The sequence below is a fragment of the Simochromis diagramma genome, unplaced genomic scaffold, assembly GCF_900408965.1.
Source record: "Simochromis diagramma unplaced genomic scaffold, fSimDia1.1 OVJJ01000091.1, whole genome shotgun sequence".
In the NCBI taxonomy this organism is placed as follows: domain Eukaryota; kingdom Metazoa; phylum Chordata; class Actinopteri; order Cichliformes; family Cichlidae; genus Simochromis; species Simochromis diagramma.
Genome location: NW_024386901.1, coordinates 1,268,491 through 1,554,726, shown reverse-complemented (window position 1 = coordinate 1,554,726; position 286,236 = coordinate 1,268,491). Strand labels below are relative to the sequence as shown.

Genomic DNA, 286,236 nt, shown 5'->3' with positions numbered 1-286,236 from the left:
TTTTGTTTTGTTTTGTTTTTTCCTCCCTCTTCTTATTGAGCACTAACACACAAATCACAACATATAAAGCAGTTGGTTGGTACTCCCATAATATAATACTGTGTAAATGTTTTGACCCTCTTCTTGTTTCTTTCTATTTTACTTCCAGACATTCTTGTCATTTTTAAGTGGTCTTGGGTTCTCCAGTCCGCTCTTTGTACCTTATCATTTTCATTGGAATGTTTTTTGCTTAAGTCACTTAAAACTGATCTCTGAATCATTCAAGCATTAAAAAAATGGCCAACTCAAGGCATGAAAAGCAAATAATTAATTTTAAATTGTATCAGAACTTTTATAGTAGCAGCCAAAACACATTGTTTGTTCCATTTCTTTAGTTGGATGTATGAAAAACACTAAAGATGTAATACTATTTTTGCACAACCACGTTTTTTCAAATAGTTGACAGATATAAATAGAAAATTAATAGAATTAATATTAATAGAAAAATTGACATATCTTGCCATTGTGTGCAGCATGTTTTTAAAAATTTGAGGAAACTGTGTGGAGGAAAAAAGAACAGGTGTTGGGCCTCAAGGCACTTTATGTTGTAAATTCATAAAGTTACTCTACAGTTGTTAAGGAGGTCCTGACACCCCTTTGGAGTTATATATACTGTCATGTTGCTTGTTTTTTTTTTCAGGATATGTGAACTGGTAAAGCAGGAGTGTGCACGTATAGAGCCCCAGGATGTGGAATGGAAGGCAGACATGTACTGTGCTGCACTCTTCAATGGAGTTTGGGAGAGAGCACAGATATGCTCTGACGTCACATCTAGCGACAGTGCAGAGGTAAAACAAGTGTTGCTCCCAAAAAGCACCATCAAACTATTTTCTTTTAATCCAAGAGTTAAATGGCACTGAAAGTCAGTGTTACATGTAAATAATCTTTTTTTTAAATCCAACAAACTGCATGTTGGCAGAGATGTATATCATTTGCAGTTGAATATAATAGTAACTGTAGCTTGATACTTTCAGATAATAAAGATTTTTTGATTTTTTTAAATTTATTTATTTTTTAATGGGAAGGTTGTCGGACTGCTCTGATTTACATTGTTATGCATGACTTTTTCTGTTACCTCTAAGGGTGCAAAATGAGGTCAAACCATTGATTCATAACAGCTGTCCAGACATACTAGAATTTCTCTTTAAATGCATAATTATAGCATTATCAACACTGATTATGTCTTTGCTGGCTGGTACCAGGTGAGACTGTGCGATCACGGAAAGATGATGAAGATCGATGTCAGTAACCTGCGACCGTTGCCATCTTCCTTGATTGGCTCCCTAGCACTTGAGTGCACTCTTAACGACATCAGGTTACACACACACAGACACTCACAGAGTTTAATTACAAACAAGGACACGTATAATATATTTGCCAATAAGAAGTAGGGCCAGGTTGTTTAATTTAAATGTAATGCCACAGTATGACAATTTGACAGTAATAATGATCATAGTAGTTATGTTAACCAGTAAACCTCTGATTTTTTTTTTCTTTTTTTTTTTTTCTTCAAGTTTTTAATCAGTTAATGTGCTGTTACAGTTTTGTGATGGTGTATATAGATGTGTCCCCATTAGTTTTACTATAATGTGACAGCTTGATTTTGCTGCCATACAGTTTCAGTACTCTGGTTTGGATAAAAGGTGTACTACTCCAGTTTGTGTTTCTTTCTCACTTTTTCTTTTTATTTGCTCTTTGTCCCTTTTAGGCCCACGGGAGGCCGATCTACCTGGACAAATACAGCCTGTGACTCATTCTCCTACTACTTGACAGGAGCCTCGGCTGTTATGACGATCAAGGTCTTCCTGTCTTTTCCACCCGTTATCACCCAGTTTCTTTCTACTGTGATTTTTGCCTGTTTTTTTTGGGTGGGGGGGTTTGTTTGTTTGTTTGTTTGTTTGTTTGTTTTTCTGCTTTTCAAAGTGTGTTTCTCTCTACTACTTTCTCATTTTCAAGGAGTTAACAGATGAGCGTCCAGTACCTGTCACTTTGTTCTGCTCCAATAGAATGGGAGAGTTTATCAGCATTGCAGATTTTCTGGTTAGTGAAGGCCTCGCGCTCAGGCAAAGAAAACCAAGGTGTGTGAGTGCATGTTCCACATGCATTGTGGGGTCAGGTGTGTTGGTGTGCACAGGCTTAATTCTCCTTCTCCAAATAATCTCTCTTAACCTCTTCTGAATCCCTGTACTTCTGGTAGACATTGCAAAACATCAGAAATATTGTAAATATAAGAAAACCAGACACAGCAGAGTTTATTTATTTTTTTATAACCACTAGTTGATATTCCAGTTTAAGCAAATGTTTCTAATGTTTATCCTGTCTTTTGTTTGTGGCTTTGCCCTGTTGCAGCAATATTAATGTTCAGCAACCCAAAGACATGGATCCACCATCTACAGTGAGAGAGGTACAAAACAAGAGTGAGACAGAAACCAGTTCCCCATCTGTTCCTGTTATTTCATTCCCCTTCCAGTCATCCACTGTCAGTGGTCACATGCCTCCAAAACCAGCCCCTCGCTCCATTATGACAGCTGAGAAGGTGATTATGCACACACCAAGATTTTGTGTTATAAAAATAGACAAAAATGTCATTAATGATAATGTGGTATATAATAATTCTCCAAGCCAATATTTGTGTGTGTCTGTGTATGCAGGTAAAGACTTCATTGTACCAACCCCCAGAGCTGCCATGTCTTGGTCACATTCAGATAAGCATTTCTGCTGTTGGAGAGGACGGTCTCATTTATGTGAGAACACAAAATGCAGGTACACAAAAGATCACGCCATTATTTTTATTTATTTATATTTTTTTACCTCTACATACTTGCATAGCTTACATCTTATCATAGAAAGGAAATTGGGCTTAAAATATATTAACTGCGCTGCATATGCTTTAAGGAGAAGTAACTGTCAACGTTAGCTGTCAGGGCTGGACCTTAAGAACAGTCCTGTTGTTAAAAACAGTCATTAATAGGCCTGGAAAGTGCTGCTGTTTGTATCTGTTCTATTGTATTAGGTTGATTAAGTGTACCTGTCTAAAGTGAAAGTTAAAGTATATTTTGTCATCTGTCAGGTTATCAGCTGGAGCAGCTTAAGGAGAGGATTCAGCAGAGCATGAAGGCATTGCCCAGACAGAAGCCCTACACCTGGAAATCAGTCTTGGGCTGTGCTGTCATTGGACCTGACATGTTGTGGTACCGAGGACAGCTGTTGGAAGTGCTGGGAGGGCATGTTAAGGTCCTTTTTTTTTTTTTTTTAATTTCCTTTAGTGCTTTTAAAGTAAATGCATTTTGCATTTAATAATAATAAATAATACATTTTATTTGAAAGCGCCTTTCAAAACACTCAAGGTCGCTGTACACAGTAGAATAAAAGCAACATAAAAGCAAGAAGTTTACAGAATCACAAAAGCATAAGACATAAGCAAATGAAATAGGAGAGTGGAAAGGTTATGTGGGATAAGCTATTTTGTACAAGTGGGTTCTGAGTTTGGACTTAAAAAGAGAGAAGGAAGAGATGTTTCTTAAATCAGGAGGTAGGGAATTCCATTTAAACAAGAGAAAAGCTAAAACCAAGACAGTGGTTGCTAGGCCAGACAATGGATAGATTTCTGTAAGATACTGAGTATAAATTGACTGTATTTTTAGCTTTAGTGATATAAAAAGTAATATATGTTGCTTATTTAGTATTACCATCAATAGTTACACTTGATGGAATAATCTCTGGTATTCCAACTACAATATGTCATCAATGGCAGCTGTAGCTCAGGTAGTAGAGCGGGTCACTAAATGGAAGGTTGTTGGTTCGAACCCAGTCTGCTCCAGTCTCCATGCCAAATATCCTTGGGAAGATACCAACCCCAGGTTGCTCTCCGATGCATGCATCAGAGTGTGAACGTGTATGAATGTTAGTTAGGTAGCACTGACAACTTAGAAAAGTGCTTGTGTGAATGGGTGTGATTGGGTGAATGAACAAGTTGTATAAAGCGCTATATAAGAACCAGTCCATTTACCAATATTATATGCTAAACTGCATATAACATTTAAAAACATTCATTTGATGGTACGTTAATACAACTTTTGTTCATGTTTATATTACCAGGTGCAGTATGTCGATTATGGTCTGGTGGAGAACATCCCGGTGGTTCATGTGTACCCCATCCTCCTGTGTGACGATGTACCTCAGCTCTGCATGATCTGCCAGCTGCTTGGCATCAACCCTGTAAGGAAGAGATTGTGTCTGTCACTCCATCTTTTTTTTTTTTTTTTTTTAAAAAGACTGCTGATGGAATAAATGTTTATCCCTGAAGAGCAGCAGAAGATTACCTCCTCCATAAAGCCAGTTATAGTTTCTAAAATGAGAGCCTAATTACAATGTTTTTCTTGAATACAATAGAATCAAAGTGAAATAATTCTACTTTTGCGCCTCTGTTTCTTCAGGTTGGTGGTAAATGGCAGCAGGATGCAGTGGCCTTGATGAGAGAGGTGTTACTAAACCGCAGTGTGGATATGAACGTTGTGGTAAAAATGCACAAATGAGTCATTGTATATAAACATATGTGGACAATTATATGTATATGATCCCTTGTGTGCATTTGTTTTCGTGTGGTAGGAGCTGCCAGCTGATCCAAGAGGACCTGTCACTGTTGAGCTCTTCATAGATGGTTTGAGCCTCAGCAGGATCCTCTGCCAACATGAACATGCCTCCATGGATCGGACTGTGTCACCAGATAAGGTCTCTGTGTGTGATAGACTGTTTTTTCCGAAATTAAGCAATGCCAGTAATTTACTCAGGAGTATGTGTGCTTCTCTGCAGCGCCTCACAGTGATGCCTACTGCTCCCGTCTTTGACGTCTGGGATATTAACACTGAGGTATTATAATAATAATAATAATAATAATAATAATAATAATAATAATAATAATAATAATAATAATAATAATAATAATAATAATAATAAGACTGAAGAAATGTGTAAATTTGGCTGATCTCACCATCAAGGTCATCTTCTCATGTACCTGGAGGCAGTTTTCATTGATATTATAAGACCTATAATATTACTCAAGCTGTAAGCTTTTTACAGTAATTAAAGCAAGTTATGCTTTAGATCTGTTTCCCGTGTTATAGTGTGCATAAATAGATCCTATGTAGATGCATCAGAGTCTCTACTCCACCTAGTGTGCAGATGGGGTATAGGACCAATAATGATGATGTGTTTTCAGGGTTTGAGAGACCCAGAGGAGCTAATGCTGGGGTCCTTTACCTACCCAAACTTGCAACAGGAGGGGGAGCACTTTGAAGTTGTGGTCAAGCATATGTGTACCCCCAATGAGGTAGCTACTCTCTACATTATAAATTATATACATAATTCCTGTTGTCATATAAAAAATGTTTATAATAAACAAAGCGGATAAGAATAATGTTGTTAATAAGAGATTGTTCTGTTTCCCCTGCAGCTCTTCCTGTGGCCTTTGGAAGGAACGGCTGATGTAAAGGTTAACGGAGAGTCTCTAGATGAAGCTTTGACCAGAATCAATAGAAACATTGACACGCTGCCACGACTTAGCAACTTCCCCGAGGGTAATGTTTCACTTTATCCAGACACAGATTTAAAAGATTTAAGCAAGTAACATCATTGAATTATATCTGAAATGAACAGAGATATTAGAAGCACAGATATCCTTTACTTAAGCAGTTGTGGAGATTCATTCACACTGCAAAGTCTGCCTCCAGTTTTGACTTCTTACCTTCCTGTAATAGCGATTATGTGGCAGTGCTGTCTAAGCAGCGACACCTATCGTTCAGGAGAATACTGCAGCAGCTTCCTGTGCCTTAATGGTGGGCATAAATACAGGGAGTGCAGAATTATTAGGAAAGTTGTATTTTTGAGGAATAATTTTATTATTGAACAACAACCATGTTCTCAATGAACCCAAAAAACTCATTAATATCAAAGCTGAATGTTTTTGGAAGTAGTTTTTAGTTTGTTTTTAGTTTTAGCTATTTTAGGGGGATATCTGTGTGTGCAGGTGACTATTACTGTGCATAATTATTAGGCAACTTAACAAAAAACAAATATATACCCATTTCAATTATTTATTTTTACCAGTGACACCAATATAACATCTCCACATTCACAAATATACATTTCTGACATTCAAAAACAAAACAAAAACAAATCAGCGACCAATATAGCCACCTTTCTTTGCAAGGACACTCAAAAGCCTGCCATCCATGGATTCTGTCAGTGTTTTGATCTGTTCACCATCAACATTGCGTGCAGCAGCAACCACAGCCTCCCAGACACTGTTCAGAGAGGTGTACTGTTTTCCCTCCTTGTAAATCTCACATTTGATGATGGACCACAGGTTCTCAATGGGGTTCAGATCAGGTGAACAAGGTGGCCATGTCATTAGTTTTTCTTCTTTTATACCCTTTCTTGCCAGCCACGCTGTGGAGTACTTGGACGCGTGTGATGGAGCATTGTCCTGCATGAAAATCATGTTTTTCTTGAAGGATGCAGACTTCTTCCTGTACCACTGCTTGAAGAAGGTGTCTTCCAGAAACTGGCAGTAGGACTGGGAGTTGAGCTTGACTCCATCCTCAACCCGAAAAGGCCCCACAAGCTCATCTTGATGATACCAGCCCAAACCAGTACTCCACCTCCACCTTGCTGGCGTCTGGAGCTCTCTGCCCTTTACCAATCCAGCCACGGGCCCATCCATCTGGCCCATCAAGACTCACTCTCATTTCATCAGTCCATAAAACCTTAGAAAAACCAGTCTTGAGATATTTCTTGGCCCAGTCTTGACGTTTCAGCTTGTGTGTCTTGTTCAGTGGTGGTCGTCTTTCAGCCTTTCTTACCTTGGCCATGTCTCTGAGTATTGCACACCTTGTGCTTTTGGGCACTCCAGTGATGTTGCAGCTCTGAAATATGGCCAAACTGGTGGCAAGTGGCATCTTGGCAGCTGCACGCTTGACTTTTCTCAGTTCATGGGCAGTTATTTTGCGCCTTGGTTTTTCCACACGCTTCTTGCCACCCTGTTGACTATTTTGAATGAAACGCTTGATTGTTCGATGATCACGCTTCAGAAGCTTTGCAATTTTGAGACTGCTGCATCCCTCTGCAAGATATCTCACTATTTTTGACTTTTCTGAGCCTGTCAAGTCCTTCTTTTGACCCATTTTGCCAAAGGAAAGGACGTTGCCTAATAATTATGCACACCTGATGTAGGGTGTTGATGTCATTAGACCACACCCCTTCTCATTACAGAGATGCACATCACCTAATATGCTTAATTGGTAGTAGGCTTTCGAGCCTATACAGCTTGGAGTAAGACAACATGCATGAAGAGGATGATGTGGACAAAATACTCATTTGCCTAATAATTCTGCACTCCCTGTAGTAGTGACTGTGTGATGATGTTACAGAAGTGCGCAAAGTGACCAATGTAGAGGGTATTCTGACCCCTTTAGAAATGTCAAAATATTGAAATTACTTGTCACCTAAAATTAGTCCTACACTCTTTATGTGCATTAGCTAGATGATGACCATGACCACAACTTGTGGACTTCAACACCAAAAACACTGTTGTAGCTCACTAGGGCTCATTTTAACCTCTGAGTTTAGTGCTGTCAATGATGTATAAATCGTATGATTTTTGTCTCTTTCTTCGCTGACAGAAGGCAACAGTGATGGATACACCAGTAGGATGTGTTAATGTTTCCTTCATTTAGATTCAAATCTATTAGAATTGTCAAGATGTGCAGTCACAGAAAATAACAAACCTTAATGAGTTAGTAAAGTACCCATTTTGAAAATGTAGAGTTTTAAGAAGAGAGATTTGTCTTAAAAAAGTAAAAGGTTGTCAGAAAAATAAATACTCTAGTTAAGTACAGATACTTGAAAATTCTACAAGTACAATAACAAAGTATTTGTACTTGATGGTCCCCATCTTTGGAAATATACACAATGTTTACCATGCATGTAGCATTTCATCAAATGTTAATGTGGCTTTTCGTGTTTCAGTGACATGCTTGATTTCCCCCTCCTCTCCCTCTATTCATGTATCTGTTCACACACTGAAGATGACTTAAAGCAAGGAATACTGTTGCTTTTTACCGGATGACAAGCAGTCACCAAGTCTCAGACGATTCTGTGCAGGACTCACTAAGTTGGGGCCTCCCAACGCTCTGTGGTTTCCAGGTGGTCCATGTCTCGCTGAGTACAGTGATGGAAAGTACTATCGAGCCAGGTTGATGAAGTTCATCAGTGCAGAACCTGTCACGCTCCTGGTACAACACGTCGATTTTGGCTCTGATGACACTCTACCTACCAGCAAGTATGAATCTTATCATCCTACTAGCACACTTCCTCTGAAAAATATGAGAAAATGTACAAACATACTACAGACCAAGTGTTGGAAAACTTTATAGGCATTAAATTTGTGGCTTGTCGTAGAAAAATGACGTAGAGAAGAAGTGAGAGGGATATATCTTCGGGTGACAATGCTGACACAAAATCACTGGGTTAAACTGGGTTTTCAGTATTACATAGGTGGTTCACTTACTGGGTAAATCATCATGGTAATTAATTAGAGTTTTGAGCATATGCTGCCATTGCTTTCTGTTTTATGTGAACACACTCGCAGCTAGTTTGAGAAACCCTAGGGTGACTTAATCCAGTTGATAAACACCATCATGTGACCGCTTAGCCTGACTGCTGATGTTGGTGTAAGTGAAGCCAGATAAGAAAAAGATATCCTGGCTTTTAATGTAGGCTCCAGTCTTAAGCTGCTGTTTGTTTAACCCTTTAAGACCTACCATAGAACCAAGTCCGCCAGAGCTTATATTATATTTTTACATGCTGTGGAGCCATTTTTGGGAGCATTTCAAGTTGCTATACATCAATACAACCATTATAGCCCAGATTTTAATAATATGTATTCATTAAGTGCATAGTAATTACATAAATTGCAAAAAAAGTGCAATAAACTACAAAAAAATTGAAAATCGTTTTTGATTTTTTAACATATATTTGTAGTTAGAGAAATTTAAGAGGCTTATCCCTCAAAACTGTAAATACAAAAAAGTTGCACAAAATAGTTTCCCACCACAGGAAATTTATTTTGAGTGTCTTCATAGTTTTATTTTTGAAATACACCAATTTTTATACACTGCAGGAAAAACGAAAATAAATATTATACTGCAAATTTGCAAAAAAGCAGCATATGCATCAAAATAAACTATTTCCAGCAGTGCAATATGAGTTCTAAGCATCCCAGAAACGACACAGAAAGTCATAAAGTCAAAGATAACTTTTAAAAAGAGCAGTATAGGCCCTGAGGCCCTGATCGCAAAAAAAGACTACATTTCCGCGAAAATGACGTCACTTCCGGTTTCTGGCAGGTAATGGCGGAAATGCAAAAGTTCGCGCTGACGTCTATTCCAACGTAGGAAGTGTTATGAACAGCTGATCGGATCGGTAAAGCGTGTTTCTGGAATATTATGTTTTTGTTGCTGCAAGCGCTTTTTATGCAGTTTTTGCAAAGCTTTATGTGGAAGGAAACCGTGACCTAGGACAAGCTGATGGCATAAGATGTAAGTACAACTCCTCCGGTTTCATATGCAAAAAAAATTTTTGCGCTAGCTTACGTGGTTGCAGTGCTACTGGGATTTAAAAATAGTTACGCATAACAGAGCGTTCCCGCTCCGATCGGCTCTAAAGGGTTAACTTTGAATTTCTTTGAGACCCACCCTGAATGGGGTTTATCTACTGATAAACAGATGATGCGGACATGCGGATGTGTTGAGTGGCGTTCTCATAATGTGTTGCTTCCTGGCAGGCTGCGCCAAATGCCAGCTGAGCTGCTGGAGTTTCCATGTAGGGCACTAAAAGTCAAAGTCGCTGGCTTCAAAGCTCCAAGTGTCACAAGGGAGGAAAATGTGCTGCCCTACAGCCCCAAATGGAGCATGAAGGCTGCAATGGAAATGATCGACCTGTTACACAAAAACATCACAGCCTCTGTTGTGGTATGAAACACACACAACATAACTGTTTTTAAAACTAAGAAATTACAGTCAAAAGACATGTTTCATTTATTAAAGAAATGTCATTAAAAATGTGCCATGATAGGTTTTTGGAAACAGTACTAAACTAAACTAGCTGTGTTATCTTTAACTGTGAGCTCTAAGATAACACAACAAACATAAATGTTGTTGCTGAAAATGTTTTCTCAGCAGATGGAAACCTGCTTTCCTTAAGTCAGTTTTTACTAGCAGTCCTATTTACTGCCTTCATGGCCCTTTTATTCTGTGTGGCACTTGTGATTTTTTTGTAAATACAAACAAGCAAATGTAATATTAGTAATTCACTTTTCATACAGAAGAAAACAAACATATGGTGATCATAGTTATTCTCTGTCAAGCCCTGGAGTTATATGTAACAAAACAGGTTAATGATTCAGTCAAAGACAAAGAGGCCGTGAAAATACTGCCTCGTCTTCAAGGACATCAAGCTGCAGTTTTGTTCTGAATGCACAAATCCTCACAGTATTTTGTTTACCACTGTAGAATAGGGCTAGCTCCCATCATGTTGATATAGTGCCAAATGTGTTGAAGGTTTCCAGCATCTTAATGAATCTTTACCATAACTTTTGACTTAAGGGATCCACCAACGGGCACTGCCATTGTGTAACTAATAAATAATAAATGTGTATGTAAACAAGACTACCTAATAACTTCAAATCAGGCAGAATAAGTCCTGTGTTGCACTCTTTATACTGTCAAATCTTTGGTCTCACAGCCTGAGAATTTTTTTGTTTGCTTCCAGTCAGTATCTCACTGTCCTCCTCTGTTTAGGCTCAAGAACCAGAGCTCACAGTGCTGCTGTACAGCGAGGATGGAGAGTTGGTCCATCTGCCTCTGGTGACCAAAGGACTGGCAGAACTTGAGTAAAGTGGAAAGACACCCTCCAAACACTGTTCAGGTAAGTTTTTAGCATTTTATTTCAAGCACCAAAATTTCTTTAGAAAGAATGCTTTCTGAAATGTCTGCATCTGTATGATTCGAGTTGTCCACAGTCATTCTTAACTTTACCAAAGAGAGTGAGTAGCATCCAGGACACAGTTAAATACAGACCCCATTAGACTGTGGCTGATAAACTAATGCTGTTTAAATGTGTTGTGGAGATTTGTGATTCAACGTTTTGTTGTGGCTCTAAAGTCAAACAGGATCAAATACTAAATGTTGCAAAGAAATAAAAGTAACCAGCAGAATCTTTTGAACTGTATATTTAAGTGACTTAATAGTAGCTTGCTATTAATAAACAGAACAGCAAGCTAATAATAAATTTATTATCTTTTTCAGGCTTCCTGGCTCAGTTTGTTTTCAGTTCAGGTTTTGTTCTTCTGGTTTTCTTTGTGTTCCTAGTTTTTATATAGTACAGAAATTTATTTTCATTGTTCCTGTACAGCAGAGATTAAAGCTGTTCATGTAGCACTTTTTCTCTTTTCTTTTACTGTATGAAGGTGCTAAGTAAAATATTCCCATTTTCACTGACCTCTGCAGTGTGTTTTTACTAAGGTGCAATGAAAAGGACGATGTGATACAGTCTCTACAAACACTCAAAGATGTAAAAAAAAAAAAAAAAAAAATTTTAAAAAGAAAATGTATTTTACAAAAAAATATGTACAGCCAGTTAGGGAAATAAATATGCATTTAACATTTTTACAAATAAAAATAGTTGCAAACACGAGAAAACTACAAATGTTCATCCACGGCAGACAAAAGCAGGTCGTGGTTTGGATATTAAGCAGGAATATCCTGGGACAAACAGACAGGCTGTCTTGCAAGACAAAACTAGGATAGTAGGAGAAAGTTTAACCCTCTGGGCTCTATCGTGGCCATTCTTGGCCTGTTAACCTGTTATAATAACATTTGATTCCTTGTTATTGACAGTACTAAATCATGCAATTTAGGTAAAATTGCTTTCATTCTAAACTCAACAAATGAATAGTAGTTTTTAACCAAATTACATAATTTACCAATTTTTGGCCTAAACAAGCAATTTCATGCAATATTCCTAGTTTCCAATAGGGGTGTTTGATGGCTTACCGCACTCCCAATGGACCAAAATAATGACACAATTTTGACGTAGGTTTGATCTCAAGGATCTAACAGTTTGTGCTGCAATGTCATGCACAAACACAAACATGTATTTGCAAGATAGACTGGAATAAATGATGACACATCACATATTAAATAGGCTGCAGTGAATTTCTGTTGATGCAGGCTGTTGAGCTTTGAAGCACATGCTGAAAGCACTTTTACTTCTGGAGATCCTTTTACCTGCTGTGCACCCTTACAAACCTGCACGGGAGGTGAAGGTGTGAGGATTGGAGGATTATAGATGAACTGGAGATGTGAGCCTGCACCAGAATAAAGCAATACGTAGCATGTTGGATGACAACACTGGAAGTTCTCAGGAAGTAAAAAAGGGAAAGGAGTTCAGACTCCAACTGACAGGGGAGCTCAAAGGACAACGTCTTTACTATGGTCACCTTGGCAGAGGAACTCCTCAGATGAAAACTGGCACAGGGGAAACAACCTAGAGCTACCTCCCCGGCTCCTCCAGTTGCAACAGAGGAAGATTTTTATTGTTCGTCTGTGGCGTCACCAAACCTACCACAGCAATATCCCACATAGAATCGGAGGAATGTGTGTCTTTTGAGCACAATCCATAATAATCAATGTTAATGTAAATCAATTACATTTCCCAGACTCTACTATTAATAATACAAGAAGTTCCAGTAGCACTGCAAATATATGAAATTATGAGTTCTGAGGTTGTCTTCCAACAAGTGCATTGTACAAACAAACTGGTGTTTAACGGGTCAAAAATGTAAAAAGTAATGACTATTTAATATTTATGGAAAGAACTAATGTTAGTTCAAAACTTTATGCAGAAAAAATTGCAAAAAAACAAACAAACATAAAAATAATAAAAATTACAGACCTAATCTGTTGGTGGACACTTTTGGCCATGAACAAGCTGACTGGGTGGTGACTTTGAACAAACCCAGAGGGTTAAGTCAAAACATTGGACTCGCTGAATTATTAAAAAGTATCCCAGATTTTTGTGCAAAAGGTCCTGTTAGGAATCATTGTGAATCTAAGACTGAGGTGTATTGTGTTGCATTCCTTTTGTCTCCTCTATAACGCCAAGTCTACTCAGTGTGTTAAACCGGCATTTATTTATTGGTCTGTTTTTCATTTTTACACCCATGGGTAGTGCTTGTTGAGCCTGTGCCACTGCCAGTTGTGCTTTAGTGGGTGGGCTTAAAACCACTGGCACAAAAGTGTGTCACATAACTCTATTTGCTACATATAGACAGAAGTATTTAAAAACAACAACAAGCTGATTTGTGAATCTCAGAAGCAAGGAGTGTCAACTCAAGAATATCAAAGCAGGTTGAACTGTTGATTATGTCACACTGTTAAAACAAAATGTCCAAAGCTCACCTGTATCTGTTATCACATGTGAAGAAAATAAATAAAGACAAAGCACCAAATTCTCCAGACATCCTTCTCTGATGTCCTGGATTTTTTCACAGTTTGAACAATAGCTGCAATAATAAAAATGCTTCAAGTTTCAGTCACTGAGATTCACCACCTTTCTACACCTTGGTATCCAGGATGACGTTTCCATCTTTGTCTTTGATCCTGAGCCGCCCGGTGGGGTAGCGGGTTTCTTGCCTCCCATCTGCGTAGACAGTCTTCACTGTGCCATCTGGATACTCTCGCCTCTTGTACTCTGCTGTGTGGATCTCCTTCTGGCCTGTGTTAAAAAGGATCTCTTTGGTGCCGTCCCTGAGAGAAACGGCATGTATACATGCCCAGTTAGTCTTGAGTGGTGGTAATACTCAATTTCTTTAACCATTAGTCAGTTGTTTGATGTATTAACACATAATAGACTGAAAATTGTAGCACCACCTGTTATCATTACTCTTTTATGAAGTATTTGCTATTTCCTTCTCCAACATTCACAATATCTGACTCTCCCATATGATGGAAAAATTAGTCTTATTTTCTGCTAGCTGTCTTTTTTTTTTTTTTGTTTGTTTTTTTCCTTGTCATTTTAAATATATCACTCGTGGGGCCCAGTGCAGAAGTGGAAAGGGGTACGGAAGTCCTACAAAAATTAAGTTATGAGTACATGTCTGGTAAGGGATATCGTGCAAAAAAAACATTTTGTTATAAAGGTAGTAAGGGAAATTGATTAAAGGTAAATATAAGGTCGACTTACGAGTTAACCTGGATGATGGTCCCGTCTGTCAGTACGCTCTCCTCCCTGCCATCAGGGAAAAGGTTCTTTACTGTCTGGTCTGGGAAGGTGATTTCCTTACGGCCGTCGGGAAAATGCTTTTCTGAAGCAGGAATAAAAATGTAGAATGAGTTGGTACACATGTCCAAAGTCCACAAGACAAGCATGAGAAAGGAAGTTCCTTTGCTACACTTACCTCGTGGACTTTTACTTTAAGTACTGTTGTGTTAAAATTACTTTATTTTATCCTTCTTCTTACAGTAAAGTGAATATCTTTTTGAATTGGAAAACCTTTAAGAACGCACTGCATGTTTTCCTGTAAATTTATAGACCAATTAATAAAAATAATCAGTCTTTAATATATTAAATAGCTGTTATGATGAATTACTCTAAAATGGCCTCATATTTTAATTGCAGTACTGTAGTACTAACAATTTTTTTTGATGGGACAGAAAAGCCAATTTTCTTCCAACAGTGCATTTCAAGATTGCTACTTTGGAGAACTCATGATGCAGTAAACCAGGTGTGGGGAACTCCAGGCCTCAAGGGCCGTGTCCTGCAGGTTTTAGATGTCCTTGATCCAACACAGGTGATTCAAATGGCTAAAGTACCTCCTCAACATGTCTTGAAGTTCTCCAGAGGCCTGCTAATGAACTAATCATTTGATTCAGGTGTGGTGACCCAGGGTGAGATCTAAAACCTGCAGGCCCTTGAGGCCTAGAGTTCCCCACCCAACCAATTTCTGACGCAGATCTTGTTTATCACTCCTGTTATATCATTTTAGAATTACTCTGCACTCAGATGAGATGGGAATATTACCTCACTAATGCAAAAAGCCCAGCAGCTTTTGTCTCCTGGCAATTTCACTGCTTCATCATCTGCTCTCACCTGTTTGGTTGTTGGCGAAGTGCAGCACCTCCATGCCATCTGGGTAGGTGATGTGTGTTGTCTGGGTTTCAGCATAGTAGTAGACCTGAGCACAAGGGGCAGCACCATTAGTTATCAACAGGTAAGATAAAGAGAAGAACCATGCAAAGGTCTGTGTAGCTCTTTCTCTGGTTCTGTGATTCGGGAAGGCTAACGGATTCAAAAGGCCTCCCCGGTCTGTCTGCCTGCATCACTTTGTTTGTCCTGATCTCGTTTATTTCTCAATTTTGAATCTGTCAGATGTTTTCATATCTTCACGTTGATTCCCTCTGAACAGCTGTTCTACTCAATACGTCAGAATGAGTCTGCTAGACACCCCCTCCCTAAGGCTACGTTCACACTGAAAAATCGGATTTGAGCATTAAGACCTGCAGTGTGAACGTAGCCTGACACAGTGGTGTACGCCTGACAGAGCCACCCATCCCCTCCTTCCTCACATCCTGCCTTTAAGTAGGAGGAAACAGTCCAACATTTCTCCTCGCACACAGCACATGTCCAGGAGACCAGCGTACATGTATTTACTGAAAATATGAGTATAAAGCAACGCAAGCATCTCACCACTCTTTGGTCGGCCGTGACTTGTTTAGTATCTCCGTTGAAGAAGATGACCTTGACCGTCAGTCCGTCTGCTGAAACCTCCTTCCTGGTCCCGTTGGGGTAAACTATGAGACGATCACCGCTGACCAAAACCTTCTCTAACTGGAAACATCAGGACAGCTCCATCAACAGCCTCTACTGAATATCAACAATAAAAGCTAATGCTAATGTAAGTTTGAGGTTATTCCACAATGACTCAATTACTCACACTTAGTAGTGCAACCTTCCTGTTTAAATAACTCACTGTTGAAAACAGGGCCAAACTCAGCTGTATGTAACTGCTGCTACCACGATTATAAAGCAGACGCACTTCTTTAGAAAGCAAAATCAATTCTTCAGCACATCTCTTGTCTGGTGGCTCACATTAGTATTTAATATCAGGATGATTGTACATCTTATTTTCTCACCTTGCCATCAGGATGTGTGATAACCTCCCTGGTTGATTCGGTCTCTTCAGCCTTACTTAGCTCAAGTTCATTTGTCGGAGAATCAGTGTTCTGCAATACGAAGATTTTAAACATGAGGTCTGTGACAGAGCAGCACGTACAGACAGGCTTGTTTTGTTTTTTTTAAACAAGACTTTAATTGTCCTGTCCCTGATGCAGAATCAGACTAATAAACATCTGACCTTTCAAATGTATCTTAAATTTGTGCCATAAATGTTGCCTCCTCTTCTATCTGGATGTCAGTAGGTGTTTTGCATCATTTACAGGAAACACTGCAGTGTGTGTATGACACTGATGATGCTCTTACTGGAGAGCAGTTGTATAAGTGTTCTTGGTTTGGTGGTTTCTCCTGGCTGCCGGCAGGTGCTGACCTCTCCTCTGACTTCCTGCTGGCTACAGAGGTGGAAGAGGAGCCTGGCCCTGCTGGCTTCCTCAGGCTGCTCTTTATTCCTGCAGAGAATAAAAATATGGACAATAAAGACTCGACCATTCGTGCTTTTCAAGGTGTTTATGAGAATCATTAATGATGATCATTGACAGATACTCTGAGCCAATCCCAGGCTTTTTTGGATGATTAAAATCTATTAATATGGGAAAATTAGCTATTTACAAACCCAGCAGACACAAACATCAATGATTTGGAGTCTGTGTCCACCTGGCAAATTTAGGTCTAATCACTCTATTAATCCTGGTCACCTGCCCCTCCCTTCCTTCCCTCCCCATCTCCAGCTGCCTCCCTCTTCCCGCTCCACCACAACCACCCACACATGCAGGACCTTGGAGTAGGGGTATGTCACCAGGGTGCAGAGGAGGCCACCCCCCCTGTCCCCTTCTGGCTGCCTCTGCCTCAATTTTATCCCACAACTTAGACATTCACATTACTCACACTCTCATTACACATAGGATCTTGGGGGTGGGCACGATACACGGAATCCAAAGTACCATCAGGGTGTACACCCCACCCCTGGCGTCGTTGCCCACCTCTCAATGTTAAATACACGTAGACATTGAGGGCCAGCAGGAGGGACCATGCGCTTACCTGCTGCTCTCTGGCAGGTAGCTCCATGCCCTCCTGGGTTTTAAATGCACCTTAGAACACACATGCATCAACACTACAATGAGCGGGTGGAGGGAGGTTTGGAGTCTTCTCTCACCCCCATTCTCTGCGACCTGCTGGAGCGGGGGGGCTAGGAGGAGGAGTTGGCCGTCCGACTGCGGTCTGGAGTGTGGGGCCTCCCTGCTGCTGCGGAGTCGGGGCGGTCTGCCTCCCCCCACCACAGGGAAAAGGGTAACACCACCTGGGTCTGGGTGCAGTTCCCCCCCTCCAGGGGCAAGGGTACCTAGACCCGGTTCGTAGAGTACGCTTGGGGAGTGTGATCGTGTGTACAGCGTCTCTTTATGTCTGTCTCCACGTTGGTTGAGTGTGGAGTAAGTGCATATGAGAGCATGAGGGTGGGAATGGATGTTTGTGTCTGTGTGTGCCTGTATGTCTGTGTCTATATGTCAGGTTGGGAATCAGACGCCACCTCTCTGGGGACATCTTAGGCCCTCCAAGGTTTGGAGGCCTATCTCCCCCTACCACCACTTCCCCTGCCAGTGGCGGACTCCCTCAGACATCGGTGCGTTGGTGGTTCTTTGTGTCCGGGGATGGGCGTCCAGGTACACACCGGCTCACTCCTTGGCGGCCGCTTATCGGGGCCTGGAGCCTGGGGCTTGCTCGGGCCACTTCGGAGGTGGGGTGCCCCCGGCCTCTCGGCCTGGGGCTCGGTCACTCAGGCACAGCTGACTGCCGGCGGAGCTCACGGGCGCGTCACTGCAACTCCCCCTGGTTTCTGCTCCGCGGCTGCTGAGTGAGCCCTCATCTGGGACTCTCCTCAGCTCTTACTGGGACAGTGGCGCGGCTGCCCCTCTGTTGGTCTTCCTTGGTCTCTTGTGTTCTGGGGGCCTCTGGATGTCTGGAGTTTTGATCTCCTCCATACCTGCTTCATGCCCTGGAGGACGGGGCAGTGACCCCCCCACACCCTCTAGCAGATCATTACATGAAGGAACCTTTTAAAAAAAACAAGCGCGTCCATGCTCACAGGTGTACACACGGGTGATCACACACACAAACTACACCCTTTTTGGCTCCTACCTCAAAGCACACTGTGTGCTGTTGATCTTATGTGCTGCACAATAATGTTTAATATTTAGTATTTACTGGCATATTCCCATATATCATTGTGATGTTGTTTATTCTATTACTCTTGTTCGCTTCTGCTTGTTTTCTTTTTTCTTTCTCAGCAGGTGACCCAGGTGATTGAAATATGCATTTTTTTTTTCTTCTTTTTTTTCTTTTTCTGCTCATTCTGTTGGTTTTTGTTTTTTGCCCTTCTCCCCCGTCCCTCTTCTCAGCTGTTTCTCTTTCCCTCTTTCTTTCTCCCCTTCTTTCCCCCAGTCAAGTCTGTCCCGTATTCAGTAAGTGAAAATAAAATAAACAATAAAAGGTGAATCAAATGGACCATTACGGCAAAGCTGGGATGGTCAATTTGGTAAAGTAAATCCGTTGGGCATCTTTCTTTGCCTTTAGACAACAATTCTGATGGCAAAAGAGCCAAACAGGACAGGCAAAAAATAAAAATAAAAAAATCCTGTTCTAGTCTCAACTTGAAACAGACAAATCTCTCAATGTACACATGCCAAATACTCCAATATGTCCACCAGTTACTACGTGCACTGGGTCTGTAGGCCTGCTGTAGCTCAAACTGACATTATAAAAGCTAATAGAGTTAATCACACTACTTATGCTGAGCTGAAAGATGGAAAACGGTGAGGTTTGTTTGTTTTTTGGCTCAGAGTTGCTAAAGATGCCTTATCGCCAGACAACCTCAGCTTCCAAAGTTTTTCTTGAAATGGCTTTGGACACTTATTTGTACAGTTATTTTGAAAGATTAAAAAAACCCTTCCATGGAAACTCTTGACTGTACCTGCAGCACCCTGACTGCCGTCTCTGGAGTTCCCTCTAGTGGCTGGAGCAGAGCTGACATGTGGAGGGCTGCTGTCACTCCCTCTGGAGTCGAGAGGACTCTGGAAACAAAGTGTGATTTTGCAGTTACTCAGCAATGTCGAAATTGGAGTAGAATAATTAGAGTTCCTGCACAGCTAAAGCTCTGAAGACTGCCAAAGCACTGATGATAGTAAAAAACAAAATGAAGTGTTGTGGGGCTATAACTTCTCCCATGTTTTCCTCTGCATGTTGATATAAGGTATTTATTTCAGAACACGGGGTCATCATTTTTAGATAACAATAACAGACTTTATAAATGAGCTTACAGCAAATTTAACCCCTTTGGTCACAGGTGGCGTATTGTTCTCAAACATTCTGGGACTTTCCTTCTCAGCAGCGGCAGGGTTTTTCTTCCAGGCACTCAGACGGAGCTTCTCTAGCACGTGGATCTTCAATTCAAAGACAAACAGGAAGACGCAGGGTTCAGTTTTCAGCCTTCACCCACTCTTTACAATCCAGATAAAAGGTGCATTTTAAAGCTACGCGTGTGTAACCAGAGAAAACGTTAGGGGGGGCCAGGCACCTCGTCACGCAGTGAACTGTTCTCTTGTCTGAGGGAGTCGATCTGTTGGCGCAGGCGGCTTTGTGTGGAGGACCAGCGACTCTCCCTTCTCTTCAGCTCCTCCTGCAGGGAGCTCAGCTGCTGCTTCAACTCCTGATGTGAGACGCAAAGGGAGAATAAAGGCAGACACATAAATATCTTCTTCTCAAAACCTTTTTTTTAAGCATTAATACCATCACCAAACAATAAGATTTGATATCCTTTATTTAATTATGTTTGAATTTAATTGCTCCACAGTCATGTTTTGATTACTCCTGTATTGCTTATTTACACATTGAGCACATATTCATGTGGTTATTTTGCGCGTCATGTCCACGCTCACCTGGATCTCTTCTCGTTCCTTCTTATCAGGAATAGCTCTGGCCGCTGACACGTGCTTCTCAAACAATTTGCGCTCCTTCTGCAGCTTCCTCGTCTCCTCTTTCTTGTACTCCTCAAACTTGGCCACCTCCTCTGCTCTCATCTGCTCAAACTCCAAGTGCTCTGACCTACAGCACAAACAGCAAAGTACAAACGTGCATTACACGAGGAAGGAGAGGAATAACACATTTTATGAAATTATTTCTCCCAAAAGAAAACAGAGCTGGATTTAACAATGAAGAGGTTACTTCCAAATACCAGATGCAGTGTCTTTATATTTTTATTAAGTTTTTACACTTGCATACACTCCTTACTGAATTGCTTATGCAAAGAAGACCATATCACCTGAGAGTTTCCTGTTTTTTCTCGTTCTCCTGTCTGAGTTTGGTGAGCGCAACGTTCTCCTTCCTAAATCTCTCAATCTCAATCTCCAGCTCAGCCAGTCTCTCCCTGAGCTGTCTCGACTGGACCTGCTGGCCTGAGGGCAACAACATGCATACACAACTGATAAATAATAAAACCACACACTGAGGAATGTGTGGTTTTTAACTGGCTTTACTATCAATTTTTCATTTAATAAACACATGAACTCATGTAGCTGCAGGGCTATAACACAAAATCAGAGTTGCTGATATTTTGTACTGTAATAAGTTTATTAACATTCAATCAACATTAATTCTACTAATGCAATAATAAACAAAGAAAGTATTTGTCTAACCTGTGTCCTCCTCCGGCTTTTTGGACTCAACAGAAGCAGCTGGAGGAAGAGGGAGTGGTGCACTCTGGGCTTTTGGCTTCAGGGAGGGGAATAACTTTGTCATGAGCTGGGAGGCAGGAGGATGATCAGGCTCCAGACTGACTGAACCGATACCTGTGGCCTTCCCCAGCTCCACACCTTTGCTCACAGCCACTTTCCTCAACAAAGTTTTCTGTGGGGGAGAAATTTCTCTGGCTGTCGGCTTGGAAATCGGACTGAGCTCTTTGCTTTCATCGGCTGTGCCGATGGCAGTGTCCTCCAGGTCGTTCCATGTGTCGTCGTCATCAAACACGACTCTCCCCTGCTCGCCGTCTTTGCCCTCTATCAGAGTGGAGTCCTCGCTATTGCTGTGGACACTCTTACTCTCCACATCATTCTCTTCAGCCACATCTGAAGATGAGTCCCTGAAACTATCCTCATCTTCATACGACCGCTTGTCATATGGTGGGTTAATAGGTGCAGGGAAGCAGAGAGAACTTTTGACCACTTTGTCATCTCCACATTCAGAGCGGCTGCAGGGTGTCGTGTCAGAGATGTCATGTTTGTCCTCTCTCTCAATGTCCTGTGTCTCCTTAATGCTCTCTTTGTTCTCTAGTATATCATTTCTTGTCTTTACAAATGCTTCTGAGTTCAAAGAGTTGCTTTCACATGCTAAGCCACCTGTGTTCCCAACACTATTGCACCTCTGAAATGCACCTTTAGGAGGGGATTTAATGGGAGTTGAAGAGAGGCGTCGCTGGTGGAGCCCCTTTACAGTCTGCAGCTGTCGTTGTTGATCCATCTGAAGAACCTGCAAGCAATGAGCAGAGTATTGGTTTTTTGGGGAGAGAGGGGTTATTGTCTACATAACACACGGCTAACAGTAAAGTCCTGGAGAAAGGCAACCCAATCTGGTAATTTCTTTAGAAATTCAATAGTAGATTTTAACCACTTAAAGGCAGCAGAAATACTGAATCCCAACAACCAGAAACAACACAAACAAGGAAACAGAGACGCTATCAACACAAAAAACTGTGTGACAAAAAATTGTAACACTAGGCATCGAAACTTTTGAGCATTTGAAGTGCTGAATTAAAGCGTGATGAGTTTGAGAGTGAAATAGAGCACCTTCATGACAAAGGAGGAGTTAGATGAGAAGGACAGCTCTTCAGCCGCTTGCTCCAGCAGCTCAAACTCTCCCAGCTCCATGCTCTCCAGCTGTCGGTCACACTCCCATCGCTGGAGCTTCTTCTGAAAAGACAACTCAAAGGAATCCTGTATAACTGGGTCTCCTCCTTTAGAAACCCCTCCTGCTTCTGCTAATTCCACTTTTGAACCACAGCTTTTTTCATTTTCAGCCGTCCCTGCCTGTCCTAACTTCCCGCTCTGTTTGGTTGTAGGACATGGCTGAATGTTGAGACACGGGACTTTCACGGCCTGAACGGGCAGAACTTTCCCCAACTGATGTTTGGCTGGTCTGCCACCTGGATCAGTTTGGACAGACTCTGGTCCTGTTGTGTTCTGTCTCTGATGACTACCTAAAACCTTTGTCCGTGCTACTTTAGTCACTGCTCGCGTATCGTGAGGAGTTGAACTGAGTCCCTTCAACCGGTTCTCCTTGTTGAGTGTAGCAGTTTTACGCTGGACAGGAAGCCGTGGGGCACTGTTTGCGGCTCCTTTGTGAATATATGCGGGCTCAGAGTTGCTGCGAGAGATTACTCTGGCTTGAGGCGGTGGTGGTCTGGAGTCCTTCTTTACATCCGTTTTTTGGAACACAGCTTTCCGATTATTTGTAAATCTCGAAAGGCCCTCTCCTCGCTTCAAAAAGGCTCTCTTAGGAAGGGCTTGCGCAGCGTTGGCTCCATCTTGACTCTGTTCAAGGAATAGGACAAGATTTGAATTCAATGTAAATTGGAATCTTTTAGTTTTTCCAGTTAAATAGAGTATTTTATTGCAAAATACAGACAGGCTCCATTTGTGCAGACATTACATTCCTATATCAGGTTGTCACCTGCAGAATGCAAAACTCAAATGAATGGTTCATTATTGATACTTTTCAGCACTCGTGACACATCCTCTGACCTGTTGTTGCTGGGCAGACTTTAGCCTCTGCTCCTCCAGCTTCAGCTGCTCCTCCAGCAGCTCTTCAAATGTCTGCTTTTGACCACCAATACCTGGCCTTATAGGTCTGAGGAGGGAAACAAAACCCTACTCAAACACTGATCTGTCGAGACAGTCTGATGTTAATACTACATAAACACAAGACTATGTAATATTTACCTGTCATGAAAGATTTTGTCTTCTGTTCTGCTGTCATCTTCAGTCCTTGCCACAGCATTATGTTGCATCAACATGTCGTCTTCCTCAGAAAAACAGTTCGCATTGACACTGTGCTCCTCCTCATCCTCTCTGGAGTCCAGTGAACCTAAAAAAACAAAGCAGTTAACCATGAAAACATGTGGACCATGTGATGAAAGACAGGGCAGTTCTGGCTGTTCTATAGAAAACAAATACCAAGAAACTGTGCAAGTGTCTTACTCTAAACCAGGGATGTCAAACTTGTTTTACATCATAGGAGACATACAGCCTGCTTTGATCTTAAGTAAACTGAAAGAGTGAAACTATATGACAGATATTTAAAATTAGAGAAAATATTTTGGAAATTTATAGCCCAGACTATCCTGTAGTAATAAAATATCATGTCTAATTTATTCTTTACTGTGGACCACCTGCAAAAAAAAAACAACAAACCAACGCATTTCTATGGTAGATAGTGTCATTTAATTGTTTATCTATTAGTTACCAACTTTTGTGGTGGTGGTAACTTTCTATGTACTCCTTCACATTTCACACATGTGAAGCTGTGCAGTGGGCCGGTTTGGAGTCTTTGGTCAGTCGATTCTGGACCCTGGGCCTTACATTTGAAACTTACATTTAAAATAAATATATCTTACCCTCTTCCTCATGGTCACCCTCCTCAGATGCTTGACCTTTGGGTAGCTGCTCGTGTCTGACAACTAGTGAAAGTTGCTGTTCTGGTTGACGGCCGATCGTAGAGCCCTGTGGGACTCTACGGTGATTTGTATCAGGACTGTATGAGCGCTGTGTGTAACATGACCTGTGGAGCGTGTCCTCAACCCACTCTGGTCCGGACATTTCTGAACTCTCTGTAAGATGGGTTATCATCACTTCAGTTTATAAAGCAGGATAAATACATGCACACCACATTCACCCTGAACTCAAAATGATCACTTTGCAGCTGTTCATGTAATTTCACTCTCTGACCTCCTGTGCAGTGCTCGGATCCATTCAGAGTTCCCAGTAACTTCTGCTGCTCTTCCTGGAGATGAAGCAGCTCCTCCAGCTGATGAGCTTTTAGCTGCTCCTGCATGTGCTGCTGCCATTTCTTTAACTGCACATACATATTACATTCAATTCTAATTAGATATGGTGTAGCTAATATATATGGTATATATGGTAAATGGCCTGTATTTGTATAGCGCTTTACTTAGTCCCTATGGACCCCAAAGCGCTTTACACTACATTCAGTCATCCACCCATTCACACACACATTCACACACTGGTGATGGCAAGCTACATTGTAGCCACAGCTGCCCTGGGGCGCACTGACAGAGGCGAGGCTGCCGAACACTGGCGCCACCGGGCCCTCTGACCACCACCAGTAGGCAACGGGTGAAGTGTCTTGCCCAAGGACACAACGACCGAGACTGTTGGAGCCGGGGCTCGAACCGGCAACCTTCCGATTACCAGACGAACTGCCAACTCGATCGCCACGATATATGGTATCTGTGTTTTTCAGATGGTTTAAGCTACATTTAACATAGATGTTTCTGAGTAGTTTCAGCTCAGTGTCAATTCACATGCGCTGCACAGACTATATGTCAACTGGCAGTATAAGTGTTTAATTGCATCTGTGTCCCAGCCAACATAATTGCCTTAGGGAAAATTCTATTAATAGCAGAGAAACGTAAAGGAGTGTGTGTGATGGAGGTGCATTAAGTATACAGGAAGCAGTGATGTAATCAACAATGAAGTCCACGCAGGGCCCAAAATTTGCATATATTAGGAGATCTGTGGGATTAAAGTGTCCAAATGTTTTTACATTATTAATAAATGAATTACAGGTTCATTTTTTTCTGCTTTGTCTCACCCCTGTATCAGTAAACCAGTAAAACTAAAGATCCTCCCAGTATCTGTGTCATTTATGTTAGGTATTGAAAGTCCATCTCCTCAGATGCACAGCAGCAGGGCGAGTCACATATGCCAAATTTTATACTTTTAACAACTTGATTGTCTCAAGTTACAGGACAAAACAGCTTCTGAAAAGCACCGATGTCCTTACCTGTTCAAGCTTCATCATAAGGGGCAGATCCTGTGATTTGCTTGCCATCTCGTCCAAAGTGTCCAGCTGTCCATCTGCAATTCTCGTTGGAACAGAGTTTAGACCGTTCACCGGCCTGTCAGACTCAGTCATCTCTCCTCCTGCTGCCCGTCTAAATGCATCCACACCCAGGCAGCTGCTGTCTGTAGAAGCGGGCAACGGGGCAAAATCGGAAGCGAAGGAATCGTCTGGCAACATGGGCGAAGATCCCACGGCAGAGGTGTGCCCCAAGGGTCCAGCCAAATCCGGAGAGGGACTGAGGATCACTCCGGCTCTGGTGCTACTTGGCATCCACCGGGCCAAGAAGTCTGCCTGGGAGTACTGAAGGCCAGCTGGAGATGACATGATGGCCGCGATGTGGCAAGCAGGATAGTCTAATCAGGGATCTAAGCGAAAGATTATGGTGACAGGTTAAGGGTTAATCACGCCACGAATAAACACCATCCAACACCCTATAGCTGACGCCCAGGTCCAATAAAACCATATATAGAGACGTTATATATAAAAAAAAAGACATTGCCTTTTTAATACGAGATTGGTTTCCGTTCTGGTTGCTACATAGAAGCCGTATAGTCAGTTCCAGATATTTGGTTACGAACAATCATCTTAACACTGTCTATTAAAAAAACATAGGAGAGAATGGTGGCATTTATGACATGTGGCTCACGTGGAATGTGGAAGTGCTCTTTTCATTTTTGTCAAATGTCGCTTTATTTAAAAGGCTTGGCTTCCTCGTCCACACTCTCCCGTTATTAGCAGGCTGCATTTTATTTATTTCATAAAACCTTTTCCCGGATGTTACACCGTAGTGACGACACTACAACATTACCAAGCATCACAAAACACATCGACATTACCTGTTACTCAGGAGAAAAGCAGGTTTACTGTGATGAAATCGGGCGTTATACAAAGGCAACAAACAAAAAATTCGAAGCCTGCCGCCATATCAAAACAAAGCCCGCGAGACCAAAAAAACCCAACGATGAAGTAGTTGTTGCATTGTGGGTAACGTAGTCTTACATCACGCTAGTACTAACTGTTTTTTAATGTCTTTTTATTTCATAGAAATGATAAATAATGCTTTTTATATACAAAACATACGTTTTTTTAAAACTGAAAAGCAGCTTCTGCATACATGTAAAAAAAAATCTTTTTACGGAACAGGTTTACGGAAGTTCTCGGAACTAGCTTATATCATATCCGGTTAAAAGTTAAATATATTGCACAATAAGAGTCATCAAGCAAATTCAATTTGGTGTTTGTTGAGTTTGTTTATTTAATATTGTTATATATTTAATAGTTATTGGTATTTGATGTTAATACATTATTATATATTATTTCTTTGTCCATCATAATACAATTTTGCTAAATAACTCGGACCTTGACTTTTATACTGACGTTTGAAGAGCGGATGTGTTATCCGAGAGCTGCGATTGGTCTATACGAAATACAGCTCTTCCCTTCACGTTCTAGTAACTGAAACTGAACTAATGTGTTGATAAAATGGAAAAGGTTGTATGTAGTATCCACGGTAAGTGGTAATCGGTCAATGGTGATTAATTATGTGTTATAAAATGCTAAACTGGATATTGTGTTTGGTTTAAAGAGGTTATATTTGTGTTTTTATCCTGAGAAAAAAAGGTTTGCTGCTTACATAGTTTAATAATTAGTTTAACCATCGGTTTAAATATTCTGCACTTCGAGTTTTTACGTGTTTCTAAAAACAGATGTTTTTGTCACAGGTGGTGTGTGTATGTTAAAAACCGGATTAAAAGATGGACCAAATAAAGGCAAGAGCTTCTACGTCTGCGTTGACAAGCAAGGATGTGATTTTAGTCAACAAACCAGGTATTCCCACGATGACAATAGGCCACTCTACTGTATTTTCAGACCTGAAGCAGTCATCGTCACTGTGTTTGAACCAAATAATAATCTCTTAACTATTCCTTGGCTATATCCTTACATTGCTTTTGTTCCATTCATCTCAGTAGCCAACTTTACTATACTCATTGGCTCTCTCCAAACATCTGAGGTTAAAAGTGTTGGTTATTCAGTGACATATTGTTAAAGTTATTGATAAACAAATGTGTGTGTTGCACAAATATTTGTTTTATTGACATGAATTATCATGTCTCTAGCATTTCACCATCACACTGCCTCCATCATGAAGATTCAATGGTGGAACTCCAGGCTCTCAACTACAGTCAGCAACAGCAGGGCTATAGGTGTGTGTGTGTGTGTGTGTGTGTGTGTGTGTGTGTGTGTGTGTGTGTGTGTGTGTGTGTGTGTGTGTGTGTGTGTGTGTGTGAGAAAGAAATCTGAAATCGCATGCTTATACACAGCTTGTATGACTAGAAACCAGGTCGGTTAGACTGTGTATTTAACTGCAAATTCCTTCTCGTTTTCCAGGTTGTTCTACCGATGTGCTGTAGGTAAAAAAGCAGGCCAGAGGTGGTGTGGAAATGTACCCTGGACTGCAGTAAGTGCTGCCACAGACTTCCCAACACACACTTGTTTTTTTTATATACATTCAATATCTGTATCACCAACGGTTTCTGGCCATCGCATTGAGATATTAATTAAAGATAGTTATTAGTTATTAAAAATGCAGTTAATTAAAGTTTTAAGTTATTATTCTCACTACTCCACTAATAATTAAACTTGTACGAATTAGTCAGTTCATTGGTCAGTCACTCAAAACAAAAGTAATCCTTACCTCTTTTGTATTTGTTTTTCTTTTGTTGTTTTTTCTTTAATGCTGTAACTGTAAATTTTTTACGGTTTTCCTGGCGTACGCATTGATTAATACATTTATTATGTAAACAATCATAAGTTGCAGCCTTAAATAGGATGTAGCTAAATGGTATGAACAAGTATTTTTCCTATTCTGAACTATTTACTCTTTTTAAACACCACATTAGGGATTAGCTGTTATTAGACACCTTTCTGTAAATCTCTATGATACATTTTATTTTAAAGTGTGTTGTCTTCCATGATTGCAGCCAGAAACAGAAAAGAGAAGCCCTCTGTCTGACACACAGCTTCAGCCCTCATGTCTTCCACCTGTACGAAACCCCTTTAAGGCACCAAGCCAGACAGACAAGGACTCTGAGTGGAGAAAGTTGCACAACAATAGGCATGAAGAGAGAGAAGCAAGTCACAAGGCTGAAGGAAGAGCAAATTACCAGAAAGAAAATGAAAGGCAACAAGGTGCAGGAGTGGAAGAAAAGGCAGATGATAAGCACAGGTCATCGGATACTTACCGGGCTAAACAACTTCCACCGGGGATGAAGTTAAAAAAGAGAGTTTCAGATGAGGAGAACAACAGTCCCAAAGAAAACAGTGTTGAAAAAAGAACCGAGAAGATTCAAGACACCCCTGAGCAGAACCGCATCAAGCAAGGAGAAGCAGAAAAGGGCATTTCTTCCTCCAACGTCAAGACTGTTCATTCTGAGTCATCAAACAAACATCAACTCAAAACAATCAATCAAACTGCACCAGTTTCTCACAGGAACTTGACTCAGCAACCATCTGATGCTGAAACCTCTCAGGTGAAAGAAACCAAACAAATACTAGAAAACAGCAGCTGCACCCATGCATCCAGAGACTCTGACAGCAGCAGGAGCCCCATACCTGACAAACCAACTCAGCCAGAGTCCAGTCAGCCCAACAGTCCCGAAAACAACGATGATGATGATGTGGTACTGGTGTCGGTGAAGCCTGCTCCGCAAAAGACTCCTCCTGTTTCTACTGTCCAAAAGACACTGACCAACTTCCCAGGATTCCAGCCAGCTTCTAACATCAAAAAGCCGGTGGAAAACCCCAAAGGGCTGCAGAACCTGCTCACCGTGCAGCTCCAGCAGAAAAAGGTGTGGGGAAGAGGAGACAACACATGTCATGCATGAACACTGCATTGATTTAAAACCTAACATACAAATATTATTATAATGTAAAAAAAATATTATATGCATGTCAAACATGTCCGCATTAAGAAATCTGTTAATTAACCGCCCTGATATACTCATATCAGTCACTCCTAGGCTGCGTTTCCCAAAACACCGAAGAATATTTGTAGTACTTGTAATTATATCATAGTAAATAATCTGCAAGCTCTCAGAATGTGATTTTCTCTTTAAATGTTAAAGTTGCCACTGTTAGCTACACTAGCTGACAGAGTAGGCTGAGGTAGCTGTTAAGTACAGTTTAGTTCACAAGTCCAGCAATGTGATTTATGATTAGGCTGGTATCTAATTGGCTGGTATTAGCTAACTGCTAATCCTTCAGTTTCAGCATTTATAACAGCCCATAAATTACACACTCCAATACTGTATACATCACAACAACAAATACTACAGAGCAGCTGGTTAGTTTAATACTCAGGCTTATGAGAGCTCTTTGTCTTCACTCAGGCCACTCTATCTTCAGTAAACTTGGAGGCGCTACCAGATAAAGGAGAGAGGCTGAGGACACAGGTTAAAGAGCTGGAGGAAGCCCTGGAGTCACTGAGCCTCACTGCTGCTTCTCAGCCTGGTAGGAGTCACACTGCACATGAGAAATAATAGAATAGTGTTTTCAGATGGTTTATTCAAGTGCTTTTTAGTTATTCCACTATGTACCCCAGCTATACTCCCAGTTAAGCCCTTATGCTTACACGGGCAAAACCTTGAGGGACTTTTTTGTCTTAGTAAGCGCTGTGTAATTTGATGTTCTTTGATTTTCTTTCTGTCAAACAAACGTGCAGGTGAAAGTGTAATAATAAAACCAACAAGGTTTTTTAGATTTGGCTGGATGTCTGTGTCTCCCTTTCAGAGTCTGAGGAAGCGTGTAGCAGCACTGATTCTGGTTTCAGCACCACTCAGATGAATCCATTCAGCCGGCAGGGCGGGACCATCCTGCTCCCTGCTCCTCCAGCCCCGGGCCTGCACCATCATCAGGCCTCTGGTGGCTCTCTGGAGCTCCAGCTGAGCCAGGGATACTCTCAGATGTATGGAGGTATGCCAAATGGGAAAGAGAAACACTTCTATAAAATGTGTAATTTTTTTTTTTTTTTTAAACTTGAAATAAATATAGATTGCTAATCATTCATCCTTAATGTTTCCAGCATACCCACAAGCACAGACATTTTATGGGGGTAGAATGACCAACGACCGTCTTCTGGCCGTGAAAAATGCCACCTGTGAGGCCATCGACCATCTCCACAAGTCCCTGGAGTCCTGTCCTGATGCCGAGGCTGAGGCCCCTGATCCCAAGGGTATCAAGGTGTTACACACTGCTTCACTCACTACTGTGGCAAAAAAGAAAATCTGACAACAACGACTACATTTTCACAAAAACTTCAAAAATAAAGGAAACTGATAGCAGCACTCAGATATTCTGACTGATTACACAAGGCTTAGTGTTCGGCTCTGTCAGTAAATAGTTACATTTAAAATTTTTAAGCTGTTGTGATATAGAAGATAGTGGATGACAGACAACTCTTAGCAGGAGAGGTTGAAATCTTACACGAATAGTTTCACCGAAAAGCATCATCCGAAATTTCAAGATATGAAAGCCCACTTTTAAATTCATCCATCGGCAATTTTTACATGACACTCAGCGCAGGCGAGCGCCATCTTTACTCTGATTTGACTGCTCAGACTGAGGCTGCACTGCATAAAAAATACCTGGTGTCTGACTGAGTACCATTTATTTACTCTCATTTTGAGGATGGTTTTCTGCTTCTAGTATTGCAGCCACATTTTAAGGTCAGCCTTAGAAATATAGCTTCCGATTGTAGCTCATAGTTTTACATTATTATGCTGTAAGAAATTGCATCTGAATGTAATCTTTATGTGTCCATATATTTTAATTAATTTTCATTTTTGCGTCACAACATTTTCTTTTATTGACAAAACTGTCACAATTTAGAATGGTACAGCCTGTATTTCCTCTTTTGATTGGACGATGATGTTAGGCTAAGATTGCTGCATTGTGATTGGTTGCTCAGGTGCCTCTCCTGCCCCATCAGAGGAGAGCTTTGGCCTGGTTGCTCTGGAGAGAAACGCAGAGTCCTTGTGGAGGAATACTGGGTGAGTGTTTTTGGAAATAAGCCCGTGGGGTCTGTTTGTTACATTTAATTTGCTATTCTATGTACAGAAATGGTCTCCTCAGGCCAGTCAGTTTGCTCACATGACAAAGAGAGGAACACCTCGCTTCTTACCATTTCTTCATCTTTTTTCTAGTACATCTCATTTGTATTCTTTTCAATCAGCGGATGACATGGGTCTGGGGAAGACCTTGACCATGATTTCTCTCATACTGGCCATGAAGATGAAAGCAAAAAAGGACAAGGAGGAGATGGAAGAGAAGAAGAAGGATAGCTGGTTATCCAAAACTGGTAACAAGAACCTTTTGTCACTGACTCAGTGGATCAAATAAAATCTAGCTAAATAAAATTATACAGTTCTTCCTTTTGTTTTTTAGCTATTTCCTTGTTTTTTTTGTGTCCAGACTGCATCCCTGTGTTGTCTAAGGGCACTCTTATCATCTGCCCTGCCTCCCTGGTGCACCACTGGAAGAAGGAGATTGACAGACATGTCAAGACGGGCAAGTTGACGGTGTACCTGTACCACGGCCCGAACCGTGAGAGAAGTGCCAGAGTGTAAGAAAGCTGCAAACTTTGTCACACACACATTGCTGTTTATTTCTCCGCTCTGCCTTTATCTCAGTTTGTAATGGTGCAGTCGCATCTTATTCTTTGAGGAGCCACACAAAGTTCCTGCAGTGACAGTTGACCTTTTTTACCTTTGTGCCAAACAATTACATATTAAAATGTTGGTATTAGAGGTCATAATAAAGCACTGTAGGAACAAGAATGTCCTGCAAATGTTTTATAAAGAGAAAGCTTGGAAAAGCCAAAACTCAGTACAGTCGTAAACATGACTAAAGCAGACAAAAAGGAGCTCCACTGTCATAACTGTCGTTGTTTTTGCAAAACACGCCTCTCGGGAAAACATGCTTTCACAGACAAAATGAAATGATGCACACGGGGGAATTGATTTGTGTACTGTAAATGTTTGATCTTGTGTTTGTGCAAAGTAGTGGAGAGCAGCTCTGTCATTGTTTCTTTGACATGTCAAAGATCTTCATTACAGCTGTTCTTTTCCCATTTGAAGGACATTTGAGTCACAAAAACTAAATACAGTGTTGTGCATGTGTCCACCAGACTGGCAGATTACGATGTGGTGGTGACTACCTACAGCCTAGTGTCCAAGGAGATCCCGGTCCAAAAAGAAGAGGCCGATAAACCCAACACGGATAAGGACGATGTGGTAAATACTACATATACGACCGGAACCAAAGCCTTCAGTGTTAACACTGAAGATGCTGGCAGCAGCACTAAAAAGGAAAATACTGTTTTCGTGATTTCTTACTAAGATAAGAGCAGTGTTGGAAACATCACTTTCAGCAAAATGAAATAACTTACAAACACACTTCCCATTATTTTTCTTCAGCGTCCAGGCTCAGCTCCTCTCCTGCGAGTGTCCTGGGCCCGCATAATTCTGGATGAAGCCCACAGCATCAAAAACCCAAAAGTGCAGACCTCCATGGCTGTCTGTCAGCTGAGGGCCGGAGCCCGTTGGGCTGTCACTGGTACACCCATTCAGAACAACCTGCTGGACATGTACTCGCTGCTCAAGTAAGACAACAGCACAGTGAATACAAGTTTCTAACCCATCCTGTGTTTTGTTAGCCTGCTGCACATGTGTGGTCCGTTTTTAATATTTGGGACAATTTTTAAGTATTTTCATAATATGGTGCAGACTGACAAGATAATACGCCTGTTTTTAATAAGTTACATATAAATCATGAAGTCTGGAATATTTGATCACACAGTTGAGCATCTTAAATAACTAAAACAACCTCTGACAAATCCTCTTCTAACCTTGGCTTGTGTATTTCAGCTGTGTGACATGGATGTTTTATACTTGAAGATAAAAACATGCAAAGGATACACCAGTGCATCCTCGATTACAGCTCCTCTGGAAAGGCTCCTTTCTCCTCTGTCCTCCAGATACAGTTTTCAGTCTGGAGGACTGAGCTTAATATTTGTTTCACAAGCAGAAGGATGTAGGATGGAGGAGACGAGGAAGCACAAATGAAATGAACACATTATGAATAATAAATGTATTTCATGAATGAGATCCTGTTCTTTCACTGCGTTCCTCTGTCTTTTCAGGTTTCTGCGTTGTTCTCCGTTCGACGAGTACAAACTGTGGAAAGCTCAGGTGGACAACGGCTCTAAGAGAGGCAGAGAGCGACTCAACATCCTGACCAGGACTCTGCTGCTCCGACGAACCAAAGACCAACGGGACAGCACAGGCCAACCACTGGTAGAGAGACACACACACAGACTCCATGAACATCTGTCTTTATGGTAGCACATCAGGAAATACACTCACTATTAGGAGTTTGCCACAATTAAATTAAAAAACATAAACAAGCAAAGTATCTTTTAGCTTCTGGGAGTGTATGTTTAATTACAAAATATAACCAGAAACTAAAGCAGTTTTGTTTCAGGTGTCTCTTCCTGATCGGACTTCCGAGGTGCATCGACTCAAACTTTCTGAGGATGAGCAGGCTGTGTATGATGTGTTATTTGCCCAGTCCAGGTAAAAGTCTATCTTTTCAGAAAGACATGAACCTTTGTGAAATGCAAAGGTAGAGTTACAGTTAGGGGTTTAATTAACATTTTTAAAGCCCAAGGTGTCAAGTATCAAGACGTTCTGTTTGTATTGTTCATTTCAGTATTTTATTTCCTGCATTTTCATCTTTGTTTTTTATTTGGACATCTTGATGTTTTTACCTTTTTGAGGGTTGTGAAACTAGGAATTAAGTCAATTATAAAAAGTCAATTATATATACCGGTATATATTTTTTCTCTCCTCCAGATCTACTCTGCAGAGCTACCTAAAGCAACATGAAGGAAATGATGTGAAGAAAGGAAGCACTTCCAGTTCTAATCCCTTTGAGAAAGGTGAGGCCTCACCAATAAATAAACTTAATCTGAGCAAAGGTTGTTTTGCAGTCACGATTGCATATTATTATACGAGGTGCATAATTAAATTTGCGTGTAGAAAACAACAGAAATTAAACTGGAAGCTGGGACGGCACTTTTGCCTTTAAGTCAAACTCTTTTAGCAATCAGTGTTTGCTAGTAGCAGTAATGGTGATTTTAAAATAGTGTTCACTCTCTCTGTCTCTCCAGTGGCCCAGGAGTTTGGTTTGTCCCAGGCTGATCCTGCTCTGTCGAGCTCCCAGCAGGCTAAGCAGGTGTCCAGCACCGTCCACATCCTGTCCTTGCTGCTGCGCCTCCGACAATGTTGCTGTCACCTCTCACTTCTTAAGAAGGTACCCACTTTCACGTGCTGTCATAAGGCTTTCCAGCAATGTCTATAATTTAAAAAGACACACATAATGATACAAACTGAATACTGCACACACCTATTTCCTTCTTTCCATGTCTCCTGTGCTTAGACTCTGGACTCATCGGAGCTGCAGGGTGATGGGATCGTCTTATCTCTGGAGGAGCAGCTCAATGCTCTGTCGCTCTCCTCCAGCCCCTCGCCATCTGGCCCTGATCCCAAAGACTCTGTGGCCCTCAATGGCACACGCTTCCCCTCGCGGCTGTTTGAGGGCACCAGCAAAAGCACCAAGGTGGGCAATAGATCAGCACACTAACATCACAGTTACTGGCAGAATGTGAAAATGTGTGCTGCTGTCTGATATAGAAGGTGAAATAAGATCAGGGTATGATTGTTTTTGTTGATCTAAAGTCACCATAAAGTCAGCAATGAAGTCACTGGGTGTGGATTGTTTGCCCTCAGTTGGAGCCTTTGGATCTTTCCCACACAGATTCAGCTCTAAATCGTGATTTGACATGATTGTTTTCATGCTAAATGTTTTAAAATTCATAGCTGACCATTTGTCTTTGTTAGAGGCTGGGAAAATGCACAATGTATGTGATAAGAGCGCATGGTGGTCCAGTTCAAAGTCTGTTTGTTAGTATTAAAAGATCAATTTTCCTTCTAGATCTCTGCTATCATCTCTGAACTGAAGGCGATCAGAGAGAAGAGTAATGATCACAAAAGGTAAAACATTACACATCACAATAATTCAGAGTTCATGTCTTTTTTTTTCACAATTAATAGAACAATTTTTATGTTACCTTCTCGTGTGTGGTCTTCATGGTGTGTCTCGCCCTTATTTTCCAGTGTGATCGTGTCCCAGTGGACCAGCATGCTCCAAATTGTAGCAGTTCACCTGCAGCTGATGGGGTTAACGTACAGCGTCATCGACGGGACCGTCAACCCTAAGCGCCGCATGGACCTGGTGGAAGAATTCAACACTAACCCAAAGGGACCACAGGTAAATGTCTCTATTTTTGTCAAATGAATGGTCTGAATGAAGCCGACTGGGGGGGTTGATGGTTTTTTGCATTTATCACATTCCTGGTGACCCCCACTCTCTCCCTTCCCTGTTCCAGTCCACTTCTCAGCTAATCACCTTTCGAACGACTTACATCATCATACACGTCGAGCAATGTGAAGTTTAGATTTTGGAGAACTGCACAGGAGCATGTTTAGACCTCCTCCCTGTAGATAATTACCTTCACAAAGAGACACAGCCGCAGGAGCATAAATTAAGCATAATGAGGCGGCACAATGGTTTCCGTACTTCTAACCAACAGGTGGCAGTAATGCACCAAGTAAAGGAGTTGACATGAACGAAAACGATGTAGAATTTAAGATGTTCATAATCTTAATGAGGATTAATCCATTCTGCACATTTAACAGAGTTTCACTAATAAACGTATTCAACTTTTATAAAAGTTGTTTTTATTTTTTATACAACGAGCTGCAAGGAAAATCCACATGGCATTTTTTACATCAAGAGCAGAGGACCTATATTTAAAATGATAAAATTATCACACCAGTAAGATATCAATGGGAGCTTTAAATATTGGAATGAAATTGGTACCACTTTCTACCGCTCAATCTAAATAAGATTTTGAAATACAAAAGACTCAAATTTACAACAATAAGACAACAACAACAATAAGAAACTTGTTTCATTTATTCTGACGTCCGGCCAGCGAAAATACATTAAAATAATCTAAGCTGGAGGAAGACTCTGGGATCTTCCATTACAGACGACGATTAGCAGAATATCTACCTGTTAAGATATTTTATAACCCCTAAATTAAACTGTGTACAGATAGGAGAAACAAGAACAGATGGACTTTTCTTTCTGTACGATTTATTTATGTAGCATTGCGAGCAACTTATCCGTAAAAGACAAATGCTTATTAAGAAGATTGCTTGCACAGCCAATGGGATAGCAATAACCCGTAAATGATTAAAACATGAACCCCTAATTGAGAGTGACTGGATGGCACAGTGAACAATATCAAAGACATGAAGAGATTTTCTTTTCTTTAAACTAACAAACTTATCAGTTTACAAAAAACTGTGAAAACACTGATGCACTATGTAAAACAGCAATAGTGGCTTTTTTTTTTACTCTTTTTTTTGTACTTGCACTGATAATCTGTGCATACATGTAAGGCCAACTGTTCCTGTTTTTGTAATGTTTGCTCCATTTGTGAAGAATGCAGTTAAATAAAAAGTAAACAACAATAAATTAAATATATGTTATAAACAGAAATTGCTGCAACACTGAAATGTAAATAATAATAGTAATAATGATGATGATGGGACTTCTAGATTAGCTGTGATCATTATACCAAGTGTGCTATGCAGCTGAGAACTAAGCTTGAAGTGATAATGATGAAAATGAGTGTAATCAAACTGTTTTGTTGCACAGCTCTAAATGTATAGTGCTGCCTAATTGTTCTGGTTTTTGCTTCAGGTGATGCTGGTTTCTCTTTGTGCCGGGGGGGTTGGACTGAATCTGATCGGTGGGAATCACCTGTTCCTCATTGACATGCACTGGTGAGAGCCACATTGTCATTCAAAGAGCTGGAAAAGTATCACTTCTGTTGTTTGCCGTTCTCCGTTTAATGTAGCAAGCTGCATTTGAAATATATCTGTTGTGCAAATATTTTTTTCAACATTTTATCCTCTCTGATTTAATTTTTATCCTCTAAAATATTTTGTGCCTTCACATTTCGCATTATAAGGAATGGCAAAGGACAATTTAAAGGCAGTTATAAACAAACATGTGCAGACGTCACACAATGCATTCTGCAGTTTTGCAGAGATTATGTTATTCCAAACTTAAGAAACATTTCTGTAAGGTAGAAGAAAGTTGTTTCAATTTTAACCCTTCAACAGGAACCCAGCTTTGGAGGATCAGGCCTGTGACCGCATCTATAGAGTGGGACAATATAAAGACGTCACCATCCACAGGTGACGCATCAGCTTCTAACTGAATCGCCACAAAATTTCTAGTTTGCATCTTTATTTTTAAGTTTTACTAAGCATGTACTGGTAACAATGATGTGTAAACTGCGTTTCTTTGTGCTAATAGTTTGTGTGTGTGTGTCTATGTGGCATTGTCAATAGGTTTGTGTGTGAAAACACAGTGGAGGAGAAAATTTCCACACTGCAGACAAAGAAGAAGGAGCTGGCACAGAATGTGTTGTCAGGAACCGGAAACACCCTCTCTAAACTCTCTCTGGCAGATCTCAAGATCATTTTTGGAGTCTGAATAAAGAGCTGTACCAGCTGACCAACAGCTATTCAGACATGCATTCATGTGTGAATGTATTAGGTTGTAACTTTAGAAAATGTTGAAATAACAATAATAATAATAATAACAACAACAACAACAATGGGGTAATGCATTACTTTAAAAGTACCATGTTATTTGTTACACCAAGGCTAAGAATTTTCCTCCAAACACTGAGCCATAACTGACATGTTTAGATTAGTTAGACTAAACAAAATATGTGGGCTTTTTCTAAAACTCTTTTTTGGGTTTGTTTTTGTTTGGGGGGGGGGGGTTGTTAGTTTTTATTTGTATTCTTTCTTTCTTTTCTTTTCTTTTCTTTTCTTTTTCTTTTTTTTGGACTGTTTAAACTGCAGATGGTCAAATGCCACAGCTGACACACAGCTGGACAGTATTTGAAACATATGTGTGTACACATACATTTAAACAGTTTCTTACTATATTTTGTAAAATTACATAATATTTTCCTCCGTGTATTTTTGGTCTTCTGTTTCTTCCACCTGATTTATTTCTTTATACTTATATAAAGAAATACATTATATCATTATTATTGTTATTATTGTTATTAATAATAATACTATTATCATCATAATTTTATACTAGTATTGCTGTATTTGTGTTGTTTGTGATGTAATGTTACAATAAATTTAGGTGATTAAAGTTATTAGAAGTGACTTCTGTTTTAGGCAGTAAACTGAAACGATTATTTAATTTTCTAAAGCTGCTTAAAGTTTACTCAGTTGAAAAACATGTTGCTAATATTGTGGCTTTTAAGGCATTTCAATATTGCACTTATTATTAAAATATTATACATTGAAGACTAAAAACATGAGTGGATGACGTTTTGTTTTGTTTTGTTCTGTGCAGGAAGATGTGTGCTATATTTAAATATGTATAATTAGTTAGCAGACGTAAGCCTCGATTTCTTGCTCTGAGGGTCTGTTTTCACCGGGCAACGTGTTTTCAACGCTCGCAAATCACTGACTTTTGATGCCTTTTGTACATTTCGAACTTTTGGGCGTCATCGCCCGAAATAACAGAACAATAAAGAGAAAAAAAACAAACATATGTTGTTAAAATTATTGTTATTCTTTAAACTTGTAGCGGGGCATAAAAGTCAGAAGTTATGGAAAGCAATGAAATAGTTGTTTGTTGGTTTTAAATCACTTTAGCGTATTATAGCGTAATATATTGTTTCGATTAAAATTAATTATCGCCAAATCGCCTTTTTTTAGTACATCAGCAAAAATAAATTGTTTTTTTTTTTGTAAATACTATTTTGGAGTGATACGTTCGACGATTAAGAGCAGCATTTGAACGCCTCTCGTGACTGCGGGCGGTAACTGCCCTGCGTTCAGCACAGCCCTCTCAGCGCTGCAGAGCTAGTGCAGTCTGTAGTACCACCACCAGGTACGGCAGCGTCCTACCTCTGTCAACACGGCGGCCTTTTCGAGTGCAAAACCCAAAACAGGCAAATTTTAGGAAACCAACACTACCACACAGCCATGGCGGCTGAAACCGACAAGGTAGAGCCCGCGGACAGCGAACAAGATGAGGAAGAAGACGTGTACGAAGTGGAAAAGATCATTGACATGCGGGTGGAAGAGGTAAAAATAGCTAAGTGCTACGTAGCCGCCTGGCTAGCTTTGCAAACATGGCTGGCATTTCTTTCAGTCCACTTTCACGAGGCATAGCCCACCAACAACGGTGGAAAGACCCTTTGTGTTAGCAGAATCGCGTTTCTGCGGTGCATTTACATGCACAAAATTGCTTGTGTGTTACTTTGTTACATGCGTTTTCTGGTTTTAGTCGTGGGTCGCTGTTCCTCCATACATAGCATCTTTTCCAAGCACAACTTGTCCCATGATGTCCGCTCGGCTCTCCCCTGCTGAGGCCAAGGACGGACCCGTTGCAGGCTTTCACATATTTTCATCGTATTTTGCTAGCTGCAGCGCTACATCGGCTAAATCCCCGAATAATGCAGGACTCGCAGCGTGTGAGAAGATTGGTGGGATTTGCTGTTTGTTAACACTGAATTTACTTATACCAGGTAATAATGGGTGAGCCCTGTGACCGCTGCATTTCTAACTGTATAAAGTAGCGGACAAACATGCTTTAGACCCGTGCATAAACACAGATGACCCCAGCAGCTAACATTAGCTACATTTGCTATCTTTCTTGCTTTTTACCTTTTCTTTTTAAGATTGCCGTGAAGCACATGTAATGTCCGTGGTATTAACTTTGGGTGGGGGGGTTCCGTTGAGTATCAGGTCTCGTTACAAAGGTTAAATTGCACTCTTTTTAAAGACAGCTATAAGTGAATTTGGTTGAATAGCACCAAAAGAAAGGAGAAATCAATATTCATAGTAGAGCAGCGAGACAGTACAGGCTTGATTACTGACCAGTTGAGCTCGTGAATCAAATTCTGTGATGTGCACATTGATTGTTGAGGTAGAATGGGAGGTAATACTATCTCTACTAAGATATTTTCAACACCTTGCTTTTACACTTTTTGCCGTTGGTCTTTGTGAACTCTGGAGTCTCTCTGGGCTGTACCACATGCGAAGTAAACACATGCACAGGAAGTTAAGCTGTGGTCCTTCTGAGCAATGCGATGCAATGCCCAGTGGGAGCTTCTGCACCTTTTAGATGCTTTAACTTCATATGTGTACAGTCTGATGCAGCGCTGTCAACATCTCCCTGGAAAGATTGAAAATATTCACACCGTCCTCTGCTTTTTACAGGATTTTGCATCTCTCTTGCTCACGTTCAGTCACTCTTAATACACAAAAGTCAGCTGTGAAACTAACAGTTTTTTACAACTCTTACACTTTTTGTTTTGCACACTTTCTTTCAGCAAGTTCTCACTGCAACTTTAAATGTTTTGCCTGTGTCTCCTCAGTAAACCTTTTGATATTAGAACTTTAAAGACAGACAGCATCATTCAAAATACCATAATTAACACTAACTAACTAACAGGGCCTGTCAGCCGTGTTTGCTTGTGTCTCAGCTGTCATGTGGAAGTCTTCTGTTTTCTATAGATCCTGTTGGCTCGTGATCTCACTGTCAGGTCAGGTCAGTGGGGCAGGTCATGCTAAGTGCTACATCTTCGCTTTCTTGTTCTCAGGGTGAAGTGCTGTACAGAGTTCGCTGGAAGAACTACTGCTCTGATGATGACACGTGGGAACCAGAGGCCCATTTGGAAGACTGTCGCGAAGTCCTCTTGGCTTTTAAGAAGTCACAGGCTGAAGCTAAGGCCAAGAAAGAGGCAGAAACCAAGAAATGTGTGGTAAGTCTGATCTTTCAAGCAATGAGGCATGGGCATTATTTACAGGGGAATGAGGCATTGTAACCACCGCCAACACATCAAGCAGCAAATAAAAGTTTTTGCACGCCCCTACTATGTGGGACTTGGTTGGTCTTGGTGCACAGATGTAGCTTTACGCATGTTGAACCCAAAGTTACGCTCTTGGGTTTAGGTATAGTGTTTATGAAGCGCCATAAACGCTATACCTAAAGTTATCGATCTGTCTTCTGTGTCCGGGCCGGGTGAGGTTTCCCGTGTTGGTATAGTTATTCTTTTAAATGTTGCAAGCAAACATCTTTGTTTCTAAGCCAGAAGCAAACTGCCTGTAACTTTGGCTTTAAAGCCTTTTTAATATAAGTAATCTGATCTTTCCTTTCTTGATTATAGAACTAATGCACAACAGATGAACTTTAAACAAATTTTGTCTGTTATTAAGATTATTATCGATGTTATTTTCCCACCTGTCTGGACATCGTTTTGAAAATGAAGGGGCAAAATGTTGTTGGCAGCATTATTGACCTCTAATTACTTATGACAAACTATTATAGAGCCTTAAGTCAGAAGGTCAAAAAGTAATATCTATTACCAAAATGTGATATTTCCCTTCCCGTTCTCTCTTTAGAAACCTCTGCCTCCAAAGAGTGACGTGTTTGATGCTGACTCGGAAAGTGACAGCGACAAAGACCGACCAACGGAGGCACCTGTCAAGAAGAAAAAGAAGAAGAAAGTCCGGGAAGGGGAGGAGGAGGAAGAAGAATCGCATCTTAAGGAAAAAAGGAAAAAGAAGAAGGACAAGCGGAAAGAAGAGTTTAGGCCCCTACCGGCACCAGAAACCGATGAGGAAGAAGGCAGAGCCCCAACCCCAAGCTCTCCACCCAAGGAGAGAAAGACTGAATCAAAAAAACGTGTGGTTGAATCGGAAGAGGATGACCCTGTTCCCTCCAAGAAACACAGGAAGGAAAGAGGAAAAGAGGGAGGGAAGCATAAAAAAGAAAAGGGCGACGATGGGAGGAAAAAGAAGGGGAAGAAAGAGAGGAAGATCGAAACCTCTGAAGACGAGGCCGCTGCTCCGCTGGAAGATGACGTGAGCGAAGGCCCGTCAGAGTCCCAAATGGACGATTCCGCATCAACTGAGACTTTAACAAAATCGGTGGAAAAAGCCAGTTTGGACGACAAGTCCAGACAAAAAAAGGGGAAGTGGGAAGTAAAGCTGCAGGGTATAAAGGACCTTATCCACGACAAAAAGAACAAAAAGACAGATTCTGCTCAGAAAGAAAGCAGCCTCCAAAAACTGAAGAGTCATAGCTCTAAAGCAAAAGAGGATACTGCGCTACAATCAGACTCCAGTGACAACTCCACCCTACATAAGAAAGCAAAGAGCAAAGGGCAGGAGAGCGCGTCTGCACCACCCAAAGTCCCATCTACATCGTCCTCGTCGTCCTCGTCCTCTGTTACAGCTGTTGGTGTCACCAAGAGTAAGGAGGAGGAAGTTACCAAGGACGAGATATTGGGACAGAAGGACACCACAGGTTCAACTAACCTTTTCGAAAAGTTCCTGTTAAACTGCGAGGCCAAGGATCGCGCCCCCCGCAGGAATCAACCCACCACAGAGAAGAGCAGCAGCAAACCCACAAAGGTGTATACTTTATTTCTATTTTAACTTTGTCATCCAGTATTTCATAAATGGAACAAAAAAACACAACGTGATCTTTCAGATGATGTTCTTTGCTATTTTAAACAGGATATGCAGCTCAGAGGTTTTCCTCTAAAAAAGAAATGCAGCGTGTTAACAGTTTGTTGTTGTTGTTGTGTTTTGTCCCAACACTTAGGTATTGGGAAAAATTGAGAAGATTCCCAAAACAACCAAAGAGTCTCCTGTTCAGAAACAAGAGCCGGAGAAGACGGAGAGGCCCAAGCAATCAGATGGTATGCATGAAACTTGAACTTGAATCAGATTAACACAATGTGGCTTCAGACCAATCCCGCTGGGCATAAAGGACCTTATCCATGACAGGAAAAAATACTAGTTGCTATACGGTCTCCAAAAATTGACCTTAAAGGGCCAAGGAGGTTACTGCCCTACAATAAAACTCTAATAACAGCTCTGTCTTCCAGAGGCCTGTGAGGGTTTAACCCAAATAGATGGTTAATTTTTATACCAGGGTATAAAATACCACCATATACCAATCAGTCAGTTCTCCAGAAAATGGTGTCACCATTCCTGCGAGATTGCTGAGACCCCAGTGCACGGATAGTAATCATAGTCTAAAACTTTGTAAGAGCACCTAAAGCGTTTGTCTTTCTGGAATAAAAACTGTAATCTGTCAGATTCTCCCACAGCTGTGATACTCTGTTAAGTTACAAAGTCAGCATTTTTGCTAGCTTTTTTTTCTCCTGCCTTCAAATAAGCTAAACTTTATCAATATAGTAGCTCCAGTCTTTTCAGGTCTTTGTGACCAAAGCACCTTCAAACAGCGCTTTTAACACTAAACTGCTCCCTTCAAACACACCTCTTATTTATCTACAGTAGCTGTGTTGCTTTCAGTCTCTATTCTGTGTCTCACCTCTTGATATTTTCTAATATTGTGTTTTTATCCTTCCTTTGTAAAACCAGCCGCTCTGCTATCAGCAGGCTAATTCGATGCTTGTCATTGGTCCTGTGGTGCCAGCAGCTCCACTTTTATATGAACATGCTTATAGCCATATTGGGAATCCCCATCGAGTTGATAAGCATCTTCGAGTGAATTCTTAGTGGGATTGCTGATCTTTCTGTTAGTGAAGCCAGATGAGGAAAATAGATCCTGAATATGTTAAACTTGCTTCATAGTACATGCCCCAGATGAGAGCAGATCACAGAAATGTAAACCTAGAGCTATAATAGACTATGGTGTGTGAAAACAAAGTCTACATGTCTTTGCATCTTTAACCCCTTCCTGCCCGAGTGTTTTATGCCAGGGTGTAGTTTGCCTTTTAATGAACACAAAGAACTGTGCTGTATAAATGGTCATCATAGAAAAAGGGTTTAAATTAGCAGCATTTTGTAATTAAAAAGTATCATCCAGCACCTCCTTGTATTGTAAAAAGATTTAAAGTAAATGTAACAGATTGCTGCATGTCAGGAGCATAACGTGCAGCATTAGAAACGTCTTTTCTTTAAAATCAGATGTGTTGGTCAAATATTTGATCTGTCAAACAATCAAAAGTTATTATTTTATTTATTATTGTGTATTTTATATAGTTCGTCTGCTGACCAGCTCTAATTCAGAAGACAAAATGTGTCAGGAATGTGTGTCGCAGTGATTGACAGGAATCTCAGGACTTGGTGACGATCAGAATAATCACAAATAGCTTGCAAATAGCTATGTTTAGCTCATTCATTATTCTTTGTTAGCAAACTTGCATAAAACCAGGAACTGCAACAAGAGCATTTGAGTACGTATACACAAACGCGCACACTCTCCGTGTTTGCACGTTTTTATTCTTTAAATTGACATGTATGGGCTTCCCTGAGATCTCAAGCCTTTTTTTCTTCTATTCCAACATATGACCAGGGTTATAAGTGAGTATTAGGTCTACTCCTAATAGGAACAATAAAAGAACAAGCTGTTTTTTTTTGATGTCTTAGATTTTTATGACACGTTGTTCAAAAAGTATTTTTATCTTGTCTGCCACCCTCAATGTCAGTTTCGCGACCAGTTCAGAGTTATGGCTTCAGCCTGGACACCGAGGAGCGGGAAGAGGAATCTGTGGCGAAATCGAAGCCTGGAGATGATACCCGGGAGCGTAGGGATAAGACAGATGAACCACAGCGGCAAAGCTGGGAGCGGAGAACCCCTTCTGATGACAGGAGAAAGAAAAGGGAGGACAGTGAGCCTAGACTCTTTATGGCATGTGATGATACCCAGGACCCACCAGAGGGCACTGACAAATCTGGTATGTTTCTGATTGGCTAAACAAATGCCTCCAAATATGACATTCACACTTCACTTGTCAAATGCATTGATTTTAGATTTATTTTCTGAGTGAAATCCCAGTTGATGATTTCTGCATTGTGTGTTTTACAGACAAGGGCCAGGCCACTTTGAGTCTAGGAATGGACCTTAATCTGGACTGGATGACTCTGGATGATTTCCAGAAACATCTTAACGGAGAGGATGAGATCTTGTCAGGTCCACCTTTGTCACCAAGTGAGTGTTTCCTTATGACTATCTTGGTATTTAGAAGACTTTTGCTTTTAGTTGCAACAAGCCATGAGAAAACCACAACTTGTTTACCATCCAAATTATTCGTTCTGAGTGCAGTTTACCAAAAACATGGAGAAAAACGGTTTTACGTCCGTGAATGTAATAAAAAGAATTCTGTGTCCACAGTAGGTCACATCATTTTTTAAGGAGGATCTATGAGATTTGAATAAATAGGCATTTAAAAGAAAGAAAAATTAAATGAGCGTGAGATCTTTAAATGTCCACTTTCTCTAAACTTCATTTGTTCCTCACCTGTTTTTGCCAGATGAGTTGCGAGATGCTGTAAAAAGTGGAGATTACATGGCTGTAAAACTGGCACTTAATTCCAAAGAGGACTACAATCTGGACCAAGAGGTATGTTCTAATAAACATTACCCAGCTGTCTGTTTTATTTCCTCGCTAGTTTCTGCCCTACTTCAATATATTTTTGATTTTTATATATCTCAAGACTCTGAGCACTCAAATCTAAGACACAAACACATTTTAAAGAATTCCACAGCTTGCACCTTGGTTGGCCCCAAGAGTGAGTGAGTGTGTGCGTGTGTGTTTTGAAGGGATTGCATTGTTATTAAAAATATATATGAATTCAGTTGGTGACTATGGTCTATCACGCTATGTCTGTCACATATGACACTTATAGACATTAATATTTTCCCCTATAGTTCCCCCAGTTACAACTGCATAATTAGCATTGCATCAGAATTACATTTGGTTTTACGAAAGAAGAACCATTGTTTTAAATAAATGGAAAATGGAAAACATTAGGCATAACCATCGTTAAAAGCATATTTGACACTTTAAACAGTGTTTAACATATAAACTAATATTAGCTTTGTTGAGCACAGTCTTTACCCTTCTTACAAAAATATCAAAAAGATGTTTATTATGACATAAAACTGCTACTTATAAACTAACAATTTTCCCTGTCTGTTACAATAATAAGTTTGTATCCAATATTTCAAATGTTTTAGTAAATCAGCAGTAAAAGAAAATATTGATGAGAAAACGTGAAAAAAAATAGCTTATCCCAACGCGTCTGAAGCATCCTAATGAGAAAACTATACGTCGCTTTTAGATGGAAGAACAATTTTGTTTTTCGTGTTGTGCTCCAAGTAATCTTTTCTTCAAGATGCGCATCCAAAGACGTTACTTTTTAATGTCCACCAATGATCCAACTCCTTGAGATGTTTTCTTGAACTCCAAGCACCTTCTGCAACAAAGCCAGGTAAGGATGTGGTCTCAAATGCTGTTAAACATAAATATGACTTGTTAGAAATGCTAGTGTAATACTATAAAGTATAATATAAAAGTTTTCTTATATAGCAGAGCCTACACTGTTGTAATTAGTAGGGTTTTAAAGCTGAATTATACTTGTGTAGCTTTGAGTTACAGAGCCATGTTATGTACTTTCAGACTGAACTACAGTATTACAGTAGAAAGAATATGGCAGAGGTGGATGTGATTAAATTAACTCTTATTCCTGGGTATTTTCAGCAAGTTCAGGAGCATTTTTATTTAGTTTACCATCTTAATTCAAGGCTCAGTAGGACAGAGAGCCATTATAAGTGTATATAAATTATTGTTATTGTTAATGAAGTTGTATTTTATGTGGTTAAAATCTCGATGCATGCAATCCTATCTACCACCACCCTGCACTATTTTGAATTCTAAAATGGATCTTTAAATTTGTGCTAACTTAGACCTAACAGTCATTAATTGCTATGTAAATTGTAATGTGTGCACCTTAGAGACTGTGATATCATTTTACATTGCAGTGAACAAGCCAGTGATTGAAGACACCGAAGACATGAAGCGCTTGGACAAGATGAACTCTTTGAATCAGGTACATAATGTATGCTTTCAGAATATGTATCATCATCATTACCATAACACAATATGCACAGCATGCACCTGTAGCCACCGTTTATTACATTTTCTTTTAAATCAAACATTTGAAAGCATAAATGACAAAATTCACAGTGACTGTTATTATGTGAATGGCTGGACATGGTATTAACATATTTTACATGAAGCCATGATGTGTTATATTACGAGTGAGCTCTGTAAAAATACTGGTATGCCCAGCAAAAATTTATCTTTAATTATTTGTTTATTCCAAACCAGGGATGTAGGTCTAGTGTCAGTGCACATTCTGTTTTCTTCATGTAGCATTTCATCAAACACCCCATTACTACATATACTTGGTTAGATATTTATGATGTCGAAACGCTGCTTGATCCAATAAAGCCATTAACTATACTTGAATGGGTCACATGTGGTTTTTGTACGTGAGACTTGAGGTGTCAGGAGGGAGTTTTGTTACTAAACCTTGGGCCATCATATTGACTCGTTTGAATGGGCCTGGATCTTGGTTGGGGGCATTGCCGTGGTGCTGATGTGTTAAAACAGGAGTAAAAAAAATATACGAATGATTAAAAAAATGTCAGAACCATTTATCTACCAAAATTAAAAACAAATTTAAGCATCCCCTTCTACATTTTTTCCAAGAGTCTGTGTTTCAAATTTACCAAAATTATTCATGGGATCTGATTTGGCTCTGAGTCTTACATATACTTGTTCTTTTACAGGCGAGTACTATTGGTGAGAAGAAGTCATTTGAAGGAGAGAGGAACTTGATTGAAGAGAGAAGTTCGAGTGATGCTCTTAGATTGACTTCTAACACTGAAAGTGCAAGAAACGAAGCAGGCACTGCAAAAGAGAATATCCCACAAGATTTGGATGATCAAAAAAATGATAAGGATATTACTGAATCAGAAAACGCAGCATTCGGTTTACCTACCAAGCAGAAAAGTCGAGGAAAGGAAGACCAAAAGGATGGAGAAGACAACGAGACGTCAGATGACACAATGGGTGGTTTGTCAAGTAAAATTAGTTTGAATTTTGATCATGCGGATCAAGTGCTGTCAAATAAACAAAACCCCCTAAAGCAAACAAATGACTCAGGCGACGAGCCAGGAGATGTAGGGGCAGGTATTACAGATATGGTTCTATCTGCATCAAGTACGAAAGAAATGGTTAAAAGATTACGGCGCTGCACAAAAACTGTGGAAAAGAGAGAACCAACAAGATCAAGTCTAAGGACTTGTAAGAAATTGCATCAAATGACACCTTGCGTATTGGATGAAGAGAAGAAAGAGTCATGCAAGAAACACTTCTGTTTATACTGCAAAATGGCTTTCACTCAACTTGCAAAGCATTTGGAAAGGAAACATGCGGAGGAAACGGATGTTGCCCATGCAATACACTTTCCAAAAGGCTCCAAAGTCAGACAGACATTGCTTGATCAAATTCGCAATAGAGGAGATTATGAACATAATTGCCAAGTTCTTAAAAGTGGCGAGGGGGAAATTGTGACCAAGAAACAGGTCAAGAAACCCAGCATATCAGTTCGTGACTTCTTACCTTGTCAACATTGTTTTGCATTTTATCGCAAAACTGATTTATGGAGACACGAAAGGTCATGTAAAGCTAGAAAAGGAGACGATAAATCTGAGAAAACAAAAAGAACGAGAGGTCACAGTGCTGCCTCCCGGCTGCTTCCAATGTCAGAGTTCTTAACTGGAGGCTGTGAGGAAATCATCCACATCATGCATCAAGATGACATCTCGAGGCATATCAGAAATGACCCGCTTATTTGTAAATATGGCAATGCATTGTCTGTTAAATATGAGCATGACAAGTCTCAGTTTGCTTACATTGCACAAAAAATGAGGGAACTGGGTAGATTTGTGCTTGCCGTAAATGAGCTGGACAGGAGTGTAAAGTACTTGCATGAAATATGTCTGCCATCCCGATTTGAATTAGCTGTTCAAGGGGTCAAAAGGATTAGTGGATTTGACCCCAGTTCCAGTAAGTTTAAAAGCATTTCCCTTGTCACGAAGATTGGATACTCTTTGAAACGAGCTGCAGAAATTGCGTTTGGTGAGAGTCGCATGACGGAGGACAGTGAATCAGAAAGCGAAGTGAAAAAATTCATACAACTTCTTGATACAAAATGGAATGAGTGTTTTTCTCGTAAAACACTTGCCTCCTCTCTAAAGCAAGAAGTCAAGAAATTGGAAGTGGACAAATCAACTGTGACAGAAGACTTGATGAAACTTCACAGGTTTATCACAGAGGAAGGAGACGAAACAAGAAAGGAGCTGAAAGAAAGTCCTAGTTTGTCAACGTGGAAAAAGCTCAGTGAAGCAACTTTAGCTGATGTCTGTCTGTTCAACAGAGGAAGGGTAGGAAATATTGGTAGACTGCTTTTGCAAACTTACATTCAGAGAAAGAGCAAAGGAATATTTGTGCCCTCTGCAGATCAAATAAGGAAAAGCACAAAATTGGAGCTAGAACTTGGTTCCGCTTTGACCAGGTTGGAATTAGAAGGTCAGTATGGAAGGAACATGCTGGTTCTTTTAACAGAACGCATGGTTTTGTCTATTGACTTGCTTGTTGAAAATAGAGAACGAGCGGGTGTGTCAAAAACAAACCCATACCTTTTTGCACGGACTGAAGGTCCATCCTTCATCCGAGCGTTGGATTGTTTCCGACGGGTTGCAATGGAATGTGGAGTTAAAAACCCAGAAGCACTTCTTTCCTCGTCATTAAGAGAGCAAATTGCCAGCTCCTGGCAGTTAATGAGCCTTAATGAATATGAACTGGATCAAGTGGCCAACTTGTTGGGAAAGAGCAGCCAGGAGTGTTACAGACTCTTAAAAAACGCATCCCAGCTAGAAGAAGTGAGCAAACAGCTGCTCAAGATGGATCGAACGCTGCCATCACTTCCAGTCAGCAGTGCAAAAGATGGTAAGTACCTTTTTGTTCTACCAAAATATAGCTGATAGCTGCTCTCTGAGTCAATTTACTTTGTTCTTGACCTTTGTACAGGGTGGGCCATTTATATGGATACACCGTAATAACATGGGAATGGTTGCTGATATTAAAGTCCTGTTTGTGGCACATTAGTATATGTGAGGGGGCAAACTCCTCAAGATGGGTGGTGACCATGGTGGCCATTTAGAAGTCGGCCATCTTGGATACAACTTTTGGTTTTTCAATAGGAAGAGGGCCATGTGACACATCAAACTTATTGGTAATGTCACAAGAAAAACAATGGTGTGCTTGGTTTCAACGTAACTTTATTCTTTCATGAGTTATTTACAAGTTTCTGACCACTTATAAAATGTGTTCAATGTGCTGCCCATTGTGTTGGATTGTCAATGCAACCCTCTTCTCCCACTCTTCACACACTGATAGCAACACCGCAGGAGAAATGCCAGCACAGGCATCCAGTATCCGTAGTTTCAGGTGCTGCACATCTCGTATCTTCACACCATAGACTATTGCCTTCAGATGACCCCAAAGATAAAAGTCTAAGGGGTCAGATCGGGAGACCTTGGGGGGCCATTCAACTGGCCCACGATGACCAATCCACTTTCCAGGAAACTGTTCATCTAGGAATGCTCGGACCTGGCACCCATAATGTGGTGGTGCACCATCTTGCTGGAAGAACTCGGGGAACGTGCCAGCTTCAGTGCACAAAGAGGGAAACACATCATCATGTAGCAATTTCAAATATCCAGTGGCCTTGAGGTTTCCATTGATGAAGAATGGACCCGCTATCGTTGTACCCCATATACCACACCAAACCATCACTTTTGTTGTTCCAACAGTCTTGGAGGGATCCATCCAATGTGGGTTAGTGTCAGACCAATAGCGGTGGTTTTGTTTGTTAACTTCACCATTCACGAAACTTAGCAAGCAGTTTGCTAACTGTAGCATGGAAGATGGGTGGTCTCGTAGGGTGTCTTGCATTGAAATCTGCTGCAATGACCCGGTTACTGCGTTCACCAGATATCAACACAGTTTCGATCCGCTCCTCACGTGTTAACCTCTTCGACATGTCAATGTCTGTGAACAAAGAGAAACTTGTAAATAACTCATGAAAGAATAAAGTTACGTTGAAACCAAGCACACCATTGTTTTTCTTGTGATATTACCAATAAGTTTGATGTGTCACATGGCCCTCTTCCTATTGAAAAACCAAAAGTTGTATCCAAGATGGCCGACTTCTAAATGGCCACCATGATCACCACCCATCTTGAGGAGTTTGCCCCCTCACATATACTAATGTGCCACAAACAGGACTTTAATATCACCAACCATTCCCATGTTATTACGGTGTATCCATATAAATGGCCCACCCTGTACTCTATTACAAGGTCTTGATCAGAAAATTTACCAGGTTCAATAAAGCAAAAAAAAAAAAATTAAAACTGCATTCTAAATTGGATAAAGATTTTATCTCTTGCGTAGCAGTGATTCTCAATATTTGTCATTTTAGGAACTGCACAGAAGCCTGCTTTAAAAAGAAGACCTTGGAGTGAGAATGAGCAGGCTGCAGTGAAACGTTACTTGAGTGAATTTATCACAAGGATGAAGGTTCCGGGCAAAAAGGAGTGCAATGCTTGCATAGCTGCTGAGCCAGATCTCGGAGGAAGATCTTGGACAGACGTTAAAAACTATGTACACAACACACTACAGACAATGCGTAGGAGAAATAACATACAGAAGTCTGAGGGGAACCTTAATGTTTTGAATCCAAAGAGATCAAAAGCTGGAGTCCAAACCACAAAGACAACTTTGGAAGACACAAGCACTGTGTGTACTATGACAACAGTCGACCCAGATAACTTGAGAGAAAGTTCAAATTGTTGCATGACAATGCCGCCGCCGCCACCAGCAGCCAACTTGGGAGATGCATCACCATTCTGCCAAGAGATTACTTCAAGTTACGCATCCTTGTGCTCATCTAGTACAGATATGGTCCATACAAGTCAACCATTGATTTCTACTTTCACACCATTGAATGCTACTGATACGCAAGTTGTTCCTACATTTACTCCACACAACACTACAAATGCCCTAATGCCTCCTCCATACACTTCAGAAAACAGCAGAATTATGCCATTGTCTCCTTCATATACACAGAATGCTACAAACATGCCACCTCCTTCTGTGTATGTCCCACAGGACACTACAACGTCACAAATGATTCCTTCGTTTACCTCTCTTAATACTCCAAGTACCTCAATGGTTCCTACATTCACACAGTTAAATACTGTAAGTTCTCCAATGGTCAATCCATTCTCAACACTTAATGATGGAAGTAGGCCTATTATGTCTTCGTTTACACCTCTAAACCATTCAAGTTCACCACCTTACCCCTTAAGCCCATCGAGGGGCCCTGCAGCTGCACAGGTTGTCCCAACAATCCACGGACCCAGTCTTTCTGACAGAAGTCCGGTGGTACCTGAAAATGCGCCTATGTCTTCTGCAGGAAAACAAATCAATCCAGCTGTCAAGCCTCAAAAAAGAAACAAAAGGTTGTGGAGTGAGGAAGAACAGGCAGCAGTGAGGCGACAGCTTGGAGACTTCTCTAAGCTGGTAAAAGTGCCGGGCAAAAAGGACTGCGATGCGTGTTTAGCTGCTGAACCTGCCTTAAGCAGCAGAACATGGAGGGAGGTCAAATATTTTGTACATAATTCTATTCAGTCACTCAAAAGAAGAGGTCATACTGTTGCATCCAAACAAAGTGGAGGACAAGATCCAGAGACTCATAATTCAAACTCTGAGTGGGATGGTCCTGTTTATCTGTCCCTGTAAACGTTATTTGACATGCAGTATAACCACACGTTATCAGCGAGGTCTTAGATGTGAGAGGGACATCACTTTACCTCAATTTGTATAACGTATAAAAATGAAACTGATGGAAATTAGTGTAACATACCATCGTAGCCACAAGACATTTATAGGCAGCCCTTTTATTCTTCAAATTAAAGACCCCAGAGTATCCCGGATCATGTTCAAGTATAAATTAAGCAATCAATTGCACAAATATACACTAAATGGGTGGAATTAGGGATGTTTGTACTGTAGCTTTGGCTTACAAGAAAATAAGCTTAGAATGCATATACTATCTAACACTGTCAGGTTGTCTCTAGGAAATATTCTAATTGAGTTTTGTGATCGTTTAGCAGACTTGAACCTCATTTTTGCCTGTAATGTTTCACTAGTGAAATCATCTTTGGGTGACAAGTAGTGCCACCCAAATATGCTTTCCCACACTGTAGTTGTAAAAATGATAACACCAAGAGTTGTTTGGAAATCCCACCTCCACTGTGGACAGGGCAGCCCATTTTAGAGCAAAGATGGCCTCTGGGCATTTACAGGGGGATTTTTACTTGTCTTTGACATGTACTTTATGCATCCGTCTTACTGCCTGTATCAATTTTAGTAGCATTTTTTAATGTGTTTTGGTGATTAGAAATCAAAAGCCTACCAGCAACCTTTGCAGTGAAACCGTCCAGCGTGATAGATTTACTTTGCCGTTTATCCAAACAAGCCCAGGTGTACTATATTCCTGCTTTAGCCAGTAGCATATATTGTAGATAGCTTGCAGCAGTAATGATATACCTTCCTTGCTGATAATAGAGAATTAGGAGCTGTGTGTATCTATAGCTGAAATATAAAAAGCACTTTCTTTCTTTAAAGATCCACTTAATACTTATCTATTATTATACTTTGTTATCTTTATCTTTAACAATCTGCCTAAAAGGTGTGTTGTATTTTTGTATACCCATACAGTGACTGTGTATAGCATTTTAGCATTTAATTGTATTTAGTGTACTCTAATTTTAGTTAAAATACACTACATTTGACTCATTTACATTACTTTATAGTATGTTTTTATTTTCTAGATGTTTATAACATTAATATCCAGTTGCCAAGAACAAATTGCCTTATGGCTGGGTTGCTGTCGTTCCCACTGGCTTCCACTTTGTCATAATACCTGCAGAAGCAGCATGCCTAGGTGCTTGTTTTTGCACACCTGTGGCCGTGGAAGTGATTGGAATATTTGGATGGGTAACTGAATACTTTTGGCAATATACTGTATGCATAATTGTCTAGCAGACATTAGACAGAGGATGAGGATGTTCGTTTCTGTTTACGGTTTCTAAGTATATTTCGCATTTCATTTTAAGGAGGAATTTGTGGCTTGGTTAGTTCAGCCCAGAGTGATGGATACAGGTTTGGAGACTGACTAAACAAAGTGATCACATTTTAGTTAAAAAAAAAAAAAAAAAAAAAAAAAAAGAAAAAAGAGTGAAGCACTTCCTCACATTCAGTGTGTTGCTTCTTTCAGACTGGACATTCAACAAGAGTTGTGGTGTTGATGATCTGTTATTTAGGTCAGTCAACTTTGTAGATGCCATAGTCAGGACATTTGCAAAGAAAATGTAATCTTGAGTCATTTTTACCAGTAAATATTCAAAGACTGGACAGCATTGCTGCTTTCATTCACATTTAAAAGCTTTTCTGTTAAGATCAATAGTAGCTGTAGTGAACCTGTTTTTAAGAAACCAGTGTTCGCCCTTTCATACCAAAGCTATTAGTGTTGGACACACATAAGACTGACTGCAATAGATTACACAGCCAGGTTAGATAGCACATTGCCATGTGATTTTCATCACGTCTTTCCTGTGTTGTTGCCGCCTTGTTAAAAAGGGTACATCTGTGTTACAGTGTATACCAGTAGTTACATATACAGCTGTATTTGGAAGATGAATCTGTGAATGGTATTGATGGTAATGATACAAATGATTGTTCAGGCACTACCATTGTTGTTTAATGTTGCAAAACTAATGTTTTTCCCTGCGTAGAAGTTACATTGTTTTTATTGCTGTTGTATAAGCACTTTATGTAGTAGTCTTCATGTTGCCTTCAGTTAATACTTCATATCAAAAATCTGCTTGTACAATAAAATGCTTCTTGGCTTAAAATTTTAAAACTGGTGACAAGTGTTAAATGATTTCCCGTTTGTTGGGTGAAGGTTTGCAGCTGTATTGATTTGATAAACCTGACTATTTTATACTCATGCTAACAGTAAAATTATACTTGGTCACATATTTTGATGTTTAAAGTGGCCGTGCAAACATGTTACACATGTTCAATATCTGAAATCGATATGTCAGCAAAGTAACTATTGCTAAGCAGCATTAAAATAGCTGAAACTCCAGGAAATCTCAAGGTGCATGCATTTGTCATAAACCACGTAATAAAATGCTGATTTGATGATAAAATTACCAAAAAAAAAAAAATGTCAGAACAAGTAAGCCTCACAAGCCAGTTACACTTGTACACATTTCAGTGCCTGACTTTAGGTCGTTGTAGATGTGTGTGGTTGTAGCAGCAGACGAACCCAGATATGGGTCAAAAGAATCTATACTCTGTGCAAAAGTAATGGTATAAAAATGCAAAACATTTCATCGCCCAAAGCAGTGCGATGACAAGTCGACGTATTCCTAGAATCTCAAGGCTACTTTGGTAAACAGGCTGTATTAATTCGTAAATCAGGGTGGAAAATAAGTATTTGGTCAATAACAAAAATACAACTCAATACCTTGTAACATAACCTGTTGTTGGCAATAACAGAGGTCAAACGTTTATTATAGGTCTTTACCAGGTTTGCACACACAGTAGCTGGTTTTTGGCCCATTCCTCCATGCAGATCTTTCTCGAGAGCAGTGATGTTTTGGGGCTGTCGCCGAGCAACACGGACTTTCAACTCCCGCCACAGATTTTCTATGGGGTTGAGGTCTGGAGATTGGCTAGGCCACTCCAGGACTTTCAAATGCTTCTTACGGAGCCACTCCTTTGTTGCCCGGGCGGTGTGTTTTGGATCATTGTCATGTTGGAAGACCCAGCCTCGTTTCATCTTCAAAGTTCTCACTGATGGAAGGAGGTTTTGGCTCAAAATCTCACGATACATGGCCCCATTCATTCTGTCCTTAACACGGATCAGTCGTCCTGTCCCCTTGGCAGAAAAACAGCCCCATAGCATGATGTTTCCACCCCCATGCTTCACAGTAGGTATGGTGTTCTTGGGATGCAACTCAGTATTCTTCTTCCTCCAAACACGACGAGTTGAGTTTATACCAAAAAGTTCTACTTTGGTTTCATCTGACCACATGACATTCTCCCAATCCTCTGCTGTATCATCCATGTGCTCTCTGGCAAACTTCAGACGGGCCTGGACATGCACTGGCTTCAGCAGCGGAACACGTCTGGCACTGCGGGATTTGATTCCTTGCCGTTGTAGTGTGTTACTGATGGTGACCTTTGTTACTTTGGTCCCAGCTCTCTGCAGGTCATTCACCAGGTCCCCCCGTGTGGTTCTGGGATCTTTGCTCACCGTTCTCATGATCATTTTGACCCCACGGGATGAGATCTTACGTGGAGCCCCAGATCGAGGGAGATTATCAGTGGTCTTGTATGTCTTCCATTTTCTGATGATTGCTCCCACAGTTGATTTTTTCACACCAAGCTGCTTGCCTATTGTAGATTGTGTTTTCTAAATACATTTTTTTATAGTAAATATTGATTATTATTGTTGTCATGCAGATATGTAAATGTAGTATTTTTTTTTATTGTTTAGTTTTTTAATATTGAGACTATAAGTACATTTAAAAAAAAAAAAAAAAAAAAATCTATTTCTAACCCATATTTTTGTGAAGATGTTTAAGTAAATATATCACAACGTAATACTATATTAGCTTCAGTTTTGCACAAGGAGGTATTGATATTAAACTTGCAAACTGATAAGCAGGTTATTAATCAGTACATTGTCATCTTCAAAAGCTGCCTGTTGAGCAGTTAGTCTTCTGTAAGTAAAATTGTAAACAATCATATCTATGGTACTTCTCAAGACAGCAAGATAGACATGACCACTGTAACGTCATCCATTGTTTAAGGTGGTCGTGTTAGTCATCAAAAAGATTGCAGGTTTAAGATACAACTGTGTTAGGTTTTGTTTTCAGATTAGGAAACCAAGCCGGTGTTATATACAGTTTGTGGTGTATGGTAAATATCTAACTAAAACTTAGAGAATATTGACTGCCTGCACTGGTTAGTACCTAAATTGGGATTGGTAAGTATTTAGCAGGGATATCACAATAACTCTATTATTATACAAATAATGATTTCATTGTGTTTGCAAATGGGGCATTGTACAAGGAGCTTCTCTTCACAGTGTTGTGTACAAAACATGCCCAGAAAACTGCACATGGTAATTCACTTTTTAGGCATTTCTATACAGTGCAATGGACTCCACTGCAGGTCTGTAAAAAGCTTATTGTTTTACAGCCTTTGTTTTAGTTCTGTGTCTATCTGTTTGTGTGCAGGATGGCAGTTGTATGACCCTCACCATGCTGGCAGCAATAGGGGGGCAGGATGACATCCTCAGGTTACTGATTAAAAAGGGGGTGAGAGTGAATAAACGACAGAAGAACGGCACTACAGCCCTGATGCATGCTGCTGAAAAGGTAACTCTATCTTTTATGTAAGTTAATCCTGCAGCCTTTAACTATACTGTGCATACAATTTTAATTCAAATTCTCAGTGAAAGCCAAACCAGTCAAAGACTCTGAAATAAAGGCATCTGCCTCTTTTGTTTTATCTTGTAAACACTTGATTCTCGTTTGTGTCATCCCAGAATTGTTTGACAACTGTTGCAATCCTACTGGAGGCCGGGGCTTATGTAAATGCTCAGACGCTGAGTGGAGAGACGGCGCTGATGAAGGTAACACTAGACAAACACTAACGGTCACTTTGGTTTTAATTAGTGCAAAATTACAGTTTGCATGCAGATTACAAATGGTGCTGTTTCACAGCAGATCAGTCAGAAATTATATATTTATTTTATAGTCCTTACCTGTGGTGTACCAGTATGAGGTTTCTTTAGAGAAGTTCATTACGTCCTTCCTTTTAGGCATGCAAAAGAGGGAACGCTGATGTTGTGCGCCTCCTGCTGGAGTATGGAGCTGACTGCAACATCCTGTCCAAACACCAGAACACAGCTATGTACTTCGCCCAGCAAAGCAAAAACCTGACGGTGTGTGACTTCATCAAGGACCACATCAGCATGTGAGTGCTAACCACATCATCACATCATAGTTTCATCAGTTTGGTGATGTTTTTGGAGACAGCATAGTGTGAATTCATATTTAAAGAGACAAACATTTACTTTGGTTTCTATCCTCAAAGGGAATGTCAGTAAATTTTGTCCTGCACTGTAGTGGTAAAACAGACCAGTTTTACTTCCAAATATATTTGGTTACACAGAACTAATTTATGTTGCAGGCTGTCCAGTGTGGCGGAGGACACCATCCGAGCATACTTTGAGTCTCGTCTGGTGCTGTTGGAGCCCGTCTTCCCTCTGGCCTGCCACAGGCTTTGTGAGGGTCCAGACTTCTCTATGGATTTTACCTTCAAGTCACAGCCTCAACCAGAGGGTAACCCCAAATTTTTACATATTTTTACATTACCTGATATGCAAAAACACCACCTCACTCGAGAGGTGGTGTATTTGCTGTTTTTCTGTTGCCAGACAGATTCATGAATTTTGATTTTATAATGTCTGGCCACGCTTGGCAAGGATGCTACTCTTTTAGTAGCTTTGTGCTACTGATACATTTTTTACAGACTGCATAAAAGGAGGATAACACTGCAGACATCAGATACTGAGTACTGATGAAAAGGATGAACGCTACTTACATTAGAATTGTTAATTGATTCATATTATGTACGTTTTAATATACCATTGAGGTGATTTGTTTTAAACATTTTGCTGATTTGAAGTCTTTCCAAGAACATAAATCTAAAAGCTAAAAACCTTTAGGCTGTTGACATTAATAAAATGTTTTGTAAAATGACATCCCGAGAGAAAATAAAACTGCCTTTGAACTGTGATGTTTTATACATATTTATTTGAAAAGGTAATTTACAAACCCTCAATTTTCGCTACAAAACACAAGAAAATATCCAAAGATGAGGGAACTGCGGACAGGACAGTTTTACACCTGCAACAGCTTAGATTAATAGGTACTTGAGCAGATGCTACCAATGAACATACATATCTAAATAGGTGTTGTCAAGATGAAAAGATTACTCAGATTTGTATGTCTCTTTCAATCTTTAAAGTGAAACTTCCACAGTTCATATTACATGAAGGCAAAAGTAAATTGACCAGGAGTTGGGGAACTGCGGGCCTCAAGGGCCAGTTTCCTGCAGGTTTTAGATGTGGCCTTGATCCAACACAGCTGATTTAAATGTCTAAATTACCTCCTCAACATTTTTTTTGAAGTTCTCCAGAGGCCTGGTAATGAACTAATCATTTGATTCAGGTGTGGTGACCCAGGGTGAGATCTAAACCCTGCAGGACACTGGCTTTTGAGGCCTGGAGTTTCCCACCCCTGGCATAGACCATACAATGCAGTCCAGCAGACATTATGAGGTATTATGTAATAAAGATGTAAATTCATATTTGGAACATTTTCTTTCCATTAGTCTGTAAGAAGACTTGTTATGGAAGCAAATTAGCCCAAACTCCCAAAATTGACCAGTGTGTGCAGTTTTTAGCTGCACTGTCTCACCTTAAACTGTAAACTGAACCTGCTATTCGCTAGTACAAAGTGTAATGATGGATTGTGTTGCTGTGTGACAAGCACTGGTTATAGTGCAGAATGAAATCATTTGAGGTCATGGTCAAAGGCTAAACATCGTACCTCCTGCACATCACTTGTGTCCGGGCCTTCGTATGAGAACGGTCCGAACATTACCCCGACATTTTCCAGAGTTGATGTGCAAAAATGGCTTCAAATGTCAACGTCATTAGAACGTTATCCCACTAATGTGTTGGCTATAAATTTCTATTCCAATCGAACCTTTCTGTGAAGTTTTATCATCCCTCCTACTTCCAGGTTCAGGTATCCTCCTCTTCATCTTCCACGCCAACTTCCTGAATGAGATCACAGCCAGGCTATGCGGACCTTGCAGTGTGCACGCCGTGGTGCTCAACGATAAGTTCCAGCTGCCCATTTTCCTGGTTGGTTGAAATGATGATTACACAACAGTTGGTTAAAAACAAAATGTGCCAAGTGATTAATGAAAGATAAAATTGAGAAATTTGATAAACTATAAAACAAATCGACAAAAATAAAACTGAAAAACGATTTTAATCCATCGGAATTTTATTATATTAAATCCTCCTTTGATATCATTCAGAGTGGTCGTTTGTCTATTGTTTACCCTCACTCTCTCTCTTTACAGTGTTTTTCACTATTGCTGCTTTGAGCAAATGAACAAGCAGTTCACAGGAGACCATGCAGCCATGTTTAATGTCACTGTGTGGATTCAATGTACTTCACCTCATTAAATCGTTTAAATTTAGGCCACAGTGCTAATTTTTGCTTATTTTTTTCTACTTTTTGCCTTCAACGTTTCAGGATAGTCACTTCATCTACTCTTTCAGCCCGAATCCAGGCGTCAACAAGCTCTTCATTCGCCTTGCAGAGGCGCCAGCAGCCAAGGTGACACACACACACACACACACACACACACACACACACACACACACACACACACACACACACTGAGACACAAACATGTGAAACATCTTAATCAGGCATACAAAGGTCACTGCTTCTAACCAGCCCATTGGGAAATCTGACTAAATGTTTTTGAAACTGAGGAATGAGATTTTATTTTTCATGATTTAAAAGAAGAATAAATAATACCACAAATGGTCATTATTAATGATTTACGTGTAGAACTAGGCATGTCCATTATCTTAAAGGCAACAAAGTTGTTTTTTTGTTTGTTTGTTTGTTTTTTACAGAAACCTTTCGATGCAATCTTTGGTTTTTGGCTGCAGCATCAATCTAAGTTTAGCCAGCTACCACAAATAACAAAGCTTCTATGTTTGTGTCAGAGTTGATGTTGTCAAGCATCCAGAATCCTGTAACGTTTGCTCTCACGCTCCGATTTTACCGTTTTTAAAAAGACACTGCATGCAGCTGAGTGGGTTTGTCTTTTTCAGTCATGACAGAAGACACTTCATCCTCAAAGATGATACCTGGGCCTGTCTGTGTGCTACTCTCACTGGCATTCAATCCAAACCCAGTTTGTCCCCAGAACATGTATACATTTTTAAAGTGGGTCACCGATATATAGTTTCATTATAAGTAAGTTAATAAATGAACTGGATGCTCTGGGTTTCATTTGTAGTTGTTACTCTCAGTTCATTTCATTGTTTTCTTCAGTCTGTCCTCAGCTATTGTTGACTTCCATATTGATGATCTATCATATCTGCTACAGAATTTCTTAACGTTGGAAAATCTTTTAGTCTAATATAACACACCTAACCACAGGCCCAACCTATTTTTACTCCTGGTTTATGTATAGACCCCCCACACAGCCCTCTGTCCTAGTGTCTAACCGCCAATGCGTCATTTTTGACACAGTTTTACAGGCACGGCTTTCTTCTCCGAAGCAAACTGCACAGACAGCTATCTTTAATGTGCAGCCAGGTTTTCAGATCTCTTCTCTGTTTTTTTTCCTGTATCAGCACCTACATTTTCAATATTGATGACTTGGTTAATTAGTGCAATAGTATCTGCTCATGAGCTCTTGATAATGTGGCTCCCTTATTAACCCCAACTGCCAGTCCTTCCCTTTGAAATGACAATGATATTCCTCCCCATAGCAGAGAGTGTAGAAATGCTGACATAGCCTCGACTACCTTCATAGGAAGGAGTTTCTCTCCACGCTCAACAAAGTTATAAAAGATGTAAGAGCTTCATTAATGAAAACAGGCACAATCTAAGGCTGCATGCCATTGTTAGGGACTGTTTCCTTACTGTTTTATCTTCCTGTGCCCTCACTGTCAGTGGAGAAACACGTCACTGTAACCTTGCAGTTGCTTTTGATGTGTTTTAGTAGTTTTGGGGCGAAAAAGTAATATCAGACTTTGGAAACGCACACAGTATTTTTCAATAGGATATCCTCACTGCTGGTTTTCATGTTAATAACTCAAATCATCAGCTTTACTTTTTGTATTTGTTCGAGTCAAAAAAAGTAAAACATTTTGCAACAGAAAACAGGAAACAGTTTGAATTGTTAGTCATCCAATCATAAAGCTGAATTTCTTTTGATAAGTAGAGAGGATGCAAAAGTCGAAGCATCTCAGCAGCGTTTCCGTCTGATCTTCTCTCCTCAGGTCAAGCTCCTCATCTGCGCGTACAGAGTGCAGCTGCAGTGACGCGCTCTCTGATGATGTTAATGTCATACCAAGCTTGGACAACACATCATTCCACATGCAGATTCTGAGCAGCAGCTGAGATACTTTACCAAGCACGTTACCCTCTGAGAAGGAAAAAAAAAAAGTTGTATCGTTGTTGTTGTGAGGTGAAATTTAAAGCTGGCTTCCCGAGATGGAAGTGCACATTCTTGACAACTGAAGTTCAGCGATGAGATCTGACTCCAGACCAGCATATGCAGCATAAATGTGAGGATCTTACAGAGACTTGCGTAACCTTTGAGCAGTCCGTCCTTTGTGGGAGGTGCCATCACTACGCAGTTATCGGCGATCGGAAACTGTTACCGGAGGAGCTTTGAAGACGGACGTCAACCTGTGTCGTGCCTTTCTCCAAGTTCCACCTTCTGTCGGGGTGGATCTGTTAGATATGTGTGTTGATTGTGTGTACATGTGTGATGATTGTTTCTATTCTGGTGAATTTGAAGAATACGAAGAGGGGATTTTCAATCACTGTTTATTTTGGGGGGGGTTTCATGTTTTTAGCATTTTTCTTGGACCAATGGAAATCTTTTTCATGCATGTTGTTTTTGGTAACACATTTCTTTATGGATTTTTCTTCATGTTCTAACTCTACCCTTAAATAATATTAACATTTCTGTTCAGTTCTCTTCCCTTAATAATTAACATCTCTTTATTTGTGCTAAATCTGTGTTGTTTGTTGGTATTTCACTTTAACCTCACACCGCTCTACTAAACACGGATTCTGGGGAACAGACACAATACATGCATCCATAAATTTTCCATCCACTGGCCCTTTGTCTTGTTTACCACTTGTCATTACACTAGTGTGAGGTTGTTTCAAAGTGTGACTTAGAGAGTTTTTAGTGAATGAAGAAGAGTTTTGCCTTCCATGCACAGAGTTGCTGTTTATATTTCCTGCTCTGTACAGACTATATATAATTATATACATATATGCAGTTATAAGGTGTCATGTGATGACCGCTGATGTTTTTGTTCCTTTTTGAGTTAATTTATTTCGTTTGTACAGGAAAACGCTCTGGGCTTAAATGTCTCAAACTACCCGGCTAGTACATTGAAGAACCCCATATTTACCATCTCTATCACTGCTGTGCTGAGCCTACTTACTGCTCCCTTTCAGTCTCCTCAAGCAACCTTCTTTGTTTTTAATCATCTGATATTAAAGGAGCCCAAACTGGAGTATACCAAATCCAAGTATCTGGCATTGACATTCTTCTGCATAAACACACCTAGCTGCGTGATGTTGCCTACAAACCCAGCTCAGGCTAGCATTATGTCTTTAAATTGCAGCAGTGCTGTTTGATTGGATGTCTCCATGCTGCCTTAATGTTCACTTTTTACATTAGTTTGTAGATCTTTGTGGTTGAAGCTGAGTGACTGAAAGTAAAGAAAATATCCAGATTCACAACTTTTTTTTTTGTGTGTGTTTTAACTCAACACATCGCATATACTGTAATGGTGACTCCACTTACTGCTATTATCTCTCATTCCTATAGGTAACTACCAGTTTTGTGGACTAAGTTAACAATGATACAAAAAAGCATTAGTGGTGATGTTGTAGCTACGAGAGAACAAAAGAGATTTGCTGTATTTGCACTGTAACAGGCTTTGTAAGAAAAGAGGGTTGGCATGGTAACGTCTTAGTAGTGAAACTTACCTTTAAGTTGCATGTTAACATTCATGGTGGCGCGGTGTTGGTGGTGCGGTTAGTGAAGGTTGTGGGTTTGACAGCCGCCTGGGGCGTTCCTGTCTCTCGGATTTTCTCCAGTTGCTCCAGCCTCTTCCCAGAGATATGCATGTTAGGTTAAATGGTGATTCTAAATTTGCTGTAGGTGTGAATGTGAGATGCCTGGTTCTCTCTTTGCCGTGTGAGATACCGGCAACCGCTCGCCTTATGACAGCAGCGATAGGCTCCAGTTCTCCCGGCAATCCTGAACTGGATAAACAGTTCAGAAAACAATGTTCACAATCAGCTGCTCATCCCACTGGCTACAGTTTGATCTGCGGTTTTAAAGAAACTTAGGTCTGCTCTGTGTTTCTGTCACTTTATGACCATATACTTGTCAGGTGTAGTGTTTTTTAAATCGAGCTGCATACTTCTGGCTCCTGTGGTGTCACAGCTTTCAGACTCCCTATATTTTTTAAATAGGCATCCAGATGCTTCAAAAATCAAGCGCAGCCTTACAGCGAGCTGACACTCTGTAATAAGATTTCAAATTTGACTACTTTCGCTTTGCTCAGCGGATGCATGTAGTGCATTTCACCTTACGGCATTAAAAGGGAGCAAATCTGAAACCCTGTCTTAAGACACCTGTAGCCTGTTCTTATCTCAGTACAGCGTGAGGAATCTGTACATGGAGTAGGTGTTTTGGTGTCGGATATCAGAGACGAGCACGATACGAAGGAAGACGTGAAACTGGAATATCTGAAAAGCCAAAGACAGATCTAGCTCAGACATCACCGCTGATGTTTTCTGCTTTACAATTTCAGCTAAACGGTTTGAAATGCATTCTGATGTTTTGTGTTACTTGATATATTTTTTTTCCAGCTTCCCACATTGTGATTGGTTTCCACTTATTGCCAATTGGAGTAAAACAAAAAACAAAAAACAAACAGCCTCCATAAACTCGCTTCTGACGTGTAAAGCATCTCAGTGAAGTCCACCATCACTTAAGTTACATAAGGACAAAATACATGTATTGCTATTACTGTGACCACTATGATTGTTTGTGAGTCAGTCAGTGTTAGAGCAGAAGTGTTCACTTTAATGTATTACACATTTGTGGTCAGTTTCAGGAGTGCTAAATTACTTTCACGTAACAGATGAAAGGAAGGATTCAGACCATTAAAGATGTTTTAAACTACAGCAGTAATGATTAAACCACAGAGTTGTTTTTTTAGTTGTTTCAGAGCAATGGGAAGCTTGTTTTTAATGATGAGAACTGTCTCCTGATTCTGTATAACAGTTTCTCACCGCCTTGTCAGCACCTTCCTTTACCCGTACAGTCGCTTCACTTTGACTTTGACTTTTTTATTTGGCTCTGAATGTTTGCCGCAGATAGATGCACTGTTTGTGTGAAAGAGTTCACTGTTGTTTGTAGAGGTGCTGCTTACCTGAGGCCGTCTCTCTGCCCTAAATAAAATGTGTGCATATATTTGCACACACTGCTGGGTTTCATTCATTATATGGAAAGTTTTTTTATTATTATTATTATTATTCAGTCTGAAAAATAAGGTTGTTGTACATGATAAGTCATCTGCTTAATACATGTTTTTGCCTAGTTTTTGTACAATATTTAGTATAAAAGCTCCTCTATAAAAGATAAGTAATGTTCTCCTGCCTTTCATACTTCTCTTACTTTTCCATGGACTTGCATTATTTGCACTCTTCTTTTTTTGTTTGTTTGTTTGATTAGTCATCTCAATTATGATTTTTATTCATAAGTAATGAGCAGTTGAAGGTATATGAATGATAGAGGTTTGCCATTGGGAGGTATAAACGCATGCAGCTAATATCAGTGCTGTAAAACTAAAACCCAGCATGATTAAACATTTCTACAAATTGATCTAATTCACACTTGATGACAGTTTGTTTGTTTTAGCTCAAATGTGTGTCATTTTTGGTCAGAGACACCTGGAATCTCCACCAAATTCCTTCTTTTTTTTTTTTTTTTTTTTTTTTTTTAATCCAAGATGGCAGTACATTGAAACAGCACCACTCAGAGGACGGATAGAAAAAATTCCCTGAGAGTTTTAAAAGAAGATGCATGAAGCTAAACCTGTCTTGGAAAGGCAGTCTTTAAACAAAAATATAAAAAATACAAAAAAAACATCTGTGTGAAGGAAATTTATTTAGCAAGTAAAAGTTACATTTTCATATTCTACTATGCTACATTCAGACAGAAATACTGTACTTTGTATTTTCCACAATTATCTGATAATTTAGTTAGTGGTTACTTTACAGTTACAGATGTAAAAAATAAATAAAATTACATGCTGAAGAGAGCATAGAGGATTTTTAAGGCCGTTACCAATGCCGATATTTGGTGACTTAAAAATCAAATATTCCAACATACTAGCCAATGTTACTATGATGCCGATTTTTCAGGCAAATTAAACATAAACAGATTTCCCTAACATTTTTTTTTTTTTATGTTTAGTTAGTTATTTACTAATTTATGATCTGACTGGCTTTGCTCGAATCAGCTAGTTATTGCTTGTGGCATTCCAAACACCTCGCCAATAGGGAAGTTGCAGAGTGCCCTCTGGTGGCCAAACTATGCAACATCAACACATATTTGTTTTAAACAAATAAATAAACAAATAATATGGCTGAAGGGTGTTTTTGCTGTCTCGCTAGACCTTCTACTTTGTCCTGCTACGTATTAATATGATATGCATCATTATGGTTGAGCTGTTGCTCATTTAAATAATGTAGAGTCCTCAACATTTTAATAAATCGAGTAAGATAATTCCAACTAAACAAAATCTAAGAGTATTGTAGAGTAGCAAAGAACAGCTCCCACTTTTAAAGAGAGAGACTGAATATTGTAAGATCATTTTATTGGTCATTACGTGTAAATCATTTTAAAGCTTCGCAAGGAAAAATGACAGGTGAAAAGTGTATATTGAACTGCTAATCTGTTTGTCAATACATTTCTGGAATCCCTCTTTGGCACACAGACAGAAGTAGAAGAGAAACTCATCCTTTACCTAAATAATGTGTAAGTAATGCTTACACCAGAATAACTTTCATTGGAAAGCATTACAAGTTTCTCTCCTACTGTTTTGAATGTTACTGAGAATGGGTAAAATCACAACTTCATCATTTATTACTTGTGACATTTCTACATGCATCTCCATAGTAGAAACTATATTTTTCATCCACCTGCTTCCGCTTATCCTTTCCAGGGTTGCAGGAGCCTATCCCAGCTCGCCAGTCTGTCGCAGGGCTAACACATACAGACAGACAACCATTCGCTCTCACATTCACACCTATGGGCAATTTAGATTAACCAGTTAACCTATTCCCATTAACTGCATGTCTTTGGACTGTGGGAGGAAGCCAGAGTACCTGGGGGGAACCCATGCAAACTCCACGCAGAAAGACCCGGGCCTGATGGTGGAATTGAACTCAGGACTTTCTTGCTGTGCAGCAACAGTGCTAACCACAGTAGCTCAGATGTATTTAAGTTTATATGGTTAAATGCTTTAATGTTCTGGTGGGGATGATAAGATTGGAAAGTTGCTAAACAAAAACAGGCAGCTAATGAAACATCTCACAGAGTAAATGATGGCATGTATAAACAGAGCATACTAGTCGAGCTGAGTGTTTCAGAGGTCATGATGGCGAGGGGTTCACTGCTCAGTCAGAGAATTCTTGGAAAACTAGGCAAGCTTTCGGGCAGCACTTTAAAAACAGACTTAATTCAGTTGTAGAAATCACAGCAGGGGCTCAGCAACACTTGTGAAAAGGATCCTCAGCAACTACAGTTCATCCCAAACTCATAGTGCAATGTGGGGGACAAAAATAACATTTAAACAAAAATCCAGAAATACCACAGGCTGGACCCAAGATCACTATAGGCAAGGAGTTTTATTGCTGCACATATAACTTGTACACCCATGATCATTACTATCATATGAACATGCTTTAAAGCAAAACATCAAACATCTGTTTCAAACAGTGTCTTGCATCTTTAAGCAAGACCATGCCAAACCACCAGCAGCATGTATCACAGCAGCGTGATGGATTTTACTTCTCTGGGAAGCTATTTGAGCGAATCCATATGAGAAGGAAGGACCAACAACACTGCACGCGTATGAAAGAGATCTCAAGCCAAGAGCCCCGGAAAAGACATGGAGCCTTTCTTTTAATTTGCCCTTTTTAAATAAAGTAGATGTTTTAAGGAGGGAGTTTGCTAACAGTTGTTGTTAATTAATGCAGTTTTTACAAAATGTGTTCATAAGTAGTGGAGCAGTAGGGACATAAAATCCTACAGCTAAAATGCAGCATGTATTCACACTGCACAACAAAGTTTAACTTCCAAACTGATGGTTTCCAGTCGCCACTGTATCCTAACAATGTTATCAGCGTCATTTCCTCTATGTTAGTGGTAATAAACTGCTGGTTGGTCAGTGTAACTCAGGGCAAAAAACAACAACAAAAAAACGCACAATTGTTTATTAAAACCGCGTGAATTACAGAGAGGCTGATTACATAAACACTGTGAGTTCATAATAGCCAGTGTGGCACATCATCTTCGATCTTTATCGAGGATCGTATTTAAAAAGAGATTTCAGTGTGATTTGCGCCTATGAGAAACTGAAATCTCCGACATTTTGTGCAGCGGCGCACAGCCAGAGGATCTGGCAACCAGACACTCAGCCTCATCAGACTGACTTAGAAATAAATCCGTGTATCTTCCATCCATTGCTACCCCTCATCTCGTGAGTTCAGAGATAGCCTGCGCGTAAGGAGGGTAAGGAGGTGGCGGTCCTTTTGTAATTGTTCTCTTTGATCTCTTTGGGCAGCCGACCCTTTAAGTGAATCTGATCCGCACGTTTCAGTGTGACATTTGAACGCACCTGATCCGCCATATTTAACAAACGTGATCACGGGCTCATTCCACCTTTGAGCCACCCCGATTTTTTTTTTTAAGTAATAACAAAATTACTACTAAACTATAGATTACCCACCTCTACATGTAATAATTTGCACATCTGCCTACTGAAATCAGTAGTTACTTAAATCAGTGTAATTTGATCTGGGCTTAATTTTGCTTTGTAAAGGTGTGTGCGGCATTTTTCTAACACTTTCTGGTGGGCGTCATTAATTTCCCGCCGCCGTTTGGTTTCTGGTGAGTCTCTGGGTGAAATTATGAGAGGAAACCCATGTTGAGCCGACACAGCTGAGAACATGAACTCTCTCAACCCGGATCCTTGTTCCTGATTGGATCCGAGCTGTGTACTTCAATGCAGCTTGTTAAGCTTCGAGAAAGGGGACCCAAAATAAAAAATCAAGAATAACTAAGGTGCATTTCTAGCAGGACTGGCCACACTTGACCTGGGATACATGCTATATATCGAGGATAAGGTGCGAGCATCTTAATGGATTTTTAATTGCTTGCAATGCAGCCACTGATTGGACCTCCTGCGCAGGCGCAAGAGGAAAAGAAAAGAGGGTGAATCGTAGAGGAGCTCTCACTCCGTAGTTACTTCCGGTTACAATAAAAATAAGAGGAAGTAGTTGTTTTGTTTTGTTTTTTAGGAAGTTTGAGCTCCTCGCGGTGTATCATTTTTATTTCAGTCGTTAATTTCTATCAGCTGTGTTTTAGATATCGGAGAGTAACCTCAATATAAAACGTAATAACTGTTAATAATGAAAATTACAAATTCAGACCGATTGAATATAAAATTTATAATTACATAAACGGCTAGCTGTGAAGGTTAACAGCGGGGCAAAAACTAAGGGGTGATTTGCGCGGGACAAATTATGCAATTTGTACTCTTATTTGAGGTTTTACCAGCAATTGTTTACCTGTAGTTTCAGTTTATGTCCATTTTCAGTGTTGAAAATGTGCCAAACAAAAAAATCGTTTGGCCTTTTTAAAATGCTTTCCACAAGTATGTTAACATCCTGAGATTTACATTTCAGAGCAGCTTACATAGTCTGTCCAAAATTGAAGGATGCCCCAACAACCTACTTGCTACATCACAATGGACTATGATGGAAGCACATTGTGTAATAAAGATGAAAAAACAAAAATCAACAGCATTATAATAGACAACATTCGGCCTCCCTCACATTTATCATGAGTCCACAGAGTAACAATTACTGACTTAATAAAATCACTCCTCCGAATCCCGTCTCACTGAGAACTGTGAATAGATATGTTGCAGGTAAACACAAACCATAAATGAGTTCTCAGAAATTCATATCTGTTTTTGTACGCGAGTGAACGTGCTGTTGACGCGTAGTGAGTGCTCTGCGTAGTGAGTGCTCTGCTCAGTAGATGATCTTGGATATAAACTTGTGCGCACGCGCTTCCGCGGATTAATGTCAAGGCACAAAAGTGGCGCTACACCGTTTTGAGCTCTACTCCGGTAAGCGAATTTCACAGACGTTTTTCGTATTCTACTTTTACGCCTAATTGGCCAAAGTTTGGGGAACTTGTGCGGGGGGGTTAGCCGGATGCCCGGGGAGTTTCACAGTACTCACACTGGGGCGTGAAGACTCATTAAGGGATGAATAAACAGTTAATTTTAACAGATTTGGTCCTCTCCGTCTCTGCGTGCTGTAGCTACTGCCGCCTCTAGTCTTCAGTATTGTTCAGTTGGCTAATGGCGGACGGCAGGCAGTGCTGTTTTCCGCTGGGGGAGGAGGGAGGTGTGTGGTGGGGGGGTGGGGACAAAATTACTCTGGTTGTTATAGTAATGGGTTCATACCTAGTTACAGTTTAGGTAACTCACAGGATGCTCACGTAAAACACGGTAAGGGAATTTCTCCGGGTCTTGTTTACCACCGCATGACACAAATGAAGCCAGTTCATGTGATATATGAGAGTAGGGCGCCCCTTGCGGTTGCCGAGTATATTTTGCCAGTGATTGCGCCAGGGTGGACTCCGCGTAGGGTAACTTTCCAATTAAAACCCCCATCGTCACAGGTATCGCAGAAATCGGGCTTTTTATTCGAAACCCGGGTCTGTTTCGCTGGCACGGGCATGTGTGCGCCTATAGAGCAGATAATCTGGACAAGAACAGGGGTTGTGGAAGGGGGGAAACACGTTTTCTTTTTCCTTTTTTTAGGTGTTGGGGACTGTGCTTGTCAGTGGCACACTGCATTAGCCCATCTTGATAAACATTTGCTTCTATTTTAATCTGTTATATGCGAGTAAGTTGCGATGATTTTTGTTGGTATTTTAACAATGGCGCAGTCTGTGTCTGCTCTCCTCCCCTCGATCTGCCGCTAATCCAATGGCTGTTTGCGGCAGGAAGGGGCAGGGGAGGGAGCGGAACGGAACACCCTGAACCACGTTTCTCCTGGACCCCAACTTGGAAGCCAGTCTAGCCTCTCCTTTTTCCCAGGTTATTTATGGAAGAGCTGCGCAGCTCAGGTAGTGCTGGTTCCGTTTATTCTCACTGATCAAAGTTTTGGATCTGCTTTTTATTGCCAAGTTTGTTAAATATCAATGCCGGGGAAGAGAAATGGAAGCTATATCGGGGTCGAGTGATAGTCGCCGCTGTAGCCGGGGACATGGGCCGGATTTTGTGCTGTGGTGGTCCTTCCAAGCGGTGTTGATAATCAAGGGCACGACCACTGGGACTCCGGCGGCCCCCGAAGGCTTCGTACAGCCTGTCCTTCATTGGGTGTTTTCTAATAATTCACAGGAGGTCTCTACAGCTGTGTAGCAGGGTTTAGTTTTGCATTCAGGTAAACGGAATGGACAATTTGATTTTGTGTTGTGTATTTTTTTTTAGCCCATCAGCTGGCTTGGGGATGCTCTGATGGCTGCGCATTACGCATCACTTCTCAGTGACATAAGTCTTATATAATAATCCCAGGCGTTTAATTTGAATATTTTATTAATCGGCTGTTGTCTGCGCAAATACTGGCGCAAACAGCTATCACATCTCCACCTTGTGACCTGCTTGGGGGGAGAGACGGGGAAAAATGTCAACTTCTGTGGCTTCATGCGCAAACTGATGCAGTTGGAAAGGTAGACGAGCACCTCTGTGGGGTGGTGATGTGGCGCAGGCGTTGATTTAAACTGCTAGTCTTGTTGAGGTGTGTGTGTGTTGCATGGAGGCAGGCTCGGCCACAGCGCCATCCCACCTCTCCGTTCACCTGGTGTTGACGTTGGGAGTCAAGGTTGCATGTCAGAGCTCATTAATGCTGGGTCCTCGTTTTCATCTCATCCACGTGAATGCAGGCTGTCTCGTAGCTCTGCATTGCAGTCTGAACTGAGTCTAGACCAGGCTATTCCCCCCCCCTCAGAGCACTATTGAGTTGCTTTGCACATAGATTTCTCTGTTGGTGGAATATCAGGCCAGAAAAGCATGAAGCATCTATCTGCAGCTCAGCTTTGCTTTGCTTTTGGGAGGTCTTGCAAATGGGGAGTGGGTTCCTTTGGGTCTCCTGGCTAGTATTTGGACTCCAGTTAACACCATGGTTACGGACATGTTATTGCCTTAGCGCAGGTTGTGTTTATATACATTAGCTTGGGTTGTCGCTTCTAAAGGAAGAACCTAATTATAGTAAGTCAGTGACTTGGAATTCAACCCTTCTTTTGAACAGTCAAGCATATTGTATTGATCTTGAATGTCATTCTGTTTTGCCTTGTACTTCCTGTCACATGGTCACAGCAAGTAAGTGTTCCTTATTTGGCACTAGTGCTCTACAGTGGAGCAGCTCTTTATTAGCAGCAAACATATAGGCTACACCTCTGATATAATGACTGCTGAGTTTGCAGCCGTGGCATTTAACAATGTGAACTCCTATATTTCTCTACCAAGCATACAGTTATCAGAGAGTCTTTGTACTTTGATAGAAAGTATAGGACAGATATGCAGCCCATTTTTGCATATTGAAATTTTTCTTCGTCTTCTCTCTGCTTGGAAAATACCTGCAATGAAGAAGTACAGTTTAAATAAGCATGAAATCGCTTTAGTCATTTGTAACGCAAAATAGCAGTCTGGCTGGAAAAAAACGGGTATTTGAAAGCATCAGAGCAGACTGAGAATTTGTAGTGGGAATGTTTTAACTTTTTTTATTATTCATTTTGTCACTTTTTAGTTATGAAGAAATTTTGCAAAAAGAAAATGTTTGGTTTTTTTTTGTTTTTTTGTTTTTTGTTTTTTTTTGCTAGTAATCTGCTTAAAAATCTTGGGAAGACATGGGATGGGGTCAGTCTTTGTTAATTATCCTGCAGCCGATTTCCTGACTTAGTTGGAAACTTAACGTGAGCGCACTGCTTGACTCCACATCACGACCATGTGTCTCACGTGCTGGATATGGTGCTAAGAGAATTGAAAACGATAGTTAAATTAACTTTATTTGAAAATCAGGTCAAACATTTTTTTTTAATTTCAGCACCAATATACTGTTGAGGCCCTTAATATTTGACCAAATTTAATAATTCAACTTTCATAGAGATGTGTTGTCAATGTAAAATGTGGTAGAGGCAGGATATTCTATGAGCATGCATGGCTCCCAGTAGCAATGGATGACTAGTCTTTCCTTACAATGTGACAGAAGCTCAACACATTTTCTCTGGTTCAAATGTAAGTGGAAAATTAAAGGAAACCCCAGCTATTAAGACATGTTTGCACTAAAATATGTACTGTGCTTTCAATAAAACACATGTGGTATTAAAATACACCAAATGTTTTCCTTTTAAGCACATTTTATATAAAACCGATTTACCAGTAGGTTGCCATTGTTATTTATTTCTCAATGCACTCTGGGTAGTGAGGTCATACGGTTGCACCGCATCCAGTTCACAGTTAGCAGCGCACTGGAAATGGCTTCTGTTCAGCCTTTCCAGTTTGAACCAGAGCAAACCGAGAGAGAGCATGAAAATAGTCAACCACCACTTAGTTTAGATGAAGATGAAAACAATCCGTCAGACGAGGACGAGAGAGTGAGGGAGAACTACTGGTGTCTATGTGGCTACTGCTTGCCAATGGCAACGGCGACTGAGAGCGTTTGTTGTAAAGCACCAAAACCTTTTGAAGCCGTATGTCTTAATCCAGATGTTCTTTGGGCAGCACTTGTTAGCCTCCATGACCGGTATCCGGTCTTTAAGTGATAACATTGTGAATCCTGCTTGCGGGCCCAAAGTAGTCTGCATTTAATAAGACTGTGTTTTTAACATGTTTTAATGCTTTGTATCTTGTTCGATTTAATCTCAACAATCTCCTAAAAACAGTCAGTGATCACTGTCGGCTTCTCACGGTTTTTATTACTGCTAATCATTTTAAAGCTCAGTTTTTAAACCCTTACGATGCAACTAGCCCAGCCCTTATATTGTGGATGGATTATCTCAGTGGTTCTCCTGACTGACGTTTGGTCCATTTACAGGATCCTGCCATGCGATTGCATTTGCCCCTAACCATTGGGAACCCTCATATTAACTTTTATCGAGTGGAAAAAGGTCTTCCATTCGTTAGCGTTCGTCCTCCAGCTTTACTGTTTATGTTATGCTAACATAGCTTGTCGTGCTAGCGATCACGTAGCACATCATTATATACCAGCTAGCCCAACTTCAGTAACTCTACAAACGTCACTGCTGTTTACTTTCCTGTCATTATTTATGTTGGAAGTGATAGCAGAGCTGTACGTTTTAATTTGATAAAAAATCTCTCAGTCAGAACATGGTAAATTATATTTAGATGGAAGCTAGCAAGCTAACTCCCTGCTAACTTCTAACTCAGTTAAATGTCATAAATCCCATTTTCATGGATGCCACGTAATTGTTACACCTGGCAGAGCAGCCACACTGATCATTTTATTACAGATGAACAAATTTAGACAGTTTTTCAACTCTTAGTAATGCTGCAGTGATCCTTTGACTTTTGCAGCAGAGTTTGGGCTCAGATATGGCTAATAACGTCAGACCAAAAGACCGGATAGTGCTGGTCTACCAAGTCGTAACCAGGTCATTAATAGGCAAGTTAATTAATACGGTTGCTATACTTTAAAAACCAAAACAGGTTAGCTGAACGAAAGCACCTATACTACCGACAACCAATACACGTCATCGTCCCAGAATGCATTGTGTGCGAAAAAACATGGCTACTCCCATGGCTCCAAAATAGTTTTAAACACCAAAGATTTAATGAAAAACAAAAATAATTTGTAACATATTTAGAGTAACTTGTCATAATAGTCGGGGTTCCCTTTAAACATAACCCCACAGATGGGTTTCATGTTTGATACTTTGAGTATCCTTTGCAGAGAGAAACCACCTGAATTCTGGAGCCATCACCAAACAAGAAGTTTCCTCCTCCTCCTCTATCGTGGCCTTTGCTGCAGCTGTCTTCAGTTCCTGTTTGTTCGTAGAGCTTTCCACCTTTAGTTTTGTCTACAGCAAGTTGAAGTACAGCTTGCTTGGGTTGACATCAGGTGAATGAATTGGTTATTACAGAATATTCCACATCCATAACTCCAGCTTTCTTAGTAGGTCTTGGGTCATTGGAGAGTGTTACTGTGAAGCACTATCCATCAACTTTACTGAATTTGGCTGAATCTGAGCAGCACTGTATCCCAGTAAACGTCGTCTGGCTGCTTCTGTGTTCTGTCACATCTTCAGGGAAGACTGGTCACACATTGCTACTGAAAGCCGTGCATGCTCTTACATTACACTGCCTCCACCATTTTTCACTTCAGATTGTCATCTGTTCTGTGGCGTCTCACTACTTTTATCTGCCATCATTCTAGTACAGGTTGATCTTAATTTCATCGATGTGTTCTTGAGTCTGGTCACTGGTTTGGTGACCCTTGTGATATGTCCCTGATCAGAAATCACATTGTGTCTTCCAGCCAATGCCACCCTTGCATTTGTGCATCTATTAGTGGGCTTCTTATTGATAATAAGCTTTTCTGGGCCTAAACTACAACCACCTTCAGTAGCTTCTGTTATTTTGGCCTTCCTCAAATAATTTTCATCTTCAGTATGTTAACAGCCGGCTGAGATGGGTAAAGGTCAGAGGACTAACTCATTTGAGAAAATTTTACATCTTTGTCTTATGCAGCTTTTGGATCCTCCTTGTATATTTTGTGTCATCGTACTTCTTTATCGTGATTCTTTGTCCAATCAGTTTTGGAGCATTTGATCAATTGTTTAACTCAATGACACGTCTGCTAATTGGGCCTCTTGAAGCAGCAGCCAATCTTTGGGGGAGGGGGGCTTCTGGTGTAGCCAGCTAATACCCAGTACCAGGGGTTCCTACGTTCACTACAAATGGATATTAGAAAGCTTCAAACACCCAGTAGTCCTCTTCCCTTTTCTTACTTTTTCTGCACATGAATTCAACCAAATGCAAATCTTATTACAGAGATTAGCATTTGGTTGAAATGGAGCAGGCTTATAGCATTGTACACTGTTACTTCTATCAGTAGTCACATCATCAGTAAGAACTGGTGACCCGGTTCCATTCGTGACATGCATGCCCAAACGCTATAATTGGAATTCTACAAATTTACACTGCTGAACAGCCTCTTGTGCAACGCCAGCTAACCAGATAGCAAGTAGGCCTGCAGTGATTTGTCGGCATAATTGCTGACTTTTATTGTCAACCCGTCGTATACTAATACCACGTAAATGCGTTTTTGTAACTGCAGTCAACTACAGGAACATATGGGGGCAGTGTAACGCCTCTATTGTCTGTCGAGACTGGAGTCAGAACTAATAGAAGAAGAAGAACGTAGTGCGACCCACAAAACGGGAGGATGGAAGAAAATGGAAACTGATTTTATTAAAAAATGTGAAAGCATTTCAAAGAAAACAAAGTTGAATGCAGACTGTGGAAAGCAGAGCTTTCCTTCCACGACAGCATTAATGCAACGCAAAAGCATTTAAAACGCCGGCACCCTAGAGCTGTGACATCAGCTCTGGATGGGTCAGTTTTAGAGAGTTAAGTCAGGGCGCCGCATTGATACCATGTTTATGATAATGTCTGAATAGTAATATTTATGTTTGTAAAGTAATTTTTATGTTAGCTTGCCTGTTGAAAACCTCTCAGGATGATACTTGCTAAGCAAACACCTTTTTTAGTTTTGTTAACTAATGAGTCAAATGCAATATCAAACCATTAATCAGGAGTAGCTACACTGCCTCCTAGTTTTTATATATTTCTATATAAAATATAAAACCAAATTTGTGATTAGTAACTGTCTTTTCTCATTCTATTTTGTTCTGTTTTACTAGTATTAAGCACAGGTGTATAGATGAGTTTGTCCTGTAAAGAGGCTCATGCACCTTTCAAATGGCTAAAGTCATGACAGAGTCATCTTTAGCATGGTTATCAGCAGCTGGGAACATCATCTCAAGGATAAGAGAAAGCCTTACTCCAGAGGATGTTCACTGCAATCATGAATTCATGAACTGAATCATCTGTAAACTTTGGAAACTTGTTATTTTGGAATGGAAAATAAAATATTTTTGATTTCATTTGAAGCTTTACTTCAACTTATGGACAGAAGCCTTTTTTAGTTTCCCATTTGAAATTTTCTTTATTTTAAGTACTACTAACACTTGAATTTATGTGACTTAATATTTCTTATTTATTTAATTTTTATTCTGATGGTTTGAGTATTATTAAACAGACATTTGATTATTTTCAAATTCATGTTTCCTGGGTCATTATTTTAATTTCCTATGGGATGAGACTACATGGTGATATTCACAGGTGGGCAGACTTGAGCAGATGTGGCACTGGAGCCTAGAATAGGAGGTTTGCCCACAGGAAGCAGAGAGGAGTTATTGAAGTAGTTATTGACTAATGGAGGAAAAATTGGCAGAAAAGTTAACTACCAAAATAATCTTTAGTTGCAGCCCACGACAACCAGAAGTCTGCAGTTTGGAAGTTGTTTAGTTTTGCTTTTGTCTGTCTCTTGGGCGGGACATAACTGCAGCCACAAACTTTGGAAGATATGTCCAAATGGAGTGCTTTACTTCACAGCTGTCCTGTGGGAACATTAAAGCCAAGGAGCTGGTATGTTGACTGAAAAACTGTGTGAAAAGTGACACAACCTGAAAACATAACATGTTAAAGCGTTAATGACTCCACCCCTGTGCCAAACACTTATTTCAAAGCTGTTTTTTCTTAACAAGGCCACAGAGTTTGTGAGTTTTGTTGTTTTATTTATTTAATTATAATATTTTTTCTTCCTAATGTTCTGTCCACTTCCGAACATACACAAATGTTTTCTGCGGTGGCCTCTCAGGTCTTCGCTTAACAGTGTCTTACTGTTTGTAAGAATGAACCATGCCTTTTGTTGAATCTACACCTCTTGCTCTCCAAGTTGAGAGCACCCGTGAATCGTTGTTAAAAACGAATTCAACATTTGCAGTATATTTATGACCTTTTGTCACCTTAAGCTGACATCAAATAACAAGGGAAAAAAGCCACACATAGCAGTGAAAGAGTTTTCAGTGCCAATATTTAAAAATTGAATTTTGGTGATTTATCAATACATCTGTACTGGTATTTATAACTGTGGATAAAACCACTCTTTAACCATGTCATGAGTGTTCATGTTGCATAGTTTGTCCATCAGAGAGGTATACAATGAAGCAAGTTTAACTCTCATAACAAATATTTATGTTTCATGTGTCTGAAAGAAAACTCTTGACTGATATAGCAGATTTTAAAATCAGTATTGGTGTCCGTGTTAAAAGGCCTATATTGATCTGGATCCATTCAAACAGTTAAAGCGGTAATTATGAGCACGTTTTCTATACAAAGCTGTGAGATGTCACTGGTTTTTAGGTGCATGTTTGGAGGTCAGGGTGACCTTGACACACAGCTAAGCACCTTTGCTATTTCTGATACTGGGCTTAAAATCTGGAAAACCAGGGTAAATATATATGGGCCGAATCTGCTCATGCTGAAGTCTTGCTAAACCAGTTTGTTCATTAAGCTAACGAGGCAACAGCTAACGTTCTCTTCATATGTACTGTAATAACCAAGCCATTTACCTGCATCCTTAAAGATGCTTGTGTACTGCTGCGAGTTTTATTTGATGCGCCCCACAGTGCTGAGACCAAAATGGCCACCACAGTGATGTCTGGCTTCCTCTGTAGCTCTTTTACAACTCAGATCGTGTGTTCAGGTGCTTTCAGGCGCTTCCTCTTCTGGGCAACTGTTGGCGTAATTAGCAGAGCTACAAAGATCATTGTCACCATAGAAGTGTCTATGAGCGAGCATCTGTTAGTGTCGTGTGTGTGTGTGTGTGTGCTGCAGCTGTCAGCAGTGATGTGATATGTGGCTTACAGCCACCCTCACTGCTGTGTTACATGAAAAGGAGATTTTGACAGAGGGGGATCAACAGAGTGCTGACTTCCCCAAAAGTGCCTTGAATATTATTTGATTCAGAATGTGGCACTCATTCAGATCACTCCATTTTCTGTCCTATTTCTTCTCTTTTGGATCGGGTAAGATGGTTAACAAATTAACTTGTTTGTATGTTTTTACACTATGTGCACGTACATCACTGCCGTTTAGTTTACGAGACACACACATGAACCGCACAACCATTTAAACGTTGTGTTGGTCAACTCAAGAGCACCCAGATGTAGTGCACAAAACAAGTCCCTGTGGTGGTGGTGGGCTTTACCATCACCACGGCAACCAAGGTGTAGCTTCGCTGGTTGCCAAGGACAACAAGAGAGTAGCTGTGTTGAGTGATACACAGGCGTAAGAAGCAGGGAGGGCGGGAGAGACGTGAAAGGCAGCAGGTGAAAACGAGGAGTAGAGTTGCCTGTAGTTGGGTAAGGAGCTTAAGGGAACGGGAAGAGAGAAGAAGAGGATGAAAGGAAGAGGCGTGATGGTGAGGAGGAGGGGCCCCCGTTGCTGGGCAGGCACATATGCTCACCCATGGAGACGTCACCTCTGCCGTTGCATGTGTTGAACATTAGATTCCCGCTTTCTTGTGGTAAATGCAACCAGAGAGGTTTATCTGTAGAGAACAAAGCCCTTCACCGGCCTACATCCCTATCATTTAAATACTCTTCTGACAGTATTAGAATCATTAGGAAAAAATGTAGTAGATTAAGACCAAGAAAGACTGCTCTGTTTACATGCTTTGTTAAACTATGAACAGATTTTTAATGAATCTGAGTGGAGAGAAAAGTCATGGGAGTTATCATATTGTTAGACTGATCGATAAATTTGAACCTCTGTGTTTAGTACAGCTGAAGAGCTCTGAAATGAACTCCTTGACCTGCTCTTTCTGGAGCAATGTGAGTCATTGTTGAGGAAAACCCAGTTAACGGAAAGTCTTAACCAGGTCCATTATTGATTGAAATGTTTTTGTCATTAATTTTTGTTTTCTTGCAGTTATTTTATTCTATTTTATGTTTTCTTGGAGTAGCAGTTTTTCCATCTTGATGGCAAATGTGCTCACAGACATTCTTGACCTAAATGAAGTAACACAGCGGAAACATTCACATCACTGCCCCAGCATCAGCAAGGCATCCAATTTTGCTGTGGATGTAAGCAGAGCATCAAAGTTATGGCTGTATTTGTGAAATGAAGGCCTCACATCTGGAAGTGGTTGACATTTAGGCGGGCATTTCAAAGAGTGAGCTCACCTAAAATGCCCCACAGAAGGGAAAATCTGGTCGGACTTTTTTCTTTTTATTAGATGTTGTGAATGGTGAAGTAGCCAATAAATATAACTGCCAAAAGCAAGCCAGTAAAGACAGGCAGGGTGGTGATTGTAACAATGACTATTACAGCTGTAGGGCATCAGTTGGCTGTTTGGGGGAAGCTTGCGTCTAGGGACACCTGAACTACCTGTAATGCTGTCAGACGTCATTAAACTAATTAGTAACGCCAACTTTGCATAGCTGTTTCCTGACTGGCTTTTTGTGTGCGTTGTCAGGTGGTTGCCTTTGTGATGGACGGGGAGTCGGAACCAAACCCTGTCGTGGCAGAAGATGTAGGGGAGCGGGTGGAGCCCATGGATGCCACTCCCTCTCCCCAGCAAAACCCCACGCCTCCTTCCGAAGAGTCTAGTGAGGCAGTTTCCATGGTAACGGAAGATGGAGCCACAAAGGAGGGTGTCACAGAGGACAATGATGATGATGTGGTTCTTGTAGGGGAGGAAGCTCCCCAGCCTTCTGCCACAACCCTCTCCCAAGACACGCCCAGCACAGACTGCCCAGAGCTGGCAGCTGCTGTGGCAACTGTAGACACGTCCACAGCAGCAAAGACCCCCGGCTCTCCTGCGTCTTCCAACGCATCTACAGCAGCAGCACCGCCGAAGCCTCCAACCACAACAACCGAGCCTATTGTCATTGACGACGAGGAGGACTCTGAACAGAGAGACACATCCTCGTCCACTCCGGTGCCTCCTGAAGGCACATCTGCATCCCACTCCCCAGGTGCACTCAGTAGCACTGAGCCAGATTCTGAGATCAGGATAGCCAGTGTCACTACATTAGGGTCTGCTAGCCAGAAAGGAGGCTCCACAGTAAATTCCCCTCCACATCCAGAGGATGCTCAGCCAGACATGAACCTGATGATAACCTCTGTGACATCACTGCAAGAAGGAGCAGCAGCTGTCGCAGCAGTAAGAACACCCACAACTTTTTTTTTTTTCTTTTTTTTTTTTTTTTTTTGTTGCTGTCGAAGTTTTCATTATGTTTTCATGTTTTGCTTTTTAAATATTTAGTATAATTCAGTTTTATTTATTTTTTTGCTTCCACCTAATTTTAGTGCCGACTTTTTATGATGTCTACTAGTAAATGTTGGTGAAGGCAGGTGTTTGTTTTTTTTCCTTTTTGGCACAGCGGTTTTATTCTTGGCAAAGAAAATAATGATTTCTTTGTAATGACACCTGAGCGAGCTGCTATGCCAGTATCTACTTATCAGATGCATCAGCAGTTACTCTAGTTGATGTAGTTGGATTCAGTTTTGGTTTTGTGTATCGCAGTGAATATGACACCCGTGTGTGTTAAGTTTTCCCTCCTCATCACCTTGTTTCTAATATTTTGACACTAACATAACTAACTTGTGTTTTTAGGCAGGTGAGGGCCAGGTGGAAGAAAATGGTCTACAGATCCACAATACGTTCAGTCTGAATCCTGACACCCCATCTGGTCGACCAACCGCCTCCTTTAACCCTGGGCGGGGCTCAGGTCCCATGGGCCAACTGGTACAGAATGGGGACATGGGCACACACAATAGAGCAGGTAGGAACATAACATTTTTCTCATGTTAAAATGCTGAAATTGGCATAAAAGGAATGTGATGTTTGGATTTGGTTACGACATGGTGTGTGTGTGGTTTGGAGAAGTTGTTGTGTTTCAATACTTTGCCTTGAAATCGCTCTTTAGCTCTGTTCTTAATGACCAACTCATTTTGAATGGAGGGTTGCTCATACTAATTCAAATAAAAAAAGAAAATGGGTGCTGGATGTCTCGTTGACATTTAATATAATCACAATCCTAGAGTCAGTCAGGTGCAGATTAATATCTTTGGCCAGAAACTTTAGACAACTTTTGTGTTCATGTGGATTTTATTCAGATTGGTGATGCTGTTTTCTGTTTCTGTAGTCATTTTTACTCCTAACTGAAGAGATCACCGATCTCTTAACTAATGATGGAATTAAATAATACATAGGTGGGAGAAAAATGTCCTTATCTGTTTAGACGGGTCACAGGATAATGTCAGGTCAACAGCCACAACGAATCTTTCTAATTAAATGGTTCCATGAATGTCATGGTGTGGATTTTGTGTTTGTAAGTTTTGCAGACACCAGCACATGCGGCAGACAGTAGTCATACCCATACAACAGCTTGATAACCTGGATAACAGTGTCCATGTGAACACACTCACTGTGTTTTCATATGTAAACCTTATGTAAATTAGCATCAAACCTTTCTCAGTTGGAATTACCAGAAAGACAGTTATTGTTGTTCAGCCTGCATTTCTTTATGTATTGTCTAATATGATTTCCTCAAACTCAGATCCGTCTGACTGAAAGTTTAACACAGCTCGACTTCTGTAACAGCACAGTGTGTCATTCAGCAAAGCATTGAATTGACCAATCAATGCTTATGTTTTTGATGGAATCTTTGTTTAGGCTGTGATTGTAAGAATTGATAAAATTAGTTTTAAAATCCTTGACTAACAGCTCCCCCTCCACTCCTTTACTTTTTGGAAAATTTGGTGCTTAAACAAAATGTGCGTTATTGCAGGTCTACAGGAAGTTTGGTGTTTGCTCATCATACACTTTCTGGACTTGAGTTTATATGCCAGCCTTTTGGCAGTTCCTGTCAACCTCCATGTAGACTCTAGATGGTGCTGTTGTCAGGAGCTAGTCCTCTAAATATGACTTCTGGAGGTTTATTTCTTTATTTACTTAAAATTATTGTTGTCATTGTTTCATGTCTGTATAGCAGATCAATGTTTAGTGCAGACATAGCATTATATATATATTTATATACAATTTTTAAAAAAACATTCCAGGTAACTTTCTTTCCATCTTTCCCTGCAGATTCTTGGATTTCTCAGTCAGCTTCAGTCCCCCGCAACCAAAAACAGACAGGGGTGGACTCTCCATCACCAGCCACTTCGCTGCCCAAACCTCCAGGCCAGTCTTCCTCAACTACTTCCTCCTCAGGCTCCCAGCCACAGCCCAGGACAGTCAAGGTGATCCACTGTGGTCATTCAAGTCCTGTGTAATTGCGTTAGTTATAGTGCAAACGATCTGGAAAATTTTACATTTCAGAATTTAAATCCAGGGTTGAAGCAGAGTGTAACTTTTTGTGTCTACCCTTTTTTTTATATTTTTAGTAAAAGTATGATTTAAGTATAAACATCTGACCTCTGTCAGTGTGCCCCAGGGTGGCTGTGGCTACATGTAGCTTGCCATCACCAATGTGTGTGTGAATGGGTGGATGACTGGATATGTAAAGCGCTTTGGGGTCCTTAGGGACTAGTAAAGCGCTATATAAATACAGGCCATTTACAGGCCATTTAAACATACTTAAGTAAATCTAATCTGCTACCCACTTCCTACTACATGCTGTACATAATTTATGCAAACAGTGCACTGAAACTTTCTTTAGAAATTTTTAAGACCCTTTCTCTGTATTCGTTACTTCCTTTATTGCTTTGGTTTATAGTAGATTAGCCAGTTTTACAGAGAAGATTGTGTAATAGCAAATTTGGGACTGTTTTTTTTTTTTTTTTTTTTTTTTTTTTTTAAATCCAGGTATGTAGAGCAGGGTGACAGTTTACTTATTGCTGTGGAGAAACATCCTGCAGTTCAATCATTACTATGTTTGCTCGTTCCAGGTGACCTGTGCAAACTGCAAAAAGCCTCTGAAAAAAGGCCAAACAGCCTACCAGCGTAAAGGCTCCACACACCTTTTCTGCTCCACCACCTGTCTGTCTGCCTTCTCACACAAACCTGCCCCCAAGAAGAGCTGCACCATGTGCAAAAAGTAAGTCTGACGTTGAAGGAGATATTTTATATTTAGGATTTACGATTATACAGTGCATTTGGAGTTCATTAAAAAAAGAGTAAAGTTGCAACAACAGAGTTTATTGAAAGCGAAGGTTTATTAAAAAAAAAAAATCTTATTTCCAGTTGTCATAAACATGAATGAGCACAGCTTTTATTATGCTATCTAATCCACATTCTCTGGAGATGTTTTCCTCACAAAGCCTCTGTGTTTGCTTTCCAGGGACATCACAAACATGAAGGGTACCATTGTGGCCCAGGTCGACTCCAGCGAGTCTTTCCAGGAGTTCTGCAGCACTGGCTGCTTAGGCGCATATGAGAACAAGCAAAATCCTCCCAAATCAAACCTCAAAACCAAATGCACCGTCTGCGGCAAGCACACGGAGGTCAGTCTGTCTAACTTTCTTAGCACTGGGTTCTGATGACAACAATGGAATAAATAATTCAGTGGCAATGAGTAAAACCAAAGTAACACTGGGGTTAAACACATGAATTTTACACTGACTCAGCAGTGTTAGGTACACCTGCACAGTGGAAAGGTTCAGGTCTGTGTGTGTGTTTTGTAGTATCCATGGTCTGTAAATTTCATCATCATTTACCTAAATAGATGATGGACTCTCAACTCCACAAGCAAGCTCCTGCAGCATGCAAAAGGGGAAAAAAAGCATCAGAAAACCAAACGCCTTTGACCGTAATGTGGTGCTACACACACACGGAGCCTCAGGGCTCGGCTCTTGTTGTGCTGGGCTTCAACATCCCTTCATTATTTACATCCTTGGCTTGGATGTTTGTTTTGAATAAATAAATATTTCATGCTTGAATCCTGTTGCACTTTATCAGCCCCCCCCCTCTTCCTTGACTCTTAATAAACATAGTCAGAAATGGTGGTATGACAATTTCGCTCTCCCTCGTTATCTGATTTATTATGTTTCTCCTCACCACACTTTCATTCAGTATTTTTCTCTTGCCTGGCTTCGCTGTTTGTGAGCTTAGCCTTTCACATCTGGCTTTCTTTTCTGCACCCCTCTCTTAGTCTCGTAACGATCACATCCAAAAACAAACTTTTTGGTTAAAAATATTTTAAAAAATGTCTTTCTGGATTGTTTTTGAACGCTCTACCATCATTGTCTGTTGTTAGTTTAACAGTAGTCCACTAGATTTTATAGTCTGCATTCAGGATTTATCATATCTTTTTGTTGATTATTTCAACAACACAAGTTGGAGATCTTAGTTGTGTATTTTATTTATTTTATTTTAATTTTATTTATTTATTTTTTTACTGTTGGATGTTTTCAGCAAAGCTAGAACTCCATTAGAATTAGTTGAAACAAAGTATGACCCACACCAACCAGGAGAAATGTCATTTAAAATGTGAACATCTCTTCTTGATCCTTCTGATGTTTTGCTGTCTGCAGATCCGGCATGAGGTTAGCTTTAAGACTGTGACCCATAAGATCTGCAGCGACGCATGTTTCAACGTTTACCGCAGGGCCAATGGTCTGATCATGAACTGCTGTGAGCAATGTGGTGACTACCTTCCCAGCCGGGCATCAGCCAATCACTCGCTTCTGGTCGACGGTCAGCAGAAACGCTTCTGCTGCCAGAACTGCATCAGGGAGTACAAACAGGTGAGCCAGTGGGAAAGCTGTGATCCTTTTATTTTATTCAGTGGATTTTAGGACATCATGGTGCTGCTTTGATGGCCAGAACTTTGAGGAATTTTAATTTATCTGTGGTGAAACTCTTACTTCTACAACACACACATGCACACTGATAAACAGGAAGCTGTTCTCTTTTTGAGTTGATCCATTCTCTTCTTGGAGATTTTAAAAAATGGCACCAAGAGAAGTATAACTGTAAATGTAAAAATGGCAGAGGATACTTTGAGTCATTGCAGGCTGATTCAGTGTGCTGTATGTGTGCTACATTTCTAGAATGGTGCACGTAAAGTCACGGTGTTGGGTTTCAGAAGCGTTTTCAGTCATGACGTACATCTGTCGCAGATTCCATGTAAAAGTATAAATCCTGCATTACTCATCCACCTTTTTTAAAGAAGAAGTTGGTATTTAAGTAACACTGCTGTGCTGTCAGCAATACATATTCAAGTGAGGCACAAAATGAATGAAAGCTGGAGTGAGTCAGTCCTACAAATTTTGTACAGAAAGCAAAATGGCTGCTTGAATAATCAAATGTTTCACATATGGCTTGAAGGAGGAGTGCAGACAGAAGCAACGCTGGTGCTTTTAGTTTGTCTTACACCACCAGCCCTTTTTAGAGATTTCTGAATTTTATGAAGTCATGTCACAATTATTTCTAGAGTACATTTCAAAAGTTATACTATATTTATTTTACATACTTAGGAGGATATTTTTTGAGTTTCTGTCTTTATTGTGTTGTTTTGTAGAGTTAGAAAATTCAGGAACTGCTGTCATTGTTTGCCTGTCACCCGTTAACCAAATGGCAGGTCAGAGATGTAGGTCTGTCCTTCTTGCAGTTGTGTTGTATGTTAGTATCCAAGCAGAGCATGCCAGTGCTCGGCCCACCTCTGTTTTTTCCCCTCAAGCTTTCATAATTATTAATACATCTTTCCTGAACATTGTACAGCTGAATTATGTTGGAGAGAAATGTTTGTGAAAAATTGCAGGTTGAAATTTAATTTGTTGCTTGGCAACGGCAACCTATTGGACGTTCCTCTAGTAATTGCAGGAAACCACTTGGACACTGTCAGTGTTAGAAAACATGCAGATAACAGGCCTGTGTGTCCAATTCTTTTCTTATGCAACTAAGAAGTCTGTTTTAGAGTAAGAATTGAAGTCCATATTTACAGTTCTTTGACACTGTGGAATATAATCCACTAAAGCTTTGTTTACACATGCAGGTAGGGATGGGTATTGATCAGATTTTCACGATTCCGATTCCATTTTCGATTCTGTTTAACGATTCGATTCTTTTTAAAAAAGGAGAACACTAAGGTCGATTAGCTTAGAACTTTGTTTTATCTTCTCTTTGAACAAGATAGAAATTTAGGAGTAACATGGCCTTACAAACCCAACAGTGAGATCTTAAGAGATCCACAGCCTACAGCTCTTCAACGGGGTGTCACAGGGTCCCCAGGAAAAAAATTGTAAATGTAAAATAATAAAATAAACATTCTTCTGTAGCAATAACAAAGTATAACATAAATTATTCTGTAGCAATTACACAAGAATATCCAGTAATGTCCCTGCCTACAATTAAACACATTCACTTACTGAAAATCGGGGCATCTGCTGTGGCAAACGGGTGCAAACCTTTGACCACAAACTTAGTCACTGCTCGGTGACATTCGTCTATCCTGGCCTGAAAGGAGACGCTACCGGTAGACTGCAGCGAGAACTGCCAGCATCTGAGCCAGACTCTGTCTCTCTCATCATGGTCGCCTAAATGCACAGTAATGGCAGGTTTTGTAATAAGGCAGATCGCGCTAACATAATATGCACTGTTGTTGATTATTTACCTGCCGCATTAACGGGAGAGGACGTGCAAACGTCACCGCTGCTGCTGGTTGAGATTCACGAGTCCGGAGCGGAATTAAAAACACGACATTCATTTGAGGTCATCACGTGTTTTGTGAGCAAATGCTTTTGCATATTCGTAGTGTTTCCTCCCTTAAATGAAATATCTACTTTGCAAGTATTGCAAGTTGTCCTGTTGTCATCTGTTCTCGTAAAGTATAACCAAACTTTTGAGCGTTTGAGCCGCTTACGCGCCGTGTTTCCTGCCAGGTAAATGACGCTCCGCAACGTGGTGACATCATTCGGGGCGACTGGAATCGATAAGGGAATCGTTTGCAAAAATGGCAAACAATTCCAAGGAATTGAAACAGTGGGAACCCATCCCTACATGCAGGGGATTCCTGAACCAGCTGAGCTGTGTATATAGCAAATATTTAAACAGATTTTAATTTTCCAACTCCTTAATACAAAGTGTGTGATGTCCAGTTAATCTTAGTACTGCTGCTGTGAGTGCAGAAGATTTGTGCGTCCTGCCTCCTACATGCCTTTACTCAGGCAGCATCCCCACCTGAGACTTGATTTAGACTCCTTTGGGGAATCTTTGTGAGTCTATGATTTAACCAACGTAAGTGGTGGACGTTTATTTATGCTTGTGCTGGTGCATTATGTGTTAATTACCATATGATTGTGTCCCACTGTTTTTACATGCGGTGCCACACAATAGAAACAAATAAAATGCCCGGTCTTCTTTCCCCCCTGGATCCTTGCTCCTTGTTTTCAGTCTTTTTTTTTTTTTTGGGGGGGGACCAAACATATTTGGTCCTAAAGTTTGTTTTTTCACTTCTTTTTTTCCCTCATGTTCATTCTGAGTTTCTGATTTTGTTGACATTTGTGAGTGTATATTAATGCTATGATTAGCATGAGATGATGGTGATATTCTCTTATTGATAAAATCAAAAACTGTGGCAAAAAAGTAGCTGGAAAAGCACCCAAGGACTCAACAGTACTGAACCAACCAGTCACAATCGTTGCAGGCTGCGTCAACGCCGTGTGTAGTTATTGTTCTAGGGAGGTGCAAGTCAGATTACACTATAGATTACATTGTAGGGGTTCAGTGTTGGTGTCCCACTGAAGGATAAATCCACAACAAATGAGTGAATGAGAATGACCCTGAGATCTGCCAAACCTTACTATTCTGCCATTGTGTTAATGTTTGTTTTTGTTTGTTTTTTTCAAAAAATAAAGTGTCAAACTCTTTTTACAAATGAATAACAAGGAAAATGGCATAGTCTCAAGTATTCAGTTCCATTTTCACAACATTTGTGAACATATTGTTCTTTTTGTCTTTCAAAGGTTAAACATTCATTTTATTAAGAAAACCAGTGAGTAGTTTTACAGCCTGAGGTCATCACTGCAAGTTTCAGTAATAGTTCTAATCTCTGGGCCAAACGGTGGGAAATGGATCTCAAAACAAACATGTGGACTGTTGAAAGCGTTCATCAGAAGTCTAAGATGCTAGCTTCCCAGAAGGTTTACAAACATTCAAAACATTTTGTTGTTGCCACATTTTGTATCTGTTAGCATGATCAGTTAGCGATGTCTTGTTAAGTTGTGGTGCTTTCCCTGTCTCTCTCAGGCTCACAGTAAACTTGAGAGCTGCCTGTCTTGCAAAACACTGATTAAGACGGGAGAGGTACTCCATAGCGTCGGGGCAGGTGGCACCATGGTCTCCTACTGCTCTGTTAATTGTATGAACAAGGGCAAGCTGACAACAACATCCGTCATCAGTGAGTAACCACAATACACAAGCAGTAACTTTGAAACAGCTCTCTCATAATTTAGCTTTCACTTTCAGCCTTTTTTTTTTTTTTTATAGTCCAGAGACTTAACCTAGAGATCCATATTTCTGCACAGGTACCATAAGATGTTGAGCTGGCATTAGGATAATTAACACTGCAAGCGGGGAGCAACATAATAGGCATTTAGTTTGAAAAGTGCTGGGTTGCTTATTGTTTGTGTTCACAATCAAATGATCTCCCTGTGTGAGTGCATTTAGGTTGACTGGTTTGCCGGAAGCAGAAAATGGCTCCTTTGAACTAGTATATCCACACCTGCTCATTAGTTTTTAGAAAACCGAATCACTTTACCAACAAAATGAATTGAGTATGAGAGTTACTTAGAAAGACCTGCGTTTCAGATATGCTTTTATTTCTGTGTTTTAATGCCTAACACCTGTGTGTGCAGGCACAGAGCCCACCTGTCATTTCTGTAAGAGGAATTCTTTACCACAGTATCAGGCCACGCTACCAGAGGGAAACGTCCTTAACTTCTGCAGCTCACAGTGTGTAACCAAGTTCCAGGTGAGACTAATTTCAAACAAATCTGGGCTCTTTAGAAGACATGTTGGCACAGTAGCTGTTTGATGTATCTGAATGAAACCCCTTATTGTTATGTGTTTGATGATGAAGCAGGATGCTGCTGAAATGAGGTAAACAGGAAAACGGGTATATTAATACCGTTTAAATATTTCAATAACCTGATTAAATTCTGCTCTGATGCTTATGCCTGTGTTCATACTTATCTATAGGAAGATTGAATACATGTGGGATCTTAATCATAACAGTGGAGATGAGAATCATCAAAGTTGCAGAAAATAAAACCAAGATTATTTTTTTCATTGAGCTCAGCAGCTCAAATACTTCAGGTTTCCTCTGTGGCGTCTATGGCCTGATTAGTTTTTAAGACTCATGTTGTATTCATTTACATATCAACGAGGAAACAGATTTTGTAAAAACTACTGTGACTTCATGCATTTTTGTAATATAAAATTTTCTGTAATACCAAACACGTGTAGAGATGAGCTTGTGGATCTAGCTGAAGCTGGTGATGTGTTTGGATATACCATCAGGATGTTTGTGAAAGCATGCATGTTTAAAACTTTTTGTTTTTAAACAGAATGCTACTCTTCAGACAGCCACCAATGGACAGGCACCTTTGTCCACCACAAACAGCACAGTCAAGCTGAAATGTAACTACTGTCGAGGAGTGTTCAGCTTAAAGCCTGAAATACTGGAGTGGGAGGTGAGACCATCCTTGAAGTGAACCAACGTTCATAAAGATGGAACACGGAGTGCCTCTTGTTTTCTACAAATATCACTCTAAAGCAGTGTAAACTATTTTAAAATCTGCTAAGCTTGTCTGAGAACTGAACTTTTCTTTGCCCGTTGTGCTGCACAATTTCTTTTAAAGGTCTGCACAAGAGGAATGTACGGTTTACGTTAAATTTTGTACAAATTCATGTCTATATTTTGCATTAGAAAGCATGATGTAGAAAGATAAGTTCCTAATACTGCCTCCTGTGATATAGTGAGTGATGTCATGTGCAGTGAAAAAAGATGGAGAGGTGCAGAAGCCATGGGAACATTTCTACTGTGTGAAGATGTAATTTTGATGTATCTTAAAACAGAATGGCTGCAGTACGTTTCTCTGAATGTGTCTGCCTTCAGGATAAGGTCTACCAGTTCTGTAGCAAAACGTGTTGTGAAGACTACAAGAAGCTTCACTGTATTGTGACATTTTGCGAGTACTGCCAAGAGGAGAAGACACTACATGAGATGGTCAAGTTCTCGGGGGTCAAGAGACCATTCTGCAGCGAAGGTACTCATCGCCTGTCCTCTTCTCTGCTTGAAGTAGAATTGGCAATTTGATGTCATCCCATGCTGGCTGTTGGCCCATTTAGACATTCATAGTTGTCATTTGAACCCTGTCTCATTTATCTGAAGTCATATATATCCTGTTTGTAAGCTTGAATTCATTTTCTGTTTGTTTTGTTTGTTTTCTTCCCTCCTTAGGTTGCAAGTTGTTATTCAAGCAGGATTTTATTAAGCGTTTGGGTCTGAAATGTGTGAGCTGTAACCACTGCAACCAACTCTGTAAGAGAGGTGTAACCCGACCGCTCGGAGGTATGACCCGGGACTTCTGCAGCGAGGCGTGTGCCAAGAAGTTCAACGACTGGTACTATAAGGTCTGCTGACACGCACTCCATGAAATACATGTTTTTTTCCTATGTGGAAAAACAGTGCGAGAACATTAATGAGAGCTATGTCATCATGTCCACTAGGCGGCGAGGTGTGACTGTTGTAAGGTGCAGGGTAACCTGACAGAGTCTGTGATGTGGAGGTCAGAGGTGAAGCAGTTCTGTGATCAAGAGTGCCTGTTAAGGTTCTACTGCCAGCAGAATGAGCCCATCATGGTCACACAGAAGGGCCCTGAGAATACGACCCTAGGTAAAAACTGTGTGTGTGTCTCTTTGTGTCCCTGAAAGAACCAGGTTTTTGCTTCAAAGTGTCGCTCTTGGACATATCTACATCCTTGTAACAGAAGTTGGTTTTGTCAAGTATCAGGAAATGTTATCCAGTGCCAAAAAAATGGAAATAAAGTCATGCTTATATGTGAATGTTAGTTGACATATATTCCATTTCTGTCTTACAGGGATTGATGCGCCAGGGGCCAAACTTGGGGTAAGTAAGAATATTTAAAAGGTGACTTGATCAAAGCACTTGTTTTTAACTCATGTAGCACTAGTTGCCTTTTTGAAAGCGTTTTTAGCTCATGTAGCCAAAAGGACCCGTGAGTTTTTGTCATGGCGAGATATCCATCTGTCCACGACAACTGATACTCCTCCTAGGGTATTGGTCAAAGTTTAATCAAACCTATACTCACTGACCACCTATTAGGTCTTAACCCAAACTGTGGTCAAGCTCATGTTTGCTGCTTTATGGGCAATAACCTGCGAAATGGGATGAATTGTAAGCTTGATGAGCAGCTACGTTATTAATGTTCTGGCTCATGTATTTACTACCTAATAGTTTTGAAATGTAGCCTGTGGAACTGATTTACTTCCTGGAAAAACACAGATCTTATTAGTTCATCTAAAATCAATTATTCTTCGGTTGATTTATTTTGTCTTCCATGTTGCAGCTGGTAAACCAGAGCACTGCGGCATACACTGGCGGAGGTTTGGTGAGAGATGTAAAGAACAAGGCGGTGCTCTGCAAACCACTCACACTGACCAAGGCTACCTACTGCAAGCCACACATGCAGAGCAAACTCTTACAGACAGGTAAAAACACAATCGTTAACAAATTCCTGGCACTCATAATTTTAAAATCATTTCTTTGTGTCCCATTAATACAGTCGACCCCATGAAATTTGCAGGGTTTACGATTCTAGAGCATTCAAAAAATGAATATAAATGCCTGTTTTTATAATATAATAAATATAAATATGCATTTGGGTGGCACCTTAGGACTTTAAGAAGAACAAAACAGGAGAGACAAGAACACTCAGCAAAGCATGCCGGGAATGCAGAAAGGAGAGACGAATAATGTTCTTGGATTGGCTACTTTCAAACCTCCTACCTCTCGGTACAGGGATATTTTGCCATCCCAAGCCGTGGTTTCCTCTTTGAAACAATTGGAGGATATTTGTGCTTTATGCAAAATTGTGGTGGAACAAATATTTGTTAGATTTTAAGGAAAATACGTGAACGACCGAGGACGTGAACTGTGAAACGCAACTTCAGAGGTATGCTGTATGAGTTTGCTTATGGCAGATATGTATAGCTCATTTTAGTTCTAAGATCTTATACAGTCCAGTTTGATCTCAGGCTGATAATAAAAACATTGGATTCAATTGAATTTTGTCTTCCAATAATTTTTACCCCTCCGTCATAAAAGGCTGATGGGATTTTGTAGTCACGCCACCAGGATGGTGGGTGGCGCAGACACCCAAGTTTGTAAATGTGATAATTGAAAAACGTGGTGACGTAGGATGTTCAGGTTGATAACACTGCTGCATCTACTAAAAAAATCAGATTAGTGTGAATGCCGGTGTCCTTGACCTTAAGGTCAGACAGAGCAAGTTGTTTTGTGGTTTTGTTTTGTTTTTAAATCTTGTGAATGCAATAACTTGAGAACAAGGTGATTTAGGATTTTGGAAATTGGTGTGTCTGCTTGGAGGCTGAGAGGAATCACTGGTTGAAGATTAGACCCTCTGGGTGCCCAGCTCTGGTCCACAAGCCATATGTTTGAAACACCCGGCTTACATAATGATTTGACGTGTGTGTTCCCACAGATGTAGATGATGGTGTGAAGAGGGAGTACGTGCCTGTACCTATACCTGTGCCCGTGTTCATTCCCATGCCTATGAATATGTATTCACAGGTCACTCCCACTCCTCTCTCTCTGCCTGTACCGGTAAGACTTGAGCATACTGCATATGATTTATCCTTGCTTAAAATTAAACTTATTAAATTTTAGAAGGAAAAAAATAATTAAACACAAATTTGCGCAAGCTATAAAGATAAACTTGCAAGTCGGTGATCTGATTACTAATTAATTTGATACCCTGTCCCCTCCAGGTTCCTGTGCCTGTGTTCTTGCCCACTACCCTGCAGGGGGCAGAAGAGATCGTCCAGACCATCAACGAACTGAAAACCAAGGTGCCCTCTGATCCTCTGGAGGATGACCTGATCACCATGGCTGAGGTGATAACAGAGGATCGGAAGCCAGGTGAGCCCACGCCAGGATTGAATATACGGGTTAAAAGATTGCTTATCAGAGAGGTGCCGAACACAGCCCTTATACTAGCTTCTGACAGTTTCTTTATATATGCTGATAAAAAGAGAGAAGTGGAAGAAAGCTGCAGCAAACCATGACAGTGAAGATCTACCCTTCTTTATGATTCAGATGTAAAACCTGTGAAGGTGAAGAGGGAGCCTGAAGGCCAGGAGTCTTCCAGCAGCACCAGCAGCAGCTCTGAGGAAGAAGAGGAGGAGAAGTATGAGCCCGACCTGGACTTGGAGGCAGACTTTCCTCAAGGTAAACGTCTTCTGAGCATGTAGCTGTAAACCTGAGAATACTGGATAAGGGGCACAGAGTCAGAAGCAAGCTGTTTTAAAAGCAGTTTTATAGTATTTTGTGCATTAACTATAACTGCAGTTTTTTTTTCTTATGTAGTTTTCATCGCTTGCTAAGAATTACTGATCCCCAAAAAAATAAAATCATACAATTCCTAAGGATAATTTCTAATAATGGCTGTTCATAGCTTGAGCAAACTATTTTTATTAGATCGATTGTTAAGATCCACCTCTAGTCCTCTAATAAATCTTATTTCAGGTGTTCAGATTACTGATTTTAAGACTTCGTATATTTAATGGTGTGCCTTTGTTGCCCACTCTGACCTGCTCACTCATCCTCTGTGTTCATCTTCCCATTTTATTTCTTGTCTTATGTAACAACATCTGACTGCATGGGGTTTTTAATGGATCAGTAGCGTAATTGAGATTAAAATTCTTCCCTCTGGTTATTTCTGGAGCTGCTGTCATCACGCCTATCGGTGTAGAGGTTTTAAGCTTTGGCTTACTGTTCAAAGGAGTATGAAGTCATCAACTGGCCCTGCAATCCAAGTTTTATTTTCCTTCTTTCTTCCTTTTTCTGTGCCTCATTGACATCGATGGTTTTAATGTAAGGATTTTAAAGAGTGTTAATAAGTCGTTACACCATTTTCTGGACACAGTTTGGATCGATGAATCTGTCTGATTTATGTAAACCTGCGTATTGGGTGAATTCCACGTTTTCCAGCTTTAGTTTGCTTGATTGGTTGATTTGCTTTGATTTCCTGGATGTACTTTTTTTTTTTTTTTTTTTTTTTTTAAACCATATTACATGAAGGTGTGTTATTTCCTCTCTCAACCTCAGACCCTGCTCCTGTTCCAGAGGGAAATGATGAGGATATGGGCTTTGCTTTACCTCCAGTTCTGGCAGAGGAGAAGGAGGAACTGAAGGAAGAACCAAAGGAGGAACTGAAGGAGGAACCGAAGGAAGAACCAAAGGAGGAACCGAAGGAGTCAGCACCTCGACCGCAATCCAGGAGAAAAGTAATAACACGTGTGTGCCAGAATATTTTCAATGGCAAACTTAGTTTGAATGTGTTAGTAATGGGTTTGTTTGCCTTGAAGGGGAACAAGAAGCTGGCAGTGGAGGAGAAGCCAGATGTAGCGTCGTCCTCTTCTTCAAATGTAACAAACAGAACCTCAGAAGGACGATCACTGCCTCTCAAAGCTCGCTACGGTATCAATGCCTGGAAACGCTGGGCACTGTCTCCTCCTGATCAGTCGGATGACACCAAAGCACAGGAAAGCTCCAAAGCAGGTACACTGAACCCCTTCATTTCCCACCTGCCCTGTTCAGTAGTTACACTAAGAGAGTCCAGGTGCATTCCTTTGCTGGAAAAGAAAAATTGATTGTCCTGTTGGGAAACATAAAAAAACACTGCGTGTTTGCTAACATCAGTTGGTGATTGTTCCTGTCTCCTGCAGCCCGGCCAAAAAGGAACCTCTTGTCAGTGAGTTCAGAGGAGCTGAACGTGGCTCTGTCCCGTTTTGTCAGGGAGGTCTGCAGGCCCAGTGGGGAGCGCTACTCTCCGGACAGCATCCTCTACCTCTGTTTGGGGATCCAGCAGGTTGGTGTGAAACGGCTGCCCCTCTCGAGAAGGCAGCAAATAATCAACTGTAAAATTCAACTGAGCATTTTATTTTAATTTTTTTAAATGTTCATGTCTTGTAGATGTTAGCAGTAGGTTTGTCACAGTAGTAGTTTTAACTTGTCTGTCATTACCACATTTCATAAAAAAATGTGGCCAAACAGAATTCAAAAGCAGGTAAAAAAAAAAATCTAAATACTTAAATTATATACACAAAATAAGAATCGGCTTATTAACCTTTTTAAATTCTAGTGTCATTCCATCTGTAGTAATTTTAGAGGTAGGAACTAATTTTCGAGTGAGGGTTTCCAGTAGGACCCTTAGTACTGGTGCACATTCTTTTCCCTCCTCCTCTCACATGCGAGTAGTCATCGAGCATGGCTGCAGCGTGGAGAGCGGGGTCATTCAGAGAGCTCTGGAGTGTGATTTTTCTGCCACAGAAGTGTAAGGCTGACTTTATCTGTTTGTGGAAACTGATTAATCGGGTTACTTATCGTTGTGTTGGGACATTTGGCTTCAAATGGTTGAAAATGTCTGCCCCTCTTTCCAGGCCTCTTCTTTGGATGTTCCTCCCTCCTTTAAAATCGTCACTGTTCAAAAAGGGAATTTAAGGATTTTCTGTGCTCACTACATCTTTGCGGTCATTTTCTTTCGTTGTTTTTTTTATATTTATTATATTATTCCTTTTCCTTTCCCTCAGTCTGACTTTATAGATTAGTGTGTCCATTGATTATAACCATTTGCTGTTCACATCCTGAAAAGCAGTGATGAGCTTTTGAATATGAGGACACAGTTTTAAACTATGTGAGCAACCACAGACTGAAGCTCTGTGATCCTTTCATTTTCTTCATTTTTTTTTTTTTTTTAACTGATAGTTTTGTTTTGTTTTGTTTTTTGTTTAAAGCATCTTCACTCCAAAGGCCGGAAGGATGACCTGTTCAGTGATCCATGCTACCAGCAGTTTGGAGAGGAGCTTAACAAGGTCCTGAAGGACTGGCAGCCCAGTGTACTTCCTGATGGTGAGTGTAATCCTTAGTAAGACCCTCCTTGTGTGCCTGCTCCACTTGGAATTAGCACAGTTTTGAGTACTTTGTCAGATTTTAATTTTTCTTTCTGGAAACAATTTGATTAACACGGTATTGCTTTATCATGAAACTGTACAGATTTGAGTACTGAATAAAGACTGCAAATCCCAACTTTGTCCTCATCATGCAGTCTTTCTCATTCTTTATGTATTCATGAAGTTTCTATAACTCTTTCATGGACATGACCATGGTCAGAAAGCTCATTAATTTTGCCACTTTCACAGCAAGATGGTCTTAGTTTTTCAGGTGACTTTACATACTGTATTTTGACATAAACTCATGTCCTAAATTCCTCATTTTTCAGCAGCAACAATGTGGATGAAAAAGGCAAAAATAAAAACAGAGTCTCAGATGTGAGACAGTATCTCATTGCAGTGTGGAATGTGGAAGCTATGATACTTGCTAAGAAACTCATCCCACACTGATAACGATGACACTGGAAAGTGTGTTTGAATATATTCTTGTCATCACCAGCTAGTGGCACGGTGCTGTTAAACAACCTGTTGTGTTTCTCGATATTCTGAGCCGTGTCCAGTGATTATAACTCTTCTGCTGTTCACATCCTGACACGTTGTGATTGCACTATGATATAATATGAGGACACCGCTCCAACACGAACAGGTTCCATGTCTGCACAAGTAGTACCCAGGTAGAAAATTATATTTGGCAGATGTAAATGGTGGCTAAAGACAAGAAAGAACTGATGAGTGTTGTAGATGTTGACTGTGGAATTGGATCGTCTCTCTTTAGGCTCGCTGTGGGGTCGAGTGGAGGAGCAGAGCTTGTGGAGCAGTCGTCATCTCGGGGAGCAGAGTCCCGCCGCTCTGCTGCGCTCGCTCGTTTACCTGAACACCAAATACTTTGGCCTGCGCACCGTGGAGCAGCACCTGCGCCTCTCCTTCTCTAACGTCTACGGCCCAGACACACTCCATCCTGTTACCAAGGAGACCACAGTCTGCATCCGCGTGCCTTCCGTCTCTCAGGATCACCATGGTGAGGCTGGAAAATGCATGATGTTGATATGCTTCGTATATATTGGCCATAGAAATTCTCATCTAGCTGTGATGGACGATTGAACTTCCTGTTTGTGAAATTCACACATGCACATTATCACAAGATGTATAATTTAGCATTCAGTGATTCATAGTTTTTATGTCCACATTAGATGCTGAAACATTTCTGATTTCATATCCAGTTTGTTAACATTCAGAGCCAAACAATTCAAAACCATAAATGCCCGTGGACCTCTGTTTGTGTCTTTCAACATGATTTTCCATCATCTACAGTTCAAAACAAGTGTTAGTGGTTTCTGCATATGTTAGTTTTAGACACAGAACCTTGAGAAAATTTTACAAAAATTTCCTTTCCGTCTGTTGGACCATCAGTGCAAACAGAGTCGAGGAAGAGAAAACGAAAGGTCGAGGACGACGAGCAGGAGGAACGCGACAGCAACTCTGGAGGCTCTGCCCAACGCTGCCCGGCTAAGAAGCACGAGTGTCACCTCTATGAACTCTACAGATCCAAGTGGTGGGTTCAGTGTTTTTACTGGAATAAATCTTGAGAGTGGCTGTAAAGTAAAGGCTTGAGTCCTGTGATTAGAACTCATTGCTGTTCACATCCTGAACTTCAGTGTTGACTCTTTAAAGATGAGGACTTGCTATAAATTAATGTCATCACAATTTTCTCCTAACTGTTCAAGAGGAAACTGAAACCAATACATGCATTCATTTTCTCCCTCTCCTGTGCTCTTTTCCCTGCACTTTTCTCCCTTTTTCTACAATATCTCCTTTTTGCTTGTTTCTAATACTTTTCTTTTTTTGTTCCTTCCTTCCGCTTGCCATTTTTTTCCTCCTCCTTACCTGCCTCCCTGCAGTCCTCTCCCGTTGCAGAAAAGTCTAGATGTGTTTTATGTTCAGCCGGATCTGGACTGCAGCCCAGATGACCCGCTGTGGTTCAGCTCCACACCGCTGGACCGACGAATCCTGGAGAGCCTCCTCATCAGAATCCTCCTCGTCAGGGACATTTACTCAGACAAACAACTTCTGGAGGAAAACACGGAAGAAAACACGGAGGAAGAGGGTGGGGGTGAAACAGTTGGAGGGGAGTAGCAGTTGCTTGGACTTCTGTTCGTAGAGTCTGCAAAGACAGGAGAGGAGGGGGACACGTAGGGTATATAGTAGAATGTCCTCTTCACCTGTCTTATCTTGTAGTCCTCGTTTCCCTCTTCACTGACTTGCTGTTTCCTCCAGGTGAGGAACATTTACAACAGAAAAAGCAGAGGCTGATTAAAAGTAGTGGTCAACAAGCAGCCCAAACTTTTACTTCTGCCTCAGAGAGGAAGCTTGAGGAGGACAGGCATAGAGATGAACTCCGATAAATATGAGGATGAGAGGGGATGAAGAGCTTACTGTCACAATTAAATCAGGTAGAAAACGTGTATTGACAGTTATATTTTCATGACAGAATTTTCTGTTGTGCATTTCCATGGAGTCTGAGTGTGTCCATTATGCTCAAGCAGCGTAAAAACATTAAAGATTCGACAGAATCCCACTTTTTAAGAAGTTATAGCAGCCACTAGGAGACCACAGGGCAGTACCAAGCAACACAGAGGCAAAGGGACACAGTTGAAACCAAAATTACCACCCAGAATGGGAAGACAGCAGGAAGAAGTGCTCCCCAGCTGTGCTGTTCAGAATCCCATCGTTGAAGCAATTGGCAGTTCAGCTTTAAAACAAACAATAAACACTCCTGGTTCCAGTTTAGCATGTCCATGTCTGACAGAAAGATCACAGCTTTGACCGCAGACATCTTTTCAGTGAACGTAAGGGTGTCATTTCTGTGTTCAAGTAACATTTGGTTTAGACCTGAGATTCATGCTTAAGTAGAAATTTGGTGTTAAAGTGCAGTCAGACTGCTTTTAGCCTTGTGACGTTTTCACCCATTCAGTCACATCGCTAATGGCAGCAGTTGGGTGGAGAGCGCTGACGTTTATCCCCACTGCTGCTCGAGTTGTTTACACACACAAGTTGTAAAACAAGAAGACACAGAATCGCCAACAATGGGGGGACCTTGAGATTTTGTGCAAAACACAAACACTGGGTAAAAATTGGAAGTTGGAGCAAATGTCTCTCGATTCATTCTGAAAATGAACATGGACTAATTAGTGTCTGACTGCACTTCTGTGTCAGTTTCCTTTCTTGTATTTAAGTTGGCATCACACAAGAATCACTTTCCTGCTTTCCAGCTCTGGTCAGACTTAACCTTTGACAGGGCAGATGTGTTTGAGTGCGTTTTTTTTTTATTTGTTTTTGTCGGTATTGTAAATGTGTGCCACCAATGATGTCAGACTTTAGGTGTGAGAAATTTTCCCTGCATTAAAGTGGAATTTCAGAATGTCCAGTACGTGTGAGAATGCAGCACAAGATCAGCACCCTTTTTGTCCCATTAACTGCGACCTGTTGTATCCCACATGTTCATTATGGGCCGCTTTCATTCTCCCATGAACCCACACGCTGCTCTTCCTTTGTCAGTACTGCTCTCAGGCTAAAACCGCTGCACCACAGGGGGACTTCAGCTCACAAGGGAAAGGAGTCAGGACTGATCCCAGGACAGGAAAGGGTCTGACTCACTGCGGTGCGGTGGAAAGGCTCCCTGCCAACATGCTGCGTTTCTTTATTGGACATTAGGGAAACCTCCATTCATGCAATGTAGCATTACATGCTTACTAAGCCCAAATTGGGTTGCTTTGACGTGTAAATATCTCAAAGGCGAGGCGCTTGTTTGAGATGGAGACGACACAGAGGAACACTGTAGTTTGGGATAAAGAAAACGAATTTGAAAACCCGCCTCCTGAGAAGCCTTGTTCTGTTTTTGTTTTTTTTAAATACAGCTGATTATTTATTTCTCATTTTATTAGTTTGACTGTATCCTCTTTACACATGGGTTTGATTTTCTTGTTTTTAAGTGGGGATCATTTCCTCCTCTTGCCGTTCATTGAAAATTTGCTGCAGACCTGCACCCTCCCTGCTCCTTCTCGCCCGTTAAAAGAATTTTGGTGAATGATGAAGGCCGTGGATTATACAAAGTTTAACAACCCACTGTTTGCCCCTGTGTTTGTATTTGTAGTTTACTTTCAATTTAACTTAGTTTAAGTGCTGAGCATGTGTTAAGTGTCCTGTTCTTTGCTTTTGTAGAGCGGTAACACTGCAATGCAAAAGCTTGCTTCATGACATGTAATTGGTTAATTTTTTTTCTTTGGTGAACTGAACTTGTTTTTTAAGTTTTTGTTTTTTGTTTGTTTTTTTGTTTTTTGTTTTTTTAAACTTGTTCTCCCTTTTTACGATATAAAGTTTGATTACATTTCATCAAGTAAAAATTACATTTAAAATTCCAGGTAATATAAGATTTGGAGTTGAATATGAGATCGTGTAAAAGCTTCCACAGCCATTCCTCAAAATATAAGGAATGTCCTTTTAATGCTGAGTTTGACGTTTCCATGAATGCAATCAACATCTCAAATATATCGCTAACCTAAAACTTGTCCTCGTGCACAATCCACATCACACCCACCTGACTGAAGAGGATTTAACTGGTGAACAAAGTCAGGGAATACACTTCCAGAGTTTTATTTTCCCAAAAGAGCAGGTGTTCCTGTTCATTTGTACAACTGTTTGCATTTGTTGGGCTGAAACTGCAGCATGACATTTCAGGAAGAACCGTTTGTATTTGGATGGAGAACACTGGTCACAATTTCTGACTCCAGATCAGTGTGCTTAGAACATTAATTTCGTCTGTGAAAGTTTGAAACAGACCTTGGATCAGAGGACCCCAATTAAGATGGCTGACTCATAGGCAGCAGCCAAATATGCCACAGGTTTGGACCTACAGAAGATGCTGTGGCTGGCTTTAATGCCTAATGTGAATGTGCCTATCTGTATATACTGAAAGTGAGTGACTGTGACTTGAGTCTGATGCTATGTGTGTGGGCTGATATGCTGATACGGTCATGTTAAATAAAGAAGTCATTTTCTAACCAGCTTCTTGATTGTGTTTGGATTTATACACACAGATGCGTTTTTTTTTTTTTTTTTTTTTGCCTGTCCTGTTTGGCTCTTTTGCCATCAGAATTGTTGTCTAAAGGCAAAGAAAGATGCCCAACGGATTTACTTTACCAAATTGACCATCCCAGCCTTGCCATAATGGTCCATTTGATTCGCCTTTTATTGTTTATTTTATTTTCACTTACTGAATACGGGACAGACTTGACTGGGGGAAAGAAGGGGAGAAAGAAAGAGGGAAAGAGAAACAGCTGAGAAGAGGGACGGGGGAGAAGGGCAAAAAACAAAAACCAACAGAATGAGCAGAAAAAAAAGAAAAAGAAAAATGCATCTATCGATCACCTGGATCACCTGCTGAGAAAGAAACAAGAAAACAAGCAGAAGAGAACAAGAGTAATAGAATAAACAGCATCACAATGATATATGGGAATATGCCAGTAAATACTAAATATTAAACATTATTGTGCAGCACATAAGATCAACAGAACACAGTGTGCTTTGAGGTAGGAGCCAAAAAGGGTGTAGTTTGTGGGTGTGATCACCCGTGTGTACACCTGTGAGCATGGACGCGCTTGTTTTTTTAAAAGGTTCCTTCATGTAATGATCTGCTAGAGGGTGTGGGGGGGTCACAGCCCTGTCCTCCAGGGCATGAAGCAGGTATGGAGGAGATCAAAACTCCAGACATCCAGAGGCCCCCAGAACACAAGAGACCAAGGAAGACCAACAGAGGGGCAGCCGCGCCACTGTCCCAGAAAGAGCTGAGGAGAGTCCCAGATGAGGGTTCACTCAGCAGCCGCAGAGCAGAAGCCAGGGGGAGTTGCAGTGACGCGCCCGTGAGCTCCGCCGGCAGCCAGCTGTGCCTGAGTGACCGAGCCCCAGGCCGAGAGGCCGGGGGCACCCCACCTCCGAAGTGGCCCGAGCGAGCCCCAGGCTCCAGGCCCCGATAAGCGGCCGCCAAGGAGTGAGCCGGTGTGTACCTGGACGCCCATCCCCGGACACAAAGAACCACCAACGCACCGATGTCTGAGGGAGTCCGCCACTGGCAGGGGAAGTGGTGGTGGGGGGAGATAGGCCTCCAAACCTTGGAGGGCCTAAGATGTCCCCAGAGAGGTGGTGCCTGACACCCAACCTGACATATAGACACAGAAATACAGGCACACACATATACAAACATCCATTCCCACCCTCATGCTCTCATATGCACTTACTCCACACTCAACCAACGTGAAGACAGACATAAAGAGACGCTGTACACACAATCACACTCCCCAAGCGTACTCTACGAACCGGGTCTAGGTACCCTTGCCCCTGGAGGGGGGAACTGCACCCAGACCCAGGTGGTATACACACAGATGCTAAATGTAGAGAGGTTATTATACTGTTTTTATAAACAGAGTATTTAAAATTGTCCTTTTACTAGAGGTGAGTAAAACATTTGTTCTTTTCTAAGTATAAATAACTAGCATCTTTATTCTAAACTAGAAAGGTCAAGTGTTTAATTTAATACACTTTGCAGTATACTACAAAGTCTGGAGCTGTGGCTTCAAGGCGCTTGGTGCCTGTCGCGGTGCTAACCCCAAACCAGATCATGGACACCAGAGGGGAATGGGGCTGTGAAGCTCATGGAGTCCTATTAAGCATAGTTAGCTTGTGGGACTCTAGAGGCAGCTGACAGGTAAGGTCAAGGAAAAAGTGCTTTGGTCAACACTGATTCTGTTGATAACTTTAATGGGCAAAATGTCTAGACGAAGCCAAGTGGCAGAGGATTTCCAGTTTGCTGGCCTCAGAATCCTATCTCTGCTCTTCACAGACGATGTGGTTCTTCTGGCCTCCTCAGGCAGATGACTTCCAACAGGCTTTAGGGCAGTTTGCAGCTGAGATAAAAATCAGTACCAGTCTGAAGCCATGGTCCTCAGCCGGAAAAGGGTGGAGTGCTCATTTAGGGTAAGTTGCTGCCCAAAGTGAAGTATTTTAGGTATCTCGGGGTCTTGTTCACTACTGAGAAAAGAGGGCAGGAGATTTACAGATTAGTGCAGCATCTGCAGTTACCCTGTTGTGGTAAAGAAAGAACTGAGTGTAAAAGAAAAGCTGTGGACTTTTACCAGTCAATCTACCTTTACTTATCTCCACAAGGTTTGGGTAGTCACTGAAAAAGAATGAGACTGAGTATGCAAGCAGCGGAAATGACTTTCCTCTGAAGGAAGTTTCCTGGGCTGGGCTGGCCTCTCTCTTAGAGATAAGATGAGTTCAGTCATTCAGGAGGGGCTCAGAGCAGGGCCACTGCTCTTCCACATCGAAAGGAGCCAGTTGAGATGGTTCAGGGATCTGACCAAGGATGCCTCATGGAAACATCCTAGATAAGGTTTTTCAATTCAATTCAATTTTATTTATATAGCGCCAAATCACAACAGCAGTCGCCTCAAGGTGCTTTATATTGTACAGTAGATCGTACAATAATACATACAGAGAAAAACCCAACAATCATATGACCCCCTATGAGCAGGCACTTTGGCGACAGTGGGAAGGAAAAACTCCCTTTTAACAGGAAGAAAACTCCGGCAGAGCCAGGATGTATCTGCTGCTGTCCCCACAGTCCAAATCTAGATAAGCAGGAGAAAATAGCTCTGATGTGTGATTAAAGTTATCCTTTAATGTCTTTGAGAAGTGTATATCATATTATATTTTAACTTGATGAACTGACCTATTAAAGAATCAGGGTTACCTGCGAAATCTGCAAAATAGAAGCAAGTAGTGAGCAAAGGGGAGTGAAAATCAGACAAACCTTTTGACTATACACACTACAGGGTCACAAATATGTGGGTATCTTGAATCTTGTATGCAGGATGTTACTCTTTCGTAACATAATCCTTTAAATATCTATCATGGTCACCTAAACCTGAAGTCTGTTGAAAGGAACTACTGTTTCCAGTTTGAAAAAGTTAGACATTTTTACTTTTAAGACTTCTTTAACAGTTTCGACAGAGCTAATCTGAGAGCTACTCCAACAGTTGTTGAGAGGTCTTCTGATTTGGTTCGTTATCCTAAAAGTCCGTCTCTTTTCAGTTTCTTCCGCAGCTGGATGACTTTTGCATCCAGAAAATCTTGATATTCAGGGGGTTGGGAAGCGTATCTGTAACCGCAAGGTCGCCGGTTCGATCCCCAGGCTTTCTGTCCTGGTCGTTGTGTCCTTGGGCAAGACACTTTACCCTACCGCCTACTGGTGTTGGCCAGAGGGGCCGATGGTGCGATATGGCAGCCTCGCTTCTGTCAGTCTGCCCCAGGGCAGCTGTGGCTACAACCGTAGCTGCCTCCACCAGTGTGTGAATGTGAGAGTGAATGAATAGTGGCATTGTAAAGCGCTTTGGGTGCCTTGAAAAGCGCTATATAAATCCAATCCATTATTATTATTATTATTAATTCATTCTCACTTTCTCCTGTGCCACTAGCCGGCACTCAAACCAAATATTACCAACATACCTTTGGTTTGTGGTTAAAGAGCAGAATATATCCACAGCATTTGTTTCCAAATAACTTTAGCCTGCCTGTATGTTGCTTCGAACATTCTCAGGTTTGATATCTTTGTATAATCATCAGTCACCTACAAACCATAGTTAGTTTGATTTTTACCCACAGTTTAGAGAGTTGTGCTCTGGAAATGTCAGCCAAACAATTACTGACCTGCATTACAAATCCTAATGAGCTATTAAGGCCTAAGAAATGAAAGCACTTGGACATTTTTGTAGAGGAGCCACACAAAAATGTAACACACTGCATGTCGACCGAGAGACCCTCTTCCTCCATAAACAAGTGTAACGCTGCCTCCACACACTCCCTAGAAATGCTATTATCTAGAGACGTAGTTTGTGCTCAACAGACAGCTCTACACGGGGGCCTCTTCACCGTGTTCTGACCTTTTTCGCTATCATGTCCCATTTTTACAAGGTGCCAGGTGGACATGACACTGAGGCAGGGAGAGTTATCTGCAAGATGACAGACAGCAGAGGAGGAGGAGGTGTGGCTTGTCAGCACCCGGGGTCAGCGTAGGGGCCGGGGAGACGAGCCTCAGGGTCATAAGACAAATTGGCCAGCACTCTGTGCGCAGCTTTTTAGGGTACTTGAAAGGTCGGATGTACCAAGCATGCTGGATAACCTGCCTGGAGATTTAGGCTGTCCCAGTGTCTCCTGTCTCAGGTCTGACTTTGATGTTAAAGTCTGTCTCTGTGGGAACTTCTGCAATATTCCTTGTTTACTTACTTTGTTTTGAATAAGACCACCCATTAAAAATAAGACAGGATTTTATGACTCAGGGTGTATGTTTGAGCCTATTTTTACTAGTGTAGAATATAACTGCGACTGTCCATATGATATAAAACTATACTAAAATGTAATAGAACAGTCATATGCCAACAGATCATGCATTAATTTAAAATAAAATAATTTTAATAGAAAAATGCAGGAACATACACCTTGAGAAACTCTTGGGTTGCTTTTCCAGTTTCCTTTGGATCATTAACCATGCGTACTGTGACTCGCTGAGCACAGAATATAGTCGTGTACACTTCAGATTACATCCTGCGACTTCTATCAGCAGTGATATCACAAATAAACAGAGGTGACCCAGCTCCGGTCGCTGTAGCTATACATATCCATGCCACAACATAGTCTCCACCATGTTTGATAGATAACACAGCTTCAGATCATGACCTGTTTCTCTTCTTCTACATACTGTTCTCTTCTTATCATGCTATTTTTTTCAGACCCATCCAGATTTTTTTTTAGCTCTTTTCTCCAAAGTCTAATCCAGAGGTGTGAAACATAAGGTTTGTGGGGCCAGAATCGGCCAAAGATTCCAGTGTGCTCACTGGATCAGTTTATAAAATGTAAAGGAGGGTTTACATTTTTGGACTGTTAAATGTGTTTTAATACGTTTTACAGCATTTTCTGCTGATTAAGACAGCCCTCGTTATGAGGGATCAAAACTTCTCGAGTGTAACCAGTGGTTTGCACTTTGTTCTAAAGGCTCTATATTTCCATTCATGAAGGCGTCTCTTGTTATTAGACGGTGACAACGACACGCCGACCTCCTCGAGAATTTTCTTGACTAGTTTAGATATTTTGAAGCTGATTTTCTTAACCATGAAAATAATTCTGTCATTGTGCAACTTTAGTTGTCATCTGTGGTGTCGCTAAGCTGACCAATGCATTCCTTCTTTTTAAGAATGAACCCGATTATTAATTTGGCCACTGTTAAAAGGTTTTTGCAGCCTAACCTTGGCCTTGTTCGCTTGCACTGACATCACTTTGGATGTCATATTGAGAATTTCAAAACAGCTATCAAATACAAGTTTAACACATGAATCAACTTCAGATCTTTTATCTACTTATTTTGTCAGGGAACAATCAGAGAACCAGCCATTAAAGTGTTTATTGGTCATCTGTCCAATCCCTTTTAAGCCTCTGAAAATGGAGAACTGTGTACAAAAACATCAGGTTGAACCCTTTTTCATTAAAGTTCAAATTCTGCACTTCATTCTTGATTTTAAATCAATAAATTGGTTCAAAATGCACTGTGGTTGTGTAACTGTCCAAATACTTATGGAAATGATTGCATATGAATATAATAAAAGTGCCAAATGTACTACTAGTTTAATTTTGTGCAGTTCAGTAATATCCAATATCACCCACATAGTGTACTAAATTATCAGCAGCACTCTAAAGTCTGAGTAGAAAAGAGCAATGCGTTTTCTACTCCAATGGGGGGCACTGCGCTCTCGTTGTGAACCCGTCCCCAGAGACTGCTGCGTATCCCATGGCTCCTGGTTCATCAGCAGACCCATAATCACCAGACTTTTGTTAAATTATAACACCCATCATTAGCTGTGGGACGAGCTGCTGCTTTGTCCAGCTTCCATGTCAGGAACCCACGTCCGACAAGAGGTTCATCTGCTGCGGATGACGCAAAGCAGCCTTCCCTCTGCCCACCTCTTCCTCTTGTTCCTCCACCCACAGCCTCGCCTTCTCACCCTCCGCACAGAAAACTCTAATCTTTAAGGGAAAATAAAAGAAGCATTCCCTCATTTCACCTTGCATTTTTCTTCTTCTTCTTCTTCTTTTTTTTTTTTTTTTTGAAGTGAGGATGGGTGGAGGTACAAAACACAGTGACAAAAAACCAAAATTTTTGAAGAGGCATGCTTTTTTCTTTCTGTGCTATCTGTCAGAGTTGGCCAGACTCCAGTAACTTGCCCCATTGATCGAAAGCTAAAAGGGTTCGGTGAGCCCACACAGCCAGGCCTGCGAGGGAGCGTGGTGGGTGTAAAAACATTTTTTCACCCTCGTGTTTTTTTTTTGTTTGGGCTCAATCCCCAGCTCTGTCAGGGGGCATAAAGAAAACGCTGTGCTCAGCAGGGTCATGTAGGCGAGGCCCGGGGGGTAGACTATAGGTGGCGATTAGGGCCTCTAATGTGCAACGAATCCTCTTCGAATCACATGATATGAACTAATGTCGCCATTTATTGATAAAACAACAGCGCCTGGGAGGCAAGAGCTGCTGCTCTGTGTGTGTGCGTGTGTGTATGTGTGTGTAGTATACAGCTGCAAAGAGGACAAGAGAGAAGGAATGGATGACAACTGCATTTCTCAGGTTGTGTGCCTCAACACATGGCACAGGACTGGCTGAGGGATGGGCAAGAGTTTAGCTGCGAACGCTTGGATGTGGGTTAAAGGGCAGCACAAATATTTTACTCACACACCTACAAAAGACGTCTACTGATTCTTTTTTTACTTAAATGTTATACAAATTTCCAAACTATGGCTGGGGATGTTTGGAGTACATTTGATAGACAACAGCTTCAGACATACACACAGACACAGGTTAGTGTAATTATGGCTCCGACTGCTGCTGTGGGTGAGTCGGAGGCTCGGATGAGGTTAAAATTCAGATGGCTCAATCCTATTTGGTAAGTCATGGTGGGCATTGACTGCACAATCCCCTCAGTGCAGTCACCAAAGTCCTCTTTTTCCAAATGCCCACTGGATGACACAGTCAGTGTAGGGTTTAGCCTTAAAACCGCCTCCCAACAGCCCCAGAATGTCCTGACTGTACATATGAACAGTTTCACGCCTTTTTCTTCAGAAATTACTAAACTTATTTGTGTCCAGCTTCTAGAACCCACCTTGGAAGTGCCAATAACTGCAGTTCTTTGAATGGCCGCTTGAGGCTGACTTCAAAACGAAATCATTCCCCGTCCCTGTGTTAAAATGTCCAACTTTAGAGAAGAAATAAACATGTTTACAGCCCTGTACAAGAAATGGTTTTTGCTTTTATGGTGAAGTTCTCTCTTCTCTTTAGGTATTCAAGCTTAAAGTTATCATTATTAGAATCATGACTACTTTGACTGCCTAGTCTGCTTCTAATAATGCAGCGTAGGCAGCTGTCCACAAGGCTTCTCCACAATTCAGCCCACAGATGATATATATTACTGTGTAAAAGTCTTTAGGCACCACTTATTTCTTCGTATTTAACTAGGAAAATGTGAGGATAGGTGTAGCCATTCATTGAAACAGGTGCAAATATTCATGGAAATACAGGATGTAAGGCAAAAATGGAGTTTGAAAACTCTAACTCTGGTTTGAGCTCCTTTATTTTTCAGCACTGTCTCAACTTAGGGAGCTTTCCTGTAATTTATTTAAGTAATCTTCAGAAATATTCAGATTTTCTGAAAGATACATGGATGTTGGCTGCCTTTTGTCTCATTTACTTCGTCAATATTGTTGAGGTCTCTGGGGAGGCCAGTCAAGGACTGATTTGTCACTTGTGTGTTTTTCTATCCAGGTGTTTTTGGAATCATTATCATGCTGAAAAATGAAGCCGCGGCCAATCAGATGCTTTCCAGATGGTTTTGTACGGTGGATCAAAAATCGTCTGGATTCGTAATGTAATCAACTTTGACAAGATCACCAACACCACGTGGGTGAAATGCAGCCCCAAACTATGACAGAGCCTCCACCATATTTATGGATGGTTTCAGACACTCACTGTTGTACCTCTGTTTTGACCTCCCTCATACATAGTGATTTCACATTTAGACTCATTACTCCACAAGACCCGTTGACCTGATTTGTTTCTATTTTATGTTCATGAAACTATGTTAGCTCTAGCATTTTTTGTTGAATCACCTAAAGAAATAGAAACAATTGACATGTTTTTACGACAGGCTGTTAGTGACAAAGTGTTTAAAGATACAAAGTAAGTGAAAAAGCAGCAAATGCCCAACTTAAAACTTAAAAAGACCTTTGGCACATTCCTGGGTTGCTAAATATACCAGCAGCTCATCGGTGGTGAACTTCAGATTTGAATTTGTACATTAGTTCAGGTATCAGACACATGTATTCTTTGAAAACACCTCGTCTGCTATATTTATTGGACACTTTCTCTCTCAACCCTCTCATCTCTAAAGTCATTTGTGGCAACAACAAAAAGAAGAAGAAGATTTATTTTATGGGGACTTGCTTTTTGTCCACAAAAGGTAGCCCAGTCTCCACTATGTCACTGTGTAAACAGATTTAAGTTCTCATAACATGAGTAATGCAGTACGCCACTGTCCTTTGAAGCCAAGATCACTTTCACCTCTCCCATATCGTCACCAGCAGCAACTCTCCTCTTCCTCACAGTAAAAGTTGATATGAAACAGGTCTGTTGATCATGTAAATGTTCTTGTGACTTTAGTGTAGTTTGATGCTAGCTGAAAGTTTAAATGCATAAGTATCCTGGACAATATTCAATTCAATTCAATTCAATTCAATTTTATTTATATAGCGCCAAATCACAACAAAAGTCGCCTCAAGGCGCTTCATAGATACAGAGAAAAACCCAACAATCATATGACCCCCTATGAGCAAGCACTTTGGCAACAGTGGGAAGGAAAAACTCCCTTTTAACAGGAAGAAACCTCCGGCAGAACCAGGCTCAGGGAGGGGCGGGGCCATCTGCTGCGACCGGTTGGGGTGAGAGAAGGAAGACAGGATAAAAGACATGCTGTGGAATCATCTTTCTTTCCAATTTTAATACTGGGTTTAAATATCTGCACAACTTTTTATTATTCTTGACACACCAACGGGGCAAATCTTCCACAAAACAAATGATAAATTCATGACAGAAAATATTTTTATAGTTGAAAATCCTCAGGACACGCCATATAAATAATCTGCTGTGGTCTCAAATGACGCCACTCAGTCACTGAAGGTTAAACATTTGACTTTTTGTCAAAAAAGGGAGTCTATGTAGCCATTTGAGGGAAACTTTAATGTTGATTATTTAAAGAAGAGGGACAGACAAATGTTTTCAGTATCAGTCACTGGGTGATTAGAGCAACCTGCTGCATTCAGGAGCCAGGTGGAGTCACCGAGTTGCATTGTGGGTATCATGTCCATGCCCTTGCCTGGCCTGTAGGTGTCCCCGCAGAGCTGAACCCCCCCTCCCGCTGCTTTCCCTTCACATAACTGTCATAATAGTTTTTCTCCCTGTGGAGCCCCTCCCTTCATTGTATGGACAGTCAAAACAAGCCACCCCACATGACTACAAAGAGTAAGTGCTGCAACATTACATCATATATGGTATCAGGAGGCACTGAGTTTATGGAAAAGCGCTGTGTTTAGGTGAACTGTATGTTTAAAATGTGTCAGCAATGTTTGCATCAGATTTTACTAAATTCTTTGTTTTGTCAAGTCATAGTTAAACAGTTGGTTATCAAAAGGAGTTTTGAAAAGTTATTGAATTCATTTAACCAATTATGGCTTTCAAGTTTAAATGCAGTTATCTGACTACTTTAGTTTTAACAGAAGTCTGATACACACTGAGTCCAAGACAGGACCGAACACAAAGGTCATCACATCTCTACTTGGTTTCTAAATGACCCGAGATGATGTGTACATTTTTATTGACACAAAATCCACCTAATGTGTTGATTCAGACACTATTATTTGTTCATCACTTTTAGATTGATGTTTTAGAGCAGACAAAAGAAAAAAAAGTATTAAAACTAGAGCAACCAGGATACACAGAGGACATTTGGATTCTTAACTCTGAAATCACTGATGTGTCTTTAGTAATGAAACATTAAAATGAGAGACTGTGGCGGACTGAATTTGATAGTATATACATTTTATACATATATATATATATTTCTGATGCTGGTTACCATGGGGTCTTTTGCTTAGATTAGTTAAAAGGATAACAACTATAATTACTTAATTACGTAGTGTAGATAATGTGTGTGACTGAAGCGGCATCATAGAAAGCGGTATAACTTTAAGTATGTGGGGGTTGCACTGATGAAATTTTAACCACAAGATCGCTTATTCCTTTTATTTTGTAATTCTTTGTTAAAAATAACCGAGGATTCGTGATCTAGACTTTAAAGAATGCAGTCAGACCAATAAGTCTGGTACCAAACTAGAAAAGCTTCTGTCAAACAAACCAACATCTTTCCATGAGCCAGCGGTCAGGCCTCCTAGAAACAAATTCATCACACTCCTGAAATACATAAAGAGGGCCTGAGGTATTTGTGCTGTGGACTGAGTGTGAATTTGTTAGGTGATTAAAGGCTAAATATAGCCTCCTGTCTGCCCTGAACTGCAGACTGGTGACTCAGTGACAGACGTTCTTGTTCTCAAGAAGTCACTTTTCCATCACAGGGGCAAAGTGGGGCTTCAGAGTGGATTAAAACCATTATCGTGACCACAGGTCTGAACGTATTTACTTTCTGGATGGATCGTTATTATTTATTATTTTGTTAAATTCTACAAATTTTTACATTAACAGGCGATTTGTAATAAATCAGTGTGAGGCGTTTTAGGTTTGAGTCAAAGTCTGTGTGCAAAATCTCAAAGCTGCTGTCTAAGCAAATAAAGATATTTCTCAAAATAATTTATGTAGCCTTTTCAAAATAAAAAAATAGGAAAATCATAACAAAAAAACAAACAAGAACATATAATTTAAATTTACAGGCTAGCCTTTGGTCGCCCTGAAAAAGATTTCAGCTGAAAAGCGCAGGACTGTTATTGTTGCCTAGTTACCAGTCAACAAAGAACCAATGTAGTTTGCAATAAGTCAAAAAATCTTGTGTTTTCTGCTGGTGAGCTTAATATGATTTGTAAGACAAAAGTAACAAATTCAATCAGCTTTTTAAAAAAGGTGTAATAAAAATAGAATAGAATAGAATCCCTTTATTGTCACTGTACAGTTGTACAATGAGATACATCTGTATGTATAGTGACAATAAAGGCATTCTATTCCATTTTTATTAAGCATAAAAAAACATTTATTTCTAACAAAATTTCTAAAAACATTTCTTTAAACTGTTGGGGATCAGAAACACAAAATGGCAAAGACATGGTCGAGAGAACTAAAACTGTAATTAAGTATCTTCCTTCCATTTGTGCATTATTAACTTGATCTACAGAAGAACAGACACAAAAACAGGAACAACGTGAATCAAATGAATCCTGCTACGAATGTTTGGCCCTGAAGTGGAAACAAAGCCACTGGTGAGTGACGGGTTGAGGCCTCCTGTTAGTCGTGCCAAAAGATCATCTATCTCCCATCACTCTTCAGCCACTGGACCCAAGAGCGCAGCACTCATGTACTGCACTCCCCTGTTAGACACACTGCCAGATTTCTGCACTAAGTAACCCAGTGCTCATTTTCTTACTTATTGAGGTTTTTGGAGTCCTTTCACAGCTAAAGAAAAGAGACTAGTAAACTATGTCTGCAACATAACTGACCTTGCAGAGCTTGTGTTTACAATGAAAAATAAAGATGCTTTGGATTTGCATCTTACAGATATGCATATGAAGAAATATGCTGCGCCAAGAAAACATTGGGGCTTAGAAAATGTAGTCTAATCTCTTATAGTCTCATTAGTGTTGACCTCGCTCATCATGAAAAAACTAACTTTTCTCTATGCTAGTGTGCTTTTGCATATTTGAAACCTCCATTACTTAAAAGTTCATAACAAAATAAAAAGCACTGTTTTGATTGCAGATAGAAGTGTCGCATCAACTACTTTACAGACATCTCTGTTACAGCAGTCTGTGGGCAAAACGCTTGTTTGACATGCAACCACCTAGGAGATTGTTACCAAGGTGATATCACCTATTGGTTTTGGCCTCTCCATCATGATGAAACGTAGCTTTTTTGGCTTCTGTGTTTGTGGAGCTAGAAGTGACCATATTTAGACAACAGATTAGAAAGAATGTTATCAGCTAACACTAGCAAGATTTGTTAGAAAGCTGCATCACTGAACAGTAGGGGTGCGTCGCACTCTTACATATCTGCTGATTAATCCTAATTATTAATGTTATTAAGATGAATGCTTAAGTAAAAGTCTAAGAAATTACTACAATTTCACTCACCCAAACTGAAGTACACACCACACACAGTCAGGTGGGGCACTGGCCACCATTCAAAATTTCCTGGCCACCCTAACTGGCAAGACAGTCCTATGTTGGTAGTAATTTAATAAAATTGCAGAAAACCTGGTTCAAATCCCTGACCTGTCCAAGACTCACACTCTTGCATGTTCTAATATTTATTTGTCTTTCCTGGCCAAGTTTTGCTCTTAAAGTTGACTCCATTCTGGGAGAGTGACTCTCAAGATGCTTCTGCTCACCTCTGCTGAGAATCATTAAAGCAGTGGTTGGGACCTCCAGTCAATCAATCATTCAGCCAATTAAAGCAGATTATTCTAGATTTCCAAATCTTATTTGGTTTTTATATGTACCTATTTTCAGTGATATCAACGTTAATAGCAGGAAATAAACTATTTATATCATTATTCTCTTTCTGTCTTTTTTGTCATATTTTTCAAGTAACCTACATTTGAAAACAGCAATTCTGTTTTTGGTGTTCCACTCCTGTGAAAAGATTCTGGAGGCACTCCTGCTCACAGCAGGTTGTATCAATAAAATGCTTCAAAAGGCACAAACATGATGGAGAGATCCAGTTCAGTCTATAGATGCCTACATCTGGACACCTGTCAGTTAACTCGAGCGTTCAGGCAGCAAACTTCACCCCCCGCAGAGTTGTTATGGAAAAAGAAAACATGAACTATAAAGCTCTTTGGCACTTTAATTTGTCAGCCTGAGGTTGCTGCTTGGTTTGGCATCAGAACAGACTGATTGTAGCCTGCAGCACGACTGCACTTGTGGAAGGAGGAAGAGGACATGTAAGCAAAATATACAGCTGATTTGGCAACATTTAGCTGCAATGCTTCAGCAACACTAGTTTCAATCCAGTTTGATATTATTACAGACATTGACTAATATTTATTAAATAAATACATAAAACACTGTAGCATTAAGAATATGAATCATGTGTGTATATAATAACCACCAAAGGTCCAGTCTGAGCCCAGCGAGCAGAGGTAATGCTAACTGAGCCAGCCACGGTGATGAAATAGCGAAATACCTGAAAATACTAACATCAGTATCGAAAATAACTTCAAATCGAGCTGTAAAACTTTACATTTACAGTTTGAATTCATAGTGAGCCCGAGTAAGACAATGAGCTGCTGCACAAAGCTGGAGTGGGGCCCCTTTAGAAAGGTTTCCTACTCAGCAGTCACTGCAAATTATCCATCAGCTGTTTAAGGTGGGGTGGTTGCAATCGGAATGACCTCCTATAGGAGAAAACTTTTCACCATTGTCACAGTTTTAGTTTGGATTATGGTTCTGAGTTTCACAGACCCGATCAAAGATGTTGACACTGAACAAACAGACCTTTAACGTCAAGGAAGTTTTATTACAACAACTTTACTAGACTGCATCCTCTGTTTGCCAGTTAGAAGACAATAAGAAAAAGGTTAAGCGTAAGAGACACACAAAGCACCATCCAACAATCTAATACGGTCTCCACCAAAGGATTTTACTGATTACATGGTTTACAGATAAGTACACACAATGAAACAGGAATATCATTTACATTTCCATATAATGTAGATAGATTCATATTAATATTAAATGACATGTTTATATGTAGGTAAAGCTGTACGTTAAAGAAATTTGTGTGGGTGTCAGACCTTTTTATAACCTTAAAATTTCGAATGTTTTTAAAATTTTTAAAAGACGTGAATTTGCTTATTTTATTACAATAGATTGATCAAATATAAAGATTTTTATCCAAAATTCTCACTGGACAACTGCTGTGTGGCAAAACCACCCCATGAGGCAGATTTTCGCTAATGTCACAGGCAGATTTGAGGATGTCTCTTGTTGTTTTTTTTAGTTGACACGAGTCACAAATAAACAATTCAGCTTTTATTCTATGACTAAAGCTTTTAAATATCATCAATATATCATTATTTAATATAATTATGCCTTAGGCTAAGCTTTTAGAAACTGACATGTGTACTCAGTGTTGGGAAGGTTACTTTTAAAATGTATTCCACTACAGATTACAGATTACATGCCCCAAAATGTATTTTGTAATGTATTCCGTTACGTTACTGAATGAGAGTAACGTATTCTGAATACTTTGGATTACTTAACATATTATCATGCATTTTACAACTACGTGAATGTACTATTGCTGTGATTTATTACTGTTACTGAAGGTCCGCGGCTCCGAACCATAGTAAAGGGACCTCTGACTAATACGGGTTCGTGTCGGGCTCGTAGCCGAAAAATAGCTTTACTTTGTTGTCTGGGTCAACTTTGCTAGCGAGAGACAGAGAGAGGCGTTGAAAGGCTGCTCCAACGGAACTTATTGTTTCGGTGGAAAACACGAACACAGTGTACAGTCGAGTCTTAATAGCTTACTTACAACTGGGCTCGTCAGGCACTCTTCTTGGCTACAGTGGTTATTATTATATTTACATGCTTCCAGCTCCCGTTTTTGCTCGATGACAGCTCATACTTTTCCACTCGCCTTTTTCTCCCACCTCGCGCTCACAGATACATAACGGGTATGGCAGTCCATTCTCCCTGCAACACGGACTACACTGCCCATGATGCTACATTCTGCATTCTGCCTATTAGCTTAGCACAACAACAACAACAACAACAACAACAACAACAACAACAAAAAGACGCTCTCTCACCCAGGAAACACGCAGAGAGAGAGCGTCACCCTGTAACCATGGCAATCGTAACCGTGCCGCCTGGAACAACAGAACGTAGCTGTCAAACAAAACCCAAACAGTCCTGACCCGCGACAATATGAAACAGGGAAGTACCGCCGTGTAATCAATTAATTTTGACAAAGTAACTGTATTCTAAATACCACATTTTTAAACGGTAACTGTAGCGGAATACAGTTACTCATATTTTGTATTTTAAATACGTAACGGCGGTACATGTATTCCGTTACTCCCCAACACTGTGTGTACTATGGCTCTCATTGGGTACTAGACATCACTATTAATCCTTCAGAAATTATTCAGGACCACTAAAATTTAGCACTGAGATTAAAGGAGTTTCTTTGTAAAATAATTATCATTTGAGTAATATTATGTAAAAAGGTCTATATAAGGCCATTAATTACAACCTCCATTTACCCAAATGTGCATCCCTTCACATTTACTTAAAAGTATTTGAAGTACACATTTCGTTAAGTCCGCATTTTTCTCTTTGTGTGTTTGCTCACTGTGCTCAAAGGAAGTTCACACTGAGCTGTAAATTCCACCCATCAATATCATGCATCGCACAGTGTTGTAAATCCTCAGTTTTTGTAATTGTGCAGAAAGTGTTTGCGGTAGATGTTTGACTCCCAGGTGCAAGACTAACACAGCCGTGTCATTTTAATTATTTCTTGATGTGGTTATGAAGTAACTCTGAGTCAGCGCCACTTTTTAATATTTGCTGTCGGAAGGCAGCGTGAGGGAGTGAACTGCGGAGGGTTGAATGTCAAAGAGCAACAAACAGGAAGCCGGCAGTATGGGAAATGACAAAGGAGGAGGAAAAAAAAAACATACATACATAAAACTGAGGATAGCCTAAAAAGGAAAACACTTGAGAATGATCCTTATGATCTTTATAAATGAGGCAACTACAAGCACTCATGACGGCGGATTAAAATATCTGAAAAAAAGCAAGTTCTGGACTTCATGCATATTTTGTTTTGTCATTCTACTTTTATTAGAAGATATATGACTTCCATCTGACCATGACTTTTAAAAATGTCAGCCTAATGAGTCTATTTGATGAGTAATGTGTGACAACTGAATGTAGTGCTGTTGAGGTTAAGTGGCAGATCAAACCCAGACTGTGCTTCTGATAAAATTCTGATTAAACTGAGTTTAAAGTTTGTAGAATTTGCATTTGTTAAAAAAACAAAGTGTCTTACTTTTTATTGTGTTTACACCATAAAACCAGTTCAATTAAGGGAGGGCTGGGGGGAGGGGGTGTATTTATCCTACTTTTTGTCATCTTATGACTTTTGTGTTGTTCAGGTTTAAATTTAAAAAAGGGGGTGGGTGGAAGGGCAAAAATCCTGGAAGTTTACCTAGCAAGTAAACATCTCGTGAAATCTTTCCCCCAAAATTCAAACCTCGAAGTCTAACATTGGGTTCCAGTTTTGCTGTCTGTCCCATTATGACAAGACATTTCTGTCCAAGTTTGGAAAAAAGTGTTTCTCCAAGTTTCTCTAAGTTAACCAAGAATTATCAAAACCTCATGTTACATAAGGTAATTCGGAAATGGGCCTCTGGAAGTGATTTTACATTTGGACAAACAGCTAATAATTAGCTCTCTGATTGTGATCTTCAGATTCATTTGTTCTGACAGACTGGAATAAATGTGTTTAAATTGAAACCTAAAAAGCACAAAGCGACTCTATGAAGTATTTTATTAATTATTTGTATTTTATCATCTTAAAAATAGGACAAATCACGGCTTCTGTCACTCCATGACCCCAGTCCAAGACTGAAGCCTGCAGCTCTGATTTCATTCATCATGTAAAGCAAACAAGAGCAATAAATATGGTACAAAAAATTTATTTAGTAACAGTTTTGTAAACATTTGAGGTAAATGAACATTTACATCATCTTGTTCTTACAAACAAATAATTCATACACAAGGCACTTCTCTTATTTAAGACAGCACTGAAAACAGGTTGCTGTTGTGAGCATTGTGAGATGGTTCCGACTCCCTGACGAGCCAGAGAAATCATGCTCTGCATGAAACATAAGAGGAGAGAGTTTGGAGGAGTCACAGGGATCACAGGCTTCGAACAAAACATCCTGTCAGGGCTTTGTATGCAGGGTTAGGGAAGGGCCAGCTACCCAGCTAACATTCTCTCAACATTGGAGCCATCTGATGTGACGTCTAACCAGAGTCCCGACAGTTCTGTGAGAACATACTGAGTAAACAAACAGAAAATTACCCCAGCTGTTATTCTCTCTCCCGCCACTGTATTGTTTTTTCTCATCATCATCTGAGCTTGAGATAAAATCTTTAATAATACATTTTCTGTGAAGAGTGACTGCGCTTTGGTTTAAGACATGTTTTTCCCTTTGAGGATCATAAAGATTGGCGTCTTGCTCTCTCCCTGTCACTCGACTGCTACCAACATGAGCCCTGCAGAAAAGTAGTTTTGTTTTCTAAATGTGCAAATCTTTACCAACTACCAAGTTGTAAATGCAGATATCAAAGAAGTCTTTGTCATTTGAATGGGAACCATGGATTTGGAAGGGCAGCTTTAATCTACGCATTTTATATATTCTCTTGTTCGAGTCTCTATTTGCGCTGAAAGAAGCTAAATAAGTAAGATACAGTATCACACATGATACTCCTGTGGGCGCTGAGAATCTCAAACCATACTGTGCCATCATTCTGTAACCCCACCACCACCACCACCACCCTGACAAATGGAAAGACAACATTTTTTGCACTGCTCCTACTCCAGTGTATTAACCAATACACAATAACTCATTGAAAAGTACTGTTCCTACAGACATATTAGTAATCAGCTATGATGTTATGCTCTACCAGTGCAATATCTCCAATGCAGATGGTTAACTTTTCACACAGTGCTGCTGTGTGAACTCTGCCCCGGTGTTGGACTCACAGGAAATACAGCAGATTATTGTTGATGTAAAGTTAAAAAAGCTTTTTGAAAGTGAGTGCCTGGGTTGTGGACAAAACCAAACAGCACAAAGACATAACAGGAACAGAGGACTGCGGCTAATGATGAGTTCAGTTTAAAAGTTTGGGTTTCTAAAGGTCTCTAAGAATCAAGATGAACACAACAAAATAGAAGCAGTCGAGGCTGACTGCACCCTGCGGCGTTCTGAGACGCCCAACGCCAGTCACCTTGTCTTTTTTTCTTTTTTCTTTTTTTTTTTAAAGTCATAGCTGTTTTGCAATCACAAACTGACTACTACAAGTATGCAATTTATGAGTAAAATTCAATTCAGTGTAAAAGAAAATGACCAAAGTTGCTCTCAATCTTTAGGTGTGGGGGATTTCTGTTTTTTAAAAAGGTGGGAGTGGGTTTGAGGGCCGAAATGTTTGCCGACAATCTTACAAAAATGGTTACAAACGTAACTCTGGAGCTCTGGGAGGCTGAGCGTTTGAATTTACAAGGTAAATCTTAATAAAGTTTTTTTTGTACCACTTAGTGGCATGCATGCATTTTTTTATAGACTTTGAAGGCATTATCTTATATTTGTGCAGTTCGCTGAGAGCATTTTTCTTTTCAGATATGTTGACTAAAGGTAACACTGACAGAGGGAGGCGTAAGGGACTCCTACTTTCCTTGTTTTTGTGCCCGGTTTACTGGCAATGCGGCGTTCAGAGAGACCCAGATGTACTCTGGACATAGCAAGAAAGACGTACCAGCATTTTTAACCCATATCCTGTCCACGCTTCACTTATTTTTCTTTAATCCCAGGACCCTTTGAAAGTTTCCAAAGTAACGTCCTATCTGTTCCATGTCATTATAACTTTTGTTTTTCTTTTTTAAAAGGATCATGGGTAGAACCTAGCTAGCCTACTTTGCCACGCAAATATGTCAGTGAATCGGTGAGTTGTAGGGCTACACATGCTGGCATGCACAACTACACAGAACACAATACATGTAACGTCATGTACAAATGCATTGAGGATGAATTACTCTCAACACGACAAATAAGTCAAGTCAGTAAAATTCAGGAAGCGCAGAATGGCTTCCGGGTCTCCCGACATGCCGTGCAGCACACCGTGCACGTTTGTGCTGCAAGTTTGACAATGAAAACAGATAAAAATGTGGACTGAGATTTATGATCAAGTTGCCCACATTTGGTGCCCTGTGCATTAACATCAGCTATCTCTGTTTCCTCCAGATAAAAATATTCAAAATTTCCAGTCACCAGTCTTCAATGACCATTTCCATTTGGAATAATTAGTCCTCGCGGCTCAACAAAAAGGAAAAAAATAGAGAAACACCAGAAGATCCCCTTTCCCCAAATCAAACATGTTGGTGAGATGTGTCCATTTTCATGTAAAATTAATAGATCACAATGTCCTTCACTCCATCCATTGCTGTTACCGGAGGCTCCTGACTTTGTAGAAGTGCATGGTCACATATTGTGTGCATAAATATAGACTATTAATCAAGAAAAACCAAACCTTGCCTCAACTACTCTGCAACTCACCGATTGCACTAAATCAACGACAGCTAGTGGTTCAGTCATTTCACATTTGCCCTAAACATTCTCTTGACTTTCTTGCTTTCCTGTCTCATGGTTTGTTTTGTTTGTTTGTTTGTTTTGTTGCTTATTACATGTTCATGATTGTGTCTGGGTTTGGGGTGAGGATAGTGGCATGTTATTCAAGAGGGCTTTAAGGGACATGAAAGGGCTGAATGCATTTAGACAGCCAGATCACTCGGCCTGGCCCTGATGCTGCTGCTCTTGCTGGCCCGACTGAGCCGCCGAGGGTCTGTGCTGACCATTACCGGAGGCTCGTGCATCTCCACTGTGGTGGTGACGTGGCCTTCGTCGTGCTCGCTCTTTCCTCCATCCCAGCTGCCTGCGTTGGAGGCGTCGCCAGGGCTGCTGCCACTGGAGGCAGCGTTGGCAGTTGCGTTGGTGATGTTGGTGTTACTGGTGGTGTTGCTGGTGGGTAGGAGCAGAGCACCATTGACGCTTTGGTGCTGCTCATTGTCGCTGCTGGTGGCAGAACAAGAAGAGGAAGGTGGAGGGGAGGTGGCCTTCATCTCCCGAGTCTGCTGCTCGGTTGCCAGGTTGGCCCAGTTCTGCTGTGTGGCCAGCCTGTGGTTGTTGTTGTTGCTGATATAGTAGTGGGAAGAGGGGGAGGATTGGAGGGACTCCTCCTGCTGAAGGTCGTCCATCTTGAACTCTGCGGCCGAGGGCACGGCGGCTGGACCCATGGGCGGCAGGAACGCCCCGCTGCCCGCCGTCACATCTGTGTAGTTGGGAGGGTAGCTGGGGCTGGATGGGGCAGTTCTGGAGGCCGAGGCCAAACACTCAGGCTCTGCAATGTCGACGCGGCGCAGCGACTCACGTTCAGGGGCATACTCATTGGTCATGCCCTGTTTAACTTTCTTCCATCCAAGGTGATAGATCTCTAACAAATTCAGCAAAAGAGACACGCAAGCCACCACAAGCATAAATATAATAAAAATAGTCTTTTCAGTGGGCCTCGATATGAAGCAGTCAACGGTGTTGGGGCAGGGCCAACGTGCACACTTGTACAGGGGCCTCAGCTGGAAGCCATAGAGAAAATACTGGCCCAAAATGAATCCCACTTCAAACAGGGTCTTGAAAATAATGTTGAACACATAGGTACGCAGCAACGCGCCTCTGATACGGATTTTGCCATGTTCGTCCCTGATTGGCGGCTTCTCCTTTTTGCCGCCTCCTCCTCCTCCTCCTCCAACATCGCCACCATTTCTATACAGGAGTTCTTTCTCCTCTTGGAGCCTGTTTGCCTTGCGCATCTCCTCCTCCTTTTCTTTCCGCTTTTCCTCCATTCGGACGATGTGCAGCACGTGGCCCAGGTAGATGAGGGTTGGCGTGGACACGAAGATGATCTGCAGCACCCAGAAGCGGATGTGCGAGATGGGGAAGGCCTCGTCATAGCAGACGTTCTCACATCCGGGCTGCTGGGTGTTACACGTGAAGTCGGACTGCTCGTCACCCCAGACCTCTTCGGCCGCAGCCCCCAGCACCAGGATCCTGAAGATGAAGAGGACAGTCAGCCAGACTTTGCCGATGACCGTTGAGTGCTCCTGAGCATTCTCCAACAGCCGCCCCAGAAAGCTCCAGTCGCCCATGCTTCAAGAATTAGCCTATGGAGAAAGTACAGGCTGGAGTGGGGGAAAAGGAAAGGGGCGCCAAATAACAAAAAGAGGAGAAATAAGCAGAGAGAGTGGAAGTTAAAGAGGTGCTTAGGATTTTTAGAACAGCTTAACATTTGTCAGTGCAACAGGTGTCAAGGGCTTACCCTCACATTTAAAACACTGCACATGCAATCAGAGAAGAGGATGCAAGGACGTGGAGCAAAGCTTGACATTTTGTTTTGTAAGCACTTAGCAGAAAGTGGTCCTTAAAGAAATCTGCCAGTTCAGACATCACAAATAGATAGCAGATCAATAGCAGCTGCTTCTTAGCAGCTCATATACCATATAGGCCACCTCTGTCACTCAACCCTGGTTCACTCCCTTTCTCTCTCTCTTTCTCTCTCACCTGCTCGCTCCACTGCACAGCAGGCATGTGCTGAGATCAACATTATGATGTTCGAAAACAGAGATGGGGTCTAGTAGGGCGCGCACACACACACACACTCAAAAACTGACATTGTCTACACACATCCTACACACCATCGTCCCTCACTCTCTCTAATGCAACTGTAATAATAAAACCACCAGAATAAAAAGAGATTTAAAAAAATAAAATTATTAAGTCTAGTATAATATCTGTGTGATATATTATGGTAAATTACAGATTATTTTTAACTCAAAAACTTTAAAAAGGGAAGAAAGCAGTGATTTATATTATTTATTCTCTGGTTAATCACAATTATTTGCTTATGTATTAGAAAATAGCTGGTATATTTCCCCAGTCCTAACCCGACGCCTTTACCAAGCAGCACCACATCCTCACATCGTTAAAGCGTTTGGGTTTGGCTCTTTTGCTTGATAAAGAGTTAAGCTGCTTAAGTTTCAAACTACATTTTAATATTGAAGTATAGCGAATTCAGATGCAGAGACTGGCTTATTAAAGACAAACACGTGGCCTTTTAGACAGTGTTGTGTACACTGAACCCTAATCATGCAACATATTCAGCGTAAACGCACACACACACACACACACACACACACACACACACACACACACACACACACACACACACACACACACTCATTTGAGGGCAAACTTACTAAAATATTCTTGTATTAAAGGTAATAAATCCATCGACTAGGGTTCACAATATGTATGACACCTAGAAGAGAGGAAAAAACAACATGTTAACTTTCACAAGACTTTGTAAGAAATACATTAAAATAAATCTTCAGGTGGAAAATTAAAACACTGCTGGCTGTTTCAGAAAACGGTCAGGCTCTTTAAACACTGTTTCCATTTATCTGGCATCAATATAAACTTATTGGGGGAAACTGCAGCAGTTACACCCAGAGAATCAGAAAGTCGTGCTTTCCATTTGTGACCTTGTGATGACTTATTAGTGACAAACCCGCAAAAACTTAAAAGAATAATAAAACCTCACTCCCCTCAGCTCCACAGCTACTTGTGGCATTTGTGTCAGATGGTGAAAAATGTAACAGACGGGTTCAAATACAAAGCCCTACCTGCCAGAGTGACAATGCAGAGTGTGCCAGAGTCCCCAGACTCCTTTTAAGCTTTGACAGCCTTTTTGTTCCCCCCTTGTTCGGTAAAACTGAAGCAACTCTTAATTACCTGATAACATGCCGTTCTTCATTTACTGTACTCCCTTTTTAGTGCAAGAAAATAGCCACGGTGGTGTTTATCCGTCATACCTTTAAAGCGGAGATGTCATACTTAAACACGAAACGCAAATCCATCTGCCATCATTGGTGCCATCACTGGAGTGCGTTGAAAAGCGGTGTGGACCTCCCGCGGCTGAAGCGACCCTCCCTCTGTGTCCCTGATCCACCCCCCACCCACACTCAACTTGTCACTTCTCTGACAGCTCGACAAACTTTTTTTTCCCCTCACGTTTTTTTTAATGCGGGCCTCGCAACCTCGTTCATGCACAAACTTCTGTTACTTTGCGCAAGGGAAACTTTTTTCTTTCTTGTTGTTAGTTTCTGGAGGAGGCTCGGAGTCGGAGAGATGAGGCTCGGTTAAACGGAGCTACCGCTCATTTCCAGCCATGACTGGGCTGTCACATTGCGTGACCATCCATGAGTGAATCCACAGAGTCATCAGCCTCTCCGGCCACACCACGCCCCTGCCAACCTCCCCAAAACCGTGCGCAAAAAGTTGCCAAAAGTTTAGAAACATTCCCAAATTATGACCCCCCGGGTGCTAAAAATAGTAATAGTTACTCATTTTAGGAGGCAGGCAACATAGCCGCGAGGTCTTTAAAAAGCCGATCTTATGGACACACTACAATCTGTCCAAGTCAAACGTTACTTAATAAAAACCTGATATGTGGTTATAAAGAGCAAAATGTGGAGGAGAAGACAGAGAGTGTAAGGCAAGATGATTCTCTCCCGGTGTGGGAAAAAAATTCCCCACTTATCCCAAATTTCAGTAAAGTAAATAAAACTGCACATAAATGATAATGCACACAGGTCTGTTTTTACCGATTTATTTAAAAAAAAATGTAAAAAAAAAAAAAAAAAAAGTCTCATAGAGCAAAACAAGTTGAAGGATCAAAGTGCAAGTGAAATAATAATAATAAAAAAAATGTCAGATTTAATCATTTCTTCTTAGAAAGCTGTTTGCTCATTAGTGTGCAGTTTGCTTTTAAAGGCAGACTAATAGAAACTGTATTAATAATAATAATAACAATAACAACATGTTGAAATAGGAATAATCAGGATTATCCCATAAAAACAAGAGGAAGTACATCGCTGTTATAAAAAAAAAATGTAGCATCAGAAAATGTCATTAGGCTTGTTACAGAAAGCTAGAAGTCAAAGGTCAGTGCAGAGCAGGCACACAGACTAGTTTTGGTCCCAGCTGCATCACTTATGTAACATCAGTATACAGCTCACTGTGGTTTCTTTTTAATTATGGTGGAATCGACACGTCTAACCAACACTTTGGAACAGTCTGACTGATCCCGCTCGGCTATTCCTGGATGGAAGAAGGACAAAGACATTTTCACGGCCACGGTGCCTAGCAGTGATTAGTCTGGTGGCTAAAATAAGGCACATGCTGAAAGCTGATACAGCCAGCTGGGGTCAGTACACACTGCAAGAAAAACAATGCAAGTTCAAATAACACAGGAGCAGATCTGGGGCTGAGCGACTTCTGGTGTTTCCAAAAAAGCAGGATTGGAAGTCACAAGGTGAATGAGGAGGAACCCTATCTGAATGTGAAATGGTCAAAGTAAATTAAACCTACACCCTATAAACTTGAAAAACATGAAATCCTAACACCTAAAAGAGTACACAGTATCATAACTCCTGTGTCACGTCACTGGTTTCAGCCTTCTTTTACATTAGATCCAGTCTGGAATTCAGTTTCACAGAAAATAATTCACATGTGTGCAGCATGATCTGTTCAGGGGGATTCTTGAACTTGCTGGCAGTAGATGAAAAACCATCTGATACAGTACAAACATATACGTTCTTCATATTTTTGAATGAAATGGTATGCACGTGTGAAAATTTTTGTCGTCTAACACATGTAAAGAAACATTTACAACCCCCCCAAAAAAAGAACCTATGAAGTTGATCAAACAGCGAAGATCAGTGATTTCATTCTAAAACAGAAAAATCAGACTTGTTCATTAAGCGTAATCACATCAGGTACTGTGAACTTAAAATCAATCTCATTTGAAATCAAACATCAGCTAAAAGCTAAACATACTCTGCTTCTCTTCTCAAAACTTCATTTGTTCTCCTCGGATAAATCGATCACTCAGGCTGTTGTGAAGGCGTTTGTGCTCGTTAAGGGTCCACTGTCACCACTAGATGTCAGTGTAGGCTCATTTTTCAGGCAGATTTCGCCACGTTCAAGCAAATTTCAACTGTGGACAGTAAAATGGTTGCAACCACTCAGTGTTTGACACTTGTTTTACTCTTTACGTTACTATCTGGCAATGTGTTTGTTCGGAGAACTCAGTCAGGTCCTTACAGTCAACCCCAGCTATACAGACTCCAAAGCTGTTTCACTATCTCGTGAGACAAATCCCAGTAACCAAGACGTAGACACAACTCGTGAGGTTGGATTTACAGTATACACCTTTCTCTTGTCTCTAACACATGGTCTTGTTGCTGGATGAATCTGTGGAAGAAGACAGCAGCATTTCATTCTTCTTGTTATCCCGTGTCACGCTGTCTGGGTAAGTGTGTTTCCTCCTGCTGGACCTTGTCATGCATCTCATGACCGCCTTTACAATGAGGTAGAAGAGCTCGGCCACATTCAGCACCATGCAGATGGCAGATGAAGCCACCATGAAGATGGTGAAGACGGTCTTTTCAGTTGGCCTGGAGATGAAACAGTCCACCTTGTTGGGGCAAGGCCACTGCTCGCACTTCACCAGCCGGGGCATCTGGAAGCCGTCGTAGACAAAGTAGAGCGCATACATAAACCCCCCCTCAAAGATGAGCCGGAAAAACAAGCTGCAGGTGTAGGTCCACCACAGAGTGCCTGTAATGGGCAGACGCCTCCTCTTTAGCGTCTGCAGCTCAGTATCTGTCATCTTTTCAGTGCCATTGGAGGCCAGCATGTTCCTCTTATCACCCCGTTTTCTGTAGGCGACGTGCATGGCCACCAGCAGGGCCGGCGTGGATACAAAGATCAGCTGCAGGCACCACAGGCGGATGTGCGACACGGGGAAGAAGTGGTCGTAGCAGACGTTTTTGCAGCCGGGCTGCTGCGTGTTGCACGTAAAGTCTGACTGCTCGTCCCCCCAGACGCTCTCTGCAGCCAGGACCAGAATCGTGATGCGGAAGATGAAAAGGACAGAAAGCCAGATCTTCCCCAGGCTGGTGGAGTGCTTGTTGACGCCACCTAGCTGGGCGTAGAGAGCCCCCCAACTCATTGCGGCCAAAAGGAGTCCGGAAGCTGAGACAACCTGTGGAATTCAGCAGAAAGTTAAAAGGCTAGAAAAAGAGTGTTGGAGAAATACACCTGCTGGAGGCCTTGTTTTATGGCATATTTATGTTGTTAAAAAGGTGCGAGTGTGTGTGTAATTAGAAAATTATCATTATTTTTCAGATGCATATATTGTGGATGACTTGTGGGATTTTAAATAATTTTTAAAGGGCTGAAAGGTTACATTTCTGGCTACACATGACAAGGTGTATAACAGAGTTGGCATTACAGAGTCAAAAAGCGGACGGGAAAGCAAACTGTATGGATCTATGGTTTTAATGCAATTAAAGGGCATTTTAGCAGCCAAATAATGTTGCAAGCAAAATGAAAAAATATGTATTTGTAGTTTTAAAAAAATAATATTTTTTCCACAAAAATCTAAAAATACACAACCACTCGTTTCCCTGAAAATAAGAGCCTCAAACTCATTCTGACAGTATACAGAAAAGTATTGGGAAGACCAGCGTCTACCTCTGCCAGCTTAAACCAACTGCACTCAGACTGAAGGGGCCCACAGGTTAAATAAGCAGCTGCTGCATAACAGATCATTCAAGGAGCTAACACTTTAAAATATCTAAATTCGACACATTATTTCTAAAATATATTTTCACTTTTTTGTGCAGAATATTGTGGTGGCATTAGCAGATCGAATTGAAATTAAACTCACCTGTTTTTGTGGAGTTTATCCTAAACAGATTTTTTTAAGCTTCCACCAAGCTGGGGAAACAATCAGTCCTGTTCTCTTCTGTGCGTCTCAGTAGAATCGGTTTGGCTGGTTTGGGACAGACTCGACTTGTCTTGTCTATAAGTAGTGAGTGAGGCGCACACCGATTATCCATCATCCCTCCTGCAAACTGGGAGGGAGGGGCCAAGCTCGAGGTGGGGCCAACCAGCAGGGTTATTAGTCTCTAATTAAATTTTACGCACGCATTTAATGTTAATGTGACTTCACCTAATAATAACAAAAGGGAGCCCTCCGCCGCCCACACACACATACATATATATATATAAAATATTTACAATATAAATACAATATTTCAGTTTATAGAGCCACAAACCTGCACTAGAACACCCAGAGTGTGATGTATGGTTGTCACTACTGGACCTATATCAGTGTGAAATTTAAATCTTTCACAGCCCTCCTGATGTGTTTCCTTATGATTTGGGAACTTACCCGTCACAATTATGCGAGCACATGGTGGCAGTCAGCAGAGAGCACTCAGCCCAGAAATATGTAGTGAAATGTCATTATTTAATTTCTCCTCATTATCAGGATCACAAAAACACTCATCTCTTTCTGTTGTGTGGCTATCAAAACAATTACATAAATGCGTTATTGTGTTCTTTTTTATTAATCAAAACACTGATTCACATTTTCAAGAAATTTGTTTACACAAGAGACCATTAATGTGGCTGAATGAGATCATTGTTTTTCACATTTTACCACAGTCGGTTTTGTAACCAAGATGTAGAGTAAAAGTTAAAACGTGCTGTAGATTTAGAAAAAACAAAAGACCGGTTAAAATTGTATTCATAAGGAGTAGCAATCCAGAGTTATGTTCTAATACTGCTAGTACTCATCATATAAGGAAGATTGATCATTACTCATTTTTAAAAAGTGCTGTTTTTCAGTCAAGGTATGCCTGTTTAAAGAAAAAAAGGTCTTCATTACATGTTGAACTCAACAATCACATTTCTACCTAATTAAGTTGTTTTTCTTGAGTTTGGACCCTGAGCTTATTAGTCCTTCTTCAGCTTGGCCAGACGCATGAGGAACTGGTCCCTCCTCTCCTGCCTGGCTGCCAGATGCTGCTGGTCACAGGGAATGAGCTCGTACATCTCCTGTGGACGGCACAGAAGGAAAAGCTAGGTGAGCAAAGTGGAATGGTTGCCATCTAGGACTTCGGGCATGTCTAGTGGGGGAAATAACTATTTGCTCAATTGCTGAATTTGTATGTTTGCTCACTGAGAAAAAATGAACAGTCTCTAATTTTTAACAGTAGGTTCATTTTAAAATAAAGCTTCTCAGCCGTAAAGCTAAACTAAATATCCTTTTGGGGCGATCCTGGCTCAATAGTTGGCAGTTCGTCTCGTAATCGGAAGGTTGCCGGTTCGAGCCCCGGCTCCGACAGTCTCGGTCGTTGTGTCCTTGGGCAAGACACTTCACCCGTTGCCTACTGGTGGTGGTCAGAGGGCCCAGTGGCACTAGTATCCGGCAGCCTCGCCTCTGTCAGTGCGCCTCAGGGTGGCTGTGGCTACAATGTAGCTTGCCATCACCTGTGTGTGAATGTGTGTGTGAATGGGTGGATGACTGAATGTGTAAAGTGCTTTGGGGTCCTTAGGGACTAAGTAAAGCGCTATACAAATACAGGCCATTTATCATAATCTTTTAATAACGTCTTAGCTTTGAAACAGTGACATCCAGGGCCGACACTTGCACAGATCAATGTGCATGCAGTGCTGCCCTTGTTCTCGTGATCACAGAAGGCAAACGAGTCCACCTTAAACTATTTAATGCTCCAGCTCAGGGTGTCCTTACAAGATGACCTTCTGTGGCTAACATATTAACCGCTTGTGACAGCATGTGACCAATTAATTTCTACTTAGGAGAAAGCTTTATGGCTCAGAGGTGAGTAGAAACTGCTGAATTTCAGTCATCCAGAACTAAACACACAATAAATAATGAAGAAAATAATAAATTAAGATATGTATATTAATATAGACATTCCGTGTCTTTGATCTGAATTAACACACATTTTTTTATTTATTTAAAAAAATCTTGGGAGCCTATTGAATACTGAATTGCTCTTTGGGGGCTCAGGTGGCACTTTATTAAAACACTGCAAGGTCTCAAGAACACCTCTGAAAAACAAGGACCCTCTTTTTCACTGTATCGAAACACTAACCAGATATTATGGTCCATACTGACATGACAGCATCACACAATTACTGCAGATTGTCAGCAGCACATCTATCTATGTCCCCTTTTACCACATCCCACAGGTCTTCTCTTGGATTGAGATCTGGTGACTGTGGAGGTCATTTAAGCACAGTGAACTCAATGTCATGTTCAAGAAACCAGCTTGAGATGATCTGAGCTTTGTGACATGCTGGAAAACCAAATTCTGATGCTGCAGCACGCAAAATCCAGAAATTTAGACAGCTTCTCTGGTCCAAGGTGGAAAAGTGCTCCTTGAACCAAAAACTGAAATACTTTTTGGAAATCACAGACACTAAATTCTGTGTAGCTAAAGAGAAAAATAACAATTTAAGAACACACACATAATCAAAACCTGTTGGTGTGCATAACATCTGTGAAGGCACCATTAATGCTTAATGATACATACAGATAATGGAGAAACATTTCCTGCCATTCACATGTCTTGCTTTGCTTATTTCTCATATATATATATATATATATATATATATATATATATATATATATATATATATATATACACTACATCATAAGTGAGTGTATTTATTGAGAGAACGTTTCACTGTAAACACAACTCTGTAACCATCACACTTACATTAATGACGCTCTTGGCTGCTTCACCACAGAAGTCCGGCACAGGCCCCAAGGAAGACAGAATTCTTGTTATATTTTCACTATATCGGCTCATGTAGTCTTCCAAACCTGTGGGGAGGACACAGCTGTTCAGTGATGGGGAAGTCCATGTTGATCATCATTCCAAATAATGAATGTAGATCATCTTTATTTAAAATACCACAAAGATTCAAAGACAGTAATGTCACACAAAGTGAAAGTGATGTAATTGCAAACAGAAAAAGAAACATGTATTTCTAGATTGTGAGGGGATGGGCATAGGTGCGGCTGCGGTGCCAACTGGCAATTTGTTTTTGTCTAAATGCTTTCCTTCTGCTGGTTTGAACGTTTGACACATGCTTGATATTTTGAGAAATGGCACATGCTAGCTCCTCTATATTTCTGTGTTCATTTGCAGGGCTGCTATCTCAGTGCTTCAGAACCAGTAATATTAAGTAATGAGTTTCCTCTTTCTCAATGTTAAATATCTCATAAATAACAGTTAGATCCTACTTTGACACTTTCTGTGTTAATTTAACTTTTAGCGCTGTTCATTGAAGCTGTTCTCTCATTTATTAACCTATAGTGACTCATTTGTGATGTAGGCAGACCGCATTTTGGCTAATCACTGACTGACTTGTCGTGAAAGTTTAAAATAAATGGGTTTGTGAAGCCTGCTACTACAAGCTTCAGTTTAATAGTGTATTTATAAGGACTGGGTAGTATCCAGTATGCTACATGTGTGTATATGCCAGTGGAAATGTCTAACACCAGCCCCTTGTTGAGCGTTATTACACGTTGTTGTTTAAAGTGGATTGCTATGCTCATTTGCAGCTCCACAATCTTATTCTTGGACTCTATTAGAACAGCTTTGCATGATTCACAGTTCTAAATAATGCTATTTTACTAGGCCTTGGTGCACTTGAGGTTCAGCCAATGTGAGAAATAATCTATTTAACCTCATTTTCACCTCCCTTTACGCTTTCTTCTGATTGAAGATCAGAAGATTTACTGAGTGAGGTTTCTGTGCTTAAAGCCTGTAAAAATCTACCAAACAAAGCACTCAGGGCAATAGCGAACGTTTAGTAGCTACTAAGTGTGATGATGAAAGTTCTGGACAGAGAAACAGAAAAGTTTGCAGGTTTTGTAAGGGACGTTTCGTACTTCAACTATACATTACTACTCACAGAAGTATTAAAATGGGGGAGCTATATAATTAAGATCCCTATATCTAACTAGGGTTAGAATAATTAATAAAATATTGTCATTACAATAAAAAAATGTGGGATGTGACTAATGCCTGAGACCAAGAGGTTATGCAGTATGAAAATCATACCATGTATATGAAATGGAAAGCAGTATTCACTGCCCTCTAAATAACATGTCATTAATGTATATAATGCTACTACCTATAATAGTTTAAAGAGATCTTGGATTTATTTTTCTATAAACTGACAGTTTGTACAATTTCACTGCTACTCTCTCCTAAAATACCAGCAGGCATTATTTCTAATAAGAGTTCATGTCATGAGCTTGCTGGGTTATCTAGCTTGCAACCAAATGTTTGTGGATAAAATATATAATAGCGTGTCCTAGATTAGACGCAGAAAAAGGAGCACCTCTCACAGCTAATGATCAATCAAAGAGGAAACACAGGTCCCATAACAATGACAACAACCGGGCTTAACATATCATAAAGAGGGCCAGCAGTATGGTTTGTTGACATTCCTGTGATAAGCGTAGTAGGTGAAGACTAGATTTTTAAAACCTTATTTGAGCAGAGAGATGCAAGTGTGGTGCAAGGTGGGGGGGAAAAAGAGATGTGCCTACATTACTTCACACGAGGTTGTTATTAAGGTGGATCAGGGGGCTCAGTTTTAAATAGTTCTTTCAACACTTTTTCAAAGAGTGGAGCCTTATTCAACGACCAGAAAACATATGGTGAATGTTTATATTTGCAATACTTCTTTGGGAAATAAGGTTTATATCCAACATGTGACAACGGGGTAGCTAGAAAACGCTTACTGTCTACATAAAGCCTAGTGGGACACGTTAATGTGGCACGACAGTGTGATAACTATCATCTACCTTCAACCAAACACCCTCTGTGGGAGGAAAATCTTAGTGTTATTTCAGTCCCTTTGCTTTATTTCTTTTCCCAAATAAGCTTTAGCTGTTATTGTTGAACTTTTTTCTTATATATCTTTTTATGTAAAGCCTCACTAAACAGGGAGCCCTATTCCCTGTGCCCCTACACAACGGCTATTTGTAACAGTAGAAGAAAAGACGGGACACTAATGTTACCACTGTAACTCCTATCAGATAACAGCAGCAGTCCTTGAAAATGAAGCAAACTACCCCATATGGAAAAGATATATATAAATCTTATAAAGTTTGTAACTGTCTTGTATGAAACTTGTATGAAAAGCATACAAGAGTGAAAACACATATAAGATCCCTTGAAAAATTATATAATCAAACTTGTATGTTTTGGATACTTACTAAAAAAAATATATGAAAGTAATGAGAAAGTGGCCACTTTCATGAGTAAATCATATATGTTTTTACTATTTCTTTTCCATATGGGACATAACATCACCCAGTTTGCAACTTGTCTTCCACCCATTTGCAGTACCTACCACTGCTAGTTGTACTTTTACACTAATGAAACAATTTGTGCATGGTCAGCTGAATGTTGGACAAGCTGCCCTTACTAGATAGTGTTTTAAAAAGACATCATTCTAATGCTCTTTTCTGTGAAATTGCATTAATATTTGAATACATCATATGCATCGATGAGCCATTCTTCTGCAGGCAGTGGTTTTAGTTGTAGTGGATGATTCCTTCAAAGAACAACGGCATCTCCTGTGTGCACGCACACAGTTTACAAAAGCAAGGAAATTTAGGTAGCGCAGACAGAGACAGGGAGCCTGAGTGCTCCAGTATCTGATGGGACTGATTTAAAGACTTGAAGACACAACAGGGGTAGGTCTGAGCATTCTTTTGAGAATCTGATGCTTCCTGAACAGAAAAAAAAGTCAGTAAGAAGTTCAGTACTGTAACTACAGGTAGAGCTGGCACCTGGTCTGAAGGCTGCGAGGTGAGCTCTGTGAGTTTTGGATGACTGGTGTGAGGGAGCGCATTCATCGCTACCCATCAAAAGACTGCTTTGTTCAGCCAAAGTGCACACTGTGTGTGTGTGTGTGTGTGTGTGTACACAGTCAGGGTTACTCTCTGGGTTTCACACTCCCCTCTGATATTCTCCATCTAGCTGAGGTTTCATTCTCTCTCTGACACACATAGAGATGTCACTGTGTGGTACACTACATGTATTTTGTGCAGCGACACGTATGAAACGCTGTGCCACTTTGAAAATTTCATGTAAGCGGTGAATTACCTTCATTACTCTCAGTCAAAGGCATTCTGTGCTCATTTACTGCAGTCGCTGATGCTCAAAAGCCTGTGCTTTGGTTAGTTCCAGTAATTTTCCACAACATACACGGCTTGTACATTCACTCTGATTGGCAGAATTGAAACTGGACACCGCACAGTTGAAACTGTGCTGGATAAATGATACTTTCCTCTTCATAAACAGACATTTTATGAACTCCTTTTCCCTTATGAAGAAAGGCCTTTTGGTAAAAATGAATGATTTTGCTGTGAGAATTGAACAGAACAAACACATCATCAACTCTTTGGTTCAACTATATAAAATTCATGCTCAAAGTATCTTAAACTCAGTTAAAAAAATAACCAGAATTAGTGTTTTTATATGTGAGCAAAGAATACAAACCAGGAAATTTACCTTTAGGTGCATTGAGGTGCATTGTTTCCATGGGACCTATGAAGGCGTAACGCATTCCTAGTCCCTCTGACATGACCAGGTCGATGTCCTTTACCGAGATAACACCATCCTAATGACGCAAGTTAGAAAAACAACAGTTACATTAATTTCACTGAATCGACTGATAATATTCATTCGTTTTGTACCCTTTGTTTTCTGGATATATTTGCTGATGAACTGATCCCAGAACAGCAGCTCTGGAGTCAAACTGTTTCTTTGTCTGTATCTGTTTATCTGTAATGAGAGTTCACACATCTAACAGGTCAACTTTGAGCCAAATGTTAAGTATTTTCTCTTACTGAGTTCATCATGGTCATGGTTACCTAACAGACTGCGGGACAGTTAAGTATATACGAAGGACACACACTTTTCCCTAGCAATTCAACAAAGTCATGACTTTTTAACTCCCTATTATTCTGGAAAACCCAAATTCCCTTTGATCCCATCAGGCCACTCCAGCTATATAAAGTTTCCTTATTCAGCCAATCCTGTGTCCTCAGGATTGTGCGCAGAGGGGAAGCTGGCTGAGAATGGGTCAGGTAACTTTGGTTTACAGATACCTGTTGGCCAACCATGGAGGAAATCAAAGCCCAGATACAGAGACTATGGTGAGCAAGAGGAGAGGCGACAGGGTCGTCTTTGTTTGGGTCCTGCGTCCAACAACGAGCCTGTTATCTGAGGAAAGTGGGATGGTGGGTGGGGTCTTCTCTCCACTGTAATCACTGGGGGCTACGAGCTGCTTTCTCAGCCACTCTGCTTTCCAGCTCTGGCCTCGACTCAAGGACTTCTTTTCTTTTTCTCTCTCTCTTGTTGTGTGTGTGTTTGTGTGTGTGTTTGCAAAGGTTGAGGGCAGGTCCCTGTTATGTAAGAAAGATCACAAGACCACTGTCAGGCCAAAGGCTTTGATGCTTAATGCTGAACTTCTGTTCAGCTTTGATTTATTGAGGAAGAATACAGTAAATAGATATTTTTTACACATTAAGTAAAACACCCGACGGAGTCCCTGCTTTGAAACATCAAACTGAGCTGTTTTGTGTGCGTGTGCATGTAACTTGGTAGAAACGGTGTTTATTTTAGTGAATGGTTATAAAAGAAAAACAGTACTATAAGTGGAGGAGATTAGTTGTGTTGCTGACATTTGTGGGAAAATATCCATTACATGCTCGAATTTTATTTTCAATAAACAGATGACGCTACAGGGCCATACAAATGTTAAATGATCATATATTGTTTCAAAGAACTATATCTGATCCTTAAATTAATGATAACTTATAAGGCGTACAACATATACAATTGGTCTCTAGCCACATACATTAAAATGCAATTAGGCGAAACGATGACGTCCATCTCGGCCACATTATTCAAGACATTGGTGCACGAAACAGCTTCCCCAAACTGGCACCTGCTCCAATGTATTTTGTAATGAAATAATCTATTAGAACAAATCAATTTGTTGTAAGTGATTACCTGCTCTGTCCTGCTATGTACATGTACTGCAGGAACTTTGAGTAATTGTCTCATCAAATACCATTCATGTTTGGTGATTTGTATGTCACATTGTTTAGTTAAGTATAACAGTGCCTTAGGTGAGTGATAAACACTCCCAAACGACTGTAGACGTCACAACTCATTATTTTTGTCGAGCAGTATTGTGGATGGCGTGCCTCTGATGCATGGCGTAAAGGAACGTTTTGGTTTTTGCAGTTGAGTTTCAGGCTGTTGAAAAATGTATGGTACCTATATGAAAATCCTAGGTGATGTCTTTCTCAAATTATCATGTTCACAAGATTTTCAGAAAACTTGACCTCTGACATCTAGGTCACTGATATTCAAACTACCTCGTTCAAGATCTTAACCTAGGTTGGACGAGATAGACCACGCCTACTAAAATAAGCTGGGTGTCCATGATGCCCACCCATCAGCAGGGTGAAGACTAAACCCTGAGCATTGACTGTGACTGCAAAATAAGCCCTCCATCACCGTGCTTGACAGCTGCTGTGTAGCGATGTGCATTATGTCTGTTCATTGTTCTAGAAGTCTTTCGATTTGCTCCGATGCAACTTTGCAAACCTAATCTGTGCTGCCATGTTGTTTTTAGAGAGAAGAAGCTACCTCAGAGCATCCCTTCCAAAGAAGACATACTTTTTTCAGTCTATTTTAACCTCCTAAGACCCGAACTCTTCCACGGCATGCATTTTTAATTTCTCTTTGATATTTGGACATATTGGGGCCCGATGAATGTAAAAACAAAGAATTACCAGATTTTTTTTTACCTTATTTTTGTTTTTAAGAAAAATAAGAGCCACATATGAGGATATTCGTTTAAATTTTGATAGAACAGAGGCAGTATAATGTCCTCGTAAGTGGATATCAGGCCCTTGTAGAGCAAAATTGAGTATTTTGGTCTAAATAACCCAAAATGTGATGTCCACATATGTGGATGCCAGCTCCTAGGAGGTTAAATTGTACTTTTATGAACTTCAACATTTTCCTTGCTAACTGCCTGTAAAATCCCCTGTTTTTTTCAGTTTCTCTAAGAATTGCATTGCATCACACGTCCACTCTTGAGAGTGGACGTTCAAGCTACTATCTTGAATGTTTACCACTTGTGATTTTTTCCACTGTAGAAATGGAAATGGCTTAATAACCCACACCACTTTTCCAAGATTTCCTAATATTGCTTTTTACTCAGTGATGTCCAGCATAATCGATTTCAATCCGTTTTGGCCTCCCGTCCACACTGAGACGGTGATGGAAAATGCAGCGTTTTGAAAACGCTCTCGAAAACGCATACATTTCAAAACGGTGCTCTCGTGTCGCAGTGACAGCGAAAACGCAGACTTTCTAAAACGATGGCACATGTTAGTCATATGATGCAGTCATGTGACCAGTTAAACTAAGATAGCGGAGGGCATTATACAGCAGTTGTTTTGTTTGCTCTGATTTTAACAGCCCTATTAAAGATTAATATCAGTTTGTACATGCTTCAGATAGCTTTTCTTAAATTCTTTAATTCTCACTCGCTTTTGCAACTTTGTACTTTTGTGTTACTCGCAGCAGCAACTCCACCTCATTGTTAGTCCATTTAAAAAACTTGGTGCTTTTCCTCAACATTTTGCCGCAACGTTTCAAAGAGCCGGAAAGTAAATAAGCAGCAGACAGGAATGGAACTTACTGGAACGTAAGCGTTTTCAGCTGTTTCAATGTGGACGCACAACTCTGTAAAAACGACTGAAACCGCTAGTGTGGACGCGGAGCGTTTTCAGACGAAAACGCCGTTTTCAAATCTATCCGGGCTAGTGTGGACGTGATCAGGTACCAAGCTGGGATAATAAGCTGGCCAAAGGAGGAAATAGAAGCCACTGACATCAAGACATGAAAGCTCCTTACCATGCATGGAGGGTTTCACCCCAAGTCCAGCACCCTGAGGCTGTACGTTAAGCGGAAGGAAGGAGGCCGGGGACTGGTGAGTGTCAGCACCACAGTCCAGGATGAGACAACGAACATCCACAAAGACATCACGAAGATGACCCCAACTGACAGCGTGCTCATTGAATACCTCAGGCAGCAGAAACCCAAGAAAGAGGAGGGAGACGAGGAACCATCATGGAAGGACAGGCCCCTGCACGGTATGTACCACCGGCAGATAGAGGAGGTGGCTGATATCCAGAAATCCTACCAGTGGCTGGACAAAGCTGGACTGAAAGACAGCACAGAGGCACTAATCATGGCAGCACAAGAACAAGCTCTGAGCACAAGATCCATAGAGGCTGGGGTCTATCACACCAGGCAAGACCCCAGGTGCAGGCTGTGTAAAGATGGAACGCCACAACCAAGTGGCCGGCATAGTATACAGAAACCTCTGTGTCAAATATGGCCTGGAAGTCCCAAGGTCAAAATGGGAAACACCCCCAAGGGTGGCGAAGAATGACCGTGTTAAGACCTTTGGGACTTCCAGATACAGACGGACAAAATGGTGTGGCTAACCAACCAGTGTCCCAATGACAGCAACATCATAAGAACGAACACAAGAAGCTCGAGAAATACCAAGGGCTCAGAGAAGAGCTTGACAAAATGTGGAGGGTGATGGTAATGGTGGTCCCAGTGGTAATCGGAGCACTAGGTGCAGTGACTCCCAAACTAGGCGAGTGGCTCCAGCAGATCCCGGGAACAACATCGGAGATCTCTGTCCAGAAGAGCGCAGTCCTAGGAACAGCTAAGATACTGCACAGGACCCTCAAGCTCCCAGGCCTCTGGTAGAGGACCCAAGCTTGAAGGATAGACCACCCACAGGGGCGAGCGGGGGAGGTTTTTAGATTTATATATATATATATATATATATATGTTAGGGGTGCAACGATACTCGAATCGATATTGAACCGTTCGATACAGTGCTTTCGGTTCGGTACGCATATGTATCGAACAATACAAAATTTTAAATTTATTTCATCAACTTTTCTTCTGACGATGCTGTCTGTGTTGAGAGCTTAGTGGATCTGCGTTCGACTACTCCGCCTAGGCTGCACTGTCTAGCGCAGATCCACTGAGCGCAGCGCAAGCTAGCGAGACAGAAGCTAAGCTCGTTGCAACATGGCAAATTGAACCTCCCCCACCCTCATTCATATCTGGCATTTGGAACTATTTTGGTCTTCAGCGAAGTATGACCCTGAAGGTAAGCGCGTTATGGACCAAAGTAAAACAGTATGTTGGATGTGCCACGCAATGCTCAATTACATGGGTGGGAACTACTGCGTTAGCGCAGTTAGCTCGTTAACGTGTTGGTCGTCCAGCCCCACGCACGGGGCGATCCACGGTAGCTCGTTAACGGAGATTTGCCGTGTTGTGGCGTTAACGTCATTTCAGATTAACGCTGACAGTGACTCTCTCACCCCCGTTCTCTGCGGCCTGCTGGAGCGGGGGGGCTAGGAGGAGGAGTTGGCCGTCCGACTGCGGTCTGGAGTGTGGGGCCTCCCTGCTGCTGCGGAGTCGGGGCGGTCTGCCTCTCCCCACCGCAGGGAAAAGGGTAACACCACCTGGGTCTGGGTGCAGTTCCCCCCTCCAGGGGCAAGGGTACCTAGACCCGGTTCGTAGAGTACGCTTGGGGAGTGTGACCATGTGTACAGCGTCTCTTTATGTCTGTCTCCATGTTGGTTGAGTGTGGAGTAAGTGCATATGAGAGCATGAGGGTGGGAATGGATGTTTGTGTCTGTGTGTGCCTGTATGTCTGTGTCTATATGTCAGGTTGGGTATCAGACGCCACCTCTCTGGGGACATCTCAGGCCCTCCAACGTTTGGAGGCCTATCTCCACCCACCACCACTTCCCCTGCCAGTGGCGGACTCCCTCAGGTGTCGGTGCGTTGGTGGTTCTTTGTGTCTGGGGGTGGGCGTCCGGGTACACACCGGCTCACTCCTGGTGGCCGCTTATCGGGGCCTGGAGCCTGGGGCTCGCTCGGGCCACTTCGGAGGTGGGGTGCCCCCGGCCTCTCGGCCTGGGGCTCGGTCACTCAGGCACAGCTGGCTGCCGGCGGAGCTCACGGGCGTGTCACTGCAACTCCCCTCTGGCTTCTGCTCCGCGGCTGCTGAGTGAGCCCTCATCTGGGACTCTCCTCAGCTCTTACTGGGACAGTGGCGCGGCTGCCCCTCTGTTGGTCTTCCTTGGTCTCTTGTGTTCTGGGGGCCTCTGGATGTCTGGAGTTTTGATCTCCTCCATACCTGCTTCATGCCCTGGTGGACGGGGCTATGGCTCCCCACACTCCCTAGCAGATCGTTACATGGAGAAACCTTTGGAATGCAAGCATGCTGATCCACACAGGTATGCACACAGGTGTACACACGGGTATTCACAGACGCGGACTACAGCTTTCTTGGCTGCTGCCTCAAAGCACATTGTGCGCTGTCTATCTTGCGTGCTGCACAATATCGTTTATTATTTAGTATCTACTGATATCTACTGCTAGCTAGTTTATTGTGATGGTGCTGTTTTGTTTTTTTTTATTATGTTGCTCTTTGTTGTTTGCTTTCTCTTCTGTTTTTTTTCTCCATACAGGTGACCCAGGAGTTTTGTTCTTTTTTTTTTTCTTTTTTTTTTTTTTTCTTTCTTCCCCCCCTTCTCACCGTCTCTTCTCCCATTTGGTTTTCTTTCTCTCCCTCTCTTTCTTTCATTCTTTCTCCCTGTCCTATCCTCCAGTCATGTCTGTCCCGTTTGTAGCAACTGAAAATAAAATAAATTCATAATTATAATAAAGGTCAATCAAATGGACCAATATGGCAAGGCCATGACGATCCACTTGGTAAAATAAATCCGCTTGGCATCTTTCTTGGCCTTAAGACAACAATTCTGATGGCTATAGATCCAAACGGGACACAAAAAAAAAACAAAAAAAAACAAAAAACAAAAAAAAACCCGCTGACAGCACTAGTGGGAACACAACGAATATGACTGCACATTTACTCCGACAGCATCCTAGTGCAAAGACAAGTGGAAGCAGACAAAAACAACAAGCATGCATGCTACAAACTTTACCCGAGTCATTTAGACAGCCGTTAGCACGTGCTTCTCCTTATGAGAATATACCCCAGAAGAAGCGTATAGTATAGCTTTTATTTTGGAAAGAGCCATTTCTCTGTAATAAACTCTCTTTTCCAAAGATGAGTGATTTCTCGATCAGATAGATTTATTATTTTATCCCTTTGTTGTTTCAGCAACATTAAATTTAAAAACTGTACGTTTGAGTTAAAATATATATTTATAATTTTAATAAATGACAAATTAAAAAAGCATGAACATTTTTTGTATCGAAAAAATATCGAACCGTGACACCAAAGTATCGAACCGAACCGAACCGAGAATTTTGTGTATCGTTGCACCCCTAATATATATATGTATGTATGTATGTATGTATGTATGTATGTATGTATGTATGTATGTATGAGTGTGTGTGTGTGTGTGTGTAAACTGAAAATGTATGTAAGTCTGCTGTGAAAAAAAATCAAAATAAATACAGCTAAAAATAGCATCTATCTTCTCTATTTTTTGCATTTCTGTAAATTAGTTAAGTCTAACAGTAAGGCAAGGCAAGGCAAGGCAAGTTTATTTGTATAGCACAATTCAACAACAAGGTGATTCAAAGTGCTTTACAGAGACATTAGAAACAAGAACAAATAAAAAGCATGATTTAAAATTGATTAAAACAAGCAAATAAACTAACTAACTAATTAACAAACAAACAAACAAACAAACAAACAAACAAACAACAGTATATAAAATCAAAACAGATAAAATCAGAACAGTAGATAAAATCAGTAGTTAAATGTAAGTTTTGAAATTTAAGCTTAAAGTGTGGATTTGGTGCTTTATTCAAATGCAGCTGAGAACAGGTGAGTCTTCAACCTGGATTTAAATAAACTGAGTGTTTCAGCTGATCTGAGGCTTTCTGGGAGTTTGTTCCAGATATAAGGAGCATAAAAGCTGAATGCAGCTTCTCCGTGTCTGGTTCTGACTCTGGGGACTGATAAAAGACCGGATCCAAATGACCTGAGGGATCTGGATGGTTCATACTGGGTCAGGAGGTCATTGATGTATTTTGGTCCTAAACCATTCAGAGCTTTATAGGCCAGCATCAGAACTTTAAAGTCTATCCTCTGACGGACAGGCAGCCAGTGTAAGGACCTCAGAGCTGGACTGATGTGGTCCACTTTTTTGGTCTTAGTGAGGACTCGAGCAGCAGAGTTCTGAATGAGCTGTAGTTGTCTGACTGATTTTTTAGGTAGACCTGTAAAGATGCTGTTACAGTAATCAAGCCTACTAAAGATGAATGCATGGACTAGTTTTTCCAGGTCCTGTTGAGACATCAGATCTTTTATCCTTGATATATTCTTGAGGTGATAGTAAGCTGACTTTGTTATTGTCTTAATGTGTTTTTCTAAGTTTAGGTCTGCATCCATCACTACACCCAAATTTCTCGCCTGGTTTGTGGTTTTTAGATGTATAGATTGAAGTTCTCTGGTGACCTGTAATCGTTTTTCTTTGGCGCCAAAGACTATTACCTCAGTTTTGTTTTTGTTTAGCTGGAGAAAATTGTGGCACAACCAGTCATTGATTTCCTCAATGCATTTACCAAGAGCCTGTACAGGGCCTCGGTCTCCTGGTGACATTGTGATATATATTTGTGTGTCATCTGCATAGCTGTGATAGTTTATTTTGTTGTTGTTTATAATCTGTGCCAGTGGGAGCATGTAGATGTTAAACAGAAGGGGTCCCAAGATGGAACCTTGGGGAACTCCACATGTGATACTTGTCTGCTCAGATGTGAAGTTACCTATTGATACAAAGTATTTCCTGTTTTCTAAGTATGTTTTGAACCAGTTTAGTACAGTTCCTGAAAGACCTGTCCAGTTCTCCAGTCGTTTGAGTAATATGTTGTGGTCAACTGTATCAAATGCTGCACTGAGATCCAGTAAAACTAGGACTGACATTTTTCCACTGTCTGTATTCAGACATATGTCATTAAACACTTTGGTCAGAGCGGTTTCAGTGCTGTGGTTCTGTCTAAAACCTGACTGGAAGGCATCGTAGCAATTATTCTGTTTTAAGAAGTAATTGAGCTGTTGAGAAACTGCTTTTTCAACAGTAAAGCGACATGTGAACAGAAACGCTGGCTGTTGAGAGGCTCAGTTTCTAGACATTCAAAATTATTCCTTTTCTATATATTTCAGTACATCGGACATTCCATTTTGCTTTATTTTTCATTTCTGTGACATGGCTCTGAATTGAATAAATAGAAGAGAATGGATGTTCTTTGTTGTTATTTAGATATTCAAGAATCATTTTGGATGTGTGAAAGCATCGTTTTTCATTACAATGTTACTGTGAACAGGCTGCTTTGCGATAAACTTTGGGCGCTCTTTCGAAAGCAAGAGCAACACCTTTTTTTCCCCGCCTGTCCTGTTTGGTTCCTTTGCCATCAGAATTATTGTCTAAAGGCCAAGAAAGATGCCCAACAGATTTACTTTACCAAGTGGACCATCCCAGCCTTACCGTATCGGTCCATTTGATTGACCTTTGTTTTTATTGTTCATTTTATTTTATTTTCAGTTGTTACATACGGGACAGACAGGACTGGGGGAAGGGAAAGGGAGAAAGAAAGAGAGGGAGGGAAAGAAAAACAGCCGGGATAAAAATCAACGGTGATAAAGGACACAAAACAAAAAAGAGGTGGGGGGACAAAAAATACATATATATATATATATCAATCACCTGGATCACCTGTTGAGAGAGAAAAAAGAAAAGAAAAGAAGCAAGAAAGAGAGCAATATAATAAACAACATCATCGCGATAATCCATGTGTATATAACATTAAATACTAAATATTGTATATTATTGTGCAGCATGTAAGATCGACAGCGCACAGTGTGCTTTGAGGTAGGAGCCAAAAAGGGTGTAGTTTGTGTCTGTGAGCACCCGTGTGTAAACCTGTGAGCATGAACGCGCTTGTATTCAAAAGGTTCCTTCATGTAACGATCTGCTAGAGGGTGGGGGGAGCCACAGCCCCGTCCTCCAGGGCATGAAGCAGGTATGGAAGAGATCCAGGCTCCAGACATCCAGAAACCCTCAGAGCGCAAGAGTCCAAGGAAAACCAACGGAGGGGCAGCCATGCCACTCTCCCGGAAAGAGCTGAGGAAAGCCCCAAATGAGGGGTCACCCAGCAGCCGCGGAGCAGAAGCCAGAGGGGGTTGCAGTAACGTGCCTGTGAGCTCCGCTGGCATCCAGCTGTGCCAGAGTGACCGAGCCCCAGGCCCAGAGGCCGAGGGCACCCCACCCCCCGAAGGGGCCCGACCGACCCACAGGTGCCAGGTCCTGACAAGCAGCCACCGGGAGTGACCCGGTGCATACCTGAGCACGCAGCCCTGGACACCAAGAACCAAAAATGCACCAATATCTGAGGGCGTCAGCCACTGGCAGGGGGAGTGGTGGGGGGAGATAGGCCTCCATAGAGCAACACCTTTAACAGCAGTGTGGCATTTTTGTCAGCTAAGGTCTAAGGGTGCCCTTGGGGTGGGGAGGTGGGGAATTCGCCTCTCACACGGTGGTGATGTGCACACAATAAAGAATATCATTTAGATACAAGTCTGAGCTGCCACAGTTCTGTGTAAAATTATGAACTTCACATGCTTCGTTACAGATGTTGCAATACAGCTGGTACAGAGGCACAAGAGTGGCTTCTGCTGCATTTCGTGGAAGTATGACTTGGAGGTTTTAATTCTGAGAATACGTTATTCTCAGCAGGGAGTGTCACGGTCTTGGGCTTAAAAATGACTGAACAATCAAGGGTTTTTACCTGCCTGCAGGCCCTCTTGGATCATTGCTGAACCAAAAAGCTACTGTCAAAGCAAGAAAAACAATCCAAACACTTAAGAGCTTCTCAAAGTCTAAAGCTGTGACAAACAACGAGCTCTGTTGTGAGGCAAATCATGAAGCCTGCTTCTCTTCCTGATATGCAAAACCTCAAAAATGACAAATAAACATAGTAATGGCACAAAGCTCAAAACATGGGATCTAAAAATCTGCTCTGTGAGGTTAGCTATAGCTGGGATTTCAACATACTGATAATTTTTCTATAAACAAGGCAAATTTACCAAGCGGTTATCTGATTATTTTTTTGATCGTGATGTAAATTATTAATTGGGATCCTTCACTTACCTTTAGTGTATGTGGAACAATGACTTGTATACATATATGAAGAAATGTCACATATACGTCTGCTCACTGATACAATACCTTTGGGTGCTTTTATGTAATTTGTTACTCAAATGGAAAATTACACCAATGCTGTGCACACCATACAGATGGAACAGCTACCCTGAGTATGCAGTGGGCCAGCCTGTTGTTACTGCTTGTTCGCATTCCTCTGGTCCACAACACCAAATCATTATTCTACTCTGGTGATTCTGCTGCTTCAATATTTTTATTTTTACTATGGAAACAACAAAGTTGGTTTTTACACCCCTGGCCAGCTTCTATGTCCTTGTCTAGTCTCGTCTACCTCTAACCCTCAGAGAGTCTCGTTCTTGTTCTCTAAAACCTTAAAAAGAATTACAGATTTGATCAACTGGTCTCTTAATGCAATTGACACTCTCTGCTCAGTGAGGAGCCTGGGTTCGGAAGAGCCCAAGTGTCCTGGAGGGACGTTTCCTGCCAGATACATGATGGATGGTGGCAGAAGTGGCACGTCGTGTGCCTGGCGGGACTGTTTATTGAGGACACTGAAGACATCTACCTATTCTGAACCGTGTGAACGGGGTTCTTGCTGATCGGAGCTGGCATAGCCCTGGCTTATCGGAAATTGAAGAAAGCAGTTACAGCTTTTCAAAACCACACAAGGCTAGCCGCTATGATTGAAGCGATGGGGAGGGCTGTGAGTACTCAGACTGTTCCTATGGAAGCAATATGTGAAAGGTCTTGGAGAAGCTCACGGCTCTTCAACGGGAAATTGATACACCTCTGGACCAGTAATGGACATTAAGACCTGCTCCCCCCCTCTCAGCGGCGCCAGCTGGACGATGTTGACAAGAACAACGAAAAATTCTACCCTGACTCTCTCGCCCAGATTCCTCAAGGCCATCTGCGTAGGCTGTGGACTGTTTATATTTGCTTAATTGGGCAAAACGACACTTTCTGAAGGCTGAACACAGGACACACATCCTCACACGCATGCACACATGTACACTGACACAGATACACACTCACACCCCCTCCACGAATCCAACACCTCCCATCCGATGCAGAGGGCGGATCAGCTTTGGATGCGCAGAGTTGCGGCGTCCCGGACACAGTTTCTTTTTCCTTCTCGACTGCCCTTTTGTGTTATGCATTTCATTGTTTTCTTTATGCTGCCTGTTCTGACCTGTCTCCCCAATGTGATGTTTGTGTATTGTATGTATGGTCGGAAAGGTCCAATTTCGCTGCAGGTCAACTGCAAGCGACAAATAAAGGCAATCAATCAATCAATCAATCAATCAGTCAATCCAGTCTTGCACAGACTATTAGTGTACCCATTTAAATAACTGGTAATATCTGGCAACAACATAAAATGAAACCAATTTCGTGCAGACTCAAAATAAACAAGCACACACTTTTTCATCTACGTTACCAGTAAACTGCAATCAACTGATGTTTTTCGAGCATACAAATGCACAAGACAGATCAGTCCTACGAATTTACTAAAGAAGACATTTTTCCTAATGCATTTATCCTTCATTAATGTCATAGAGACGTCTTTCTCAAGTGTACAAATCTGAATCATGTGCAAAGTCACGCAAGTAACTTAAAATAGATTTCTGCTCTTTCTGAGCCAACTTTTTAATAATCCACCCAATCCCCTGCTATTACAAAGCAAAATGTGATTATCCAGTTTCCTTTTACCCATTTCAGCTGTATGGCAACTCATTTTTATTTTAGTTGCAACCAGTTGAGTAACTACTGCCATGTCTCCTGGTATTATCTCCTAATGGGTTTGTAGCTTTAAATCTATGCTAATGCTGCCTACTCACCTGTCAGGAACAGGTCTGTGAGCAACAATGCAGAGCGGTGGTTAATTTCCGCTGATTTCCATTGATGACAGCTTAACATGTCCCAACAGCTATCTTAGGAAGTCGGTTCTAATGTCATTCATGTATCACTTTGAGTGAAAGCCTGAATTGCATTTAGTTGCATTAATGGATCTAACACAAGATGACTGATGTGCATCTTTTTAAGTTCCTCAGCTCAAACACTGTCTGACATCATCGTTTTCTAGCTAATGCGGGCCTGCTTCAGCTGCTTTTACTTTACTAGAAAACAGTTTTTATGTAAATATCTAACTGGCCTTTAAACCTAAATCATCTACCCTGGGAAATGTAGTTTTATTTTGTCACTTCAGCCATGGGTGGCATGGTGGTGTAGTGGTTAGCACCCCCCCTGTCATCATTGCTGTGGCTGCGTGGGCTTCTGTCAGGTACTCTGATTTCCTCCAACAGTCTAACGACATACATGTTAGGTTGACTGGTGATTCTAACTTGGCCTTGAAAGCGAGGAAGATAAAAGTAGTTGAAGTGCAAAGAATGAAGTGCTTTGAGTAAGACTGGAAAGGCACTATATAAATCTAAGCACAGATTCAGTCCTTTACTAAGGACACCTTTACTACAACAACAGTCACTGACATAAAAAACAAAAGCGAGAAACTTGGAACAGACAATCGTGGAAGACGTGTGAAAGTTCAGAACTATGTGGAAGCATCTGATGTTGCATTATTTAATGGAGGGGGTCATTTAAGGTGCTTCTGATGTCTGTGGTTCTATATTTGAAGCCAACATCAAACTCTTCATGGGAATTCAGTTCGGGTAACACAGTATACGTCTCAAGTTAACATTCCATCAGCCGTGATTGTCACCATTCCCATCGCTCTCATTATCATTCAAGCTTTTTCCTCAGTGAGTGACCACGTAATAGTGCCTGTCATCAGAGGCTAAAGCTCATTTAGTCTCATTGTGCTCCTTTTTAGAGGGAGACTGTGGACATAATAGAAGAGGTGAGCTGAGAAGGGCTTCCTCTTTCCTGCCTCTATTACAAAACCATCAGCAGCCACATGAAACCTGACTGAGACTGAGGCGCTCCTGTCCAGAGGTAAAAACAAGTAAAAACACTCGTCATTATGACCTAGAAGTCAGCTTTAGCAATGCAGCAGTAAAGCAATGAGGGTTTTTTTGTTGGAGATTCAGTTAGTGTCATATATTTATGAGCATTTTCTTGCATTTGAACACAAAGGTTATGAAAGCATATTCATGACTAACCTTGCTTGAAGTTGGTAGTGCTTTGAAAAACTGGCTCCTCAACACAACTCCCCACCCACATGCCCAGAAAACACTAACCTGAACTAGTCTCCATGACTCTGCAATAATGGCGGCTTGAACTCTGTTTAGGGCAAAGCCATCGATCTCTTTTTTCAGAAGGACAGGTGCCTGGCCAACCTGCGTCAGGAGAAATCAGTTAAGTCAAGCCAAGCGCAGCAAAAGATCCTACAAGACAATTATGAATAATACAGCTTCATTCATGAAGCTTAGTAGTTGCAGGAAGCCACTGGTTGTTCATGTTAAGAAAACAAGCTTGTTGAGACTTGCTTGGAATAAAGTATGTAATCATTCACATGATCACAAACTGTTTGTTAAGATTTGTGGTGTAGCAGCTGTACTCAAGACTGTGACACACTGTCAAATACTGAAAATGGCCAGAACAACGTCAAACTAATGTGAAAAGAAAGCTAGGAGCTAGGCTTATCACCAGCACTTAATACATAGTATGACAGCAGTATTGGTCTCCTAATCATAGCATGGGGTTTGGCTTCCTCGTGCTCTTAATCTACTGGTTATTCTGATTTCTTTTGAAATCTGTCCAACAAGTTCGGGCATAACAGGGCCCAGAAATGTGTAATCTTTTGTGTAAGATTTGTACCTTGGTCATCAGAGCATGGGTGGTGTCCATAACGGCTGCTGCTGTCTCTGGGTGAGGTACCAGCTCCACCAGTTTTACATAGTAGGGTGGGTTTACCTGGGAAGAGCAAAACAAAAACATATTATGTTGTGTTTACTTCACTGATATGTAGGATCTGTTCTTAAGTAACAATTTTCAGGAAAGCAGTACTAACAAACAAAGCTGGACACTCAACTGTTGATTTTGCCTCATCATCGTCCTCCAACAGTGAAAGTATCATCTCAGTGCATGACAGAGCACTTCGATACGGTGTTAGCTTACTACAGTGTACGCTATCCTCATTACAGCTTTAAGACTGACAATCTAAAATGATGATAATGATTAGACACATTAAGGACAGCAAAAATGTTTATTGAGACAGATATTAAGCACGGTGGTAAACTATAGGTTATACAGCTCCCCATCTGGCCCGTTTACACTAGTGGTGGTGTTTCCACCAGCTTCCACCACCTGTGAAGCAAATTGACCTTTAATTGACCCTCACTTTTTTCTTAAAGTCAGCATTTACAGAAACAAAAGTGCTTCATCAAACCACCTGTTTGCATAGTTTAAATATCTAGAAAGTCTATGTGTTTGGCTGCTTCCATTTACCACCAGCTTGTTTTAGGCAATGATAACAAGTTATTTAAAAAGCAGCCACCTCACCGCTTTCCAACAGCAAAACCTGTAGCATTCAAAGGTTAGTCTAAAGATGGGCATATCATGTTTACTCACGTATAGCAAACTGAACAATCTCTAATTTTTATGTTTGTTTTTAATGCTCAATTTACACAAAAATTGTAAATTTATTTGAATGTCATTGAGTGAAATAACAATTTGATCCCCAAGCAAAACATGACTTACAACTAGCCAGCCCTTCTTAGCGAGTACAGTGTAAGTACAGGTAGTACAGTGGTAAGAGGTTTCGTGTGGTTGGTTACCAGGTTTGCACACATCTCAGGAGGGATTTTGGACCACTCGTCTTTACAGAAATTTTAGAAATCCTTTAATTTTTTTGGCTCAAAGCAACCAAAAAAAAAAAAAGCTTTCATATTTTACAATCTAGAGAGACAAAAATGACCATAAAAGGCTTTTTATACACTGAAGGCAATCATCTACACCAAATTAACACCAATATTCCCAAAGGGCAGTCCCTCCATTTACAGTGATACAGTTCCACCACTGATGATTTAGAAAAGCTCATGATATACATGCTTGATTTACTGATATCCTCAAAACATCATTGCCACAGCACATGAGCAAGCAGAAGAAACGCAGGGAGAGAAACAGCTAGAAGATAAAAATTATAAACAAGTCCATCTGGCTCATGAGTTCAGGTGAACCATGTTTACCTCCATCAGTTAGGTCATGTTTTTGGTAGCGTGCTCATATCATAAACTAGTCATAACAAAAGCATTCAATGTTTTTGTAAACAGATGTCACTAGTATGTTGTGGAGTACAGCCAAGTCTAAACAGAAACACTCTGCATGGATAAACTAAATGTAAGTCTAATGTAATCCTTGTGCAATGTTTTGTATAAACAAAAGTGCTCAGCTGTTCTGACCCATTAATGTGTTTGGCTATTCATAGTATACTGTAAGCGAAATTTGTTGTGATGCATTTACTTTGATTGATTGATTGATTGATTGATTGATTGATTGGTTGATTGGTTGATTGATTGATTGATTGATTGTGGTTGGGATAGCCTGTAAATATAACCAGATCCATTAGTACTTCAATGGAAACTCACAAATCTGCCTCAGTATGGGAGCAAAAGAAAGTGTGACTGAAGTCTAGACTTTCAGCTTTAGGTGAAGGGATTTCAAAACTGTGAGGTCTATTATTATCCTGATCCCAAGCCTTTGTTGTGAAAGTATGTTTTTTTTTAATTGTTCTCCAACTTATTCTCTTGGCAATCAGGAAACAAACTAAATAATTTTAACTGACACACATAGAAAAAAAACTTTGTTTTTTCCAACAAGAAAGTTCTTCTTGTTTTTCTCCCAAACACAGAATCAGAGTTAGCCTCGTCACCAATCACAAGTCAGACGTCAGAAGGCTAATAAAAATACTTTCATAACCATTTAGGAATTACACACATTTTTCACAATGAAATCCCTTCATTTCCCAGTTCAGAAGTGTTTTTTCTCTGTCTCAAGCTCTCATCATTTTCCTGCTTCTCTTCAGTAATCGAACCTCGTTCGCAAACTTCTCCCTCTTTTCTGTCATGACCCTGACCCCTGTTAAGGTAATCTATTTATCAGACAGTCAACACACAATTGACCCCGTGTGGTTCATGTAGTTCATGGCTGTCAGCTCACTTGGCTTTCTTCTATAGTGTGTCTTCCTCGCTGAGCCTGGTTCTGCATGGGGTTGTTTTCTGTTAAAAGGGTGTTTTTCCTTCCCACTGTCGCCAGGTGCTTGCTCATAGGGTTGCCTTATTGTTGGGGTTTTCAAAGTGTATTGATGTGACTGTTGTTGTGATTTTGTGCCATTTTAAATCTGAATTATAAAACTGTCCTTATATACATATTTGGCATTGATCATTCAAAATGTTGATTATTGCTGAAAAATCCTGCATTGTGCTACATCTCCACTTGTAATTAAGTTTGTTCAGTTTTTCTGTTTCATCAGAAATGCAGAGTGATCCCTTGTGAATTGGATTTTGCCAATCTGATATTCAACCGAACTAGATCTCTTTGTTTAGCTTTACTGAAATTTAACTTGTTCCACTGTGAAATAGTCAGTAGCTTGCATTCACAGGCCTTCACCATGCCTGCCAGATCATGTGGTATGGTGTGGATCATGATTTGTGCCTTCCCTTCCTCATGCACTTCCCTTTGTTCTTCTACTAGTTAATCTTGGTTTTATCGGTTCAAAGAATCTTTTTCTAGAACTAGTCTGGCTTTATTAGAGACTATTAGGCAAAGTTTAAAGTGGTCTTCTTGAGCGTAAACAGTGGTTTTTCATTATCTCTTGCTGTAAATCCACTGTATTTACATTCATTAAGGCCTCTCTTGCTTTTGACAAAGATACTTGAGATTTTTTCTTGCCTTAGCTAGTTGTGTGAAAGTTTTTGTCTTAATCATGGAAAAAATTCTGTCATCATCCCCTTGAAGTTTTTTACATGTTCTTTCGGGCCTTTTGTTTTACAGAGCTGGTCAGAGGATTTCTTCTTTTTAAGAATGTTTAAGATTGGTTTTTTTTTACCACTCCTAAAGCTTTTTCTTTTTCTCTGAGAAGTGGGATTATTAGCTTAATGATGGCCTCCTTCACTTGCATCGACATGTCTTTGGATTCTTACTGAGAGCACCACTGAGCATCAACCACATACTCATTCAACACTTGGACTCAACTCTATTCCTTTTATCTCCTTAATTTGTCATAACATAATCATAAAACAAGTCACGTGCCAATGAATGGGCTCATGATTTACACACTCAATTACTTTTGAGCCTGTAAAAATGGAGGGATTACAAAATAAGTATGTAATTCTTAATGATTAATGCAATTTTTTTGGTCAATATCAACACCTTAACCGCATTTTAATTGCTTCATTTCAAGCTCACTGAGTTTGTGCACCATATCACTGTGAGGAAACTTACAGACCTGGCTGTAGATGACTGATGATGAATTATGGGCTGGCGTGCAGGTTAACACACTGTTTACAGTTTACACCACAGTACCTGGAAATGCCTGAGCATATGAAGTACTAACCGGATGAGAGACGAGGCAGCGACTCCTATTCTGGACTTTAGAAAAGACTTTGCTGGGCACTAGGCAGGACGTGGAGCTGCTCAGGATGACGTCTTTTCCCACAAAACGCTCCATGTCATGGAAGATGCTTTGCTTTACCTCCAGCTGCTCAAATACACATTCCTGGGAAAACAAAAAAATACATAAACGCAGGTAAGGTGTGAAAGCCAAATATTATTTTCTATAATGCTATAAGTAAACATTATCTCAACCCAAAGTCAGTGAAGCATCCCACTGAATATGGAACATGTAGTCATAGCAACAATCAAATTATTTATTACAGCTATTAATTTCTATAATTTGGATGAACTGCTGCTTTGACTCTGTAATTCCTGATGTCAACCTTTCTTTGACAATAGCAAAGACAAAACCATCATAACAATAAAGAAACATTTAATATTTGTTTCTTAGTGTTAAACTTGAATCTACCACTGTCCACAGCTTTGGGGAATGTACTCAGGGAAATGTGTTAAAAGTCATGCAGTTAACACCTTAAACACGGAAATTAAACCAGTTTGGCTCTTAAACTACCTGCTTAACGTCACTTCACAGTGATGAAAAGGTGTGACTCTCAAAATCGGTACTCTTCATTTGCAATCTTTCTCATCCTGGACGCAAAACTGCAAAAACTGGCTGAACAACCTCAGTATACCTCACATATACGCATTATAATGAAAGGCTCTGCTAAAAGGATTTGTGCTAAAACACAAGCAATAACCTAATCTACACTAATTCTAATGACAATATTAGTTTTTTTAGTTTGTTTTTTAGTTTAGTTTAATTGTTAAAGTCCAAAGTGGTCCCAGTGGCAACAGGAGTTGGGAGCTGTAACCCCCAAACTGAAAGAGTGATTCCAGGCACAACATCAGAGTCTTTTAACAGAGTTGAGTCCTAGGAACAGCACAGGCCTCAAACCTCAGTTTCCTTAAATAGAATGGACGGTCATGACAGGTCAGGCTCATGTGTGTAAATGTTAACTTATACTAATAAGAAACACCAATAAGTGAATACTTGGCATTTCCTGATGTGGAAAAGACCTCCAGTATGACCCCTGACAGGGACACAAATCCCTGTGGCGTTGTGTCAGGATAGCATCTGGTTGTAAAAATCTGCTAAATCAAACATGAAGCACTACCTCCTCTGACGAAACCTTTGGGAATAAGGGAGCAGCCAAAAGTAGCTCTTTCTAGTCATCTGTAAGTTGGACTATTCCCATTATCATTTGTCTCCAGTTTTGCATCTTTCTCAAAGCTCAAGTTTTCTTCAGTTCTGGCCAAACTTCATTGTAAACAAGCCACACTAACCTATTTCTGTGCATGAAAGGGACATATAAAGAAATCTGGACAGCTTAAGTGCTTAAGCGCCCTTCACGTCTGCTCCCACTGCTCCACCAAGCCTTACACTAATCGTCAGAAAACAGTTAGGCAAGTTACTGATCTGTAGCCAAGTGACTAATAAAGCCTCCCGTAAATATCCTCATCTTCTCCCAGATCAATAGTAGAGTGAAACTTACAGGTGGTCAGATGATGTCATGCTATCAGGACGTACAGTATGTACCTAACAGTGCTCTCGGGAAACTCTGCATATTTCTATGCAGCATTTCCCTGTTCCTGAGTCCACAATTGTTCCTTGTTGGAAGGAACTCAGCGCAGTGAGTATTGATTTTATTTGACTCTACCTGCCTCTGTGCACTCTGATCACATCTACTGTGAAGAAGAGCTCCATTGTCTACTTTAGCAGTTTCTAGCTGGCGAGCATTTTTCTGGCATAAAAGGTTGACTTCATACTGTATTTTAAGTGACTGTGACTGTGTTTAGATAAGCACAGTGTCCAATGTTGATTGTGTGTTTGTGCTCATTTATAATTTGACATAGATGAGTGATTTTTAATGAAACGTCTTTCATTAGTACGACAACTCTTCTTATAACAAACTCCATCTGACTTTTTTGTCAAAGGAAAGCTCCACTTTACAATTTATAATAGCAATAACAGCAAGAATCTAGAAGCATTTTGCATTGTATGGTAGATGTCTCAACAATTTCCTTCAAGAACATTTTTACAGAAATGAACAAAAGAAAAAAACCAAATCAAAAGTCTCTTTTTGACAGCAAGGCTCAGGGAGCATAGCCATCAGACTCGACTGGCTGAGGTGAGCATCGTGACGCAACGAAGACAAACAATGCAGGAGGAAAGAGGAAAACTCAACAGATTATAAAACGTATGAGTTCTGAAATGTTCAAGGTTTTTAGAAAGCATTTTACTTTGGCCAAATGACTAAATTCTTATGGTCACATTGAGAAAGCTGCTCTGATTCAAGGTAAACAACTAAATCTGTAATAAATAACAGATTAATTCTGGGCTATTTTTAAATGAGTAATCAATATTACTCAGTTCATATTCCTTTATTGCAATTATATTAAGCCATTATATTTCTATGACTTTGCCTTTGGTGACAGACAGAAAGTGTGAGTTAGCAGCGCAGGGAAATGACACGCAGCAAAGAACCAGCCAGCTTGGTGTCCAACCATGAATTTGTAGCTAAAAGCATGAAAGAGTGTGTGATATGTCCCCTAACCACTTAGCCATCAGGTTAAACGAGTTGCTTAACAAACGTTGAAACATTCCTTGCTACTGAACCGCGAATAAAGAGAGAAACTAGTGTGAACTCTCAGTACTCATTTTTTGACAGGTTCATTATATTCATCATCCCTAGAGTTAAAAATGTATACCTCGGTTTTACCTCCTTTATATGTGCATGCTGCCATTAGAATCAGTTCACACACTGATGGACTGACAGTAGCTGCTCAGAGGGCTTGACCTCATAACAACCATCATAATCATCATCTTCTCCTCCTAGCTGTGCCTCTATATAGAGGCTCCGTGTTCTTCATGCTGAGAGAGGGCCAGCCAGTCTCACTTTCAAAATCTACCATCATCCTTGCCCACCTTTATTAGTGGAAAGTCGACTGAATACAAGTACCTTGGAGTTATGTTTGCTGGCAGACTGAAATGCAACTCTTGGACTGACTGCTTGTGTAGTGAGAGACAGCACAGAACATATTTTTGAGGACATTTTATCCTTTAAGGTGGATTCTAAAATGCTTCTGAGGTGCAGAAAAACAAGCAATTAGAAGGACAGTAACAATTTCTAGTAAGATGTCGGGAACTGCATTACCAAGCTCAGCAAGCATTTATCGGGACTATTTATGGAGCAAGGCAAATACTGTGAGTGATATGAGGATTTGACTCCTCCACTGAACTACTAAAACCTGCATGGTGCTAATGTTCCCCCATAAAACAGGTCCAAACTGTCTTTTACTCCCCAAGCCATCAAACTTCTGAACACAAGCAACACACAGGTTGCCTAACTGTTCTTGCCACAGTCATCCTTAAGATCCAAGAAGAAGAGTAAAGGTGTCTGTATACAGTGTGTGCTTTGTGTCTTATGTTGATGCAGTTATTTTTATGTGGTGTATACAAATCTCAGGTGACTCTGAAATCACAATGCAATCACATTTACCCATAAGGACAAGTAAATGCATTAGTTTTTTTGCCCAGTAATGTACTGACCACTGATATACTATGAAGCTATCCTAGTAAATGAAGAGAAACAAAAAAGTTTGGAATTCACGTGTTAAGCAACTGAAGGAACTGAAGTGTTATTATGCAAAACATCTCCATATTACTGTATGATATCACAACCCTATGTACGACAGGGATTAGGGATATTAGTCTAAGTTCAAAATGTGACGTGAGAATGTCACGGAATATGTCAAATGAAATTATGCTGCACCTCCTTGGGGGGTAAATGTGTAATAACAAAGCCAGAACGTATTGACCTGAGAGTGTAGTAACCATTCCTTTAATGCTGCTTTGTTTAAACTATGTGAACCAATAAATGAACAAAAACTACAGTGTTTCCACTGAGTCGCACACCACATACTTTTGAAAAGACCCACACCACAGTGAAGAGAAGCCCTGTGTTTCATCAAAGTCTGCCAACATCCACAAAACAAATGTCCGTACGTGTGTGACGGAGCAAGTGGTTAACGAAAAAATAAACAAATCACCAGAGAGCAATGTTGTTTCCACTGGTTTTATGATTTAGGCCAACGAGATATAACAGCATGTATTTGTTCTGTCAGTGGTCTGTGTTACCTGCACAAAGAAGGCTCCATCCAGTGCCTGAGACAGGTCATCATAACTGCTGAGAAGGGCAAGTTGCTGCGCAGCAGACAGCTCCCCTCGCAGCATGTGGGCTTCCTCCAGCTCCAACAGCTGTTTCCTGAGGGACAGAAACTGCAGTTAACACACACACACACACACACACATAATGCATGAACAAACTGCCCTCTATCATGACATTTTCAATTTGAAAAGAATCATTACCACAGGCTTATTATATAAGTAGTAGTAGAATGAAGACTTTGGAAGAAATGAACAGATGTGTTAGGTGTGTTATTATCAGCCAAAAGAAGTGGTTCTAATATAACACAAAGCAGACAATGCTTCAAATATGGATGCTGCTACAAAGAAGCTAGAGATTCTAAAGTGTCTGCTCTGTACACATTTCCATCTCAGCAGCAAAGAAGATTCAGACACTCAGCACAGTTTCAGTGGGGGTAGAGTATGTCACCAACTTCACCGACTGTATGAAAGTATGTATTGTATTGGAGTATTGTGCAAATTTCTCTAATGAGGCATATGTTTTTTATTTTGGCTTTTCATGCAGAAAAGAATAATAAAACAATAAATATTCTGGTTTATAGATCGGTCTGACAACCTAAAATGAGGTGCAGGTTTCAAAGGAGACCGTGTAGTCTGCTGCAAATCCTGTTACGCTGTCTTAACAGTAACAGTGATGACACTTTTAAGGTGTGGAGTACATACCACCACCTTTTTGCTCTTACTCAACTCTTCTCTTAATATGTTACAGAATGTAGCAGTTACATAACACTGTATTACATGAGTCAGGAAGATATCTTCCTTTGAAAAAAAATTAAAGTAATTTAGACTAGTGACGGTTTATGAAAACAGGGCACACAACAGAGAGCAGTCTAGCTTGTTCAGCAGGAAATCACTCACAAAGGGCCCCTGAAATTTAATTCAATGACACCCTCTACTGTTCATATAAACAAATACGTCTCCAACGGGCTGAGTGATAGGTAGTGGCATGTACTTAGAGGGAGAGTTACATTCATGAAATACTGGTATAGAGATTAAGGTATTATGGTTTTTATAGCTTAAGGCACTGTGACTTTCTACAGCACTTTCATTAAAAACTCAGCGTCATTCCACAGTAATGTTTAACCACTAATAGCCAGGCTGTGAACATGTGTTTATTCGTATGTGCTCACAGTAGGAGCCAACTGCTGATCATGCGGTATTCATATATGTCTTCTCTGTAAGCACTGAAAGGAAGAACAGGTTACATTTTAGACAGACTGTCTCTAACTCATCAGGGCAGAGAAGCCCTTAGTGTCAATGTTTCCTTTAGGTTTCGCAGGCACCAGACAATAGTTTAGCTTCTGTAATGTATATTTTTATATTTTTGATGATATATATATATATATATGTTTGTTTTTTTGTTTTTACTTAGAATTACATCTGGGTTAAAAACAAATTTCTGTTGACGATAGAGGTATAATAATGCAGTTAAGACTGAAGAAGTTTGTCTGTGTAACCCAGATGGGTCTTTAAGTTGAGCAGTAGAACTCACTTGATCTCTGTGATGGCCTTGGTAGACTGTCCTGGTTGGTTGTCATAGATCTTCACATTGTAGCCTCCACTGACAAACAGCATAGCCCAGGAGCGGCCTATCAGCCCACTAGAACAGGGAAGAAAATCACATGGTAACAGACATAAAACATAAACCCCAATAAGCAGACTTAAAAAACAAAATCAAAGCAAGGGCTGAATGTTGTTTTTCAGTAAAGTCCAGTAAAATCACACAGCAGTAAAGTGCTGACAGTGTGCCTGTCTGCTTGCTGACACCAGCTTCATTTTCCTGTCTTCCTGTCATGTTTTGACATGTAACCAGAAGTGAAGTGTAAATCCACTGTGAATGTTTTCTCAATCCCTTCGCCATCCATCTGAATATTATTGCAATGTTAACACACAAAGATTACCCCCTAAAACGTATGGCAACATAAGTGAAGAACTGTGAGGTTCAGTGCTTGCTTTGCAAGTTTAAGAGAGGTCACTTCAGAGGCACTGCCATGTTTAATGAACAGGGTTCAGAAGACAGGTTCAATTTAAAGCCTCTAAAATCACACAGCTATAAACCTTCACGCTGTCGTGTGACAGCGTGACAGCGCTTATACAAGCGTTCATTCAGAACAGTCCTGTTTATGTCGTGAGCAACAGTATGATGCACACAATGCAGTCACCAAAATAAAATTACATGCACTGATACTGCAAACTACAGCTTTCAACCAGTTTTTCATTCAACAAAGCAACTTTCGTTTCACCTTCATGAATATAGGTCAGGGCTAGCACTGTGGCATCATTTTACAACGCAAAATACATTGTTATCTCACTCACCTGCCAATCACACTTATAATCTTCATGTCAGAAACGTTATAATGTTATGACACCAGCTAAAACTTAACTTACAAGCTTTCTGTTGCGCCGCCCACCTTGACAGTCACGCTGACCGTGGTGTACGGTGACCTAGAAGGACCAAAGAAGGCAAACGAGCGCACAAAGCTTGTTTTCCTTGAAATGAGCAATAAAGAAACCCACAAACTATTAATTGTAACTTTTTATAAATAATAAATACTATGTATGTAAGTATTTAAAAATAATTTTGAGAATATGAAGAAGAAATAAGTTGTAGCGTTGTAGTGTATCCTAGCAACGAACGAGCGCAACTTCAACCAATTAGGTTGAGGCCAGACGATGATGGACGCGTGAAAAACCAATCAGAGGTTTGAAAAGGAAACTGTCCCGCCCGTGCCGCGTTGAATTGTGGGACGAAATCCTAAAAGGACAACAAAATATTATCAGTTATCGCGCATAGAAAACTGTTTGTTTGCCACACATTGAGGATTATTTTCATACACTACCTTTCCGGAGAAACAGAAATGGAACATGTGCATCTGGCTGTGGAGGAGGACGACCTTTATTCGGGTTACAATGATTATAATCCGACATTTGACTCGGAGGTAAGTTAACCGCTAACCTAACACTACATTAGCACATTGTTTCTAAGCGTATAGAAAATCAACTTTGAAAAATTAATGTTGGTTATATGAGGTCGAGATAGCGGCATGGCGAAAGACTAATTACTTCAAAGTTTTATTTCAAAATTGTTTGTGTAAAAAATGTCTGCTCTTCCGTCGTCCCACTATGTAAAAAAAATGAAGACTAATTGTTGACTAATTTTAAGGAGCTGGAGAATGATGTGGGCTTCCAGCAAGCAGTGAGGACAAGTCATGGAAGAAGACCCCCGGTAAGTGCCAAATACTCTGTGTGTGTGTGTGTGTTTGTGTGTGTGTGTTTGTGTGTTTGTGTGTTTGTTTGTTTGTTTGTGCGCGCTTGTGTGAGTGAATGAGTAAGTAAGTGGGAGAGAGAGAGGGGTTTTCTGGAGGTGTATAAATCGTTTAACTACTAATATATCATGTCTTTAATTTTCTAGATGACTGCCAAGTTTCCTGGCACTCCCATTGGACCTCGATCTTTAGCTTCTTCTTTTGGCGTAAGTACATGAAATAGAATGATCCTTTAAAAGTGAAACTTTTTTGAATGAGCACAACAAATACAGATACCTCCTTCAAAGTGCAGTTCTTTGTTGAAAGTTGCTCAGATTAAATCAATGATCAGTGACAAGATGTGCAGCCAATGACGGTGATTGTTTCATTACTGTGAAGCATTTATGTGGAACGTTTTTGTTCATATCTAAATGTTAAAAAGACCTAAATTATTGTTATTGATTACAATATTGATACTTATTGTTTCACAAAGGCTCGGCTTCATATGGCCTCTTCAATGGGACGACCCATGACTGGAGCTGTACAGGTGAGAAGTATTATTGAACAATCAAATGTGCAAATAAGGTCTTGCATAGTTTTTGTTAGATTATTTTTTTTATAATTAGTGTTTACTATATATGTATTTTTTGTTATTTTGCAAATGTACCAGGATGGGTCAGCCCGTCCAATGACTGCCGTCAAAGCAGCAGGTTACACCTCCTCCCTGAGTCGTGGTGAGTTTAAAGTTGTCTGTTTCATCTATTGTCTTTTGCGTGTCGATAATGATTAAAAAGTTATTATTGTATACTTCAGGAATAGGTACAGTTGAGTGTTTCTAACGTAAAACAATAAAAATAAAAAAATTGCATTTTTTTGTTAATATAAACCTCTGTGCATTCTTGTAAGGACATATTTATAGATGCAAGTTCTGTGTCTTTCCCCTTGCAGTTATATAGTGATGAATTGGTATGATTTATATTTTCAGGCTCAGCCTTTGACCCTCTGGGCCAGTCCAGGGGTCCTGCACCTGCACTCGAAGCAAAGAATGAGGATACGTAAGTTATCACTTTAGACTGCTTTGTTTCAGTGTGAAAATGCTATGCAGTACACTCACTCTGCAACTTCATTAGGTATGCCTGTTCAACTGCTCTTTGATGCAAATATCTAATCTGCCAGTCTTATGTCAGCAACTCAGTAAATTTAGGCACATAAACATGGTCAAGATGACCTGCTGAAGTTGAAACCTTGCATCCGGGAAAGAAATGTGATTTAAATGACTTTGAACGGGGCATGACTGTTTGCTTGAAACAGCCTGGTTTGAGTTTGAGTGTTTAAAAAACTGCAGATCTGTTGGGAGTGGCAATTTTCTAGTTGAAATTGTCGTGCTGATGCTGCTTTGAGATGATAGGAAGGTAACAGTTACTCAGACAACCACTCTTTACAAGCAAGGTATGCAGAAGAGCATCTCTGAATGCACAGCACATCAAAACTTAAAGCAGATGGGCTACATCAGCAGAAGACCACGCCATGTGACACTCCTGTTTAGGTAGTACAGGAAGCTGAGGCTACAGTTTAGAGGGTCACTGAAACTAATAGAATAGATTAGAAGAACAGAAAGAAAGCATCGCTTGTGAAATTCTGATTGTAGGGTCACAATTTGGCATAAGGAACACAAAAACATTTCGCCATCCTTCTTCGCACCAGTGGTTCAGGCTGGGAGTGGTGGTGTAATGGTGTGGGGGATATTTTCTTGGCACACCTTGGGCCTCTTATTACCAGCTATTATAAACTGACAAATGTTTCACTCTCATCATGTTCTTGCAGGCCTGAGGAGAAGATCAAAATCTTGGAGAAGAAAGTGAATGACCTGATAGAGGAGAGCTGCATGGCACAGAGCATGGGAGCCTTACAAGTGGTCAGCCTTTCACTCTTTAACAAACTTTTTACTAATGTTGACTGTCTGGATTTAAAGAGAAGGCTCTCCAAGTGGGGCAGTTTGCCATAATTCATTTTTAACTGTGTCAGCTCTCTCACAGTGAAGTGTATAAAAACTGCTTACATTTCTACCAGAGTAATACCTAAAACGGCTGTTAGGACAAAGTACTTGAAGTTTATCAACCTTCCCATTTCCAGTGGTTTTTCATACATGAGGGAAATTGGTCTACATATTGTACAGGCAATGTGTTATGTCACATAACAGCAGTGTGTGGTTTGCTGTGATTTCTGAAAAATTAAAAGAGCTGTTTTTAAAAATATTGTTATTACAGGTAATTTTCATCTTGTGGAAGGCCAAGGCCTTTTTGGTCGGCACCAGAATGTCTAATGGGCAGGAAAAACTTGTTACATCATTGCAGCAGAATGTTTATTCATAATTACTTCTGATTATTACCCAGAAGTGGCTTACTTGCTGTGTGTGTTTGTGTGGGTGTGTCTGTGTCTACAGGCCCTTGAAAAAGCCAAAGAGGCAGGGCGGAAGGAGAGAGCCCTGGTCAGACAGAGGGAACAGTCTGGCAGTGCAGACCATATAAATCTAGACCTCACGTACTCTGTAAGTCAGGCTGCTGTATGCTTGTTCTACACTCTGCACTCATGAGTAATGATTTTCTTTCTAAAAGAACAGTCTGGTGTTGATTTTCTTTTGAAAAAACTACTTTTTAATGCCTGAAAAACCAAACTGATAAGTGATAAGTAAAAATAAGCAAGAGAGGTTTTTTTTCAGTCAAAAATAAATCAAAGTTGTACTTTTCATTTAAAATGCTCCATATCCTCCTGGTCTACAATAACTGTAGAAATAAACCATAAGTGCTTACTCAGTAGTGTATGCAAAATCTGTTCTTATTTATCTCATTCAGAGTAAATTATTATTATTGTTTCATATTAAAATATTAAAGTAAATCATCTCAGATGTTTGTGTTCATGGCTCAGCTATTTAGGAAGGAACAGCTTGCGGAAGACAGATACAAATTAAAGTTTGTTTTTGAGAATCAATTTCTAACATCAGTTTTTAATTATTTTATTTAGAAATATTAAATGTTTCTCCCATTACAGGTTTTGCTCAACCTTGCCAACCAATACACAAACAATGAAATGTACCCAGAGGCCCTGAACAGCTACCAGATCATTGTGAAGAATAAAATGTTCAGTAACGCAGGTGAGCAGACCGCTCAGCTTCACACTCACTGCTGGTGTATTTAGAATGTGGCAGCCCTTGTAAATACAATCATGTGAAAACGAAGTTTTATACACTGCATGAAAGCTTGTGGAATACCTTCAGCAGCAGCAACTTCAAGTAATATTTATCCCAATGACTTTATCAGTGTCTCCTGTTGTTGTTGAGGAATATTGGCTCACTGTTCTTTACAACATTGCTTCAGTTCCTTGAGGGTTTCAGGCATTCATTTATCCACAGCTTTCTTAAGGACCTACCACAGGATTTAAATCATGTTGAGGTCTGCACTCTGACTCGTTTATTGCAGCGTGTTGATTCTTTTCTTTTTTTAGTCATTCTGTTATAGATCTGCTTGTTTTCATGGGATCATTGTCCTCCCCATGACCCAGTAACACCCACGCTTTGCAGGTGGCCTCACGTTTGACTCTGCAATACTTTGGTATAAAGACGCATACATGGATGTCTCAATGAGTGCAAATCTAAGCTATGCTCTTCTTGTAGAAACGTATATAGAAGCCATACTAGTTCAATCATTTTCTAATTGTACTCTCATGAGCTTTAACATGATAACTGAGGCCTGTAGACTCTGAGGTGTAGCTCTTGGTGTATTTTTGCAGTATCTTGGATTTTTACTGCTGGGAAAATTGTGGCATTGTGTTAAATAGTCCCAGATCACTGACACATAAGAAAAAAGTCATGTTTCATACATTGTAAATTCTTTGTTGTATCGCTTGTCTTGTGGTTTTTCCATCAAACTATGCATGCTGCTGTTCCAGGCCGCCTGAAAGTCAACATGGCCAACATCTACTTTAAACAGAAGAACTATCCTAAAGCCATCAAGTTCTACCGAATGGCACTGGATCAGATAACAAATGCCCACAAAGAAATGAGGATCAAGATCATGCAGAATATCGGTGTAGTGTTTATCTGCATGGGCCAGTACACAGATGCCATTACGTCTTTCGAGCACATCATGAGCGAGAGTCCAAATATCAAGACAGGCTTCAACCTTATCCTGTGCTACTATGCTATCGGTGACAGAGAGAGGATGAAGAAGGCCTTTCAGAAGCTCATCTCTGTTCCTCTGGGCATTGATGATGAAGACAAATACATCCCTTCCAATGTGAGTGATATTTTATTACAGCATTTATTATTATTTCATTAATTAAGTCTAGTTCTGCCAACTCTTTCAGGAAGACACCAGCTCCAATATGGTCATTGAAGCCATTAAAAATGACAAACTTCACCAGATGGAGAGAGATCTGTAAGAAGATATTCACACAACACAAACCCAACTTTGTCTTGCTCCATCAGTCCTCTGTATTACTCCCCCCCCCCCCCCTTAATTCAGCTGTTCCTCTGACTTCCTGTATGCTATTCATAGAAAAACCCTGGCTGAGAAATACATCATGACAGCAGCCAAGCTCATTGCCCCAGCGATTGAGACTTTGTTTGCTACTGGATTTGACTGGTTTGTTACTGCTGTCTTTTTCTTTGCACCTAAAGACTTTAATGTGAGCATGGTATGTTTGTTTGTCATTGAATAACTGAAAATTGTGACAGTGCCTAACTGTGGAATAATTACAGTTCATTTACAATTACATAAATGTCCCAACTTCATTGCTTGAACGTTTAAAAAAAAAAAAAAGCTCAAAGACTGCCCTTAGAGGGAGATTGTAACAAGAAGAAGGTTTTAATTGTTTGAGTCTTCCAGTGGCTCTCGTTTCTTTAGTGGTGGTGTGAGGGACTTTCCAAAGTTCCTTTACTTGCCTAAACTTCTCTGCACACTAGTTTGATCACATTTTCTGAACATTTTTCTGGAGCAGACTGACAATAAAGCTCTACTATTATTTCGACAATTTCTCTCCCTAATGCTTTCTTATTTAGGTTTTTAAATGAACATAATACATGTTGAGTACTCGTAAAAGTACTCGACATGTGCATTGATGTGCACTAATGCACATTAGTATGTTGGAGAGGACCATTTCAATATTGAGAAACATAAGTCAAAATCAAACAATTGCTTAATTATTCTCCATTATGCACCTGCTGTTTACAGTGATCAATGAATGCTGGCATTTGACACATGAAGATAGTGAATGTATGTTTTCTTTTTTTTAAGGTGTGTCGACATGGTGAAGAGTTCTCAGTATGTCGAGCTTGCCAATGATTTAGAGATCAACAAAGCCATCACCTACCTCAGACAGAAGGACTTCAACCAGGTGAGAGTATCAGCAGCATTAAGGGTACTTCCTTCTTTTCTGGTCTGTGTATTTTACAACCACACCTTCCACTCTTAATAATTTGCTGCCAAACTAAATTTTAGACCATAATAAGACATCAAAATGAGGCTTTAGTAGCTTCCATCATATGTGGCTGTCATGTAAATTGATATCTTTGGTAATATTTGCCAAATATAATGCTGAACCCGAAAAAGTCGATGCGATTAAGTAAGGATCACACGCATTCAATTTATGGAAGTGTAATTCCCTTAAAACATGTGAAACCTGTTCTTCGTTATCCGTTTACATTAATTTGTGTTTCCATCTTTTTCTTTTCTTTTTATAACAATGTTGTAATATTGTTGCTCAGCACTATTCATACGTGTGAGTTTTCTCTTGTTGAGGCTGTTTGAACAGAGCTCAGTGTCCGACTGAGTATTTCATCTTCTCATTGCCTTTTTGCTTTTGTTTCCTCCCCATCTGCATGCCTAAGGTTGAGGTATGTCTGCTTTTCATTCCCATGTCCACATTTAGATTGTACTGGGTTTGTCCCCCTTGACTTGTTGCTTCTTAAGGACGTCTTTTACCCAAATAATGCCACTGCAAGGAGACGTTTGTGAGGCAGTTATTGGTTTAGGCCCCACAGACTGCTCAGGAAAATCTTTGTGCTGAACGTATTCTTTGTTAATAATAATATCCAACTGAACAGTGGAGGACATGCAGCCATGTGTGGAGCTGCTTTGTGGCTAAGATTAAAGGACTCACTGTAGTAACTAACTATCTTGTAGCCGCTGGTTTTACATCTGATGCATGCTGTGGTGCTTTTACAGTATTTACACACAGGAGTGTTGGTGATGTAACTGGTGGTCATCTGTGCAGCTGTAGCCAAGCTGGTGATTTGTGAAAATGCTAATCCTTACTCACTAATACAGTTGGGAAATTTTCCCCAGAATGTAACATACTCACAGAGACAGTCAGTTAGACAAAAAGGGGAGAGGGACTGACTTTAAACTTGTAAAGCATTATATTTACTTCACCAGAGCACAGCACACAGTGAAGGTGACGCATAAACAGATGTAAGGAATGAAGCAGAATTACAGCTTACCTTCAAATGTTCTTAGAAAAAAATGCCAAAATGTCCAAGTATTTTCACCATAAATGTGAAGATGTATATGTAATTTATCAGTGATTGGCTATTAATGGTTAATAATATTGTCGTTGATTCTTTGACTAACAATTCAGTAAATTTATGTGTCTTTTTTATGTTTCTTTGTGTGTTACATGCTGGGGAAATACGCTTGTACTTAAAATATCATTTATTACTGAGAATGCTGTACTGGAGGAGCTTTAGTACAGAGTGTTACCCTGATTGTAATGAGTTGTGTGTTTTCAGGCAGTGGAAACATTGAAGGCATTTGAGAAGAAGGACAGCAGAGTGAAGAGCGCTGCAGCCACTAACCTCTCTTTCCTCTATTTTCTGGTAAGAATTTCTTGATTATAAAATAACATTAGACTGAAAAGTTCTGAAAATTTAAAACACTTAAAATCATCAAAATATTTTGAGGTTTGCTGTTAAAGAAATGTAATACTAAATGTTACTGTTGGGAGATGATTGAACAACCATATTCTCTTCTCTTGTAATTTCCCTAACAGGAGAAAGACTACGACCAGGCTGACCGATATGCCGACCTTGCTATGAATGCTGATCGTTACAACCCAGCAGCACTTATCAACAAGGGCAACACGGTGTTTGTCAAACAGGACTATGAAAAGGCTGCAGAGTTCTACAAAGAAGCACTGAGGAATGATTCCTCGTGCACCGAAGGCCTTTACAACCTGGGTAAGTGCTCCTTAACTGCAGCTGTAATGCGGTAGTAGATAAGCAGGAGGTTTGATGTATTGCGCAACAACAATTGGAAGTGCAAGAATCATTTGGGAATGAACAACAAGAGCTTGCTGCACTCTGAACTGTGGTCTGTTAATATTTGCTGCAAGCACTGGTTGAACTTTAAATTCAGACTCTTGACTGTTAGGAAAATATAGTGAGGCCATGAGTGCCCTGTCTAAATCTCTGTGTATCTTCATCCAGCATTCTGCTATGAGTATCAGAATATTGGCTGAGGCTACATTGAGAATAAGTGTGGACACAGCATGACCGACTCTATTGGAATGTGCACAAATACATAAATAACAAGAAGCACTTAGAGCACAAACCTCCCCCAGGGCAGCTCACTCTCTGCGAAGTATTTACTTTTAATTGTATTGTATTTTGTGTTTAAAGATTATGTAGGAGTAGGTAATGGATAATTGGCATTGATTTATCAATACGTGGACACAAATAACCTTATTTTATTATATAATAATATACTACAGCATGTTTCTAACCAAGTAGGCAGCTCATTTTCTTTCTCTTGACAATACTTTCTTTAAAGATAGTATGCATTTTTGGGTCAATTTGAAAGAAAGGCAGATGCAAAATTGAGGTCAGAGGTCAAATGTGACATATTTGGATGCAAACTATAATGTGATATTTAAAATTCCCATATACCATTTTATAAATGTTTTTAATACAAACAATTGCAGTAAGAAAAATAGTTTTAATTACCTCTATCTACTGTTATTACTTTAACCTTCAGATCAAGCTATTGACCTTAAAGGAGAGGTCAGAGGTCAAATGAGACATGATATTTGAAAGCTTCATGGGTACTTTCTGTTGACAATACACACCACAGTTGTCAGAATCTTAGTTTCAGTTATCAGGCTAACATTAGTTAACATAACTTATCAGGCGTTTTAGTCTGTTTTCAGCCAATAAATCTTTAAGTTCACCTTGAAGACCTTGGTTGATGTTAACGAAATTTAAATGGTTTGTTAATATGACCCGACTCTACACCTATACAAAGTTTTCTCAGAATTCATTTAAAACCTTTGGAGCTATCGTATTCACAGACACGGTAGCTCTTTAAACAACAGCATCCAAATTTTAAAGTCATCTTAAGTAAAAGGTATCGCTGGAATAAAACTACACCAACATGTGGTATACAGTGGGGCAAAAAAGTATTTAGTCAGCCACCAATTGTGCAAATTCCCCCACTTAAAATGATGACAGAGGTCAGTAATTTGCACCAGAGGTACACTTCAACTGTGAGAGACAGAATGTGAAAAAAAAATCCATGAATCCACATGGTAGGATTTGTAAAGAATTTATTCGTAAATCAGGGTGGAAAATAAGTATTTGGTCAATAACAAAAATACAACTCAATACTTTGTAACATAACCTTTGTTGGCAATAACAGAGGTCAAACGTTTACTATAGGTCTTTACCAGGTTTGCACACACAGTAGCTGGTTTTTTGGCCCATTCCTCCATGCAGATCTTCTCGAGAGCAGTGATGTTTTGGGGCTGTCGCCGAGCAACACGGACTTTCAACTCCCGCCACAGATTTTCTATGGGGTTGAGGTCTGGAGACTGGCTAGGCCACTCCAGGACTTTCAAATGCTTCTTACGGAGCCACTCCTTTGTTGCCCGGGCGGTGTGTTTTGGATCATTGTCATGTTGGAAGACCCAGCCTCGTTTCATCTTCAAAGTTCTCACTGATGGAAGGAGGTTTTGGCTCAAAATCTCACGATACATGGCCCCATTCATTCTGTCCTTAACACGGATCAGTCGTCCTGTCCCCTTGGCAGAAAAACAGCCCCATAGCATGATGTTTCCACCCCCATGCTTCACAGTAGGTATGGTGTTCTTGGGATGCAACTCAGTATTCTTCTTCCTCCAAACACGACGAGTTGAGTTTATACCAAAAAGTTCTACTTTGGTTTCATCTGACCACATGACATTCTCCCAATCCTCTGCTGTATCATCCATGTGCTCTCTGGCAAACTTCAGACGGGCCTGGACATGCACTGGCTTCAGCAGCGGAACACGTCTGGCACTGCGGGATTTGATTCCCTGTCGTTGTAGTGTGTTACTGATGGTGACCTTTGTTACTTTGGTCCCAGCTCTCTGCAGGTCATTCACCAGGTCCCCCCGTGTGGTTCTGGGATCTTTGCTCACCGTTCTCATGATCATTTTGACCCCACGGGATGAGATCTTGCGTGGAGCCCCAGATCGAGGGAGATTATCAGTGGTCTTGTATGTCTTCCATTTTCTGATGATTGCTCCCACAGTTGATTTTTTCACACCAAGCTGCTTGCCTATTGTAGATTCACTCTTCCCAGTCTGGTGCAGGTCTACAATACTTTTCCTGGTGTTCTTCGAAAGCTCTTTGGTCTTGGCCATGGCGGAGTTTGGAGTCTGACTGTTTGAGGCTGTGGACAGGTGTCTTTTATACAGATGATGAGTTCAAACAGGTGCCATTCATACAGGTAACGAGTGGGGGACAAAAAAGCTTCTTACAGAAGACGTTACAGGTCTGTGAGAGCCAGAGATTTTGTTTGTTTGAGGTGACCAAATACTTATTTTCCACCCTGATTTATGAATAAATTCTTTACAAATCCTACCATGTGGATTCATGGATTTTTTTTTCACATTCTGTCTCTCACAGTTGAAGTGTACCTCTGGTGCAAATTACTGACCTCTGTCATCATTTTAGGTGGGGGAACTTGCACAATCGGTGGCTGACTAAATACTTTTTTGCCCCACTGTATATGTGTGATTAGTATTAACATAGAGGCACAGTTACGTGACTGAATTTTCCCCTAAACCTTGTTCCAGGTCTGACTTATCAAAGACTGAATCGCCTAGAGGAGGCTCTGGACTGCTTCCTGAAGCTCCATGCCATTCTGAGGAACAGTTCCCAAGTCATGTACCAGCTGGCCAGCCTGTATCCCACTGCTAACAAGTGCTATGTGGAGATGGTTTTATCAGCGGGCCAGTACAATCGCCCAATATTAGCTATTTGTTCTTCTATTGTTATCGGCATTTGTAACAGACAATCAATGAAAATTAGAGAAGTAAAGAAGACATGAGAGAAATGCCGTTACAAAGTGTCAAAGTCCATTGATGTTGCATAGTTTGTTCACCAGGGGGCACCATACGATGCCCCTGTTGCCAACAACATATTTAGAAAGACACAAACACAAAAACCAGCTGATCTGAGCAGAGTAAGGCAGCCTTTACTCCTAAACATAAATCTGTTTGGTTTCTTTGCTGTGTGTGAAAGAAAACATTTTTAGACGATATATTGGAATATCTGAGTTCTAAATCGCCAAATATCAGTATATAGTCTGATATAGTCTTAAAAATACTGTGTCAGACAGGCTCTAGTGATCGTTTGTATGTCACACAGATGATCTGTTTTTACTCGGATGTACTTTAGGGTTTGTTGGAATGTGTTCATTCAGGGATTCGAGCCTGTTTGTCCATATATCATCACATGAGCATCTATTAGTTCTTAACACTTTGATCCCAGCTATGAGCTTCTAGAAAATCCCGAACAAGCAATCGAGTGGCTAATGCAGGTCATCAGTGTAACTCCCACAGACGCCCAGGCACTGGCTAAGCTGGGAGAACTGCATGATAGCGAGGGGGACAAATCCCAGGCTTTCCAGTACTATTATGAGGTACCAGAAGCTTAATTTCATGGCGGGGGGTTTTCTCTCTAAATTACACTGTACAGAAGTTAACAGTACATTTTTTGTCTGTGGACCCATTGTAAAAAACAGAAATTTGTACAATGAAAAAATTGTTTGTTTTTTTTGTCACTTTTTTGCTCATCTGTTAGTTAATTATGTTAGAGTAGTATGAATGACCATGATGGAGATATTTAGCAGTACAAAAGGCTGTAAAACTTCTCAAAGTGCAGATAAAAGTAAAAGATTTATGCCCTTCTTCACATTATCTAAACACAGGCCGGATTAGACCCTCTGCTGTCCTGATCCTGGCCCCCAGGCCCTACTTTTGACACCACTACTTTAAGCAAACTAATGTTGTTACGTTGTTGCTGTCCAGTCCTTTAGGTACTTTCCCTCCAACATCCATGTGATTGAGTGGCTCGGAGCTTACTACATTGAGACACAGTTCTGTGAGAAAGCCATTCAGTACTTTGAAAGAGCCACGCTAATACAGTAAGTAACTACTATTTAGATTATTTTAAACAGATAGCACGGATGGGTTGGTAAAAAATTGTAAGTTCACACTCTAAGGTTTTTATGGAAGCCCTTTAAATGAGTTTCTAACTTAAATGAATGTGAAAGCCTCTCGTTTTATATGGAACTGTTGCAGAAAAAATTAGTGAAGTTGTTTCACATTCTCTAATCTTGAGGCACATAGTTCCACCTTTTTTGTTACGTGGTATCAATTATTAAAATAGATTAACTATTTCAGTGTGGTACTGGCATACTGATATGTTCTGAGCAGTCCTTAGGAGGTCAGCAAAATGATTTAAGTCAGGTGTTGGTTTGTGTGTTTATATTGATCAGATGTGTTTCTGCTCCTCAGACCAACTCAGGTGAAGTGGCAGCTAATGGTGGCAAGCTGCTACAGACGAAGTGGTGAGAAAAACACGTTTCGCCTCAGCTTGCATGGCAATAAAACAACAAAGCAAAGTTGCAATGTGAGCTAGCAGAGTTCATTTCATTTTTTTGTTCTTTTTCTTTTCCTCTTTCACAGGAAACTCCCAGAAAGCACTGGAAACTTATAAAGAAATCCACCGAAAGTTTCCAGAAAATGTGGAATGTAATTGATCCAGCTTGTTACGCAGTTTTCAACGGAACTCTTGACCAGCAACAGATGGTGCCCTGATCAGAGTGTAAAATTAAAGAGTGTGTGTGTGTGTGTGTGTTGTTTGGTGCAGGCTTGCGTTTCCTGGTGCGGCTGTGCACAGATATGCAATTGAAGGAAGTCCAAGACTACGCCACCAAACTGAAGAAGGTAGAGAAGATGAAGGAAATCAGAGAGCAGGTATTCTGTCAGACATTTCTGGGTAAATAAACTAATGATCTGTTTGGCAGATCTCAATTCTACATTTAATAAAAAAAAGACTTGAAAACAATTTGCAGAAACCCCCCCACAAAAAGTTCACTAACAAAGATAGAAATAAAATGGAATTGACTTTTAATAATGGTGACACACACACATATTTATAACATATAGATCCATCGAGGCTGGGGTCTATCACACCAGGCAAGACCCCAGGTGCAGGCTGTGTAAAGATGCCCCTGAGACAATCCAGCACAAATCAGCAGGGTGGAAGATGCTAGCAGGGAGGGCATACATGGAACGCCATAACTAAGTGGACAGGAACATATGTGCCAAGTATGCCCCCCCAGGGTGGTGGAGAATGACTGAGCTAAGATCCTGTGGGACATAGTGGTGGTAGACAAGAAGAAGAAGACGGCCGTAGTGATAGATGTAGCTATACAGATTGACAACAATGTCAGGAAGAAGGAACATGAGAAGCTGGAGAAGTACCAAGGGCTCATAATAAGTGGTCCGAGTGGTAATCGGAGTGCTCGGTGCAGTGACCCCCAAGGTAGGCTCCAGCAGATCCCAGGAACAACATCCGAGATCTATTTGCATGAATTAAACTCTACACACTCCACCTTGTTTTGTATAAGTGGGTCCATCTGATGCATGTTAACATGCTGCCTGATGAATTACTTGCATATTTTGCACTTGTACATTAGAGACCTTTCGGGCACTTTCATCAGTCATCTTTTCATCACTTTTTTTAACAGAATCCTGATGTCTGTTCCTGGATGAGCGCTCGCTGATTTAAAACGCGCGTTTCCTTTAGATGCAACGTTGGACCGTGGTCACTGCAACTCTGCAGCTGCATGAAAAACAGCTGTTTTTCGTCTCTATTTATTTTCCATGAATCAAACAGATGCTGTACAGCTGTTTAACACCTGGCTGATAGTAATCTCGGGTCTTTTTCAAAACAGCTTTAGTGTTTGGAGAGCTGTTCTCAGGTCTGATGCCAGAGCAGTTTGAGTTGTTCAGTGTCACATGAAACGTCAGAATGAATTAGAAAAGTGGTCAGTGGTTTGAATATAAGCAGCCAAAGGGATCAATCTCATTTTCTGTGATGGTTAGCATAAAGCCTGTGTTTTCTTTCCCAATTTAAACCTAGATTAACTCAAGACCCAAGTCATGGAACCACATTATTACATAGGCCAACAATGTTGCTTGTTTCTAATTGGATCTTATCCCACTGCTTGCATATGATCAATAGAATATCCTGGTTTACTTATGCTGTATTAATATTGTTCTTAATTTCTGGGTTTAAGCGCACTGCTGATGATGAAGATTACAAATAACACAGAATGGGACCTTTCGCGCATTTGTCTGTGAAGAAAAATATTTTTAGGTGTTTTACCAATGCAGTACTCCAAGACTCTGATCACGGGAATGTTCTCATATCCTGTTTATTATGAATAATAGCTGAGTAAGAAGATAATCAGCTAACACTGCATCTTTTGAATAACTTCTGCAATGCATTGTTCCTTATATGTAATTATTATTTAATGGCTTCTAAACAACACACTTGTGATACATAAACTAGAGGTGGTTTGGGGTCAGTCAAGATTTGAAGAAAGCCAGAGTAACAGAGCCGTGTGCCTTGGTCGTGTGGAGTGATTTATCAAAGCCAGGAACAGATTAGACCGATGAGTTCGTCAAATAACAACCAGCTGCTGTTGGAGCAGAGAAGCAGGCCTGCAGAGAATGATGGAGGGTTGACTCGTTAATCCCCAAATTCTTCAAACTGAAAAACAGTGGAAAACAACCGATCCCACTGATAAAACAAACTGCACGGTGCATGACACGAGGACTGAGAGGATAGCAATAACCGAAATCTAATATATGAGCTCGACGTTGGCTTTGTGTGGTTGTTTTTCGTGGCATCATATATCCTTGTTTTCATTTCTTTTCCCTTTTTGTCATCATCTTTAAAACTAACTGGTTATGGTTTTAGTGATTCTGCAGAGTACTCCCCTGACTTTATGTAAGGCTTGTTTACATGTAACATTTTTATGGTATGTAATATTTTTTGCGCATTAATGTCACATTCCGTTGAATATTTGGCCTTATCTATTTTCCAGATTGTTTTCATAGCAAAAAAATGTACTTTGTTTATGAAGCACAGTGTTTTTTGAAGCGCTGTAATCTGATTGGCAAAACTGCGTTTTGAAGTCAAACACATTTAGAACACATTTAGTGTTATTTGTGTCCCTGCCCGCAATTTCTCTCATACGCCACCCTTTTCTCTTATTTCCCTTTGCAGAGGATAAAATCGGGACGGGAAGGCAGCGCGAGAAGTCGAAGAGAAGGCAGAGAGAGCAGTGCAGGGAGCGCTGGTGAGTCGGTTGTTGTTTTTCAAATTAGGTCAACAGATTACCGCCGCTGTTATTTGCAACTGAGTCCAGAGTTGTGCGTCCACACATCATCAACCTATAGTGGTGTAAATAATTATTCGATCTCCATTGCTTACTTTAGAAAGATATTAACGGTCTCTAATTTTTATGGTAGTTTAATGGAAAGAGAGAGAATATCAACCAGAGTTCAAGAAAAAAAAAACTTGTATAAAAGTTATAAATTAATTTGCATGTTACTGAGTAGAAATATTTGATCCCTACAACTGCAACAGAATTCTGTCTCTCACAGATTGGGATCAATCAATTACAAATACTCCTGAGCTCGGTTTGTGTATAAAGCACACCTGTCCACAGAATCAGCTTCTTCCATTCCAGCCTCACCACCACCATGGGTGAGGCCAGAGAGCTGTCAGAGGTTGTCAGGGACAAAATTGCAGACCTGCACAAGACTGGAATGAGCTACATGACCGTAGCTTATAAAGCTCCTGGTGTGATTATTTGGAAATGGAAAAAACATAAAATAACCATCAGTCATCCTCAGTCTGCAGCTCCATGCAAGATGTTGCCTCATGGAGTGAGGATGGTGATGAGGCGGTGGATTACCCCAATATTACATGGGAGGAGCTTGTTAACGATCTGAAGGCAGTTGAGACCGCAGTCACCAAGAACACCATTAGTAACACACTATGTTGTAATGAACTGAAATCTTGCAGCGCTCAAGAAGGTCGTTTTGCTCAAGAAGGCTGTGCAAGTCTTGAGTTTGCCAGTGAACATCTAAATCATGTTGGGGAAAAGTGCTGTGGTTAGATGAAACCAAAATCAAGCTCTTTAGCATCAACTCAACCCTCTGTGTTTGGAGGAAATGTAATGCTGGGTATGACTCAAAGAACATCATCCCCACAGTCAAGCACACATTGTGCTTTGGGCTGTTTTTCTGCTAAGAGGACAGGACAACTTCACTGCACTGAGGGGCCAGTGGACGGGGCTGTGTACCGTAAAATCTTGGATGAGAACCTCCTCCCCTCAGCCAGAGCACTGAAGATGAGTCATGGATGGATCTTCCAGCATGACAATGACCCAAAACGTATCGCCAAGGCAAGGGTTTCACCATCAAGTACTTAGTAGGTGTTATGCTTGAGGATCAAATACTTGTTTAAGTCAGTGACATGCAAATCAATTTATAACTTTTATATAATGTTGGGGTTTTTTGTGGATTTTTGGATTTTTGGATTTTGTTGACATTCTGTGTCTCCATGGAAACAAGCAAACTTACAGATTCAGCAGGTGATCAGATAGTTACTTTCCCCCATTGTATCTGTGTTGCGGTGTTAATAATGCAGATGTCAATAAGTATGTAACTATGCTGGTGATGTGGCATCAAACAACTGTGGATCCCCCAAATCAGCCAGCAGAGAGACAGAGAGCCACACATCTGTCTGTGGCATCTGTCCACAGACTGTGCTCTCCATGTCTTCTATCCTTGTTCTCTCTGCTCAGACCTTACATCATTAAGGATTTAAACTTACACTTGTTTTGTGTTGTACTGCAACACAAAAGGCACACTGAGCTCCCAGAATGAGGCACATCTATAAAAATCTTATTAGAGTCACATTGAAAACCATCTCCATGTGTGGGTTTTGGTGTAATTTCAAGTTAAATGAACATACAGTACAGGAACATCTGTGAACTTTATTAGGCGTAGGTTTTTTTCATGGCAGCTTGAGCTAAACCAAGATTTTAGTTTGAGAAGTTTGCTCACATAAATATAATTTTCATAAAACATTGTAATGGTTCTGATGCCTCTTCTATAACGACGATCATCGTCATGATTTTGATCATCAGATCCACTCTTTTATTTTTATGTCTCACTGCTTCTTTCTGTCTCTCTACCTGTTGTTCACACATGCTGCAGCAGGCATCTCCACACCTGTCCTCATCTCTCCTAAGAAGTCCAGCGTTATGGGTATATGTTTTCAAACACCACACTGAGGTCTGAGCACTCTGTGGGATTAGTGGACTCTGAAGAGGCTGAACCTTCAGTACAGATCCCCATCAAATACAGACAAATAGGCTGGCTGTGGCACTGGAAAGCTGGACTATGAGCAAATTTCAAATGTAATCCATACAAACCAGAGAGCCTCCAGAAAGTGTAACAAAGCCCAGCTTTTCCATGCTGTGCAGCTGAACGTCTCTAGCAGGCTCCTGTAGTCGAGTTGTATTCATATATGAGTTTGTGTAACGGACACCTGTTAATGCGCTTGCTGCTCTCTCCTGCCAAGGCTTCCATTAGTCCTCTGTGTCGTGATAAATTAGATTAGGACTTTTCATCATCCCATAGCTTAGTGGTGCCAGAGCCTCCAAATGCATCTGTTAAAATGAACACACACGGTTGCTGGAGACTGTCCATCACAGCCTTGCTACTTCAGTCTTTCAGATGCTTAAATATTGGTTTGAACGTTTAAATTGTTGAACTAAAACCCAGATCCTTTTCTCATTTTCTCATGGTGCACAAGATGAGGTCAAAGCAGGTGAGAGAAGCGAGGTTGTAAACTGCAGACACATTTATTGTCATCATCTTTCATTGCAAGTGGCAGACTTTTTTGCTACTCTCTGTGCTGTAAGACCTTCAGTCTAGCTCTGTAATCTCTCCTTCCTTCTCATCTTCTTCTCTGGATCTTCTGTCTTCATCTGTATTCCCTCTCTGCTTCCTCTTTGTTTCCCAGTATCTCAGTCTGAGTCTAAACACTTCAGTCCACTGCTGGACTCGGGGAGAGGTATGTAAGACTGTGACTTTCAGGCTATGTGCCTGTAATTCTGGCCATTTGTAGTCAAACAAGGAGATTGTTGAATAAACTGGGGCTTGTTTGTTTGATCGGTTCATTCAATTCAATTCAATTCAATTTTGTTTATCTAGTGCCAAATCACAACAACAGTCACCTCAAGGCGCTTTATATTGTACGGTAGATCGTACAATAATACATACAGAGAAACACGCAACAATCATATGACCCCCTATGAGCAAGCACTTTGGCAACAGTGGGAAGGAAAAACTCCCTTTTAACAGGAAGAAACCTCCAGTAGAACCAGGCTCAGGGAGGGGCGGGGCCATCTGTGAGCCAGAGATTAATAACAAGTATGATTCAGTGCAGAGAGGTCCAGTAACACATAATGAGTGAGAAAGGTGACTGAAGAAGAAATACCCAATGCATCATGGGAATCCCCTAGCAGCCTCCACCTATTGCAGCGTAACTAAGGGAGGATTCAGGGTCACCTGATCCAGCCCTAACTATATGCTTTAGCAAAAATGAACATTTTAAGCCTACGGTAATCTTAAAAGTAGAGAGTAATCTACTAATCTTAGAGAGTAGAGATGTTTCAGAAGTTGTTACATCTGTAGTTTGCCCTCAAATGCACAGTCAGCTCACCTGCCAATGAGCTTTAAGAGCCAAAACAGTAAAATTCACATAAATTAGACTAAGGGAAACTGTGTAGCAGCAACAGCATGTTTAGGTTTGTACTGTGAGTCTCTGCTGTGAAATCTTAAGATGACCTCTGATAAAGTTCTTCAGTCAGGCAAAGGTGTCTGCACATACAGGTGATTCTCTTCTACGGAGCATTAGCATCAGACCTATTTTATTTTTAATTTTATAAGAGCTCCTGTCTTTAGAAATCTTTTAAGTGATTAAAACCATCTGAGTGAAGCACTGCAAGGCACGCATAGCAGAAGTGAGTTTCCCAAGTGAAGAAGAAAAAATGGACCTGATCCAGAAATCGTTTGACAGGCAGCCGTGATGTTGGACTGTGCTCATTTTTTGCACTGAAAGGAGGAGGAGGAGGGGAGCGAGCACTCAGACGGCTCCGAGATATTCGGGGAAAACCCTCTCGTTCACCTGAGAGTTTTCCATCTTTTCTGTAAAGTCTGCGTATTGTGTGGTCGAGTGTGTCTGCAGGTCTTCGGCTCTCTCGTGACTGACGTGTGAGTCTGGTGGTTTGTTTTCTCACGTTTCCACAGCTGTCGTTCTGCAGTCTGAATCTGGTGAAACGCAGTGGCAGAACAGGAGAGAAGTGTGTCGAAACGTGGGGATTTTCTAACCTGTGTTTTCTATCATGTGTGATGTGCCTTTTCAAACGTAAATGATATGGTTGGGTTAATGTACCTGAACTTTTTTTTCAACATATCTTTAATAAGAAAAAATAGTTAAAAGCCAGAAAGTTGCATCATCTCTATTGATCTCCATCTCCTTGCAAAAATAAAGGGTTATTTGTGTTTCAGAGGTGTATAAAACAGGCCTATAACGTCTTTAATTGTGGAAACTTCTGTTGCAGCTCCTAGCTTCTAGCATGTGTTGTGTAAACTAAAAGAGAAATGCAAACGAGACTGTCCAAGAAAGGAAGGCAGGGAGGAAACGTTGATTTTTCCAACCGAGGTCTCAGTTTGCCAGCAGTTTGTGAGATTTTTTTGGGACTATGAGGGGAAGGTGGAATATCAGGCCTCCTTCCTGTTTTTCAGCTTTCTGCTGCCGATCCCCTAAGGTTTCCAAGGCTACCTGGCAGCCAGATGTTGGCTGCTGCTGTCTGCAGTCATGTCCGTAATTCATATCACTACACGCCCCTGTCAGCCTGTCATATAAGCCTGGAACACACACGTGCACATTATCCGGCATATTCATTACATCCTGTCAAAAGTACCTGAGTGTGTTGCACATTAGTGTTGCATTTTAGCAGCTGGTCAGTGGGCATGTTCGACCGCGCCATGCCTTTCACAAAAATCGTCCATTATTGTACAGCAAGTCGTACATGTCAGTGATATTTAGTGACTGTGATTTCACATTGGAGGAATGCTTTTTCTGCACACATTCAGCCAATGTCAGCGAGATACTTGGGCCATGAAAAAGACATTTGTACGTGAAAGTGTGCAAGAAAACTTTGCACGTCTATATTCAGTCGCATGCAGGCCACAGACAGAGGCACCGCTGTTTTAAACAGCTTAAATATTTAAACAGCTTTTAATAGGATTTTGAATGTGCGTATTGCTTTTAAAAAAGATCATGAGTCAGCAGGTGTGTGCTTGTTTTTGTACAGACAGTGGTCGCAGCAGCAGCAGCACCAAAGGAGAGCGTCTGAGCGCCAAAATGAGGTCACTTCCTGGTTCAAATGAGCCCTATGAAGCCAGCAGTCCAAAAGAACTGGGTGAGGAAACCATATTTTTCTCTGCAGTTAATGATATAACACCTACCTAACTATCTTATGTCTTTGAACTTCATGTGTTGTGCAAGACATACAGTACGTGCCTGTTTTAGAAAAATATGAGTAAATATATAACCACACAGATGGTTTATGGACATCTTAGTGCAGTTTCATTTTGATAATTTAAATTCTGATAATTTAGCCATCCACATTATGAGTCGCAGTGAGCTGTAGTGTGAATGTTAGATCGGAAAAGATCGAAAAGCACTCAGGCATAGAAAAAAGTGCTTGTGTGAATGGGTGAGTGAATTCTATAAAGGTCTTTGAATGGTCCAGTAAAGAAGAAAAGAGCTGTATTTGTGTATCTATTTAGAGTTCAAGCCCATGTTGAAACACATTCTGAGGTTTAGATGATCATAAAGATATTATCAAAGGTTTTTCTTTGTCTGCAGCACACAGCGGATAGTCCTCTGCAGATAAACTGCATGGGTTGTCATTAAGTATTGGGCCGCACCTCTAATCTTTGAATTCAGGTGTTGTAAGTCCCTTTGCCTCAGATGTATAAAATCTAGCACCTGGCCGTGCAGCCTGCCTGTTCAAACATTTGTGCATGAATGAGACGTTCTAAAGCGCTCACTGTAATAGGATGCAACCATTGCAACAAGTCAGTTTAGCAACCGCAGCAACTCAGCCAAGCAGTGACACACCACGAACAGAGCAGGGTCACTGAGTATAAGGGAAAAGAACAACTTGAATAATGTATCCTTAAATGCAATTCATTGCAGCTGTTTAAAAATGGAACAGAGTAATATTTATATCAGTGTTTTTAAAATATGAACCTGTGCAGACTTAAATGTTGAAAGTTATCTTAACTCATCTATTTAGAATGCCAAAAAATGCAGTGAAATTGTCTGTGCACACGATCTCACTCTGCAGCGCTCCTTGAGAAAAACACACACAGAAAAAGAACGGCATTGGTAGAAAGGGTGTACAATGTTGACATTATGTCTCTGTCGGGATACAGCGTCCCAAACTATTTCATCACAAGCTGTTCCTCCTGTGTGTAGATGCGTCCTACGTGGACCCACTGGGGCCTCAGATGGACAGACCAAAGACGGGAGTCAAGAAGCGTGTGGAGGATGACGACTTTGCAGATGAAGAGCTAGGAGACGACCTACTGCCAGAGTAGCTGCATTAGCACAAGGCTATCTCTGTTTGTAAGTCAAGAGCCCAGAGCTTCACCACAGGACGTTTTAAACTCATGTTCAGCAATGTTTATTTACATCTGTTGGTAATCCATGATGGTCCAGATGCTCTTTCACACTGAACATCTTTACCTGACATCTCAGTCCTTTGTTAAATGAAAATGTATCCATTTCTAAATGTCCGTGTGGGAAATGAATGCCTCTGTACGTGATAGGAATGCTGGTTACATGACAGTGTGAGACACCTCAGACAGCTTTGTTCTGGCTCTTAAGTCCAGCACACGGGGTTTCAAAGAAAAGGACATACTATTCCATACCATACTATTACCCTGTATCTTTGAGCTCATTGCTAAAAATTGGAAAACATTTCACCGTTCTGATGCTTTCAAAGGCAAAGGTTTGTGATTCATCTGTTCCAGATTCTGTTTCATGTTCTGCATTTTGTAATTATTCTATTGTATTATTTTTTTATTTCTTCATCTTTATGTTGTTTATTGTATCATTAAAAGAGAAACTATTTCATTAAGGAAATAATGTTGAGTCTGAGTATCAATGTGACAGTTTGTTAAAACTTTAAAACAAAGTGCATGGGTAAAACTAGAGCTGACATTAGCAGCGTTGTTACGTAGCTATTTGCATGTTATCTAAAGCAGGAATGTCAAACTTATTTTATACTGTGGACCACATGCAGCCCACATTGATCTTAAGTCGGCCGGACCAGTGGAACTCCCCTTTTTGTCAGTGTAAAGAAGTTTAACGACACTTTTAATCCCCGATTACAAGAAAAAGAAGTTCAGTTCCAGCAGTCTGTCTCAGTCTTTCCACACGGTAAACAAAAGCTGCTGTAGTAAATAAAAGAACAGTCATGCTGACACACTGTTTGGGCTTAAACGGTAAGAAATGTGTAAAATTACAGAAGAAAAAAATCAGCTTCTTGGACAGGCTTTCCTGTAATTATAAACTAAACTCGCGGGAAATGTTCTTTTATTGTGACAAAAACAGGAATCTCAGTTTACAGTCAATAATGAAAAAACTTATGAAAACACATATAAAAGTCCAGAAATGTAAGCTCTCCGTCACATTTACTAAAGCAGTGGGCCGGACTGGAGTCTTTGCTGCCTCCCCCGGGCCTTATGTTTGACACCTCTGGTCTAAGGGGTGGAGATGGTGCAAAGCCAGGATCCACATCCAACAGGCTGGACTTCCCACTCGCATCAGGATCTCCTCTAATAAACGCTGGGCTCTTTTTTTATTGGGGTCCAGGCAGGACTGTTTTTTTCTGCCAGTGCTTCAGTGTAACTGAGCCTCTCTCTGGCTGCTGCATCAGACCGCCTCAGCGCTCAGTCGGGGTTTTACGCACACGTCGCAGGAGAAATGAGAACCAGAGACTCCTCTGTGGTGTCTTCTCGTCATGGACACAAAGCAGCAGGTGTGACACTCACAAACTGTTAGAAAATTTCAAATTATTTGGCAATTATTCCTCCTGGCGACGCCGTGGATGTGTAGTGCCAAAAAACAAAAAATGTCTGCAGTTTTCCTGGTGGCGCGCCTGTTCCTCGCCTTCAGCGCCAGGATCGTGGAACGTTTGCGTGCCGCTGGCTTTCCAGCACTTCCAACTATTTGCTGGATTTTAACAGAGGAAAGTAACCCGTGAACGATCAAATCTGTTTTTACGAACAAACGTCACTTGTTCTCAGACGCATTACTTAAGAACGCAAAGGAAACGTTCTTTTTTCGGTGGATGCGCACTTGGGCACAGCAACATCCTGAGAAGAAACGCGGAGATGCCCCACAGAGTCCACGTTCTGCTACTACTGCTGCTGTCGCTGTGTCGGCCGGCAGCAGCGACCCGGGTCAGAAAGAAGACAGTCAGGACGCGGTCCTGCCTGGACATGCCGGAGGAGAAGTTGGAGGAGATTTTTGGACGGCTCTCGGTGGGAGTGATGAGCGCTTTCCATCACGCTCTGCAGCTGGAGCCGCAGGACAAACTTAACCTCACCTGCCCCACCACTGCACGGGTCCCGACCGACGGCAAGACCCGCCTCCCGGTCAACCTGCTCAGCATCTCCCCCTGGGCCTACAGGTGAGAGCAAGAGGGACACTTATCCGGTGCCAGTAAAGCATTTACGTTTCATATCTGCTGGACACCGCTATGCTTAAAATAGCGACAAGGCGGCGATAAAAACATTTATTGGGATGTATTATGATTTAGAAACAACTGGAAGAAAGAAACCCGTGCGTGCTCACATATTTTATATTTAAATAACAGAACAGACTTTGTCAGCCGTGGATTCACGGTATAATTAAATTAGATATTTTAAGATTCTTTATTTGTCACATACATAATTACACGAGTACAACACGCAGTGAAATGAAATGTTTCCTGAAACGTGTCCTGAAAGGCGTTGCGCTTTCACAGTACCTACATCATCACGGCTACCGGCAACTTTCTGATTGCCTTTAATGCTAAACAAATACATGAAATACACTTTTTTGAACAGACTTTGACATAAAGCAGAAAATATCAAAACAGGCTGCTGAAGTACTATGTTAATCTCATGTAAGCGACAGAAACGCAACAGCTCAACTAAACAATGCACACGGTTTCTTATGTTTAATTCAACCTTTTAAGTTCTACCCACATTTCTGGATATATCAGATTTTGTCCTTTTAGAAAAACTAGGTTTATTAAAGAAAAACATGTAACAGCTGATGATTGTTGAGTGTATTTTCTGGTGTGCATGGGCTCTCTCCGGGTACTCTGACTTCCTCCCACAGCCTAAAAATGGGTTAGGTTAATTGGTGAGGTGTGAATAGTGACCAATCCAGTCTCTTTCACCATGACAGCTGTGATAGTAAATGGATAAAGTCAACGGTAATATTTTCTTAAATATCTGAGCCAGACTGCTTTATTAATACCATCTGCAAAGAAGAGAGACAATGATCTCTTCTGCCAAAGCATTAACACCTCCTTTGGCAAAATGACAGCTGCTCTATGAAACACTTTGCGTAGCAGTTGAGCCTTTCAGTTCTTGTTTGGAGCATTTATTTGTTCCCGCAGAAGGCTTCTAGCTCTGGGAAATTCTTGGGCCATCTTCCACGCTCTGCTCTGGGACGAATGCTGGCCAAACCTTCTGCTTCTAGACCCTCGGGAAGCGTAAACTGTGTTGTTATCCTGTTACAGCAGTCATTCTGTAAACATCTTACAGGCATTTAGTGCATTTAGTTCCGTTTGTCCCTTTGTCTCCTTATTTTCCTCCAAGATTCCTTTTTTAGTTATTGTGTCCAGAAAGTTCTGTTAGTTCTTCAGCCTACAAAACATGCTGCTGATTGTTCAGGATTTATTTACAAACTTGTGTTGAACTTAAGAACTAAGTGTTCCCTGAAGGTTATATTTGTGCAGGTATAGCCACCCAAATTTTCTTGAAGTACACTATTGTAGTCTATTTGCTTTTCTAGTAAGGCCTCCTGCCCTTTAACAGCTGGGGCTCCATCCAATATCCAATATATTAGGAAAAGGGAGGGATGGCATCAGTAGAAGTTCTCTGAGAGCTCAGATTTCGTCACAAGAAATTTTGCATGGTTCTTTTTTTTCCAGGGAAATGTACAAAACAAAAATATCTTGTTTATATATACAGTTCATGTACCAAGCTGTTTCTGCCAGTGCATTGAACATCATTAAATACATTTTCAGGATCTCATACGACCCAAAGAGATATCCCCGCTACATCCCCGAGGCCTACTGCCTGTGCAAGGGCTGCCTGATCGGACCGTACGGCGAGGAGAGCAGTCAGTATCGCAGCACCCTGGTCTACGCTCCCTCCGTCATCCTGAGGAGAACAGGCTCCTGCGTCGGCGGCCGCCACTCTTACACGGAGATCTACGTCTCCATAGCCGTGGGATGCACCTGTGTGCCGCTGCTGGAGAAGAGGCCGAAGAAGAGCAACCAGAGCCTGCAGAGGAGAGAGCCTAAAGCCAGGAAGCTCTTTACTCCAAGAAAGGAAGCTTGACGGAAGCAGCACTGCTGCTGCAGAGAAGTTTTCTTTTGTTTGCTTTTTACAGCTGATTCGCTCGTGCTAGAACATTATGTCTGAAACGGAAGCCCCTGGAAATGTCACTTAAAAAGAAAAGTTTAGTACAGAGCTTCAGCAGGCAGATCGACCGACGCAAGACAAACCTTTGAGTTCGAACTTGAGTTCAGAATTAAAACGCAACCATCTGTGTATCGGACATACACACACAGATTTCCAACAAACTGAATGAAACTTTGACAAATACTACACCATAAAAACTGAAGGTCTGCTTCTGGCAAAAGTACAGAGGCACATGTTTTATTTAGCAACTCTCATATCAAGTAACGCAGATAGTTTTGCCTCTGCATGACAAGCTGCAGTAAAAAAAAAAAGGGAGGTAGTTGTTATTTAGGTGATCCAGACCTTTCAAAACAAAAGCAAACAACAACAGAGGGCCTCACTTCTGAATGAGCTGATCAATGCTGCCACCTGCTGCTGTACAACAACTGCAACTTTCTCAGGTGATCAGAGCAACAAGCCCACGCTTCATGTTATTCAGACACTTTAATAACAGCAAACATCAAATATTTGCGACTGTTACCTCACTTATCTGGGTAACTGTACAAGAAAGTAACACTTGTATGTTTCCCAGTAGAGCCCAATTGTTTAACAGCTGAGCTTTCTGAGCGGTTAGAAAATAAACGTTTTTTAGAAAAATTAAAAGTTGTTCCTGCTGCCTCTTTAATACTAAACAGCTGATGTACTCGTCACCCTTCTGGGTGTTTGCTGAACGGGGTGATCTATTCCCGTGAACTCTTTTCTTTTACTCGCTCATTTTGCCACCTGACAGAGCTGACCTGACCAAAAGTCTTTCATGATTTAGATTAAATAACTAACATTAATCTGCTCTGAATTGGTATCAAAACCTGAGATGGACTAGACTTTCAGATTTATTACTTAAAAGCTACTCGAGCAGTGTAGCATTTAAAAACAGTGATTAACCCAACTTTCAGTCTCTTGTATGAATAAACCATGAAAAACACTGAAGCTTACATGAACCATAATGCCTCTTATCATCTTTTTGTTCAACCTTTGGTCTTGAAATAAAGTCCATGTCTTCAAAAGTTCCCGCAACCAGTCTGTATCACAAACTTACAGTCATCAAACCAAAGCCCAGACATCAGGACGGCGAGACACTGGGATTATTATTTTTCATTCTCGGTGTATTCGTGAAGAGAACGTTGATCTTCATGTGAGATGGTTGGAGTTCCCCCTTTAAAATTACGTGTCTTGCAGCTGGCTTTCACTGCAAAACGTCCACGTGTCGCCCCTCCTCCATGAGCTCGGAACGAAGCGTCGATCTGATGGACGCCCGGCTCCTCAGCAGGACAGCAGGCGGGACGGGTAGTTGACAAAACAGCGGAACTCATTGGACAGGTTCCTGTTGTGTTTGGGCAAAAAGCTGCACATTTTTACATCCAGGAGATCTTTTGCCAGATTCTCCATGATGGCTCCTGTTGTTGAGAAACACCACAAACACCACATGTTAAAAACACACCAAAAAAAAACTGTTTAATACTAAATTTCACATCTAATCTAGTTTTTTTTTTAGCAGCTTGTGCCGCTCGTTCATTGTGACATCAAAGAAGCTAGCATTTATTCTTGACTCATACAGACAGACTGTGTTGTTAGACGATGATCAGAGGCTTCTCTCTGTGAGGAAACTACTTATGTGCCATCATCAGAGCTTGTTTGGGTCTCACCTGTGCACAGCAGCACTTTGCCTTTGCTCAGGTATTTGATGGTTTGGGTCACTTTGCTCAGACACTCCTCGGACAGGTAAGGCGGGTCAGCGAGGACAATGTCGAAGCTGTGAGGAGACACGCTGTCCGGAAGAGACAGCGGCTTGTTGTAGTCGTAGAACACAAAGTCCTCTCCGTAGGAGGCGAAGCGGCGGTCGTACTCCAACACCACGGCAGACACCCGATCTGAACCGTCCACCACACCCTGCTTCAGCTTCTGGTACACGCTGGGCGCGCTCAGGCATGCTATCCTGAGAGGAAAGGAGGCACAAAGCACAAAGTGCTCGCCAATCAGCAAAACCAAACGTCGATTCTACATGGTCACAGAACTCAAGCGTATTTTTATCCTGTTTCACTAAATGAAAAACAGCTAATGACATCCGAGCAGCGTGTTCATGTGGGTGTGCGAGGTTTTACCTTCCTCCCTCTCCAGCCTCTCGTACCGCCTCCTCGGCTAACTGTGTTGCTGTCTCGTCGCTGTACCAGAACTGGCTCATCCGCTGGTGGACATGCACAGACAGACATCTGTTACCGACATTCACTTTTCATTAACTCCGTCACATTACTGCGATTTACTGACAATGAGCTGAATTAAACCCTCCAAATAAAAAGGTCTGTTTCACTCTTTCGTGCAAATTTGGTTTAGAATTGGTCATCCTTGTGATTATTAATGGTTTGTTGAACTTCTTAAAAATAAACACAAAACACCGTAAACTCACCCAGTCCTCCTCCACGGCTCCCACAGCAAACTGGTCTGTGGGTGCAGCGCTGTGATCCGTAACAACCTTCGTTTCATTGTAAAACTCCTGCAGGGCGGCCAGAGTGTGAGCTGACAGAGTGGGAACATCGTCATCGCTGTCGCTCATGGCTGAAGGAGCAGGACAATGCAGATTATTTGTCAGCGTATGTTTCAGGAATCCCTGAGCAGCCAAAGCTGAGCAGACCGCTGTAAACACTCAGTTTCAAACACTTTTTCTATTGTTGAATATTTGAAAGGTCATGGGGGGGGGGGGGGGGGGTAAATGCCTAACAAGGCCATCTCAGGCATCTACTGGTTCTGTAAGCAAGGAAATCTCACCCATCCACTATTCAGACAATACAAAAGGGGTATTAGCTGTTTGCTCATAGGGTTGTAATCAAACAAAGACAAATGTGGCTTTAATCTAAATAACATTCACTCCAGAGAAAGGCTATTTCAGCATCTCACTGTGTCTACAATCTCTAATGACCACCTCATAGGAGCTGACTCCGGACTACTAACCTTCTTGATCTGAGTGCAGCATTTGATATTATATCCCATAACACCCTTCTGGACAGACTAGCTTCTACTGGAATCACTGACAAACCTTTAAACTGGTTTGAATCCTATCTCTCTGGCCACACTCAAAAATGTCCCATCCATTTTCAGTTATTAACAATGTTCCTCATGGATCTCTCCTGGGCCCTCTGCTATTTATCCTCCTCTACTTCCTCTTGGTCATATCTTCCATAAAGTTAACATTAGTTTCCATTGTTATGCTGACACCTGTCTACCAAACCTAGCAGCACTCATGTGCCCAGCGCCATCTGTGTTTGCCTCTAGGAAGTCAAATCCTCATTCTCCAACAGCACTCTGCAATTTTATCAAACTGACCAGTGTTAAAACTGCACTTTGTCTAAAAATGTAACAATTTTTCCTCAGTTTCTGCCTCAGTACAGGTCAAGAGTCTGGGTGTTGTTCTTTTTTTTTTTTTTTTTTTTGGTCCCGTTTGGATCTTTAGCCATCAGAATTGTTGTCTTAAGGCCAAGAAAGATGCCAAGCGGATTTATTTTACCAAGTGGATCATCATGGCCTTGCCATATTGGTCCATTTGATTGACCTTTATTATAATTATGAATTTATTTTATTTTCAGTTGCTACAAATGGGACAGACATGACTGGGGGATAGGACAGGGAGAAAGAATGAAAGAAAGAGAGGGAGAGAAAGAAAACCAAAGGGGAGAAGAGACGGTGAGAAAGGGGGGGAAGAAAGAAAGAAAAACAAACAAAACACCTGGATCACCTGTATGGAGAAAAAAAAACAGAAGAGAAAGCAAACAACAAAGAGCAACATAATAAAAAAAACAGCACCATCACAATAAACTAGCTAGCAGTAGATAACAGTAGATACTAAATAATAAACGCTATTGTGCAGCACGCAAGATAGACAGCGCACAATGTGCTTTGAGGCAGCAGTCAAGAAAGCTGTAGTCCGTGTCTGTGAACACCTGTGTGCACACCTGTGTGCACACCTGTGTGGATCAGCATGCTTGTATTCCGAAGGTTTCTCCATGTAACGATCTGCTAGGGAGTGTGGGGAGCCACAGCCCCGTCCACCAGGGTATGAAGCAGGTATGGAGGAGATCCAGGCCCCAGACATCCAGAGGCCCCAGAGTACAAGGACCCGAGGAGGACCACCAAAGGGGGGGAACCGTGCCACCCTCCTGGGTAGAGCTGAGTAGAGCCCCAAACGAGAGGTCACCCAGCAGCTACGGAGCAGAGGCCAGAGGGAGTTGCAGTGGCGTGCCCGCGGGCTCTGCCAGCAGCCAGCTGTGCCAGAGAGGACCGAGCTTCAGGCCCAGAGGCCTGAGGGCATCCCACCCCCTGGAAGGAGCCCAGCCGGGCCACAGGCGCCCGGCCCCGCCAATCGGCCACCAGGAGTGAGCCGGTACATACATGAGCGCCCAGCCCCAGTCGACAAGGACCACCAACACACGTCTGAGGGCATCAGCCACCGGCAGGGAGTGTGGCGAGGGGAGATAGGCCTCCGTACTTTAGAGGGCCTGAGATGTACCCAGAGAGGTGGAGTCTAAGACCCAACCTGACATATAGACACAGACGAACAGGCGCACGCGGACACAGACGTGCATTCCCACCCCATATACACAACCAAACACTCACCCAACGTGTAGACAGACACAAATAGACACTGCACAGACAGTCGCACTCCCCAAACTGGGTGTTGTTCTTAACAGCACACTTTCGTTTCAAGCACACATCAGTGACGTCACACTTTGTAACACTCATCGCCTCCGTTCATCTCTCACACCTAACAGTACTGCCATACTGATTACTGTAACTCTATTCTTTTTGGTCTTCCTCTCAAGCCCCACTCCCAACCTGTCATGCCAGATGCCGCCCCCCCCAGCCTAGTTCTGCTGGAGGCTTCTTCCTGTTAAAAGGGAGTTTTTCCTTCCCACAGTCGCCAAGTGCTTACTCAAAGGAGGTTGTCTGATTGTTGTGGTTTTCTCTGTATTGTTGTGGGATCTTTACCATATAATATAAAGTCAGTTAAGGTGACTGTTGCTGTGGTTGTTGGCTCTTTATAAATAAAACTGAATTTAATTAAATTGAAGCCCATTAAACTTCAACTGGTCCAGAACTCCCTCCATTATTTACGTCACACTCCTTCAGCAGCTCCACTGACTTAAATACTGTAGTAATATCTTTAAGCCTGTAGGCAGCATGAACTTTTGCATGCCCACACACACATCTGCACTTATAGATCTCCTACCATTGGGTCTAGAGCCTCAGGAACTCCTTCCCACCAGACATCCGTAACAATGGGTCTCTCCATTTCACATCCTGTCTCAGTCTGACTGCTTTCCACCTGTTACATTGTGATTTTACATTTACGCTTACATTGTAAGCTTGTTTTGACTTGATAGACACATTTTGGTTCATCCTTATTTTTTTTCACCTTATGTGTAAGGTGATGCCCCTCCTTTCCTGTCCCTTGATGCAAAACTTTGGAGAACATTTCTTTTTCTTTAGGGTTAGTGTCCTCACACCGAGGGAAAAGCGGCATTTCAAGGCCGAATTAAAAGATCACGTGACAGAAACGGACCCGTGGGTCAAAATTAACATCGCCGGTTGAAGGTCTACGAGACGAGTCTGTCGACCCTGTTCATATACTGACCCAAAAGAAACATACCTGATCAGTAGCTGCTTCCAGTCTGCACTTCTCTGTTGTCAACACGTGAGTAGTCGCAGAATAATGACGCAATCACTAACGTAGCTACAGCTTCAGTGCAGCTGGAAAGAAATCCAAATCGAGTCGATTAATCAGTCCACAGATGTACGAGAAATTGTGTATTTTATCATAAAAACAATTATTTTTTAATTTAACAATTTATTTTTTTTTTTTAAAGAATCCACTTGGTTTATTGTTTCTCTTCTCTTACATTTTGTGAATTCATTAATTGAAGCTCCACCGAGTCCCACCTGACTGAAAGCCACAGCTTGGTGCTGTGACACAGGATCAAATGTTGGTTTAATGATCTGAGAAACCAGCTGGCTCAAACTCTAGAAAAACGCATTTGTATGTTTTGTAGCAATCGGCAGCTGTTAATGGTTTAGTGGATGCGGTGAGAAGGATGTTGTGTGTGGGTAAATATGTGGATGTACATGACTGTGTGTATGTGTGTGTTTAAGGTACTACAAAGACTATACTGATAAACAACCTTCCTCCTCAGTCCCAGCTAAATTGGCCCTATTTATTTATTTAAAATACATAACTGTGCAAAAGCCCTGAGCAACTCTCCACTTCTTTATGTTTCTCTGGGAAAATGGGAAATAGGTGCAGTGATTTATTGAAATATCTGGACACATAGAAAGAAATACATTTGCAGTCTTCATCACAGCCTGAACTCTTACCCAAGCTCTCTTGTAATTTCTTTAAGTAGTCTTCAGGGATCGTTCTCCAGGCTTCTTTGAGGACATTCGAAGCTCTTCTTTGCATGGTGGCTGTCTTTTGTTCTGTTCTATGTTAAGATGATCCCACACGGCTTCACTATTGTCAAGGTTCTGCTCCAGAGTCAGTTTTGACAAGGTCCCCAACACTACTGGCTAAAATGCAGCCCCAGAACATGAAAGAGCCTCCAGCATGTTTTACAGATGCTTGTAGATATTGTTATACCTATCTTTTGACCTCCTACATAAGTACTGATGACAATGTTAAACACAACAAATTTGCGATCTTGATCGGACCCATTGTCGCTGATTTTTAGTCCAGTTCTTGTGTAATTTGTCATGCTTCAGTAGCCGTAGCCAGATCAGCTGAAGATGCACTGATCCACATGAAACTCTCAGGTCAGGACTTTTATATACCGTTTATCTCCTGTAGCTGGGCTTCGTTTTTCAGTCTCGGCACTTCTTTGGTCATCCACTTTTTCAGTTTCCTAATTTTTTTAGGACACTCTGCACGCCATGTTGAAACGTGGCAAGTGTTTTTGGGAATCTACTTATTGCTGGAAGAGTACTTTTATGTCCATTGGACGGTATTCTCACGGTACCATATATTGGAAGGTAAAAAAATAAATAAAAAAAAATCTCAACAATACTGCCTTAGGGACAGTGTTGGGGAGTAATGGAATACATGTACCGCCGTTACGTATTTAAAATACAAAATACGAGTAACTGTATTCCGTTACAGTTACCGTTTAAAAAGGTGGTATTTAGAATACAGTTACTTTGTTGAAATAAATGGATTACACTGCGGTACTTTCTTGTTTCATTTTGTCGCGGGTCAGGACTGTTTGGTTTTGTTTGACAGCTACGTTCTGTTGTTCCAGGCGGCAGCGTTACGGTTACCATGGTTACAGGGCGACGCTCTCTCTCTCTCTGCGACTGTGTGTTTCCTGGGTGAGAGAGCGCCTTTTCGTTGTTGTTGTTGTTGTGCTAAGCTAACAGGCAGAATGCTACAAGCATAGCTCTAAAGAATGTAGCATCATGGGCAGTGTAGTCCGTGTTGCTGGGAGAATGGACTGCCATACACGTTATGTGTCTGTGAGCGCGAGGAGTGAGAAAAAGGGGAGTGGAAAGGTACGAGTTGTCATCGAGCAAAAACGGGAGCTGGAAGCATGTAAATATAATAATAACCACTGCAGCCAAGAAGAGTGCCTGACGAGCCCAGTTGTAAGTAAGCTATTAAGACTCGACTGTACACCGTGTTCGTGTTTTCCTCCGAAACAATAAGTTCCGTTGGAGCAGCCTTTCAACGCCTCTCTCTGTCTCTCGCAAGAAAAGTTGACCCACACAACAAAGTAAAGCTATTTTTCGGCTACGAGCGGGACAGGGACCCCGCCGTATTAGTCAGAGGTCCCTTTACTACAGTTCGGAGTCGCGGACCTTCAGTAATAGTAATAAATCACCAGTGTTGGGAAGGTTACTTTTAAAATGTATTCCAATACAGAATACATGCCCCAAAATGTATTCTGTAACGTATTCCGTTACATTACTCAATGACAGTAACGTATTCTGAATACTTTGGATTACTTAATATATTATCATGCTTTTTACAACAACGTGAATGTACTATTGCTGTGTGATTTATTACTATTACTGAAGGTCCGCGACTCCGAACTGTAGTAAAGGGACCTCTAACTAATACGGCGGGGTCCCTGTCGGGCTCATAGCCGAAAAATAGCTTTACTTTGTTGTGTGGGTCAACTTTTCTTGCGAGAGACAGAGAGAGGCGTTGAAAGGCTGCTCCAACGGAACTTATTGTTTCGGAGGAAAACACGAACACGGTGTACAGTCGAGTCTTAATAGCTTACTTACAACTGGGCTCGTCAGGCACTCTTCTTGGCTACAGTGGTTATTATTATATTTACATGCTTCCAGCTCCCGTTTTTCCTCGATGACAACTCATACCTTTCCACTCCCCTTTTTCTCCCTCCTCGCGCTCACAGACCCATAACGTGTATGGCAGTCCATTCTCCCTGCAACACGGACTACACTGCCCATGATGCTACATTCTTTAGAGCTATGCTTGTAGCATTCTGCCTGTTAGCTTAGCACAACAACAACAACAACGAAAAGGCGCTCTCTCACCCAGGAAACACACAGTCGCAGAGAGAGAGAGAGAGAGAGAGCGTCGCCCTGTAACCATGGTAACCGTAACGCTGCCGCCTGGAACAACAGAACGTAGCTGTCAAACAAAACCAAACAGTCCTGACCCGCGACAAAATGAAACAGGAAAGTACCGCAGTGTAATCCATTTATTTCAACAAAGTAACTGTATTCTGAATACCACCTTTTTAAACGGTAACTGTAACGGAATACAGTTACTCGTATTTTGTATTTTAAATACGTAACGGCGGTACATGTATTCCGTTACTCCCCAACACTGTAAATCACACAGCAATAGTACATTAACGTTGTTGTAAAAAGCATGATAATATATTAAGTAATCCAAAGTATTCAGAATACGTTACTGTCATTGAGTAACGTAACGGAATACGTTACAGAATACATTTTGGGGCATGTATTCTGTATTCTGTAATGGAATACATTTTAAAAGTAACTTTCCCAACACTGCTTAGGGATAAATATAAAGTAATTAGAATTGGTCCCAGGACAGAACCCTGTGGAACTTCATCATTCAGTGCAAATGTTGTTCTGTGTTTTTGTTTTAAATTTAAACAGAACATAATAAGCAGAGCACTTTTTAATTTGTTATCACACAATTTGTCCAGCAGAATGACTTCCACGCCATTGTTTATGATCTTCTGAGCTGTCTGCAGCACCTGTAGCAGAACAGCATCACAGCAGATGGTGGTGTGTAGTCCTGGGTCGTCTTTACGGTAAGCTGGAAACAATCCATGAGCTCTCTTCGCAGGTTAACAGAGTTGCTGGGTATGTACACACACATCTACAAGACCCCAAATATTCTCAATTTTGAATATTCCTAAATTTTGAACCCCCATCAAACATTTACCCCTGAAATTCTCTACTGGTTGGTTCCAGCTATAATAAAATGCGAAGCTCACTACAAACCACAACATTTATAGTGTAACAATTCAAAATAAGCTGTAAATATAGAAAGATTTCTACTTTCTACTCTGTTTCTGAAATAAAACCTTTTGAGATTGTAAGCACTTCCATACTCTTGCTAAAGCTAAAACCACCCATTAACTGATTCCCAGGATCCAGAAAGAGATGCTTTCTTGACAACATTAATACTAACTCAGTCGGATACGTATTTGTAAAGACCAATTTAGTCTTTTCTAACATTTGTAAAGAATCCTTCCAAAGATTCCTGGATCCAGATCACTTCTAGATTGGGCGATCCTCCACTTCTGATCATTTCCTTTAATGAAAATCTTTCCATAATCTTTTAAAGGTTCACAAAAAACAAAGACTGATCAGGATGTCTTGAAACGTATCTGCCTTCACAGTCTGCAGACTCAAAGGTCTGCTGTAGAACAATCGACAAATCAACAGTTTACTACAGCCAGCGCACATGTCAAAGAAAGTACAGAAGCCAGGACGTTTTATACAATACGTTTATGTACACTTTACACTTCATTAACAAAACAGCCATCTACAATAACAGGGATAGGACTGTGAACGAGGAGGGTTCTGTCTCCAACATAATGCTTCAGCAAGTGGCTCTGATCCTTTTTATTTGGTTTGTTATTGCTGTCCTTCAACTCCAACAGTCTCTGTAATATCCAGTGTGTGTGTTGAAGAGTGATCGGGTGGAGGTGCTGCTGTAGAAAAATACTAATAAAATCATCCTGCTAAACTTTCAAGGCGCCATCTGTCTCTGGCCTTCACGTGTCCAGAGGCAAGGGGGCCACAATATAAACTACAATCCAAATAAGAAGGGAAAAACAAAACTATATCAAACAGCAAAGGTCAACAGCGAGAAAATTGCTCCCTCTTTAGCTGAATTCATACATTGTTGAACTCTTACATCTCTGCCTGCCTTTTACTGGTGTATAAAAACATTTCCGTCATCTTTAATTCCCGTAACGTACATTTCTGAAGGGTATCAGCCTTGAAAACATTATTTATAGATATTTACACCCTTTAGTCAAACACAATCTCAATTTGGTTTTCTGACGTTCCCAACAAACAAATGTCCTCCTGTTCCGAGTGCATCAGCAGCCTCAGAGACAGCCGGCCACACCTCATGCTTTGTATGTCTTCTTAGGTTTTTGGCAGGCACGGTCCTTACTGGTTGTCATTTTTCGTATGGCATGATTCTCTCTCCTTATAACACACAGACACACATAGAGAACAATCGGCAGAACAAAGGCACTCTGGGAAGGACTGGGGTGACGTGTGTGTGTGTGTGTGTGTGTGTGTGTGTGTGTGTGTGTGTGTGTATTTGAACTAGGGTGGGTTGGCCCCTCTAATGCCTCTAACTGCATACAAAACCTGAAGAACAGCAACTTGTTTTGCCCTTAGTGTCGCTCTCTATGTTCCTGTGTGTGTGTGTGTGTGTGTGTGTGTGTGTGTGTGTGTGTGTGTGTGTGTGTGTGTGTGTGTGTGTGTGCGCGCGCTCCAGAAAGATCCAGGCACATGAGGAGGGGGAGGAGGAGCAGGAGGAGGTGGAAAGGGAGGACAAAAGCAATCATCGGCTGCTGCTTGACAGTCCGTGCTCAGTTGCTTCAGTCTAACATGAACCTCTGAGTCCATCTGCTCAGCAGTTTAGTCTCCACAATTAGCTCCTCCTCCTCTTCATCGCGTCTGCTGATCGTGCTGGGCAGGCGGGTGTAACAGTAGGAAAGGAAAAGGGGGAGAGGGGAGGGGGGGGGAGAGACATCCAAGGAGGTGAAAACAGGGTAAACATTCAGGCATGAGATCAACCCGCCCCAGCTGCCAGAGAGGTCCTCCGAGGCTTTCAGCCGTCCCTTCTACCCATAGTTCTCAGGGATGAAGCAGGGGGCGTCTTTGATTGGTTGCTTTTCAGAACGACGATGATTAGAGGCCGGTTTGGTTTTCCAGTGGTTATTTCACGCAGAGCAGGCCGCCGACGTTGGCTACAAACTCCTCCAGGCTTTTGAGGAAGGCAACCTTCTGCTTGCGGTCCATGGTGGGTGGCGTGCTGCTGGCTGTCAGCTTGTTGAAGGCGTCGGCTAACCGCTGGTAGATTATGGCGTCTCTCTGAGAGGACAGCAGGGTCTCAACCAGCTCCGAGTACTCCGCCTGACATGGAAAACCAATGTAGCATCAGATTCGTGTCAAACGAAGGCAAGGGTTAAAGCAGATAGTATTATCCCTCTTTCATTATAATAAATTGAAACATTGTTTTAATTTTATAATTTATATTGTTAAAAAGAACAAAACATACACAAGATTCAATGTTCCAGTTTACAGTGTAATCCACTGCAGCATACACGTCATAGTCACATGTCGTTATCTCTGCTTGCAATTCTGTAAAATTTCCCAACTTTTAAATAAAGTATTCATTATTTTATAAAAATGAACACTAGTAGTTTGCAGAGGATTTAATGAGAAAAGAAGTGGAGGAGTTCAAGTATCTCGGGGTCTTGCTCACGAGTGACGGGAGAGGGGAGTAGGAGATCGACAGACGACGGACGCTGTACCGGTCCTTCGTGCTGAAGAGAGAACGGAGTGTAAAAGCGAAGCTCTCAATTTACCGGTCGATCTACATCTCTACCCTCACCTATGGTCATGAGCTGTGCGTAGTGACCGAAAGAACAAGATCGCAGATACAAGCGGCAGAAATGAGCTTCCTCCAAAGGGTGGCTGGCCTCTCCCTTAGAGATAGGGTGAGAAGTTCAGCCATCTGGGAGAGGCTCAGAGTAGAGCCGCTGCTCCTCCATATTGAAAGTAGCCAGATGAGGTGGTTTGGGCATCTGACAAGGATGCTTCCAGGGCATGTCCCACCGGGAGGAGGCCCCGGGGCAGACCCAGGACACGCTGGAGAGGTTATATCTCTCGGCTGGCCTGGGAACCGCTTGGTGTTTCACTGGACAAGCTGGAGGTGGTGGCCGGGGAGAGGGAGGTCTGGGCTTTTCTGCTTAGGCTGCTGCCCCCGCGACACGGCCCCGGATAAACGCAAGAAGATGGATGGATGGATATTCAGAAAATAGATTTAATGAATATTAGTTGTTTACTGTCATGAAAATAACATCCAAAATGTTTTATCTTTGGGTATTAATGTCATGTGGCCTTTTAACTGCATTTGTGTATGTTTGTTTAGTTGTCACTATACGCTAAAAGTCAGTATTATAAGTATATAAATAAATACATAGTTGGAATCTGCATATCTTTCAACCACTTATGCCTGATGTAATAGCTCTGGTTGAAAGAATAACTACTCACACATCACAAAACTGGTCAAGTTTTTGTGCAGCTGTGTTTTTGCAAACTAGCCACTAGAGGGCTTCTTGTGTCATTTATGAAACTGTGCCTGCACGCCAGGAGCAACTCAGGTCCCAGTAAAGGGATTTTCTTACATATACAGTTGTTACTTTTAAAAATGTGCCGTCACATTTAACTGTAAGGCAGAAACAGAAAGCCAGCTTGTTTCAATCATTTGCTAAAAGCGCACAAAAAAGGAGGAAAAAAAACAAAAAGCTTTATGTCCAGTAATCAACACATTTTTGCCACTGAGTAAAAGTCTGTTTATAACGGCACAGTTGTGGGTTTCAGCCTGAAGCACTTCTGTATTTGATGAAGCCCACATTTTAAAATGCTGCTTAGGAAAGAAATTCCAATTTAGAAGCTGAACAAAAGCAGAGCCTGGGAACCTTCAAAAAGAAAGACCTTCAGCATCTTAAAAGCCTTCATTTGTTGCACAGAACAAGAGAGGGAGGGAAAAAAGATTTTCACTGAGCTGCACTCACTGTGTGTTACTCACCTGGTGCAGGCACACGAGTGTGTAGAGGGCTTCTCCTGCCGCCACGGTCATCTCTGTGTTGTGTTTTTGCAGGACCAGCATGTCAAACACCAACTGAGTGCACAGAGGACGGTGTGCATTTGTTTACTTATTAGTACTCCCCCCCCTTTCTTCCTTTATAAAAGTTTTATTGTATTGCTGTCATGACAACATGAAGTGCGTATCGTACCTTGAGGAAATGACGGGTGGCGATAAAGAGAGGAGAGTCCTTCTCCTGGTTTTTAGCGCACTGTTCAGCCAGAGGAGACAGAGCCTCCAAACACAGCTGGCTGATTTCAGAACTCATCCTGAAACAGATGTTAAGGAGCACAAACTATTTTGACAAAATCATTTTTGCCTGTCGACAGGCTCGTCCACAGCTGCAGCAGGCAAACAGGAAAACGATTCTAAGTGCAAGAAAAGAACAAATCTCCCGTGGTGTGGCCTTCTGAGTATTTAGAAAGATTGTTGCCGTATTCCAGACAACATCTATGTCAACAGTTCTATGTAATTATGTAATTATGCAGGCTACATACTGAACTTAAAGGATAGAAAAAGGATTGATCCTATTCTACTAGTATCAAACCGATATCAACACCAGCGTTGAGATCAATGCTATCGATATTTGGATCAATCCGCCCACCTCTACAGCCAATATGTGGATATTCTACAGATACTGGATATTCTCTCATAAATCCCACCATAACAATCAATACTGCTGGCACAGCAAGAGGATACGAGGTCATTCCCAGCTCCAGGGAGAACATGAGGCTCTTGAAGAGGTCTTCTGGCAGCTGTGGGATCTTTTCTGGAAAGATCTCACAGATGAAGGTGATGAGTTTGTAGTACTGGTTACACAAAGAGGGGAACTGGAAAATAACGAGAACAGGATCAGCGTGAGCTCACATATGTCACAGACATGATATTATATCAATATATAAAGAGACATCCGTGATTATGTTTTACCTTGAGCAGGTCCTGAGACATGAGCGGAAGAACTATATTGACACCATAGAGAACAACATCTGCAGCGGATACTGTTCGATTGGATGCTGGTGTTCCCTGGTCTTGATTTCGAAACACATCATCTAGAACGCACAGCCACTTGGTCAAGTTTAAACTTTAGCAACGTCTTCTTTTTAAGAGGAAAAATACGCAAAATCTATTTTTTTAAAAACCTCACCTGTGTCGCTGAAGTCGATGAACTCTTTGGAGAGCAGGTTTGTGAGCAGCTCCATGATGAGCAGCAGGTCCTGGTACTGGTCCTCCTCGGCCGTGGCATCGCTTCGCTTCCTGCTCTGGTTGTTTTTGGAGTAGACCTGCAGCAGCGTTAGGCACGCCTCGTACAGCTTCATGGACTTGGTCTGAATCAGGAGTACACAAGTGACCACTATTACATCTGTGCTTCCATGACGATAAAAATGCTAACCTACAGCCCCCCAGTCGATGCCTCTATGGTATCAATTTGAAAACCCTAGGTGACATCTTTCTCAAGTGATTGTGTTTACAAAATCTTCAGGAAAATAGACCTCTGACCTTAGTCTTGAGGTCAGAGTCACCAAGTTTCAAAGTGATCCAAGATTTGCGTTAGATGGTGTCAAATTGAAAATCCTATGTTTGGTTGTCAGTGCAGTTTTTTCTTCTTCAGAAATATATTAAGTGAGTCTTGGACATACAGTTGGAGTTTGTTTCTATGCGAGATGGAAAACCACCAGCATTTTATACTTTAAAGCCTTGTCTGCAGGTAACACAGTGGAAACGTCTCTCACCTCTCCCAGGTAACAGATCTGTTTGTGAGCCACTTCCACAAAAACCTCAATGATGAGGTTGATTGTTTCCGGTGTGTTACTGTAAACCTGGGTGACAAAAGAAAAAAAAAAAAAAAAAGGTGTTGTCAGATCAGATTCAGGTTTTAATTCAGCTCAATAGAGATTGACAGACCACGTGACTTTTGCGCATTGCATGCTGGGAACTCGTGGCAAAACAATCCAAGTACCGCATCAAATGCAAGCATTTACAGCACCGCAAACCTTCATTCTCCGGTTCCAATAAATTCTTGCTTTTTCTTTGCCCCCCAAAAAAGTTATGTACAAAACGAAGGAGAACAATGCCGGTCCGTACAAAGACAGACTCAACGAAAAGTTAAAGAAAAGATACGAGGAAAAAATCAAAGGAGTGAAAGGGTCAGACCCTTACGAGCACACAGAGTGGACAAAAGACGTTAGCGTGCTGCCCAACTTTCACCACGCTCAGATTTATAATTATACGGTTCTTGGAGTGAGTGCATACACTCATGAAGTTTAGTAACTTCAGGTCACTGCAACAAGCCCAGGTACAGTTTACCGACGGATGGGTACAGGACCTTGAAATGCACCGTGTAGAACGAAAGACCATCGTACGTATCATAAGTTTACCAGTCTCACAAATCGTCGTCATAGATACACATTCGTTAACCGTTTATTAATAGGACCTTTGAGCTCAACGGTAATTAATTACCAGTAGAAATAATTTCTGGTTCGCATCACAGAAATGTAGCAGTGACAATAATATTGTATGCTGTAATCGTACTGGGCAATTAGTGATACAAAACAACTGTTTTATCCTGTGAATAAAAGTATATGTTTTTGTCAATGTACCATAATAACAGAAGCAAAACGCAATATTGTGTCAGGACAATTCACTTTTTATGCACAATAAATAAAGGAGCATAGCGCGACAATTTTTTGTTCAGCGCCAGACTTAATTGGTGATATAGGTTACAAGCATGTTAAGAAAAATGACGTTTTAACTACTAGAAAACTCTGACCTTTGTCAGTGTTTTGCTTGGAGCAGACTAACCTGTGAGCTGGAGTGTACTGGGACGTTATATTTGGTCTGCAATCCAGACCATCCATCGCCTCTTTTTACTTCGGAAACATGGCTCGAACAATTTCTCTTCAACGACGTAATCCGATAACAACCGATCTCTTTACCCGTCGGCTTCCCGTGGCTGTCATGCGACCGGCTATAGCAGTTAATAATACAACAGCTTCTTGACATTTTTGTGTTTCTTTTTATCGCTGTGTGACTGATTTCAATTGAAAGCCTGCGTGCGCTAGTACCTCTTGCCACGAGTTCCCAGAATCCTTTGCGGTTTACCCCTGAATGACGTCACATTTTCAATCTCTATATCTACAGGGTTAGATTCTGTTACCTCCATGAGGCCAATGCAGCTGGACAGGAAGTCCATGAGGAAAGAGAAGAGCGAGGCCACGTTGTCGATCTGCGTCGCCTCTGCGATGCCACACAACGCCTCCAACGTAGCGACGATTTCCTGTTTGACAGCTTCTTCTTGGCTGATCTGAGCAAAGTTCTCTTGGTTGATGAGGTTAAGAAAACGCTGCTGGAGCGGGTGAAGCACCTGCAACGACAGACAGAAGGTCAGATGGCGAGACAATGCATTAGAGCTACAGAGTACAATGTATTTGACTATAATATAGAATCACTGGCCACTTAATTAGGCACAACTGTTCAACTGTTGCTTGTTAGCAAAAAGCGCAGCAACCCATTGCACTTGCAGATACTGGCAAAATAACCTTCTTAAGTTCAACCGAGAATGGGGATGAAAGGTGGTTTATGTGACTTTGAACATGGCATGGCTGTTGGAGTCCGACGTGCTTGTTGGAGCATTTGAGAAACTGCTGACCTAGCTGGATTTTCCCAACAAAACAGTCTCTGGATTTACAGAAGATGATCCACAAAAAAAGAGGAAATTCTCTGGGCACATATGCCTTGTTGATGTAATGTCAGGCTCACCAAATTTGGTGATGAGTCTCAATTTCTGCTGTGATGTTTCAGACTGGTGATGGTGTAACTGCATGGAGGATATTCAAGACCCTCCTTGTAACCCTTTAAAGGGTTTGTCTGAACTCAATCAAACAAAGTGACTTGAACAAGTAGGATAAAAGAGAATTTTCTGTCCATGTAAACAAACATCACTACAGTAGAGATCAACCAAAGCCGTGTTTGATCAGTTGTCAGGTGCTTCGCTCTACTTCCAAACACAGAGCGATCTGACTTCAGACAGAACAGCTGTACAGACCGACAGCTGCGACCTCACTCCTACACTCACCATAATTACTTTGGAGTCATTGTGGCTTTGCACCCCCGTTTACTACTGTCAGCTTATTAAGAAAAGGACCTCCAGGATCACGGCGAGGATCATGTTATACACACGGGAGAAAGACTAAACGCAGGAATATTATCGACTTCATCCATCTGTCCTAATCCTCATAGCTCACTGAACTCTGTGCAGCTCCTCATCTCTAAACAGGACTAAATAATTTGATATTTTTTTGAAAGGATTTTTTGTGATTTTTAGAGCTGTGATGTTAAAAAGAATTGCAAAAAGCTTTGGCTTGCTAGATTTGACAGACGATGCTACAAAAAGATAAAACTGTGCAAGACGAGAAGTAGTTAGAGAAGCAGGCTGCAAACAAACAGATCAAACCCACTTTATACGGGAAAACAACTTAATGCGTCACAAGCACTTGAAACAATTATCCGATGCACAGAGACACACACTGACTGCTTCTTAGCAACGCCGCTCATTACCAAAATGTCACAGCCTTTTACATTTTACTCTTCTGCTAATTCTCCTGTTTCACTGTACTAAGACTTCATTTACTTTGCTTCCCCCCCTCCAGTGCAACCACTACTACTAAACAATCATTAATCAGTAAATCACTTAAGTACTTCTACACGTATCAGCACACCTCAGCCCAGTACTGCTGCTTGGCATCAGAGTCCATTTGTGCAAAGCCTCCCAGGACCAGAGCCTTCATCAGAGTCCTCTGCACGGAGCTGGACAGCAAGTGGAGAGGTGGGCTGCGGCTGGCAAATTGCTTCGCCAGGTTCCACCAGCTCTCACACTGCACCACGATGTTTGCCCTGAATGGAGAGGGAGGCAACGGGTCTGTTAGAGTCTGACGATCCACTGTGACTCCTGCCCAGTGCTAACCAGAGAAAAGAATTGATTTTCTTATAAAAATCTGCATTTATCAACACAAGATGTGAAGGGAGATTTAATATTTTTGAAAAGCAAGCAAACATGCTCATGGTTAAATTATATGTGGTTATATTATGTGTAACAAATGTGTCATTGGGGAATGGGAAGGTCATCTAAACATTCAGTTTAAATACTGAACGTTTATTTCCGATTACCTGAAAACATTATTTGTCTATCAAAGAGTAACATGTTCTTACCTCTCCCGCTTCTCTACCAGCGTCACCAGCAGCTCCACGGTGTCGTTGGCTAGCTCAGCCTCTGAGCTCCACACGGTCAGGTTGTTGATCACCTTTTCCAGGAGATATCCCACAATCCACTGGGCCCCCTCTGTGTCGGCACCAAACGCTGTGCTGAGGGGGATGCTGATCTGAGGAAGGGTAGAAAAGGATGAGCTGGATAGAAGACGACTGCCTGCTTTATGGCCATTATTGGAGAAAAATACCAACTGGTGCAAAAATGTGTATTACAGCGACAGTGTAGAAAAGATCTGATTGATGAAGCGATCGGTTAGCTCAGCCTTATACCTGCCCATAGAGCTTCTCGTCCACGAGCAGATACGTCTTAGCCCATCGTCTGAGGAACCACACGATGTCCTTCCCCATTTGTGGGCTCAAAAGCTCCGTCAGATTCGCTCTGGTTGCCCTGGACTCCACTTCTGACGTCCTCAACACCGCTGACAGCAACCTGAAGGTAAAGGAAGTTTGATTTAGAGCTTCACCGCCATCTTTTTTTTTGTTTTGTTTTTACAAATCCTATCCATTAACATCACCTAGAGGTATATTTGTCACACAAAAGCACCCTACACAGGTTGCACAGGTAGTCCAGCTCCACCAGGATGGCATATCAACATCCGCCATTACCAGGAGGTTTGCTGTTTTCCCCAGGACAGTATCAAAAGCATGGGGGACATTCCAGGAGACAGGAAGTTACTCAGGAGAGCTGGACAGGGCCGTAGAAGTTCCAAGAAGGAACAGAACGAGCACTGCCAGAGCCAAAAAATTGACCTTCTGCATGACACTGTTGCGAATGTCTCTGATCAAACAATCAGAAAAAGACTTCATGAGGGTGGCCTGAGGGCCTGAAACCCTCTAATGCAGACCTTCCTAAAGTGTGGGGCCCGCCCCCTAGGGGGGGGCGCAGAGCCATTGCAGGGGGGGCACGAACATTTTTCTGTAAAACAAAGGGGGGCCCAGCGAAAAAAGTTTGGGAACCACTGCTCTAATGAGTCCTGTGCCCAATACCCGATAGCATATAAGCAGACTGGCATTTGCCATTGATTACCAGAATAGTTGGGTTGCGGTCACGTGGTTCTGATGACGTGCGGAGGCAGCGCGATTTTTGAGTGGAGGGCGGAAGTAAACATGGAGGACACTGTGGAGAGTCAGGAGAGCAGCTATTGTGCAACTTTAGACCCCGTTTCTCGGGAGAGATATATCGGACGTGATCCGTATTCTTTGAAAATGTCCGAATACACCACAGAAGTAAAGGATTTGCCTACTATCGAGGCTGTGGATATCACCAACTACTTGGTCCTCCAGACTTCTTACTACACTAGGCAGCAAATGAAAGCTTTCAAGAGTCTGGAGGCGTACAATTTTTTTGTCAGCGGGTGGGTCCACAACCTTGGAACAAAACGTCTCCGTGATGGATACAGTTTGGTGTTTGCAAGGGTGAGTGTTTGTTCTTATATTGCTTTATCTTAAACACGCTAACAGTTAGCGGTAGCGGCTTTAACGTCAACAAACATGCCACATCCTTAGGACTTCGTTAGAGTGACAGTTGTTTGTTTCAAGGTAAACCATTCTCAGAGGTCTAACGAGACACCTCTGAAGACTTGGGTAATTGCAAAGGAGGATGGAGAAGTGAATGTCTCATTCACACTGAAGTCTTCTGGTTGTGGATTCTCAGCTGGAAGCTGCAGTTCGGGGTTCTCCACTGTCACTAGGCTCAAATCCGGGCTCTCAGCCGTCTGTTGCATATCCAAAATCGCCTCTGCACATTGATGCTGTTCTGCCTTAAGCTTCATTCTTTTCTCTCGTTTGAGAACTGATTCCGATCTGGGTTTTCGTTCGTAGCCGAGATTGACCGTCGGAGCCCAGTCCTCCGACTCTTCGTCATCCAAAGCACTTGGGCAGCCTATAGTCCCAATCAAGTCAATATTAGACTACTAACTTAAAAGCACTAAGTAAACGAGAATTTAACGACAACCTAATGCTAATAAGTTCGTTTGCAAACATAACATTACCTCTGACGAAGTGGTCGCTGCAGACACGGGCATTGGCAGACTCTGCTCCTCCCGACTGTAAACGTAAATTTAAAATCCATTTTTTCCTACGTTTTTCGGTTAGAATTTTCCATTTTTCTCCTCTTCGTTGGGCTATTTTTGGTACCCTAAAATACCGTTTATCAGTTTCTCGGGTCGACCTACTGGAGCATCCGTAAACACAACAGGACATAGGCATTTTGCGTACTGTCTGTCTGTGATTTTGCGCTTATCTTTTTCACTTCCGACCGCCAGTCAAATTTCGCGCTTTACGTCGACGTCACGTCTACGTCAAATGAAACCTAGCTATTGGCAGGTCCACCACTGGCACGCTGTGCTTTTCATACACTGAGCAGAAGTGACAGATGTGAAAAGGTCTCGAGAAACCACGGAGAACATCATGCTTGTAACCGTTTAACATGGTTCAGCATGTTCAGTGTGTTCAATATGTTTATTTCTCTCCATTTTGAGATGTTGAATGTTGAATATACAGCTCTGGAGGAATTAAAATGCAACAAGGAGACTATGGAGAGACTGTGTAGACACTTTATACTTATACCCTGTGCACAGGCATATTTAATGCCTGGCCATTGATTTTATTGTTAGCAACGAAATTATACCCCACCGCTACAGCAAAATCAGCTGATGATCCTCTTGCTGCCCATGTGTTAAAGAGTAAGCTTCCCAGTCCCCCCCCCCCCCCCCCCCCCACACACACACACACACACACACACAAAAACAAAAGGACAGAGAGACAGAGGGCTTATAGCAGCTTACAGGAGGACAGTGCACAGTTTCACATTGTTTGCAGAAAACAAAACCACGCTGACATTTATGGGGCTGGGGTCGCCCGCTCGCTATTGGGAAACCTGATGCCATCAGCCACTCATATCTGCAATCCACCACACACACACTTATACACAATGAACAATCTAGAAAAGACAACAGCACCATGACCTTCAACAGACAATATCAGTGGCTGCTGTGAATGTCTATTGTCGTCACTGTGATTACACACACACACACACACACACACACGAATGCCTTTAAACAGACGAGCATCCAGTGCAATGATAAAGCCTCCGAGCAGCCCAAGGCTCCCAACACTGCAAGCTGCACAGCTAATAGATGCTAAAAAATAAATCCTATCCGGTAACAGCACCTAGAGCTATACTTTGCATGCTTGAGCGTATTTAATTATCTGCTGGTGTATTTTTAGCACCAACATTTTGCACTAATGTACAACAATCCCAGAGTAACAACAGTGCGACACAGAAACTAGAAAAAATGAATGAGGTGCTGCCGTCGTAAAAGAAAAAAAGCTGGAAACATCAGCCACCCTCAGTAAAAACTCAAATATTTGTGAATTACACTGATGCATGTTTTGTCATACATGTGCATTTATATTTAAAAGAGTTTGTCTGGACCGCCCAACATTAAACTATCGTATTACCACAGTACGTGTTCCTGTGTTTTTACAGCTCCACATTCAGACCTGAGTGAATGCAAAGAAACGAGCCCACCTTTAGATTTATGGGACAATAACGGTGACAAACTTTGCGTCCAACTAACTCCCGGCAGTGAGGAAACTGCACGTAGAGAGGGAGGCTTAGACTCAACACACAGTTTAATCTGTATGAGTCCAAAGATGTGATATCAGAATTATAAACCAGCAGTCAAAATGCAACAAAAAGCACAATGCAAACAAAGATTCAACGTTTCTACAGTCTGGAGCTGCAAATTCTAACCTTTGAAAACAGCAAAGAAAGTGAGATTTAAGCATCTCAGCTACTCAGAAAAATGGTTTTAACATGTGTGGGTCCCCGACTACTGGGTAACTACTTCTGCTGACATCTGAAGACACAACGACAAAACTCTCAGACAGCTGCTGGAACCTTAAACAGATTGTTGTCTCAACAGCTAAGCCAGAAGAGCAAGTAACAGCGTACCACAGCACAACTTAAGATACTTAAATTTTTAATAACATCTGAAAAAAAAATGTGAAGGCCATGACAAAAAAACAAAACAAAAAGCAAACAAACATGAAATAAACAGAGCACAATACCTGATCACAGAGTCTGTGCGGTTGCAGCCCGGTATGGACGAGGCCTTTTCTCCCGGTGAGCCGAGGATCTGCAGCGTTGTATTGATATCCACCTCTGTTGAGTGTTTGATGGAGAACTCCATCACCTCTGAGGGGATCAGCGGGGTTTCACCCTGAGGATCGTCTGCTAGTAGATAACCTAAAGAGCACAGACAGGTACAGGTAGCCACGTTGAAGCCTGCTCATTTTACTATGAGGGTAAAAGTGAAGTGAAGAAAAATGAACAGTTTAAGCTCTAACTTTGGCTTTTGTTTCATTTCCAGTCTTCTATGTTTGTAACTGGAACATTTTTTGCTCTTAGACTGTTAAAGGTTGGACTGTGATATATTTGCCAGAACATTCAATTTTTTTAAAGATGGAGTGTTTAATGAACCTTCTGATGAAATTATAACAAAAAAATAAATGATTATTTATTGTGTCAGCCCCATAGACTCCCATGTTAAATGTTTTAACTTTACCACAGAAAAAAAAAAAACATGTTTACAACCTGACACAAGAATACCATTTTGGTCTCTTCAACTCATTCTTCCTTGATGCTAACAGTACAGGGAATACATTTTTATATACCCGACTTACGCTGTAGCTGCTTTAGCTAATAGGTGCACTGAAATAGGTCGCCTTATAAGGCAGTCACCTTCATTAATCAAATGACTGGGGTCTTAAAATGTGCTTATGGTGTTGGTTACGACCCTAAAGCTAAACTAAAGGTGTCAAAATGCAAGCTAAACAATTAATTAATTTAATTAAAATTAATATTATAATTAACTGCTAATTAGCAACTATTTATCAAAAATAAAATATGAAAACGGCATTGGTCATGTCAAAAACAGGCACAGCTCTACTTTCTCAGGGCTAGGGTGCTAATTGTTTGTAATAACTGAAAAGAGACAAATTTAGTGCAAAAAAAGTGTTGCATGCATGAAATACACTTACTCTGAACTCGTTTTAAATTTAGATTTGAGAGAAGAAGAAAAAAGGAGTCTCCTTTTGGGACACTTGTCAACCCTGCCTGAATGGTAATACAGAGAAATTCACAATAATGGCTACAATATTTAATTAATTAAACCCACAGACTGGGTGGGGTTCTGTTCTTCTGTCCTACTAACACATAAAGCCATTAAATGGAAAAAAGCTGCACTGGAAAAACATTTATGAGAACTTATTAAACAGCCATATTCTTTTCTACGAGAACATCAGATGGCTTCTCATTTACTTTCTCAAAGTGTATTCAATACTATGTATTATTTTTGATCTTGGGAAGTTTGCACTGAACCCCAAACACTGGGAAACTACTCTCTACTCTCAGAAACAACCACCGTGAGGTAATGCAACAGTGCTGGATTTACAGTAACTGCAGGTTCAGAGAGGAGGGGGAAACTGTATAACCACACACAAGTCAATCTGTTTTTCATAATATTTCTGTCCTGCTGCTGACCTGAGACCAGTATGAGCCAGTGAATGTCCTCATATAAGTCATCCAGGACTTTACGGTCCACTGATCCAAGGTCAGACGAGGCCATAAGGTGCTGCTGGGTCCTCTGCAGCTGGCCGTGCAGTCGCGTTACTCGGTCCTCCAGCAGGCTGCAAACAGGTCAAAATGGAAATATAAAAATAGAAACACAAGCAGTGCAGCACTTAAAAAACCCAAAAAGAATACAAAAAACTAACCAGATAAAGAAACAATCACCAGATCTGTAATCTGAAAGAGGTCACACCAGGTCGAGCTGGTAAGCTGCTGTGTGTTTACCTTGTGAGCAGAGGGATACAGTGGTCAGCTGCCACACGTCCCAACATGCCAATGCTGGACAGCTGGTCTGAGAACAGCTCTCTGTCGTCTTCCTGCAGCTCGTTGATCTCTTCCTCATCGTGAGAGGAAATCCCGTTCACCGACTGAGCGTGGTTCAGGAAAAGTGTGAGATAAATAACATGTTGACGAGTCCAGTGTTCTTCGTGTACAGTAAAGAAAAAGGCTCACCAGGTTGCGCGTGCCATCGGGAGCTGCCAAGTGACACTGGATGTACGAGTTGAAAACTTGGATGGCTGGCTGCACGAAGCACCCGCGAGGGAAATGCTCCTCGTCCTGCACGAGCGTTAGCCACGACTCCAGCAGCTTGTCATAGGCCTCCATGTAAACCATGTCATCCTTATCCAGCTGAAATTTATTATAAATTAATTTTAAGCAAAATTGGAAGGCCTGTGAACACTTATTACCGCAAAGTGAACTCTGAGAACTGGATTCGATGAAGAGAGGTCGAAACTCACCACTTCCTCCAGGGCGGCGCTGCGTCCAAACGAGCAGGTGAGCAGCGTGAGGCAGTTGATGAAGGAGGTAAAGAGGTCGCTGGGCAATGCCGTTAAAATACTCCGTGGGAACATGGTGATCAGATTGGAGATGATATTAGAAATGCCGACTGCCTCCGAGTCCTCGATCTCAATCCTGAGAATGAAGACAATAAACTTTATGAGCTAACAGAGCTACAAATATGCAGCAGATTCATCTTTAAAGCCATAAATCAAGGTTTACTGTATCTGCTGTGGGAATACCAGCAGAAAATAAATGAAAGTAAACGTGATGCACATTTCAAACACTTTCAAAAAGCATCTGTTTAATTTTCAGTTAAAATCAGTGCTTTGGCCCAAGAAAGGCCAGTTTCCACTCCACAGGGTGAGGCTGAGGCCGAACGGGAGGTCACTTTCCGAGTTTCCCTGCTGGTGACGGAGGTTTGGAAACACACATGAAAGTTGATCCTTAACCAAAACTCGTGGGCAACTTGACCCCTGAGCTGTTTTCCACAGCTGCATCGGAGGTTATTTTTATAGTGTTTCAGCATCAAACACCACCACGCACGCACGCTGCAAGAATTCAATTTCAAAGAGCATTTTGTCATCAGATTGCACTGTGAAGCATGACGTGACGGGTTGGGACACACTGGAAATCATACTTTCCTCACATGCTGAATTCTGAAAATGAGATTTGAATGGTTTTAAATCAGTTTAAAGTGGGGAGAAAAAAGGACACGTGATAATATCTTATTTCAAAAGGTTGTCAAAAAGGCAAAAACAGAACAAAAACAAAGGCCTTTAAAATTTTATTGTGTGTTAAGAATTTTGAAACTTATGGCTGGCCATTTATCCAACTCTGAAATATGTCCCATCTTTTATATGTGAGTGTTATGGAAAAAAAAAAGAAGCTCCACATGAACAACATAACTGATGAAACCAGGGTGGAACGGTTTCTCCAAAGAAAACAAAACTTCCTACTTAAAAGCAATACTTCTCTACTTAATAACAATAATATAAATAAAGGTGCTGCAAAGGGAATTTTATATACAGTATCTTTTTAAAACAATATCCTCGTGTCAATTGTGAGCATGAAGGCTTTTTTAAAACTAGCTGTACTGATGTTAAAGAGTTTTTAAAATATTCTGATAATATTTAATAATTATATCTCAACCAAATCATGTAGTGAGGAGGACATTAGACCCTCATAAACTTTACAGTGTACAGACATGCTTGGCTTGCTACCAACATGTGTGTTGGGCCCTTTATACCATGCTATAAGCTGTTGCTTACCCGATGTAATAAATGTCCAATTAAAGTATAATGAAAAGCCGCAGCGCCACTCCAAACCACCCTGAAGATTTCTTTTAATGTATTTGCACCTTCCATGTGTTGCCTTTGCATTTGAGCTGACACACCTCTCCACACTCAGACCAAGTCAGAGAGTAACATTGTTAGAGAGCCTAGCCAAGGCCTATCCAATGGACTTAAATTGCGAGCAGAACCGTTCAATCGATGTAGCTCGGCCGTCCCTCTCCACATGGTTTTCCGATGAGGCAACTGGAAAAAAGCTCCAAGAATAGGTCATTACAGTGAGAGTGAGAGTTGCTGAGAGGAGGAAAAAAAGAAAAAAGATAGAGACCCCTCCTCACTTGGTCACATGGTTCAACAGCGAGCATGTGTGTGCATTATGTGTCTGATCTGCACATACAAGTGCACCAATTTAATTCACATCAGAACCACAGTGACCTCACATACACCCACAATTAAATAGAAAACTTTTCTAGTATACTGTTTCAGACCCATGTATCACTTTGATGCAAAAACCCTAATTAAAAACATTACTGTGTTAAAATTCTTTTTTATATATGGCGACTTCTATTAAAGGTTAATGCTAACATAAAGAGTGCAAGCCTGGTTACTAAAATTACCACCAAACTAAAGTATTATTCAGTATAAATGTAGAATAAATGTAACTAAGTGAATGTGGGGTTTTTTGTATGAATTGATTTTAAGCTTGTTTGGGCTAAAAACTAAAAAGTGATAAGCTGAAACTCAGTGAAACAAATGCTGACTGAGGTGAGTAAACCTATTCACATTGATTTTAGATTTCACGTATTCAAATATTAATCAGTGCCTTAAAAAACACAAAGTATCTGATTGACAGACTTTGGTATTAAAGTCTTATTAAAGCGAAACACTTGTGATGCAATTTGCACAGAAACTCAAACCAGCAATTACAGTAAAAAAAAAAAAAAAATCAAATAAACTAAAGCATACAAAAGGAATTTAGTGCTTCCACCAACGAAGAGTGTAGTTTTTAAAAGGAGTACAGGGCTTGGAGTGATTCCACTGTTTTGTAGCCAAAACAAGTCAAATCGAGGTCGAGGTCCAAACATATCAGATTTTTTACCAAGACATAAAATCTTTAATTATATTCTAGAAAGACCTGGAAGAGAGGCGGAAACCTAAAAATAGGAGTAACTGGATCTCATCTATTGCCTTATTTATCCTCTTATTGTTAAAAGCAGCTGCACTCTGAACCAGACTGCACTTCATTGGAAAGAAGAGAATTAAAACAGTCCCGGCTGGCAGAACGACAAACCTGAAACCCTTCCTGAAGCTCATTGACATTCTGAAGGCCGCTACAACTCAGAAATTTTTATTCTGGAAATTTCATCAACTGATAATAAAATATAAAACCTTCACTCATTTCGTTTAAAAAAAAAAAAAAAAAAAAAAATCCAAATCTGGGTCAAAATTATTTCTCACAAAGGGCTCAGTAATAGTTTGAAATAAATTAAATTTCCCATCAACGCTCGCTACAACACAAAAACAGGTCCCATCTTCATTGAAACATTCAAGCATTTAACCTTCTCAAAGTGATTTGAATTGGGCAATCAGGCTGCAGGCATTTTTAGGGTTTTCAGAGAGAATAGGTTAGGCATCGCTGACCTAAAGATGAAAGATCCAATGCTCAGTGTTGGGAAGGTTACTTTTAAAATGTATTCCACTACAGATTACAGAATACATGCTCCAAAATGTATTCTGTAACGTATTCCGTTACGTTACTCAATGACAGTAACGTATTCTGAATACTTTGGATTACTTAATATATTATCATGCTTTTTACAACAACGTGAATGTACTATTGCTGTGTGATTTATTACTATTACTGAAGGTCCGCGACTCCGAACTGTAGTAAAGGCACCTCTGACTAATATGGCGGGGTCCCTGTCGGCTCGTAGCCGAAAAATAGCTTTACTTTGTTGTCTGGGTCAACTTTTCTTGCGAGAGACAGAGAGAGGCGTTGAAAGGCTGCTCCAACGGAACTTATTGTTTCGGAGGAAAACACGAACACAGTGTACAGTCGAGTCTTAATAGCTTACTTACAACTGGGCTCGTCAGGCACTCTTCTTGGCTGCAGTGGTTATTATTATATTTACATGCTTCCAGCTCCCGTTTTTCCTCGATGACAACTCGTACCTTTCCACTCCCCTTTTTCTCCCTCCTCGCGCTCACAGACACATAACGTGTATGGCAGTCCATTCTCCCTGCAGCACGGACTACACTGCCCATGATGCTACATTCTTTAGAGCTATGCTTGTAGCATTCTGCCTGTTAGCTTAGCACAACAACAACAACAACAACAACGAAAAGGCGCTCTCTCACCCAGGAAACACACAGTCGCAGAGAGAGAGAGAGAGAGCGTCGCCCTGTAACCATGGCAACCGCAACGGTGCCGCCTGGAACAACAGAACATAGCTGTCAAACAAAACCCAAACAGTCCTGACCCGCGACAATATGAAACAGGAAAGTACTGCAGTGTAATCCATTTATTTCAACAAAGTAACTGTACTCTAAATACCACCTTTTTAAACGGTAACTGTAACGGAATACAGTTACTCATATTTTGTATTTTAAATATGTAACGGCGGTACATGTATTCCGTTACTCCCCAACACTGCCAATGCTAAAATTCTGATGAGGCATATTACCCATAAAAACTAAACTATGCTAATTATAAAAACCTCTTCATCTCTAATATTTTGAATTTTCCTAGAGAACAGCTAGAGTACTTGAAATTTACTAGAGAAATATCCTATTAAAACATTTATTACCATATCCTATTCACATTTAAGAACAAACATAAGTCAAGAATATTTGAATTTATAGGACTCTCACAGCTTAATCACATGTGTCCTTTAATAGTTGTGGAAATTCATTCTTCCACTTGACAGTTTTTCTTTTTATTATAACATTATATTATAATTTTTTTAAGTGCCATCAGTTTTACAAAGTGAATCTGTTAAGAAAATCCAATTAGAAATCATCAAAACGCTGTTTTAGAAAAAGGTTTGACTGGAAACATTTTTTCTAAATGCTGCAGTTTACAGATAGTTTTCATTAAAAACAGTCTGATTAAAGTGGAAGGTTGAAATCCAAGGTTAATCCAGCCAGGATGCTAACTAAGCGAGAAAAAGATGAATCAGTAGTTGAATTATTTGCAGCGATCGTTGGGTTCATCAGCTTTTGTTGCAGAGAAGATGAAGATAAGAACTACGTGTGAAGGCCACTGTTGTAGGTGAAGGATACATATTTTATCATTTTTGTTCATATAATCTCTAATGAAAGTATACGAACTGATCCAAAACATAGGAAGTAATCAGGAGTTTGATAAGATCCAGCACCTGTGTTACGCACTCAGCAGTGTGTAACACCGGCTCTCCTACACTACAGAGCCACTGAAACAATCTGACTAAAAATTTATTTTTTCTAGAAAAAAGAAAATGATGTCAAGGTTGTTCCAGTGTGCGGATTTTCTCGTTTGCATTTTGAATCATAATCAATTAGACAAACAAGGAATTTGAAGACAACACCTTGGACTTAATGACTTAATGTTTTGGTTCTCTGTCATTTTATAGACTGATTACATTAATATAAACGGAAGAAGTAAAAACAACAAAACAACTATTTATACTGGGACAAGGCTCAGACTGCCACTGGTTTCAGTCTGAAACCCAGCTTCAGCTTCTTAACCAGTAACTCTTGTCCCACCCTGCTGCTAAAAGATGGAGAAGTAACCTCTTTCAATGCATCCTTCCCAATCCCAAAACACACTGATTGGCTGAACCCAGATGCAGAGACAATCAATAGCCTCGCAATATTCACCACAAGATCACAAGCTCTACACCTTCACAGGAGCTCTGCTAACAAGCAGGTTCCAAAACAGGAACCCCAGACAGAGGAAGTGCTTTGGTTTCCACACACCTGCCAGCACAATTCATTGTGACAGCTGAATAGAGTCAGCCAAGGAATACAGCATAAATTAGAATCTGCTTGCATATACATTGGTCTCCGCTTGGAGATTAAAGAGGGCTTTTTTTGTTAGATGTGGTCTTATCCAAAGGTAGACATACACACTCGCAGGTTACTCTCGTAATAAATCCTTGAAACCAGACTCCCAGATTATTTTGTTAGAGAATGTCACAAGGCAAGCGCTGCATTACCTCTGACTGGAAGCTCTGGTTACGGAGTCATGACTCAACCAAAATTACAACCCTATAGGATGTGGCTGGAAACATCTGTAGTAAAAAGGCTGAAAAAATGTGAAGCACTGAGGCAAGCACTGGCTTTGAGCTGAGCTCCAGGAATGAAAAACATGTATAGACTGCACTGATAATAAGCTGAACGCTGGAACACTCAGTTTAGTCTAGTGGAAGCTGCGTAATATTCTGGTGCATCTCTTTCTTTACAACTAATGAAGACAGTACTTCTGACATAGCCAACAGAGCAAATGCTACCTCCAGCTTTCACATTAGCAAGCAATAGAAAAGACATTTCGATTATAGAATAAGCTGCTCGTCTGTGGCTGACCAAAAACCTTAAAACAAAAGCTGCGTTATCTCACCTCTACACTATGGAAAGTTAATACTAACATTCATATCATAAAATTTGATTGAAAAATGTGCTATTAAAAAATAAAATCAGGCTTATTTTCCTTTTTACATGATGTATCCTTTTCGTTTTAGTCCTCTGTTCATATTTTGACTTCACGCTCTCATGTTGATGGGTTGGATCGGTTAATTTAATTTAAAAATACAGATAAAGCAGGCAATCTGATTGAAACGATGTGCAAAATCACTCAAAATAGTCGCATTTACTACATATAAAACATCCACGACAGCAGACGTAGCTTCTTACAGTTCAGATGGTCTGTTGTGATTTACATAAACCCTTTTGTTTGCTTGTACTTAGTAAGAATCAGGTTATTCAAATAAAAACAAAAGGTTTTAAACTGTAGGGAGAGAGATGCTAAAAGGGTTTCAACACGAGCTGCCCAGCTGGAATAGGCAAGCAAACCACATCAGTTTTATTACAGGGTCAGGCAGTTCTGTATTAGATTAGAGGAAGACTATAAAACTGATACAAAAAACACACCCATACCCGGTATTTTCCAGTGTTCGAGAGCTCGCTAATGTCAGTTTTTGTCTTCTTTGGTTAAAAACGTGTCTCCGTGAGAAGAATAAAGGGATAATTTAATCCACTTCGACGTAAATTTAGTTTAAGAGGAATCTGAGAAACATAAGTTACTAGTTTGCTGCATTTGTCACTGAACTGGAAGCCAGTTTCCTGCAGAGCGCGCAGATGCTACAATCAGAGGCTGTTAAAACAGAGACTCAACAAGCAATTACTTCCTGTAAATAAAGCACAAATGGTACAGTATGAGTCACGCTTCTGCTGACGTTGGCCTCCATCACTTGTTGAGTCTCTAAATTTAAGAAACATGACAACCTTGAGATACTGGGGGGAGATAAACAGCTTTTGAGGCCGTCACCAAGGATAATGTAACGACAACAGTGCTCGCTGCTACTGTTTTGTGCATAATGTGCTGTATTCAGCCGAAATGAACGCATTTTAGATGGAGTATTAAAATTAAAGCTGCAGAGTTTCAGCCTTTGTAACACAATGCTCTTCCCAGTTCTCTCCTGGTTTATCTGCTTAACCATCTGTGTGACAGATGTAGATAAAGGTAAATAGCTTTTACACTGTAGACACACTTTATTAATGGAGCAAGACAAAGATCATTTGTAAACTCAGTAATTAACCCTTAGATGATTTGAATGCTTTTAATGTGTGTTAATGTTAATGCGTTTTTTTTAAGTTTACATATTTTTGGAAATGCACGTGCACAATAGGAATTATTTAATAAAAGGAAACATCATTTAGTGCAGCTCGTGGTCAGTGTGTATTAACCTTGCGATCTATGGGGAAGCTACTTTAACATGGAGCCTACAGCACAAAACTTACTTATTATTGATAACAACACTCTGTGCTTAAAATTTAATGCGGAAAGAGTGGTCACCATAGAGACTGGCCCAACTTAATGTGGTTTACATTTAGCAGCCTGCAGCACCTGATTAGCAAGTTAGAGTGCATAATTGAAAAGAGTGCATACTTTGCTAAATCTAATGTGTTTTAAATGGCAAAGCTAACATGCTCATCTTAGTAGGTACAATAATCACCATGTGGAGCAGATTAGCACGCATGCAAGCTAACTCTTTCTGAATAACCAAAACAAAATGCAAAGCACAGATAAGGCTGATGGCACTGGCAGAAAATTCTGACCTTTACTTGGCTTGCTATCACATTGTGGTTTATAACTTAAATCCTTCACAAATCAATGACATTCAACTGACCGTCGGACATTACGATTCTGCTAACATGGCTAAAACATCTGACCGGTGTCAATGTTTCTCAATAACAAGAATTCAATTTGGTATCTACTTTTGATACATTTCTCCATACCTGTGCCAAAATTCGACTTCAATACCTCAACACAAGCACATAAACGAAGACTACTGCAGTAACTATTATAGTCACTCACCCATTGATCATACTGAGCAGCCCCTCCATCAGGTGGGCCAGGTAAGAGATCTGAGCGTTCTCATCTGGGAATACAGGCCCGTGCATGGAGGCCAGCTGGGCCAGGCACTGAAGGGAATCCTGGGCCATGTCAGAGTCCTCTCGAATCTTCCTGTGTACCTGAACAAGAGGAGAATTTCTTTTTATCATTGTTTTTAAAGTAGAAAAGCAGAGCCTTCGCATAAAAAGGACAGAACCTCTACAATAATCAGTCCACAATGAAGCAGTGAGTGCTCTGGATAATGAAGTACTCCTGTACAGCAAAAGTACGGAAAACTGCTGAACACCGTCTGTCAGCTTTAACAATTTAGTGAAGAAGAAAAGATGATCTTTTTCATCAGTCTTCATCAGCCAAAAGAAAACAAAAGTTTCTTTTGGACTATACACATGATCAAATATTAATATAACCTAGAGAACAACAATCTTGAGCAGCGCTTGAACACACTTGACCTGCCCATATGGAAAAGAAATAGAAAAAACTTATAAAAGCCTTGCATCAGATGTGGACTACTTCATATAGTGACTCATAGAAGGCTTATATGATTTACTCATGAAAGTGGCCACTTTCATAGATTGTTTTAGGAAGTGTCCAAAACATACAAGTTTCATTTATATAATTTTCTAGGGATCTTATATCTGTTTTCACTCTTGTATGCTTTTCATACAAGTTTCACACAAGACAGATACAAACTTTATAAGATTTATATAAATCTTTTCCACATGGGTGGGCTCGGCAAAACCTATTAGTCTGATTTTCTCTTTCTTTTAACTTAGGAATGATATTCCAATTATTCAAAAGTCATTGCAAATTACTGTGAAATTATTTGTCACCTAAATTTCAACAATAATAATAATTTAAATAAATAATATTATGTTCATCGTCAGACCTTTCTGGCAGGTTCAAGAACAAAAGCCCACGATAAGTGTCTGACCAGTAAAATGTAGTCTGTTCCTAATAACAAACATAACCAACCATCCCAGGCAAGATTGTTGTGGCACAACCAAGTGACCTGTAAATATACTGACCTGTAATATTTTCATAAAAGACAAGCAGCACGCAGCATTCATGAATACTTAGACCGACTGTTCACATCCTCTATGGACCATTTTCTTAGATATTTTTTAATGACAGCACTATTGACAATATGTCTTACCCATCAGAAGTTTAATGATAATGATTTCTGAAATAATATCTAATCAATGTGTGACTGTTATGTCATTATTAAACACTGCCCGTGGCATTCTGCATTTTAATAAGTTTTTATTCTTAAAATTAAACTGCAATGTAACAAACACCACTTTGAAATAGAAATGTCTCAGGTCAAGAACAAAAAGGTGAACCTGCCTCATCCTCCTGTCCCCAAAAGCGGAAAAAAAAAACCCCCATACCAGCTGATAACCTGCAGGATTTATACTCACTGGTGTAATCCCACTACACAGCACACTGAAGCGTCGTGAAATGGCGAATTGATTGTGATCTGTCACTGTGACCCAGGTCTCAAACAAACAATGGCTGAGCAGCCTCAATCAAAATAGAAGAGGAAGAAACAGACTCCTGATGGGGGAGAAAAACAACAAAAACTAAACTGGATGATTCAGTCTCAGTTGCGAGCTTCCATTCAGTTGTGGGATTCGAGGGTTGGTTTGTTGTTTAAGGTCACACTTCAGCAAGAGAAAAAGCATTATTGGATTTGACTGTGCATGCAGACAGGCAAGTGTATGGCAAAGCAGCAGCAGTAAAAGCTCTGAAAGTCATCACAGCCTCTCAGCAACATGTGTTTCCACTATGTGCACGTCTGGAGCTCAAATTCCTTCTTCCTGTGCGCTGTGGCTCTCTTCTCAGCCGGTCCGGGCTCTTTTCCTTTTTCTTCTTCTTCTCCGGTCTCCTCAACTGTCATCCTCTTAAATCCAGAGAGAGTGCTCCTTCATCAACTCCACACTCTTAAACCAACACATGGCCCCATCGCTGAGGCAATCAAACTTTCAACCTCCCTCTCTCCTTTTGCTGGTGCTTCCTCCTCCTCCCCTCAAATGTTCTCCCCTTCTTGCTTCCCACCTAAATTCTTTATCGCCCCTTCTCCCCGCTCCTCCTCTCTTCTCTTCCCTACAGCTGTGGTGTCCGTTTTGTCGTAAGCCGCGCTGCTGGGAAGAGATCTCAGATGCTAACGTAGCATAACGTTAGTCCTCTCCGTCGCTGCCCTCTTCCAGAGCATGAAGTCATCCTCTGGAAGAGCTCAGCGAGAGGACAGGGGAGGAGGCGAGAGGGGCAACTGGTGAGTGAGCGAGAGAGAAAGAGGGAGGGGTGTAAGAGGCAGACCCAAGCGAGACCCAAGGACTGAACAGCGCGAGCTCTGAAAAAGCAGCTGCACCAGCGAGTGAACCATGCGATGTCAGTAATGTCAGTCGCCTCGACTCTGACTATAAGTAGAGATACTCAGCGAGCACGTGCGAGTGAGTGTGTGTGTCCGGGGGGAGTGGATGAAAGCAAGGAGAGCTTTCTGGCACAGGTGATTTTCTTTATTTTGAGGAATATAAAAACACCCCTTATCAGTATATTAGGGATAGCTCGCTATTTAAACGAATCTTAGCCAGTTTAATAAAAACTCTATTCCAAAACAAAAGATCTTCTTTCAAAAGGTTGTAAAGTTCAGTTTGTTCACATCATTTTAAATGGGAACAGGCTATATAATAAACTGATAATCAACCTCCATCCTCCTGAATTTCTGTGGATCCAGCATTTGGCATCTTCTGTTAGTGAGTTCTCATTCCAATTTAATAAGCTCCAAGGCTACGAGAATCTGTTATTGAAGCATTGCATCCCTCCTTGCTCCGTCTTTGTCCTTTAACTTCAAATCGTGTTTAAAAGAAAATGAAAACATTCCAGGGAGGTAAACCGGGCAAACGAAGCAGAGATAAGCAAAGATTTGATTTGTTGTGGCCAAAATCCCCCGGCACCCCCATACTTCAATTAACTGAATTGGAATTGGCCATGATTTGGATTGTGTTAACAATCCAATTCAGGGTAACAGACTTATGGTTCACGACTCACAAATCAAACCAGAAAAAATAAACAAATAAATGCGCTCCTGACACCTTTGGCCTTGAAATATGCAGATTCCTCCTCTGAAAACTGCTCTTTTGCCATTTGTCTGTAGCTGGGGACCCAGCTCTCATTGCTAATAATGGTCCTCGACATGAAAGCGGGGTCATTTTGACAAAGAACTTTGTGCCTGATGCATTTTCAGGTCTATTTTAAATTTGCAGACTGGAAGTACAAAAAGAAATTGACTTTTAAGGAGCACTAATACAGTCCAGAGGTAGACAAGGAGACGACCCTCAAGGGACTATTAGACAAATTTAAATCAGGTATCATTTTTATACTCAGCTTTAGAAAACTACTTTATGTTACGAAATGGGAGGGTGTAATATCGGCGCGCTGACAAACACTAGTAATCCTTGATTATTCCATCACAAATTAAGCACATAAAACATCTCAAGTTGATTCAAAGTCTTGAACTTTGGGCGTCAGAGTGTTGGAAAAACAACCAAACAAAGAGATGCTGCTGCATGTGAAAGAGGCCATCACTACACTGAAAAACAAAATAAACCTATCTTAGCAAAAACTTTGGAGGGGCAAATCAATCTGGCAGATATCTTAAAAATTTGATGTTCACTGATCAACTCGCCAACATAAAAAGGCCTTAAAAAAAGACCATAGAAGACAACTATAGGAGATGATTGCAAATTCACTGTTAAAATATATTGTTATATAAAGCCTGTTGCTGATCACTAGCACGACTGGTTTCTAGATTTATCAAATATGAAATCCTGACTGCAATACTCCCTGTTGTGGAGATTATCATTGATACACTGAAGTTCAAATGTATTTACTACTACATGTTTTGACAAGGCACCAAACCTCGACTTTCATTAGAGCAGCTCTCATTAGATTAAACAGGATTCCAACTCCAAAACACACGCTTTTCAGTGTATATCAAAGTACCAAGCTTCAACACCTGACACTATCGTAGATAAATTATGTAGCCAGGCAGAGAAGAAAGAGTGGTAGAGTGGGGTGAGGAAGACGAGAACCAGCAAAGAGAAAAAAAAATGAAAGAAAAGGACAGGTAGACAAGACGGGGAGAGGATGCAGACGAAGAGCAAAAGAACAGACAAAGAAAAGGAGTGGGAGAAAGGGAAAGGCAGGGAGAAATGAGGAATGATATTTATAGAAGGAGACAAAGCCTGGTGTCTGTTACCTCAGGGGGCTCAGAGGCTCATCTTTCTGTTTTTTCAAATCAACACAGTGCTTCCAACTTATTGTCTTCGCTCGCTCTTTTCCACCATCACTCTCTCTTCCTCCATGTCTCAGATTGGGTTACTGTCTGCCCGCAGGCCTCTGCTGCAGCCTCATTAGTCCCTGCACTCCACACTGATTGTGTTTACTGGTAAACATGTAATGCTTTAGCGCATGCAGGCTTTTTTCTTCCGTCTTTGTGGATGTCTAGTTAGCATGTAAACGCAATTTCATATCCCAGTAATCTACATCATAATATAGTACATTTTCTATAACTTAAGAAACAATAGACAGTAATCATAATTCGGTTCTCGTTTTCGCTACTGTTGTAAATACTGAATTAAAAAGAAAAAAAGGACCAAACGTGCACTTAAATTTGCATAATAAAACTGGCCTAGAAAACCTCTCAAATTTGATAAATGTCCCACAGCATATACTCTATCATCCTCTATCACATTCTCAGTTAGGAATAGCTGATGCAGAGGTTTAGTAGAGAGTCATCCCGTAACCTAAATATCTAGGTACAACTGGCAAATGAGAGACTAAGGCATTTCACAATCCTAGTTACTAAACTTTTGACCTTAACAACCAGCTGGTTCTCAAAGAAATGTGTAAATTTAAATGCCTAATGGCTCTGTCGTTAGGAAAAAAATTGCAAGATTGCAAATAGTTACAGTGACTAACTAGTTACCCAGAGGTTGAGTGTGCAAACCCTCAACTGCTGGGTAACGACATTCGATTGCACAGGAACTGCACAGCTCACATGGTAGGAGGCAACCATTCTCCAACCAATCACAGTCAGACTGAGACAGCTTGGTGAAGGTTTGCAAATAAGTTCCTTCTTATTTACAAATGCAGACAGTTTGGCAAACTTCGGCAATCTGTGTCAATCTGCACCAATAAATGTAACTCATATATGATGCTTCTCTTTTACAACATGAGGTACCAACTTGTTGTATTCTGGTTATATTCAAACTCAAATCACAACAACAGTCGCCTCAAGGCACTTTATATTGTAAGGTAGACCCTACAATAATACATACAGAGAAAGACCCAACAATCAAATGACCCCCTATGAGCAAGCACTTTGGCAACAGTGGGAAGGAAAAACTCCCTTTTAACAGGAAGAAACCTCCAGCAGAACCAGGCTCAGGGAGGGGCGGGGCCATCTGCTGCGACCGGTTGGGGTGAGAGAAGGAAGACAGGATAGAAGACATGCTGTGGAAGAGAGACAGAGGTTAATAACAAGTATGATTCAGCGCGGAGAGGTCTATTATCACATAGTGAGTGAGAAAGGTGCCTGAAGAAGAAATACTCAGTGCATCATGAGAATCCCCCAGCAGCCTCCACCTATTGCATGTATTCCTAGATGAAAGCAAGACCCCTGAGCGTCTATGTCATTATGCAGTTAAATCCCCGACCTGCAACAACAACATCATTATTTGTGGAGGAACTTCAGAATTTCTGTTTCAGATCTATGAGGCAGTAGAAGTAGTTAATCAGAATTGCCAACTTGATCCAATTCAATTGGAAACAACCCAAAACCTGACTGGTTTCATCCTAACGCATCAAAGTCACAACAACAAACTGGTCTCAGTCTTTAAAGCATCCATTTCAAAGAAAACAAGATCACAAGTCGACTGCACACTGCTGCAGTAATTTTGGTTGTGCTGCCGTCCCCAGTCACCGTTTTCCCTAATGTGATTGGAGCACACAATCCACACGCTAAAAATCGGCTTCATCACTGCTGCCAAACAATGTAACCTGACATCATTTCAGCTTGTTGTGAACCTGAAAAAACACAATAGGGAGCTGGGCTAGTGGTCTGCTGGTGGGTTAGTGATGCATCGGTGCCTAGAGATTCCCAGATTCCACAGAGGCTGGAAAAGATGAGATGTTACCATGCAACGTTGGAAAAACCTGAGTAATCGCTTTGTTTCTCTCGTGACTTCTTCTATTCCAACTCCAGCGTGTAACGACAACCGCGACTAACTACTGCAACTTTACCGACTGTTCTTATCAACTAAGAAATAATTCGATATTATGTAACTAAAGATTTGTGTTGGATACATGTCTCAAGTTTTGAAAGAGCAAAAGGAATATTAGATTATATGTGAGTTTGTGAGGCTGTGTGCCTGTGCTTTCATTTTTATTCCTGCGTGTGTGTCTACTCGTGATGAAATAAACCAGATGCATCTGATTTCATTGCATGATTTATGTTAGTGCGAGGGTACATAATCACAATTTGATGCTGCTCTCTAAACACTTGGAGGCAAACTGAAACTAAAAACACAAACGGCAAACAACAAATCCATAGTTGGGGGGGCCAAAAACATACGTGCCTCCGCTTGTGTGCGCGACCCTTTGTGCTGCCTTCTTTTCTGCTCTTTCTTTTTCGGTTGCAGTGGCAGGGTGCGCCGTGATCACGAGGTGCTAAAAATCGACAAAAGTGGAGTGCGTTTATTTTGAAGGAGCAATCAGTGGCGGTTTCTTCCTTTCAATCTCCAGCAGCCCATTTATCCCCAAACCTCTCTCACTGCTGAAAATTGCATCCACAATTCCCTCCCTCTAAATTGTATTTGTCTGCTCCATCTTTTTCTATCCACCAAGATTACCTCCTTCCATTCCTGCACCTCCTCTAATTTTCTCCTCGCTCTCTTTCCCATTTCCCTCATTCCTCCTACTGTTTGTATTTTCTTCCCATCTCTTGTTTCTTACCCTCTTCTCTTCATCCATCATCCCCCTTCCCTGAATCTCACAGCCATAATTGTCCCGAGCTAAAGCGAGAAAACAGATAAGTGCTTTTCTCCAAAAAACCCAAGGGGCCAGAATGACACTTGGGTGGACTGAGCGTCTTTTCAGCAGCCGAATGGCTTCGACGCGCTGCATAATTATCAAGATGACTTCTGAGATATGTGCTCGTCCTCTCAGCCAGAATGGAGATCTCAACCTCTGCTCTGGGTGGTCACTAATCATCTGCCTCCAGTATTATCTCATTGGTTTGTAGATTCATTCTAGTAATTGTCAGTGAACTTACAGACTGACTCAAGCCACTTGCTTTAATGCCTGCCTTTGACTTTTATTTAGTTAACCTGCTACTTCCAATTTATTGCTGTTCAATTTAGACCTTATTTGCATAGCTTTATAACTATTAACATTACTTTACATTACTTTTGTAATTACTGACCTAAAGAACCATCCGTACTCTCATAAGCTCTGTCCCCATTAAGGTCAGATTTGTTATATTCCACGTTCCAGGCAAGTCAAAGTTTAACCAGGAAGTCATTCTGTAAAGTTTAACTGATGTTTATAACACACAGTATAAACACTAATTTTTAGTTTTACCCTTTCTTTCAAGGTAAGTTTCAGCTACTGTGAAGGACTGCGGAAGTTCTTTGTGATCACCTGGCAGCTTGTGTTTCTTGCTTCCTCCTTCTATACAAACACGGGGGGGAAAACAAGAAAAAAGAAACCGTTGACAGGAAAAAGTCCAGAGCTTTTAATTATAAAAATATTCTGGATTGCTGAGAATTAAAACATTTTTTTAAAAGACCGTTTAAAAGAAATAAATAAAATTTTAAAATACTGGCAGCTGCCAGTGCTACTCCCCTCAGCTTCCTAGTAGATGGACATATGGCATCAATTTGAAAATCCTAGGGGACATCTTTCCTGATGTATTGTGTTCACAAGATTTTAAGAAAACTTGACCTCTGACCTTGAGGTTGAGGCTAGCGAGATTCGAAGACCTATGGTATTAATTTGAAAATCGTACATCGCCTCCTTGAGTTCTGGGATTCACAAGCTTGCCTGCCTGCCCACCGGAGGTGTGGTGACAATACCCCATCAGCCTTTTACAGCTTAGGGGGTAAACAAAAATAAATAAATCAACAATATGTGCGATGTCTCTGATCAACAACTAAACTTTTTTGTCTGCATTCACAACAGCTTCTTTTTTTAACTCACAGCACTGATAAGGAGGGCAAAGGAAGGGAGACTGACAGGCACCCACCCACAGACAGAGGGAGACTCCCAAGAGGCCCTCAATAGGATGAACTGTGTGTGTGTGTGTGTGTGTGTGTGTGTGTGTGTGTGTGTGTGTGTGTGTGTGTGTGTGTGTGTGTGTGTGTGTGTGTGTTATGGTTGGGTTACTGTGGTTGTTAACAGGGGCCCCTAATCCTGGGCTGGGTTCTAATCCTGCCACTGGACTGTGACCCTGATGGCGCGTGTCTATAAGACCCCCCCTCGACACACACAGACACACTCTTTAGCCTGTTGCCACTCAGGGACACACAGCAGCTGAGACAGCAGAGTATCCCATTAAAGTGAATAAACACACCCAAACACACCTCAGATCCAAACAGAGGGTATGCACAAACATCTAGTGCACAAGCTCAAACTGTCAAACTGACATAATCCCGTAGAGACGGACGTGTGTTAGCAACACACATGAAAATGCAGACAACACAAGAAGGATGATGGTGCAACACACGCACACAGACACGCACACACCAGCAGCTGACATCTCCACAGCAGCCTTACAATAACAAACAGTTGAGCTACTAGAAATACCGCAGCGAGAGATGAAACGGGAGGTCTGAAAACTGAAACCGACGCAAAAAGCCTCCCGCAGATTCCAGCAGCAAAGAGAAGCTACGGAAAAACGACAAATATTTTTATTCGAGCCAAACGGCCGCGATCAGCCAATCAAGTCCTTGATTAGGCTGCTGTAATTTGTACAACAAACTGTGATTACATCCACTGCTTGGCGCCAATTACCGTTAATGGTGATTTCTTTGTGATCAAAGTTGTGACAATCAGAGGGAAAACTTTCTGCTGTGTAGAGAGAAAAGAAGAAGAAAAAAAAAGACTGAGACTGTCAAAGAGTGGTAATTATCAGGCAATGCAAATGAGGGCTTATGAACAAAACAAAATGAGTGTTTCACCAGTTCAACAGCAACAAAGCTCTCCAGACACAGCAGAGGAAAATGACAGGATTGTAGTCGCAGCTGAGAAAGAATAACTCAGACCTCTGGCCAACAGGATATGCAGACATATAACCAATGAAATATCGCATTCAGAATAATTCACAAATAAATAAATTATGACATTTCATTTTTCACATCTTAACGTGAATCATTGAACAACAACAACAACTCAAACTCAACTATATGGTAGTAGTTCTGGCATTGTGGACAAATGCTAAATCCTGATATTTAAAAAAAAAAAAAAAAAGCCCCAACTTTTCAACTGATGGAAGCATAAAGTGCAGATGACTTGACATGAATACAAAAAAAAAAAGCATACCATTATTAGGAGGGAGGGCCCCTTTGGTGGTCACGTTCCCTTAAGATTTTTTCATGTTGGATTGAATCAAATAATTTCTGCAGATTTTTCAGTTTCTTCTTCAAAACTCGTAAACTGGATTCAAATCTAGAATATGGGGAATTCTCCTGATATAGTTAAGCTTTTGAAACCAGTGAGAGACACGATGCTGTAAAATGTTGGAAGTAGCCGCACACTGTAAAGAATAACACCCAAGATAAGCTGTGGCACCACAACAACACTGATCTGTATTATATGCCCTAAAATATAGAGAGAGGGATCAGCCGGAGTCCAGATCACTGGTGATGCAGATGTTAATTCTACCGTCTGTAACCTAAGCAGAAATCAACAGTCACCCATCCAGGGTTTCCCAGTTAGCCACCTCGAGGCTTGATGTGTGACCACAATTGTAAAAACTAAACAATCGAAGCCTGTCAGCTCTCGGCAGAATGTCTGCAAAAGAGCCCACAGCTTCAGTAGCATTTAGTAGAGATGTAGAGGACAGGTGGAAGATAAAAGGAAGGAGCCACATATGGCAGCAGGCAACTGAAAGGCTGTACAGTGAAGCAGTATCTGGTAACTGGCTGCCAGTGAGCATAGATGGATGCTGGAAGGAAGAAGAGCTGACCAGTTTGTTCCAATCCTCTCATCCGCACTGTGTGCTCAGCCAGCGTGGGCCGTCTCTTAAAACACACGGAACAAAAATACACATTTACTTCACCGGGCGGTCCTCTGGACAGTAACACAATAACACGACCCCACGGCAAAGCACTCATAAATCTACTTAATGGTGCATTCAATAAACCCACAAAGCTAGTGCAAACTTAAGATGTGCCAAACGAGGCGGTCAAACGAAATCCTTCTGCCCCACATGAAAAGACGAGTTCTCTCTCTTTGCTTATAATAAATAAACCGCCTTCTAGGGGTCAGGAGAGGAAAGGAGGAGACAAGAACAACACAATAAAGAGACAAAATGACTTTGTTTTGGATGAAAACTTTGGGGAAAAGAAGTCTTCTGGTGTAGTGGCGATTCTGGTGGAGGCAACCATTGCTATACAAGTTTCATCAGAAGCTACTGTAACAACTTCATGCATGCGAAAGTGTGCAGAGGAACTCATGATACTTCACATCAGGGTTTAAGGTTCAAATTCAGCATCAAACACTTCAAAATAAATTAAAATAAAATAAAATACAACTTTGAGAAGCTGGTAGAGCTCTGAGAAGAAAAACAGAGATCCAGCATGGACGGGATACTCACAGTGAAGAAGAGGTCCATGACACGTGTGTCCAATAGCGCTTCCCTCCAGGTCTCTGTGGGCTTAAGCGTGACGTTCTGTGTGGCCTCGAACATGGCGATGTAGTGGCGCCCCAGTGAATCGCCGCCAGTTAAGGCCAGTAAAAGCATGAAGAGGAGGAGGAAGAGGAGAGGGAGGAGTACCACACTCAAAGAACACACTCTCAGTTGATATTCTGGTTTCGTTTGACTGGCAGCAGAAACTTGTCAATTGTTAACCAGCTCTTCCTCTCATTGACCCTGTCAATCTTTATTCCACGAGTTTTTGTTTTTTCTAATTTTCTCACCCTGCCCTCCTTGGTGGCTTTGTTTTCTTCGCTCTTCCTTCTTTCTCCTTTGTCAGCTCTTCATTTGCCACAGCTTTTACCCACACAGTAAATCTCAACTTCTTTCTCACACTTTTGCCCACTGTCCCTCTCCCTCCATCTGCTTTCTCAGACTTTCCCCCGGTCTTTACCCTCTGACTTTGCCTGACACCTTCTTGTCCTCTTATTCACCCCTCTTCCTACCAGCCCTCCCTTCTTTCGCTGTTTTCTCTCTTCTGCTTCCTCAAGATCTGAAAATCTCCAGACACACTCTCGCCGCAGCCAATCCACACTTGGCCTCTTTGTCCACTCCTCTGCAAGACGTCCTCGAGACTCCTTACTGCCCTGAAACACTCCCCCTCCCTCCTCAGCCAATCACTTTGTCCCTCCTTCGGACTGCTTCCCAGTCCTGAAACCAAGGCCCCCCTCATACTTCTATCACACTCTGTCCTCTCATGTCAATCAACACTCTTTTCCCTCATGAACATTTTTAAATTGTACTCCTTGGTCCTAACATGACACTTTCTCTCTCCTTGTCCGCACAACCCGACCTTCTCATTTGAAACCATCATCTTAAACCCACAATCACTCTCTGTTCTGAAGGCTATAAAAACCTTTTCATCTTAATGTCCCTCGTCTCCTTTCTCCCAAACAAATCTGTTTTCCACGCTCTCACAACACAGTCTCCTTATTTAAGACTTTCTCTGCACCCACAAGCTTTTCACAAACCCACAACACACACACACACTCTCCCTGTCCTTATTCCAAAACTCTAAAGACACATCCACAACAAGCTTTTCATTTTCTCCTTAGCTCATCAAGAACAATCCTTTTTACTACGTCCCTTCCCTAGGCCAACCGGGGCTTTTCTCTCTCCTTAACCAAGCACCTCACAAAAACCCACAACACTTTGCACTCATCAGACAATTTGTCTTGCTTTATTAACCACCATCAAGAACCACTTCTTTGTTCCTTATCCCCCCAAAAATAATAAATTTGTCTCCTACTGTAAAATACATTTTCACCACAAATCAAACAACAAGTAGGTTCCTTCTGTTTTCTGTCCTCCTGCTTTTGGAAGTGCAAACAATCTCTTACCTCACTAGAGAACAATCCGTCAAACCTCTCTCTTCGTGGCCTCTCTGCAATCCTCCCTCCAACGCCGGCCTCGTCAAAACAAACTCCCACAGGAGACTCAATAAACCTGAGATTATCCGTATATATCAACAGCTTCAGTTGACGCTTTTCATTATGAATTAATTTACTGAATATTTTTCTAACACATTCTCTCATAACCTGCTTAAGCGCATGGACAGATGGGTTTTTCTGACAGAAAACAAAAGACACTATCCCAAACCAAAGGATGACATCAAATATTTTGTTTGCCAGAGGAACGGTTTAAGGCCCAACCAGAATCAGCTACAACTGAGGAGAACCATCGGCTTTCATGTGTGAAAAATTAATTTCCATAGTTGCTACCAACTGCTAAATCCCAAGTTAAACCCAAAGGCTAAACTGGCCTATCCATCCATTTTCCTAACTGCTTATCAAATTCAGGGTCATTGAGGGCGGGAGCCTATGTCAGCTGTTACGGGGTAGGGGGGTGGACACACCCTGCACAGGTCACTAGACCCAACACAGAGAGTCAGACAAGCAATCGCACTTACATTCAAGTGCACAGCCAACTTGGAATCATCAGTTAACCCAACATGCAAGTATTTGGACTGCTGGGTTATACAGGAGATCCGCTAACTGCACACCCAAAGCTGCACCCTCCCCTCACATGAAACTCAGGGACACACAGGGTGAAGAAATAAATAAAAAAACCCAACGAAAAAATAACTTAAAAACAAACAAAACAAAATTTAAAAAAGGAAAAAAAAAAAGCAAAAAAAAAAAAAAAAAGCACACCGATCCATATCACTACCCTGCGGCTCAGTGACAGCACAAGGAAACTTCCATAGGAATGTTTGATCAAAGCCAAACGGCGACAGAGGCTGGCAAGGTCACGCATTCCTGCCACACCAGTCGACAGTCACTCCCCGTGCACACACCCCACCACAACACACCACACCACACTTTTCGGCACAGAAGTTGGCACCTGTTTAAGGGCCTGTGGGATTGTGTGTGTGTCCGTCCATCCAATGATTGGCTTTCAGGCTACTTTAAAAATAGTCGTGGCGAGGCACAGGACCTCTAACTGAACCTTAGGGGGAATGAGAAAGAGGTCAGATAAGTAGTGAGTGTTCCTCAATGACTAACAAACAACTGGAGTTAACCATTTCATTCTGATTAAACCGTTTCCTTTCACGATTAGTTCCTCTGAAAGCCCCTCTTAACTTGATTTTAAACACTCTTTTTTTTTGTCTAGCTTAAATGTCAGTTGTCATGTTGGCTTTATAAAACTACTCAAGGTTGTTGCCTTTTAACATTCCTGTCATGTTCTAAATCAAATTCCTGTTTGTCAATCATCAGTGAAAAAGTCCAGGAGAAAAAATATATAATTATGAGGCCAGAGACAAAAGAGAGAAGCAGGTTAACGCGTGGTCCTAATGCAAGTGCGGCTAACTTGCGACACGCAACTAGACGCAGTCTCCACAGGGAGGGCCCACCTCTGTGATAAAGGTCGTACAAACACTCCTAAAGATCAAATGACTGAGACTAAACTCACAAAACCTCAGGAATGATAACTACACAGCTACTTCAGACATTTCATGCAGATGGACAGAGCAGTGATGTAGTCTGACAGGCAGAATTAGAGGAAAACTGGAAGAAATGTAACTGGTTTGAACCCTCCACTGTATTGGATTAAGAGCAGATTATAAACACTAGTGCTCAGGAATACATGTTATCTTTACAACTTCCAAGCAGATGACTGAAAATAACTTGGAAGCAACTTTCTAGGAAAAAGATAACATAATATAGCCAAGTGCAGCAAACATTTTCTCCTCCTACTACATCTTTATTTAATAGTCGCCATGTTGCTGTGCACGATGTTCTTTTATTCAACTTTTATTTTACCAATATAAATGCGATAAGGACCGTTTTCCTTTAACTTACAAGAAAAAAAAAAAATACATGCCATCACTATTATAGGCCATCACGACCTTACAATCACTGAGTCTGACTTAATTTTTTTTCCTTTTACAATCATTGTTCAAACGGAGTCTCCTCTCTTGTAAAATACCTGGAAGTTAGGTAAAGTTAAAAGACTCCACTACTCGACTACTTGCAATGTAAGACGGGGAAATATTGCTTGTTTAACCACAAAATTACCAAGAAATTACGCAGTACTTAAAATTACTTACAGAATAATTTGTCACCCTTCCTGTAAAACACCTGAAATTAAGTAGCACTAAAATGACTCGTTAAAATTACTAACACGTTACCCAAATTACAGCATAATTCTTTCTTTGTTTCCTGTAAAAACATTACTTGTTAACCCCTTATTGCACTTTACCTACCTTTAAGTATTTGTAGGTGAATATAATGACATTACATTTTTTATATATTTGTAATAACTAATGTAATTTATGACCATTAAGCACTGGCTATTAGTTTGGCATGGCTCGTGCATGTTCTCTGGGTTTACTTATAGATGTGGTACACCCAATATGTCCTTTGTGCAAAAGAAACTACGGACAATTTTTTATTTCCTCACTTAAATACGATTAAAACATTTATGTACTTTTCTAAAGCAGTTACATGACTTCAAAGTTACAGTTTGAATACCCACTTCTCACTAACTGTTCACGCACTTCACGTTCACTGCTTATAAACAGAGGAGCTTGCTGAGCTGACGAGTGAATTTACAACTTCAACAGCTCTTTTAAAAACAAGAGGGGAAAAAAGATGGTGTGGTTGAGTGTGTGTGCGTGTGTGTAGCGTACGTGCCTCCAGGATGAGTAATATACATGGAGTGACTAGGACATGTGGCTGTGGTTTGGTGGGTTTTTAAAAGACATCACCTGCTACTATATGAACTGTTCCAGCAGGCTCAGGAATAACCAGAGTGACACGTCAGTTTTCCCACTGCAGAGATAAGATGTACTGACAGACGCACGCACGCACGCACGCACGCACGCACGCACGCACGCACGCACGCACAGTAAACCACTGACCACAAGAGTTTAAATCAAATACAAATGAAGAGATTTGAACACCCAGAGCTCTCACATGTAGCTTCCAAAACTGCCATCATACAGACATTCAAACCAACTTTGTAACACCTTCATTAACTCCAGCCAACAAAGGAACACTAATAAATCAGAAACAGCTGGCTGTTCAGCACTTGTGGATGCACACTACCTCAGCCCAGGTATTGTGCATCAAAGCAGCGCTCCCCTCTTCGAAACATGAGGGAACACAATTGCAGTTAAAAACCATCCTCTTTCGCTTCGTGAGCTATAATTCAATGCTGAGCAAAAAAGCAACCGCACGACTCAAACGGAGCAAATGTGGGCAGATTCCTTTCATGGCGTACTGAGCAGCTGAATTATGTGCACCACAAGTCCAAACAACACAATGTTTCAACGCCAAATCTGGTTTGATGATTTTGTTACCACATGCTACTCAAAGTGAACAAACTATAAATTTAATAATTTGAACACTAATGGTACGTTGTCAGCTCCTTTACAGATTTCTAGAATTAAAAAACACAAGCGTTAACAGACCGAGGGTCTATTTACATTTACCAATATTTCAACAGTAGCCAAGGACAAATCTGACTTCATCATTCTAGATAAGAAGTTAAAGTATCAGAAAAGTTATTACATTTTGTTTTGTGTCATTTCTTGCTGTGCCTCCATGAAAGCCTAAAAAATGTTTTTAAATAACACTGTTGGCAACTAAACCTAAAACTAAACTCTTCTTATATGAAATTGGTGGGATCCTGAATTTTATGAACGCTCTTTAAGATGTTTCAGGTTGTAACACAATAGTGAACTCTTGTAGGGGGACGCAAAAAAGGACGATGCCAGTGAGTTTTCTTTTCTTTTCTTTCTTTTTTTTAAAAATGCAAATAGCTAAACCTGTCAATAACATGGCAGCAATTCATTGCGTAAGTACACAGACATGGTCAAGACAACCGACTGGAGTCCAAAGTGAGCAGCAGAATGGTGAAGAAAGGTATTTTAAGTGACTTTGAATGTGGCACGGTTGTTTGTGCCAGTCGGGTTTGTCTGAGTTTTTCTGAAATTGTTGATCTGCTGGGATTTTCCCACACAACCATCCGAGTGTTTACAGAGAATTGTCTGAAAAGGGAAAAATATTCAGTCAGCAGCAGTTCTCAAGCTGATAGAAAGACTTGAGAACTACAGAAAACCACAGCAGGTCCCACTCCTGTCAGCTAAGAACAGGAAAGTAAGGCTACAGACCACACTGGCTCACCAAAATCAGACAACAGAAGACTGGAAAAACCCTGCCTGCTCTGTTGAGTCTTGATTTCTGTTGTAACATTCAAATGGTAGGGTCAGAATCTGGTGTAAACAACATGAAAGCATGGCTCTATCCTGCCTTGTATTAATGGGTCAAGGTGCTTGTGGTGGTGTAATTGTGTGGGGGATTTTTCTTGGAGCACTTTGGATCCCTTAGCACCAACTGAGCATTGCTTAAAAACCACAGCACACCAGAGTACTGTTGCTGACCATGACCCTCCCTTTATAACCATAGTGTGCACATCTTCTGATGGCTGCTTCTGATAGAATAATGTGCCATGTCACAAAGCTCAAAGCATCTTAAACTGGTTTTATAAACATGACAATGGAGCTGATTGTACTCAAACAGCCTCTAAATTCACCAGATCCCAGTGTAATAGAGCAACCTTTAAATGTGGTGGAACAGGAGATAAGGATGTGCAGCCAAGAAATCTGCAGCAAGTGTAAAATGCTATCATGTCATTGTGGACCACAATCTCTGAGGAATCTATACAGCACCTTATTGAAACTCTGCAATGAAGAATTGCAGCACTGCTGCAGGTAAAAGGGGTTCTGTGTTAATTTCTTCTTGCTTCCTTTATTCTCTTTTTGCACTGAGATCATGTTCTCAGAGTCCAATTTTTAACATAAAACAATCAATGCCAGTATTGAGGATTCACTTTAGTTTGCTGACTGCAGACTAAAGATTGGTTTTCAAATGGCTAACCAATGCCAAGTTTCTGCAACTGTGACTAAATTGATTTAGCCCCTTTGCAACATCTATTTCAGCTTCACATTTCCAGCTCCTTCACAACAGTAGTTACTTGCAGACAAAGCACATTGCAAATCAGCATGACAGTATTTTTGTGACTGTTTTAAATAGCCAACAATCAGTCCATCTCAGCCATCAACGTTTTGCAAGCCTAGACAACCTTGATGCTGGAGGATCCTGGATTAGCAAGCTTCTCCTGTATCCTCTATTCATTATTGTTGATCCAGACTAAGGATGGGCCCGCTGCACAGGAAGACTGGATGAGAGTCTGCCAGTGGCTGTGTGAAGACCGCAGCGCTATGCTAAGGCACGTGGTAGGGTTTAAGTGATATATCCTGTCTTAAGACTCCCCTGCAGCCTTGCCATGTGAAATAACAGTCCAGGAATACTTCCTCAGCGATGCCACCCCCTCCCTTTCTTTACCCCAATATTCCTCTACTGTTTGGCCCCCCCATCGGTTTACACAGCAGTTGTCATTAATTCTCCCTCTACTGGATTAAAGCAGTAACACAGCAATTACACCACTGTGCTCAACGTCAGCTTGCTTTTTCAAGATCAAGAAGTAATACTGTGTGGACAAGGCTATGAAAGTTGGTTGTATATTAATTTAATTAATTAATTTCATTGATGACGCACAGCAAGAAGTGAAATGATTAGAATTAGAAACAGAATATACTTGAAATCTCCCACAGCCTTGAAAAATGCACTGGCTGACTAAATGTCCATCGGCATATGCTGCATCTGTATTCTCCCTCCCACCTGTGTTTAGACAGTAGTCGCTAAAGATTCGCCATACAGGTCAGGGCCAAGGCAAACATCCAGCATCAGCTTACACGCTCCTAATCCTAACCTTAACCTGAGGGCCAAAATGCCTACAGACTGATCCTTAAAGATGAGAAAATAGCGAGTCACGCAGAGACGACTGTCTCTTCAGTACAAGAATAACTCCTATTCAGGCAGCTGGGGGCAATTATTTCTTAGAGAAGTTAATGCCAGTTTTATTAAGCTTCACAAACATGTAAACAGGCCAAGTGACAACGCAATTTAGACACTGTCTCAGTGGCAGAGGCACAGAAAGCCGTGCTTTAACTTGAAACAACTTGACATTCAGGGAGCTGGTACGCCGTGAAATCTACACATTCCTCTTGACTGAGGAAAAAAACAGATGGGTAAAAAAATAAAAATTAAGTATGAACCGCTACAGAGAAAAGACGAACTTAGACTGATTGCAAAGACAACCAAATCATAAGGAAAAAAAATCTACATAAAACAAACACGCAGGGATGGAGGCTTATCCATCTGTTAGCTCAGACAGCCATTTACTGCACCTGACTGCCGCCACAGCCTCGAGGCTCGAATGCAACCCTGGCAAGAGTCAAGCTCAGTGTGGAGTGACAGTGTCCTACCAATGCCTGGGGAGTGTGTCTCCACCAGATGACACGAGAGCCAAAGGGCCGAGCTTTAGACGGCGGCGAGGACAGATGACATGCATGCCGCTCGGTTCATCTGAGGGAGGGAGGCTTTTTAAAAAGGCTCTTTTGAACTAGGAGAGAAATGCGTGCGCGCTTGTGTGTGTGTCCATGTGAAAGGTAGTTGCTGTCAGCCATGCAATTAACGAGAGGCCCCCTGATAACCACACCGGCATACGTTCGTCGCCACGCAGCAGCACAGGCGTGTTGTGACACTTGCAGACAGGCGACCGCACTTATCCGGGCCTCCCAGTGGTCTTCATCAATCTGTTCCCCTTTTCAACAACAGACACTTGAAGACGTCACATACGCTCACATGGACATCAAGGAGAATACCACTTGAATTAAGAATTTAAATGTTATTTTTATGGCCGAAGACAGTCCACTGAACATTTATGACAACTCAACATCAAGAAACCAGAGAACTACAGCTCTATTTGCATCCAGCTTATACAGCGATTTAAATATAAATGATGCAGTTATCTTTGCTTCTCAGTCATTCAAGCTAACTGAAGCACTACCTGCTCTTATGGTTGCAGTTCAATTTAAAATAACATTACACATTAAAATATCAACTATAAAAGTGATTACATTTGTCACGTGCAATGTACAGGCTCATAGGATTGAAAAAATTTGTTAAATGATTATTGTTCAAGAACTTGAACAAGATTCACCTCTTCTGAATAAACAAAAGATTAAAATTCTATTAAAGTCAGGGTGTGCAAAGATGAATAAATATATATAATATCATCTGGAAATCTGGTTAAAAAAAATAAGACATTTGCATTTATAAATAGAGTCTGGTTAGAAGGCTTGGGTGGTATCAAGCTATAAAATGGTATGTAGGTATATAGATAGAATGCTCCTCGTTCCAATAAGATGACACTGATGTGCCATAGTGAGATGATATATTGTAGTGCACTGCACAAAAACACCACCTAAGCGCAGCTTCTGATGAAGGAACATCCAGCTGAGCTCAGTGAGCTGTGAAACATGGGGCCGCAAGTCGCAAATGAAACGTAAATAGTAAACTAAGTATTTTGGGTGTAGTCCTGTTGACAGAAGAGAGCCAGCCAGCACAAACAACAAATGTAGACTATTTGTTGATAGAAGAGTAAACACAGCAACACTTCTGGATCTACATTTAGCCCACTGACGTGCTGATGGTCTGCTCCCGTGACAAGAGTCATCAGGGCCTGCAATAAGCTGTGGAAGAAGTTATGAGCTTCCCAAACTAAAAGGAAGAAAATGATCAGTGTAGCTAACAATATGAGTGCTAGCATAAGCAGCCTTATTGTTAACATGCCTGTACTGAATGTGGTCATGCTACGCTGTGGTCCAGCAATTGTCAGTTTATCCTGCTATTACACGTAACAGATGCAGAAGCCTGGTATGTGCACTGCAAGCAATCTAGACTTCTAATTACACAATGGAATTTATATTTAATCATCAGTTATTTTCTATTAGTTGTAAGCTCACAGTCACATTATCTCAACCTAATAGGTCCATCACACGTACAGCAACTGCTCTGGAGGCTTCGTATAGACACCCGACACTAAATTCAAATTCAACTGTTGTCTAAAAATTGACTGTGCTCGCACAAACAGAAGACTTAAAAGTGTATCTTTGAGAGCGCACACGTATTGCTTCGAGCGAGCTGGGCATACCAAGGGGAGCCTCGACAAGCTGAGCCGGGGGTGGTGGTGTATTGGAATGATACGGGGGATGGACATACAGACACCTCTTTGAAAATGATACACTGCCCTGGCTGGCAGCAAGCGCCACTCCAGATCCCCTCAGACAGGCAGAGAGGATGCCAAGCAGTTGGGATTTAGACTGTAATGAGCATGGCTGCGCACACACTAAGACACACACACGCACACACACACTCTAAGTGGCTAAGTCGACTCAACAATGCAGCCAACTGCAAAGATAACACGGATGTGTGCAAAAGAGATGAACAACAAAGCAAAACTGATAGACCGATATGAATTCCTGGCCAATGCATACCAGCATAGTCACATACTAATACCAATTAGGGTGGCCATAGCAAGGCTCTATTTACACTAAAAACACATAAAAGTACACACAAATAAAAACCTACACTTATGAGGACATTCCCCTCAGTCTCCTCCTGAAACCCATAACCTTCAGAAAAAGGATGCTTACAAACAAAGTCGACTAAAAATATTTGGGTAAATAAAATAAAAGAGGGAAGGTCTGCAAAAAACAAAGCAGACAACCACATAAACGCACACACACACTTTTTATATATATAACATCGTAATACTGTTTAACTTTGGCAGTTATTGCCAAAACTCTTGCACTCAAGTTGTGTCTAACAATGTTTTCAGATTTCAGCTCATAAACTGACATAAAATGTTAAATATTATCATAACCAGCTGAAGTGATGATCAACACTACAAATATGACTTCCTAGACCTTATTACTCCATCCTATCAAACATGTAACGAGGTTACCAAAGACACAAAACAAAGAGTGTAGTTTGATTGAGCTCAATAGTGTAGCTGGATGGGCCTGTTTTTGTCCCCCTGACCTTCATGTGTCAAGACTTAAAAATTTGATTTTTTGATTGTGGACTTTCCAGCCTCGCATCAAAGCTCTTGGTCTCTTAGAAAGAAAGGATATAATTGGGAGGCAGGAAGTTCCAGCTGAGGACGTGATTGGCCAAAGCCAAGTAGCGCTGGAAGACAGAAGACATCTGGGCATTGAGGTTTTCTCGGCGGCTGAACTCCTGCAGCACCTCCATGGTCATCATGAAGATCTGGCGGAGGCCGTCCTCCTAGAAGAAGTGGATGGAAGAACAGATGGATGCATGAGTTAAAGAGCAATAAAGTGAATACGTCAGGAGAGCGTAGAGGACAGGTGGGACAGCGGGGGACAGACCTGGAACAGTCGCTTGCAGTTACCGTGGAACTCCATGCTGAGGCCGATGCTGCTGGTCTTACTGGAGCTGGAGAACTCACTGAGCAGAGCGGTCAGGATGGAGCAGGCCAGCGTTTGCTGCAGAAGAGAATGATTGTGTGATTGTGGAGCTCAATGGTTACATAAAAAGTTACACTAACATCCATCTTTTTTGAAGATTATTCGTCACGAGCCGGAAAGAAGGAAACCTCTTGAGGCCTCACGTGAAAAAACCGTCTGCTAACTGCAAACACAGATGATTAAAGGGCGCATGTTACAGTTATCCCCATCTGCACTTTTTTTATTCTTGGAGTCTAGTAGAGTAACTTTACATGATTTACAGTTTCCTTATTCTTAATGCAGCTCACCGCTCCAAATAAAGCACCTGTCTTCTGATTGGCTGCACTTTTCAAACAAAAGATTTTAGAAGTGGTTGGAGAAGCTTTGCCGACAGCCAAAGCGCAGCATCCTATCTGAAGCCTGAGCTTTGGTTTACAGGAATTACATGTATACACACTGATCTCATTGTTTAAAACTGAGGACATGTTTATTATGAGCAACTGCAACTTTAACAGTGAAAAACATCCGTAAGTGTATATGTTTTAGAGCGTGCTATTGATGAATGTCCCGCGATACACAAATTGGAGAAGAAGAGAAACAAAAACAAGTTGTGGTTGGTAACAGGAGCACTAACTGGACAGCAGAGAAAACAAAAAAATTCAAAACATTTTGTTTTCCCTTTTGTATGAACTTGTCTATGGACCAGCAAGATATCCAGTCATCACTGGATATAAAAAGGACAAATCAACCCATTATATCCTTAAATTTCTTGTTTATCCAAAAGATAAACAATGATTAAAAAAAAAAAAAAAAAAAAAAGAATCTGAACAAGAGTTGCTTGATTAATATGTCTCAACAACTAATTATCGATTTTGAAATTCAATATTTAAAACACTGTACAAATTTCAATTAAAAAAAAATTAGGACGCTGTAAAATGTAAATAAAAACAGCAATGATTTGCAATTCTCATAAGCTCACCTTTTATTCACAATAGAGCACAGAAAATGATTAAACTGAGAAAATCTATCGTTAAGAAAAATATTAGCTCATTTCGAATTTGATGGTAACAAAAGCTCTCAAAAAAGTTGGAATCGGGCAGCAAAAGTGGTACCAAAGAGAAACAGCTGGGGGATTATTTGGCAGCTAATTAGGTAAACTGGCAACAGGTCAATAACATGATTAGGTATAAAAAGAGAATCTTAAGGAGTGTCTCAGAGGTAAAGGTTTACCAGTCTGCAAAAAACTCCCACTACAAACAGTGGAATAGTTTATGAAAGAAAGTCCTTGAGGTAAACTTGTGAAGATAATATTAAAAGATTCCAAAAATCTGGAGAAATCTCTGCGTGCAAAGGACAAGGCCAAATATCAACACTTGATGCCTGCGATCTTTGGGTCCTCAGGCGGCTCTGCATAAAAGGCGGGCATGATTCGGTCATGGAAAAGACTGCAAGGGCTCAGAACACTTCCACAAATCCCTGTTTGTGAGCACAGCTCACTGTGCCATCCACAAATGCAGCTTAAACCTCGATCATGCAAAGAAGAAGCCATATGTAAACATGATCCACAGATGCTGCCAACTTCTCTCCATTTAAAATGAACTGAAGAAGAGTGGAAAACTGTTCTGCGGTCCGAGAAATCAAAATTTGAATTTTTTTTTTAAAAACATGGATGCCACATCCTCTGAACTAAAGAGGAGAGGAAACATCCAGCTTGTTATCAGCAAATAGTTCGAAAGCCTGCAACTCTGATGGTATGGGGGTGCACTGGTGGCTATGGAATTAGCAGCATGCACCAGTGCTTCAGTGCTGAAAGGTATCCAGAGGTTTTAGAGCAGCATATGCTCCCATTGAGATGAGGCCTTTTTCAGGGAAGGCCTTGAATATTTCCTAAACCACATACTGCATCTATAACAAGAGCATGGCTTCACAGTGGAAGAGTTCAGCCGCTGAAGTGGCCTGTGCAGACCCTTTACCAATTATAAAAACAATTTGGCACATAATTCAATGAAAAATACATCAAAGACCCAGGACTGTGAACAGCTACAATCCTTTATCTGACAAGAATGGGACAGCATTCTTCTCCCAGAGGTCCAGCAGTGGGTCAGTTCCCAGATGTTTATACAACGTTGCTGCTACACAATGTTGTTGCTACACAGTGAGAAACATGGTCCTGTCCCATCCTTATTCTGTGCTCCCTTGTGAATAAAATATTGGTTTATTAGATTCAGTTTTTATTGACATTTTACGGTGTTTCAACTTCAACGTCTGACGAAGACGTCATAACCAAAAAAGGGCTTTAGGGCCAGATTCAAAAGACTGGGGGAACATGGTGTCATCAGAAGGTGACCATTTGGGGGATTTCAGTCCAAACAACAACAAATAATTTTGTGCATGATCAATAAAATTCAGTCTGATTTGTAGGGGGCGGAAAAAAAGCACTTTTAGCCCTTTACACAACATAGTTGCCTTCTCGTATGAGAAACAAATGAAGTAGTGCCACCTACTGGATTAGGATTTCTTTTCAGAGCAGCATGCTGAAGTCATATGATTATATTTTTTATATATGGGAGACAATTATTTTGCATTTAATGAGCAAATGTGGTAAGGCGCACAAGTACTCTGGCATTAATTTTATACCCTGGTATGTTTTTTTTCCTTTTCTCTCTCATAATAATCAAAGCACAGGTCCTCGATGTCCTTTCTTTTAACCGCAAGAACATGCCTGAAGCTGCTTTCTCAACATAGCCTTTGTGCCATTTCTTTCTCTCTTTTTTTGTTTTCCAACTGCGCTGTAATCTGAGCCAGATCTGAACCAGGGAGCCAGTGAGGCTCACCAAGCCCCAAACATAACAGATACGAATCAAAGCTTTAATCCAGTTTTACTAACAAGAAGTTACTCAATACTTTCCATTAATTGTGCACATCATTTGCAAAGTCTGGATAACTTCTTCCATCTTTTTGGGCAATTACTCAATTATTCTGACAGTGTATAAATGTGAAATCTTGGAGCCATAATGTCTCAACTGTTGTTTCTTTTCAATTTATCTGTGCAAATGTATGATGAATGAAACCTAAAAATCCTCATATTTAAAAATAAACGAACAAAGACAAAAACCTTTTTCCCCTCTCTTGCTTAACCTGATGATGATGACTGATTTTGTGTACATTGTAACTAACAACACGTACTCTTTAGGCCACTGAGAGCTACTCATGTATTATTCAGCTGCGTCTCTCTCACCACTGCAGGGTTCCCGCTGCTGATGAGCTGTCCGACCTCGAGTAAGATGCTTTTACAGTTGATGCTTTTGTCCAGCGAGCCTCTCTTCACGATGACCGCCACAGCTAGCAGGATCTGCTCACGCACATACTTCTGCAGACTAGAAGGAACAGGAAGGCATTCTGATTTATTTTTCCCGCATCCAAAACATTAAGTTCTACTGGCATTTTTGTAGGGAGGTCTGTAAAAGCTCTACATATTTAATAATATAGTAAACCACAAAGGTTTTGTAATGCATTTATTATTGTTTCTTACTTGGGTCTCTGCAAAACGTAGGTGAGAAGGAATGCCCGGAGTGACTCAATGCTGGTCTTTTCCAGCAGGATCCACTCCCGCACGACAGCCTCCATGATGGCTGTGGCTGCCTGGAAAAGCACATAGTCCACCTTACTGGTCTCTGGAGAGGGAAAAAAATAACGGGACAAAAGAGAAATATTAGAAGTGAAAAAGATAGTGGGGGAAAAAAAAGGTTGAAAATAATGGGTTAAATAATAATATTTAACATAATGGGTCTGAAACAAAAAAAAAAAAACCCAGCTGTATGGACATGCCAGTCTAGCAGGCTCTCACTACAAAACACGGTGGTGTGCTTCATTCATAATGTGTTTTGGTATCGTCTTGCTGAAATAAGTAGTCTTTCCTTAAAGAGATGTCCAGATGGCACCAACAATCACGTCATGATCAAAGTTACAAATTCTCTTCCCCATTTTGATGCCTGGTGTTAACTTCAGCATGTCATCTTGACCATGTCTAAATACACTAAGGCTACGTGCACACTGCAGGTCTTAATGCTCAATTCCGACTTTTTGATCAAATCCGATTTTTTTGTCTGCTTGTTCACACAACAAATAAAATGCGACAGCAAACGCGCTCTAGTGTGAACGCTCAAAGCGGCCGCATGCGCAAAAGAAGACGTCACACACAACGAGCTCTGTTTAGATCCAGACCAAACAGTATTGTTGGCCGTTAATATAAAGACTTGTTTTGGACTTTACGTTTCCCAATTTTGCTTTAAGTTATAAAGTTCATGTCATGTCGCATTAAATCCGTCTTTTACGTCACTGACACAAGACAGACACCAATTATCAGCGCCCGAGAAGACATTGTGAACGCTTCCTGGCCATCCAGTGTAGATGTCAGTGAAACTGTTGGGAAGACAACGATGGAGAAACGTGAACATTTTATTTGTACTGTATAATCTGCAGATTCTGACAGAAATCTGCAACTATCCTTTGAAGCACCGCTCCTCTAAAACAGCCATAAGGATAATTATTAGGCCATATGTAAATAACAAAATAACTTTATAACTTAAAGCAAAACTGGGAAACATAAAGTCCGAAACAAGTCTTTATATTAAGGCCATCAGTCAAACAATACTGTTTGGTCTGGGTCTGAACAGTGCGCGTTGTGTGTGACGTCTTCTTTTGCGCATGCGGCCGCTTTGAGCGTTCACACTAGAGTGCGTTTGCTGTCACATTTTATTTGTAGTGTGAACGAGCAGACAAAAAAAAAATCGGATTTGATAAAAAAAAAAAGTCAGAATTGAGCATTAAGACCTGCAGTGTGAACGTAGCCTAAGTTGCTTCCATGTGACTGACTGTGACCAAGATGCAAGTTTCTCCTCTTTAGCCTCAAATATTTTCAGAAAGTTTCAAATTTCAGTTTTTGATTTATCTTTAGCCCAGTCTCCCTTGTACTGAGCTCAGGAGGATGTTAATAGATAAAGGTCCACCAATATCATGAAAAATGTAACTTGCGTTACTGATGCATCGGTGAACAGTGCTGTCCGACATCATCCTGAGCCCACACAGTCATCTTTAACCACAAAATCAGGTTTGCTTTCAACGCAATGCCATCCCAGCGTCTATTCAGGACTAGATTTTTTTTAACGTGTACATTTTAATTGCTGAACTATGCAGCTGCTCACACAATGGGGAACTTTCTCCATTCATATTTGTGAGAGACACTTTCTATAGGCAATTATGTAACCATTTAACCCTACTTGGTAGTCAGTTACACATGGGGTTTTCTTTTAACATGAGACAACACAGACAATTTTTTCAACCTGTTATTGCCACGAAATTTACAGTGGACTCTGTACCATTAGCAATCAAACATAAGGTTCAAATCAGTAAAACTGTACAGTTAACACAATGTCCACATATCTCTGTTGATGGGGTTTGTAACAAAAAGCCAATGAATACTCATATTTTGTTTTCAAAGCTGCACAGCTCACATGTTTTCATACAGTACATAAAGTCACGGATCAAACAATAATAATATTCTGTACACATGAGACTCCACATACAGACCACATCACTAAAATGTCTAGATCATACCCACAAACACCACAGGTGAAGGTTTATGACAGGAAAAAAACATGAAGGGGAGAAGACACTGAGTAGCCTTTATAAGATAAACTCATATTTATAAAACAATATGCAAGCTAAAATATTAAATACAACGCTTACCCAAGATGTGCTTGCAAATGGCAAAGGGGGACTTGGACTTCCTGAAGGAGAGGAATACATGTTCAGCATGCTGTCTCTGCTCTGTGCTGACCATAGACGGCGGTGCCTGTAAAACACAAAACAAAGTCAGTTTTCTGCAAGTGAGGTCGAACCACTTAGTACACAGCTTCTAAACAGGACATCAACTCTTCTCCACTGAATGACTTTGAATTAAATACCACTTTCAAAGCTTTAACAGAAGATGGCAATTTTCAAATGGCTTAACTTGTTAGCACAGTGCTGATAAAAAGTATATTTACTTCTACATCAGCTTTCAAACCAGGTTTGCAAATTTGCAACACTAGTTCTAATAAAGCTGGTCTGTATGGGAGGTTTCTAAAACCTTTTTGAACTGAGGATTAAAGGGTTAAGAGCTCTGCGATAAAAATGAGAGACGCCCCATGTAGTTATTTAAAAGCAATCAATAAAATCTTATTATGTAATGAATGGGGAGCCAGTGTAATTTGTCTGGGATTGTTTTACGAGTTCCCCGTGAGTTGCCTGGTTGCTGTTTAGTACCTGCTGTAAACAGGCGACAGCTGCATCACTACTAGGGTGTAGTAGTAGTGTGAGGACACTGATGGGTGGAGAAGTTGTTCAGCTATGTTACTGTGCAGTGTTGGTCAGACCTTATTTCAGGCAATATTTCAGAGACAGACTTGCATAAGTAAGTCTTAAGTACAGTTTTGTTGCCCAGGAAAATAAAAGGCAAACAAATTGTTTTAAACTACTAAGATATGCGATAGAAATAAACATTTTAAAGGGAATATGGTAGAATGATTATCTGTATTCTACCTGATGTTATTGTTTGTATTTGTGAAGTGTTGTTTTATCCAATTTTAATTTTACTTTCATATTAAAATCAATAAATCCTAGTCTGTATGAACTTACATGGCTAATAGCAAACATTTGAGATATTTGACAGGACACTACACAAATGGATTGAGTCGTGTTTTTTTTGTTTCTCTCTTTGTTATTAAATGTAATCAATCAGTCAATCCATTCCACCATCTAACAGCTTCTGTGCTATTAGAACTGAAAGATGAGCCCTGACTGGCAGCCACTCACTCAGCTCAATGGCAATGCCCCGAGGACAGAAAGCATCACTAAGATTGGAGACAGTACACAGTACAGTATGTACAGTGTACAGAGGAAATGTCTCGTTATAAAATCACTGTTTTTGTACCTTACAGAAGCACACAAAATAACGACAGAAAGCTTCATAAGAATGAAAAATCTTACAACTCCAAATACACAGAAATAAAAGTGAGATAGTGCAACACAGAAATTTCTATTGAGCACGCTCGCCATGATACAGCTCAGCAGGAAAGTCACATTCCAGACCTAATTGCAGTAAAAGCAGCTCTGCGGCGAAAGGCAGCAGAGGAAAGAAAGGCCTTTTTATCTGAGAGCGCAGACACGCGTACGCATACACAGACTTCATTTTTAAGCCACATAAACTACCATGGTCAGATGGCAGACAATGCACTAAAAAAAACAATACAATCTATCATCTCCCTTGATAGTAAAACATAAATGTAAAACAGATAAAGCTGCCACAATGACACGTAGTAAATAAAACGCAGAGCAATAAGAATCAAGATAATACTATGTTAGAAATGTACTGTTTATATTCTCAGCAGCATATGTAGCAGAGTAGTATCACAGACAACCACTGTTGTGGGGTCAAGCTGTGTCTTCATGTTAAGCATATCTCAACTGCTATAGGGTGAAAGGCACGGTACACCCTAAACAGGTCGCCAGTCTACCGCAGAGAGACAGGCAATCATTCACGCTCACATTTCCACCTACAGACAATTTAGAATCACCAGTTATGCTATCATGCACTCATGAATGTCTTTGACCTGTGGGATGAAGCCGGAATACCCAGTCTCCACACAGAAAACCCCGGCCAACTGGGGGATTCAAACCAACTCGGAAGTTGCTAACAAATTTGTGAAATTACATACACTTCATTAGCAGGGACAACATCCACAATTAGTCTAACAACACATCTTTAAAAGAGAAGAGAAATAAGCTTTGATTTTAGGCCTGAATCAATGAGAGGCACAAAAATGACAAGAAACATTATGTAGGCATTTAGTCATAGAACCGGAAAGGTATGAGGTGTGGTTGCACTCCTGACATTTAGACAAAAACAAAACAAAAACAAAACCCAGTATCAGCTGGGCTCTGCTTTCTAGGATAAGAGCGTTAGACTTAACTTTTTTTTTTAAATGAATGTTATGTCTTTTATAAAGGGCAAAACCTTCATATTCAGTTTTTGTAACTAAAAACAAAACAAAATTATTTTCTAGGATCTTAATAGAATTTTATTCTTTGGGTCAAAACATTTTACTTTTGAGTTTCACTGCGTAGTAATGTTACCATCACCTCACAAAGTGTAGTATTGTATTTAAATGAAAAACCAAAGATACTGCTGCATCATTGCACACATTTAGAAAAGCCATCCATTGGACCTACATGGATCACTCGGTGGGCTGGTTCCCCTGGCTGCATGTATAACACTCCTATTCTAGAGTGCACTAGTCCCAAAAGAATTAACCTGATAAGCATAATGTTAACATACTGTCACACACTGTGTTAATATAGACAGTCACTTTATTAGGGAAAACTGAATATCTAATCAGCCAACAACTTGGCAGCAACTCACTGCACTTAGGCCATGGTCAACAGGACCTGCTAAAGTTGAAACAATGCATCAGACAGGAAAAAAGGTGATTTAAATTACTTTGAATGTTATATGGTTGTTGGCGCCAGACAGGCCGGTCTGAGTATTTCAGAAACTGCTGATTTACTGCCATTTTCCCCACACAGCCATCTCTAGGTTTCACAGAGAATGATCCGGAAAAGACAAAACATCCAGTGAGCCCCAGTTCTCTGGATGAAAATGCCTTGTTGTTGTCAGAGGTCAGAGTAGGGAAGTCGAGCAGAGTCACAATAACTCATAATGAGGTCTCTGAATGCACATCACACCAAATCCTGAAGGAGATGGACTACAGCAGCAGCAGAATTAGAAAACAAAAGTCTGCTGTGACATTCGGATGGTACGGTCAGAATTTGAAAGCATGGATCTGTCGTTCCTCGTATCAACATTTACCAAAGGAAATTATTCCAGCACCTTGCTGAAGGTTTCCATGAATAATTAAAAGTTCTTAAGGTATAACGAGAGTACAACTCGGTACTAGCAACGTGTACTTAGCCAAGTGACCCGTGTGTGTGTGTGTCTGTGTGTGTACATGAATCCATAAAACAAGAGGAGCTTGATAAGCAGACATCACGAAGACACCTGCTGCTGACTGAAATATGAACATTTAGGACTTGTGCGTTTGCTAGAACATATTGTTCTCCTAACTGTGCATGACATCAGAAAGGGTGATTTTAGTTTTAAACCCTAACAAGATGGCAGAAAGTACGAGCAGACTGCAGCTAGTACTCCGACTCATGACATGCACATGGTTAGCCACTTGCTCTTAGCTGAAGTATTCAGCCTAATTTGTAGCAACGGGAGCTGTTACGAGAGGAGGGCAGAGGGTCAAACACTTGATGCGAGCGAGTGTTGGAGGAAGCACGGGATAAGCTAGCAACAGTGATATCGAGTACACCGCACCGAGATGCTCAGAGTACAAAAAAAAAAAACTTGATGTAACGGCTGAAAGGGCACCGACACGAACCGCTGAAGTTTCTGGAAAACTGAGCTACATTGGAAAGCGTCCAAACACGGAGAAATATTTTAAGGTGATGGTGCCTTGTGATAGGAACGACAGGGAACAGCGGGAGAAATGTTTGGAGAAAGAGCGGATTATTTTTTTCTCTCTGCGGGATGGAGACAACCCAGGCGCTGCGCCACGCATCGCTCACATTCTCCGGTAAAAACTGAACACATTAAACAACAACCGGGACCAAAATGACCCCCGCCGGAGCCCCCAACCGCCTAACTCCACCCAAGACTGAGTTAAGATACGTTCACCGTCCCTCTCAGGGCCGCAGACCGGCAGTGAATGTCTCACCATTAAAACTTTGGCAGCGCTTTCCAGCTGTGTGATCACTTCTGGTGCACCGACCGCCGCCATCATCGTCCCTCTCCAATGACGCGCCATGCGCTCTGCATTGTGGGATTACTGCGCTGGTTACCCGTCGCGTGCACACGGCGGGTTATGTAACCACAACAAGTTTGTGGTTGCCACTGTGACGGCTCGTGCAGCCAGCAACATATTCAGTTATTATTATTATTGGTGTTGTTGGGAATGGATTAGAAGTAGATACATCCACAATCGACCTGAAAATGAATGTTATTCTTGGATATTTTTTTTAAAATTTAAATCAACATTTGTTTAAACGTACACACGTATACTTATAAGTTACTAATACGTTTTTTGTTCTTTACTATTGCAATAACGGTTGCATTTCTGTCATATTTCTGATCAATTTAATAGCAGATTTTTCAGAATAACCTAAAGATTATGCTATATTATGGCTATATCAGTGTCAGTATTGTGTAGATTATACAATTAATACTAAAATGTCACTTATATTGCACTTATGCTGTAGTCTTCACTATGCCAAAGGTTTCAAACTGGCCCATTGTAAGGCTTAGCAAAGTGAAGTCATTATTCTACTTTATTAATACAATGCATTGCTGTTCACTTCACGGGTGGGAATTGTATTTCTAGACAGAAATCAGAAAGATGTAAAATACAGTTGTTGTTGTTGGTTCCGGGTTTTTTTTTTTGCCTCTCCCCTCTGATCTATAATCTGCCTGTAATGACAGTATACTCGAAGGACGTGAATAATTTCACTAGTCTGGCCCACTTGAGATCAAATTCGCCCATATGTGGCCATGAAGCTAAATACTCCTGTTCTTTGTAACAACAAACTGTAAGAAGCTACATACATGTTACATATCAAATTTTTAAAGCAAGAATTAAAAGCAAGAGCTCCTTATATTCAAACATCTGTCAGAATGTAGGTAAGTTAGGCACAGCAATTAGGATTCTTTCAAGTGTTGAAAATATTGCAACTTCCAATGATGTTATCCTATTTTTAAGTAACATCAACCCCCTATCTTTTAAACTACCAAGTTTAAAAAGTAAGTTTCAGGAGTTAATACATTTTTTAAGAAAAGTCAAACTGTACAAACTTTTGAATTCATGTTTCTATCAATCAGTACGGAACTTCTGTGTCATGTTCCTTTTATAAAGTAATTCACGAGAATCCAAGCTGGTTAATTTAATTTATACATATATTTTACACACAAGGACAGTGAAAGAATTTACAAATTCTCAGTTCATACATAAATGTAAAAAAAGAGAGAGCTGTCCAAATTACATCATCTATAATACTGTGTAGACATGTTTTAACATTAGCACAGGGGAACTCGGGGGAGGGGAAAAAAGGAGAAAAGATACAAAAAAATATGTATATCTGTATAAATATAAATTCAAGAGTAACAGAATTTTATCACACATTAAAGACAAGCAAAGACTTTGTAGAGTAAAAACACAAAATGTAAAGGATACATGAGTAAGTCTTGAGAAGAAATCAGAATAGAGGACAAAGTCAGTCAAAGATTGTCAGTCACTACTCTCAAACCTTAAAAACAGAAAAACGAAACATATCCAAGAAACACCTCACACACTTTGTGGCACTCACACACTCAGCAGAGAGCCATGGCTGTAATTATAAAGCTTTTTTTGTTTTATCTTTTTTTGTTAAAGGAGCAGTTCATCCTGGTCAGTGTGGATTGGCAATGCAGTCAATGATATTTAGAGAAGTGTTAGATGTCTGGACCAGCTGAGAGAGAAAAAAAATGAATGGGGAAACAGCAACAGAGCAGTGAGGCGATGCATCACCACATCATCTGTGATGGATCCCATTTTATCAGCCCGCAGACAAAACTTTGGCTGTGTTTACACACACAATGCTGCTACTCTACCTTAAACCACCACTGGACACAGTCATAACAAATAGCTAAACTATGTTTTGAACAATGCAACAGATGATTAAATCTGATGTGAAATTTGAACTTTGAACTATCCACTTCGGTCTGGAGAAAGAAAAACAAAAAAAAAAAAAACAACCAAGGAGCAGCTTCCGAAGTTTAAACAACACCTGAGATGTAACACTGTACAGTGGTGAAAACCCTGTTTCCCTTTCCTAAAACAATGCATAGCAACTAAAAAAGTTACAAAAAAAATAATAACTGAAAAAAAGCTATCTGAATGCTGTGTATTGACCATTACTGTAATATTCTTAACATGTCAAAACTGTGCGTATGATCATATTGTAAATAACTTTGTAATTGTAATCTTTGTATGTTTTTTTTAAATCATGGTTAAAGACGGTCTTGACCCATCCGTGCACTCCAATTTAAAATTTGACTCATTAAAAAAAAATTACTAAATAAAATCTACAATAAACAAAGCTCTAGATTAGCAAAACAGCATTACTGCTATTTTTAAATTTTTTTAAAGATATTGCAGTAATATTGCACTGTTGATTGTTGACTTTTAATTGAAAATCTGATCTGCTCATTCTAAATTAAAGAGTGACTGTCGTGTGTAAGCACAGCAAGCGCTGATGTGAAATAGAGCACGCTCTGTTGCCTTCCCCCAATCAAGAATAACAACAGGTATAAGAAGTCTCTGAAAATTATGACCAAAGTAAGAAGGCAGTCGTTTAACATTGTGTTGCTCGTGTTAGTTAAGGCACGTTTACAGGGAAAAAAAGCAAAACAACAAAAATCAACTGTAACAAATCTTATCCACACAGAATCGCTCGAAAGCTGTGACCTCTTCAGCGTCCCCAATCATCGAGAGAAATTTAGAATACTCCTGGAAAGTTTGGGATTAATTTACCAAACAGTTCAATTCGGCAGAATTGCTGGCTGATTGTCTGTAAGCAAGAATGTACTGGATGTTAGCGTCATCTGATGAGCAGCAGTCCAACACACAACATGGCACTGGTCTGTAGTAAAAAGTACAGAGTTACACACACAAACACTTGAACTTGTGGTCATTTTGGATAAATAAAAGAACATGTACCAAAACACTAACTCTTTGTTGAAGTTGTAAATAGAGAAAGCTATTCATATTCATATTCTTTTTTTCCTCTGAATTTCCCGAAGCCAACTTTCCTCCCTGCTCTTCATCTCCTAACTCGATTCCATCTCTCTCTCTGAAACAGAAACACTTCTGACTCCTCTCCTCTACACTCAGGGCCAGCCTGGCTGCAGCAGGAGAAGAGCCTACCTTCGAATGTGCTGCGACACTTATCATCATCCACACCCCCACGCTCGTCGTCGAGTGGCGTCACGCACTCTGATATTCAGTTAGAAAGGCACTCAGCTCGTTACTTTCAAACCCCAGACACACTTAAGTCGACACTTCTTTCACCACAACCACAAAAAAAACATGTAATAACAATTATAATAATAATGTAAATAATATTAAACACAATAATAAGCAGCATGATGTAACTGAAAAGAGAATATATATATATATATATATTTATATAAACCAATATATTTGTACATTTCAGAACTAAATTTTTAAAAGGATAGTAAGTGTTTAGAAAACTATATATAATGTTTTTTGTATTGCACATAGTCATACTATCACATGTTTGGCTGTTGTAAGGACATGTTGCTTTGTTTTGTTGTTTTTCTTTCATGATATCCTCCAGATCACAGGAGATTGGTTAAGTTACAATTTACAAAGTTACAACTGTCGGACTGATCTTTGCTATATAGCTGTACAAGTGTGCATCTTAGTGAATATGTGTGTGTATTTGGAGCTTTGATTCTCAGTCCAACCCAACTAACTAAGCCTAATCTGACCCAACAGATCCTGTATAGATCAGGGGGGTTCTCTTAATTCTCTTGAAGACTGAGAAAATATGTGAAGTGCTAGCAACCTGCCCCACAGTAAACAGATAGTATAATTTCAATACAAGAGCTTCTTTCATCTGATCTAACTCAAGAGAAGAATTTACTGCAAACTAAACCTGGCTTGACTTTTAGAGCCCAATTTAGAGCCAAGTTAGGACAGAAACTCTGTGATTGGAAGCATTTTAACAACACAAGAATATTTCTAACAGAAAACTGAGTTAAAAAGCATCAGGCTCCAAAACATTACACTGAGCTGAAGTTGGCACAAAATGAGGCAGGTGTGGATATATAAGATTCTGAAAACTGCTGCAAAAAAAAAAAAAAAAAAAAAAAAAAAAAAGGACACATTTTTCTCTCACACCACAAGAATGCAACTCTTTTTTTTGTGGCTGAGTGTGTGTCAAAGGACTCTGGAAGAATTTCTTTGTCCACCTAGTGTGAGCCAACCTCTTGAAACCTCAATATAGACACTGAAATCAACCTGAAATCCAACATCCCTACACTACTGAGCTGTGTGTGCGTGTGTGTGTGCGTGTCTTTGTAGCTTATTTTGCAGCAGCTGTGAAAACAGGCGCAATCAACAAGTAAACTGGTTCCACTCTTCACATTGCTGTGTCAAATATTTGAGTGTAAAGCAGCTCAGTTAGAACAGGAAGTAGATCCTGTGTCTGAAGGTCACTGTGGAGGTGTTTTAATTGTCCGTAAGACCAAAGGTGGAAGGAATGGGACAAGAGGCTCCTGGAAGAACCAGAATCTCCTTTCGACCAGTACAGTGTCTGAGTCCTGCTCTCCTGACCACCTACGTTTCACCCTCGATGTGGGTGCTCACACCTGCCGTTTCTTGGTCCCAGATGAGGGGGATGTTTTGTATATATGCATTCCACAAGGGGGCAGTGTTCATCTACCCTGTTCTTGCAGTTCAACAATCACAGAGACACATGCACACCTCTACATATACATGAGAAGAGAAGTGATAGGTGGGAGGGTCATGAGCTGAATGACAAGGGCAGCTAAGAGACACGAGCCACTCAGGAAGACTGTCAGCACGCAGCTCTACACATACACGGGCTCACACCCCTCCTCCTGCTCTCCTTCTTCCTCTTCATCTTCCTCATCCTCGTCCTCCTCTTCTTGTTCCTCCTCCTCGTCTGGGCCCATTCCGATGGCTCCAGGTATGCTTAGCGACACCTCGCTTGTCTCGAGCGGTTTAGGGTAGCGGAAGGGGCAGCCGTTATCGTCAAAGAACCTGCGGAAGGTAAACTCATAGAAGGCGTGCTCTGGGTGCTTCCCATGAGGGGAGCAGAGAGCATCCAAAGCCCGGGTGCTGTCCCCGCTGTCACTCCATGCACCGGGACCACCCTCCTCCTCCACTGGGTCAAAGTTGGATGTGTCCATTGGGTGGGCGATCTTGGGCCGGTAGGGGGCCGGCTGCTGCCGCAGATTGCTAGAGAAATCCACCTGGGAGAAGAAGGGGTGAGCCTTGATCTCACCAGCGCCATTGGCACCCAGGCGATCCTCTGCAGAGCAACACAGGCGACCGATGATATCGACAGCCTCTGGGCTCAGTTTGACCTGGGCGGGCACCTGCAGAGTGCTCTCCCAGTTAATGACCTGCAGAGCCGCGAGACAATGCATGAAGTTAAATCAACAGTAAAATACGACCCAGCTCTTGTATACATACTTAATAATTGGAGAAATTCAATGCAACAGTTTTGACTTCAGCTTTAAAGTCAATATCTACAATGACAACAGGATCTGAGTAAGACAACGTCTCTACAAGGTCCACTCAGCTACTGTTCTGGAGCTGAGAACAGTAGCTGAGAAAAACACAACACGTTGTATTGTGTTTTTCCACAATACAATCAAAGGTATATAAGATTGTGGAAAAACAGATGAACCTCATGAAAAGCTATAGCGTAAACCTCATAGTGAAATTGTTTACAGCCAGATTATTGTGTTTCCAAAAACATCTGTGCAGCTGTATATATACAGTGGGCCGTACTGCAATAGACTCAATGACTGCTCATTTACTGGATGTACTTTTAATTGGATTCCAGCTGCTGTCACCTAAGTTGACTGTAATTCCATGCTATCTCATTCTTCTTCTCTATTGTTCACAGAATTTCCTACTCATGGTTTAGGCTGCATTTTCATCCACTTGTCTTTGTGTCATTTTTTTGTGCCATTGAATTTAATTGCTCTTACCGAGTCAAGCAAAGTGAACAGAAGGAGGAAATGAAGAGCTCCTAAATTGACGTCTAAAGGACAGCAAATGCAATCTGCCACTGTTTAACTGTCCTGGTCTGCTGCAGCTGATCTGATCCGGTCACTGACTCATTAGGTCACCAATTAAAATTCAAAATAAAAGCAGGGACATCCTCCCTCTTCACTGACCTTAATCTGAGTCTCAGTGGGCGTGGGGGCAAGGAAAGGCGGCTGTCCCACCAGCATCTCAAACAGGATCACTCCCACACTCCACCAGTCACACAGCTGTGTGTAACCTGCACACAACACGCAGATCAGGTCAACTGTCTAAATGCTTTCTTAGAACACAACATCCAGTACAATCAAAGGTGTGTCAGTCATCAGATACTGTGCAGTAATTATGCTTTTTATTCTCACACACCTTTGCGCAGGAGCACCTCGGGGGCGATGTAGTTGGGCGTCCCCACCAGGGAGTGTGCCAAGCAGCGTTGGTGCTGTCGGTTGGCGCGTTGCTCCAGGGTCATCAGCCGGTCGCCACACCGGCAGTTGGATACATCGTCCCAGAAATCACTGGGCTCCATGCTGTCTTGTCTAATGTGGCTCCCTGAAGACAGAAGGTGAGAGCAGATGTTTTAAAACCCCACAAAGAGAAGGACCACATACCACATTGCCTGGTGAAATTCAAATTTAACAACCTGGACAACTGACAGTACTCTTGGCAACTGCTCAAATTTGGTACCTGTAAAGTCTGAATGCACCTACATGTTCATTTAATTTTCCCTGAACACAATGTTTGAGAAAACACAATCAAAACCTGAACTCTCTCTATTAGAAATCACCAAGCATGAGTTGTACAAGAGTCCAACGAAAATTGTGTGCATGTCTGTATTTGCGCATGTCACAAACATCAACACACTAAATCCACACACGGTGTCTTCGTAGTTGAGGGAGCATGTATTTGTATGTCTGTATATTCAGATAAAAGTGTCTTACCCTTCTGGTAGTACTTGGAGTTGTGTGTCCAGCGGAAGCCTGTGCACAAACCAAAATCTGTCAGCTTGATATGTCCATCCAGGTCAATGAGGATGTTGTCTGGCTTGATGTCGCGGTGAATAAAGCCCATCTTGTGTACGCTCTCGATGGCTAGTGTCAGCTCTGCCACATAGAAGCGTGCCAGAAGTTCGGGGAAGACCCCCATTCGGATGAGCAAGCTCATCATGTCTCCGCCGGGGATGTAGTCCATGACGAAGTAGAGGCTGTCACGGTCTTGGAAGGAGTAGTAGAGACGCACCACCCACTCGTTGTCCGCTTCCGCCAGGATATCGCGCTCTGCCTTCACGTGAGCCACCTGCGTTAACGATAATCCTGATTTAGCCTGTTGCATAACATCTTATCACAATCAGTAGTGTCCACAAAGACACAAATGTGTTGAACCGCTGTTCTACAAACATAGAAAAAAATGTGTAAATACTTTTATACACCTGGTGAAAATGCACAGGCCAGAACTCAAAAGGCAAAAGGAGTGTAGTAAAGCAATAAAAATGCATAAACTCACCTGGTTACGATTAAGGACATCTTTCTTGCGCAGTGTTTTCATGGCATAAAGTGCACCAGTGTCGACTTTACGTGTAAGACATACTTCGCCAAAAGCACCTATGCCCAGCGTCTTGATTTTGACAAACATGGACTTGTCCATTTTGGCACGGCGTAGCCTGTTATAGTTGGACTCTTTCTGGTACAGCATCTTCCTCATTTGTTCTTGCTCTGCTTCGGAAAGGCCGGCCTGGACAGGAAGAAGAAGAGAGGTTGAAGAGGATCAGTAAAGGGAGGACATAACGGCTATGCAACCTCTTCAAAAGCAGCCTTAGAAATAGTTTAAGGATGAGATCATTTTTCAACACTGATTAATAATGACCAAGGAATGAGGCTTGAGCTGAATTCAGTGACTTGACCTTTACTGCTTGTTTAACTCATTACATGACTTAACTGTCTGGGTCTGACTGTGGTGTTTTTTTCTATTCTAAGCATGCCTTTAGGTCACAGCAAAAATAAATAAATACATTTTAAATGCAGAGGCCAAAGTTCTGATTCAGGACAAACACATCAAACACAAATGAGAAGTCATTTCGAGACAAAGATCTTACTGTCTACAGCAAAGTCTTGAGGGAGAATTGTTGGCATGACAAGCTCTTGTACGTCACTTCTCTGTGCCCATCATAGTTCTCACCTAAAAACCTGAAGGCTTTACTGGTCATTTTTTAGGCATTAAAAATTTTCTTCAATCTTGAATCCTGAGCATTTCCCAAACCACACTGATGGGATTTTTTATGATTTTTTTATCATCAACTTAGGTTTCTTTAAATATACTTTGAAATGAATTTGTAAATACTCAGAGATTGTTCAAGACAGCCTAATCTTCACAGTAAATCATTTGCTTCTATTATATACATTCTACATTTTACTTATCTAATGCAGTGCAGGATGAAAAATGTTCATCTTGTCTTACCTTGGACATCTCCTGTTCCAGCTGAAGCCTGCGGTTGAGTTTCTGGTGGTAGGTCTTCATCACATTCTCTATGTGCTGCTCCATGTAGAACTTGAAGGCAAAAGGTGAGTAGCTTTTGATACGTGACTCCCTCTTTTCCTCATCTTGTCCATTTTTCCTCACGGGAACAGGGGATGTCTGGATCTGCTTCTTGTCTTTCACTGTTTTTTCTCCCTTCCCCATCTTTGTCTTCTCTTTCACTGGCTGGCTCTCCTCAGCCTTTCCACTCCCTCCGCTGCCACTGTGAGTACTTCTTGCAGCAGGGTTGTTGAGGTCCTGAGCTCCACACACACCTGCAGCTCCTTCCAGGGCCCCTGTCTCACCCGCCGTCCCAGACATTAGGAGGTTTTTGGGGTAGGGTGGTGGTGGACAGCGTGGCTCCTGAGCAGGCTCGAGCGGGTATGTTTCTTCTGGCATGTAGGGCAGAGGCTCTGATGCATCCTGGGCCTGAGCAGTCATCCAGCCAGGGTGACATGGTCCCACAGCTGTCTTAGGTTCTGGCCTCATTACACGGATACTCTTGACAGGCTGTTGGATGGGTGGGGATGTTACAGCTGTGATGGTATTAGGAGGGCCCAAAGAAGGCTCCTGTTTCCCATTAGCAGGTGGTGCAGCCATCCCAGGCCGGACAGCATTTGGGCCTGCAGAGCGACTGTTAAAGGAGTTAGTTCTGCTGGGGACACGCACTTCACCTCTGAATGGGCCCTGGGGCTGTGGCTGTCTGGACTGAGGGGCCCCTTCAGGACCTGGCGGCCCTGCCCAGGGGTGCTCATAGAGGTCCAAGTTGAGGCTGGCCCTAGAAGGTGTCATCAAGCCCTGGGGCAGATCTGAGAAGTCAGGGACCATGGCCACAGCACCTGGGGAACGGGACATCATGTGGACTTGGTGTGAGGTGGGGCTGGCCTGTCGAGGGTGAGAGTGAGGGGCGAGGTACAGGTTAGCAGGATATCCTCCACCTCCTCCCGCTGGCCCATTCTGACCCATGCCTCCTTTCCCTTGCATATTGACATAATTATCTGTGGGTGACATGGGGGGCGGTGGCATCTTGTTTTGGAAGGAAGGGGTCCTCTTGACTCCATAGCCTGCAGACTCCATCATGTGTGTCCTGGCATGGCTGTAGTCATAGTGTGGGCCTGGGACAGGGCCACCTGGTGGTTGTGGCTGGAGCTGTAAAGGCTGGCCAGGGACATTGTAGCTCATCATAGGCCCATGCTGCTCCATACTGCCAGGGTAGCCCTTCTGCTGTGCCCCTGGGGGGTACATAGTGTTGCCTGGGTTGCTCTGGGTGGCCATAACAGATGGATAGGTACCCATACTGGGAGGCCGACCCAATGGGTTTCCCATTCCAGTGACCTGTGCTGCACCAGATGGGGGCATCATGTAGTTCATAACAGGTGGAGCATTCATATATGGTCTGGGCATCTCACCCTCAGGGCCATAACCTTTTGCCCCGTCATACATAGAATTCCCCAGTTGATGATACGGAGGCATGGCACCTGCTTCACCTGAAGCCTCCAATGCAGGCCGGTGGTCCATTGAATTTGGCATGCCAGCTTTTCCTAGAAGGTGCAGGAGGAACTTTTTGTTATCGTTTAAATATATGTAGTGAAGAGAAACTAAAATCTACTAGCCAAGTCAATTTGCTCACATGAGGCTGTATTCATACCTGGGGAAGTTTGCTTGATGACACGAACGATGAGCTCATTCCGAGGGTCGAGGTAACTCATCTTGCTGATGTACTCTAAAGCTGCTTCAATGTTCCTGCTGCCCGTCTGCTTCAGCGCCCGTATCGCCATCTCCTGTGAAGAATGTAGACATGCAAACATTAAAAACGCGCGCGCGCGCACACACACACACACACACACACACACACACACACACACACACACACACACACACACACACACACACACACACACACACACACACACACACACACACACACACACACACACACACACACACAACAGTCCTAGTAGGTGCTCAAGCACCTGCATCCTCTCCACTTAGGGTCACATACCAGTGATTTCCTCTGCCAGACAACATGCAAAAACAGTAGGGGGCTGAAAGTCACTCACAAATTAGTTACTGGTTTTTGTATTTTGCAGTGAGACAGATTTAAAGCAAACACAGTTTCTCACACACACACAAACTGAATTTTTAGAAATGAAAAGACTGATAGTGAATATACACTTTGCCATATTCAAAGAAAACTCTTTCAACTTGGACATTTATCCTTCTGCTGCATGATCATTTGTATTTGGGGAAATTTTTTTATGTGTATGATTCATAGTCGCAGTGCAGCAGGGTGTGGTCCTGTGTTCAGAGGCACTAACAGAGCAGCTTCACTGGGAATGACCAGTAAGAATTTCTTCTAATACAGTTTATGTATGCCTCAGTTTCATTTCAAACCAGCTGAATAACCCTTACATCTCTTACCGCTATTTTAAACCACAATGTCATATTTTACATCTTAGAGTTCGTTTGGTCTTCCTACCCAGGTTTGGTTTATTTCTGTTGGTTTAAAAATTACATTTGAATAAGACTGGCTGTTATGACATATGTCACCTTTTTCATTTAAAACCTTTTTTTCCTGGCTTTTCTCCCTTCCTCACAGGTGGGGCGCGCAGAGTTAATCCCAGGCCTGGAGACGTGTGCTCAGACAGGTGGGTCACTATAAAAACCAACGGTATGTAGGTCACCAATGTGAAAAATGCTGGTTAACCACTTTGGCATTTTCTATTCATCAGTTGCCGTGTAATTTACAATTGAGACACTGCAGGAAAAATGCGGAGGAGGGAACAAGCAGAGAATTCTGCTCCAGTCTATGGCAACAATGCCAATCATTCTCTTGGTTCTTCTATCACATTCAAGCGGGACTTCTTAAATGGTTCTCTGCTCGGACTTTGATTTAGAGGGTAGAAACCCACAATGATTGAATTAAAGATTCCAAACTGCATCACCTCTCAATATCTGCATCACATCTAAGCTGGAACAGAGTGTTTCCTTAAATAACATTACTCAAAATCCAGGCCCCAGTGTAGAAACGTAATGCAGTAAAATCAAACAGACCTGTGGTCACTGACCCTGTGCACAAACTATTTAATAAATGAAAGAAAACTATACACATGAATGGCTGACAATTTGCTTTAATGCATAAAGGCAGTTAGAGAATGACCTGAACTTTCTCAATTTATGGCCTATGGGGATCCTATGATACTGGAAAAAATCCCAGTGCGAGACTTTAAAGATGAAAAGGGAAACACGAGGACCAACTAACCAGAATATCAGTGATATCGCAGCTCATCCACTTCACATTTCACAGGTTACTGCCCATAAAACAACACATACGAGCTTGACCTTGAGCAAAGTTTCATTTCAGACCCATGATCATTGTGTGTAGGTGTGATTGAATTCTGACCAATCCTGTAGGAGGAGTGGCAATTTTTGTGAGTGCTCACTGGTCCCTTGGCCAGACAATCTAAAAATCAGTTGCAGCAGTAGCTGGAGTACAGAACAAGCCAGAGATTCACTAAGGGTGTCTGCCTTGGTCAATATGCCAACTGCATTTCGTTACCTTGTACTTGTGACTAGGGCTGCCACAAACGATTATTTTGATAGTCGACTAGTCACCGATTATTTATGCGATTAGTCGACTAATCAGATCATCATCCACTGGACGTAAAACTACAGCTTATTGCACCAGCAGCATCTGCTCTTATATAACTATCATTAGCTTACAGCTTTAAGCTTTTAAGGTGCTAACTAAAAATAAAGACAAGATGATAGTTTATTCAATTTTAATGAAATTTGCAGATTGTTTCGGTAAAGTTTAATAAACTCCTTGCTATCTAAAATATAAACAGGACACCGGAGTATATTCTCCAGCATCTCACACTTCTGATAATCAGCTGTCTGCTTTACGTTTATTCAGCTGTGTAAAAACTCTAACTTTAATCTCAGCCAAACCGATTTACTCAGGAACAAATAAAATACTAAAAAAAAAAAAAAAAAAGCCAAACAACAACATTTTTAATTTATCTAAGTGACTCATATATATTTAACCTGAGTCGCGAAAGACGGCGGTGGGTTTGAAAACAATTTGCTGGGAGTCCGGTTTCTCACGGCGCTAGTGACCTAGCCCCCGGCTAGCTATCGAGCTAGTGGGTAACAGACATCTCCGAAAACGTCGGAGCGCTTTTGAAAATATGTGGTGTCCTGATAAACTGAACCGATATTTGAGGTTTACACAGTTACATTCTCGCCTGAAAATATGTTAAACGTTTATTTTGTGACCCAGAAAGAATAATAAGAGTAATATTAAAACTAACTAGCTACCGCCATTGTTGGAAACTAAGCTGGGCCGCGCTATGAATTCTGGGACACAGCTGCTTCTTCTTCTTCGGGGTTTAACGGCAGCTGGCATCCTTGTACATGCAGTGCTGCCATCTTCTGTTTCAGTCCGTTATTACACTCTTAAATCCTGCTACTTCTGCGTCTTTTGCGATCTTACAAAGCTTCAAACGACACGTCGACTATTAAATCAGTCGTCGACGATTTTGATAGTCGACGTAATCGTGACTAGTCGACAAATCGTGGCAGCCCTACTTGTGACATGTGCAATGACAATAAAGTTGAATTCTATCCTATTCTTTTCTATTCTATTTTAAAGTGATGTCACAGACAGTGTTTGCACACCTAAGTCTTTACAAGACATGGGCACGTGTTTCAGACTTAGCACTGGGCTTATCATCGAATATCAGAGTTTCTGTGACATTGACGCTGCATGATATTAACTTTTAAGGATGGCGTTTAAGAGAGGAAAAAAAACTGCCTAAAGAACACGAGAAAAAAATAATGATGAAAACTGGGAGTGGCCCTGACACTTTTTTACATCTGTAAATGGCACTGTGAATACCTGAGGATGTACAAGAACACTGACCAGTAGCCTGGCAAAAGATCCAACATGACAATGAGCCTAAGGACACTCGCAGCACCTCGCAAGATGGAAAAAAGATTAACTGAACTGACCTAAACCCAATGTTCAATGATTATAATAGCTCTGGAGTATTATAAACAGATAGGTGAAGCAAGATAACTCTCCAGCAAAGACAAAAAAACCAATTATCTCAAGAAGTGGTAGAATGTTTCTCCATAATTATCTATGCCAAGGAGGATGGACATAAAGAAAAGATGTGAAAGTAGTGGGGAAAAAATTAGTGCCTTTCTTTGCTTAGGTTTCTAATGTAAGTCTTGCATTTCTGAACAGTCATGATTTCATTTGTCATGCAGAAAAAATGACCTAAAATTCCAGTAAAGCAATTACTCGAAAAGCTGATACAATCTAGAGTGATTAAATGTGCACACATGCAAGCACCCAACCCACTTGTTAAACACGATATCTGTTACTGATACACTGCTTTTTCAGTCAGAGGTTGCCCATTATACAGTTATTATCTTGTTTGTTTAATCGGCTTCAGTTAACCCCCAGCAGGGCTTGAATAGTATCATCCCAATGTCGCTCACGCTACGCCCGGTTTGGAAACGCAAATCCTCTGCACCTCAATACGTAATTTTAAAGAAACCAATGATACCACAAGATCATCATCAGTAGCAGCATTTCAACAAGCAAATCCCTACATTTATAACGTCTCAGTTGTGTACTTGCTGATTGCAGGGTAACATCAGGGTTTTTTAAAATCCCTCCTGATGACAGCTTTCAACGTAAAAGATGATGATGATTTATCGTCGTGAACTTAACATGGCCTTCATAACCGTAAATATGCAAACAAGTGGGACAAAAATCTGAGAAAATCTGAGAAAACAAAAATTTCTCCTTCCTTCTCCGAGAGAGCAATCCACACCTAGATGACTAAAGTCCCCTCAAATGACATATGATCTCAGTGCAAAGACATGTGAAGTCAGACGTCTCAGAGCAGAGCAGGCGCCCCCACTGACAACATGAAGGAATAGCAAGTGCGTCCTCTCCCCTTTACACCTGATGATAAAGGCTAATGAAATACTTCCTTTGGTTGAAATGACACAATGCTGAACGACTCAACTAAAAGACTGTGCCATAGATGTAAAGTTGGTTTTTGAATATATTTTAACTATGATGTTGTGACAATTTGTCATTTAAGCCTTTAGCCAATCACGAGTCGTATTTAAATAACTCTGCTGTCATTTTAACATATGCTTAATCCGACCACCCTCAATTTTCTTTGTTATTAATAATTTGTTTTAAATATTGTTCGAAATGTACATCTCATCTAAAGTCCTTTGAATGCTGTCCTTGTTTGAAACATGCTATATAATCTATCTATATGTAACACTCAGACTCAGACTTGTCATGGTTGTCACTGACACTAAACACATTAAGGGAACACTGGAGGCATTTTCTCAGAACATAAAACAAAGGAAAAGCGTGTAATCGAACATCAGAAGCAACAAAATACGGCTTTGTCTGAATGGAAGGAAGGAAATGAGCAGATGAGAAAAGTTTTATCCCCGAGGAGCCATTTTGTGACCCTACTTTCTGCGGTTTCTCAGAAAGACTGGCTGCCTTTATTTGTCAGGAGTAACCTAAATCAAACATACTAAATGGCTTAAAAATGGGACCATGCAGTAACTGTGGGCACGGATGTCTTTGAAAGCCAGGAAATGCCAAGGCGACACACTTTCTATGCCCACGGTATTGTGTGTTTGTGTACGGCATTCATCTCTGTATATGTGTGTATAAATAACACTACTGGATGCAACGTGCACAAACCTCCTTTTCTGTGTCTCCTCCCTTTGCATGCACATAACTTTATGTGCCTTAGCTTAAAACTGACCACACACACACCAATGTTTATACTTTGTTTCCTGTGTATGTGTGTGTGTTACATTCCTGCATAGCCAGCAGAGAGCGTTGGCTGCCAGAGCCGCCCAGTAATGTCACTTTTTACCCTTCTCCCTTCAGTCTTTCTACCTTGCGCACTTTTCTCATGTAGGACTTTTTCTTTAAACATTCTCTTTTTCTCTCCAGGAAGGAGATAAAGTTAGTATTTCTCTTAGTTATAGGCACAGAAATGGACACAATTATGGAGTGACAAGTGGAAAAGAGATATAGAAATCAAAATGTTGAGTGTTTGCCTCTTTCCTTGAGTGGGTGCGAATGCATTATCATCAGTTACAGAACATGCAGAACATGTTCCCTTTCTTACAACCAGGGAAGGTGTGGGGTTTCCAACATTTTAGAAAACCTTAGACAAGTTCAGTGGTAGTAAAGTTTGGGATATTCTCAAATCAACCTAGAAGAAATGACCCAGTGCCTTTAAGGCGTTTTAAACAGCTGCACTTAAATACGGTGAACAGTCAGATGACATGGAGATGGCAGCTGCTCTTCAAAGGTCTCCAATGCATTCAGCTTATTTCTACACAGGACCGTGCACATGATAAAACATGGATGAAGCTTCTGGATTGGAAAAGTAAGGCTAAAGCGTAAGTGCCTTAAACCTGCTTTCAATTTCTTTCTTTCTTTTTTTTTTTATAAAGTGCCAAATCACAACAACAGTATCCTGGGTGCTTTATATTGTAGGATAAAGATCTAACAGTAATACAGACAACACCCCTACAATCAGAGCACCTCCTATGAACAAGCACTTAGCGACAGTAAGAAGGAAAAACTCCCTTTTAACAGGAAGAAACCTCCAACAGAGCCAGGCTCAGGGAGGGTCAGCTATCTGTCGTGACCAGTTGGGGGTGAGGGGAGGGAGACAGGACAAAAGACATGCTGGGGAAGAGAGCTATTTAATATGAAGGCCACCAGATGGTGATAGCTGCGGCTGTAAAAACATTTCCAGCCTATATAGAAGTGTTTGGGAAAACAGTGTTTGACTTCTGTAAATATCTTCCTGCTGAGTTTTTACTCACTCATTTGGGGTCAAATTGAATAAAAAATAAATTTTTTGTAAATCTTGGCCATGAAAAGTTTAAAAATCTTGATAATATTTATTGTGCGGTTAGCGCTGTTTCCTCACAGCAAGAAAGAGTTCGACTCCACCATCTGGGCGGGGCCTTTCTGAGTGGAGTTTGCAAGTTCTCTCCATGTTTGCGTGGGTTCTCTCCGGGTACGGCATCCTCCCACAAAGAGATGCACTAAGTGGGGTGAGGTTAATGGGTGACTCTAAATTGCTCTTAGGTGTGAATGGTCGTCTGTGTCTCTATGTTTGTCCTGTATAAGATTTGAGACCCGTCCAGGTTGTACTCCGCCTCTCACCTCCAGCCTCCAGCCCTGCCACAACCCTGATAAGGACAACCGGATGGATGAACAGATGAAGGAAAAGAATAACATTCAGAATGATAAGTGGTGAAACCCATTAAAGGTGTTTCCTTATCCACAGTCATCTCCATTTCTTCAAAAAAAATGTAGCTTCTAAATCATGTAAAACTGTTTTTTAATAAGCCAAAATATTGAATACAACAATAATTGAAACTTAAACAGCTGTGAGACAGAGAAAGTGGGATATGCTGAACCCTCAATACAGCAGTACTCTGCTTTTTTGGATATTCCTCTGTTTAACAATGCTCTATGTTTGTGTATGTGTGAGTGTGTGCGTTAAGCAGAGGCGGGCCTGGTGACCCTGGCTGTCATGGCGACAGATGTTCGTTGCTCACATTCCTCAGCTCAGGAAGCAAGAATTCAAGCTATTTGCAATCTGGATGGGCTCTCTCCCATCTCGCTCCTTTTCTCTCTCAGTTGAAAATATCCAGGCCACATTTGCACCCCTGTCATAATGGTTGCAGGCCGCAGGCCGCCGAGTTATCCAAACGCATAATCACCAGCCTACAAACTAGACGGAGACACACAACCTGCTGTGACACATTGACAGAACAAGCACAAACAAACACTGTTTTTCCCTGCACTATGGTGATTTGGGAATTTTAATTATCATTTTAACCCATTTCTGAGACACACTGCAGTGCAAGACCCTTCAAATCTAAGCCACATGGGAGATATTTTGGAGTGCAGTGCAGATGGGACATGGGGAGAGAGGCGTCCATGCCTCATTTTTGCATTGAGGGCTGTAAAAGAAAATAATTCTGTCCTGTTCCATCATGCAAAAAACTGCTTAGCAGACACAACAAATGCACCACAACATTTAAGCCGAGAGACGCCTTTCTTACAGTCATTATTACAGTGCTAGCTGAGGAGAGCCTTTTTTTGTCTACCCTAACATCACAAACACAAGCCACACTGCATCCAAGTCACGTCTTGCGTTTCCGCAGGTCCTTCCTCCCTGCAGCTGTCAGACTGTACAATCAAAACTGCTCCCAACAATCATAGATGTTTACACCTGCGCTGTAACTGCAATAATTTAATCAACCGATTCGCACTACAACCTGGTTTGCCTCTTATCTGTAGTTATTTTTATTTAATTTAATAACTGTACAGTACTCTGTTTATAGTAACCATATGTAAATATGTAAGAAAAATTGTGTATTTTCTGTTCTGTGTCCTGTGTACTGTTTGTTGTATATGTGTCTTTCTGGCTGCTGTTACAACCAAATTTCCCCTTGTGGGACAATTAAAGGATTATTCTATTCTATTCTATCCTATTCTATTGCTGGCCTCATCACAACATAAACACTATCATGTATGTTTTCTCAGACGTTAATATGCTTAGCCAGTTCCCAGACACAGGAAAAGGCCTGTGAGGATGGCCTAGAAGTTTAGAGGAGAAAAACAAAAATCGAAGAATGTAGCCCCCCGCCCCGCCCCCTTATTTCCTTTCATTCCATTTCATCTCAATGCCTTGCATTCCTCCCCCACCCTCGATCCCCCTCCAAAACATTTCCGCCTATTAAAAAAAAATATTATTATGTAACGAGCCACATAGCTATGTAATTTGTCGCTGGAAAAGACATGAGAGATGAACAGAAGGAGAAGAAAGACAACACTAGTTGATAAGAGCTGACCTGAAAAAAATATGGAAAAAGAAAATAGGAGTAGAGGGGAGGAGCTTAGCAGCTCAATTCAAAATAGAGCAGTACTTATGGCTTATTAATGATGCAAACAAACAAAGCAGTAGTATGTGTGCACAAGCAATGAGACACTGCAGTTTATACTTAATATGTGGTTAAAGGTTTTTCACAGCAGAAAAAGCATACATGTAAAGACACTTAATGTTACTGAGGCATCATTAATGGCTTCTACTTTTCCTAACACAATGTACTAAAATTTCTGATGTGAAAAAGTGCTGCAAACATTCACCCACACAACATGTGAATGTGGGCAGTCAGTCAGGCAACAACTCTGCTAATGTCTGCTTCAACTCAGGATTAGGTGGTGCAAAACAGCTGCTCAATCGGAATCTGTCGCTGCTTAATATTCGAGGGTGGTTATGAGTGTCAGGGGACACAAACCAAATGTGAAGAAGCAACAGTCTTCCAAGTGTGCAAATTCATTCAAAGATACTTTACAATCCCTTTGTAAGGATGGAATATGGTGAATTTTAACAACTGGTGGTACAATATTTAATAATATTTAATATTCACCAGACGAAATCCTTTAAACAGATTGTTTTTAGATATGACATTCAAATTCTCTAATCCATATTGAATGTCATGCACGTGTCCTCACACTGTGGGTTTTTTTTAGTAGCACGTGTTCTCAGTGTGACAGCCGAAACTATGCTCCAAGCTCAAATTACCTGTCTTTAAAGGTATATCATTACTGATTTTACTTCAACTTGATTTTACTTTGACTTGTTTCTGTACATTTCTGCGAGTCTCTCTGTTTTTTGTATTCACAGTGTCTGACAGACAGACCAGAGACAGAGGAAGAGTAGGAGAGGAGAGGCGACATGCTGGGTGGTGACTTGGCTGCAGCAGAAGGAACTGTTCCACCCTGCTGCCATTGAATGTTCACTTCCTGTTTGTATTGACTGGGCCCACAGTGCAAAATGGTGGTAGCAATGGTCATCTAGGCAGGACTGCAGTAGCCCGTCAGTGTTTTTTGTGATAGCGTCCAAAATAACTTTTCTATATATGTGCATGTTCAGACCCACCACCACCACTACCACAAAAAAACCCCAAAGACAATTTAGGCTTTTTTTGTTGGTGACAGCATGTGACATTGATGGTTTAGATACCCAGCTAATAGCTAGCTCATATTTTAAGCCCATTGAAATTGTTTGTTTTAGCAGAACAAGGAATCCTGTATACTTCAGTGTTTTCAATGTAAGCAAAAGATAAGTCACTCTAAAAGACTTTCAGATTTTGAGTATTCTGAAGTACCAAGGTTAATTATAGTTCCACAGGCTTCCACGCTAAGACCAATTCTATTTATATAATACATGCTCACTTTAGGCACTATTATTCAAACCCACAGCATCCATTTTTGTTGCTATGCAGATGATACCCAGCTTTATCTATCCATGGAGCTAGATGACACACACCAATCAGTTAAACCGCAGGAATTTCTTAAAGATATAAAGACCTGCTTGCTTCTAGATTCAGGGAAAACTGACGTTATTGTAACCTGATGGTGCTATTTTGGCCTCCAGGAACACTGTGAGGGATTTTGGAGTCGTTTTTTGACCCAGATATGTACTTCATCGTGTATATTAAACAAACATGAAAAACTCTTTCTTGCATTTGCACAATATCTCACAATTAAAAAGATCCTGTCTCTGTGTGATGCTGAAAAACTAGTTTATGCATTTATTACTTCTAGGCTTAATTATTATAATACATGATTATCTGACTGTCATAAGAAGTCTCTGAAAAGCCTTCAGTTGATCCAAAATACTGCAGCTGGAGTCCTGACAGGGACTAGAAAGAGAGTTTAGATTTCTCCCATATTAACATCACTTCACTGCCTCCCTGTTAAATCAACAATTTAATTTAAAATGTGTCACCTCAAATCACCTTGAAGAGACTGTTAATGTGATTTGGTGCTGTGTAATTAAAAGTGAACTTATGTAACAACATCCAGGTAAAGGTTTTGAGTTCAACTTGACTTACAGAGTCTGCTTGAGAAAATCTAAAATGTACCTCAAAACATCAGCAACTAAATAATCTAGTCAAGCCTGAAAGGGATTCATTCCTTAATGCCTAAATATTTGTGCTTTACCCCCATTAACGTGCTCCTGATGTTGTGGTAATCCCTTTGGTCCTTTTGAATTAGCCATTGCCACATGCCAGCCAACACACTTCTAAGCATCCAAGAAAGGCAGCAGTTTAGGCTAACTATTACCTGCTTTAATAGGTAGCCAATAATTTCAAAGTATTGTTTGCAAGATGTAGTTAAAGCAAATAAATCTGAGCTGATGGAATCTTGGATGATTTTTAATAACTTAGTGAAAATTAAAGGGGGTTAATATCTGTTTTGTTGGAACTCCTATCAAACCACGACAGTAGTTCCAACAAAAGAGAGTGGTAGTAGTGGTCTGAATGACTCGGGTAATCTTTAATGGGAGACTACTTGAATATATCATATTTTTCTTCTAAAATCTAGTTGAGGAGCCTATAACAGCATCTCAACTCAAAGTTCTGCTTGAATAAATGTTCTCAGTACGAGTGCCATATCACCTTAATGAACATTTCCCTCTTGTAGTTTAGAACATACTCGCCAATGAAAATATGTGAGGCATTCCTGCCATCCTGTTGGGCATCCAACCAAGGAACCTAAAACCTGAAGTTTCTGTAAACATCATGGACTCAGTTGTGGAGTGAGATTTTCTCTACAGACCACTGTAGCCTTGTGGGGTATTAGTTATTTTAGTAGTTCCTGAGAAAGAACTACTAAATTTAGGTTTAAGATACAAACACACACCCAATGTCACACTTTCATGACATCAACAACTGCCATGTGAATTATGTAAGGAATTAGCAGCAACCTCAAACAACCCAAAAGATAAGGTGCATCAGTTTAAATGTGCTGAGAGGCCTGCAGTTCAGAACTCAGTGCATTAGGAGGTGGACACCTTTAGGATATGTTCTAGTCAGGACCCAAGATATACACATTTTATAATCTTAAGTATTTTTTTTGTCAAGGAACGAAAATAATAAAGGAAACTCTTATAATAACATTTTTTCAGACCTTTGAGGTCCATATTGTATGATCAAGCTCAATAGTTTTCAGCTGGAGTCCAGGTGTCTGTCTTCTGTCCTCAGCCAAAACATGGAATCTGATGTGTTACTAAAAACTAAGATGTCACATGAATATTTCAAGACAAATAAACAAACTTGATGGATTTGGTTTCTCAAAACTAGAAACAAAACAGGCAACAAAAAATGTAGCGGCTAATAAGTTAGGTAAGAAGGATTAGCCAAATGTGCAGCCTTACACCATAACAATTATCACAGTATAGTTACAAAACTGACATTAGCGGACCAGTGAAACAGGTAAGAGACGAACAGACAAATGAATTGCTGTGCCCAGTTTAACTCTAATGTATCACACATCGAAACAAAATACAGAGCAAAGGTCCCGCTATCAGCGAATACCTGACATACAGGGGATGTTTGGCTGTGATAAGCTGAAATCGATTTGGCTGCATGGGGCATTCTCCCAACTCTTTTCCCTTCACATGTTGTGTATGGGCTTGAGTGGCGCATTCTTCACATACCGTGCTCAATCACAGGGCTCATCCTCAAACTCTTTAACCACACATGTAGCAAATCTGGACTCACTGTATTTTGTGATGATGCGCTGTGATGTAATCATCTGGCTTAATCCCCCCAAAGCTCATCTCTCTCTTTCCAAAGAAATCTTTAAAATGTAAAATAAAAATATGTCTAAAAAATAAGAAGCTTTACTGAGTGACTTGGGTGAAAAAGCTTGAACTGGACTCCTCACTTCCCATGGAAACACTCTCTCCTCACCCTGACCAGACTTCTGATGGAGTACTTGCATTTCTTAAGTGGGACAGAGCCCGTTTAGGAAATCCACCTGGTGTTTTAACAATCAGCCCAGTGTTACATAACCGAGGCACTATACACTTAGCTAAGCAGACTGTGCATTGTATTTTATCTAAGAGCACAAAGCATCCCTGAAAGCTTCCTCTAGAAATTCCTGACTGACAGAAAAAAGTGGGTTTGAACATCTAAGTCAAGTGGGAATGGTGGGAACCGACACTGATGACACCAATGACTAACATATTCAAAACTGTTTAAGGGAGTCTCGTGATTGTTTCACAAATTTAGCACATTTATTCAACCAATACGTCTGGTCTTGAGAAGATCATAGATTCAGGTAAAACTGAAGTTATTTCGCTAAGACTGAAGTTTTTTTTTTTTTGTTTGTTTGTTTTTTGGGGGGGTGATAAAAAAAGAAATCCAGCTGAATTCTAGTAACTTAATGTCACCTTAAAGCAGACTGATTTACAACACTGCGTGCAATGCATTAACATACTACTGATACTAAACAGTTTGTTAAGGTAAGACAATTGCACGACAGAATCACCCATCTGCTCCCATAGCAAGATCATATACTGCCGCTGGAAACACTCCCTATCTCTAAAACTCACCTTGTCACAACCAGCGTTCACCAACTCCTGCAGCATCTGCCGGTTCACCTCCCCGGCGCCTGCTGGGTGTCCTGATCCGGAGGTTGAGCCGGATTCAAAGGGCTTGAGGGACTTGCGGATTTCCCGCAGCGCATTCTGGTAGTTGTTGAACTTCTGCGGGGGTCTGAGCTGCTGCTGTCGGCTGGTTGTGTCTTTCCCGCTCTTGGAGTCTGCCCCTTTGCCTCCCTCATTCCTGGAGCTACTGCCATGTAAAGCCTGGCTCACCAGCTTGGCCGGCTGCTTCAGGCCCTCCTTGATCTCTTGAAGCCTTTGCCGTGTGTTTCCCACATACGGGGCTGCGGGGAAAGTCTTGGGCCTCATGGCCACAGTGCCCAGGGCAGGCACCTACTCTAAAAAGGGAAACACGCACACAGAAGCACACACAAGAACACACTCACACACACACACACAAACTGGCACTCACTGCCCTACAACCCTACGAAAGATTCCCTTTAAGCTTGCTGACCTAAATAGATAAAAAGCCTCCAAGAGCACAGATTGGAGGCACAGGTTTTATGATCCCTACTCTATGTCCCTAATTTTTTTCTATCTCGCTTTCTGCTTTTGATTCCTGCTCCCGCTGCGGTGGATGAAGGTGAGGCAGGAATACTATAGGCATTACATGGTGTGATTTTCAAGGCTCAGGTTCCAGCTTATTCCAGGAAATGCAGCTGGTCACAAGGGCATCGTGGAGCCAAACGATGATGATGCCAATCTGCGCCTGTGGGTGAAGAAATGAAGTTAGAGCATGAAGACTGGGCTTCCATATCCCATTCAATTTTATCTAGATTTTCTAAAACTCAAAGCACATACAGTAAAAAACTGTTAACAACTTTAGAAATGTGAGATCACAAGATACCACACAAAAGTAAGCTGTTCTGCACCAATATAAAGTGAAGTAATCCTTGTGGAGCCAGTTAGACCTTTTGGAGGTCAAATTGACTATCAGCACTGCATATGTACTCTCACATACTTTTATGCATAATCCAGGAATGCTAGAGGTTAAAAAACACCACCTGCCCCCCACCCCATCAATGCATAGCTATGATTGAACAATTCAGCTCCTGTCAACGCCGATACTTGGTCATCGGTAAACACCCATCTGAGAACATGGGGTCAACACAAATGTCCGACCCTCCCTGCATCAGCGCCTCTGCCTTTTATGCTCCTCTGTGATCTTACATATGACACTGCCTGACAATCTTATCTAGAAGACCATGCTCCGCAAGAAGGTTACTCCGCCAGTGCAGATGGGCTTTCTGTCCAGAGCCTCAACTTTACAAGCTTCTCATCTCATCTAGGGCTGTGCGATATGACCAAAATCTCATATCCCGATATAAGAATTCTATCGTCCGATAACGATATAAATCACAAAAATGTAACATTTTCTGTAAATTATGTGAATCTCGGGCAGCTCGACTTGCGTGAAGTGTTTCCAGCTGCGCGTCATGTACCTGGAGTCGAGTGTTTTATCCGATGCATGAAACGATACATTTTTAGACATAAGTTGTAACGGCCGCCGTTTTCTTTGTGAGTATTTATCACACGGCGTGCTGCGGGGAAAAGCCTGTTCTAACGTTGAGTCTAAGGTTTATTTTTTAGCACCTGGCGGCTTTTTTAATTCTCATCCGTAAATAATCTGCTATTTCACGTGATTCAGTTTATTTTGAAAAGTCTCAACAGGATCTTGAGCTTTATTGTGAAAGGTTTATGTGGAACATAAACAAGCGGACACGCGATGGTGTTACTGTCGTTTAGAGGTGGGAATCACCATACATCCCACGATACGATATTATCACAATACTTAATGCACGATACGATATTATTGCGATTTTTTTTTTTTAAATATCTGCGATATTCAGATTCTGTACATAAAGGTAAACTTTATCAATATTCATTTTATCTAATATCAAAGTCTCGCACTCAGTCTTTCTCTCATTTCAGTCAGTTTTATTGTTGACAAACTGAACGGTTTGTATTACAGTCTAGTCCAACTTAACTGAATGCAACCATCTGGTACAATTATAGCTATTCTGAACTATGCAATTTAAGAAAACTATGCAGCCCATTCAGCAACTGAAGAATTTGAAAGTAAATTAAAACAAAATATAATTTTACATTAAATAAAAAAGTTTTAAACTTAATTAAAATAAAACATGTCTTAAATTAAAATAAGTAAACTGTCATGTTTATTGCTGCCAAAAAAAAGTTAAACACATTTGGACAGTGAAGGAATGTCAGGATTCTTGCTCAGAAAAAGGAGCTGATCAACATGCTCTGAAGTCAGAGCACAAAAACTTTTTTTGTAACAAAATATCGATTTCTGTTGTCCCTGTATCGATACATTATTAGCAAACAAAATATCACGATACTACACAGTATCGATTTTTCCCCCCACCCCTACTGTCGTTGTTGCTAACGACAACGCGACCGTGGCTCAGGGGGTTGGGAATCGCATCTGTAACCGGAAGGTCGCCGGTTCGATCCCCGGGCTCTCTGTCCTGGTCGTTGTGTCCTTGGGCAAGACACTTTACCCTACTTGCCTACTGGTGTTGGCCAGAGGGGCCGATGGCGCGATATGGCAGCCTCACTTCTGTCAGTCTGCCCCAGGGCAGCTGTGGCTTCAACTGTAGCTTGCCTCCACCAGTGTGTGAATGTGAGAGTGAATGAATAGTGGCATTGTAAAGCGCTTTGGGTGCCTTGAAAAGCGCTATATAAATCCAATCCATTATTATTATTATTATTATTATAAAAACAGGCGCTTGTCCGTCCGTAGTGTGGTTATATTAAATATAAGAGAAAGAGAGAACTTTAAGAAATTAATATAGCCACTACAGTGACCATCAAAACCATGAAAAAATATTGCCGTAAACAGTTTATTTTGCGACACCACGAAACAAACGATAGTGTAAAATGAAATGATAGACGTCTTATATCGTCATCCAATATATATCGTTATATCGAACAGCCCTATTCTCATCTAATCACAAATACTGTACAATAGCACAGTAGACCTGACTTGAATCATATTAAAGAGGTCAAGACCATTTGGCAATACTAGATTTGATTAATATCATACTTATGTCTCACATTAGTCAATTTATGAACCATATCAGCTGAGTTAAGAGCTTATATATCAAATCAAACCGTTAAAAGTTAACGAACTTGAATGTGTTTGCCTCGGTCTTTCTTTTCTGTTGGTTCCACGTGAGTAAATCTCGCCTTACTTGGCATAGCATTACCTCTGCAGAGGAGAGACCCTGAAGCTGACAGGCAGCCGGGTTTCCTGTCTAACTGAGAAGCTCACAGGCTTCAAATAGTTTTAGAGAAGCAATGCCAGGTCTCCAGATACCAATCTCACCAGCACTGAAAAACTGCTAGATACAATCCTCTTCTGGCAGGTTTCGACATGGCTGTGGTTTTCAACTCATGTCTGCAATTCCAACCATTTTGTGAAGCAAACATCTTTCAATTGATTGGGTTCTATTTCAAAAAGTCTTCTTGGCAGGTATTGAATTACACCTGACAATTATCCTGAAAAGGAAAAATTACTTATGGGCAATTTTCCTCTTTGCCTAAATAAAATAGTTATTTTGTTAATGAGAACATTTTCTGTACTTGATCTACACAGACCTGAAGAGAAGCTGCAGACAACCTTCCTGTCTATATGCATAAACAAGGAATGAGTTATGTTCACCACATGCTTACGTATTAACAAATACCTAAGGGCTTTCATTAAATAACGTACAGCATGATGGATTGAGAGGGGAAAAAGCGACTTTCTGCAGCAGTCTGACCAAGACCAGTGATTATTTCTCCTCCCACAGACCAAGGAGATCAGCAGGTCATCGTACTATTACAGTCAACAGACACGGACACAGAGCCGAACGTGTCACTGTTGGTGAGTTATTATGAGCTCGTAACAACATTACATCACGAGAAGACCTGCTGTTTGTGTGCTTTCTAAATGTGAATCATTATGCTAGCCGCACAACTACTTCAAATTCAAATTTAACAAAAAAAAAAAAAAAAAAAAAAAAAGGGCGACAAAATTGCTTTTTATTCTAACGGACAAATCAGAGACGTCACAATTCTACCCTCAAATTTAAGCACAGATTAAATGATGTCAAATGGTAAATGGCCTGTATTTGTATAGCGCTTTTACTAGTCCCTCCTAGGGACCCCAAAGCACTTTACACACCCAGTCATCCACCCATTCACACACACATTCACACACTGGTGGAGGCAGCTACAGTTGTAGCCACAGCTGCCCTCAATATTAAACAATGATACATTTCAAGAGTTTTTCAATATGGTTCCATGTCAATATGGGTTTTATGGTTTTTATCTAGTAAGATGAAAAGTTATCAAAATTAGTTATTACTATTATTATATACATGTGTTTATTTAAAACCAGCCACAGAATGTGAAACAATCCACAATTACCAGGCAGCCACCTATTTTTTTTATTTTGTAGATTCAAGAAGGTTACGTCCTATTTTTACTCATGACTGAGACTGAGTTTGTTCTCAATTAGCAGAGAGCAGATAGCGAAGTATGTGCAGTATTGGATTTTTGGAGTTTTCTGGTTGAGCTGATTTACTACAAGTTTCCCCGGCTGATGTTATCTCAGGATCGCGGTAGTATTCCCAGAGCATTTCATTCCCACCCCCCACCCCCAAATGTTCCAATTTTTATATAACTAACATTTATGTATAAAACTTGAGGGAGTATTTCGATGGCATACATCTTTTTTAACAACCTAAAATGTTTTATTGAATGTCTTAAAGTAGCCAGTTGAGCATCGGGTGGATTCTAATTTTTTCCTCCTCAAACACCATTAACATTTGTCTCTGAGATATCATGACCACAACTTCTTTTTGTACTTACTATAGCTGCCAACAGAGATCTTTTAAAGCAGCAAATGACTTCAATTTAAAGAAAGTGTTTGCAGATACCAAATTAAACATCCAGATGTTTCCATCAGTTTCAAACGTGCCACAGCTTTGATTCACTGATAAAGTAATATAGTCTGAAAACTTTGAAGCGATGGTGATGCATCATACTGAATTCTTACACTATCCCAGAGACTCCTGTGTGTCTGTGTAGAAGTACAAAAGAATACCTTCAAAAGAAAACACACAAAACTACAATTTACAAGTCAAGTTTTGGTCTTAGGCAATGCCAAACAGAATCCACCCAGTGCTGTGATATTCTATATTTAGATAATTAAAAATACATTCTTAACAATATTATCTTAATCTTACATCCCTCAGCGTTACTACCAAGCAGCTGCAGAGGAAAAAGCTTCCAAACATTAAAAGCTCTTGAACTGCATCCCCAATCTCCTCCTCCTCCTGCTCCTCCTCTCTAGCAGTCTCCATCCCTTTGGGCCATTTAAGGAGGACACAGCCCTCACTGTTTGTACAGATCAAACTTTGCATAGACAAAAACATGCTTTTTCTTTTTACACTGCTGGGTGGTGGGGTAACATGGGGCCAAGCTCCATAAATGTTGCCCCATCTCCGAGATCTCTTGCCTCCATTCCTGCGATGCTTCAGGCGTCGTGTCCAAGCAATGAGCATTCCTTTCCACAAGTAAGTACAAGTAAAATACCGCAGCTCAATCACGGGGTAGTACGCTGACCAAAATAACCCAAAACACAAACTACACGGACAGTATCTGTCTATAACTACAAATCTGTAAGAAAAAAAAAAAGACATGACTGCCCAAAACAATGCTCTACACATAACCACCCCCATCACTGAACCTTACTCCTTCTTTGACCTAACCCTAAACCTAAGATGACTTAAACTTCATGCTTTTGGACTTTTTGACTTTTAATGGCACATGTGACACTTGAAACGCATGTTTCAGGTTATGTCTTCGTGGACATGTGTTGTTCATAACAAACTTTAGCACACTATACCACAGCTTTCTTTTTGGTCTCACCAAAAACAAAGCTGCCCACTGTGATGCTAAATTGGGAAAGCATGCATTCTGCAATCTTGGACCCCACAGAATACTGAGCAACGCGAGCAGCTGGCAGGTTAATATTAATAAGATTGCCTCTAACCTGCCTGATGGATCTGAGAGAATGTGGACGGTCATATCTCTGCTGTGTTTGGGAAATTACGAAGCAAGAGGAGGCGGAGGTGGAGGAAAGAACACAACTTCCTAATGGGCAAAGCTGGCCAACAACTAAGCTTTGGGTGGAGTAAGACAGGGGGTAGAGGTGGGTGGGACCGACTCAGTTAACGTTGCAGGACACATCACAAATGTGCAGGCAGGGACAACAGTTGATGGAAACTGGCTGCAGCTGTGAGAGTGCAAGTGTGTGTATATAAGAGGGAAACAATTTGGCTCTTTCTGTGTGTATCTGATGTACTGCAGCTCAACCCCAAAATCAAACCTATATGTTTTCCCTGTAGCCTTTCGAGTCATCTACTCATCTATATTGTTTTTGTGTGCATGTAGCCCACTTTTGTACATTTGTCCCTTTAAAACAATATGGTAGTAGTAATAACATGTGATAATCCCTGCATACTTCTTACAATCCACTGTGTTGACAACATCACCACCAAAGCATCTGTTTGTATCCCAGTGGTTCCTTTTTGACAGATACCTCTGACGTGCATGACACCACACTGCTGCGCCACCCTAGTCTGAGTGAAACTGGTCTGACTGTTTGAAAATGTGACCCCCCTGTTACAGGACACAGACAGGCATGAACATCAAGCGTCCATTTAAAACATGTGACTTTGGTTTGCATCACCCAGGTCTGCTGTCACTGCTGAACTAATCAAAGCGCTGGACTGTCTGGACAGACAGAAGTGTGTCAAGCAGAAAGAAAGAGTGTGCGTGAGTGTGTTTTGTGGATAGTAGTGTGGTACCAGTACACCTGAATGAAACGCACTGTTGCATCAGGGCCAAACTATGCAGGCCCTGAGAGAAGTGAAAATGACAGAATCAAATCAGATGACTCCATTTTCATTTTCAGATACAATATAAAAAAAATATTCTGACCTGTTATGAATTATTTTATTAAGCTCAGTTCTTATTAACTATGAATCTGTTCGCTCACTTTAAACAGTGAAATGAATGCAGGATCTTCTGACTAACAGCATCTACAAAGCATAGCTTCTGTTACTGTTAGTGGTCTTCAGAAGAGGCACAAGTTAGGATGCCCAAATAAGATGCAGTTACTTTAAATGTACACAAATAAACAGACATTTAAACATAGACTAAACCCTTAAATTGAATTCCCACATTTGCACCAAAGCTTTAAAACTAGTGTACAGTGATATTTGTATAGGCATAAAGGTCCGGAGAGCCCTGTTTTAAAGCGCTGGGGCCTTCTCAGCAATATCCCAGGCTTGAGTTGGGGGCTGAGAGCAGCAACACATTCCAATGCAGGGAGAGAGAAAAAATGGAGGCAGTCCTGTAAGCTCCAAAGAGGCTCAAACATACAGAAACTTCAATTTCGTTTTCCATAAGCCTCGCTATATAACACACCCATAACGGAACGTTTTGCTCAGCAACAAGTCGTGGAAATAAGTCACACCACCACCACTCCCCTCCCAAAAAAAGCAACTCTCAACTTACCATGTGATAGAAGTGGCGAGAATAACTCAATATGAAGAGAATAAATTCCGTTAAACGGCAACTTTTTTTTTTTCGTTAAAGAGTCCGGTTCTCGGTTGTTGAACGCGTACACCTAGCTCAGTGGGTAAATATGATGAAATGAGCCTCCATTTTCTCCCCAAACTCCAGGCAGGATCAGAACTTCAGCACAAAGTTGGACACTCACTGCATTGTTAACATTCCTCAGGTCACGTGACGGACCAACGCACGTCAGCGGACCTGAAGATCGTCTATTAGGCAACTGCCGTTCACTCCGTTCACGTTGTTAGCTAGGTGCTATTACCGTTTGCGAACAAATTAAAATTAAAAATGTTTTTGTGTATTCGGCGTCGTACAAATCTTTTTTTGTTGAAGTGCATCAGTAAGTTTTACTTTTGATTTTAATAACGAGTTAAGTATAGAAACAGAACTGTGGGGTTCTAGTTTACGCTGTCAGTGCAATAGCGAGTAGTAACGAGCTGTGGTTTTCACCGCTGCAGTGACTGCAAAAAGCAACGGAGTGAGACGTCTTGATTTCCTTCCTCTGAAATATTCACAGGCGGAGCTTCCTCCAAGCATTTTTCCCTTTGATAAATAAAGTATATCTGCACATTACATTACTCAGTCACCCCTCTCCGGCCTTGGAAATAGTTTTTACCAATGACTCAGTGTGAAAGCAAATAAAACGTTATAATAATGTCAGTTATCACAGGACAACACGTACAGCACAGAGCTTCAATATTTTACACGTACACACAGAATAACATAACGGCGACTCTTGGGTACTGAGTAAGCTGATGCAATTCCACAACTTTATTTTTTCAGTCACAGGAGCTATATTAAAAGAGAAACTAAACAGGAAACCTTCAGGAGTTTACACATCATGGAAGCACATGCGTCCGTAACAATAATGTCAAACAGCAATGTAGTGTGAGAACATGAGTTTATAAACTTCTTTCATACATGTCAACCTAGAAGCTCTTTTATTTTAGAGCAGGAAAAACATCAAATAGGAAGTATTGACTTTGTTCTTATGCATGTAAGAACTAAATACAGACAGAATAAACCAACAGTCATTTCACAAAGCCTTTTAACTACTATTAATACTGGTATTTGGCCTTGCTTGATAACAGTCCTCCAGCGGCACTCACTACCTTAGGAACGGGCAAACACCATTTAAACCAGCCTGTAAGACTATTTTAATCAGTCAAAAAAGGGGGCTTTTTGCTCCCTCCATGAAAGAGCAAGCAAGGTCTGCAGATACAGTCTACTCAGTCAAAGACTTGATTTAAAAAAAAAAAAAAAATGAAGCATGTGTTCATCCAAAGTACATGCACTGCTGAAGAAATATATCAACCCATAGTACTGCTAATTAACTTGATTTTTATAGTTTGTTTAGAGCATCAGCGGTGCCAAACACCATGGCTAATTGAAGGGGAGAAAAGCAGGCAAGTGGACTAAATACTGTGGCTAGATGTCCTTATGGAAGCCCCAGAGCAATAGTGTCAACCAAAACATGACCAGTCAGAAAAGACAGACAAGCATCTGTTGTCTGGGATATCCAGGGGTCTGAGAACAGAAGGCACATTCTGAACCTAACACCGATTATGAAGCATCACCTGTTAAAGCCCAGCACCTGAACTTAAGTGTAGTCTTTGTTATTGGAGCATTCCCAATTCATTTTTGGGCCCTGAGCCAATTGTATTGTAGCCCCTCAAACCTTAGGAGAAAACATAAGTATAAGTGTAGTGACTTTAGATTAGTTTTGGCAGAAGGTTGAGCACACAAGAATGATGTACCTTAAAAACAAACAAACAACAAAACAATGGGAACACACATTTAGACCTTGTTGACTACAGATGCTGACTCATCATGCACATCTGGCTTAGGGACCAAACCAGGAAAAAGTCCAAAGAATAGTGCATGATGTCAAAATAAATATCTGTAGAAAATATGGGCTGATCTGGAACAGCTTTACAAACTAAGGCACCAGCAAAGCAGCACTACTAAAATATGTAATTCAATAATCAGAGGGGTTATCTTCAAATTAAAAAAAAAAATGCAGATATACTGTATATCAGTATAAACTTTTCAGTTGGTGTGTCTACATTACTGAAAGGTCAAACCCTTTAAAAAGATCAAAATTTCAGTTGCTGGGTAACCTTTCTGGAAATAACCCGCAGCCTTGTATCATAACTACTGCTGTGGCTCGTGCTCATGGACCAAAGCCTGTCACAGTCTCCCACAGGAGAGGACAAACCAGTGAGAATGAATCCACATGTTAAATGTAGCTGATGTACTCATCTAACAATGTGTTTCTTCAGGCTCAACAGCATGTCAGCAATACTGTTTACTTCTGCACCAACACAAAAGATGATTCTTTTGAGATTTTTGTATTAAATAGGGAGCTTTAACTACTTTGGGAAAATTAATAATTACCTAAACACGTGGCTCAGTAAAAAAGGACATCATTGTTAATCACTGTATACAGCTCAAGCTAAAGTCTAATTTTCTGTTCATCAACATCATCATTACTATTATTGTTTAAACCTGCAAAACCAGCAAATCACTGCTGATGAAGACATTGAAGACATCTGCCATTCCAAGATGTGCTCGAATTGCCAACTTGTAGCTAATCATCACAGCTGACTGTACTCTTGCTATAAAAAGTACCTGGCTTACAAAAATGTGACTATGCCAAAAACGATGAGTTTACAACCAGTACTTCTTCACAAACCACAGGACATTTCTGTCCCTGCACTGTGAACAGAGAGAAGACACTGTGGCCGAGGAGTACTACGGTGTACTACTTTGTCTGGCATTTCTGTTATTTTAACCTCTTTCTATGCATATTCCTATGTGCACACTTCCTGATTTAGATGCAGGGA

The 286,236-nt window shown here is 41.0% G+C and overlaps 13 protein-coding genes and 3 long non-coding RNA genes across 31 annotated transcripts in view; 8 read left to right on the top strand and 8 right to left on the bottom strand.

The window, feature by feature from the left end:
* The window catches only part of rnf17 (ring finger protein 17), a 29,195-nt gene extending 17,506 nt beyond the window's left edge, over window positions 1–11,689 (top strand). For all 3 annotated transcript variants that reach the window (XM_040034729.1, XM_040034728.1, XM_040034727.1), the window contains exons 22-38: window positions 680–827; window positions 1,242–1,354; window positions 1,748–1,838; window positions 1,996–2,117; window positions 2,389–2,575; window positions 2,691–2,802; window positions 3,110–3,273; window positions 4,138–4,257; window positions 4,476–4,556; window positions 4,648–4,770; window positions 4,852–4,908; window positions 5,258–5,368; window positions 5,492–5,615; window positions 8,242–8,377; window positions 9,881–10,067; window positions 10,896–11,022; window positions 11,403–11,689. In XM_040034729.1, the coding sequence (XP_039890663.1) occupies window positions 680–827; window positions 1,242–1,354; window positions 1,748–1,838; window positions 1,996–2,117; window positions 2,389–2,575; window positions 2,691–2,802; window positions 3,110–3,273; window positions 4,138–4,257; window positions 4,476–4,556; window positions 4,648–4,770; window positions 4,852–4,908; window positions 5,258–5,368; window positions 5,492–5,615; window positions 8,242–8,377; window positions 9,881–10,067; window positions 10,896–10,991 (1,972 nt within the window). In that variant the 3' untranslated portion in view covers window positions 10,992–11,022; window positions 11,403–11,689. The remainder of the gene's footprint in view (window positions 1–679; window positions 828–1,241; window positions 1,355–1,747; window positions 1,839–1,995; window positions 2,118–2,388; window positions 2,576–2,690; window positions 2,803–3,109; window positions 3,274–4,137; window positions 4,258–4,475; window positions 4,557–4,647; window positions 4,771–4,851; window positions 4,909–5,257; window positions 5,369–5,491; window positions 5,616–8,241; window positions 8,378–9,880; window positions 10,068–10,895; window positions 11,023–11,402) is intronic.
* LOC120735388 lies at window positions 8,384–9,812 on the top strand. The gene is made up of 2 exons (XR_005696237.1): window positions 8,384–8,837; window positions 9,763–9,812. It is a non-coding gene; the product is annotated as an uncharacterized LOC120735388 (long non-coding RNA).
* Window positions 11,024–26,442, bottom strand: cenpj (centromere protein J). The gene is made up of 19 exons (XM_040034730.1): window positions 26,292–26,442; window positions 25,396–25,820; window positions 24,318–24,444; window positions 23,987–24,199; window positions 23,313–23,457; window positions 23,115–23,220; window positions 22,161–22,904; window positions 21,015–21,843; window positions 20,642–20,774; window positions 20,259–20,424; window positions 19,898–20,029; window positions 19,641–19,763; window positions 19,295–19,394; window positions 16,636–16,778; window positions 16,290–16,379; window positions 15,844–15,984; window positions 15,247–15,331; window positions 14,341–14,461; window positions 11,024–13,904 (listed from the first exon to the last, which is right to left on the bottom strand). Exons 2-19 carry the CDS (start codon window positions 25,777–25,779, stop codon window positions 13,712–13,714), a joined length of 3,975 nt encoding a protein of 1,324 aa, XP_039890664.1. The 5' UTR covers window positions 25,780–25,820; window positions 26,292–26,442; the 3' UTR covers window positions 11,024–13,711.
* On the top strand, window positions 14,754–16,796 carry LOC120735387. The gene is made up of 3 exons (XR_005696236.1): window positions 14,754–15,289; window positions 15,873–16,051; window positions 16,692–16,796. It is a non-coding gene; the product is annotated as an uncharacterized LOC120735387 (long non-coding RNA).
* A 409-nt stretch (window positions 26,443–26,851) lies between the features above and the next one.
* On the top strand, window positions 26,852–38,754 carry ttf2 (transcription termination factor, RNA polymerase II). Its single transcript, XM_040034847.1, has 23 exons — window positions 26,852–26,965; window positions 27,177–27,282; window positions 27,573–27,659; window positions 27,844–27,913; window positions 28,437–29,303; window positions 29,844–29,964; window positions 30,244–30,426; window positions 30,536–30,693; window positions 31,421–31,502; window positions 31,685–31,810; window positions 31,924–32,074; window positions 32,639–32,744; window positions 32,928–33,112; window positions 33,653–33,806; window positions 33,994–34,085; window positions 34,365–34,450; window positions 34,682–34,824; window positions 34,951–35,130; window positions 35,506–35,564; window positions 35,688–35,841; window positions 37,345–37,427; window positions 37,770–37,844; window positions 38,001–38,754. Exons 1-23 carry the CDS (start codon window positions 26,938–26,940, stop codon window positions 38,143–38,145), a joined length of 3,441 nt encoding a protein of 1,146 aa, XP_039890781.1. The 5' UTR covers window positions 26,852–26,937; the 3' UTR covers window positions 38,146–38,754.
* Window positions 38,755–39,485: 731 nt separating this feature from the next.
* mphosph8 (M-phase phosphoprotein 8) lies at window positions 39,486–66,488 on the top strand. 5 transcript variants are annotated; one of them, XM_040034652.1, is made up of 14 exons: window positions 39,500–39,773; window positions 41,294–41,455; window positions 42,096–43,109; window positions 43,303–43,399; window positions 45,158–45,406; window positions 45,538–45,660; window positions 45,983–46,071; window positions 57,966–58,106; window positions 58,277–58,363; window positions 58,553–58,707; window positions 58,924–59,075; window positions 60,543–60,667; window positions 61,068–61,151; window positions 62,840–66,488. In XM_040034652.1, the coding sequence occupies exons 1-14, from the start codon at window positions 39,672–39,674 to the stop codon at window positions 62,879–62,881; spliced, it is 2,622 nt and encodes an 873-aa protein (XP_039890586.1). In that variant the 5' UTR covers window positions 39,500–39,671; the 3' UTR covers window positions 62,882–66,488. The 5 variants fall into 5 exon arrangements, with proteins under 5 accessions (XP_039890581.1, XP_039890582.1, XP_039890586.1 ...); XM_040034647.1 differs by lacking the exons at window positions 57,966–58,106; window positions 58,277–58,363; window positions 58,553–58,707; ... (2 more) ...; window positions 61,068–61,151; window positions 62,840–66,488 and adding exons at window positions 48,306–50,529; window positions 52,067–56,137 and having other exon boundaries at window positions 39,486–39,773; XM_040034648.1 differs by lacking the exons at window positions 57,966–58,106; window positions 58,277–58,363; window positions 58,553–58,707; ... (2 more) ...; window positions 61,068–61,151; window positions 62,840–66,488 and adding an exon at window positions 48,306–50,704 and having other exon boundaries at window positions 39,489–39,773.
* A 4,422-nt stretch (window positions 66,489–70,910) lies between these two features.
* On the top strand, window positions 70,911–103,276 carry zmym2 (zinc finger, MYM-type 2). 4 transcript variants are annotated; one of them, XM_040034654.1, is made up of 25 exons: window positions 70,911–71,023; window positions 81,528–82,217; window positions 82,671–82,839; window positions 84,147–84,301; window positions 84,950–85,098; window positions 85,342–85,504; window positions 86,534–86,746; window positions 90,249–90,399; window positions 90,857–90,972; window positions 91,568–91,693; window positions 92,119–92,269; window positions 92,464–92,636; window positions 92,733–92,898; window positions 93,104–93,132; window positions 93,593–93,734; window positions 94,748–94,869; window positions 95,034–95,184; window positions 95,362–95,493; window positions 96,373–96,551; window positions 96,633–96,825; window positions 96,993–97,135; window positions 98,061–98,175; window positions 98,992–99,234; window positions 99,627–99,768; window positions 100,115–103,276. In XM_040034654.1, exons 2-25 carry the CDS (start codon window positions 81,543–81,545, stop codon window positions 100,347–100,349), a joined length of 4,233 nt encoding a protein of 1,410 aa, XP_039890588.1. In that variant the 5' UTR covers window positions 70,911–71,023; window positions 81,528–81,542; the 3' UTR covers window positions 100,350–103,276. The 4 variants fall into 4 exon arrangements, with proteins under 4 accessions (XP_039890588.1, XP_039890589.1, XP_039890590.1 ...); XM_040034655.1 differs by lacking the exon at window positions 70,911–71,023 and adding an exon at window positions 71,461–72,033; XM_040034653.1 differs by lacking the exon at window positions 70,911–71,023 and adding an exon at window positions 78,230–78,634.
* Window positions 103,277–119,715: 16,439 nt separating this feature from the next.
* gja3 (gap junction protein, alpha 3) lies at window positions 119,716–126,960 on the bottom strand. 2 transcript variants are annotated; one of them, XM_040034671.1, is made up of 3 exons: window positions 126,212–126,960; window positions 125,677–125,738; window positions 119,716–124,602 (listed from the first exon to the last, which is right to left on the bottom strand). In XM_040034671.1, exon 3 carries the CDS (start codon window positions 124,567–124,569, stop codon window positions 123,142–123,144), a length of 1,428 nt encoding a protein of 475 aa, XP_039890605.1. In that variant the 5' UTR covers window positions 124,570–124,602; window positions 125,677–125,738; window positions 126,212–126,960; the 3' UTR covers window positions 119,716–123,141. The 2 variants fall into 2 exon arrangements, with proteins under 2 accessions (XP_039890605.1, XP_039890606.1); XM_040034672.1 differs by having other exon boundaries at window positions 126,292–126,960.
* Window positions 126,961–127,839: 879 nt separating this feature from the next.
* On the bottom strand, window positions 127,840–130,752 carry gjb8 (gap junction protein beta 8). The gene is made up of 2 exons (XM_040034694.1): window positions 130,215–130,752; window positions 127,840–129,527 (listed from the first exon to the last, which is right to left on the bottom strand). The coding sequence occupies exon 2, from the start codon at window positions 129,492–129,494 to the stop codon at window positions 128,706–128,708; it is 789 nt and encodes a 262-aa protein (XP_039890628.1). The 5' UTR covers window positions 129,495–129,527; window positions 130,215–130,752; the 3' UTR covers window positions 127,840–128,705.
* A 128-nt stretch (window positions 130,753–130,880) lies between these two features.
* On the bottom strand, window positions 130,881–161,923 carry cryl1 (crystallin, lambda 1). 2 transcript variants are annotated; one of them, XM_040034692.1, is made up of 9 exons: window positions 161,818–161,923; window positions 160,922–161,029; window positions 159,361–159,487; window positions 155,164–155,325; window positions 151,428–151,523; window positions 150,848–150,946; window positions 136,903–137,011; window positions 133,081–133,187; window positions 130,881–131,389 (listed from the first exon to the last, which is right to left on the bottom strand). In XM_040034692.1, the coding sequence occupies exons 2-9, from the start codon at window positions 161,002–161,004 to the stop codon at window positions 131,288–131,290; spliced, it is 885 nt and encodes a 294-aa protein (XP_039890626.1). In that variant the 5' UTR covers window positions 161,005–161,029; window positions 161,818–161,923; the 3' UTR covers window positions 130,881–131,287. The 2 variants fall into 2 exon arrangements, with proteins under 2 accessions (XP_039890626.1, XP_039890625.1); XM_040034691.1 differs by having other exon boundaries at window positions 161,746–161,837.
* Window positions 161,924–162,064: 141 nt separating this feature from the next.
* ift88 (intraflagellar transport 88 homolog) lies at window positions 162,065–184,320 on the top strand. Of its 5 annotated transcripts, XM_040034664.1 has the most exons (26): window positions 162,065–162,368; window positions 162,593–162,655; window positions 162,842–162,901; window positions 163,168–163,221; window positions 163,345–163,408; window positions 163,660–163,729; window positions 164,499–164,589; window positions 165,118–165,222; window positions 165,723–165,825; window positions 166,620–166,966; window positions 167,037–167,107; window positions 167,228–167,314; window positions 167,966–168,065; window positions 169,459–169,545; window positions 169,719–169,905; window positions 172,782–172,890; window positions 173,479–173,629; window positions 174,018–174,133; window positions 174,507–174,559; window positions 174,678–174,743; window positions 174,862–174,968; window positions 177,292–177,364; window positions 179,896–179,910; window positions 180,106–180,156; window positions 182,465–182,572; window positions 183,637–184,320. In XM_040034664.1, the coding sequence occupies exons 1-26, from the start codon at window positions 162,288–162,290 to the stop codon at window positions 183,756–183,758; spliced, it is 2,541 nt and encodes an 846-aa protein (XP_039890598.1). In that variant the 5' UTR covers window positions 162,065–162,287; the 3' UTR covers window positions 183,759–184,320. The 5 variants fall into 5 exon arrangements, with proteins under 5 accessions (XP_039890598.1, XP_039890594.1, XP_039890595.1 ...); XM_040034660.1 differs by lacking the exons at window positions 179,896–179,910; window positions 180,106–180,156 and adding an exon at window positions 168,559–168,564 and having other exon boundaries at window positions 183,637–184,319; XM_040034662.1 differs by lacking the exons at window positions 162,065–162,368; window positions 179,896–179,910; window positions 180,106–180,156 and adding exons at window positions 162,536–162,541; window positions 168,559–168,564 and having other exon boundaries at window positions 183,637–184,319.
* A 547-nt stretch (window positions 184,321–184,867) lies between these two features.
* Window positions 184,868–188,845, top strand: il17d (interleukin 17d). Its single transcript, XM_040034696.1, has 2 exons — window positions 184,868–185,857; window positions 187,469–188,845. Exons 1-2 carry the CDS (start codon window positions 185,559–185,561, stop codon window positions 187,782–187,784), a joined length of 615 nt encoding a protein of 204 aa, XP_039890630.1. The 5' UTR covers window positions 184,868–185,558; the 3' UTR covers window positions 187,785–188,845.
* Window positions 188,090–193,671, bottom strand: eef1akmt1 (EEF1A lysine methyltransferase 1). Its single transcript, XM_040034695.1, has 5 exons — window positions 193,543–193,671; window positions 190,309–190,457; window positions 190,007–190,089; window positions 189,551–189,840; window positions 188,090–189,301 (listed from the first exon to the last, which is right to left on the bottom strand). The coding sequence occupies exons 2-5, from the start codon at window positions 190,453–190,455 to the stop codon at window positions 189,168–189,170; spliced, it is 654 nt and encodes a 217-aa protein (XP_039890629.1). The 5' UTR covers window positions 190,456–190,457; window positions 193,543–193,671; the 3' UTR covers window positions 188,090–189,167.
* A 4,207-nt stretch (window positions 193,672–197,878) lies between these two features.
* On the bottom strand, window positions 197,879–252,671 carry xpo4 (exportin 4). The gene is made up of 24 exons (XM_040034659.1): window positions 252,543–252,671; window positions 248,473–248,578; window positions 246,257–246,398; window positions 245,963–246,101; window positions 242,647–242,763; window positions 242,389–242,542; window positions 231,744–231,856; window positions 220,829–220,986; window positions 212,923–213,097; window positions 212,636–212,812; window positions 212,408–212,550; window positions 212,096–212,241; window positions 210,622–210,799; window positions 206,818–206,977; window positions 206,491–206,660; window positions 206,001–206,175; window positions 204,440–204,646; window positions 203,016–203,102; window positions 202,430–202,610; window positions 202,213–202,334; window positions 201,985–202,115; window positions 201,437–201,554; window positions 201,229–201,321; window positions 197,879–199,547 (listed from the first exon to the last, which is right to left on the bottom strand). Exons 1-24 carry the CDS (start codon window positions 252,630–252,632, stop codon window positions 199,350–199,352), a joined length of 3,480 nt encoding a protein of 1,159 aa, XP_039890593.1. The 5' UTR covers window positions 252,633–252,671; the 3' UTR covers window positions 197,879–199,349.
* On the bottom strand, window positions 249,810–252,529 carry LOC120735355. The gene is made up of 2 exons (XR_005696234.1): window positions 250,324–252,529; window positions 249,810–250,225 (listed from the first exon to the last, which is right to left on the bottom strand). It is a non-coding gene; the product is annotated as an uncharacterized LOC120735355 (long non-coding RNA).
* Window positions 252,672–253,746: 1,075 nt separating the features above from the next.
* Window positions 253,747–283,641, bottom strand: lats2 (large tumor suppressor kinase 2). Its single transcript, XM_040034657.1, has 9 exons — window positions 283,331–283,641; window positions 275,687–276,446; window positions 262,837–262,969; window positions 261,132–262,729; window positions 260,181–260,408; window positions 259,619–259,973; window positions 259,047–259,229; window positions 258,815–258,921; window positions 253,747–258,031 (listed from the first exon to the last, which is right to left on the bottom strand). The coding sequence occupies exons 2-9, from the start codon at window positions 276,044–276,046 to the stop codon at window positions 257,474–257,476; spliced, it is 3,522 nt and encodes a 1,173-aa protein (XP_039890591.1). The 5' UTR covers window positions 276,047–276,446; window positions 283,331–283,641; the 3' UTR covers window positions 253,747–257,473.
* Between the last annotated feature and the right edge of the window lie 2,595 nt (window positions 283,642–286,236).

Coding starts and splice junctions, on each gene's coding strand:
- mphosph8 (XM_040034647.1), top strand. CDS start 39,672: ATGGCGGCTGAAACCGACAAGGTAGAGCCCGCGGACAGCGAACAAGAT. Junction 43,110..43,302: donor GCAGCAGCAAACCCACAAAG/GTGTATACTTTA, acceptor CCCAACACTTAG/GTATTGGGAAAAATTGAGAA. Junction 45,407..45,537: donor AGAGGGCACTGACAAATCTG/GTATGTTTCTGA, acceptor TGTGTTTTACAG/ACAAGGGCCAGGCCACTTTG.
- ift88 (XM_040034664.1), top strand. CDS start 162,288: ATGGAACATGTGCATCTGGCTGTGGAGGAGGACGACCTTTATTCGGGT. Junction 164,590..165,117: donor GCATGGGAGCCTTACAAGTG/GTCAGCCTTTCA, acceptor CTGTGTCTACAG/GCCCTTGAAAAAGCCAAAGA. Junction 165,826..166,619: donor TAAAATGTTCAGTAACGCAG/GTGAGCAGACCG, acceptor CTGCTGTTCCAG/GCCGCCTGAAAGTCAACATG.
- ttf2 (XM_040034847.1), top strand. CDS start 26,938: ATGGAAAAGGTTGTATGTAGTATCCACG. Junction 27,283..27,572: donor GATTTTAGTCAACAAACCAG/GTATTCCCACGA, acceptor TCATGTCTCTAG/CATTTCACCATCACACTGCC. Junction 33,807..33,993: donor ACAGCACAGGCCAACCACTG/GTAGAGAGACAC, acceptor GTTTTGTTTCAG/GTGTCTCTTCCTGATCGGAC.
- lats2 (XM_040034657.1), bottom strand. CDS start 276,046: ATGAGGCCCAAGACTTTCCCCGCAGCCCCGTATGTGGGAAACACACGG. Junction 259,974..260,180: donor ATGTCCTTAATCGTAACCAG/GTGAGTTTATGC, acceptor TCGTTAACGCAG/GTGGCTCACGTGAAGGCAGA. Junction 259,230..259,618: donor CTCCAAGTACTACCAGAAGG/GTAAGACACTTT, acceptor TTCTGTCTTCAG/GGAGCCACATTAGACAAGAC.
- cenpj (XM_040034730.1), bottom strand. CDS start 25,779: ATGTCATCTCCAGCTGGCCTTCAGTACTCCCAGGCAGACTTCTTGGCC. Junction 22,905..23,114: donor AGTCTGCCCAGCAACAACAG/GTCAGAGGATGT, acceptor TTCCTTGAACAG/AGTCAAGATGGAGCCAACGC. Junction 21,844..22,160: donor ACTCCTCCTTTGTCATGAAG/GTGCTCTATTTC, acceptor CATTGCTTGCAG/GTTCTTCAGATGGATCAACA.
- gja3 (XM_040034671.1), bottom strand. CDS start 124,569: ATGGGCGACTGGAGCTTTCTGGGGCGGCTGTTGGAGAATGCTCAGGAG.
- gjb8 (XM_040034694.1), bottom strand. CDS start 129,494: ATGAGTTGGGGGGCTCTCTACGCCCAGCTAGGTGGCGTCAACAAGCAC.
- cryl1 (XM_040034691.1), bottom strand. CDS start 161,771: ATGAAGATTATAAGTGTGATTGGCAG. Junction 161,030..161,745: donor ATTATAAGTGTGATTGGCAG/GTGAGTGAGATA, acceptor TCCCTGTTCTAG/TGGGCTGATAGGCCGCTCCT. Junction 155,326..159,360: donor ATGGAGCCTTCTTTGTGCAG/GTAACACAGACC, acceptor TTGTTTTCCCAG/GAATGTGTATTTGAGCAGCT.
- zmym2 (XM_040034653.1), top strand. CDS start 78,581: ATGGAGTGCTTTACTTCACAGCTGTCCTGTGGGAACATTAAAGCCAAG. Junction 96,552..96,632: donor GACCGCAATCCAGGAGAAAA/GTAATAACACGT, acceptor TTTGCCTTGAAG/GGGAACAAGAAGCTGGCAGT. Junction 98,176..98,991: donor GCCCAGTGTACTTCCTGATG/GTGAGTGTAATC, acceptor GTCTCTCTTTAG/GCTCGCTGTGGGGTCGAGTG.
- eef1akmt1 (XM_040034695.1), bottom strand. CDS start 190,455: ATGAGCGACAGCGATGACGATGTTCCCACTCTGTCAGCTCACACTCTG. Junction 190,090..190,308: donor GAGCCGTGGAGGAGGACTGG/GTGAGTTTACGG, acceptor CATGTCCACCAG/CGGATGAGCCAGTTCTGGTA. Junction 189,302..189,550: donor CAAAGTGCTGCTGTGCACAG/GTGAGACCCAAA, acceptor TCTCAACAACAG/GAGCCATCATGGAGAATCTG.
- xpo4 (XM_040034659.1), bottom strand. CDS start 252,632: ATGGCGCGTCATTGGAGAGGGACGATGATGGCGGCGGTCGGTGCACCA. Junction 246,102..246,256: donor TACGTTTTGCAGAGACCCAA/GTAAGAAACAAT, acceptor TGTTCCTTCTAG/TCTGCAGAAGTATGTGCGTG. Junction 212,813..212,922: donor GCGCCGCCCTGGAGGAAGTG/GTGAGTTTCGAC, acceptor AATAAATTTCAG/CTGGATAAGGATGACATGGT.
- il17d (XM_040034696.1), top strand. CDS start 185,559: ATGCCCCACAGAGTCCACGTTCTGCTACTACTGCTGCTGTCGCTGTGT. Junction 185,858..187,468: donor ATCTCCCCCTGGGCCTACAG/GTGAGAGCAAGA, acceptor ATACATTTTCAG/GATCTCATACGACCCAAAGA.